This window comes from Buteo buteo, chromosome Z (genome assembly GCF_964188355.1).
Source record: "Buteo buteo chromosome Z, bButBut1.hap1.1, whole genome shotgun sequence".
NCBI lineage: Eukaryota > Metazoa > Chordata > Aves > Accipitriformes > Accipitridae > Buteo > Buteo buteo.
Window position 1 is genome coordinate 13,758,939 of NC_134204.1, and position 288,358 is coordinate 14,047,296.

At 41.0% G+C, this 288,358-nt stretch overlaps 6 protein-coding genes across 10 annotated transcripts; 2 read left to right on the forward strand and 4 right to left on the reverse strand.

Annotated features, from left to right (window-relative positions):
- Window positions 1–9,635: 9,635 nt before the first annotated feature.
- IL7R (interleukin 7 receptor) lies at window positions 9,636–27,409 on the forward strand. Its single transcript, XM_075019842.1, has 8 exons — window positions 9,636–9,729; window positions 15,575–15,713; window positions 17,057–17,211; window positions 18,816–18,970; window positions 20,004–20,181; window positions 21,045–21,135; window positions 23,049–23,124; window positions 24,510–27,409. Exons 1-8 carry the CDS (start codon window positions 9,639–9,641, stop codon window positions 25,011–25,013), a joined length of 1,389 nt encoding a protein of 462 aa, XP_074875943.1. The 5' UTR covers window positions 9,636–9,638; the 3' UTR covers window positions 25,014–27,409.
- Window positions 27,410–36,273: 8,864 nt separating this feature from the next.
- On the reverse strand, window positions 36,274–45,147 carry CAPSL (calcyphosine like). The gene is made up of 5 exons (XM_075020414.1): window positions 44,966–45,147; window positions 40,867–41,003; window positions 39,846–40,023; window positions 38,703–38,912; window positions 36,274–36,445 (listed from the first exon to the last, which is right to left on the reverse strand). The coding sequence occupies exons 2-5, from the start codon at window positions 41,001–41,003 to the stop codon at window positions 36,344–36,346; spliced, it is 627 nt and encodes a 208-aa protein (XP_074876515.1). The 5' UTR covers window positions 44,966–45,147; the 3' UTR covers window positions 36,274–36,343.
- Window positions 45,148–63,609: 18,462 nt separating this feature from the next.
- Window positions 63,610–99,696, reverse strand: LMBRD2 (LMBR1 domain containing 2). Its single transcript, XM_075021177.1, has 18 exons — window positions 99,490–99,696; window positions 92,069–92,298; window positions 91,525–91,604; window positions 86,985–87,080; window positions 86,086–86,253; window positions 85,008–85,218; window positions 81,919–81,993; window positions 81,450–81,563; window positions 80,671–80,854; window positions 79,656–79,837; window positions 78,741–78,874; window positions 78,418–78,523; window positions 77,566–77,663; window positions 75,683–75,786; window positions 74,455–74,501; window positions 72,544–72,646; window positions 71,178–71,307; window positions 63,610–69,250 (listed from the first exon to the last, which is right to left on the reverse strand). Exons 2-18 carry the CDS (start codon window positions 92,240–92,242, stop codon window positions 69,190–69,192), a joined length of 2,067 nt encoding a protein of 688 aa, XP_074877278.1. The 5' UTR covers window positions 92,243–92,298; window positions 99,490–99,696; the 3' UTR covers window positions 63,610–69,189.
- Window positions 99,697–99,840: 144 nt separating this feature from the next.
- On the forward strand, window positions 99,841–111,705 carry SKP2 (S-phase kinase associated protein 2). Of its 3 annotated transcripts, XM_075021395.1 has the most exons (10): window positions 99,841–99,980; window positions 100,745–101,007; window positions 103,185–103,296; window positions 103,574–103,717; window positions 104,291–104,425; window positions 105,789–105,887; window positions 107,409–107,536; window positions 109,206–109,257; window positions 109,970–110,077; window positions 111,268–111,705. In XM_075021395.1, exons 1-10 carry the CDS (start codon window positions 99,859–99,861, stop codon window positions 111,479–111,481), a joined length of 1,377 nt encoding a protein of 458 aa, XP_074877496.1. In that variant the 5' UTR covers window positions 99,841–99,858; the 3' UTR covers window positions 111,482–111,705. The 3 variants fall into 3 exon arrangements, with proteins under 3 accessions (XP_074877496.1, XP_074877498.1, XP_074877497.1); XM_075021397.1 differs by lacking the exons at window positions 99,841–99,980; window positions 100,745–101,007 and adding an exon at window positions 101,014–101,155; XM_075021396.1 differs by lacking the exons at window positions 99,841–99,980; window positions 100,745–101,007 and adding an exon at window positions 101,162–101,914.
- Window positions 111,706–113,870: 2,165 nt separating this feature from the next.
- On the reverse strand, window positions 113,871–148,442 carry NADK2 (NAD kinase 2, mitochondrial). Of its 3 annotated transcripts, none has more exons than XM_075021393.1 (12): window positions 147,918–148,442; window positions 131,994–132,082; window positions 131,545–131,633; window positions 129,930–130,011; window positions 128,542–128,625; window positions 125,932–126,068; window positions 124,817–124,895; window positions 122,327–122,422; window positions 120,085–120,140; window positions 119,948–120,001; window positions 119,370–119,493; window positions 113,871–116,701 (listed from the first exon to the last, which is right to left on the reverse strand). In XM_075021393.1, exons 1-12 carry the CDS (start codon window positions 148,293–148,295, stop codon window positions 116,563–116,565), a joined length of 1,407 nt encoding a protein of 468 aa, XP_074877494.1. In that variant the 5' UTR covers window positions 148,296–148,442; the 3' UTR covers window positions 113,871–116,562. The 3 variants fall into 3 exon arrangements, with proteins under 3 accessions (XP_074877494.1, XP_074877493.1, XP_074877495.1); XM_075021392.1 differs by having other exon boundaries at window positions 122,327–122,470; XM_075021394.1 differs by having other exon boundaries at window positions 122,327–122,493; window positions 124,813–124,895.
- A 3,460-nt stretch (window positions 148,443–151,902) lies between these two features.
- Window positions 151,903–190,469, reverse strand: RANBP3L (RAN binding protein 3 like). Its single transcript, XM_075021399.1, has 15 exons — window positions 190,162–190,469; window positions 178,556–178,614; window positions 178,252–178,288; window positions 177,544–177,621; window positions 176,386–176,460; window positions 175,446–175,520; window positions 174,669–174,793; window positions 174,097–174,200; window positions 168,882–168,966; window positions 167,670–167,769; window positions 166,408–166,538; window positions 165,344–165,464; window positions 164,600–164,742; window positions 161,123–161,315; window positions 151,903–155,689 (listed from the first exon to the last, which is right to left on the reverse strand). Exons 1-15 carry the CDS (start codon window positions 190,409–190,411, stop codon window positions 155,646–155,648), a joined length of 1,620 nt encoding a protein of 539 aa, XP_074877500.1. The 5' UTR covers window positions 190,412–190,469; the 3' UTR covers window positions 151,903–155,645.
- Window positions 190,470–288,358: the final 97,889 nt, after the last annotated feature.

The following is a 288,358-nucleotide window of genomic DNA, read 5'->3' on the forward strand; positions in this document are numbered from 1 at the left end:
CTCAGGGGACTAATGGCTCCAAAATGAAGTTAGGTAAGACTGTGGCCATGTAATTCAGCAGGTTATGCCAGTAGATGCAGCAGTTAACTGTTGTGATCCATAATGCATAAGCACAAGAATGCGGAGAACTGCAGTGATGATAATATCCCAGCACACAAGGATTTGTGAGACTCTTATGAGAGTATTGTGTCTGGTTCTGAGCACTTCAGGAAAAAGCTGAAGGAAAATTTGGTGTCAGGAAGACCTGTCTTACTGAGTGAGAATTTTAAAGCCCTAGATTTAGTTTACTTGTTCAAAAACATGATAAAATGGTAATCTCATGGTTGACTACAGTTATCTACATGGGAAAGGATTTCTGATAATTTGTTTTTGTAAACAAAAGCAGACAACTCACTGGAATTTCAATTTAGACAAATTTATATGTACAACTTGAGTGATACAGACAGCTGTTTCAGGGGTGCAGTATTTCCTCCTCTGCCTCAAGTCTTGAGAAGTGTAAATGTAATAACTCAGGCATCACAAATGAAACTGATGAAGAGATGAGAGAGTGATATTCTTTGGACAGTGTTGTGCGGCAGGGCGCACCACATCATGATGACAGCCCGGTCTGCTTTATAAAACCACGGGTTACATGCACAGTGCAGCATGGGATAGAGATGCCTCATCTGGATCTAGGAGTGAACTGCAGTGGTGATGTGGTTGTGCTGACACTGGGTCCATCTAAGCTCACCTCCCATTACAGTAAATTAGATGAATCAGAACTGTACGCTAATAATGCTATATAATATCCAGCTTTCATAACTACAGCTTTATACCATATGAGCTGGTGCCTGTACCTCTAATCTTCATTGGACTGTGAACTGAGAAAATTGCTGGGCCAGAGGATTCAGTTTCCATATTACATTGAAAGCTCAGCATATTTGGAAACAATTTTTTTGGCTGTTCCCTTCACCCAGTTCTCTACTTCAGCTAGGATGAAATTCTCACTGAATCAGATCATCTTCTTTCTTACATTTTCTACATCTTGCTATGATGAAATTCCCTTTATTTCTTTGGTCTTTTTCGTGATATGCCTCAGTGTAAAGCAAAGGAGAGCTGGAAAGGTTTGTTAGTCCCATACTGCTACACATTAGACGCTACACTGACACAGCAATCCCTCAAAAAGAATTACCACATAGAAAATAGTAATAATAATATGTCAGTCTTCTGCTGTGCCCTGTAGACCTGCTGGACCCCACACCTGAAGCTTTCCATTGAGCAGACACTGTGCTCTAGATTTCAGTCCTATGTCACCATTCTTTTTTTCACTTTATTGACACAGACCAATTTAATCCTCTAGAGAAAGAAAGGCCAACCATAATCACTTTGGGGTTTTACTCTGCTTTGATCAGCATGGATAAGGAGCCATCTAAAAATGAAACAAAAATTATGAAGCAGATAAGAACCTTTCCCTTGGGATGAAGGAGACGGCCAGCAGGTCTGTGTTATCTCGGCAGATCATCTCTTTTATTTTGGTGGCTGAAGAGCTTTCTTTGTGCTCTGCCCTGGCAGAAGCAGGGCAAAGCATCACCTATTTGCCTCGCAGTGGCGGCTGTGGCACTCTGCTTTGGAGGAACCAGCAGGGAAGAGCAGCTCTGGCCCTGAGCAGCTACCCATGGATGAAGGGAAACACGGAGCATGAGGAGAAGGGAGGGATGGCCGGAATGGGAGCGAGCCCGCGAATGGGGACCTTGCAGCAGGAATGCAGACAGTGAAAGCAGACAGCAGCAGGCCTTAGCAGAGATTAAAAGAAAGAGACTTTCTGAAGGACACACGGGGAAGAGTGGAGCCTGTTGCTGGTAGCTGGGCTGAGGCCAAGCGTGGAGAATGGGTCCTGTGTCACACTGGACAATATTTGAAATCTGATGGAGTTTTTCCTTTTCCAGATGTGAAAAATGTGAAACCATCTCTGGGTGGTTTTTAAATGCTCACTGTAACGACAAGATGACAAATCCGCATGCCAGCTCTGCCAGCTGGGGTCCCATCACAGCTCACATATGTCCCTCCGCAATTAGTGCCTTATCTGCATATTTCTTTTTCTCCTGGCTAATCAGGCATAATGAATGGGCAGAAAACATGTAATTATTTTTCCCTGTTATAGAGATTTTCTCACCTCTACACTCATATCTAAAATGGAGGATAATCTTTCAGGTTGATCACATATATTTTCTTGTGGTTTTCTGGCACAAACTCTCTCAGTTTAATGATATCTCAAACATTACTCCTATTTAATTGATATGACATAGATGAAATTCATTTTGAACAGGTAAACATCTCAGTGCACAGAATTTGTGCCAAACCAAGTCACATGAATTATGTATTTTTTTGTTACCTTTGATAATGTCTGTTTACAATATGTTTTTTTCAGTTGCAATTTCATTTTCTTGTATGTTTTTTCTCAGTTCCTCTACTTCTAGGTAGGTTTCATACCAGGAAGGAGAGTTTAAAATATATTTAAATGTAAACACATTTAAATTATTACTCTTTTTTGTGACCTTTTGTTATCTAACATTTATCTAGTCCTCATTCGCTTAAGCATTCTAAATGTTTTTTAAATAATCAGTCTTGAAAAAGATTTTAATGAGTTTAGCCTTACTGATGAAGCTACATTCAACCATGCTAATTTTAACCAATAGATTCTGTTACTGCTACGGCTAACATAGCAGTATGGCTAAGTTGGTATGGCTGTATCTGGCTTTTCAATGCTGCTTGTTAAGCCACTGGAAGATCGATACGTACTGAGATGTGCAAGGAGAAGCAAAAGGAACCTATGGTGATATTCAAGGTTGCCTTCAGCAGCCTGATCCACCCAAGCTGCCACCCAAGTCCACTTCACATCCATCTAAACAGCACAAACCTTGGTTTAGAGACCCACCATCCCCCTAAAAGCCCATCTCTGGAGGACTGGCCTCTCCCCAGGTGGAGGGCTGAGGACCCAGGCACTGTGGGGTCAGCGTTCAAGGGCTGCGGCACAAAACCCACGGAAATGGAGTGAGGGGACAAACATTGGCAGGGTCAGCCCCACGGCACGACACTCAGCACAGCAGCCATGGTCATTCCCATCCCACCTTACCGCAGCTCCCCTGGGGCCACGGGCACCCCGGCTTTGCCACACCACCTGCACTTGACACCAGCTTTTTTCCCTGAAGTTTCAGCTTCCACTTTTGTAACTCCGGCAGCTATAACCAAAAGTCCTGGCAGTACTTGCATACCGTACCGTGCTCAGGCAGACGTGGATCCTGTGCCTGCCTGGGTGGAAGGGAAGGGTAGAGGTAAGGGGGTGCTGCAACCCTCAAGCCAGCACTGCCTGCTGGGTGCACGCCATCCCGCCCTCCCTCCCGCTTACCTGGCAGTGGCGAAGCCCCACATCCAGAGCACACTAAACATAAATACTACAAACGTTATTTCAGGTTCCTCACGCTCTTCTGCACGTGCCACCAGCTTCAACTCCCTCAAGGTGGTTTCTGTCCATCTGTTCCATTTTACGGGGGCATGTCATCACGTTGCCTCTGTTCGCTCCTTCCCTTTGTCCTGTTTGCTGAGGTCTATGCTCACTTTTCATCTGGGGCTTACAAAAGAGTCCAAGTCTGTGTCATGGACTAGTCATACATTGGAATAGAGCCTCCTACGTCCCCTGGCTTTTATTTCTGGAATGGGGTCTGCATGCAGGAACACTATGGCTAAATATTAAATATCCAAAAGCAGCCACAGCTGTTGTGGACTGATTCTTAAAGAATATGTTCAGCTGAAACCAAATCAGGTGTTAGTAATTCAAGTTTTTAAACTAAAGGAAATTCTAAAACCAAATTCACTAAAAAGAAATAAATTTCAAACAAATTTAAATTAAAAGTTGCAGGAGTCAGGTTGGAGTATTTTGCACAATGAAAATACATTCACAAAATGCTTCATGGTCATCAAAATGGCAGGTGTTTGGCCCAACATTGTGTTTGAAAAAAGTCATTGAGCAAGTACAGTGGTCTTATGGCAGGTGCTCTCCTGCTAGATCTCAATAAGTGAGTAATATGTCTTGCAGTAGTTCATATGTTTCTTTGAGAGCTAAAAAGAATAATGTGAAGACAATCTAAGCTTTCATTTCTTTAACCATGCTTTAACTCAGGTTGTTGTACGGAAGAGCTGAAAATATTATCCTGAGCGCCCTAAAGACTTAGAAACTAGCAAGCAAATAAAAGAAGCCCAGAAGTGTTAATATGACTGTTCTTGTTCCTGCTGTTGCTGTCTTTGTTACTGGGGCGGGGGGAGGGGTGTGTGGAAGGGGGGAGGTCACCTTTTTCTGTCTGTCCTGTAGTTTTGGAGTCTGATCTCATAACATTTGAATGCCTGACCAAGGTGCACACCAGTCCCTCCTGCTTTACCCTTCACCCAGCAGTGTTTTTCTAACTTTTTTATATTCTTCCCTCAGTATAACAGGTCTCCTTGCTAATATGGTGCCAATTTATGAGTCCTGGGGGAGGAAGTTCAAAGCAGTATTTTAAAGTGTCAAAACCTCAAAGGCAAAGTCAGTTCAAAGAAACAGTCAAAAATTTCTGCTCTCCTTTACCTATGACTCCTTTCTTCAGGACAATGTGGTGACGAACTATGTACCTTCCACCCTGTATCGCTCTCGTACTCTGCAGACCAATGTAATTTGGTGATGAGGGAAGCACAATATCTTCCAGAGTAACTCCATTTAATCTCAGGCTTTCATTCTCTCCAACGCTCTTACCAGAGCTGGTTTCTTAGCTAAGTAACAGCAGTGTCTACTCTGATGCTCGCTCTCTCTGTCCCCACCCAAGGCTTCAAGTTATGTTTTCCATGGCAATGTTGCCTTAAGCAATACTGACTTGCACATGTTCCTGCTCTTGGGCCAGCAAAACACTTCTTAGAGCAGCCTGAGGCTAACATGAAGTCCTTCAGCTGAGGGACTGTCAAGAGATGTCTCCACCGGGGAGAAGATACATGGAACTATGTTTTCAAAGCACGTCAGCAAGAAACGTCAGTAAGCAACAAAAAAGAAGATTCTGAATCCTTTTTTTTATGTAGAAGTCCTTCTCCTCACAGCTGAAGCTGGCTCATAGATTTCTGCTTCCCAGCATGTCTAGTTAAAAAAATAAAAATCTAAGTTGACAGTATGAAGTCTGTTTGAGTGTATATGTAATGCATGTTCTAATGAGATTCTGGTTTATTACTTGCCTTACCTTATTTTACCAAACTCTTTGTTATCAACAACAATGAATTGTAATAATAACAACCATGCTAATAACCACATTTTTTAGTCTTAGGCACCAATCTGTAATTTACAAATATGGGTATTAACATCTCAATTTTAAGTGTTTATTGAATTTCATACATTCTGTTTCAGAGCTGCATGAATCCCCCCGTTTGTCTTTCTGGCAATAATCTAACAAAACATCCTATGGCAGATTATTTTAATAGGTGTTTAGAGTATTTTTTTCTTGAAGCTTTAATTTAATGAGATTCAGAAGCATGTTAAAGTTAACAAATTAAATACTGTATTGAAGGAGGATAGACCTAAATAGGTATTAAAAAGCCATCTTGAATCAGCACCCATGGTTCACAGAAGGGAAGGGAAATTGTGCCATCCCCTCCTCCAGCTCCCCACATCTTTGAGGAGTAGTGCAGAGCAGGTCAGGTCAGGTCAGGCAGAGGGAGCATCACACTCGTTCTGTGATATAACGACATAATTTATTAATAGCCTAAGGAATAGAGGACCCCCCATGAGACAGACAGGGCCAAGCCCAACAGCTCCTGCCAAATCTGATCAATCTGCCAATCAGTCCCAAGCTGGGCCATGGGTTTACCCTGGTTATCTGATCAGTACATACCAACTGAGCTCCTCAAACCCAAGGATGCCGGTATCCTCCAACCATCAGTGTCTACATGACCTGTCTCCAGTGTTGCACAGTGGGATGTGTCTGGAGGACCCACTTCATTTGGCTCCCACAGATGCTCTGGAGTCTCCCTGAACTGGAATGTTTGAAGTGTAGTTGGTAGAAGGATGGGATCTACTAACTTCATCTTTCTAAGCACATACTGATAGAAGTGCAGAAGCCTTTTGCAATTTTTTTGAGCCAAAACAGAATCAAAACAGACTTTTGTGCACTCAAGACAATAAAAAAAAGTGAACAAACAGTATAAGAAGCAAACAGAAATGCTAACTTGCAGATGACTTGCTTGGTTAGTCATTTTCAGTAGCTGCAACACAAGTGATAATCCAAGAAGGCACTAGATCATGTGGAGCGATCAGCGGGAAGTGCCGAGGACACTGAAAAAAATTGCTTTCCCCAGTCATAAGGGTTGTAACCTGGACTTTGTTGATGGCCAAAGATGTAAGAGGGTCTAGGGTGATTCAGAAGCTCCAAAGCAGAGTGTTATGACCCAAAGAGGGCTGGCAGAACAACGAAGCGCAGGTACATTTTTGCTGGACCATCAAAACTCTTACCTGTTTAAACTGCTTTTTCTTTTTTTCTTTTTTTTTGTGTGTGGAACCCTGAATTAGGAGACAGAAGCAGTGCAAATTTATTGCAAATGAAAAGCAATTCACTCTTCTTTCAGCCTCTCCTGGGTATTAACACTTCAGCCACCCTAAGATTCAGACTCTCACAAATTTGATTTCCTATCTTCAGGGCATTAGAGGAAGGCAACAAGGTGAGACTGATGGACTCAAATATGTCAGAAATCAAACAATTTTTGAAGCAGAGACCCAGAAGTAAAACAAAACATACTTTTGGTTCAGGGTTTTTCTCTATACTATTTTTTTTTTCTTTTCATTGTGGTCCCTCATTTCCCCACCCAGACAAGATGCAGCTATGGCAACATGGAAATCCCCTAAGCAGCACAGCTCTGATAATAAGATTGTTCAGGTTCAACCAAAATATTATGTCTGAAAAGTCGTCTTCTTTTAGTTTGCTCCAGCTGAAACAGGAAAAAAGAAAAAAAAAAGATCAAAGTGATAGCCCACTCAATTATAAACAAGACAAATTTAAAGTGAGAAGGTGTCATTTCCGGATAGCGATCACTTTGCACAGGAGAGCCCTCCTTTATTGATATTTTGGGCTGAAAATCAGGTAGAAATTAGCCTGAGTATTTCTAGAATAATGTGATATTGAATATTTTTAAGCCAGGTGCTGAAATCCTTAAATAAACTTTTCTAAAGCAAGTCAGGGGTGGGCCTTAGGGATGTGAAGTCACTGGGGCCCAATCTCATTGATGCAAGCTTGGCTTCAATGAAATTGGGTTCTAGCATAGGAAACTCGAGAGGGAGGGATGAGGACTAACTACTCCCGAAGTCCCACCAGCTGACTTAGACCTCTGAAAGAGGGTATTTTTTGAAGGGATATAATGTGAATGGGGCAGTGACCCAAATAATTCTGTAAGTGAAGTCAAGCTTCTGAGCGCGGGTCAGTCAGACCACGGCGCTGCCATCTTCAATGGCTTCATGGCCTCGGTGCCATGTCCAGCTCTGGCTCTGCTTTGTATGTATCGATGGTCACTGTGGCCTGGCAGGTCCCTCTCCTGTTTCTGGGTGGGAGGTATCGTAGAAGTCTGCCAAGTAGACATCTACCCCCACCTCATCTTGGGCTCTTTTTGAATTCAGTGGAGAGAAATAAATGTATTTAGTTCAGATTTCATCATCTTTTGAATGTCTATGTTAGGAAGAGATGAATCATGCTCTCCGCTGGCTGGACGGGATTGAAGCATGAAGGGCTCTGACATAGGAGTATACATTGTAAATATCTACATATTGACCAATGAACCCAAAACCATTTTGCTGCACCTACCGAGGTTTAGTGCACCTTCAGAGAACACTTTGGTGGGGAGCCTCAGGGTCCTACCACAAGGAGGGTCTTGACACAAGTATGGGAGATGTCCACCTTATGGGCAGCCTCGCTGCGCTCTCATGGAAAGAGGACCATTTCTTCCCATTAAAACAGAACAGGGAGCCCAGAAATACCCCCTTGGCTACTCACTGCCCCCTGCTCAGGGCAGCAAGTGATACTGGAGGACAGTCCCTGATGTCCTGGCAAGAAGAACACTTTTCCAGACACAAGGGCTGAGCTTTCACCATTTTGGTGAGTGGTTTAAGTTATTTCCTTGCAAATGGAAAAGCTGCTGTGGCTTCCATATTGAGTCTGCTTATTATAGTGTCATCATTTTTCTGTTTGCTTGGGCATTGTTACCAACTTTCCCCTCGGTTTCCTTTACGCCTCCGACATAAAGCTTTTTTGGTGCAGCCAGGGCTGTGCCAGAGCTTGCTCTTCTCTTTCAGGTCTTCAGCTCACTTGTAGTTAGCCACATCAGTCAGCCGTGTACATGGCCCTGCATTACGCTCTAGTGTGCGTTGGTGTATACAGCCACAGAAAGTGTGCGAAGGAAATATTTAACACCTCTTTATCTTCCGCTTTCTGCCTCTGCTTTGTCCAAAGCCTGAAAAATTATGAGATGTACCACTTTGTTCTTGGGAACTAGGTTTTGTAAGATTAGTCTTTTAAATCACAGATTTTCTAGGTCAGCATTGCCTTATGTGGGACTTCATAGAATCACAGAATGGTTTGGTTTGGAAGGGACCTTTGAAGATCATCTAGTCCAACCCCCCTGCCGTGGGCAGGGACACCTTCCACTAGACCAGGTTGCTCAAAGCCCATCCAGCCTGGCCTTGAACACTTCCAGGGATGGGGCATTCGCAATCTCTCCGGGCAACCTGTTCCAGTGCTTCACTATCCTCATCATAAAAAATTTCTTCCCTATGTCCAATCTAAATCTACCCTCTTTCAATTTAAAACTTTCCCCTTGTCCTGTTACTACAGGCCCTGGTAAAATGCCTCTCTCTGTCTGTCTTATAAGTGCCCTTTATATATTGAAAGGCCACAATAAGGTCTCCCTGGAGCCTTCTCTTCTCTGGGCTGAACGACTCCAAATCTCCCAGCCTTTCCTGATAGGAGAGGTGTTCCATCCCTCTGATCGTTTTTGTGGCCCTCCTCTGGACCCGCTCCAACAGGTCCATGTCTTTCCTGTGCTGAGGACTCCAGAGCTGGATGCAGTACTGCAGGTGGGGTCTCACCAGAGCAGAGCAGAGGGGCAGAATCACCTCCCTTGACCTGCTGGTCACGTTTCTTTTGATATTAACACTTGAAGAATAAACAACAGCAATCACACTTAGTGTTTCATAGCTGGAAGTTTTTTCTCCTTTGGACCTATGTCCTGCCATTGAGAGGAAAATGGATGAGAGGACTAAACCATGCTTTCAGGGAAATCAGCAGCAAAAATCCCGCTAGCCAAGCCAGGACCACCATCCATGAAACATGCTCCCGACCCACAGGACTTGACCAGATTTGGCCCAAGAAGTCTGATCCAGAAGGTCCTTAGTTTTGAAGTGGGAAGCATGTTTCAAAGTAAAAGTTCTGCAAATATCTTCATGCTGGCTTCCTGCTCTCTGTCACTAGTCATCCTTGTCGGCATGTTTACATTTCCCCTTGCCTGCGGTCTCTTTATCATGCAATGGGTTTGTTCTGCGTCTAGTATAAAGTAAGTGAGCGCAGGTTTCACACACACACGTACTGCACATATGCAGCCTGCTCAGGATGACACAGACGAGTACAGTATTGAGCATTTTCGTCTTGTTTCTTCACACCACTTTTGGGGAAAGTGGTTGCACCTCAGCGGATGGTGATGGTGAGTCATTTCATCTTCATCTTTCCACTCATGTATGATCTTGAAAAACCTGAGTTAAGAACTCCAAAATGCAACTGCTGTGTTAAATGTGTTAGTGTTTTAGCCTCCAGTATCTTTCTTTTAGTGCCAGTACCTGAGGCAGATGTGGAGCTGGACGATACCTATTTAATTCAATTCCCAAGTCTGCTGTCCTTGTAACATCCAAATTTGTATGAAATGACGGAAACCATAGCTGTATGTAGAGGCCATGCAAGATCAGACCTGTTTAATCCTTTCTTGCTGTGTCTAGTGTTCATGTGAGGAATTATGCCTGGGCACGGGGAACCGCTTCACTCTTCTGCAGCCCATGGTCACTCTGAGCTGCCATCAGAGAGGGATGAGGTTCTGGCTTCTCTTGTTCTTGGCAGTTTCCTCCAAAGAAAATGTTTCAATGTACCTCAAACTTGTCCCAAACTGTTCCACTTCAAAAGCCAAACATTTTCCCTTTTTCTTCAAGCAATTGCATCAGATATATCTGGGAGATAGTCCCAGGCTCCCTCGGAGTAGGGCTGAAGCAGCAACTAAACCGGAGGTTCTCACAGCCTGTCACTAAGAGCATTCCTCCCTCACCCAGCAAATAATTATAAATTAATTAAACAGTTTAAGTTTAGGCTTATTGCAGATTTCATTTTCTCATTCAGAGAAGTGGAAATTATTTAGCAGCATCAAAATAAAAAATCAAAACATAAGGAGCAGCGATAAAACCACTGTTTCAGTCCACTGCCCCTTTTCTCAAAAGGAAGCCGAAAAATTGGATTTACAGATTCAGTCCCAGATCTGTTAAACTCTTACTTGTCTAATACTAAACAAACAGCAGTGACAGAGCTGGTTGCACTCTGCCTGAAGGACACAGGCAGTTGCTCAGTTACTGATAGTTTTTGGGCTCCATTGTTTGGGAGCAAGAGAGTTTTTTCAGTTTTAGGAAGGTAATGGCTGTGTTCCTATGCTATCTTACAGGTAGGGAATCTCATTTTCCCATGTGTCATGTATTATAACATGCATATATGCACACATATGTACACAGATACATATATACATAGATAGGATATGCATGATAAGTTTTTCAGTCAGAAGAAAAGAGGGAGCGGCTCAGAACTGCATCTAACAACCTTGTCTTTTCTATTTGCCTTTTTATTTATACAACCTGCAGCTCTTTAGAGCCAACTTTGGCAAGCAGCTACGGTGGTGAATGGTCAATGCTAGTGATTTATCTCTGATGCCACTGAAACTTTCAGGGCTTCTCAGAAGCAGATATGACCAGACATTTCCTTGTTTTGTCACAAACTTCCAGTAAACCATAATTTGTTTAGACTTAAAGACAAACAGATTCAGAAAATCCCCACTGAGCAATTAGCAGCTTTTATGACTTCTTTATGAGTCTCATGGATTTGGCCAACAAATTAAACAACCCAGGGTAAAATCACCCGACACGGATGTTTGGCTTTCACTCTTCACCTTTCCGACTCGCCCTGCCTCCCGGCAAAGTGCTGCCAGCCAACGCATGGGCTCACCCCTTCTTATGCGCAGAGGAGGGAAAAGCTCACTGCAGCACTTGTCTTCATCGCCTCCTCTTTTCTGAGTGGCAGACTGCCTCCCAAGCGCTGTCCCCCAGCCTGGCAGAGGTGGTGGAGATCCCCAAAAGCCCCAAGAGAGCCACAAGCAGAGCTAAGAAGGGGCAGCCACGGAGGCTCAGGAGGGTGCGGGCAGGGGGAGAGGGCGGCAGCAGGCTGCGGGGTCTCACGGGCAGGGCGGCTGGTTTCAGTGGTCCTCCTACCCAGACTTGTATGGGTTGTTGTCGTGGTTTAACCCCAGCCAGCAACTAAGCACCACGCAGCCGCTCACTCACTCCCCCCCCATCCAGTGGGATGGGGGAGAAAATCAGGAAAAGAAGTAAAACTCCTGGGTTGAGATAAGAACGGTTTAATAGAACAGAAAAGAAGAAACTAATAATGATAATGATAACACTAATAAAATGACAACAGTAAGTAATAAAAGGATTGAAATGTACAAATGATGCACAGGGCAATTGCTCACCACCCGCCGACCGACACCCAGCCAGTCCCCGAGCGGCCAAAATCACTGCCCCCCCCGCCCTTTCCAGTTCCTAAACTAGATGGGACATCACATGGTATGGAATACACCGTTGGCCAGTTTGGGTCAGGTGCCCTGGCTGGGCATGAGAAGCTGAAAAATCCCCTACCATAGTCTAAACACTACTGAGCAACAACTGAAAACATCAGTGTTATCAACATTCTTCACATACTGAACTCAAAACATAGCACTGTACCAGCTACTAGGAAGACAGTTAACTCCATCCCGGCTGAAACCAGGACAGTTGTCCAACCCACATCAAAACTGCTGTCATTAAAACGAGTTCTGCCTGAATCAGATGGGCACTAGAGATTTCGCTTTACTCTGTCCGTGGAAACAGTCACTTCATTGGCTTTGGAAATTCCCCCAAACTCAAGAGGCAACCGTTTCTGTGAAGGACCTGCCATGGCTGTAGCTATGAGCACAGTCTTTCTCCCACTAGAATCTCCCCATCTCAAGCCCCTCCTTGATTTCAGCAGACCCGGGCTCAGGGCTCTGCCTGGTCTGGGCTGCTCAAAGAAATAAAATACAGTCTTGTAAACTTTTAATTGTGTAAAGAGTCTTCAGCAGTGTGAGTCATGCTGGAGTCATCAAAAACATTTACACAGCAAACACATTCATGTGCGGTGGTTCTGAAGTTTAGGGAAGAAGCATAACTGAGGCTACATGCATATTTATGTCAGACAAAAAAATGACTGTCAGCCCATGGAGGAACCATGCCAGAAAATTAACTTCAAACCGCTTACTTAACACCATTCATGAGGTTTAATTATCATATATTCTATGGTTAGGATATTATTTCCATGAATAAGGAACCATGTAATCACAATGTGAAAGGTCAGCATCAAAGAGGTAAAGTCAACTTTCCTTCCAGTGCGGCAGCAAAGGTACACCACGCTGATTAAACATTAAATGGCTGTTTGAACTGCAAGACTAAACTTTTTTTCTTTCCTTTCATTTTGCTGTCAGCCTGATAGAGAATGAATTAAAATTTCTGTCACTTTTTGGCAAAGCAGTAGCAGACATCTGAAAGATTTTTTCTGATATGCCATTTATTAATATGATGATTATCAGGTTTGTGTGTTTATGCAAAATCTGGTATATGTAACTGCATACACAGAGAGCACCAAGGAGCGTCTCTCTCATATAAAGGAACATCAGTCATGCTAATTCTTAAGTTTTAATGTAAAATTACCTCAGTTTTGAGGTAACTGAGTATAAATAAGCCAGTCTCCTGGTAGTTGCAAGTAAAGTCTTAGAGAGGCATAAAATGTGAGATATTTGTGCATGTGAGCTTTAGGTACATCTATCTATATAAATGATATATATATCATATATAAAATATGGGGGGATCCACTTTATGCAGATTCATTTCAGCTTACTTGTTATTCCCTGAATTTTGAATATATGTATATCTATGTGCACACACTTTTACCCACAAATATGTAACTCTACGTAATATACATTTCTGTACATATATGTCTGCCCTGATGGCTCAGGGCTGTGTTGATCAAGACTCTCACCTGTGTGAAACGGCTGCAGGGCTTGTTCTACGGTTGCGCTGACCTCTGTCTCTCCCTTGAATGTGATGGTCAAATAGAGTGAACTTGTACAGCACCTGCTTTGTCCGTGTTGGGCACTGCCGCCAAAGCAGCAGCGCTGGTGGAAGACACCGCATTTTGTTGTCCTTCAGGGAGAGCTCGGTCCCCTGTGGGACAGATCCCACCAAAGCTGCGGTGAGAAGGGAAAACCAGAAACTGCTTCTTAGCACTGATTGATTGCTCGCGGTGGCAAATGGCCACTAAATCTTAGCTCGGGGGATAGATCTGCCTCTGGGTTCTGGATTACTGCAGCATCGGATGCTCCCATCCCTCCTGCTGCCCGCCACGGGTGCTGGTGGGAGCAGGTCCCTTCCTAGCCCCTGCCCGCACTGCTTTTGTGTTTTTCTCTGCATTCCTGACTAACTTCTGAATTTCTTCTTTTACTCAAAACCTGACTCCAGATACACCTCAGCTCCGAGGTCAGGAGGAAGCACTGCTAATAGTGACCCTGTGGGGTGATACTCTTTGCTTACATTTTAAAACAGTGAAACAAGTCTCCCCTGCTTTCTCTCTGCTGTCAAACTATGACCATTTTGGATCTTCAGATGTGCTCCCACACTGGACAAGGTCTGGGTCTCCCTGTACACTGGCAGGATTGGCCAGGGATCAGAGGACATCACCAGCAGGACTATGAATCACAGTATCCAAGTAGCTGGTGACCTCTCAGTGATCCAATTCACCTGGGTGACAGCAGAGATGACCATCATTTTCTTTGGGAGGGATTTTCCATTGGAAGTGTTTCCATGGGCATTTCCCCACACTGTTTGTGAGTATGAGTCACTGATATCGCCGGAGCAGCCAAGGTCTTGTTCTCTCTGTGGCAGGTGCCCCACATGGCAAGGACACATCTGAGGAGTGGGTAGGAGAAGATCCACGCAGGGGATTGGGAATAGTCCCTGGACACAGGGAAGAGGGTTATGTGTCATCACAGCTACCCTTTACCACCGGTAAAAGGAGACAGAGGCATTCCTGTCCCAAGCATCTGCTCAAGGGATCATGGCAATAACCCTTTCCCTCTCCGCTCGGCTACAGTGGGTGAGATTTCGTGAAATGAGGCTGAACTGGTAGTTTCCACCAGAGAGGACTCCTCTCAGAAGCATCAGTTTTTGCTTCACTGACTTCATACCTGCCAAGTGTAGGACTTGAGACATATGCTCTTACTCAAATCGTGATTGTTTTATTAGTCATCAAAGCTAATTTGCAGGAAGCCACGTGTTCTGGCAGAAAGTCTGAGCATTCCCTCCTGAGCCCAAATTTGTGACATTTCAGAAGACTTTGCAGTACAATCAAAATGAGGCTTAATTGCCTCATGACACCAAAATACTCTTACTTTCCTAAAACGACCCATATCAATTTTCCAGTCTTCTCAGAAACCTGGTAACAGGCCAGACCGTCACAGCATGGGTAGACACAGAGTTTCTGATCTGTTTGTTTTTAAGAGTGTTTTCATCCTTGACTTGAATATTCTGCTTTTTAACAGGCATCCTGAATACATCTTGCTCCCTTTGGCATGCCCAAGGATAGCAGCAGTTTGTGGTTCCTAATAGGAAAATCTGTTTGAGAAAGTTTCGAGATGATTTTCAGATGGAGTAGGTCCTGCTTTTATATGGGTATAAAGTTTACCTATAACTTTTAAAATGACAATTCCCCTGTCCCTGGCTCAAACTTAGGAGGAATTAAACTGCAGAGTGGACAATATATTTTCTCTGTTTTGCACTTAACCCTGGGGCTTTTTCACAGAGGTTTCCGCAGGTTTGACATCAGCACCCATCTTCGCCCATGATTAATAGAAAAGAACAGACACAGAGTGTCTCATCTGACCAAACCATCTGTGATGCTATGTCTTTTTATAGTTCACAGCCAGATGATGCAGAATGTACCTTCGTGCGTCGTTAGTGGGTGGGCTTCGCTGGCATGCAGGGAGAGCAAGCTTGAAAGGTGCGAGTGGTTTTATTTTCATTTTGAACAAGCTTTCTTTGCTTCTAACAAAACAGGTTGGTTGATCCTCTTCCTTTCAGGCAATTACATAAAGAAAAAGCCTCCTATACAAGGGAGCTGCAAATTGAATACTTTCACAGGTTTGCTTCAGTAACATCCTGTGAATGTCTCCTCAGGGACTTTTGGAGATGACGAACCAGACAATTTTGAATTTGACTGCTTCAGCCAGCTAGAATTTAAGGACTCCTATAGCAGCCTAACCTGCAATTTTACCGAGTTGCCTCCTCACCACACTAACTACAGCCTGGCCCTGTGGTAAGTGCTGTCAGTCCATCTTCACGTAAACTTCTGGGAAGCAAATTGTTGAGCACCAGTAAGTCATGTTGCCATATGCTGGGAAACAGGAGCAGCAAAGTTAGACAAAATTCTGTTTCAGAGTGTTTTATCAAGTTTGAATACTATATTCAGCAAAGAAGAAGAGTTTACTGAAAGAGAACATAACTCCCTAATAAGAAAAAAAAAATCAGCTGGAAGAGTCTGTAAAGGACATTATAATGCCTCCAACAGTCCTGATCTTGCCTCTGTTGCTCTGGAGCACCTGTAATATGGATGTAGCCCAGCATGAACTGAGATAATTTTTCCTTTATATTAAATGATACTTAAAAAATCCCCAAAGTAGCTCTTATCACATGAAAAGTAAAAGTTTTTGAAGAGGCAGATCCTTTCCACAGAAAATTATTTGGCAAGAAGGCTGATATCCCACCACAGGTAAAATGCCTTTATTTAAGTCAATATAAAAATAAAGCAATTGTCTTCACACACACAGACACACAAAAACACACTAGAATGAGTATGCAAAACCCCAACAGTTACCAAACACATCAGTCATCACCACTTCTCTTCAAGGCCTTGAAACTCTTTTCCACCTTTATTTAAACTGATGCACCTAGCCAAAGAAGATCAGATTTTGTCTCTTTAGCATACTTCTGCTTCTCCCTTTGCCTGTTTTTCCTGAAACTGAAAGTTCTCCAGCTTCCAGAAAAAGAAGTGGATTTTTTTTTACCTTGCTACTCTAATCAGTACTTAATCTTTTTTTCACCTAATTTATTAGAATTATTCTATTTGCATGGGATTTATTCTGGATTTTGACTCAAATTTTATGACAGTTCTCAAACACAGGAGTCACACAGGTGCAGGAACACAGAGATATATTTCTACCTCTGAATCTGTACTGTGTGACTCCTTCATGGGCTGGCTGACTGCTGACCCTGTATTTTCTACCACTTCAGTCAATAAGAAATTTCTCTTTATCTTCAGTGAGCATCTAAACCTATTGGTCTATATTTAAAAATGGCAGCAGTAAGATAATTTTTAAAGATACAAAGGTTTTGAACACATACATCTCCAATTTAATAATTGCATTTTTTTCTTGGAGAGCTCCAGGACTCTTACTGTGACTCAGGTCACTTGATTATTGTGCTCAAAGACCACGAGGAAAAACACTACCAATCTTTTAAACTCCTTATTTACATGGTGTTTATTCTTATTTCACATGGAGTCTCACTTCAGTTAATGTGAAATGAGCAACCAGGATTCGTCCCTTACTATGTTACAGTAAGACTGAGAAGAAATTAACATTGTCTCGCTTTGGCCAACAGTACCAAGGAAGACAGCAATTATGTGTGTTTCAATATGGAGAAACAGGAAGATGCGTATTTCTTACAGTTCACTGATATACTCTCAAATAAAGACATTTGCATGGTCTCTGAGATGAAGAGAAGGGTCTGCAGGAGTCTGGTTGTAACTGACATTGGTAAGACACTTAACATTTTGGACATTTTTAAGATAGAGGGGTTACTGGGGAAAAAAATAGCCCAGCGCAAAACCTAAGTGTGAATCTGTATGACATAGAGGCAGCACAAAATAGTGTCCTAGCAGGTCATGTAGCCTGGATTGGGGTGTTGGCAGAGTGTGGTGTTCCCCTTGCTTCAAAGTCAAACACAATTAACCTCCATTCAAAATGTGCAGCTGAATTCTGGCTTATTGTAACACTCTGCCCAGACTGAATCATGCACATGGGCAAAGCAGCTGTTCCTGAGCGTGGATGAACTGTCAAGTAAGGACATTTTGTTCATCTCTTACTAGGGATTGCACAGTTTCAGGACTGACCACCCCAAGTCTAGCATGAGGTCAGTAGCACAGGGACCGCAAGGTTGCAAGACTTCACTTTTTCACACCTTGCTTCTTGGCGGAGCCTGTTGTTTGAATGAGGTGCTCAGGCATCCTGCAGTGCAGAAGGGACGATGAGAGCACATGAATGGGCTTGTCAAAGCCATGTTGGGGGACCTGCCTGAGCCAAGAAAGAGGGGCTTCTTAAGACCTATCCCCCTTGGGAGCTGGTCTCATTTGAGGGTTGCAGAGAAGTCCGTGTAGGGCAGCTCTGTTCTGCTCTGGTGCCACATTGCTTTGCCTCCTTTTGGCAATAGGCATTGTGACATCAACCTCTTATGAAACATTTCTGCCCCGGTCCAATAATTTTGTGACAATCTTACATTACCTCTGTTTATGGGCCAGCCTGGACCATCTCTGGTGGTGTCTCCTCTAGAAACTGTGGGTTCTGCATGGAAGGATTAAGTATTTGGGGGTTGCAGGAGGAGTGGGCATAATTTCTGGCTATATGCATTTTCCTGAGAGGAGAGAGTTGTGGGGTCTCTGTTCCTGTGAGAGCTGATGGACTTTACATGGCGCACTTAGGAAGCCTCAGTGGCACAGACACCAGTCCCTGCAGACCTCAGTCACATCCAGCTCCGGCACAGCTTGGAAAGAGTCCTGAGGGCTGCATTTTGGACTTGATTGTACTTACACAGATGGTCATTTGACACAGTCTCCTGCAAACCTGGTCAAGTGTGGGTTCATAGCAAGGGCCTGGAGCCACAGTCCCCTCTGAGGGGGGGACGGACACTGTTAAACTTTGTCCCTTCCTCTGTCCTGGCAATTGTACCCGTACCCTCCGCAGTGCCTTCCTCCCAGAGCAGCAATGGGTTTTGCCATGGGATCTCTGTCTCAGAGCAGTGGTTAGAGGGACTGAATTTCACATCTTCAAGCAGTGCTATCGCAGGGGTGAGCAGGCTCAGGAATTGCTTTCCAAGACTAATGTCACATCCCTGGGAAGCACCATCCCTGCTGGTCACACTGCTGCTCCAGCAGCTCAAAACCGAGCCCCTCTCAGGACCAAGGTCTAAGTATGAGCTGGGGCTCAGCATGAGGCTCACCCAGCTCAGGCCAGCCCTCGGTCAAGATAGGTCACCCTGCAGGGGTTATAACTTGAAGTGGACTTTGTGGGCTTTTCAAAACCTGTTTATTTTGTCATAACATTGTTCTATTCCTGTTATATTCTGTTTTTTTTATCATTTGCAGTTAAGCCTGAAGTACCATTCAATATAAACGTCACATATCAAAAGGAGGCAAATGAATATCTTATTCATTATAGTACACCACACTCATGGAAGAAATACTTAAAGGACAAATTAATACACCAAATAGCCTATCGACAGGAAGAAGGTACTTGGAAGGTAAGCGATGATGTGTTGGTGAACTTACACTAATTTCTGAAATTAAACATTATCAGAAATACCAGTATCAGGTAAAACCCCTCAAATCTGCATTTCTACAGTTCTCCAGCTGAAAACTTGGAAAGGTGCAATATTTGGCGTTTGGAAATTTCATCACTTGAAACAGTTCCACACTGACAGCACCCACGTCTGTTAGACACTTCTCTGGGTTAACGAAGTTTCATTCATTTGGGCTTTGCAGTGGGAGGAGAAGGCATAATGTAACAAGCCATCCTAAGTGTTTGGATGGCTTGCTCTTTGCTGTGGTGGTTTTGCTCTTATCTTCTGTGCTCGTCAGTCAGTAAATCATATGACCCCTTCTCTTAACAACAGTTTCTTCGTGTTCCTCTTTCACTGAGCCTCTCCAGGCTTTAGGTGCAGCCCTGCAGCTCTTCCACCCTCAGACCACGTTTCAGGCTGCAGCTGCCTGTGAACTGGATCTGGTTTGGGCAGCCGTGCAGACTCCAGTCTAGATGGGGGCAGGAGGGTGTTTGAAAGCGTGGGCTACACCCGGTTTTTGCAGAGGGAACACAGGAGACCCATAACTAGAAAAAGAATGCAGGCAGCCAAATACACGGAAATGAAGAGCACCAGAGCTGCACTGTGGGATTCCAGCTTCTTTCCTGTAGCTGCTCTTCCAGAATTTGTCTTTTTATGCTGCACAAACATATTTTTCCCCCTTCTCTCTACTGAACTCTCCCAGGGAAGCATGTATTTCCCACTGCAGTGTTGGCAGTAGCAAAGCATGGTTAATACTTCCAGCTGTTTTCCAAAGAGATTTTATCCAGCATTCATCTCTCTTCTTGATACTGTTTGGACTACCTTGCTGTTAAACTAGACTGATGCCGTGATGACCACCTGTGTAATAACCAAAGACAGGGAGCAAACAGCACAGTACTGCAGGGATATACCTGATCTTGCACATTTTGCTGAAACTCAAAGATATTTCTCCTGTGTCTTCTAGAAGAATAATTGGAATTTTTTATGTGTTTAGACAATAGAGTCACCATACCTTCAGGTAAAGTTACTGGGGAAAAACCTCGAAAATGATGCATCGTATGAGGTGAAAGTACGTTCGCAGCCCAACGGAGATTATTTTAAGGGCATGTGGAGTGAATGGAGCGCTTCCAAGAGCTTCAGGACCACAAGGGAGCTGCACTCCACAGAGACCTGTAAGGGCAGAAATCTCTTTGGTCCACCTTGAAGAAAGCAGAGCTAAGGGTCCTCAGGTCCCTGGCCAGCCCTGGCAGCAGCACTGACGAGAGGATGGGGACGGAAGAGCTTGCCGTCACAGCAGGGTCAGGCCTTACAGGCACCAGACACCCCGGAGGAGATGACCCAGAAAGTGGCTGTGTCAGTCTGGTCTGGGGCTGACTCTCCACGTGAAGTTAAATCTCATTCAGGGTGATAAGATCAGATGAAGTGCTGCTGTAAGGGCATGAGGGAGGTGCAAAGGGAGGTGAAGGCTGACTTACTCCTGCTTGCTGCCTGTTGGCGTGCAGGGAGGAGGACCAGCTTGCACTGGGCATTTTAGGTAAGGCACAAAAAGCAGTGAAACATGACCCATTTCAGGGCCCTGGATTTGTGTGTAAACCTGGCATGTTAATCACAAGTATGATATGGGATAAAATCTCATCATTGCACTTGTAAACATGAATAATTCTTCTGGTCCTTGGGGTCCCTTCAGTCCCCAGGAGCACCTCAGCATCATGTGTGTGTGAATTCACTTCAGTGCTGCTGTAAGGGCTCCATGAGTGGTGGCTTCAATGCGCTGGAGGTGATAGCAGACTTCTAGCTGCTTTAATCCAACCTGGGACCCCAGCTTGGAGCTCAGCCAAGTGCTGGTGCTCTGGCAGTCCACCTCTTTCCTCCTTCAGGGAGGCAGGAAAAATGCACCACTGCACCAGTACAATGATAGGCAAGTTCAATGCTTGGCATTAATTCCTAATTTATTGCCTGAAGAGACATTACAGTTACGGTGGCTTAACAGTGAGACATTTACATGCATTGGCTGATGTTCTTTGTTTTTCTTTAGATAGCAGTGTGGTCGTGGTAATACTCTCCATCCTGGGATTCATGCTGTCCATTGTCATGATTGTCCTGATGGTAACTTTTTGGGAAAACAGGTAATCTAAGTCTCTTTGTATCAGAAAAAGTGTTGGAAGCCAGTCCTGTTCTGACAGTCTTATTGCTTTCCCTGTTATACTTGTGAACTATTCTCTTTCCATCTCTGGACCTCTATATCAAGCCAAAGGTAGGCAAAGAATAGAAGTGGGCAATACAAGAGAGGGTGTGGCAGGTAGAAGATGACCTGCCACTTTGAGCAGACTTCAGTCTTGGGCTCAGAACACTCAGACCTTTGGGGAGCTGAAGTCACCAGGAAACACTCACAGAGTCAGTGTCTCACTGGAGTCAAACCTGATGCAAGCTTCAAGCAAGATCCGGAAAAGAAAGCAGCCTGCGGGTTTTAGTAGAGTCCCAAGAGCTGTGGAGATGGTATACTGGGGAGATTGCCTCTTGCCCTTTCATAGGCTGAGTCAGCAGGGTGTTTGCTCTGCAGCATTTTTGGAAGCAGCAAGGCAGAGCTCTCAGCAGCAAGAGCTTGATGGCATCAGCCACTAGCCCAGGCAGGTTCACATCCAGCCAGCCATGTGGCAAAACCAGGCCCTTCATCCCCCAAGGAAGCAGTCATGGCAGAAGTGGGACTGGAGATATATTCATTACACAGGCAGTCCTTTGTCTATGCTGGGTTTTTTTCATATATTGGCTATACAGCAGTACATAGATAGCTGTAAATGTATTTTTCAATATGTGGCTATGTCTGTTTACATAGAATAGATAGTTCACAAATTTCAGAAAATTAACAGATATGTAGATAATCTAGTGAAACCAGAATCTGAAGCAAAAAAGTCCCAAATTTAACCATAGGAGATGAACCCCTCACTAGGCAGAAAGCACAGGGCTGTTGGGAAGCATTCAGAGCAGCCCATCCGTGGCATCCAGCTCCACTGACATCCAGGGAGATGGCTGCATGCAAGCTGCTTTTTGGGGACAACACTTGGGATGTGCTAATTCCTGAATTACACACGGGGATTGCCTTGGCCCCAGTCAAACCATGCCAAGAACAATTTTAATAATTAAACATTTTAGACACTGGAGTTATCTGCCAGGGAATGCTCCCTGGTGCTGTTTTATTTGCAAGTATAAATGTGGCTTGAGATTTCTAGCTCTTGCTTTTTACTGTTGCTGAGCACCTGCAGTTCTCTAACTTTCTAGAAGTTCTGCTTGTGTAAAACTGCTGAAAAAACAGGCTTTTAGCTGGTGAGAATTTTTGAATGCAGAGATTTCCCTTTTAAAAACAAGAGGGGTTTATATGTGTGTGTATATATACCCACATATACAGACACATATATAAAATGAAATACATATTCATATACATCTATAGCTGTATTTATATCACTGCAACATTGAATGTCAGTCAAGCAATATTCTCTAGATGCATCATAGCTGAGGGTTTGCAGTAGCACAACACAAGAACTTTCCTAAACAAAGCACTAAAAATTAGACCTGTGGGACAAGGCTACGATACAGGTAGCTGGCCAAGGAGTGGGACAGTATGCAGTTCTTTGACTTACGTAAACATGCAGAGGCAAATATCAGCAAATTTGTACTTTAACCGCAGCATCTTTTTTTACTTGCAGAAATTCTTTTCACCATGCAAACCTCTGTTAACACAGCTAGATGCAAATGAGTTCTTCACCAGCGTATTTTGCTGCTTTTCCAGTACTTGGTGAAGTGTCTTCTTTTAACTGTGACAATTTGTGCACTCAGATGAACAATGAGTATTCGGTGACCTTCATAACTCATCTTCCCCTGTCTTTGTTTTATTCTGAGACTTCTCTGTTGTTATTCTGAGTAATGTAAGCTAACCCTAAAGCTTTGTGAGAATTAGGACAAATGATGCAATAACTTCTGATATCTCAACATGTCCCTCTTTTGCTGCTGTTGAACTTCTTTTCGTCTACTGTTGCTGTTTCAGGATCAAGCCTGCTGTGTGGCCAAACCTTCCTGATCACAAAAAAACACTGGAGCAACTATGCAAGAAGCCAAAAAATGTATGTACCTCCACTGTTGTTTTCACCTGAGTATAGAACTTTGGGAACAAAACTAACACTCATGAGAGATAGTACATGCATTTGCTGCATGAACTGAGACATCTTTCAGAAATTACTTCTACATTTCACTCAAGAGAGTCCACATTTTCCCAGGCAGATTCTAGTTGAGGGTATGGAAATAACAGACAATTCAACTAGTGCCTGAGCTTTGACTTGTGCAAAGTAATTACAGAGGGCTGGAGAACTTGATATGTGAAGAAAGGTTGAAGGAATTGAGTTTGTTTATAGAAAGAGGAAGCTCAGGGTGGGGACTACTAATCACAACCTTCCAATACCTAAAGTGTAGTTAGATGGAGGTGCTCTTGCCACAAGACTGCATGGTGACAGGACCAGAGGCAACAGGCACGTGTTGCTTCAGGGCAAAATTCATCTGAATATAAGAGAAAAATCTTTCTCCATGAGAACAATTAAACATTGTGTAGGTTGTCCAGAGAAGTAGGTTCTCCTTTGCTGGAAGTGTTCAAGGCTTGGCTTGATGGGGCTCTGGATAACCCAATCCAGGTCCTGCTTCTGGCAGAAGGTTGCACCAGTTGGACTCCTGAGGTCCTTTCCAACTGAGATGCTTTAGTGATTCTACGGAAGTGTGATCATGGGGCTGGATGGGGCCCCTTTGCAAACATCCCTGGTGATGCCCATGTACCCTTACATGGCCAGCAGAATTGCTCATACACCATCCAGTACATTAACCGCTCTGCCAGATAAAAGCCAGATGGACAAATGTTATAAACTATAAGGTGTGGGATTAACCCATTGCCTTAAAACTATGTGGCTAGTGCATTTTTTCACTAAGAAACTACCCAGTGCAATTCTCTCCAGTTGGTACATTATTAGCATGTTCTTAATTTAATAAGAGGTCTAAGATGACTCTCCCACCCCCCATGCTCCTCAGTGCAGGGATTCTTAATGTATTTCAGGAAGTCGTGGCAAACTTTTACTTCCCTCACTGCTAAATTAAGAAGATAAAACTGAAGGGAACCACCTGGGTTGGCACACTCATTCCTGTGAAATGGCAGACATGCAATAGATACATGGCTCAGAAAAGTCTCTGAAACACCAGTTCCCACCACATTGTGTAGAGTGTAAAACGCACTCCAGTGATGCTGCCTTCAGGAGGCCCCTGGATAGATTCAGATTAATATGGAAAAGGATTTTAAGCCACATGATATTTTATTCTCTGCTAACCTATCATTCAGCCTGCTCACAGTTACTTTCAGAGTTAAAGAAATAATAAATACCATTCAAAAATCAAATGAATTATTAAAGTACCTTTTCTCTTAAGCTAATACCCACTGTTAACTGACCATGTTGTTCCCTTTGCCATGCAGAATTTTGATATAAGCTTTAACCCAGAGAGTTTTGGTTACGTTCATATCCATAAAGTGGATGGCATTCGAGCAAAAGCTGAACTGGAAAATTTTCTGCAGCCATCAACTGCTCCAGAGACAAACCTTCCAGAAAAATTTAGGAATGGATCAGACCTGAAGATGATCCCTGTGATGACAGACAAAAGCAACCTAAACCCTTCTGTGACTTATGGAGGAATCTGGCCAGCTGAAGCCCTGCACAGACTCCTGGGCACCAGCCAGTTTGCAGCCACCGAAGGCAACTGCAGCTCCAGCACATACGAAGTGTGCCACAGCAACGGGGTGCCCCTGTGCAAGGATGGTTTCAACCTTTCCTCCGCTCCTCCCCAGAATCCCTCTGGCCAGCCTGGACCAGAGCCCCTAAATGGTGACACCGCACCCCAGATGCTGCCCACCAGTGAAATGAGGTCACCAAACAATGAGGAAGCCTATGTCACAATGTCTAGCTTCTACAAAATTCAGTAAACCTTACAGGAATGAGAGCGTACCCTTTTTTTCTCTAACACAAGCAGGACACTGCAGCTTTCTGGTTTGTTTTCCTGCATCCTGTGAGTTCCAACCTCCGCAATGCACCCTGCTCGCAGTGCAATGTTATACCTGCAAGGAAGTGGGTTCTCCCGTGTTTCAGTGATAAGCGGCCTAACCTCAGCTCTCGGTATGCTGGTGGCAATCTCCACTGCAACAGAAGTTAAATTTAATTCAACCTGACTTTAATCTTCACATCTGATTAATCTGGAGCAATGACACTGCAGTCCTAGCTGAGGATCAGAACATGCCTTCTAAAAGTTAATCAACTCTTCTGTTAACTTCTTGGTTGCAGACTTAAGCTCTTATTAATGCCTAAGCAAGAAATATGGCAACAAATTCAAGTTAAATGAATCCAATCTCTTTGAAACAGTTGTAGGTCAAGAGTAACTCCTCTGCAGTCAGTGGAAGTCCACAAGTTTGCACAACACCAGTAAATGAGAGTTGCTATCAAGCATTAGTTGCCTGGGGATTCAAGAGCTTGGTCACTGCAAAAGGAATTTGCTGAGCCCCCAGGAAAAAGGGCACATGGACTCACATTAGGAAGATGTTTTCTCAGACCAATTTTTATTTTTTTTTTTTGAGAGAGACAGAGATTAAAACAAAGCAAAACCCCTACGTGCCACTACTTTTTGCTGCTAGTAAAGATCTGCCCCAGAGCCAATTTTAGGATCCACAGGTACTTCTGCTAGTGCTTTATATTAAAGATCTTCAGTTTTTCGTGTACTAGCAATGTTTAGCTAAGAAAACAAAACAAAATTAATGAAAAGCAAAGTCCCACCTCTTCCTATAAACTGAATTGGGTCTGTAAAATGCATGATGCTGTCTTTCTTTGCAGCTCTTGTGCAAGCAATAGTGCAGCATGTAAGTACTTTCCAGGGCTGAACGGATCGTGTTTGTTTACTAGCATTATTCCCAATTGCTGTGGCTGCAGGAGAATACTTTGAATTTGACCAGGCAATGTTCTCATGCAACATCTGACCTAGGAAGATGGAGGGAGTGTCATGGATCCTGCCAGTGATCAGAAGACCTACAATTTTTTAAAAAAACCCTGTAAATTGGCTGGCAATAGCACTTGGGGATTTTGGTTTGGTTGGGGTTTTTTTTGTTTTTTTTTTTTACATTATGACTAAGGAGGCATCCTGTCCCTTCCCATTCACCTTTCTCTGGACTCTGTGCCCAGCTCTAAGGGGTTCCCCACGTGCTGCCATGCAGAGATGGCTGAGCCACTTCACAGTCCCTCTGGGATGCTGCGCATTGTGGAGCACATGCTTGGAGATAAAGCTGCTACAGCCACATGGTTGCATGACAGCCAAGCAGTGTGGCCATGGGAAATCCAAGCAGCTTTGCTGCACTCGGGGATTGGGGTTCGCCTCACCGTGCAGTCTCTGTTCCTCTAGTTGCTTGAAATTCTCCTTTACTGAAATGTATTCACGATCCCAGTGCCTAAGGGTAAAAAGAGTCCTCTTTCATCCTCAGAGCTGCTCGAATTTGTTCTGACTGGTAATAATCACTGAGATGTCACTATATTTGAAGTAGCCTGCTGGAGAAAAACAGCACACCCAAGAGCATTCCACCTTCTCCACCTCCACCCAACACCAGGGAAACTTTCAAATGGGGATAAACTTATAGTACCTGCGTGCAAAGGGGCTGAGGATTTGGCTCAAGGCATTCCAGTGACATTTTACAGAATGGTTTTTATTGCTTTTTCTCGCCAAATGAAACATTGATTAATGCAGTGAAAAAAGATGAAAGCCCTGGACATTCATTTGCTTTGTAATGCTTGGTGTTTTTTTTTAAAAGAGCTGCTGGTAATGCTCATACTGTGCTGACGTGCACAGTGCGATTGTAGATGAAGACAGACAGTGCTGGAAAGATACCCTCTTCCAGTAACGCAGTGACAAACAAAAAGGTCCTAGAGGAAGAAGCAAAAGCGCATCAGAAAAATCTGTACAGTATGTGCTGTGCTTGTTTTGAACTCATAGACACATTTTTAAGCATTAAAAGGGACAACACAAATGCCTATTTGCACTATTTAAGCAGTAAGGTACCCATGTGTAATAGTCTGTTTGTCCAGAAACATATACTGCTCTTTAATACTGGAAAAGTAGTAGGAACCTGATGTTTGCTCTTTAATATGAGAAAAGTAGTAGAAACCTGATGTTTATTCACTCTAATCACTCTCAAATAGTTATATTTTTCCTATGTAGTACTCATATTTTTGCATAGCTGCTAATGTTTAAACATTCATTCTATTTTCTATGTCTTATTATCTTATTTAATTAGATAACTTGCAAACTTGTTTTTACAGTGTTTTTACTGTATTAAAAGGACATGGATACTTGCATGACCTATTTATTCTGCTCTAATTCAGTCTTCTAATACACATCTATCAGGATAGGACTTACTCTGTCCTCACTGAAAGTAGGATAACCCCATGGGCTCTACCTAGCTTCAGGCAGGATAATTCCCAAATAAATCCAGACAGCTCAGAGGCCTGAAAGCACTGTAGGATAACAGCAAGCATCAGCCACCCTTCATTGCCACCACCCTGCGAGCCAGGGAAGCCTCTCTGCAGCTCCACTCCCTATGTTTTGGACTGGGGATGCATTTGTTCATCCTGACTCCCACTGCCATCCAGTTCTTGTTACCCAGAAAATGGAGAGGTAACAGCTCTGGGAATCAGGTGAGTGAACTCCATCTCCTGCCAATGGCTCGTACTTGCTCAGGTGAGCCAGAAGCTTTGCCCAAGATCCCACGTGCAGCCGTGAGTCTGCACCACGAGCAGTACAGTAAAGTTTACAGCAAAGAAAAGTCCTGTAGAGGCTGCGTCCTCAGAGATGTTACTTCATTAATCCACTGCTGAATGCTAACAAACACGCAACTGAGAGAAAACAAAGCAACCTTTTGTTAATTACATTCATCCCAATGTAGCTTTTCTTAGTAGAGGAGATAGGCTAACTCATGCCAGGCACGGCGTTCCTTTATTCCAGGCATCCGCCTGGGTGTATGATGAGGCCTATCCAGAAGAGTATCTTTCCATGAGAGCAGCAGCAAGCACAGCCAAATCGAGGGGAGTTAAAGGTTAGCATTAAGGCTTCTAAAGGACCCTGGCTCCCAGAAACAGCCATGAAACCTGCTCATTGAACCACATCCAACTGCCTTGGCTACCAGGCCAATGCCAAGAATGGGGTCATTACAGCGGTGTTCAGTCAAGTCCTGTTAGGCTAAACTTTCACAAGTGCTAAGCTCCTCCAATATAACTCTGGGGATTAGGCTGCTCTGAAGTGTGCAGAGACTAGCAGTCTCCTTCAGCTTTGACAATCTGGCCTGAACTGTGGGAGCTAAATCTTTTGGAAAAATTGGTCCCTGACTATTTTGCAGGTGCTGAGTACCATTATTTGAGCAGTCTTAATATCAGCATCCCCAAACATCATATGCAAATTTATAGCCATCAAGATAAATTTGATGGGTGTATACAGACACAAAAACTTTCAGCTTCCTTTTAGAAAAAAAGAAACCCAAATATGCACCAAAGCAAGAAGCACCACAAGCACTTCTGGTCCCTGGCCAGCTTTTAGATGCGTAGTACATATAGGAAGATACAGTCACAGCTCTGTCTTGATAACAATTCACTGGGTCAGGACCGAGTAGTTTCTACAAGTTATTCTACAAGAGTTTCCTCCATAGCTGTTCACAAATTCCCACCTGACTCAACATCTGCACAGGGGCATAGCTCAGCTTTCACATACTCCATGCACCTTCTTTACTTCAGCACAACCATCCTTCTCCACATGTTCTGCCTCCTGCGCTCATACTCAGCTGCACACACACAAAAAGAGATTGGTGACCCTGGTGTCTATGTTGCTGCTTTATGACACCGTGCCTGGAGCTGCCTTCTCCTCTCTCCACATGAAACTGTCAGGCTCCAGCACCTCTTCTGTGCTCCTGGTACAACACAGCCGCTCCGCTCTCCTGTCTTCGCTTCTCCCCTCATTTATGTGCAGCTCATTTGCACTATGCAAACATCTCCCAGTGGTGCACAAACGCTAACCCGTGAAATAAAATAAGTCTTTTGTCAGTTGTAACACTGAGTAGCAGTCTGATTTTAATGATGCTGAAAAATGTTAATTACCTCCCAGGGTGATAATTGCCCCCTGCTGAATGTATTTGTTTACCAAATCTCCTCCTCTTGTGCATGTTCATTAGACAGGCTGATAAAACACACAAAAATGCTGTGTGTATTCAGTGGGGTGGTAGAAGACCAGCTAAGTGTGGGGAGGCAGGGGAACTGTTTCTGCTAGGGCAAAGGGATGGTTAAATGCACATGATGTGCAGTGGAGTCTGGTCCATGAAATAAACGGTGAAGGGGTGGCCCTGCCACCTCTGCCACAGGGACACGTGGCTGAATTCGGGGCAGTTTTAGGCAGGCACTAGCTGACCACCAAGCCACCCCTTCTGGCAGCAAGGGACCTGGCGATGCTGGCAGGGTATTTCTGCAGGGCAGGAGTTCAACCCCTTCTAGGCTTCTTAGCAAGTGTTCATTGACTTGAAGGCCTGCATTTATACAGCAGTACTGCAGTGCTGCAGCCCTGGGGGGAACAGCAGCAGGTTTTTAGTCAGTAAGCTTTTGGCTCAAGCTGGTTATCTCTTTGGTTGTGGGTTTCTGAAGCTATCCTTTAAACCAGCTAAAATGTAACATAAGGGAGACATGCCATTTCTGTGAAGAATTATTTTAGATTCAAACAGTTCCTTATTCCTGTGATGATGAAGCCTCCCAAACTGGCACTCCTGTGTGTAACAGGACATTGGCAAAACAAGTCTAATGTACAGACACACAAGAAAACAACTGAAGATACCGGGAAATGCGATTGCTCTTTCATACCGACTATCCCCCCTCTTTGCTCGCTCGGCAGCTCTGTATTTCGGTAAGGCTTGGCTATTCCTTGGCTTTTAAGCGCCACCTGTTGAAACACGAAGCCACATGTCAGAGTCCAGCCCTGGGACACTTGCTGGTGTCATCAAATCATGTAGATCTGAAAACGCTGCTCAGACGGGAACTGGGGAAAAAAATCAAACCTGCAACAAACTAAACAGTGTTTCACTTCTTTATAGTCTCTGGTCCCAGAGAAGTTGGGGCAAGTGAAAGCAAAAGTCAGAGTTTCCAGGATTTCTTCATCATTAAAATGAAGTAGGCATCACTGTCCACAGAAGCACTGACTCCAGAGTAGTAGTTCAAAAATTCATCTTTTGTAACCTAAGGATGAGAAAAACAGTGTTTACAATGTGTGATGGCCATATACTGTGGCCCAAAGCAAGAAGTTTATGTAACACATCTCCGTATTTTGCAAATAATTCTTTTGCATCTTCCCGAGAAGTCTGATTTTTAGGTCAGACTGTCCTAATCTGACATTACGATGTATGGCTGCAGCAAGCTCTCAGACAGCATTTGGTCCAATGACACTGAGGTCAATGGATTGAGCTTCTTGCATTGGGAGACAGAGCTGTTGCTATGTGTTTGAAAAATGAATATAAGAAAAGTTATTCCAGTTATTGGTAAATATTGACTGTGTAACTTAGATGTCACAAGGAAATTAGGTTAGTCCAACATTAGCACCATCACCAAATGAATGTAAAAAGCCCCAAAAGTTAGTCAAGCATAAAAAATGAGAAACAAAGCAGAAATGCATTGGTGGAAATATCTAAAGGAATAAATCCATGCCACAAAGTCAGAGCTTCTCTAAAGCAATCTGCTATTTTTTTTTCCATAAAATGTACATAATCTGAAAGAAAAAAATCAGTACCCTTTGAATGCCAAAGTATCAGCTGAAAGTAAAAAACCCAATAAATTCCATCTTTTGGCAAAAACATCAAGTTTTCAACCAAAAAAAAAAGAACCGACCTATCTCTGGAAAATAAACATTGCTCACATTTTACCACAATCTCTACTTGTCCATAGAAAACTAGGCTTGAGTTAACTTTCACAAAACGTTGTGCTTCCTTTCTTTCTCATTTTTCCTGCTTGCCAAGACATTCAACAAAGTCTGGGCCCCATCCCCATTCTCCAGCTGCAGCTCCCTTTGGGATCAATGGCAATGTCGTAAGCTGGGATGAAGCCTGGGTCCAGGTTTCAGCAGAGACAGGGCTGTTGTACCTGGGGACAGCTGCAAACCTGTGAGCTGAAGCTTTTGCATCCTACAGTGTTCCCACCTCCCGCAGCCTCTCTTGGCGTAAGAGCTGAAGAGGTGGTAGAGCCGAATGAAATCACGGGGACTTCAAACTCAGCTGGGGCAAATCAGTACGGCCAGGGGCTGCTTCAAATACCAAGGCTGCTCTCAGCCACCTGGGGACTTGGTGTTATGTACAGCTCACCAGGAAACCTGCTTTCTGCTCACCCCTTCCTCCTGAGCTAGCTATGAGAAAGGATTTCTAGAGAAACAGGATGGGCTATAATCATAGTGAAAGTCATGGAAAGTGGGCAGGCACCAACAGCGGCAGGTTGCTCTTGGCGTTATCTGTTTTACCAGGGAAAGCTGAGCATGCTGCTGCTGCTGCTGCTGCTGTCCCAGTGTGGAGGATAGGAGCTGGGAGGCAGAAATAACCAAAATCACCAGCCTTGCTTCTCCTGCCAGCTGGTGACAGCAGAGGCCCAGAGCCCAGCTCCGGGATGGCAAAGCTCTGCTCTGCCCTTGCGACTGCAGAGGTTTGGGGCAGTACCGTGTAAAAGCTGCCACATAAAGGCAAGTCAGCTTTCATACAGCAATGTGCGGAGGAGACCAACAAAATTAATCAGGTCAGTGAATATACCTTGTGGTCTAATTTCAAGAATATATGCCAATGAGTGAGGCTTGCATTAAAACTCTGTTGCTTGAGCAACGGATCTATGCAAATCTACACTGTGGGAGAGAACATGAGCTGAACAACAGCTCTGGACCACATCAAGCCAAAAATTTTCCCCTCAGGACAAAAAACATGAAGCCACAGAAGTACACAAGGGCCAAAACCAGAATGCATTAAGGGATGCTGCAGGAGTGCCGCCTTTCCCCAGGGAACACGCCAGAGGGAGAGGCTGTCCCCTGCCTCTCTGCCCCCATGCCTTGTGCTCTCTCGGAAGCGGGGTCACAGAGGTAGAGGTTGGAGCAGAGTTTGGGGGAGGTATCAGGGAGCCTTTTCCCTCTATGAGGGACCGCAGGTTTCCACCAGTATTTTTGGAGCATGGTCCTGGCGCTGCCTGGCAGGGGGGGCAGAGCTCAGCCCTGACAAGGCGCTGTGCCACCCGGCAGGCTGGAGGTCAAGGTGCAGGCAAAACCTTCGCCTCTGGTATTGGCCCACAGTGCCGCAGACTCAGATGTTCCTAGGGTTTATGCCATCCTGTTTAGCATCTGTAGCACAATCAGAAAGAAGAAATAGTGCTTCGAACATGAAGCACCAACCAAGATCTGACAACCTTGATGGTAGCGCCAGATACGATCGCGTGCATTGCCACCTATCTCCCAGTATCTGCCTTGTGCGCTGTGCAACCACAGACTGGCAGGACAGCCTGCATTGCCATCTATCTCTAGCATCTGCTGGGTCTGTAACCAGCACACAGCAGCCCGCAGCTGAACATGGGTGCTTGAGCTTCATTTTTGGCTCTCCCAGATCACAGTTCAGCAGCCTTAGCAGACAGGGACAGTGAAGTACTAAAGGGTGGCTCTGGGCACCCGCTGTTAGCCCTGATATTCCTTCATGTCTGGTTCAAATCCCTTTAATTTGCCTTTTACCTCTGCAAAGTGCTTCCACTGAATCTCAGGTGTGTGTGTGCCCAGTGTGTCATTATGTTGTCTGAAAAGCAGATTTGTTTCCTGGTGTACAACGAGCCAATAATCACACTCAGGAGAGACGTTATTTATTTCATATTTGTGCAAAGACTGACTCTAGGTGGTAATTCCACAAAGCTAGCACACCACACCAAAGAAAAACAATGTATTTATTGTTACATGATTAGTAAAAACCCACCTAAATTTACATTCAATGGTTAGTTGGAGAATTGAAGTGCTCTCACCTACTATTGGTCAGTTTTATTTAAATTAGCCTTGCTTGCTATGTAAATTAGCACACATGCTCCTTGCAGGTGTCGGGGGGCAAGTCCTTCCAGCCTTGAATTGAGTTAGTGGTCGCAATCTCCCCGTGCCACCTTTACCGCTCTCCTAGTTTATGCTTCTTTAGCAATTATCTGGCCTCTGGCACCTTCTGGAGCGGGATGTTTCTTTTTATCAGTCACATCCTACATTTCTTAGGTCCAATTACCCTTAACATTTATTTTCTCTCTGGCAGACCTTGAGTATTCTTGCCAAGTTGGTAATGTACATGAAGCATCCTCAAAACACCAGGGCTTAACTGTTCCAGGGTGTCCTTTTACACTACGAATGCCAGCTGTGTGCCTTTCTGATTACAGCCTTACTTGTTAATTTGATATATACAAAATACCTCTTGCACAAAATAGTCAGACTATTCTAAATCTCTGGGTAATTCTCCAACAATTATGGCTGCATATCTCCTAGTAGAGATTTTCCTACCTAGCAGTCGATGCAATGGCTGTGTTTGTTCCATGAATTTGCACACATATTAATCAAATGACCTTTCTTACAGCACAGATTCCAATTTGCATTCTACAGTATCTAATTACAAGTAAAAAAATCACATGTTATTCTTTCCCAGATTATTTCTTTTTCCTGAAAGCACTGTGCCTTTTCTGCAGTTACAAGTTTTTACTCAGATTGCTCCAGGACCAACGTTGTTCCCACAGAAGTGAAAGGAAACTTTGGCACCGACTTTGAAGGAATCTGAAACCAGCCCTTGGAAACACACCCCGTACAAATTTTAAAATGAGTGCATTGTGAAAAACATCCTCCTGATGCTGAGAAACGTGTCCAGCGAGCGACGAGGTCTGCACGCATGCAGACCCAAAGAGCTGGGAGCCGCTCTGAAGGCACCAGGCTGCGGCTCTCACCCGCCGGGTGGGTGCTGAGCCCTCCCAGCAGGACAAGGGTGCTTGAGCTCTCCTGCTTCACATCCTTCAGGTGCCCACGCAAAACCCCGTTAGTCAAGCTCAGTGCAGAAATCTCACCCTGGAGCACTGAGCTCTCCCCAGCTGTCACAGGCTCAGGCTAAGGCTCCTGGAGGCTGGTGAAAAGGCTTCTGCTGGTTTTAAAAAAGTGTAGTTGCTTCCAGTACCACTCCTCCCTTCCAAAAAGGTGTATTGCACTTGGGATTAAGTAAAATTGGAAAGTATTAGCACTGCAAAGACAAACTGTTTGCAGTTATTCAGATTAAAACTTCCACTGCACTTGATTAAATGTTAGCACAACAGATCGCTGTGGGGTGTGAAGACAGGAGATAGCATGTCAGAAGGAAACAGTTTTTTCATTTTGTGATTCTCACAGTCCATTCACATTAATTTCTCTTTATTTGAAACACAGAAGACAGATAACACAATACCTTATTGTGGAGTCAATTAATAAATGAGAAATAAATGGATTCTACTCAAGCTGCCAGGACACGTACAGCCTCTATTTGATAGTAAGTTTGTTTTTCATATAAGGTATGTTGGCACTTCAGTAGCATTGCAGTACATAAAGGCTCTTCTTATGATCAATGGCAATCATAAAGAGACTCTTTCCACCAGTTTCCAGTGTCAGCCAGTATGCAAGTTTCTGGAGGCTTACAGATCAAAGAAGATAACTGAGTTTGCACAGCCTTTGCTAAGGAATTTCAAGCAGCTATTGCTTGTACCGAGATCACAGCCGGACAAAACAAAAGCAGAGTTTGCACAGGACCAGAGCAGCAAGCACTCAGGACTTCAATGTTTGAACTGTTAGCAGCCCAGGCTAAGTAAGACCTGAGACTTCAACAGTCAAGCTCTTTTGAAAGTCCAGACTATAACCTATACTGTTTTCGGTTGGCTGCCAGCCTGAAACGGAGCAAATGCAGCCATACACAAGCCACTTAGTCTTTGCTACAGCAGCAGCATCTCAGTCTGGGAGAGCAGTACAATGATGTGAGAGAAGCAGAAAGAAGAAGACGAAAGAAAAAGAGAAAGGAATCAAGGCAGGACTAATTAGACAGCACCCCCACCCCCTTCTTTTTTCTTTCCCTTCTTTTTTTTTTTTTTTTACAGTTTCTTTTGTGCACCATTTCCCCACTCTCTGTATGGGGAAAGAACAGAAGATCTCAGAACTGAGACAGCCTCATTGGTGTGACCAGAAGGGCAGGTTCCAATCCTTTTTTCAGCATCAGAAACAGAAGATGACAAGACAAGAATGTTACAAGTTTTTGAGTTCCCAGAAAGTTCCCTGAAGGCATAGCTTGATCATAAGCCAGTATAAATACAAAAAATAGTAAGCAACTTTTGATGTAGGTGTGTAGAGACAACAGCTACCAGAGCAGTAAATGTTCCAGGAACAGTGAGAAGAACATACTGTAACACACATATGCCCTTTAAAGAAAAATATTAGTGACATCATCTCACAGTACAAAAAGAAAGAAATCAAAGGAGGGGAAAAAAGGTATAAGCAGGCCCACAGAGGTTTGAAACAAGGCATGCCTAGGAAAGATGCCTGTATGCTGAGTTGTAAGCCAGGGAGAAAACAGAGCTTTAAAGAGCATTTTACATTTATTCTGGTCTGTGCCTCCCCTTCTTGACTTGTTTCTCCCTCCAGCCTCCCAGCACTGGGAACTCATGTGTTCCCAGCAGAGAGCTGAGCAGCTGCTCTGTCCCACAAGTGAGACCCAAGAAGCCAAGAGATGCTGCAGTGCTACAGGCGAGAGGGCAATGTGACCCTCCTGGGACAGGCTTCCTCACATTTACAATAGTCTGCCCCAGACCACCACCCTTCCAGAATGTTTCGGTTTCCCCCTCTTGCATCCTCTGTCAAACAGAGGTGTCTCTAACACTGGAGGAGGGGGCACGTTCAGGAGCCACGGGGAGATACTGCGGATGTCTGAGAAGAAAGGAGCAGCTTGCCTCAGAAAAGACAAGACATGTCAGGGATGCAGGGAGGAAAGCGACAGATCTGCAGAGTGGCTGGATACCAGATCTGCTCTCTGATTATGCTCTGATCCCCTGAGGCTTAGCCTACTGAAGCATCTGGGAATTATTTCTGCAGATTGACTGTAATTGGCACAGTTACTGCAAGCTGTTATGCAAAATGAGAGTGTTGTTGTGCATATACTTAATCATGGGAACCTACAAAAGGTGGAAGTAAAGTCTTGCTCCTTTAATCATATGATCAGAGTTTCCAAGCATTCTTCATCATGATGATAAAATAGACATCTGTGTCTATTGAAGCGCTGACTCCTGCATAGTAGTTCATGAACTCTTCTGTTGTGACCTGAGACAGAAGGATTTAAAATAGGAAAATGAATGTTGTTTTTTTCTTAATGCTGTACGTCAAAACCACACATTGAGATGAACTCTAAATAAAACTTAGCACCTGCTGTTTCATGTTGTTGCTAGTGAAAAGGAATCCAACATGAAGAATGAGGAAGCTGAAAATTTGCGTAAGTTCACTTCTTTATTAGAAATAAGAGCTCTTGTCCTCCAGGAACCCTTGGATGGAAATGAAACATGCGGAGTTAAACTAACCTTACCAGGAACTGAAGTTAAAATCAGTGCCGCCTAAGAAGACAAATGTTTTAATGCATTTTTTTCCAGGGATGTTATAATCTCGTTCTTTGCATTATTATTAATAAAAGCGGATGAGCTTTCTGGTGCAAACCAAAGATAGCTAGGAGCTTTATATCCACCTACTAAAAAGAAAATATCATTGCTCTAAACAGGTCTTGCATAAAGAAGCGAACATTCTTTCAAATACCTAAGATTTTTTAATACCTTTCATGGCTATTTTGAGGTTGAATTGGTTTTAAAATTACCATTAAAAAAAAAATCAGATTAGCAGATACAAACAGTTCATCTCTTGTGATGCCTAAACTCTTGAACTTTATATGTCATTCTTTGAATAAACATCATGTAGGAAAATATTTGCTCCTACTGTGTTGTGCATTCGAGAGCTAAATAAAACATGACAATGGGGAGAAGTGAACACTGTACACTTTCCTACCGTCAGGAGCCCATTACAAGCTTTGCTGAGCCTGCCTATTTCAGAGGCATCCAGCAAGATGACAGTGAAGATGACCATTCTAGCAGATGCGTAGCCTTGAGGCACTTCTGCTGAAAACATGTTAGGTGTTTAGCTCATACCAGTGTCATTATTGACCTCTGATTCAGACACAGGAAAGTCACATTCAGTTCTCAGAAGAAACCGCAATTGGGCGGGCTAATGCGAGGATTGCTGAACAAGAGGTGGCTGCTCAGAGTAACTTTTCTATAAGCTCAAACACTGCAGTATTTATGAGGTAGAAGGCACTGAACTTGTCAAGGATCATTCTGGGGCCTCATTTAATGTGTTCGTGTATGACCTCAGCACAAAAAGCGGGGACATTTTGCTTGAGGTTTGCAAGATGTCACCACTGCTGCAGAGAAGGAAGGGGACAACTCATGCAACTGGTACCTCTGAGGATGACAGAACAGAAAAAGGGATGAAATCCAGCTCTACCAAGTGCAAAGTCATGCCCAAGGGAAATAAAACCCATCACCTCCCTACAAACTGAGAGCCCGCCTGCTGGAAACAAAGCAAGTGGAGGATTTGGCTTTAGTAGCCAGCCATTAGACAGGTAGGAGCCACCAGTGTAGTGCAGCCATGAAAACCCAGGTGCAACCTCAGAAGTGCAAAGTGTTAAAGACATTCCACAAAGCGCTGATGAAACCTTATCTAGTTTGTTATTATAAACAGCTCAGACTAAGAATATCACCATGTGAACAGCAGAGATCCACCATTCCTCTGAGTTGGTCAGACACATGTAAGTTCAGACCAGAGAAGTTTGCAGACGTACAACAAGGGGAAGCAAAGCATGTTTGGCTCAGAAACGGTTACAAAGCAGATGCATAAGTCCATCACAGAAGGTGCCAGGCTTTGCACCTGCACCGGAGAGTCGTGGCAGAGGGCAGGAAAGGCTCCCAGCCCTGCCTCAGCTCATGGCTCCTCAGGGCATATGGCTTGTGGCAGCTCCCCCAACCCCAACCTCCCTCCAATTCTCTGCGGATAAATCTATCCCTATTATGGACTGATTTCCAAGTCAAGTGTCTCAGTAAAGGCACGCACCGGAGAGGTGCTAACTGTAAAGTATTGCACATACTAGGGAACTTGCTTTTGAACTGGATCCTGGTATTTATCCTCCTAAGAAGTGAAAAATTCTCCAATTTGCGTGGATCTTAAAAATCAGCTATCGTGTGGGTTAGTCTGAAGATATACTTAAGAATAACCTATAAAAGTAGAGCATTAAGGCTACAAGCCTGTAAATGCAATCTTATGTCTACCCTTGCACCTCCTGCAGAGCCCCTTTGCCTCCGAATGCATAAGCAAGCTTTGCTAACAGACCTACACAGAGGTTATGCATCCATTTTACTGTCCCCCATAAATGTGACACAAATGCATGTTTGGTACTGCAATCACTCTCACATTTAATAATTTAAATCAAATGCTGAGTCAGATGGTGATTTCATGGCTTCACATGAGGTGTTTCACTTACCTTCCCATCTTTGTCATAGGGTGAATCAAAATTATCCAGAAAGGCCCTAAAAACTTGATCTTCTGTCCAGTCTCCATTTTGGTATTTGGGATGATGCTTTGCATTATACACCCCCCGTAAGTCTTCAATTGTTATGACACCATCTCCAGTCTTATCTAACTTCCTAAACGCCTGCATGATGATCTCTTTTCTTGCATTCGACATGGGAGGCTGTAAAGAAATATTAACAGAATCATTTTATTTCTGCCAACTACTTGCCTCATTCCAAATTCAAGTAACGGCTGTTGTTAATACTAAACCTATTTCAAGGTTTAGTATTAACAAGGTTTAGTTGGGACAACAAACTGCTGACAGTCTACACTGTCCGTGAGCTAGGGAGGGCAATGTATCACCAAAAAAGCAGTGTGATTTAGACTTTTCAGTGTCTAAAAATATGGTAGTAAATGGACAATAAGAGAGAAAATGCTATCAAGAACACTTTTCTATTCTACCCATTTTAAATATTTCTAATAAGAAATTACTAATTACTCTAAGCACTAATTATTTTCTTTCTTAATTGTTTAGACTTCAGCAGAGCAAAGAGGCTCCAACCAAAATCAGTCACACTGTGGTTGATTAGAGAAAGCCACCACTGGATTAGTTCATGTTATAAGGAGGTGCACCATAAAATGACAAACAAAGAAGTGAGATTAATGGACTGAACCACATAGGTACCCAGGTTGCAATATAGGAATTTAGGTACCCAAATCAAGGCAGCAATTCATAAAAAAAAAATCACAGCCATTTTTTTACAACTATTCTATTCTACTCTATTCTATTCTATTCTATTCTATTCTATTCGCAAGGAGTCTTACGCCCTGCCAATAAATTGCAGAGACGTGTTGGCTTCTGAGTTCTCTCATCCACAGACGTGTTCTTTAGGGTGATTTTATCCTTTAACATATTCAGATGGAAATAGAATATTTTAACTTCTCAAGAGTTACTGACTTTTTAAATAGAGCTGAGACTTTGCTAGTTACTAAGGTGAACAAAAGTGCTGTGTTTCATGTTCAGCTAACGACAAATCAGAGCTTTTTCTCCATTTAATGGAGAAATAACACTAATAACTAATAATTAACTAATAACATATATTCCCAGACTTACTCTCAGTGTAATAAGAAATTCATCAAAATCAATTGTTCCACTGCCATCTTTATCAAATATCCGGAAAATCGCTTGTGCTTCTTCCTTGTCTATCATGACAGCATAATCATTTAGTCCTTTCACAAACTCTTTGAAATCAAGGGTCCTGTTGTTGTCATCATCCATAATGCGAAATACTCTGTGGAAAATGTGCAATTTGAGGAGAATGCATAGGATAAGTTGGAGAATGCTGCAGCAGTTTAGCACAGTGCCAGAGCACATGGATACCATACTGAGGTAACATTTCCCCTTTGTACAGTCTTCTGAGAAAAAAAATAAAAGAGCGAGGAAAAAAAACCAAAAAACAACCCTCCCATACACTTATTGACAGCAGAGATTACTTGCTTTGATTGAGCGCCTGAATATTACACAGCTGAATTTCAATGAGGTGAAGGCTGCCTGAATCGAAGGAGTCTTCCTATTTATACATTGGGCGGTCTAAAAGTTGGCTGTGTAGATGAAGTTCCAGCTGCTCACCTAGGATCCCCCTGTGCTTTATGGGGCCCGGGAGGGGTTTTGGGGTGTGAAGCATCTCCCCTTTCCTAGCGGTGCAGTGACCCACACTCTCAGGGTGACTGCAGAAGGAGTCTAGATGCCTCCCATAAACTAGACAGCTAATAGACCATTACACATAAGGGAACCACACCCCAAAGGAAAGGAAGCACAAAGTCCCCAGTATTGAGAAAATTATAGAAAATACCAAAGAGAGAGATATGGTTTATGTTCCCCCTCACTCCCTGGCATTAGTTGTTCTGGGTTGCAAGGAAGCACCTTCCTCTGAGGGATTCAGAGTCCTCGGTCCTTCAACAGGCAAGCAGGTCAGTCCTGTCTCTCAAAACACAGGAGCCCCAAGCCCAGGCTCTGTGGGTGGTGGCATTTGCATTGGAACCAGGAAACCCAAGTTTTGGTCCCTGCTTAGCCCATGAGCCTCCTGCAGCTAAAACTATCAGGCTGAATACTGGATTTGACTTCTTAGACTCACCTGCCAAGTCCTTTGATGCCTGCAGATCCCCTCGCTAAACACTGCAGGCGAAGTCTTTCTACAGGGTCGGTGGTTTTAGAGAGGTTTCTTTTGGCCTGGATTGCCATCTCTCGGTCATGCCTTGCTGTGCCGGGCATCTGGAAGACCAAAGTGCTCGTACGGCGTTGATTTGCATACTCAAGGCAGAGTCCTGGAACATGCTTTAGTATATGGAGCACCCCAAACCCCTCACTTGCAAGGTGCTGGCAACTCTCTCATGAGGACTTGTTCTGACCCTTGATTTCGTTTTCCTTATATCCTTCTATGGGAAAGGGAAACTGCCAATATGGGCCACCAACCCTGAAAGGAGAGCTCATCCAACCACCCTGTGATTAACCCAGAGGCAAGTATGAAAGTGTGGGTAAGAATTTGCTGCCTGCAGTGTACAAACACAGTGAAAACTGGTGGACACATCCATGAGAGCACTGCTGCCTCCACATCCCCAGCAGCCCTGCCGAGCCGCCTCAGCCTGGCCAGGTTTGCAGTTAGCATTTGCCCACAGGTAGAGCTGTGACAGCAAAAATTGTCCCAGGTGAGGACCTTTTCCTTACATTTGCTTTTGCTCCACCGTAGTCTTAATTCTCCAGAGCAGGGCTTTCTCCCATTGCATGTCTGAGCAATGGTGATCACCCCGAGACCAGACCTTGCCTACAAATGACAGCTCGTACTATTTTAACGTAACTGCGGAACACATTAATTCCCCAAACTTGCACAGCATTTAGCACCCCAGGATTTCAGGACTCTGCCAAGAGTCACATAAGCCTTCCACCTTCCCTCAGAGGAAGCCAGTGGAACAAAAAGTGGGAAAACCAGCCCATGGACTTGCAGCACTGCAAGAGCAACCACCAAGAACAGCACGGCCGGGATGGCAGAGGGTCGGTCCTTCTCACACAGGGATTATTTGTGTGTGCCTAGTGCTAAAAGCACCAGGGCTGCCCATGCCCATACTGACATTTTAGGGGCACATTGAATCCTGGCTCCTGGGCACATGCTCAGGGCCATGACTGCCTGGCTGCTGGGTCTGCAGATCATGAAGGCCCCCAAAATATTTTCCAGCCTTTAAAGCATCACAAGACCCCGCGGCATGAAAGAGTCACAGAATGGCTGGGCTGAGTTACAGCAGAGCTTTTCACTCAGAGGGCATTTGGTGCTTTGCTGTGGGTGCTCTGGGATGGGGAGATGAAGAAGGTGCGCAGCCCTGTGAAGCATCGTCAGTGCACGTTGCACTTCCAATCTCATTGTCATTGCACGTGCAGAAGTGAGAATTAAAACGGTCAGACAAAGCTTCTGAGAAACATGGAATTAAACTGTTCCATCTCAACTACTCCACTTCTGTCTACAGAGCATTGGCTATAGCAGCTGGTAATGTCGCATGTGCTGACTTTTGAAACCGCTTCAGACAACAGCAGCTGGGCTTGGAAAAACAGAAAAATTAAATGTTTTTCTTCACCCCAAATGGTTTCAGTACTAGCTTGTTGTAGCAGTCTAGAGTGGGGGAAAAGGGACCATTTCAGCTTTTACTTCAGCCAGCTTCAGCCAGAATGAGCAAAGTTCTTCTGGGAACTCATTAACAAGTGACCAGAAAGACATTACAGCTATGTGAGATCAGCAGTCAAAAATGTTTTCTGCAAACAATGCCCTGTCCTTAAGGGGCGATGTTTAGCTGGTAAGAATATAAAATGCAGTGAAGCTACGCAAGCACACTGCAAACAGTATTTGCATTATATAATTATGTACTATAGCTTATATAAAGCCTATGCAACTATATACAGAATGCATAACGCATGCATAGCACTGTGCAGTATGCCTCTATACTACGTTATGTATTTATATAGATCTATAAACAGTGAGACCAATGATGACATAATTCATCTCCACTGCACGCTGCAAAAGTCTACACAAACACACACCATGCAAAGAGTGCAGTAGCTCTTTGCCTTGGGTTCAGTGGAGGCATTTCCAGTAAACTGCAATCCACATCAAATAATCATTGCAGAGAAGTTCATGAATTGAGGCTAGGGAGGGATCATCTGATATGGTATCTATTATGATCTCCTGTACCTCAGTAAAAGCCACTGAAACTGGCCAATCCCCAGTTATCTCTGCAGTAAGTACAAAGTTTGCTCTACACCTACAGGAATTTCTAGGTGTGAACTCACCATCTCTAGGCTAAGTTGTTCCAGCATTGAATAATTTTCTTTTTAAAATATGTTCTTTGTTTCTAGTCTGAAGTACCCCCATCATCAGATGCTGTTTTACTTTCTTTTACTATATTAAAGAGCTACCTATTAAAAATCTGTCCAGATGTGAACATTTGAAGATCCCTTTCAAACCCTCTTTGGCTAAGTGATTAGACAGAGCATAGGACTCTTGCTACAAAATGAGTCTCCAGATGTTAGACAATTCTGCTGTTGTTCCTGAACTTTTCCAGTTTTTTCTAGTGTTCTTTTTGAAGTGGGACAGAGCACTCTAATAATCTTACTAATACCATTGGCAGAGATACTCCCTTTTTTCCTCCATGTATCATGGTTAAAAACACTAATAGTAAATATTTCTGCTGCTCATAGCAAATCTCCATTCTCTGTAATGTTCAATAACAAAATCACGAACACCATGTTGTTATACAAAACTCAGCAATTAAAGTCTATTTGTAAAGTGATCGCACTTACACATTACTCTAAAGCCTCTTAGACATTACCTGGCTTCCTGTGTCACATAGCAGTATGCGTTTGAAAATCCTTTCTATACATTCAATAAATACAGAAAACCAGTTATATAGAAACCCTACTACATACAAGCCTGGTCCATAGTAACACATCTACTACTTCCCTATTTCTGTTGACTGCTGGTTTAAGCTAGAGGTAAACTCTTCCTAGGCTGTTAAGAATACTGCATTGTAAGAAAACAGATTCTGAATCAGAGCAAGGATGGAGGAGTCACAGTGATTCAAATGCTGTCTCCTCTCTTTTCGTTTTGCTTTTGTCCCTTTTTGGATAATGTGAAGTAATTAAAAATACAGTCAGGATTTCCTGAATATAACAGTTCTCTATATACCTTACAAATGTGTTATGTATTAATAACCATTAATAAAATAAGAAAAGGTCATAGCCATAATTTTGCATGTTTTTAATTGTTATATATCTTCCAAGATCATCAGCTGTCTCCCCTGGTGAAATGAAAAAGGGGCTGGTTAAATTAATTCTGAATGCTATAGAGTTTTGTTTTGCATAACAGCCTGGGCTATGAGCAATTACAATACTCCACATTCTCAGCATTGTTTGTTTCTATGGGCAATGTTGTGTTGTGCAGGTTGAACAGAAATGACTGCATTTCTTCTTAACAAATACAAACACGGAAATTTTGGGTTGGGATTTTCCAGAAGAACCTTAGGCTGTTCAGCAACCAGTCCCCTTTGCATCCCTCTAAACCTGAGGCTTAAACATGGGAAGAGTCAGATTTAATCTAAGCTCAGCACCATTCGTTTATACGTTATCCTTAAACTGAGCCCAAGAGCCTCCTGTGAAAATCCTGAAAAACACCCCAGTGTGGCAGGCAAAAACCCATACTAGCCTCTGGATTATCACAGGCTCCTGAAAGCCCCTGCTCTGGCCAAACGTGTGTCACACACCACCCCTGAGCAGAAGATTTCAGAGTCTGGGAATAGACTAAGTGGCCTAGACCAATTGCACACATTTGGTTTATTCCTAATAATTTCACTGAATTATTAAAAGCATGAAAACTGCGTGAGTATCTGGCAACCATCTAAACATCTCCTTAAAAATCTGGCTTCCCAGCCCCACTGATCCCTCTGTTGCAGCCTTCCCTCTGCCTCTCCACCATCCCCAGCATCATCCAGCTCCAATCTTCTGGCAGGGGGGGCATTACTGTTCTTGCTATTTTGCAGATATAGATATAGATATAGTGCATATATATATTATGCAAATTATGTATATAATGATGTATGCATATTATAAAAAAACCCTACTCTTGGCTGAACTGCAAGTTCAACTGATTGGAGAAGCTTACTGCAAGCTAGCAAACAAGAGAGGAAATCCTTTACCTGCGATGCTATCCTGCACCCGGGCTTCCCACCCAGGACCTGGGAGGTGTTGGGGGGCTGGGACGGCGCTGTGCCCCACCTGCCTCCCCGATCCCTCCCGGGATCTGGCTGGGCTCAGGCGGCAAGTGGAGGGGATGCAGGGCCGCGGGCTCACTGCAGAGCTTCCTTGTTCATCTCCGTTTACTTGTTTACACACCCGGCTGCCTTGTCCCCCCCCTGCTTTTTTGGGAGGCCTGGAGTTTACCAGACAGTCTCCAAGGTGACACTGGTGGCTGGGGCTGGCCCAACCTGCAATTACTCTGCTTCCCTGAGCGATTGCTGCTAGGTTGCAAAAGTCCTTTTATTTAATCTCTTTTTAAATCAATGCCTTCCTTCTCCTCTCTACCCACATGAGCTGGGGGGGAGAGACTGTGAGACACCTCGTGCTGCCCCTCACCGCGACGCCTGGGGATGCTTGCAGGAGGGTGCAGTGTCGCCATGCCAGCGTTGGTCATGGCTATGTTTTGATAACAGGGTTCTCTGCTCCATAGTTGATAGGATTGAAAAAACTTGCCGGTTCAATCCTTTACTCAAAACACAATAGGAGAAAATGAGCAAAAGCCTGTTGACTGTGTTTCACAAAAAAACAAGTTCCTGGCTTAGTTTTGTTCCTGCTGATTAATTGCCATTTTGAAGACCTGCTGGTGGTAAGAACCTTTGGGGACACGCTGAGATTGTGTTCATTTGCAGCAAAAAGAAAACTGAAAAGGTTAAACACCCACATGATGAAGAAAAATTGCTTGCTGCCTAGACACAGCTATTAACATCTCTGTCTGCAGAAGGTCACAAACATTATCAGTGACATAGGGTAACACCTGGAGAAGGAATCGGTGTCATGATGGACGCCTTGGGGGTAAAAAATCCCCTGGGTTACACTCCCTGGCCCTCTCCCGCAGCAGCAAGCCGAACACAGAGGATCAGGGCTGATGGCAAGGGCAGCTGATGCAAGCTGGCATGAGAGGGCATGGGAAATGGGGAGACCGTTTCTGCCCATGGATAAAACACCGAGCAAGAATGAATAAGTGCACGGTTTCCTGACAAGAGCTGAAAATTATTTTAGGCAATTACTAGAGTAATAACATTTGCATCGTGTCGGGCTGCTTATCTTTCATCGACAGGTACTTCCTGGCACTAAACCGTAGCTTGTGCAAGATTTTGTATATGCTTTATATCTCTCATCTGGCAACTGGTTGTACATTAATGCACAAGCAGGAAACAATGCTTATTTAATCACTCGGTGATTCAAAAATATTGACTTTGTGACAATGTAACACATCCCCCCCCCCCATCCCCGGCCCCCTGCTCTCTTTGTTTTGTGAATTGGTCTCCAGAGGCCTCCCGGGAATGCAGGAGAGATGAAGGGCTCCGAGCAGAGCGGGGCTGCCGGCGCGGGAGGAGCAGCCCCTGCCGCCTGCCAGGGCACACTGCACAGCCGAGGCGGGGGCACGGAGCCTGGAGAAACGATTTTCACGGAACAACAGCCCGGTCCTCGAAATTCAGCACCCCACCCGAGCAAAGCAGTTCTTCAGACGCAGAGTTTGCGTTGACTTTCAGAGGGGTGCCTGTAGACTGGCACAGCAAGGACAGGCTCTTGAAAACAAAAGAGTAAGTTAATTTAGCATCTGGATGCTTGGCTGCCTTCTGCTGCCCTTCCTACCCTCTGCCATTGAGCCCAGGCATACACCTACGCATGCAGGTGTTCAGTCCACCTTTAGCAGCCTCTGAAAAATGGACCGTGCCATGTCTGAGCTGGTTAATGAGTTATGAATCTGAACAATTATTAATGTGCTTTCAGGTGTCTCAAACTGCAACAGGCTGTGATTAAGTTGTACTTGATTGCACCTGCTCTGTTACTGTGTACAGAGCTGTAAGCAGAGCTCAGTGAATTTAAAATTTATCAGAAAGAAGATAGAGATTTCATCAGAACTCTGGAATTTTTCCTCCTCGCTTTCCAACTAGCTCTGAATACATACCTGTTTGGGGTTTGGTTTTGTTCAGTCTGAATAGCCTGAACTGTCTGTTCAGTTTGTAGTTCAGCACTGGACTGAATCTAAGAAAAAAAAATCAGTGAGATCTAACATGATCTATACACACATGACAGAGACTGAGATGGTGTCAATTTCACTTTCCAAAAATTCATATTTCTTGTTGAATTTAGGCAGGAGGGAAGGTATAAGAAATGCACAATGCCTCAAAGAAAAGACAGAAGCCACTGGGTATTTTGCCATAGTTTACATGCACTAGCATTGCTTCTTAATGTGCTACCTGTGACCCTCGCTGTCAATAAGTTCTCCAGCAGTGAGAATTGCAGTTATGAACTTGTCTGCTTGCACTTGGTAGGGCAATCAGCATGGTGTTTAATTTTCTATACAATTAAATAGGCAGGTTAAAAAAAAAAAGGCACAAAGTCTCAAGAACACTATACACCAAAGAAGACTGATTTTACAGGATAAACTTTGGGGGTTTTTTCCTGCCATTAAAATTGAGAAAGTTTCACATACACCAAAAAAGAAATGCCCATGGTAAGTAATATTGTCAAGGGAAAAGTATTCCCATTTTAAACTAAGCTATAATCCAATTAAATTGAACTCCTAGTCATAATAAAATGTTTTTACATCCAAAAATGCTGCTCCCTGTGTGGTTTGTAGTTACACAGCTGAAATCAATTGTGGTCATGATTGTTCTCCACAGCAGAGACCAGCTAGCATAGGGCAAACCAAGCCCGTACTACCAAACTCCTCCCAGAGAAGGTGGTCACATCCAACCTGCCTGCTGGGGATGGTCCCCTGCCCTGCTCACAGCGACGCAGCCCAGTCTCTCCACGTGGGTCTGACCCCACAGCAGTCACCCTCAGCTCATCCCTCTGGGCCGAGGAGCCTTTCCAGCCTGGAAAGCACACAGTGCTGGCAGCACTGCCGGATGAATCCCTCTGCCAGACTATGCATCTTGGGCATTCCTTACTTTTCCCTTGTTTTACCTTACCTTTTCCCTTCACTATGTAGAAGCACAAACAGTTTTTGGGTTTTTTTTAACACTACGTCTGCTGTTAAAGGTATGTGTTGCTTGACAAGTTTTTTAAGGTGATTTGAGATCGGGAGTGTTCCAGAAAAGGGGATAGCTATTTTGAAATATTTTTTGTTGTAAATCTACCACAAATCTCTTTTCGGTTGGAGAATGGAAAATGAAAACTCTAGATACTTCAGCTTTTTAAGAAGTTCAGCAACTAATGCTTACCAAAACCCAATTTTTTATTCTGTGCCTTGTAATAATGAAACTTTTAGAGTTTTTAAAGATTTCAGGCAAAGTGGAAAAAACTTGATGGTGTGGAGTTTGGGTTTTTTTTGTTCTCTCACATTTCTCAAAAAATATTGACAAGCTTCTGTCAACCACAGTAAAACAATGCAATGGAGGTCTGGCGTGCATGAGAAACTTCTATGCTCAACCCCCTCTCTCTTTCCTCCAGAGAAGAAAACAGTTAAATGGATCCGGCGTTTAGCAGGATCAAATACCTTTTGATGCTGAAAAGCTGTGCTTGATCATTGCAGAGGGGAGGAGGTAAGGAAGAACAGGAAAGCAGTCTGCAGCTTGCTGCAACAAAAACCAGAACAATCTGTCCTCAGGCGAAGAAGGCAAAGAGAAGGGAGCCAAAACCAGAGAGAAGAAGATTTCAGTTAGCTGCTCCTCAAAGAGGCCTCCCTAAAGACGGTCATAAAGTCCTGGAACAGGCTGGGGAAAGAAGAGTGGTTGTGAAGTCTCTTCTCTTGGCACAGGCACATGCCAAGAGGGGAAGTCTTGATCATTGTTTGACATCCCTCCCAGTCCCTTGAAATGTGGATTCTTACAGGTATATGGGATCATGCAGGCACAATCAGGCAGGAGGGAAAAAAGGTGGTAAGGAAGCAGTGTCAGTCATTGTACAAGAGGCGGCAGAGGCTCTTTCTTCTAGCACATGGGCAAAGCATTGGCTGCAGGAGCAGCTGGAGGCTTGGGGGACGAGAAGTTGTGTTAATTGCCTGCGAGGGGCACGCTCCACTTGTCAGCCCATGGAGCCTGTCTGGCTGCAGCTATTACTTCAGTCTGTGTGGTACCATTTCCAAAATAACCACAAATACAATGGGGTTTGTTGTTGTTTTTGTTCTCTGGAGCTTCCTCTCCAAATTACCAGGGACTGTTTTGGTCCTGTCTCCAGAAACTTGCTGATGGGCATGCGAGTCAGACGCTTTTCCCTACCAGGGCACACTTGACAGGGCAGCGCAATTCAGCACAGTCCTGCCTACCCCAAAAGCCCCCTTCTTGTTTGCTCTGCTCATCAACACACTGGTGATACACCAGTCCAGAGAGCTTAGTGATGTCCCAGAGTCCCTTCTCTCCAAGGACTGCCCACTGCAGAAGTGACTTTTGTCACCCAGAAGATCAGCTGTTGTCAGGCTCCTCTGCACATGTTGAGCCCTGAGATGGTGTTGCCTTGGCATATGAGCTGCCGTTGCCTCAGCAAAGATCTTGTTTCTCTGGTTGTGAGGAGCAGATTCATACAGGGATGACGCAGCAGACTAAGACCCAGGGTCAGATCTCAAAACAGATTAATGCCAAGTACTGGCTTTTACCCCCTCCTAATGCTGCAGTGCCCAAAACCTTTTGGCTTGTGACCCCGTGGGAAGCCCACACTGGAGCAGGCTCCTGGCAGGACCTGGGACCCCATGGAGAGAGGACCCCGTGCTGGAGCAGGTTTTCTGGCAGGACTTGTGACCCCACAGGGGGACCCACGCTGGAGCAGTTCATGAGGAACTGCAACCCATGGGAAGGACCCATGCCAGAGAAGTTCGTGGAGGACTGTCTCCCATGGGAGTGACCCCACGCTGGAGCAGGGGAAGAGTGTGCGGAGTCCTCCCCCTGAGCAGGAAGGAGCAGCAGAGACAACGTGTGATGAACTGACCCCAACCCCCATTCCCCGTCCCCCTGCGCTGCTGGAGGGCGGGTAGGTAGAGAATTCAGCAGTGAAGCTGTGCCTGGGAAGAAGGGAGGGGTGGGGGAAGGTGTTTTAAGATCTGGGTTTATCTCTCATTACCCTACTCCGGTTTGATTGGCAATAAATTAAGTTAATTTTCCCCAAGTGGAGTCTGGTTTGCCCGTAACAGTAATTGGTGAGTGATCTCCCTGTCCTTACCTCAACCCATGAGCCCTTTGTTATATTTTCTCTCCTCTGTCCAGCTGAGGAGGGGGATGATAGAGCAGCTGTGGGGTGCTTAGTTGCTGGCTGGGTTTAAACCATAACACCACCAGAACCTGAACATTCAACTCCTTCAAAAGCATTGCTGTTCAAAGAGCTCCCCCCGCCCCCGCCATTCTGACCTGGTCCCAGAAAGAGTAAGAGCCTCACCATATGTACTTAAGGCCATTGTAGCCACCAAGGACACCTCAGGTATCTGCAGAGAGCTACACGGGACTTAACTGAACTCTCTCAGAGAGGAGCTGAAGGGATGGCAGAACACCTAATGGTACCAGATGCTGGCATTTAGGCAACTGAATTACCATCTAGCTGTCCCTCTGATAGAATTATAGCATTGTAAGAACATTTGAAGTTAAAAACCAGTTTGTTTGGGTCAGCCCAAAGGTCTGCTGGCCCAATCTTTTAATCCCCACAGTGGTCAGCAGCTACTGTTGGGGTATAAACACTGGGCATGTCTGCAGACTTCTCCTCCCCCACCTGCCCTCCAGCAACCAGCCATTTCCCAGCTTCCTGAGCTGGAAGTTGCACCTGTGCAGCTATTCTCCATGAGTTTCTCTACCCCCTCTTTGAACCCATTAACACATTTGGCCCTTGTTAAAGTCTCACAGTAACAAATACCACAAGCACTGAGTTGTCATATCCTGCAGGTCATATCTGGTATTGCAAGCAGCCATTCAGATTTTGTGGCATCCTCGCTGATGAATGAGAACTGGAAGGCAAGAGGTGACGTGGCTGGCAAAGTCCAGCAAGACTCTCTGTCAACAGGCTTACCAGCCTCATGATGAGGGCTTTAACCCAGGTTTGCTGGGACCTATGACCAAAGCCTGAGAAAGAGAGGCATGGGGTGGCCCTAACGCTTTCCAGCTGAAAGCAGCACTGCTGGCAACCAACTCAAGTGCCCGCGTAGCACAGATGCACATGCACAAGAAGAACAGAAGGAATAAAAATTCTAAGCACACTCCTCCTTTACTAGTTTCTTCCTGTTTGCTTGGTGTAGCAGACTCATAGGTTTGTAATTCCAGGTTAGGTCATCAGACATGGCTTTCTGAGGATGCTACTTTTTAGCCTTGGTGGAATTAAATCTGCTTAGCACTTGGTGCATCTTTGTAAGTGTCTAAATTTTAGGTCCCTGGGAAAGTGTCTTTCTAAAAATAAGTGCGTGGATTCCAGACCTAAACAGTGGACACGTGTACGTGCCTTTGCCGCCATCCAGGCAAGCCCAAGGGAGTTTGGTGTCCATTTCCCCCAAAGCTTCCAGGGGAGCAAGGCTCTCACAAGCATTCATAATGCCCAGCAGAGACATGGGGGATCTAGCATTACAGCCTGGAGTACTGATACGAGCCCACAGGTCTCAAAGGGCATGTATATGGGATAAAGGTGAAGATAGATTCCTTCTCCGCTATCTCCAGGCTCCCTATAGTTTGGCTTTTGGACTGTTTTTTTCCAGTATCATCCTCTGGCATCCAGTCTGGGCATGCTCTTCATTACTGGAGGAAGCAGACCACTGAGACAGGACACTCCAGCTAGAGCTTGTGAACTTCTGTGGCTTTGTAATGCTGACTGGGAGAAACTGCCAAACCCCACCTTCTCTGGGGTTTGGCAGCAAAACTTGTGTTGTTCAGATACCAGCGAGACCTAAATAACAGGCTCAGATGCTGCAGCCCTTGTAGCTCAGGGATCATTTCCCCTTTAGCAAAAATCACATCCTTACGACTTTTTCACTTTGAGGTGATGGGGGGGAGCAAGTCTGCTGGCAGGTGAGAAGAAGAGTATCATGGACTTTCCCCTTCCAAGGCAATCCTATGTTTGCTTCTCACTGTAAATTAAGGCAAAACCACATTTGCAATCCTGGTGAAAAAGCTTTCTGTAATGCAGTTTCAGATATATCATAACGTTCAGTTCTGATAAACTCAAAGCGCTTTGGTTCTGGCATTGATCTTACTGCACATTGCCATCATTGAAACAATGAAACACAAAGATGCTTCTCTTTCCCTTCTAGCTTTTGATATGCAAAATAAAAACAAAACAAAACACCTACACACCTACCCTAGTTTTAAAATTCTGGGGTTTTTTTCATGCTTCTTAACATGGAATGAAGTACAAAGAATTCCTTTCAGTAGCTTCACACCATCTCAATCCTACAGGCTTCCTATCTCCCACACAGTAGTTTTGGAAATCAAATTAGAGATGTCTTTCTATACTGTTCTGTCTCTTTCTGTTAGGATGGCATTAAAGGCTTCAGTCAAATGGATCTTACTTTAAAAGTTCTTTTTTAAAAGAATTCACATGAAGGAGTGCATGTAAACTAGTTCTATCTGCTTACTACCCCCTGTGTATTACAAACCACTGAAATGAAAAAAAATCACAGTGCAGAGAGGATTATTTTACAAGCAAGATTTTCTCATGCCTTTGACACAAATGATTCAAACCTTTGGCTCCAGTTTGGCAGCACAGCACTAGCAGTAGGAAAGGTCCTGAAATATGTGTTTGTACACCGAAAGCTTAATTTGGTGCAGGATGATATGGGAGGTTAAAAAAATATCAAGAGCTGTTCCTTGCTTTGCTCCTCCAGTCATAGCTACCAATCCCTAAAACTTCCAAATTCTGGATAATCTCTTTCATTGGTGAACACTCAGCTAGAGACTTATGGACTTGTATTGGATGTCCTATATCATAAAAATTTAAAGGAATCCTCCACACGATAGCATGCCTTATTCCCTGAAAGACAGGCAAGAAATGCTGAGATGTGCAGCAGTGCAGCCCTGTAACCTGGCATTGCCATTGCTAGCAACAGGCCACCAGCTTTGTAGTGAGTTTGCAGAGCTTCAGGACGAGGGCCTGCCAGGCTTGCTTTTTCTGAACTTTTCCTGATCTGCTTTTAGCTTAGTTTTACTTCCTCCTGTGACAGCAATTTCTCTAACAGACTAACTGCCTATAGTAATTTGTTATAATTTTGTTTATCTTCTTATAGTGCAGTTTTATATAGATAGCAGTAACAAGTAGTAATTCTATGTGTAATGAGATGTTTACAACTAACACAATACCGGTTTGAGAAATACCAGACTTCTACAGTTGCAGAGCCTTTGAGAAGTGGGGACACAGGATGCAGCGTAGAGTGGTACAGGCATGAAATGATAAAAGCTGGGACACAGGCTTGGCATTGGAGATCCCACAGCTCCTCATCAATGGTCAGTTAGAGAATTGCAGACCTAGACAAAACTTGGTTTAGGGGTAGCAAAGGGAACAGAAAAATAGCCTTTAGCATATGTGAAATACACCACATACAGTAAATTACGCTGTAACATGGAGCTGCAGGACAGTGAAAAAAAGAGAAAGGTGTAAATGCAAGTTAGGAAACACAGACAAATGACCTCAAGAAGATTCTAGAGCATCAGCACGATAATAATCCCAACAAAGGACACAGAAACTGAAGATTTAAAGAGTTAATTCAATCTGCAGGCTGAACATGCTGAGTTTAAGACCCAGAGGAACAATGGAAGGGTGAGCATAATCCCAAGAAAATGGATGAAAACTAGGTGTGTATTATAACTTTAATTGTATTATTAATATCATTATTGACCCTTCTCCCTGTATTGAAGTACTTCAACTGCTTTATTATTCTTTTTCTGTAACAATTAGATTTAGATTAGCAATAATAGTCTCTTCAGATTTCAATTAACAATAAACTCTTGTCTTTACTTCTATGGAAGGTGTTCTTTCTTTTTACCCATAAATGAAGACCTTGAGCATAAAAGAAGGGAGGAAAGATGAGCATGAGGGCCTTTTCAAACTCAGCTCCCGGCAAGGCACCAAAAGGCACTCTGTAACATCACTCCTGCTCTTTCTGAGGATTGTCACGCGTGTTGCCAGCTGCAGACTGCATTAACGGGAAGTTCGACTGTTATGTTGTGTGTGGCTATTTACACATCCACAGAGTTGAGGTCTGTCCCAGCAGTGAGATTGCTTTGCCCCTTCTGAGTATTTTCCTTGAAATGGGATGGTGGGTTTATTTCTTAGCTGGGAAGTTAGGCAGGTGATGTCTCTCTCCATGCGGGCTGCAGGGCTATAGTGATGTCTTTGTGTATGCCACTCACTTGACCTTTGATCCCTGTTTAGTATATAATCAAGAATGATTTTAAACAGAGGCAGTAACATGTGTTGGCTATGCCCAGCACATTTGGCTTCAGTTATTTAGAACTTCCAGCAAAGATTGTCCTGTCCAGCTTGTGAGAAAATATGCCCCCACTGTGACATGCTTTTTCCTTCACACCAGCAAGCTTTGTTCTCCTTCTGTCTGCCCTCTGTTTTAACAACTTCTGGGAAACAAAAAAATCTATGTTAACCTTCTCTACATGCACACAAACTTTTAATCCATAACCCAGGTGCTCTTGTCTAGGTTAGGTGGGAGTGCCACCAGGAGCAGGAGACCAGAGCTCCCAGGTAAATCATTCATGAGCCCACCTGGCACAGCGCAGCAGACATCTACGTGGCTTGTGTGGGAAGGGGCCAAGGAGCATTGAACGGTGGCACGGTTCTGCAGGGACATGCTGGAAAGGACATCCAACAGGGAAATGCAGAGAAGGGGGCACACCCAATGCTGCAGAAATGGTAGCAGGATTCCCAAAACTTTTCTAGCTCCACAGGCCAAGTTACAACATGTTACAAGCCCTCCTTTGTTCTGAGACCTTCTCCACTAGACAAGTTGTAATTTCACTCCCTAGCAAAGTTCCTGCTCATTTTAGAGGTGTGGCATCTAACGTGAAGTTAGGCCTGAGGCAATAGAGATGAAGCGTCAGTGTCCATACTTCTCCCTGAAGTTAGTCACCTGGGCCATGACCATCTACACTGCTGATGTTCTCACTCTGTGTCTCACTGTATATCTCCATTACGGACACTGATGTTGATGGGAACCCTGCCACCGTAGAAACCACTAGCACGAACCAGGAAGCAGCCAGTTACACAGCATCAAGTCTCCGAAACTGCCAGAGTCAGCATTTAAGTGTCTGTAAACCAGTTTTTCTGCCTGAAGACTTGTCCTTTTTAAAATGAAGTTGGTTATATTGTCTCAAATGGATTTAAGCTAGTGAAAAACATAGTTCAGCCGTAGGAACAAGCAACCAGGCTACAATTACTGCTGTGTTTCTGATACACCATTCCTGCATTTGAGGCCAGATAATGCTAATAAGAATTTGTTAACATTATCTACCCAGAAATTGCATAATCTGGCATGTTTGTTATCCACAGGAAGAAGTCACTATCTTCTGATGGATGAAACCTCACAAGTTTTTGTACAGTCATACGATCCGGATGTCACCAAAGATGGCTGTTTTGATGATGCCAAGAAAAAGAAAAAAAAGAAAAAAAGAAAAAAAGCTCACATAGTAACAACAAAAAGCAAAAACTAACAAAACATTTCTCAGAATAGAGTATCACAAGCATAATGTGAATCCTAATTATACTACTACTGTAAATATTATGTAAGCTCTAGTAACGGAGTGTTTAGTCCACCACCAGTTGCCTCTGCCAAGGACAGAGGCTGCAGTGTTACGCTGCAGTCTGTGGCGTGTGGCGGCACCTTCCTCGACTGTAAGAGGGTCTGCCAGGTGGCACCTTCAGCTTGCCAAGGCCAGCTCTTCCTCCGACATCGCCCCGTGTTGCTCCCAGCAATTCCTCCGACATCGCCCCGTGTTGCTCCCAGCTCTTCCTCCGACATCGCCCCATGTTGCTCCCTGCCCACGCTGCCTGACCTGGCACTGGTCCTGTCATCACCAACACGGCATGTAGCATCAAGAAAGAAGGTGGGAGCAGAGTCCTGAGACTGCTTTGGCTGCTTTCAGCAATGTTTTGACACAAATGTCAAGTAAACACTCCCAACTGCTCTATCACCCCAGTGACCGGTTGCCTATAAGGAACCAGACCTCCCCAAGCTGAGAGAAAAACAGAGGGCCCTGGACACATGGAAAATTTGGGACTCCAAGCTTATCTTGGAGGATTTGTCATTCCATGGCACAGATCAGCCCTGTTTCTTAGTTAGGGACAAAGTGGGTAAATTGGGAGGACGAGGACACAGATACTTACCCAGTCAGTGGACCTTTCCAAGAGGTTTGGTGCCTGATCTAGCTGTTCTCTGACTGTCATTGTCACAAATGGGATCCAAATCAGAATAAACTGTGAACTCTTTGCATCCTTTTGCCCCAGACCTGTGAAAAAGCAAGTGTTAACTCAGTCCTCATTTTTGAAGAAAAGGTTAATTTTAGACTCTGAAGAGTCCAAAGGAAAAAGGAATGGAGGCTGAGTTAAAGGCAGCATCTTAAAAATGTCTTCCCTTTGAAAATATTGGAAATATCATGTAGGTTAAAATAGGAGTAGTCCAATCCCTACCAAGGTACCAAGTACTCTGGTGGCCAGGACTGCACTGATGAATATAAGAAAGTGTTTGCCAGAAACACGGACAGGTTTGTGGAAGGCAGGTACACAGTCTTGGTAATTTCTCTGTACAGTTGCTTAAACAGCTTGGATTATCTGCAAACCCCATCAGCATTCCTCACAGTCCCAGACAGTGACTTGTTAAATATTAGGCTTTAAATAGTGAAGTAAGGCTGCAAAAGTAATTCGGTGGAAGTTCCCCCTTCCCCAAGCACATACAGTTTCTATTCCTAGGCAAAGCTAATGCTGCAAGATAAAATAGACTTTAGATAAACACATTCATGGAATTAAGTCCTGCAGTTTCAAGTCCAGGGATTTCCCTGGTGAATCTTGTGCTCTGAATAAAATACAAAACATTTCTAGGCATGAAATTCATGTCACTTTATTTCTCTATTTATCACCAACACTTCAGTGTAGGGCTGTTACCCAAACTGAGGCAGGTGGAAACAAAAGGAAGAACAAAACGCAATGCATCTCTTATGTAGGCGGTGTGACATTTTCTCTCAAGGTTTGTGATTTTAAGGTTGGGACATCCCTAGTCATCAGTGTCAAAAATCTTCCATGGGTGGCGTGCGTAAGGCATCAGCCTCCTATATCTCAAAAGTCAGGGAGTGCACTGGAGGAACTCTTGGGTGGTACGAGGTTTCCTTTGCAAAGTTTACAAAGCACTTAAATTCATCGACTCTCTAGCCCAGGGACTTTCCCAGCTGAGAAGTTCCTGGAAAGAGACAATGTGTTGAGTTAGGGGTTCCTGACATCTGGCTTTTCTGAAGTGTCACAACTCAGATCCAAACCAGAACAACCACAAAACTCCTTCTGCCCGTGCTAAGAGCTCAGTCCAGTCCTTTACTGTTGCAAGGTAAGGGGGGGGGGGGATATCCTTTTGATGAATTCTGCTCTAGTCTTACCCAAATCTCATTCTACAGTCAGTGTAAAACCTGTGAGACCACTCCGGGGCCAGGCTCTTCAACTGATGAGGAAAATGAAAGGATTGTTACACTAAGCTTAGGGACTTGATGAGTTTGGAGCTATGGTGAATAACAAGCTTCTCATAAAGTGGCTGGTGTGGACAGCTAGCTAGGTATAGACATAAATAGATACTTAAATAGACTTTGCCTACCAGCATAATCTGTTGTCTAGAATTTTCCAAGACTGACCATGGTTTCCTGGGAGACAGGACTTTGCCTCACTGGCACTGAGGCTATTTCAGGCACCGGGATGCTTATCTTAACTCTGGTCTCTTGAAAAGCAGCCCACGGTTTCCTGCTGCCCTAAGCGAGGCAGCGAGCAAATCCAGGAGAGTGTGCTGTGGTGTGGGATGGGAAGCGGCAGCTTTTGAGTGGGACAGTCACACGTACAGCTGACCAGGAGGCTGCTGAAACAAGGTACCTGCTCCTGTTTAAGCAGACAAGCTCTGAAGGGAAGTTAATCTTACAAGTATGGATTTTGGTGGTAACAAGCATCAAGGATTTTTTTTTAATGCAGAGGTATTAGTGCATGGGGTTTTTTAGTACACTTTGTTAGTCGAAAAAGAATTAAGGATTAATTGAAAAGTCAACCAGATTTGTTATCTTCTAAACCATTAACATTTATAGAATTCACCATTTATAGATTTGATGAGGAAGTAGCAATTAAAATGCTCAAAAAAAAAAAAAACCCACCCAGTTAAAGAGACTTGCTTTTCTTCCCATACAAATAGATGTTCAGCACTTACCTGAGTTTTATGAATCAACTGGCATACCAATATTATACTCAAAGACCTCAATTCCTTGAAGGAGAAGTTTGGCATAACATGGTTGATGCTTTTAATCCTTCCTGCTATGCTGTAGAAAAATTAAGGTGTGCTCTGCAGCAGAGTTCCCTACTGCTAGCAGGCCACAGTCTGGGATAGACAGTCCCATGTCTTGTGCCTCAGTATTGAATCCCCACGTAGCTGTGGACTTCTGAAGCCATGTGAAGAAGAGTTTTGTCCCTCTCTGATCACTAATAGCAGAAAGTCAGGAACTGACCAAATTTGAAAATATCAGCAAAGAAGGAAAAATCAAATCCAACACATATCTGTCTATAGAGAATGTTTTCGGTTTTTTTAAAAAGACATTAATAATTCTATCAATCTACATAGGGTAACAGTTGCCACTCTGTCATTCCCGATTGTGTGGTAGAAGCCAAGGTGGCAGATAGCAGAGACTGTGGAGTTCTTGATTTTAAAGTAATAGAGATACAAAAAAATATCAAGTTTATAAGCATCCAAGGCAATAACTGCTTAAATCCAATATTGGTACTGTTTGAACCAAAGAATCGTTACACAGACTGTCACGTTTTATTGTTGTCTGCTAGTGCTAAAAGACTTCATAGCAAAAATCAAAACTCAATTTTTTCATTGTGACATTAGGCCAGCTACTCTCAGCCTTGCTGCTGAACATGCTCTTCTGGAGGAATACTGCTTTGGCCTATCTACCTCAAAGTAAATAGAAGTGTCACCTTGCCCTGTGGTTGATGAGCTCAAATTGCCACACTGTCAACATTACAGCTTGGATCCTCAGGAGGATTGACTAGCTATAGACTTCAGTAGCTAGAATATATAGCTAATCTAAAGACTGGCTTCATATTTGTTCTTTATTCAAATATACTAGTGCATTCAGACAATCTCTGCAACAGTTCCCAGGGAAATGACCATGTAAGACATGGTCTGGTACTGCTAGTGACAAACGTGGTCTTCATTTCACCTAGAGTAGAATCAAGCTTGTAAGTCCTAAAGCTCAATAGTAATTATTATTCCTGGTAAATGGTGACTGAACATCTGATTATATTGCTGCAGCATTTCAACAGATGTCTGCTTAAACAGGAAGCAAGTCCATCCCATTTTCTGGAAGTGCTTTTAAGGTTTTATTTATTTCTAGCTCTAAATTTGTTCCAAATCACTAGGAAGCCTTGAGAGAAGGACTCACCAGAGTGCATGCTGTTGCCCCCATTAGCAGCGGGCTCCCACCTCTTTGGGTTCCTGGGACAGATCCCGCCCACCCACCCGCTCTCCTGAGCCTGCAGATCCCAGTCCTGTTGTTCTACACCAGCTTGGCTGTCACTTCACAACACAGTCTCTGAAATGTTTATCACTCAGAGCTGACAAGCGTCTGGTGGTTCATAAAGACGTTTTAAGCATCAGTCCAGAAAGCCTGACTCCAACTGTCAATGACTTCCCAACCCACCACTGAACTGTCTCCGAGAGGCAATAATACAAGATAAGTATTTTATTTTGGTGCTCTGAGTTGCACCACACTTGCTCATGCTCTCAATTTCTCCCCCAACTCACTCCCTCCTTCTCCCTCTCTCAGGCTACTCTTAACTTCAAGCCATGAGTTGTGCTCAGGTTAGATACCTGAAATAAAAGAGGCAAAAGCTACAGGGTGTTTGCACAGTACTGAGCCCAACACAGCTTTGCAGTCAAAGCTACATATAACTTAGACTTCAGGGACCAGTCGTCCGCATGCTGCTATCAGATTTCCTACAGTAAAGTCAAGGTGACGCTACGAGCAGCAAAAGGTGTAAAGTTACCCCAGGAGCAGGCAGAGGTCACACCTTCCTTGTCACCACCGCTCAAATACTCTCCCACGCTTTGCTTTGCCTCTCAACCCACTCACTTCCTTTGTCCCGTCTCTCTCTGCCCTGGGTTCACTTTGCCTCGTTCCTTTCCACATGCTGTGTGACACACACAAGCCACCTCTGAAGGGGGTGATGCTGTGTCACACCGGCTGCCACGGGTGCTAGCCTCTTGCAATAGACTTGCCAGTTATCTGTGAAACTGGGGCTTGAAAGCTGTTGCTTGCTCAGTGAAACATGTCGTAGTAGTACAGTGCTTTTGCATCTTCTTCTTGATTCCCACAGATTTAAAAACAGCAAAATCTTCCAAAATAAAAACCATGTGTTTACAGGATTACTAGTGCTTATGAAAGGAGCCAGCCTCTGGGGGACAAGAGGAACACAAAAACACAAGAAACATTCCCACCAGCATCCAGCCTTTGTGAAGTTTGCTTAGAATAGATGACCTTTCCTAGATGACCTTTCCTAAGCTTTGGAAATGATTTTGTTTGAAAGTGAATTGTTTAACTGTAAGTGTTCACTTGGATTTCAAAGGCGTAGCAGGTTTCCACAGAGCATGTCTAGGCACTGCCTCAGTTACACCTTTGCTTTGATGTTGACTGAGGAACTCAAAACACACACCTTTAACCAGATAAGCTGTTTCTGTGGAAGGAACCTGAGAGCTTTTCTTGTGTTTGTGCATAACCCACATTCATAAAACACTCCCAATACCTGACCGCTGTTTATGAGCTGAATCTTTCTTTGCAGCTCAGGTCACATGCCCTGAGAAGGGAAGAAAAATTGTGTCTTCTGTCCAAGTCGGGCCCTGACCAACTTTGGCTTCTTGATAAGCTCTCAAAAAATCCTGAAGGCAATGGTGTGTAAATAAACCAATGCATAACAAGATGATTCAAAAGATAGGATGTTTATGCAGAGAAAGGGTTAAGATCTTTATCACAGTATGCAGAGCAGAGACTAGTATGAACAAGCAACACACAGTGGCAAGAACACCATGGCACTGCGGAGGCAGAGGTAAAATGAGAAGGGCAGAGCAAGGTTAATTCACAACCCTGATAATTCAGTCAGTCAAATGCTATTTCAGAAGACTTAAAATTCACTGAGCATGCAGGGTAGTTTAATTAGCAACTGCTCAGAATTAAAAACCAGAATTTATATTGCTCTCTGAGCAAATAAAAATCTGACAATGAATAATGGACAGTTAGGACAACTCCCACCCTCTGAACTATGTCCTGTTAGGCTTACAGGAGCTACTTATCACTGTAAGTCTGGAGGAAGAGTATGGCTGGTTAACTATGCTGAGAGTAATTCACTTCAGTATTGAAACCGCCTATGGAAAAAATTAAAAACATACACAGAAGATCATTCACAGAATCACAGAACGGTTTGGGTTGGAAGTGACCTTTAAAGGTCATCTAGTCCAACCCCCCTGCAATGAGCAGGGACATCTTCAACCAGATTAGGTTGCATTCAACCTGACCTTGACTGTTTCCAGGGATGGGGCATCTACAGCCTCTCCAGGCAACCTGTTCCTCCGTTTCACCACCCTCATTGTAAACTTTCTTCCTTACATCTAATCTAAATCTACCCTCTTTCAGATTAAAACCATTACCCCTTGTCCTACTGCTGCAGGCCCTATTAAAAAGTCTGTCCTTGTCTTTCTTATAAGCCCCCTTTAAGTACTGAAAGGCCACAATAAGGTCTCCCTAGAGCCTTCTCTTCTCCAGGCTGAACAGCTCCAACTCCCTCAGCCTGTCCTCATAGCAGAGGTGTTCCACCCCTCTGATCGTTTTTGTGGCCCTCCTCTGGACCCAGTCCAACAGGTTCATGTCTTTCCTGTGCTTGAGGACCCCAGAGCTGGATGCAGTACTGCAGGTGGGGTCTCACCAGAGCAGAGCAGAGGGGCAGAATCACCTCCCTTGACCTGCTGGTCACGCTTCTTTTGATGCAGCCCAGGATACAGCTGGGCTGTGAGCGCACATGGCTGGCTCATGTCCAGCTTTTCATCCACCAGTACCCCCAACTCCTTCTCCACAGGGCTGCTCTCAATCTTCTCGTTCCCATTCTGCTACCCCTACCTCTTCTCCCATCAACAGAGAAAATGCCATCCACTGGATTATGACAGATGGCTCAGTATGGTCCACTGAGCATTCTGTTACTAACCCTTCTTAACATCTGCACGCATCATTCGTTTACTACGTTATTCTGAACCCACATATATTAAAAATGCCTAATAAAAAGATCCAGAAAAGATACTTGGTAGTCCAGCAGAACAGAAAGGGGTGACAGTCCCAGAAGGGGTGTGACAGGAGAAGTCTTTATGAACAGTACCAAGACATTCCTACTACAGTAATGACACAGACTGGTCTTGAGTGTGCAAAATGTTTCCTGCAACTCACTTAGAACAGCAGTTGCAGATTAACTGTAAGAGCCAATAAATAATCAAATACAGGAATCACCTAGTCTTAGTTGTTATAAATATTCTGATGTGCTAAAAAGATTAATTGCTCCAGAGTATGGCTTTTCAATTTATGATATCTAGAAGATACTTCTGTACCTCTCAAGAAAAATGCCACTTTATCAGAATGAAAAAAGAAACCTAAAAACATACCCCACCACTGTAGCTGTACAGAGACAACAAAATATTTAAATTTAAAAAAAATGTGTGTCTCTTCTTCCTTTGCCTTATTTTTGACCTGTTTTTTTTTTTTCTTTAGGTAGGGAAAAGTAATAAATATGCAAGCAGTGAAAGAGAGTGATTTAATTCATTCTTCCCTTTGCCTGTCTCCTCACAGCTGTAGTGGAAACAGCCTCTTGCCTCTCTATTGTCACCATGGCTGGGTACATCTAGAAGGCATTATGTCCCAGTTTAACCGCTTATGGAAAGAAGGGAGGGGTGTAGGAGCCCTACTTTCCACCGCATCTTACACCCCACAAAAATACCCAGTGCCCAGTCAGCCCCAGGAGCGTACAGGGTTCTCACAGGCTTCCTCCAGGTGCTGCTGAAGCTTACATCTTCAGCTAGCCTGGCTGCACTTCTCTGTCTCCCTGCATTCGCAGAAGCTGCTTGCGCTTCCACAGTTGGGGTGAGCTGTCAGTAATGGTACCGGCTCAAAGCGCAGGTCCAAGTCTCATCCCCGGACTCTGACAATGACACATCCAGGTATGGAAGCTTCCTCTCAGTCTCCCTTTTTAATCTGCTTTAAAGGAGATGCAAAAAGATGACCAAAACAAGGTTGGACTGTCTTCTAAAGAAAACTTAGTTTCTACCTGGAAAAAAGAAATGCGTCAAATTGCTCCAAAAGATCACTACCAAAAACACTTCAGAGAAGTATGGATATCTAAAATACACCAGGGATAAGGTATTGCAGAAATTATTTATTTCATGCCAACTTAACCCTTTGACTAGGTATTTTAACACGCATTTCAAAAATATATCCAGTACAACAGTAATTTAGAACACTACAGAGAAAAATTTATAACTCAGTGAATTCCAAACAAGGTATTATGCACACATATTTGTATCATAAGGCAAAAAAAGATAGTCTATCCATAAGCAGCACTCCTACAGCCTATCCTTGATATACACTGGAGAACGAAGATCTATTACTAAACCTATACTTACAAATGAATTCCCTTATCTTCCAGATACCTCTATAGAAATATAAGGTATTTCTATAGAAATTAATTCATTTCTACAGTGATAGCTAAGCTATCACTCTGAAACTATTATAATTCACAGGAATATATCAAATGTAACAACATTATCCTCAAGAAGTAACTGAAGTTGCATATTATTGCCTGCCAATTACAACTAAACCACACATACACAAAAGCATGCTGAGGAATACATTCCAGTGCATTTTAATAGAAATAAAGAGTAAACCTGATTGGGCTTAGCATATGACTGAAACAGAAGACACCAAATGTAATGCAACATAATTAATGACAGCAATTAATGTATTAGAAAGGGATCTAGTTCAGGGTGCTTTTTTTGCTAGGAATGTTGGGTTTCTGTTAACATAATCCAATGGTGTAGGAGTGTCTCAGCTTCAGATTAGACTACTTAATTAGAGGCACGGCTAGTGTTAGAGAACTGCCATGAAGCAGTATATATTCCTGCAGAGTCCATTAGGGAAAAGGAATGTAAAAATTTCAGAAAGTTTACAAGATTCACAAATAAGTTGCTCTGAAAAAATTAACCATATTCTGAATTTTAAAGAAAAATTAATAGCTAGGAGACAATATATACCCTAAGTAGTGTTTTTGTTAATAATTAAGATGCACATATTTGTCTGTAATGAATAGGTCAGAGTTCTTTTAAAAGTCTCATTAAAAGTTTACCTGCATGAAGTGATCTCTATTTAGTATTGTAAATGCCCCTAAGATTGCAAGTAATTACAGCAATAATGAAAACTGGAACAAAATATTGTGTTTTTCACATAACATTACAGTATTCCAAGATAAATTTAATAAAATATGAATTATAATTACAGAAAATCAGAGTAATCACTTTTTTAATACTTCATAAGTAAAAATCGTCATGGTTATGTTTTAAAATAGCAAGAATAAATATTGAAAAGATAACAGCTTTCCTCCATTCCCATTAATAACTGTTAATGACTACTTTACAAGTGCTTGTCTGCAAATAAAGGCAGATTATATACCATGATTTTTTCAGTAGTGTAAGTTACAGTAGTATAAAGTTTGTTGTTTCTTAATGTTATCATACCTAAATAATAAAATATATCATAGTTTGCCCAAAGTGTCACTATTAGCACAGACTAGAAGTTGCATATCCTTTACCTTCCCTCATAAAAAGACTCCCTCACTTCACTTCACTGCTAGGAGATGCACCTGTCTTAAGTGGAGTGCAGAAGACTCATTTCCCAATACAGGTATCAGAATATGCATATTTTTAAACACCTGAAAAAACAGAACTACAAATCTAGTAGCAGTATTAATTTTGATTAGAGCTTATTACTATCCATACTTTCTAAGAAATCCAGCACTGACACAGTATTAAAGTAGCTACCGTTTTTACTCCCACTTTTCAAAGTTCATTACAACTTGCATGGATTCTTTTCACTGGTTTAAATATTTGACATGAAGACATTCAAACATTTGTACTTAACTTGGGTGGTTTTTTGGTGTTCTGGGTTTTTTTTGGTGTTCACAGATGAAGAGGAAACGGTGGAAATGATGATGAAATGGAAGTATACCCTAACTGCTCAGTAATTCAGAAAGAGAAATAATAAATACTTAACTCACATTCTTTAGCTGCAAATACATACAACTTTATACTGACAGAATAAATATGCTGACATTCAGTTCCCAAAAGCACAGTTTTACAAGGCAGTTATATTTTAAATCACCTAAACTGGAGCATCAAATGTAATGCAAGAACACCATTAGCCTACAGTACAGTCACTGCTTAAATACATCAAAGCTAGTTTAACTTTTTTTGGCTGTGGTAATGTTAGGCTATACTAGCAAAGAACTCCTCAAGAACTGCCACAATCTGGCTGGGTATCATCATAGAATGGTTTGGGTTGGAAGGGACCCTGAAAGGTCATCTAGTCCAGCCCACGCCCCTGCAACAAGCAGGGACATCTTCAACTAGATCAGGTTGCTCAGAGCCCCATCTAACCTGACTTTCAATGTCTCCAGGGATGGGGCATCTACCACCCCCCTGGAGTGTGGCAAATCCTTAGGCATGTAGCCCCCGGGCAAGTTCTGCATTATTTGCACTAGCAGTAACCAAACTAGTTTAAACCTAGCTCAAGCACACAGCAAATGCTGTGCAGGCATACCCCTTATTTCTCTGATGTTCTTTTATAGCTGTACTCTGTATTTCTTTGTTGAAAGTCTTCCAGATTTAGTCATATGAACTAATAATTACTTTTCAATACAAACTTTAGATTAATTGGCCTACAAATCGCACATAATTAGAATAAGAGTAACTGTTGGTCAGCAATGAAAATTATGGATGAAACCTGACTTCATTTATCAACTCCTTAAACACCCAGCATCCAGGAAGCATGCGACACCATGGATCTCCAAGGGCAATTCAGAGTAGAACTCTTGAGAGATTTTCAGAGCTCTAATTCCCATGCTTTCAAAAAGCAGCCACTGGTTACTCCACCACTTCACTGCAACGTCAAAAAAAGGTCAGTGGATTCCCACCTCAATGAGCTCAGAATTACTGTTAAGCAGCTGAAATCCCACTGCCATTAATTTATAGTCAACTCCTCAAATTATTGTGTCCCAATGAAAACTGCAGAGAGGCCTTACACCAGGGACTAGTTAGCTTTTTTATATAAAATCCTGACCAAGTTTCCATTGAAAATTCTGTTTGCAGCCATTCCACTGATTTCTGAGAGGGGAAAAACCAGGCCCCAAGAAGGCTCACTCCAACTCTCTGAACTCAGCAAGGGCTAGGTAAGGATAATTCACAAGCATTCAGAAAAACAAACATTCCCACTATAGTAGGAACTATAGTTTATCCATTAGCACTGAATTAGATCCCTTTGTAGTGACATTTCAAGAGTTAAACAAAGAATTTGAACCTTATTTCATCCAAAGATTTTTACAAATAAACTTTTGGGCAATTAAATGAGACACAAATTTTAAAAATAGAAATCCAAGTCTAAGAACATTCATGTGAATGGATGTCCAAGAACATATACAACCCCTTTCATATGAGGCTGAATTCAGGGTAACATTTCTAAGTAGATCCAAAATAAATTAAACAGGTGCTAACATAAAGTTCCTAAAGCACAATCTGAATAAAAGGAGTCTCATTTTCTCAACTTCCAGTCCCTGACACAGCCATAAGATTTTGATCAAGCTTTTAGAATACACAAAATACTCAAACTAAAAAAGTGCCCTCTTACAGGTAATCTGGAAATTGTATGAGTTTGAGTACATGTGGGCATGGCTGTCGTTCAGTGTATTCACCTAAGAACAGAACTGACGATTATTTTATGTCTACCAATTTATTAATATAATTATTTCTATACAGAGTATTTTTTCTCCTTCATAGTAACAAGTCAGTGTTTTAAAACAGGCAGATTGATATATTACAAATACCACTACTGTTAGAACACATGATGTACTAAATCACAGGAGGTAGTTAGATTCCCATTAACAATTACTTCAGAAAACAAAGACTATTTTTAAAAATTAGTAGAACACCTCATTCATGAAAATTTACTTTTACATTCCCCAGCTGCTTTAAGGGACGTCCGTTTTTTAAGCATGATAAAGAATTTATGAGAGCAACATGTTCTCTTTCAGTTTTCAACAAACTCTGCAATAAGCACATAAGAAAACTCCCAAGTGGTAAAGACTTAAGACAAACTGCAATAAATCCACATTTTAAATTCATCAAATTTCCAAAGATATCATGAATTTGACCACATCTTTTACTTTATGATTACATTTGAAAATTCATTCAACTAACTATGGTTTAAAAATATGTCTACACCAGTGAAATTAATGTGAAGCTTTTTTTTACACTGTTAATAATTGGCATTTTTGAATGGCATTCAAATGAATAAGCATTATTCTTTGTGCAACAACTTATTGCAAAATACAGGCACCTTAAAAACAGATACATAATGCAACCAGGGCATTTGGGACATTAAAAGTGTTTACTGTTATCTAGTCATGCTATTTATTTCCCTTCTTTTAAAGAAATACTCTACAATTTGAAGCCGTGCCTGAGATGTGTGCAAATTATAATGTTTCAGCATTTAACTCAATTTTCACATTATATTTCTTTTACAGCTACAAAGACACTAGTGTGCCAAGATTTTCAACTGTTACAACTGTAAAAATCTTAAGCAGACATCGTATCTTCGATAATGTATTCTTGCTATTGCACATATGCTCATATGACAGTGAAACTGTGGTCCATATTCATTTTCAACTATTTACACATGCTAAAATAATTTATCTGCATATAATATTGAAAAAGAAAAAATACAGCCTTTCTTGATCATTACACTTTGCTTAAAATTTATGCCACCAAATTTCATAGAATCATAGAATACCAGGTTGGAGGGGATCTCAAGGATCATCTAGTCCAATCTTTCTTGGCAAAATCATGGTCTAGACAAGATGGCCCAGCACCCTGTCCAGCTGAATCTTAAAAGTGTCCAATGTTGCGGAATCCACCAATTCCCTGGGGAGATTATTCCAATGGCTGATTGTTCTCATTGTGAAAAATTTTCCTCTTGTGTCCAACTGGAACCTCCCCATGAGTAACTTGTAATCATTATCCCTTGTCTTCTCCATGTGATTCATTGTAAAAAGGGAGTCTCCATCTTCTTTGTAGCCCCTCTTTAAATACTGGAACATGTATTGTATGATTTTATGAAGAACAGCCTGCCATTCAATCTTTCTGCTTATACAGGGTCTGATTCAAAGACCACTGAAGCCAAAATAAGCCTTAATTTAATTCAGTAGATTTTGGACTAGGCATGAAGTTCAAAGAGAAAATTATAGAAAGTGTTAACTATAGTAATTGATATAACTGCACTTTGGATGCATTAAGATGCTCTCACAGCATCTTTTAAAATACAAAAAAATTCCTTCCAAAAATCCTCTTCCTAAAACTTACAATGTTACAGTTCAAGTTGAGCCCTAGGTATATTTATGAAGTTTACCCTCTATTAACTTTATTAATAGTTTTCTCCTTTTGGTCATGACACACAAGCCCACACTGATGCACAACAATATCTACAATAGAAGAAGCATATTCTTGTCATAAGTAGCAAAGTTATCATACAGGTCCATTTCCAAAATAGTTGTTCCTTCATATTCTTTTTTTAAACAAAAATGGTCTTTTCTGATTTAGTGATATAAATACAGTATTTTCCAAGCAATGAGTAGGAAATAGATTTCCACTGAATTTTCTTTAGCTTTGACGAGTTTAGACATCATCAAATACTTTGCTTCGAGACATTGACAGGTATCTTCCACCAGGCTGGTACCTGCAGAATCAATTTTAAATATGAAAGACTATCATAGGAAATATAAAGAACCATGAAATCATATAACTCTCACTGCACTCTTACTCCTTAACTCTCAATGAATTACAGATCTGAATTTCTACTGAATTACTGTTTCCATGAGAATTTGATAGGCAGTCATTAAATTAAATCTCCTGTGACCAAGAAAAACAGTGATATGAATACTGGGAGTCTTGAAGAACTTTGTTTCCTGATACAAAGGAAAGACATGTAATGTTTCTGTTGAGCAGAACTTCTTTCTCTCTTTTTTTTTTCAAAAACAAACAAACAACAGCATCCAAAAATGATTTGGGTGATTAACAGAACATCTCATTGGGTATTCCTAGAAGAAATACAGTATCAAAGATAATGAAAACAAATGGCTGCACACTTAGTAGGAAAAAAGAAGCTTCACAAATTGTTGGTCAATTATATTTTATACATATTTTCAAAGCACAAATAAATTCCAATACAAGCACGATGTACTTCCTCTCTGCAGTACTTACCAAAACCTAAACCGACACAAAGGCAGAACCTAGTGTCCCCTGTGCTCTGTCATAGAATGCTTGTAACTACTGCAGGAGCTATAGTTTTAAAAATCAATGTTACACAAGCTATTTTTAAGTGCATTGGAATTTCATATGCAATTATTGTTGATTTATTACCTCTGTGAAACTAAATGAAGGTTACTAGAGGAGAGCTCATCTAAGCTCTGTGGCTCCAGATTTTCATTTTAAAGAAAGAGTTCAGGATGTTCCACTCTGCAAAGTCCATATAGGTGCCAGAAGACTTCAAACACTGCACTTGAAAAGTATTTGCTCCGAAAGAATTATATATGCATATTCCTATTTTTGTAGACTATTATGCCTTTCACACTGTATAGAAGTCAACAGCTGACAGAACTGCTAGGCTAGTTCCTCTTTAAACTCTTGTGCTTAAAAAGAACCAACTTTTGAAATGTGGTGACATTAGACTACACAAGTTAGCTGTTGATACAAACTAACATTGATGAATCAATCTGTAAAACCTGGCAGTGTCATTTAACAGCATTGTTTGCATGTTTTCCAGCTGGCATTTATTTGTTGACATTACAGATATAAATCAACTGAAAATATTTATGATTTTTTATTGGATTGTGTATGCTAGTTTTAGCTGAAAAATAATGTAAACTATAACTTTTTATAAGGGAATTCAAAATTATTTATCATTAAAAGTTTCTACATCATAAAGACCTAGATAAAAAAAGCACCCATGAAATGTATTACTTGTTTCTTAAATATGAGCAGAACTTAGCAGTTATGTAAGATACTTTATTTCAAAACTAAGGAAATTTGATATTGCAGTCACACCCACAGAATCACAGAATTCTCTACTATAGACAGAGCTACACCGTGCAGTCTGGGACTTTTTGTTCAGTAAGTTCAGATTTTAATTTCGCCCAGTAGTTCCAAGTTCTGATCCCCAGGTGTATTCCTGCAACTACCGGTCCTGTAATACTCAGTTTTCTTTCTTGCAGCCCTTTATGATGGTTTTTATACAGGGAAATCAAGTGAGCTTTCTGAAGTCTTGCAAGAAATTAGAGAAAACCTTATATTGTATGTATGCAGGTCATTCTCCAGTTTTCTGTTTTTATATGCAGTATTTTTCAGATTATGCCAATATACAAAATTAAATTAAAATCAAATCTTACTCAGACATTTCTAAAAAACTGAAAAACCTTCAGATTTCAATTGGTTTTAAAACAACTCCCACATCATGGGGAAGAAGGAAGAAATGAAAAGAGCTAAGTGAGATGATAAATATTTTTAAGAAAACTATTATTATAAAACCATCTGATATAGCTGTCATAGGTCAGAAAACAGAAGACATTAGTATCTTTTAATTGTAAATAACACAGAAGATTCCTCACCTTCCTGAGTCCAATTCAAGAGGGTCATCATTAATTGAGTCTGCATTAAAATCCAAAGGTTCTGCATCCTGGAGGAGTTCTATTCTATCTCTTTCAGTCCTACCATTTGATCGGGTGTATTTTGATAGTGCTGAATAGGTAAAAGGAAGGAAAGACACTCATTTGCTTTATGAACACCATAGAGTGTGTGGAGACATCAAGCTTAAAAGACCCTGCTATCTCATCCAAAGTATAAGTGTGATGATTTAGAGTAGATTCAATAGTAAAGCAAATCTGGCTACATGCTCAAATCTGTAGTATTTCATTTTTGTATCTCCATAGCAACGTTACTACAACTTTTCTTTTGCCCCTCATGTAGGATGAGATCTATTTTGCAAAGAATCAAAGAAAATGGGAGGTTATATGTAAACTTTCTTTTCAATCAATCAACCATTCATTCACCTTCCCAACTTCCCACTTTAACTAAGCTAGCTGGAGGGTTATTTTGTTTGGTTTGGTTTTAAAGAGGCAATCTCAAGAATTAATGAGATATAGTTGTTTTGCAGTTCACTCTGCCACCTTCACTAGGCCAGTACCTACAGCTTGTTTTGGTGTTGGAATGCTACATATTCATACGGTTAACATTAAAATATTATTTCATATCATTTCAATTAGTCTACCAAAGAAAATCTGGGTTTGCAGCTTTGTAAAGAGGAGGGGGAAATCTACCAGAGTTGTCCCGAAAGCGTGTTCAAACCTTCCCTCCTCCTGCCCCTTTTTCCTTCCTTTTTTCAGTTTCATTTCTTGGTTGTTGTTATCTTACAAGAGCACTTAAAATACATAAAAAACATTAGCACTGTGACAAATAAGCTTTTTGGAAGTTTAGAGCATCCACAAAAAAGTTTTTTTGCTAACAGACATTATTAAATGAACATGTATACACCCATGTGATATGTTACTGGCTTTACATTTGTTGGTCATCTATCTGATTATTCTGTTTTTCTAGCCTGAGAGTTCATTTGCAACTAGAAGTGGTAAATTTTAAGAATTAAAACTCCCAACTTCAAGACATATCCAAAATACACTCTCTTTGTTGACAACTGCTACTCTAATTGCAATGATTATATGTCCTACAAGAAAACCAAGTAATTGAGACTAGCCAGAATCTCCTACCTCAACTAGTTCAAAGGTTGAAGATGGGAAGAAACACAGGACTCTTTTCAGGTGTCTTTAATGGGCAAGATGGCACTGTGCCACAGAAGGGAATATATCAGCACACCATCTATGACAAAAAGGAGCTACTCACACAGCCAGTGTTGTGCAGACAAGATATTAAAAAAAACAAGCCAAAACAAAACAAACTCCCCCCAAAACCCACAAAGCTTACTTCTATTGGTATTTGTCTCTGAGAAGCTGGATTCTTTTTGGTCTGTGTGGGCAACTCTGTTCCTAGCAGAATCGTCTCTATTTCCGTACCGTTCCTTCCATTCCTGGAAAAAGACAAAAAAGGAAACATAAGCTGTGAGGAAAAAGCAACACAACAAAAGCATATGTAGGATCAAAAACCACTCCAGATCCACAATTTAGAGCTAATTGATCAATCACATCAGACTATGAAAGTAATACTTTGAAAATGTTCCTGTTCAGTATCTTGATACAGGAAATATTTTTGTTTTGTTTTAAACTCAAGATATGTTCCTTCACTAAACCGGTCACCACAACCGTTCGTCAGAAAAAAGAATTGCAGAAAACAAACTACATATTAAATCTGCACTCAAAAGTTCACACAACTGCTCTATGTTATGGTGGGAACGTTGCTTTTTTTGATTTCTACTTCCATCTAGTGGTAGAACGGAAAAACAGCCAGATGCAGATAGCACAAAGAAACATTTAGACAGGCCATGTTTACTAAACTTGCTGTTCTGTTGTGTTTCCATTCCATCATGTTTTAGTATGTAAACATTTCAGCATGAAGTATAATGAAATATTAAAGAAGAAAATGTCTCATGCTTTTATTAGGAGAGAACTTAATGTCTCAATAGAAACTTTTCGAATTGCTCCAGTAACTTTAATATGTTTCAGATTCCCAGATTATGGACTGGTAGGAACTGGTATACTCGAAGTTACTGTGCTAATTTATGCCATATGTTACAGTTCTAAGCTGCAGAAGGACCAAACATTTAATCATGCTCCAGTAAAAGATACCACTCTCAAAGGCCCCAAAAGTTTCAAGAATGCATGTGCTACAGTATTTAATGCAAACTCAAAACCATGTAACATCAGAAACTGAGTTTGTTGTTGAACTAAAATTGTTGCTTAATGTCAGATCATTTCGATGTATACTAAATGCATCATGCATTTGCTACTATTTTGTTTCACAACAAGTTCAAGTTTGAAAATTATAAGATGGGGGGCAGAGGATCAGAAGAGAGGTCTATGCAGTATTAGCTGTCATCCAGAATTAAAGTATCCCTGAGCTTGAAATGTCAAGAGGCTTTAGTCCCAGTATTATCTTGCCTTTCTGCAGATAATATTTTTCCCTTCCTTTAGTCAGTTCATTTTTTGCATGCATCCTTTTGATTTATCTCTTTGATTGTGACCTTCTATACTATATTCCAAATGTTATAAATTAATGAAAAAGTAAAACTATAGTTAACTGAAGCTCCTTAAAATGAAGCTGCCTGCTTTATTTTTTATTCAGATTGACTGCCTTCACAAATCTTTCTATTCAGTATGCACTCAAAGTATAATCTGAATCAAACATTCTGTTTGTTACTCAGTGGTAACACTGTTAATTCTGTCTTAAATGTAATTCCCACCTCTGAAAAATGGAAAAAAAAATTAAAAATCTGTGCCAATTACTTTCCAATGAACACATAAAGCAATGGGTAAGTTTGGGAAGAGCATACAGTCCCCATTCCAGCGAAAATTATGACCCTGCAACTTCAGTTATTTCAAGCAGAGCAGTATCAACATAAGAGACTGATAATAAACCATTTCAGATTATTCTGCATCCTAGAAATCAGGACCCTTTTTAATGCTTGTTACACCAATTGGCATACACCATTCTCACAGCACACTGAGTAAAAGAAGTGTCCAAGTAGTGTGACCACAATCACTCTCTTAGCCTTTAAAATTAAGATGTAAATTATTTTTTTACCCCCAGCCAAGACTATTCTGCAAGATTAAACTGATTCCATCAATTATTGGGGACTTACTTTTTTGTGAAATAGATCATGCTTAATTAAATAGCAATGGCAAAGCCTATCAGATATTGTTAGCTAAAATTGTCTCATACCCTTCTTCTGTTTTCACCTTCTTCCTGCCTTTGTCGTTTTCTTTTCTCTAGAAATAAAAACAAAATTGTCTGAGCTCCATACAAGAAAAATCATTACCAGTATTTTTTTTTAAACAAGCAGTGAAAATCTGAAGTTAACTAGCAAAGATTCTTATTGAAATAGATGGTTCATAAAATTAAAGAAAAACAAAAGGCAAAGCTGCTTATCTATCATTATGGAATTTCCCATTAAAATGAATTAATCATGACTGTATCTTGGGTCAAGGCATAACATTTGGATACCAGCTGGAAAAGCGAAAATACGTCTTAGAAATAGCTGGAAAAAGTATGAAGTTAAGAAACTTGAGCATTACTGAACCAAAATCTTGCTGAAGTTCTGTAAGGCCTGAAGTATGACGCAAATACTTTGTGCCCACATCTGCTATTAAGCTGGAAGTGTAACATCATAGTACCAAAGAAATAGTAACCTCTTGTTCAATGGAATGAGAGACATTCCTCTTTGCCCCCAAAAAGATATACTACTACTATAAGTAAATCTAGAGTTTGTTTTTCATAAACTATGAAAGGAGAGTAAAAGTATTCCATAATACAACATTGTATCCAGAGATTTTAGTTTCTAACCATTTACTCAAGAACCACAACAGCTTTTAACAACTTTCAAGAAATACTTTCAATAAAACTTAACATAAAAAAAATTAAAAAGCGCTCTAAACCAGCAGATAATTACAGCTTTAAGTAACAACATGCCTTCTGTGATAAAACAGGTAGTTGAAACAGCAAAAAATCCTAAAGGACATGACAGAGTTTGGGCAGCTCAATCAACACATATACACAAAGAAAGATTAAAATGAGTTAATATGATAAAGACAAGTTAAGTCCTAACTATCCTTTATGACAGATTATACAAGCACCTGCTCAGGTATTATTTCATCAGTAATGACTTCAGAAGAGTACCACTTAAATGAACTGTAAAATATTTAGAAATATCTAAAATTCAGATCCTAGATGAGTAAAACCAATACTTAAGACATCAATGAAGTCCAGCATTGCTTATATAGCAACCACAATGCTCTAAGTCTATTGCATTTTGTGCAGCAGACTGTCTCAGTACAGTTCTCAAAATATTGACAAGCTATATGCTTTTTTTTTGTGTGCAACATTTCAGACAAGTTTAATGCAACAACATATTATATTTTGTAGTAAGACTAGGATAGAGGACGTAACTTACCTCTTCTGATTAGCTCTTTTCCTTCATCAATCAAATCAGAAGTCATTTCGCTATCCCCCATGAACTGCTGGAATCCCAAAAGATTCAAACAACGAGTTCCTAAACTGGTAAAAGCAGAAGGAGAAGCAATTCCCTTTGCTAATTTACAATGAATAGTTTAGATATATTACAATGCAAAGTGTAAAACAAATTATTCAGAAATTTATGGACAATTCAAGTAAAAAAAGCAATATAGAAGAAAAGACAGATTTTTATGCTATGTGAGAAAGCAGAAAATTCAGAACAGGGACAAGGTCCTAAATCCAACTGAAAGTGATGGGATAATCTTAGTCAAATAGAGAGATAAAACTGTTTATACTCTGAGAGAAGTGCAAATGATTTAAGATAAATGCTTGAAATATTCTCAGATATAACAGAATGTATACCTATGATATTTCATTGATTCTTCTTTGCCAGAAGACAATTACTATAAAAATTCTGCCTATTATGATTTCTGTGTTTTTGAAACAGTAGTAACATAGGAAAGCCGCCTTCATCTCAGGTTTCACTTAGGAAAAATGCATGGCATGCTTTTAAGCTGTAGGGATGCTGGATGCCATTTTGGATACCCATTTGGCAGCAGTCAGATAGTAAGTTTGCTCTACCTTTTTTAAACTAGTCCTGGAAGTAGACAGAATGAAACCACTTTCACCTTTTCAACTTCACACCAGAGAACACATCTGCTGGTTTTTGTTAGTTTTCCTCTCTCCAAACTGGAGCATCAATATCATGTTCAAAGTTCGCTTCATTGTATATTCATGCTGAGAAGTTTTTTTTCCATACTATCTGAACTTTAAGACTGCTGGATTAAACAAGGGAGACAGCTTTCCTTGATAGATTTTAATTAAACATTCTGTTTTGCATGTAGCTGAATTATTACAGGGCATTAAAGTTCATGCAAAGCAACTTCCTTTCCTTTAGTTTCTTTTCTTCCTTCTCGCTGTGGCATTCAAGACCCAGGATCATCATGGACAGGAAGTCACACAAACTATTTTTTTGTTGCTGGCTTTCCTGTTTAGTTGTTTTTTTGCCTCCATCACCACTTTTGTGACCTGACCTACAGGTAAGCAGGGAAAACCTAAGACTGGATCCTTGTTGTCTTACTATCTATGGATGCACATAGGGTATTAGTGTACATTCAAGGCATTTAACTACATTATACATGACTCAAAACATATACATTGCTTCTGACTGAATGGTAATGCAAAACTGAAGAAATGAACATCAGTGTAGCCAGCCAAGGTCAGACCAAAAGTATCTCATCTCTTACAGTGGTCAAAAGCAGACATTTTGAAATGTAAGGATAAAGCAAGCATGTAACAGTATTTTCTGCAATTACCCTTCCAGCCTCCAACAAACTGTGGCTTAGGGAAACAAGATTGAATGCTTTAAACCACTATGCTTTCAAACTGAAGTCTAGTAATGGATCAGAAATTTGTTATGAGCCTGTTAGAAAGTTCATTACCTAAAGTTTCTGCTAATGCTTCTTAGTTTATTAGAAAACCTTGCTAAAAACATAGCTTCCTCATGGTAATTTTAAACTCAAAAGCAGAATCTAAATGTTTGTGGGCTCCAAAGTTTGAACAGATCAGACCTCAAAATCTAGGAATGAAGTTTAATGGTGAAAAAAACCCACAACTCAGTTATGAGTTACTACAATCGACAATCTTAAGATGTACACATTTCGCATAGATAAACAGCAATTTATTGTTTCAGTTTTGGCATTTTTATTAATATGTCACAACTCAGCTCCTGGAAAAGGAGAAACGAATCTCCTCCTGATTGCTGAAACTAGTATTATTAGTGTAAAGAAACATGGAGGATCTGTCTCACAAATAACTTACCTAAAGTATGTGGCAATACAGAGAATGACAACAAGCATTGGGTAATATATATAGAATCCATCTGCAATGAAGGACAGCACTCTCATGGATCCCATTATCTGCAAAAAAAATCCACGAGAACAAGCTCTATATATTCTACATATATCCATGTAGATTGTGCTATCTCACTGTTTTCACACACACACAACACACAAACACACAATACTTCACTGAATAATTACTGAAACATCGGTAAGTATTATCATCACAGATCTGATTCAGACAGTTGAACCACAATAACCAGATATAAAGGCCACCTCTAACAGTGTATCCAGTTTTGAGGTTTCTAAGATGCCAGATCTTGGTGTCTCACCTAATCCAGAACCAGTTCAAACCTGGTGGATCTCTTCATCTGCTGTGAAAGGAGTGTCTGGACAACACTAACAATCTACTTGCTAACAACAAAGATGTGACATGTAACTTGCTGTCCTACAGAAATTGGTTGTTCAGTAAAACCAAACTTACTCAGTGGTTCTCAGTGACATGTTAGGTTTGCTCCCAATCTATAACGATGTCCCATACACTGTATGGGACAAGCCAGTGGAGGCTAAACCTATTAGGAAGTGAAGAACAGCCTGAACTCTTCAGCATAATACTTCACTTCCTTAGGATAAAGAGACCAAAAGAGAAAAACTGAGCTATTGATGACTCCTAGCAATCCTTACCAAACTCCTGGTCTGTAAGTAAGTATTTCTACCTGTTTAATACTAGTGAAAAGATTTGAATATCTTAATCTTACTAGAAGTATTTAAAAATATTTTGCCTATTGTCCAAGCCATAAAGAAGGCTCAAACCCACATTTTCTGTACTTACAGATGTATAAGCAGTTGGTTGAGTGTTTTTGTGAGAGATTGTTGCATCCATATGGGTCAAGCCCAAAAAGTTCAAGCATAATGGTGGAGTAAGACGGCAAAATAACCTGCACAAATGCAAGAAGCAACAGCATTTAAAACAATTTCTTGCACTAAAAATTTTAAGAAATCAAAACAAGATATATCACAGAATCATGATGTACAGCTCATTAGGATTTATACCCATATGATTATAAATGAAAGGATATAAATGAAAGGTTCATGGACATTTTCAATTATTCGACAGAAAATCTGCAAAATACAAAATATATGCTACATACTCACATGCCACTGAAAAGAAGACTGTACGCATCTGTCTGATGATGTGAAGCTAAGTAGTAATAGTTAAATACACGGATCCTGAAGACAGTAGAGTAGACACAGATACTTAGGAAAAAGATGGTAAGAAAACACGCCATCTGGGGGGGGAAAGAAAGTTGTTTGAATGTAGAACTCTACTAAAGGTTTTAATGCATTCAGTACATAGTCTGTGTATGCAAAAGGTTGACTGCAGCCTTATTTTTCATTCTGAGATGGGACAATAACATGAGCTCTGAGAAGTGTTTCCAGAGTTTTTTTGACTAATTTAAATTGAGAAGGATACTTGTAACATTCTGCACTTCATATAAGCTAACACAACTGACCCTAGGAACATTTATTCTACTTCTTGTTATGTAAATGAAATTGCTGTAATTGCCTCGATAATTGCTATGGCTGATTTGACATTTCTTCCCACAAAAAGTGATAAAAACAAGTGTTTTCAGTTTAATCTGTTTTGTTAGTATACTGAAATTTTTCAGCTCAGTTCCTCTACTGATAAATTTGTGCATGCATATGCTAGCTACATCTGTGACTGGATTTCTGGTCAGCAGCAAATTCCTATTTAGGGAAGAGAGGTCACACACGTGGCTGATCAGACACAGTCTAAACACCTAAGCTCCAAGCTAATATTTCACAAATTACTCTACACATGATATTCAGCTCAACTGGGTCACACCTTCACTCCATATTGGACAGCTGTAAAAAGTGGCAAAAGGCAGACTCCATCCACAGAAAAAAAGTTTGGTATTATATATTTTAGATACCATCTGAAAGCTGACAGATTATTTAGAGACTTCTTTTTAAATCAGTCTGGTCTACTATTGTTGTAGTAACAATCTATCTGAAAAGATTTTTGTTGACTGATTATGCCAAACTTACCTCTATGTATATATAATTGTATGTCTTTTCTGCCAGCTGTATGAAAACTGCAAAGAGTGATAAAACTGGTTGTGTGCTGAAAAATGTGCACTCTGACCACACAACAATTACAGAGAATGTGGCCAGAACAACTGCAAGCACCCTGTAAAACCATGGTCGTAGAAGACATTCCCAGTACCACTCTGGAAAAAACACAAACACACATATTCGGAATGGGTTAATGAAAATTACACAATCAGAAATGCAACTCCCTCAGAAAAACTGTTATGAACTTCTCGCATGCATGCCCTTAAAATCAAGGCTGGAATCTGTGGGGTCACACACTTAATTTCAGGGCTTTTCCAATGCCAAGAGATCTGGCTCAGCCCTAAGGAATCATATGTTCAATATGGGATGCAAATTTTGCAAACAGAGTGGGGGGTGTGGAGGGTGTAGAATAGAACTCCTCCCTTTTGGCCCAGATACTATGAGTGATGATGCACTTTTTGTTTGTTCATCTGTTACTCTCTGACAAACAAAGCTTAGGCTGTAAAATTATACTGTCCTACCCTGAAAATAACTCACTGCTAGTGCACAACAAATCAGAAGTTAAAACATGATTAGAAGACACTTTCTGAAAAGATGCACAAGCAGCCGCACGTTTGGTACATGACAAAGAGTCCTTTCCTCTTTGCTTTACTGGAAGAGCAGTGCCAACTCAATAATATCCCACAAATGTAGAAGGTAGCCATGATCCAATAATTTAAAGTTGCTATTTTGCTTTCTTCTTCTAAGGCTTCAAAGTTTGCTATTGCTATTACAATATGTAACTGCAATTACATTTGTAAAAAAATTTAAGCTTATGGTCAAGAGCATAAATCAATATCTGGTGGCTATTCCATTACATGAACCTGTTAAGATGCACATTTGTTTCCCTCTACTGTAACTGAACATTTTACATAAAACAATCAGTTCTTCTCACAAAATGGTACCAGTTAACCCTTTACATATTCAAAACCTGCATGACAGCACTTACCAACAGTTGGTGTGTAGAAATACTGAATAATTTTATTCTCTGGTTCCTGGGAATGAAAGGTATGAACAAACTGTCGAGTTGCACTGGTTTCATTTTTTGCCACATCTTCTAGGTAAAATGCTTGTTCTAAAAGAATTTGCCACTGGACCTGTGTACGACGATGTCTCTGTACTGAATAGATTACCTACAATAAATTCCAAGAAATTATGGTTACAACATACTTGGTTCAAGAAATGAGAGAAAAGCCTTGCAAAATCCCTTAAAAATGTCTACATTACAGAATTGCAAAGATTAATTCTGTATACTTACAAAAGCAGGCAGTTAATTCGCTAAATACATAAATCATAAGAGGACTACATATATGCCTCCTGAGTTTTGCAGTTCTTTCATCACAATTTATCTGTAGCAAGAACAGCCTACTTCTTCCAACATATCACTTTATTTTTGCATCTTAGTGAATACCAAGCTTTTACTAAAATTTCTTATTTAGAAGGCACTGTCAATCAATCATTACAAGGCTTACTCACAGACAGTTAAAACACTGTCAAGATATAACACAACAAGAACACTATTTACACATCCAGATATTTGATCTGGACTTCACTTGGGGTATTAAATGTCTATGTTTTCTTTCACTGAGAAAAGTTTCTGTTAAGTAGCAATCCCAAAACCCACTATACTCAGCAATTCAGGTAAAGTGCCTTGAAAATCTTTGTTTGATTAGCATTTATACTCATTAAATTAGCATAAGGTAGGCATTCTTTCATTCATTAATATACCTGTTTGTGAAGTTTGACCAAACTTTTTTCACTTGGATAACTGTTCTGCCTTTCATCAAAATCTTCATAATCATCCATGTTCCTACCCATTCTTTCCTGGTACTCAGTAGGACACTGGAGGGAAAAGGGAAAATTAACTGGCAGGTGAAGAAGTAGCAAGTGCTCTTTTGCTTTTTGTTAATTATTTGTAAATGTTTGGGGCATCTCCTGCAACTGAAAAGCTCACTGTAAGCGTAGATTTTTCTGTTTCTAAAATACTACATATTTCAAAATACAGCAGATAATTACATACATCATAAGAAAACATTCCACAAAGAATTTCAAGTCAAAGTCCGGTCAGAAACTCACAAGATGCCAATTAGAGATTTTATGTTAAGGGGAAAAGAAAGTAATGTACAAGTACTCAGTAGGTGCAGGAACCACTCCCTCCCAACTGAACAATTATCGCTGAAGATAAGCAATGTGTTACCTTTTTCAGTATTGTATCAACACATTTTCTCAGAGGGTGGTTATACTTGATACTCTCACTTACTTTACGGACTTCCTGTTGAGGAAAAAAAATACAGAGTTATTACATTATGTTAAACAGATTAAAAAAATCTTACAGGGTCAGATAAGAGTTCCAGCCCTCCCAATGGAAAAGATAGCCATCAGAGCTTAAAAACAATAGAACTTCCTAAAAGCCACAGTTTACTAGACATCTAATGAAAGATAACTGAAGGAGTATTTATAAAGAATATATGTATTTTTTAAAATAACAATGTCAGTGTGCAAACATTAGTCTGTGAATGTGTGGAGGATTGGTTTCTATGCATGAATGTTGAAATGAAAAATACTTTCTTGTTTTAGTTGTATGTAAAGAGACTAACTTTCTATCTTACCTGGTTTAGTTTCGTATTTATTACTTTAAGCAGCTTGATGAATGTAATTTTACACTACTTCATTTTATATCTTCCTCACTTTTATCTTCACATAGCTCACTTCCAAGACCATTTGGCATTTATCAGTAATGAAAGATGGTACCTAACAGCTAGGTAAGTTGAGTCCAAACTGGCTCTAGCAGTTTATCAGGCTTAGTGAGAACCAGATTTTATTCTTCATCCTAGTGGCAATCCAGAGATAACCTTTTGATGCTTGCTGTTGTTGTTGCAAACAGCACTTCAAAAAAACCCAGAGGTAAGTTCTAGAGTCTAGAGTACAGAAATAATTGTAAAGGCTTAGAAACCTTGTCAAATAGGATTATTTAGCAGACAGAAGAACTGCCTTTTTTAGGGTGACAAGGGAGGTTAAATGGATAGAGGCAGTCCTTCGACATTGTTTTAGCAGGTGACTGTCAATAATTCTGGACTCCCTCTGAATCTGCTGAGGGAATGATCACAAGAGATCTGATTAGCCTGTGGCAAAGGATTTTTCATTATGTAGTGGGATTATGAAAAACAAACCAACAAAATCCTGCAAGAAAGTCTGTAAGGGTCAACCCTAACATATTCAGCCCTGTCAAGTAGAGCACTGGACTGGGAAAAAAAAAAAAAAAAAAAAATTGGAAGTATCCTCCAGTACTACAGTTTCTTGTGTTTTCAGAATATCTGATAAAGGAAGAAAACAAAAGCCTAAACTGAACTGGGTGAGAGCTAAAGTTCTGTGATTTATTCGACACAGCACCAATTCATATTTACAGTCAAGTTCTCAGAGTCAGCACTGGCATTAAGAATTTTTAAATATTTTCACACACTTCAGTGGTCCTGTGAAGGCTGAAAATAAAATACTGGCCAAGATTTCTACAGTACAGTGCAATTGTTTCTAGACTGATAGAAGAAAGAGTGGGAAAAAAAGTAAGTGACAAACCTTGAAACAAGGTTTTATCATGCGTTAACAATGTATTTTATGCTGTGTATGGCATAACCGCAGAATCTGTCAGTCACCCTACCTGACGTAAAGGACAATCTAGTGCAAGACACCTATCTAGTACAAGACCCTCTTTTCAGGGAAGTTTGCTGCCTCGCCAGGGCCCAAATTAGGGACATCACCACAAGACTGAAGGGCTTAGTACAACCTTCAGACTACTATCCATTCCTGCTCTTTCACGGAGCCCTGGGAAGAATGCTAAAAACTTCAGGAGCACAGGTAGTGTTTTTCTCAACCTGCCCAGTGATTGGGGGAGACTTTGGAAGAAACAGGCGAGCCCACAATATCAATACCTGGCTCCTCAACTGGCGCCTCCACCAAACTTTGGGTCTTTAAACCATGGAAGAACATTCCTCAAGGCAGAAGGTATGCTGTGTTTAAGGGAACAGCATAGAATAGAACAGAAGAGAATATTTTCAGTTAGAAGGGACCTACAACAATCATCTAGTCCAACTTCCTGACCACTTCAGGGCTGATCAAAAGTTAAAGCATGTTGTTAAGGGTATTGTCCAAATGCCTCTTAAACACTGACAGGCTTGGGGCATCAAACACCTCTCTAGGAAGTCTGTTACAATGTGTGACCACCTTCTTGGTAAAGAAATGCTTCCTAATGTCCACTCTAAACCTCTCCTGGCACAGCTTTGAACCATTCCCATGTATCCTATCAGTGGATACCAGGGAGAAGAGATCAGCACCACCTTCTCCAGGCATTTGGACAATGGTCTTAATAATTTGCTTTCACTTTTGGTCAGCCCTGAATTGGTCAGGCAGTTTGACTAGATGATTGTTGTAGGTTCCTTCCAACTGAAATATTCTATTTCATTCTGTTCTATTCTAAATGCTATCCTAGTAAATGAAGTTTTTGTTGCTCATTTTCTAGTAAGTTTTGTAGTTACGTCCCACTTAGATGTTTTTGGCAATTTGTTCAAAATGCTATTACTGAAGAATGAAGATTCTACTATTATTTTATGTTGACATATTACAGAAGAAGTTATCAACCTACCCTACAACTCTTCAGAGGTATTATTTTCAAGCCATGGTATCAGAGCAGCAGAGCAGGGAATAGCTATTCAGTGGGTTGCATTTCCATTCTATTCTTGAACTACAATAGAGCCTACTGCTCACTCACAAATAACAACAAATACAGTCTCAAAAGAAACTCTGAAAAATAACAACAATCTATATATTCTCTTCTCAAAAGGCACACAGCATGGTCCCACAAATCCAACTTGGAAAGTCTTCTCAAGATTTCAGAAATATATTGACAGCAGAGCATAAAAGCAGACATACAGAATTCGCATGAACAGTAGGGAAACATTTGTACACTGTGTCTTCAAATTCACTCTGGAATGTTATTCATTAGTGACCAATATTACTCCAAAAACGTCAATAAAAGAAAAAACCAACAAATAATGGTTATCAAGTTGCCATGGCTATCAAGTTGCCCAGTTGTTGACATCAGGGACTATTTTGATTTTTATACAGGATCGAGTGTCATCAAGCAGCACACTGTGATGATTTTTTTAATTTACTGATATTTCACAATAAGTTCACGCTACTTATGTTTTCTTGCCACCAGTGCAAAACACCAGGAAATTCAGAGATATTTAACAGCAGTCTTCATTTACTTCATAGCGAAAGCTAGTTACTTACCTCCATAATATCCTCTAAATTCTCCTCTGCATCTGCTTTTTCAGTCATCAGTTTGGCAGCTTTGAAATAGGTCTTCATAAGTAGATAACCCCTCTTGGCCCCATTCCAGTGAGAACGGGGAATTTCCACCAAACCATAACCCAAAAGTAACACAAGAAGAAAGAGACCCCATGTGTTTGCAGCGGCTATCCCAATAGTCTGAAGTTGGTTCCTAAGGAAAAAAACCAATAGCAAAAACAAAAAAGAAAGAAAGAAAGAAACAAACATACAACATCCTCCTACCCCACCAGCAAGAAAGCAACCTTGAAGTATCTATGCATCAATATGGCTTTCAAGTTTACAGGAATAGACTTGGTATCATCTGTAATTCTTGCCTAGGGCCAGCCTGCTACTTGGCTATATTTAAAGCTACCACGATTTTTCTTTATCTCCCATGTTTCTGCCCTCTCTGGAGATAAGACAAAAATGTTTGTTCTCAAAGGAGCATGTTTCTTTAGGAAACAACATGAACTTAGCAAACTTACTGAAAATGAGGTCAAAACACCATAATGGCAGTCACTGTAAGAAACAGCCTCAGAACCCATGATTTCTATTCAGAAGTGGAAGTTGAAAGCAACTAGGCATTACATGACAATGCTTACTACTGTATCTAGTACGGAAGACAATTACCAATGCTATAAAGACCAACTATTTTAACTTACCGTCTCACCTCTAAATAGAATCTACAGTGGACAGAAGCACAACACAGGAAATACTGACACAGACCTTCTGGAAGATGTTATTCGGAGAATACTGAGAAAAGTTTCTGCACTAACTTTGCAAATGCATTTGTAGGGAGGAAAAAACACCCCACTGAGGATTCCTCTGCTGTACATATCAAAATCAGAAAACCAAAAGACAAATTTCTATAGTAAAAAAACTCCCTTCCATAAAAAAAGTTAACAAAACTTCCCAACTGCCTAGCAAAATTCAGATGAACTAGAATTGTTTTTTAAAAAAGACCCATTTCATTTACAGAAGAGATCACCCATGAGAATTCCATAAGAATTCATGCAAGTGCTTACAACATTATTCTTACCATTGTAAATTGAAGTTTGGGTTTACAGCCACATATATTAAAAATGCTCCAAAAATCAGCAAGTAAGTGCCATAATAGATTGCATTCTCAATCAATGCAGTTTTAATCTTTCCAGTAATGGAGAACCCTCCTGATCTAGCATATGACTGCATGAAAGGTAGCAGAATCCTAGGAGGAAAGCAAACAAAACCAAACCACATCAGCCAACCAAAAAAAAAAAAAACCTACTTTAGCAGTGGCAGGATACTAAGACTGGGTGTTTAAGCCAAGACTCGCTTTAACAAATTAGCTAGTTATATGTTTTTATTCTAGATGTACTGGTCTGATTGCAAACTTTAAACAAGCTGCAGATAAAAACAATAGTTAGCTTTACTATGAAAAAATCAAGAACTCACTACCAACCCTGATATTCTTGACTGAGCTACAAAAATAATTATTTGACAACAGCTTGATAAGAAACCACACATCAGTCTAACCCAAAAGCACAGACAATATGTTTGCTGTAGCTATAGTTTTAAATAGTATTTCCAATAAAACCAAATAATTTACAATATTACTCAAAAACTACCCAACTTATTCATGGAATTATTTCATTGTCCAGTTGCCTGAACCCCATTTTTTCAAACAATCTATCCATAAACATCTCTATGTGTAAATTGCTCAGTTTCAACTATAAAATTGAACCAAAAGTAAATGGCTGCCACCTAAAAAAAAAAAGTATGCCCAATTCAGTACAGATATTATTAGAGAAATTTCACTGCTAGCGAATAATATATGATTAGATAGCCCTCTGGAATAGTGATATATATTGTTAAAGAGTATGCTATGACTCTTAAGATGTTGCACTTAGAAATTATACCTGTATCATAGTCTCTGTCATATTCTTTTGCCTTACTTACCATGTTAAAAACTGTGACGTCCAATATACAACACGCCAGAAAATTGGCATAATTCCATTAGGAATATAACTCCATGGTTTGAAACATTTTTGCTTGCTGTAACCATGTAAAGAGGCTTATTGTTAGTTGTAGGGCCAAGAGTATAAAAACATTTTCTATAAATTCCCCTATCTAGAAAGGTCTTTGAAAATAGCACAGAAGTAATACACTACTATTTGAGTACATAGTCAACCACCAATCATCTCAGAAGAAAATAAACTGAAACACCACTTAAAAATATTTATCATTCTCCTCCCCACAAATAACTTATCTGGACAAGACAGCTTTCTTAGAGAAAGAAAGAGTAGCTTAAAGACTAAAGAGAAATAAGCAATTAAGCATTTTAAGGCTATAATTTTTCTTTTTGGGCATGAAGTACTTTCTTCATGCAAAGAAAAAACATTTCTGTTGACAGAAGACCATTCAACTTTACTTAGTGCAACAGTTTTTAAAAAATATCTAGGGTCCCCACCACCTAGAGCATTGAGTGGTAAAAAAAGTGTGTTAGCTTCTTCTGTCACCCAGCTGGATTTAGTCAGGCTTATACAAACTTTGATTTGTTGAGCCAATACTTTTCTGACAGGTAGTGTTTGCTTTGGAAGACCAGAAAAGCCATGAAAGCCTTTTTAGTAAAAAAAGAGCAAAAGACAAAGTGCCCATCCACACTAAGATACTTTGTTTTTTTCCCCCACACCATCGGGATAAGGAAGCAATGGTGAGTCAAGGGGAAATACAGTCAATTTAATAGGATTATCTATTGAGAAATAATTGGTGTTTTCCAGGGTCAAACTAGTTAAGCCTGAGTTGTGAGCTTTTACATACACAGCATAAATATTTTCAAAACTATGAAATGACCATAGAACGACAGGTAGTGTGACTAAATATTTCAAACAAAGTTTTAAGATGTGAGTTGCACCAACACAGTATCTGCTTAGTTACTACTTAAGCTGATATTTCTATTTGATATACTCAAGTCATATGCTATAGTATAACATCCATCAGCATGTTCTAAAACTATAGGTAAATTGAAAGGCTATTGAATAGTTTTCAAATTATGTATTTACCTAACTAGTTTAATTATCATACCCTGTGTGGTCTTAAATAAAGATTATATTATATATATTATAATATATTATATTATGCTGTGTCACTAAGTCTGGCATTTTAGTGTTCTTCCATGGATATACAACATCCAGATAGCCTCCCCTTTGGGGCAACAGAACTGGCAATACTTTGCGTGGACTTATCAACTGACATCTTAAATGGTCTAATAATCTTACAGATAACTACACTGCACACATCTACAAGATGTGGAAATAGCCAATGGAGGCTAAACAATGAGCAGCCATGGAAAGAGCTGACATTTGCCTGCATTCACCATGGTTTAGGGATTACTTCCTTCCTGCCAGAAATCAGTGAGCAGGCTATCATTACTTCAGTAGAATACAGTACATTTCAGATAACTCCAATTACTGTATGTATGCGATTATAATAAGCAATTAGATGTGCTGTTTACATATAATACAAGCCTACTAATTTCATTCATAAGGTATAAAACTAGATTTTCAGGTCTAAATTCTTCAAGTTTGTGAAGGAAAGACAAGCATTCACCAAGGCCTCTCCTCATAGATACTCAAGATTGCTCAAAAAGCTTAGTTCTACCACTTTGACAACAAAATAGAAGAAATCTAGTGTGACATTTTAAAAAAAAAAAAAAAGGAATACTTAGGTAATCAGTTAGAACTACTGTGTAATTACTATATGGGTCTATGGGTCAGGATTAAAAGGACAGCAGAGTCAGGTGACATTATAGTGGGGGTCTACCACCAGCCAGCCACGGAGGAAGACTGAGAGGATGAGGCCCTCTACAGACAGATAGGAGCAGCCTCACGTTCACAAGCCCTGGTCCTCATGGGGGACTTCAACCACCCTGACATCTGTTGGAGGGACAACACGGCAGGGCACAAGCAATCCTGGAGGTTCATGGACTGCACTGATGACAACTTCCTTCTCCAAGTGACAAGGGACACAAGGACAGGTGCTAGGCTGGACCCTGTTCTCACCAAGAAGGAGGGGCTGGTGGGGAATGTGAAACTCAAGGGTAGCAGTGACCATGAAATGGTAGAGTTCAAGATCCTCAGGGCAGTGAGGAGGGTGCACAGCAAGCTCACTACCCTGGACTTCAGGAGAGCAGACTTTGGCCTCTTCAGGGATCTGCTTGGTAGATACCATGGGATGAAGTCCTGGAGGGAAGAGGGGCCCAAGAAAGCTAGTTAATACTCAAGGGTCACCTCCTCCAAGCTCAGGAGTGATGCATCCCAACAAAGAGGAAGTCAGGCAAAAACATCAGGAGGTCTGCATGGATGAACAAAGAACTCCTGGACAAACACAAAAAGGAAGCCTGCAGAGGGTGGAAGCAAGGACAGGTATAGCCTGGGAGGAATACAGAAAAATTGTCCGAGCAGCCAGGGATCAGGTTAGGAAAGCTAAAGCCCTGATAGAATTCAATCTGGCCAGGGACCTCAAGGGCAGTAAGAAAAACTTCTATAGGTATGTCGGTGATAAAAGGAAGACTAGGGAAATGTGGGCCCTCTCCAGAAGGAAACGGGAGACCTGGTTACCCAGGACATGGAAAAGGCCGAGGTACTCAGCAACTTTTTTGCCTCAGTCTTCACCAGCAAGTGCTCCAGCCACACTGCCCAAGGCACAGAAGGCAAAGGCAGGTACTGGGAGAATGAAGAACTGCCCACTCTAAGAGGAGATCAGGTTTGAGGCCATCTAAGCAACCTGAAGGTGCACAAGTCCATGGGACCAGATGAGATGCATCCATGGGTTCTGAGGGAACTGGCAGATGAAGTGGCTAGGCCACTATCCATCATATTTGAGAAGTTGTAGCAGTCCGGGGAAGTTCCCAGGAAAAGGGGAAACATAACCCTCCTTTTTAAAAAGGGTAAAAAGGAAGACCCAGGGAACTACAGCCCAGTCAGTCTCACCTCTGCGCCTGACAAGATCATGGAGGAGATCCTCCTGGAAGCTATGCCCAGGCACATGGAAAATAAGGAGGTGGCTGGTGACAGCCAACATGGCTTCACTAAGGGTGAATTGTGGAGCAGGTCGAGGGAGGTGATTCTGCCCCTCTGCTCTGCTCTGGTGAGACCCCACCTGCAGTACTGCATCCAGCTCTGGGGCCCCCAACATAAGGAGGACATGGACCTGTTTGAGCGAGTCCAGAGGAGGGCCACAAAGATCATCAGGGGGCTGGAGCACCTCCCCTATGTAGACAGGCTGAGAGAGTTGGAGTTGTTCAGCCTGGACAAGAGAAGGCTCTGGGGAGATCTTATAGCAGCCTTCCAGTACTTAAAGGGAGCCTACAGAAGAGATGGGGAGGGACTCTTTTAACAGGGAATGTAGTGATATGATGACGGGTAACGGTTTTAAACTGGAAGAGGGTAGAAGGTAGATTTAGATTAGATATTAGGAAAAAAATTCTTTACTGTGAGGTTGGTGAGACACTGGAACAGGTTGCCCAGATGTCCTGGTTTCAGCTGGGATAAAGTTAATTTTCTTCTTAGTAGCTGGTATAGTATGTTTTGGATTTAGTGTGAGAATAATGTTGATAACACACTGATGTTTTAGTTTTTCCTAAGTAGCACTTATCCTAAGTTAAGGATTTTTCAGTTTCTCATGCTCTGCCAGCTGAGCAGGTATACCAGAAGCTGGGAGAGAGCATAGCCAAGACAGCTGACCTGAACTAGCCAAAGGGATATTCCATACCATCGCATGTCATGCTCAGTATATAAACTAGGAGGAGTTGGTCAGGAGGGACAGATTGCTGCTTGGTCAGGTGGTGAGCAACTGCATTGTGCATCACTTGGTTTTTTCTTCGTTTTTATTTATTTTTATTTTATTTTATTCATTTTCATTACAATTATTATTTAGTTATTATTATTGTTGCTATTATTATTATTATTTATTATCATTGTTGTTAGTATCATATTTTATTTTACTTTAGTTATTAAATCATTCTTACCTCAACCCACAAGTTTACTTTTTTTTCCAGTTCTCCTCTGGATCCCACTGCAAGGTGGGGGAGTGCGCAAGCAGCTGCTTGGTGCCTAGTTGCTGGCTGGGTCTAAACCATGACACCAGCAAAGTTGTGGATGCCCCACCCCTGGAAGTGTTCAAGGCCAGGCTGGATGGGGCTTTGAGCAACCTGGTCTAGTGGAAGGTGTCCCTGCCCATGGCGGGGGAGTGGAACTAGATGATCTTTAAGGTCCCTTCCAACCCAAACCATTTTATGATTCTATACTACCAACAGATGCAGATGCACTTTTCCTCACCTCTTCCCTCACCTTCCTGTATGCTTACAATCTTCAAATGTTGTATTGCACAGACAACACTTGTTTATTATAATTAAAAACACAGTACGCTCCTATCATTTAAAAAAATCATAAAATACTTCTTTAAAAACAGTCTAATGAAGAAAACATACAGCTCTTACCTTGGAGCAAGAGTAACGTAAGAGCCATTACTTTCTGCAGGGCTGGAGTTAGCAGCAAGTTTGCACCGATTATAAATAGTCTAAAAGACAATTAATTCTATGTCAGTGACCAAAAAAGTTATAACAGTTATTTAAAAATAGTAAGTCCCATTTTTAAAGACATTTCCTGTACTCCAGATTTATATTTGGGAGCAATTATATTAATAAACCCTCAAAACAATATGCAAACTGCAGAACAAGTAAGTAAAAAACTGGAAGTGTTTTACATTGCCTAAACAGATTAAAAAAATTGTTATAAACAAGTGATGAAATTTTAAAACATTTGAAATAGATTTATCTGATGAGATAAATCAACAAAAAGCAAAATTAATTGTAAACACATTGTCATGCAAAGAGGTAACAAGTGCTTAGTTTAATAAGATATTATTTGGAAAATTTATTTGCTGTTTAAGATATTGTCTTTGAAATTATGAATTTTAAAAAATACTATACACATATTATGCAACTAAGCTTTCTGCTTAGAGAAATCTTGCAGATTTCTTACCGTACTGACATCCAGAGGCAGTATAAATACAATAAGAAAGCAGAGATACCAAGCCAATAATGTTGCTATGATCACAAGCCTGTGCTGTTTCTTGAAGTCTCCATACCGATGAAGTAGGAATAAGGCCAAAAAAAAGACAAATACTATCTCAAGGCCCAACGCTGCACCACTCATTCTTGAATATTCACTCCAGCCACACAGCACAGCTCACTTAAGAAAGCAGATCAGAACTGTAAGACAAAAAGGTATTTAGTTACATTAAAATCCATGGAAGATATTTACACAGAAAAGAATTGTTTAACAGACATTTTTAAACATATTAATAGACTTTTGTTATTTCACATGAGAAGAACTCTGATCAGATGAAGAACAAGATTTTCAGCATAGTGCTCTGAAGTCCTCTGTAGAAATCAAAATATCATGTCATCCCAATTTTGTCACGTCTAGCAACGTATTAGGCCAACTCCTCTTCATCTTCTTGATATACAAGAGATCCAGAAGTCAAATCTCTGTCCTTGAGTAAGATATAAGCCTAACTTTTAAGTCCAGTACAAATTTCAAAAGAAATTCTATTCTGCTCTTTTTTTTTTTCCTTTTAGAAGAAATCAACTGATTTGGACAAAGGGTTAAATGTTTAAATTAAATGTTTCTGGAAAGCTAATGAGCAACTTTTTTAACGGACTGTTCCTCAACTATGCACTTAAACTCTGTACTAAGAGTTAACAGAGCATAAAAATACAGCAAAGTATATGTTAGTCTACTTGTGATGTACCTCTTTTAGCTTTGAAATTTCATGTATTAAGAGGCAACACGCTAGCTAATTCACTTTCCTACTCCTCTTCTGTTCTTCTTCAGAGAAACAAAGGTCTCCATTCATTCATTATTAGTCTTGCCACGATATATTTTTGCTTTGCTCATTCTTCTGGGTTTAGTTACTCTGTTATGGTCAGGACTGCTGAAGTGCCTAGAAGGTGCATACATCTTCACACGGGCATGCTATTATGCAAAGGGCAAGTGAGCTGCACAAATCTATCAGAGAAAATTTCACTGACTTGTTACGTTGTTAGTTAAACCACTTCTAACCTTTTTAATAAGCATCATTTTACCACAAGCACTTCACACATTTAAAAAAAAAAAGTTTATTACGCTGGTCAGGCTGACTTGCTTCTCCATTACCATTTTAGCTGGTTTGATTTAACTGTAATAGTTTTTGCTATGGCTTCTCCACTGTTCTATTTTCAGTGCTTTCACTTTTTACTGGAACTTTAGAGGTTTATAAGAAATGCTACTACTAAAATTTCCCTCGATTTACTTTTAAATCCCTTCAGAATTTGTTAAAGTGAACCATTTCTTTTACTAACCCCTCAGTATACTGCTTAAGCAGGTATGTTATGGATGAGGGCACGAAGCAGTGAAAACTGTCTTTCTTCCACTAAAAAAATTCCAAAGTTTGTGGTGCCAGTACTTCCTTGAGGACACACAGGACAATTATTCTGTGATTTTTCCCTGAAGATTTGTCTCCCCCCATTTTGCTACTTTGACATTTAGTAACAGTAGTCTGTTTACTCCATATCGGCTGTTATACACAGAGCATCCCATATCCTGAAAACAGCTCAAGTTACTTTCCTGCTTCTTATCAAAGATGCACACACTTCCTTGTTATCTTCTGCTTTTCATCTACTGTGTTTATCAAATTATTAGCAGTTCTGTTAGGTCAAAGCATCCCCTTACTACCTGCCTGTACTACATTTTGGCTAGATCATTTGTAAATCATGAATCCAGGATATCTAACCTATTCCTCAATCACTTACTCTAAGCAAGTCCTTGTCTATTCTATTGTACCATTCTTGTTTCCTCAGAAAACAGAGTCTTTTGTATTTATAGTATAGTAGAAATGGATATGATAGAAATGAATGGAAAAGAAATACTAGGTATCGACTTCATTAAAGCAGTACTATCTGACATAAGTAGCTTTGGGTGTCCCTTATAGCCACACCTTCTGCTACGTAAACAAAAAAAATTATACAGCATACCCTCCGTTAGTCACACCTATAAAATTTTTTACTACAGTCACACCCAAAAAGCTGCTATCAAAACAGAAGGTGAAAAGTTTTTGTGCAAGATGCTGCACTCTGTTACTACCATGAGGGAACTTCTAAAAAGATCACAAAAATGTACTGAATATGCTAAAATAGCGAGGGAATTGAGTCTTACCGCAACTTAACTCACTTTCAAAGACAAAGACAAGTTTGCAGTCATCAAAGTAAACTACATTTTTCTGTTCTTCACCTGGTTCCTATTTTAATCTCAAAATACAAAATAAAAGGCCTAATTTTTACCAGACTGCAACTGACGACAAGTAAGAGTTGTTTTGAAATAATGTATACACATTTTCAAAATTACAGCTCAAATTTTTTAGATAGAAGCCACTTAAAACTAGCTCTCCACACAAATAGCTTAAATGAAAAAAAATCAACAAGGTGAGAAATGCAATGCTTGAGAGGAGCTCTCGCTGTGAACCAAATCCTGCCTAACAGGACAGCCATATTTGCAACCTATGCTACTAGAATCAGACCTTAAAATATATTACTGCAGGCTATAAAGCCATGCCTTCCTGTGGCAAGCAGCATTTGCCTCTCAACCTGGCTGTTAGTTCAAAGAAAGGTAAGTTCCTTACCCATAATTCTGTTTCTTCATTTTATTTAGACAGGCTTCTCACTATTAGCACACGGCTCCCTAGTATAAGCTAGCTGAAATTCCTAAACCCCTGAAGGATGTTCTCCTGAGATCAATTAACTACTTCAGAAGAGATCTCTCATATTGCACAACCTTAAACTGCTTAGAAGATGCTCCTATTAAGCAGGGACAAAAAGTAACAAAATTCTTCACTCTGAAGGGAAGAGCATCTATTGGCATACTCTGTTTCTGCAAAGTAAGGCAGCTACGGATTATTAATACAAATAAGATCAAAAGCTGAAATACTGGCACTGGAAGTGCAATTTAACAAATAAAAGACAAGAACATGTTCTTGTGTAGGCTTAGCATTTTCTTGCTTTGTTTCAGACATACACAAAATCAGTAAGTTTTTAATTTTGTGAATGGAAGAGTGTGGTTACCCCCATATAGGACATACATTTCAAAATTCTGACATGAAACCCTCTAGAGTCAAAACCCAGCTAATAACTCTTTGCAAGCACCATGAAGGGTTCAGTTCACACTTAATTCCCTTGGAGACTTCCTACTATCGACAGTATTAAATTACATTCCCAACCTCAAGACTAACCTCATGACCATCTACATTACAAATGAACTAACTAGTCTGCCTGGTACAGAAATACTCAAGTTACGAAATGAAACAGCAGAGAATGAAAAAACCACACTTCCTTCAAGCTTTTATATAGCACCAAATTCAACAACAAAGACATTCCAATATTATATTCTTAAAAAAGGGCTAAAAAGAGTAAAGCATAACTGTGAAGAAAGGACCTTGGTCTCACTAAAGTCAACTCCAATACCCCTTTAATTAGAAATCCCAGATCAGACAGTACCACAGTTCTATTCTTTTCAAACTTTGCAGGAAAGCATTTTACCAGCAGATTGTTCATTTTGCAGACTAATGTAATTGGTGCTTCAATCCTTCCCAGTCAGTCTAGCATCACACTTTCTGCGGATTCTCACTGCTGCCCTTGGCACTCTCCCCAGCTTACCCACTTCCTTCTACAATGAGCTGGAACCCATGCAGTATCCCAGCCAATGCCTGAGAAGGCCTGAACTGAGAGTAAACATTGCTTCACATGCCTTACTGAAGTGTATAAAGAGAAGTATAACCTGTATGTCACATATTCAGCTTATTATGCCCTCCAAATTCTTTCCTTCTAAGAAACACAACACTGTCCTCTATCCTGTATTTATGTAGTTGATTGCTCCTGCTTAAGCGCAGGCACAAAACTCTACTCATTTGTACCCTTTCCCACCCCACAGGGTTCTCAATCTTCAAAGCATTTTGATTTCCACTACCACACCCAAAAAGGTCTGCAATCCCTCCTAGCTTTATGCCTTCTTAAGTTTTAATAATCACATTATTTCATTTCGGAAACTCTGTGAAAATCATGAAGAGTAGCTGACAAGGGACTGGCCTCCTCAATGACAGCAGTAGCTGTTCCCAACTGTTCTTCCCCAGCAAAAACATCCTGAGAAACAGAAGTCCTATTAAAGACCAAATATAAGACATCAACTGATCCTCTCATACATAGTAGGCCTATCAGAGAAGTTAGATTACTTAAACAATTTGTCCTTGACAAACCGATGCTGTCTTTTACTCAGCTTTGTATTCTAGATGCTTACAAATAGCTTTTGTTCCAAATTTTTTTTCATTAATTCAAAAGGAAGCAGACTAGTCTGCCAATCTGTAGTTCTCCCTGTCCTTCAAAAATTAGTAATAAAGACAGCCACCATGATTCTGGGTTTTGTATCTTTCGTACCTCAGCCGTTTCTAGAATACTACAGCCTTTTTTTTGTTGTTGTTGAAGTACTCTCAGGTAAAGATCAACAAACAGATTTGGAAAAGTTACATTTCTAGAAATCTTGGGTATTGCAGTTAAAACACTTGAATAACAAAGCAGCTAGGTATTTCCTTGCCTTACTCTGTATTTTGAACACCATAATTACATCTGAAAAAAAATTGTCCCCAAGGAAGTTACCAAGCTATGAAAGAGAAATTAAAGACAGTAACAGACAAAACTGAGCAAGAGCCGTAGCATACCAAAAGGAACATCTGTGAGACAGCATCTCCCACCTTAAGCTGCATTCACAACTCAGCATAAAGTATAAACTGAAAGATGCCGTCTCCAGCAAAATATCAACTGCCAGTTCAGTAATGACCTTTTGCCTTTCTGTCAGGGAATAATCTGCTAGTTCCTCTCGAGTTTCTTCCATCACATTCCACTTGGCAGAAGAAAAACAGTATGCCACAACACCTGTGATAGGTTTCTGAAGCCTGCCCTACTCTGCAAAACTACGCTGTTAAGAATCCTAAAGTACGACTTCACTTTACAGACACGATTAAACCTTCCCGACTGACAGAACCACCCCGTACAATGAGCCCTTGACAATTCCACCTTTAAACAACAAAATGGGCTAACTTCACATTTTAGAAATCTTAGAGAAGAACAAGAGGCGAAGCAACAACAAAAATAAACCCTTCAGCCATTTTCATATCCAGATCTGTTTAATGTGTTGTTGGGGCTTCTTATTTGTTTGGTTTTGGGTTTGGTGGGGTGTGGGTGTTTTTTTTACTTCCTTATCACACATTGACCCTTGTAGCTCAGGAAAACAATAAGTATTTATAAGCAGACGAGAGACAGACAAAGAGCTGCTCTATCTCAGCACAGTGAGAAAACTATCTAAAGAAAAAAATAGCTATGAACTGCCTGAGAAAACCGACCAGAAAAGTTATCCGATTGTACTATTTGGGAGAAATAACCTCTGAGATTAATCAAGAAAATGTAATTTGCATAGCTTTGTTCTCCTAAGAAACACTAGTCAGTCTATGTACTGATTAATAGTTCACTAGTACCTGTAATTTCAACTCTCTTGCAATGAAGAAAAGATTTTAAATTGACTAAATATTTGATTGATCGTGTATCAATATTTAGGGAAACAAGTTTTGTACCTGGTAATGACAAGAAAAAAAAAATAAATGCTGCAATGACTCCATCCAAAATAGCAGTATTCTTTGATTTGGTGGGAGACTACGTTCTCCACAGAAGCACTAAATAAAAGACAAATGCTTGACCAAGGAACATGGAGATTTTTGTGTTCAAAAGCAAGCAGGAACCATCAGTACAAAACCACGGGAAATTTATTTGCTTTACATGGCACTGTCTTGTCCTCTAATAAAGGATATGAAGTACCACAGAGGTTGATGCTTTCATAGGGTTTAGGGGAGTGCTCTGGAAATAACACATTGAAGAAAACAACGTGCCTGGAGGAACTAAAATAGAATCCAATATGAAAGCTGCACACTTGCAACAAGAATCTAAAAAAAGAATAGAAATTGCTACCTGGGCTGCCAGACTAATGCACTCACACAAAACAGGTGTCGGTAAGGCAGTCAATGACATGATTACAACCCTAACATTGCATTAAGGCAAACTTAAGGCTATTTGGTAATTCAGAGCTTTTTAAAAAATAATTGGATTTTATCTCTTTCAGCAAATTCTTCTTTCAATTTCCCACACATTAATAGAGAAAAGTGAAAAGATTGACAAAGAGCCTGCAGAACAGGTTAAACATAATCAGCTTATTTTAACTAAAAAACCACCTCTCTCTCATTCGATTATCCACTTAAAGAACCTTTAAACAACTGCTCCATGACTTCAGTTAAAACTGGAAACGGTTACCACAAATTCTTTGAGTCACATCACTGTCTATATCTGACTTAGTAGTTGTGTACGATGTGCCATGTGTTCCATTACCATCTTCAATTTTATAGGCAGTCTCTCCATTGTTATGCGGTAAACAAAGGACAGTATTTACAAGCAAGTGGCTGACTAAGAGCGGAACTGTAGGTGTGTTCACAATTAGTTTTCCATCCCCACCAATTTCAAAACAAGTCGTTTGGAGAAAAAGCATTCAGAGCTGCATTGCTGAAAGAAAGCCTAGCACAAAGCTCAAGCACGGAGCGAAGAGATTGCAGAGTTTAAACGAGCGCGGTTAGGGACAGAACCAGGATACATCGGCAGTCCCTCAATTTCAGGCCTTCGCAGTGAAGGCGTTTCCAAAACGCAGGAAAACCTTTCACGGTAAAATGTCGCTGTCAGCGCGATTCTGGTCTTGCAAACCAGACACTGCCCCTGCACATTAAGGCCGTTAAAGCTGATGACTGTATGTCCGTTGGTCTGCAAGGCGCACGGAACCGAAGCGCACAGTCGCTTAAACAAACATCAACGTGCGTGCCTTAAAGGTACGTGCCCGGGGTCCCTGCAGGAAGGAAAAATTTAGGGGCCGACAGCAGACAAAGGGAACACGCCGATTCCTCCCGCCCCCCCTCGCCCCTCCCAGACACTGCCCCCCGCCCAGCCCTCCCCTCCACTTGCCACTCAAAACGAGCCCGGGACGCGCCGGGGGGGGGTCTCCCCGCTTCCCATCCGTGTCGCGGACCCCCCTCGGAGAGCCCCGGGGATAGTGTGTGTGTGGGGGGGAGCGGGACACGGCTGCACCCCCCCCCCTCTCCCGACGGCGCCGCGCCCGGCCCGGCCCCACGCAGGCCGCCGCCGCCGCCCCCACCCCGCCGTGACTCGGCGCCGCGGCACCCCCGGCGGGCGCGGCGCCCCGCCGACCTCCTCTCCCTCTTTCTCTCTCGCCCGCCCCGGGGCCCGCGCCGCCGCCTGCCGGTGCCCTGGGCCGCGCCCCTCCCTCACCACAGCCAGAGCCCCCCGCTCAGCAACCGGTCCCTCGCGGGGCACCGCCGCCCTCCATCCTCGCTGCCGCCGGCCTCCACGCGAGGGTTCAGATCGCCAGCCAGAGAGCGGCGGCCGCGCTCGGCTCCTTCCGCGTCAGGGCGACGGGGGCCACCGCCGCCGACATTTGCCCCTCGCCGACCGCCCTCCGTCCCCAGCGGCGGCGCCGACGTCGTCATCGCCCCCGCCCCGCAGGCGGGCGCAAGGCACTGTGGGTACGGCCCCTCCGCGCGCGGGCGGCGGCTGGCGGGGGGGCAAGGAGGGCGGCGAACTACAATTCCCGACGGGCTTTGCGGCGGCCGCCCACCGGCTTCCGGCCGGCGCGGGGGGATGCCCCCTCGCCCGCCCGCCCGCGCGCGCGCAGCGGGGCGGCGCAGTGGCGGAAAGCGCGGCGCGCGCGGCGGCCCGGCGGTGCGTGGGGCTCCCACCGATGCACCCGCCGCCATGCACAGGTACGGGGAGGGGGCGGGGGAGGGCGCTGGCCGCCTCAAACGCCGTCCCCGCGGGTGGGGTGGGGTGGGAGAGAGGGCGCTTGGTGCCCCGGCTGTGCGTGAGCCCTCGCGCGGGGGGCGGCCGCGGGGGTCCCGCGTGTCGTCGTCCCCACGCCCGGGGGGTGGAGGGGTGCGCGTGGGAACGCTGGGGAGTCGGGAGCGGGCACGGGTCCCGGGGGAAGCAGGCGTGGGTTCTGGAGGTCCCCCGGCTGTTCGGGGACGGGGACGGGGGGGGGGATGTGTGTGCGCGCGGGTGGGTCCACGAGGTGCCCGCGCAGGGCCGGCGGGCGGGGCGGTCCCACGCGCGGAAGCGCGCCGCTGCCTCCCTGCCGCCGCGCCCCTCCGGTGCGAGCGGCTCCCGCCGCGCCGCATCCTCCCCCCCCGCTCCCCCCCCCCCGCGGCCTGCCGGCCGGGTGCCGGGTGCCCGGTGCCGTCCTCTCCCACGGCCGCGCTGGGATCCCCGACCGGCTTCGTTCGCCGGTGTCGCGGCCCCCCTCCACCCGGGAACGGGGCGCGCTTCACCCCCGCAGGGTTGCGGGCGTGAGTGTGCCCGGCGGAGCGCGCGGGCTTCCAGCGCCCGCGGTTTTAATTCCAGCGACTGGGCCCTGCGTGGGGATGCGGATTGCGCGTGGCCGCGGGGGGCTGCCCCGCGAGGAGCCCCCGCGTCGTGCCGGGCGCCGGTCTGGTGGTACCCTCAGAGCCTGTGGGTTTTGCCGGGTTCGCAGAAAACACCTCCGGGAGATCCCGTCCTCCAGCAGCAACGTTTCCACCAGCTTCACCTGGGACTGGGACGCCAGCAAGACCTCGGAGTTCCTCTCGAGCGTGGGAGTGTCAGTCCTTAAGAAGGACAAGCTGGGCAATGAAAACACGCCCCAGGACCTGCTGGTGTCGTCGCCCTGTCCTCCTCAGAAACGGATGAAGGTGAAGGAGAAAGAAAAGGACTTTGTCATTGTGCGCCGGTCTCGGCTGCTTCAAGAGGCAGAGTCAGGTACCGTCACCCTGGTCCAGGTTTCGTTCACCCTTCAGCAGAGATGGAGAGTGGGCATCACAAGTCTGTAGTACTGTATTCTTTGCCTTTTTTGCTCTTTCCCGGCAGAGTATCACTTCTAGATCTAGTGGCTTTCAGGCTTGGGCTGGTAAGTCCTGTTTTATGTAAGCCTTTAAGCAGAGGTGGCATGTTTGGCTCCAGAACTGTGGCCCACGTAAGCTCCTGCCTAGCCCCGCCAGCCCCCGTCTGTGTGCTGGGGGTTTGTGCTGCATGTCCCTCTGTCTGTCTGCTCTTGCTGCTTGGGACTCGGGTGGCCCCTTGGCTCAGCTGGGCCCTGAGCTGCACCCATTGCTCTGCCTGATGGACCCGTTCCAGGAGGTGTTTCACCACACACCAAGCGGGGCCAGGCTCCTCACAAAATACAGCTGTGGCTGCCAGATGAATATGGGCTATTGGCGCTGCTGTCCCCAATATAATTTTGAAACCCAGGGGGGCTTGATTTTTTTTTTTTTTTTTTTTTTTTTTTTTTTAACTTAAGCATCTAAGCAGCAAGATACTTGGTCCTCGAGACCAAAGGGATCTAGATCCACATCTCTCGCAGTGCTGGCTGAGGTATGCCGGAGGGGCAGCATCTCTGCTTGTGTTGGAGCTGAGCTGCCAGCAATGCAAGGGACTTTGCCAGAGAGCTACAGGGAAGGTGCAGCAGAGGGTGTCAGGGTCCTGGGCTAGAAAGGGACTGGCAGGGAAAGAGCAGGGCTGTAACCCGAAGACCTGGGGCACCTGAAGAAGGGGTTACAGGATGCTGGGTTCCTTTGCCTGGTATCAGCATGTATTTCCAGTGTGCAGCGACTACAGAATGCAAAATAAAGAAGTGGCTCTCTCTGGTTACTAGGCTGTCATATGAAAGGTGAGAATGCCCTCAGACCACCCTGCTTTTAAATAAGACAGACTACTGAGTTATAGGCAGCTGTTAAGCGCCACCACCCCAAAATCTCCCATGTGAATGGCAACACCTTCTGGAGCCCTGTATCTACTTGTGAGAAGTTGAGATCTCACCACATCCTTTCAGAGAATTCTTGGGGGGTGGTAGTTAGTGTGCATGTTTTAAGGAGCAGTTTGCAGTACCAGCTTTTCTCCATGCACCATGCAAAAGCATAGCTCACTTTGGACTCCCTTCTGGGAGCCTAACATGCACAGGAAGGATGGGCATTTCAGCTGGGGGGTGGGGGGGAAAGGACCATACAAGCCTCAGAATATAAAGGAAGTAACTGAGATGCTCTTGTTTCCAAAATGAGCATGTGAATAAAGATTATTGTCATTTTTTCAGGGAAATTGTTTTTCCATAGCTTTAGTATGTATAGTATGTTTAGTATGTGGTTTAACCCCAGCCAGTAACAAAGCACCACGCAGCTGCTCACTCACTCCCCCCACACCCAGTGGGATGGGGGAGAGAATCAGAGAAAAAAGTAAAACTCGTGGGTTGAAATAAGAACAGTTTAATAGAACAGAAAAGAAGAAACTAACAATGATAATGATAACACTAATAAAATGACAATAATAATGATAATAAAAGGATTGGAATATACAAGTTATGCACAATGCAATTGGTTACCACTCGCTGACTGATGCCCAGTTAGTCCCCAAGTGGCGATTCCCCCCAGCCCCACTCCCCCCAGTTCCTATACTAGATGTGACATCCCATGGTATAGAATACACCGCTGGCCAGTTTGGGTCAGATGCCCTGGCTCTGTCCTGTCCCAACTTCTTGTGCCCCTCCAGCTTTCTTGCTGGCTGGGCATGAGAAGCTGAAAAATCCTTGACTTTAGTCTCAACAATACTGAGCAACTGAAAACATCAGTGTGTTACCAACATTCTTCTCACACTGAAATCAAAACATAGCACTATACCAGCTATTAGGAAGACAGTTAACTCTGTGCCAGCTGAAACCAGGAAAATGTTACGGAAAGTTTTGGATTTGCCAGTCATACCTAGGTAAAGGTGGTAATAATGTCTTCCTACAAGGAAGAGCTGAAAGGGGGATGAGTAGTGGGCTGATGTCTATATAGCCTAGAGCGAGACTGTAGAGGTGCTTTTAACAACCGAGCCAAACAAGGCATCTGATCAGCAGGCAAAAATGAACCAGCTTTAACTAGAACACGTTTGCTCTTTCCCTAAAGGTGTTTTTTGGGATACACTTCCAGATGAATTGCTTTTGGCAATCTTTGCATATTTGCCCCTAAATGACTTGCTAAAAGTTTCCCTGGTTTGCAAGAGATGGCATTGTCTTTCGTAAGTATTACTTCTCATCATTTAGTACTAAGAAAACCTTTGCTTCCATAGACTGTTAAATGATCTGGTTCTTATCTTGTTTACTCATGTATAATTATGCTGTATGTGGGTTATATGTATGTATAATCAAAAGATGGTTCATGTATTTTAACATTAGTAAATTCTACTAAATAGCTTTGCCTCCTTTTAGTCTTTCATGACACTTAAAACTTTCTGTGGTTGTACTTATAGTTCTGACCCTTTCTAACTCACTAACAAGTAAAATTCTGTGCCTTAGGTTTGATGAATCTCTCTGGCAGAGTCTTGATCTGACTGGTAGAAGTCTACTGCCAGGAGTGATTGGACAGTTGCTGCCTGCAGGTGTTACTGTATTCCGCTGCCCAAGATCTTGTATTGGGAATCCATTGTTTAAAACAAGCAAGTAAGGTTTTTTTCTGCATGTTCTGGATCCTGAAACAATGTCTCAAATATTCACAGTTTCTCTGTGTATTTTTTGTTTTAAGGTCTCCGCTGGTAGTAGCATTTGTACTGTCTCTGGAGTGTGGAAGAGCTGATCAATGGTTAGGCATGTCTTGAAATAAGAGGATCTGCATTCACCTGTCAGTTATTTTAACCAAGTTAATAGGATTCTTGGAAGTATTAAGCACCATCATCGATTGCAATTTATATCTGTAGAACCAAGAATTGTCATCATCTCCAGCATTTTTAATATGGGAAGCTCAAAAAAATTATTTAACTCCAGTAGGATAGACTTTCAGGTGTTATGATGAATCCTGTAAATGCCTTGAAGATAAGAGTTCTGCAGTTTTGGCTGGTAGCTTAGCAGTAGGCCCAGTGAGCTTAGTAGAAGGTCCAGTGTGCAGCTGAATACAACAGTATAATTATTTTCTGCAAGCTTTTCACGGTTTCAGTGTATGGGGTATATTTATGGTATGGGCATTTTGTGGAGCAGGTTTCAATGCAATTTTAGTAACCTGCCTTTCTCCTTTTTTAGACCTCTCAGAGTTCAACATATGGATTTGTCGAACTGCACGGTGTCTGCTGCAGATCTCCAGAGTATTCTCTGTCGGTGTGAAAAGCTGCAGAATCTCAGCTTGGAGGGACTAGTGCTTTCTGATGACATCATCAAGTGAGTGACACGTTTGGGAATATTCAGTAAATACCTTCTGTTTGGTGCTATCATTTTGTGTAGGCTAGCAAAAGAATGCAGCTGAGAGTTGTTCTTTGTGGGAGTCTTTTGAAATGGCCAGTTTTAGGCACATAACAGAGCTAGCTGGCAGGCTAGATGAGCCGCCTGTTTCCTCTTTATCCTCTGGGAGTTGAGGTGAGGAGGAAACACCCCTCTGGAAGAGTGTTTGTTGGTGGCCTTTTTTTCATTCTCCAGAGTAGGGTGAGCCTGGAGAAACTGCTCATCTCTCTAGAGTTTGTGTCCATTGTCTGTTCCTGCAGCCAAGCTGTACAGCAAAGCCACTTTTATTTTCCCCTTTCTGTGCTCCCAGTATAACTTTGTGTTTGGCATACAGGTTCTTTTCTATTTTATGGGGTCTCAACAGCTCTCCTGCCAGATGCTCATTGTGCTTCTGCACTATTTCTCACTTCTTTGTTGAACTTCACTCGTAAGTGTCTGGAAAACTATGGATTCTGTCAAACAAGTGAACTGGTGTTTGGTTAAACTGGAAAGACACTAACAGGTGTGCATTCCACCTCCTCTTCAATCACATCAGGTGATGTGGAGGTGCCAGGGACTAATAATAGGTCAGATGGCAGAGACTCCAGGTGTCCTGCTTTCTACTTTTGAGTTTTCTGATGCCTTCCTCACACCAGAGGGAAGAAAAAAAAAACCAAACCAAAACAGAGCATGAATAAACCAATGTAGTTTAGCTTTTGATATGAGATAAAATGTATCTGAAAATTGGATACTAATTAGGCACCAATAATGGAATTTTATTGCCTTGTGTACAACTGTAGATACTGGGTGTAAGGGGTTTTCCAGGTTTTGCGAACTGCTTGTCTGCTCTAGTCTTGCAAACAGATGCATTCGGAGGGATGCTATTTGGACATGTGTTTTGTTCTGGAATAACTTCCATCTTGCAGAGGGGTGACTTCAGAAATGGGATGATTGCTTTGTCGTTTGTAGAGGTATAGTCATCTGTAATAAGCCATGGTGTGTGTTTAATGGCATACAACAGGAGAGGGTGAAAAGAAAATGTTTCCTTTTAAACTTAGCAGTTCATACATACGCAGACTTGTCAGGAAGGTCAGGTAAATAGGCAAGTAACCCTTTGGAAGTTGTGCCTTGATGCAGCAAGTACAGAATTGAGATCCTTAGAGACTCCTAGGTTGGTCAGTTTACTAAAGATGCAGTGCTGCATGTTTAACAAATAGTTCTCTGCCTGGGATCTTAGCTCTTAAAAACAATCACACACCCTAGCAACACAAGCAATGTTCCAACATTTAAATTTTATCAGACTTTTCTTTTTTCTTCTCTACAGGAGCATTGCTAAGAATCCCAGTTTGATGCGACTAAATCTCTGTGGGTGCTCAGGGTTTTCTGCAGCAGCCTTGAAGCTGATGTTGAACAGCTGTTCTACGTAAGACAAAAATAGTTTTTGCTCTTCCTGCTTACAGCTATTCCTGAGAAAAAGGATCCTTTTTATTTTTTTCCATAGGCATCCCAATTGTACTTGTCTCCTAATACCTTTTTTTATGAGCCTGTTTCTGTTCCTAAATGCCTAACGGTTGATTATTAGCTGAATAGTCAGTTTCTTTCCATCAGTGTATTTCTTCTTTGATAGCAAAGATGTACTTCAGTAGTTTTTCATTAATTTCCTTAATTATCCTTAAAGAAAGTCTTGTTGGTAGGTAAACCCCATTTATATTTCTTTGATTATCATGTAAATTTGATTTTCTTAATGAAAGCAGTGGAAGTGTGTGTTTTGAAACTGAAGAGTGGAGTCCCAGAGCTCCCTTTGCAATCAGAGTACAGCATGAATAGCAGAAAACATTGTGCCTTTCCATCCATGATAGAATAATCCTTCAGTAACCTTCTACTTTATGAAGCACTGTGTTCAGATTGACAGCTCCAGTGATTAAACCATCTGCTGGCAGGAAGTCACTGAACTGAGCCCCAGTCAATCTGGGATTTATTATCCTGATCTTTCTGCTGACTTCCTGTGAGATGCTGGGCAATCTGCTTAATCTTTGCTTCTGCAAAAGCATGCTTTTAATCAAACTGCAAGTTCTGGACAGACAGCCTTAATCTTTCTCTACCTCTCATGGGTAGATAATGCTTTCTATTGCTTGCTTTGATTACTCGGATCATGAGCTCTTTAGAGAATGGCAGTCTGCACAGTGAATAGCAGATGGCAAACCTGATCCTAGGAATGCTAGTGGCAATTTAACTGTTTTTTTCTTTTACATAGAGATTGCCAGCTAAATGCTGTCGTTGTGTTGTTCACTGTCTTGTCCTCTGGTTACATCTACAACACCTGCATGAAAAACTAAACGCTTTGTCCCAGCCCTGAATGGTGAGAGGCTATAGGTAATCAAGCATGTAAACAGAGTTAAGGTCACAGTGTGGCCAATGCTTACATAAAACTAGGAAGTATTTTTTGCTTATTGGGATTAATTCATCATCTGACCAATGCTAATAATAGATAGCGTTTTTTTCTCTCAATGTGAACATCTGTTCAGTAGTAACAGATTCAGGTCACAAACCCAAAAGCAAGATGAAAAGACAGTGTGTCCCTGCGGCAGTCCCCAGAAAGAACCATTTCACTTCCTAAGTTGATTCCAATTGAATCGTTCCAATTGGAAGTGGCCTTGGGAAGTCACTTCAACTCCTTGCCCAGAGCAGGGTCTAAAGTCAGCACTGGCCAGGTTGATGAGGACTTTCTCTGGTTGCATCTTGAAAACTTTAAAAGACAGATTCCACAGCCTTGCTGGGCAATCTGCTCTGGTGCTTAATTATTGTCATAGCGAAATTTGTAGTCATGAATACAGGAAGTAGGTGTGTTACAAGTTTTTGTCCTACAAGTATCAACTGTAATAGATAATATCAGAACTCAGACTGTTTCAGTCATTCTTCCAAACAACTCTTTGTTTATTTGTAGGCTGGAGGAGCTGAACTTGTCCTGGTGTGACTTCACCGCCACCCATGTCAAAGCAGCAGTCAATCATATTACTTCAAAAGTAACCCAATTAAATTTAAGTGGATACAGACAGAATCTACAAATACCAGGTAAATATCAGCACGGCAAACCTTTATCCCACTATGGGATAAAGCAACAGGCTTTATATTTTCTTCTGGTTGGCATCTGCTGTGTGTATAGAAAAATCATGCACTAACACTGATTTTGTGCTCTGTATAGCTTGATGTTCTTGCTGTCAGAGAATCTTACTCATGTCTCTGGCTCAGTCATGAGGGGTGAGATGATTTGTCTTCTGATTTTAAAAATAGTCAGGTGAAAGCTTATTTCATCTTCAGTTGAAAGGTACAGCCCTTACTTCTGAAGTAAGTCCTGGAAGCAGGATACACTGGATCCCATAATTCCACTGTGAACTGTGAATTAGCCTTCCAGGTACTGTTCTTGGACCCTTCTTAAGCTTCTGCTATTGTTGCTGCTAAAGGCATCTTCCAAAAGAGAACAGTCATAGTGACTACTTGAGTTTCAGCCTGACATGATGTCCTACAGATACCAGTTAATTTGGAAGGCAAATAATCTCAGTAATCAACATTAACTATTTACTTGCTAATAGTTCTAGGAGGAAAACTACAGTAAAGTTGCAGGCTATCAGAAAATGTAGAGAAATCTAGATTTGGGGAGAGGGCACAAAAAAATGGACAAGATCATAGAGAAAGGGTGGAACAGCTTTGGTGGTAAAGAGAAATTAATTTTCTCAGTGAGCAAATGTGATGATGACAAGCTGGTAGGTGACACACAGGCTGTGAGCTCTCTTTTTTTTCTGTTTAGATGTCACATAGACCTCAGCATGCATTCCCTTGTGGGGAAATACACTAGTCATCTTTTTATCTCAGCCCAAAACCCATAAACAAACATGCTACATAATCTCCTTCAAATCAGGAATTTGAACCTTCTGTTGATCTGACCATTAGAGACAAAGTGCGCAGCTCTTCTGTTTGCAAAACACTTCCTACGAGTAATTTTTCTCTGTTTCTGCGCAATTTATAAGGCATAAGATTTGAGTAGTTCACTAATCATCATAATTTAGGAATTTTTTTCTTTATTTTTTGCATGTGAATTCTGAAATACCAAAATCCTCTTGCATGTTGATTAGCACCTTGCTAATAATAGTGGCCTTTTAGGTGATATCTGAGCCACAGGTGATTCTATGCTATTTGCAGACAATGAAAAGATGGTCTCGAGAATTTACAGTAGAGACAAATTGTAAATTTTACAAATTTACAATTCAGGAGAATCATACCTTTGTCATGAGGAAGGAACTTTCAGTGGGTAAAAACAGAGAAGCCTAAAGAACTTGATGCTCTGAAAGGGTATTTGATATGTGGAAAACTTCTGATTTTTTTTTCACTACAAGTCAGAATTTCAGGCATCTCACTATTACTGTGTCTCAGTAGATTCCTACAGCAATATCATTTGAATTATTCACTTGCTAAGTTGCTGGTGCAATTGACTTTTAGGGATACTTCTTTGGACTAAATGAATCTCTTTTGCCGAGGATTAAAAAAAGTCCCTGTAAGGTATTTTGATAGACAAACTATATGCTGTATGTCTCAAGTGTGTATCTTTTTAACAAAAAGTTGTGTTTCAGTTGTGGGGTTCCAGTAGAGAAGATACAAATGAACGTGTACAGAAGTGAGTAGGCTGTATAAAGCACGTTCATTTTGTTACTGAAAGATGGACTGACTCTGTGTGACCTCTTTTCAGACATTAAAACACTGGTGGAAAGATGTCCTTTTCTCGTCCATTTAGATCTGAGGTAAGAAGACCTGTGCAGCTAGCCCTTAAATCTTTATGGTTCAGGGGATTGCCAATTCTATTGCAGTGCAGTAATTATACAGCAATAATGCATGATTGTGTAGGACTGCACAACCAGAAAATACTTTCTATGCTAAACCTACATAAGATTTGCTATCTAGCATGACCTAATCCGGAGCAGGTAACTAACTTGAAGATTTCTTTGTCACCTCAGCATAAATGTTACAGATGTACAGGATTTGTTAACTAACAAGTGATCGTAGTCAATATGCGGAGTAGAAGGAAGCATTGAGATGCATACAGTTTATGAGCCTAGCATCCTAGAGAGGGTTTAGTTCAGCTCTGATAAAAATTTGTTACTTGGCCATAGAACTGTAAAAAAAAAAAAAAAGTGTATTTTGGCTTTGACCTAGTCAATTAAAATATTTTGAAATCTCGATGTGTAAAGTAAATGCCTTTTCATGGCATGAGTTCTGCTGCAGAATATCTGCCTGCAGAGAAGCTTCTGCTTCACTTGCTCTTCAGTGAAAATCAAAATCCCTCCCTTACAACACAAACACACTAAAAATGGGTTACTTCCATACTGAGAAAAAAAAATACTTCAGTGGTAGAAAAAGTTGATACTCATTAAATTTCTCAGCCTGAATTTTGGAAATACTAAATTTACTGCTGCTTTATCCTTAAACCTCTATTTCATGTGCTGTCATGTACAGTGACAGTGTGATGTTAAAGCCTGAGTGCTTCCAGTATTTTCATCGACTCATCTTTCTACAACATCTGTGTCTTAGCCGATGTTATCAGATATCACCTGCTGCCTTAGTGTAAGTAATCTCTAAATGGCTTTGGTTTGATATTTGTACAGAGAATAAGTTAATTTAACTTGCTTTATTTTAGGTTTAGTATTGCAAGTACTGTTTTGAAAACTTAGTGATATAAGGAATTAGGAATAAAGAACTGAGATAAAATAACCTGACTGCTAGAGCATGTACCTTTGAGAATCCAGACTGGAACCAAAGGTATCTGAGATAATCTTTCCAAGATGTCAGTCTGCACTCATGGAACTTGCTGCACAGTGCATGCATAGTGTTGTCCCTTAATGGCATTGTACTACTCATACTCATCACTGTGAGGTACAGCTGGAGGTTCCAGTCCTGCCAGTGACAAGTATTGGTGTCAATATTAGGCTTTCAGTTATGCAGCAAGGAAGGTATAGTCCTTTGGAAAAGTTAACAGAGTTGACAGTACTTGCTGACTAGCTAATCTGTTTATATTCCTTTGCTTTTGTGTGCATGTATATCAGTTATTGGTTGCCACTGAAACATGGCTTAGAGTTACTTGTATGTGGGGTTTTTCTGCTTTTTATTAGTATAGCAGCTATCCATCTTAATCCCCTTGGGAGGGATGTCAGTCCTAAGGAAATGATCAACAGTAAGAAAAAGGTTGTGAGAGGAATAGGACTATCAAAATGGGAATCTGAAGAATCTTTTTTGTAGCAGTGTGTGCTGTCATGATGACAGCTTGTGTGTCTCTGCCTTTGGATTTTGTCTAATATTTGCTTATGGACAGGCAGTTCACATCATGACTGGGCAAAAGTGAAGCAATCAAGAAGCCAGGGCTGGCTACTCACCAAAATGTCATAACAAATTGGAGACTGATAGTACCTAGGGGCTTGTGTTCTCTGGGCCACATCCTGAAACTTCATCAGGGGCAATTCCTTCCACTTGTTCTAAATAGTTAAGTCCAGGGAAATGAAAGGGGAGGAACCAGTTTGTTTTCACTCTGTGTGTGAGAGAACAGCAAGAAGCAATTTATTCAGACAGTTTCCTGAATTACCAGTACAGAGAACTTATTTCAATTAAATATGTGCTTTTAAAAAGTAGGAAGTGGAATTTAGCTTAAGTAGTTACTTTACTTCTAAAAAATTAGTAGAAATGCAGTTATCTAATTTGGGTACAGACTGCAAAGAAAAGCTTTCAGGTTCATGATTAATTTCTTATTTTTCTCTTTCTAGAGAACTTGGCGAAATTCCAACATTAAAGTCTCTTCAGGTATTTGGAATAGTGACTCATCGTTCCCTACAGCTCCTCAGGGAAACGCTTCCTAACATGAAGATCAATTGTTCACACTTTACAAGTATCGCAAGGCCAACTGTTGGCAGTAAAAAGAACCATGAGATTTGGGGCATCAAATGCAGACTGACACTGAGAAATCCTAATGGCTTATGATCATTTACAATGCACTGGATGCGATGGACACACTGTGTGTAGCGAAGCTCCTTAAGCAGCAGAGTGCTGGAGCACCTTTAATCATAGTACTGTTATTGTAAAAAGCATTCTAACTTGGTCTTACGCCTTAATGTAGTTTCATAAATATTTTTACAGTTTTTCACTTAAAGCTCTTAGAAATCTCATGACCTGTGAGCAATTGTAGAATTTTTAAGTCCTCTTTTTTTTTTTCTTTTTAACAGAGGAGTGTTTTTTTTTTAAAATACTATCATTGTAATTAAACAGTATCAGCCTCTAGCACCTGTTGCAGGTTCTGATGGAGCGTTTGTTGCTCTAAGGTGTTATAAAAGTGCTTTTGGTTAGCTCTTCCAGCTCTACAACTCCTGAAATGGCTTGTAGAGGTGCTAGGTATCTTAATAAGGCGTATTAAGGAATTGTCTTTGAGTTTGCAAATTAAACCTATTCAAATCCTTAATCAAACAAGATGTATAGTAAGATGAGAAGCTACCCACTGTTTGTAAGAGCAACAGAGAACCGAGTCTGAATTCATCAAACCTGAAAACAGTGGATAGGGGAAGAGATGTCTACACAAAAGCAGCTAAAGGACACCTCAGTACTGTTTAAGCAGTATAAAGCAGCTACAGTTAAGTTGCTCTTTAGTAGGCCACAAAGGTAGCATCTTGGTTTTAGCATTCTTCATTGTTAGCCAAATATAGTCTGAAAAGCCCATTCAGAATCTGTAAAAGTAGATGCTGGTTATCATTGCTTCATGTTGTGGTGTGAAGTTTTCCAAGTATTACAGAACCTTAATGTAGCTTCTGTGAGGTTGATCTCAGATAAACTTCTTTAAAATGTTCTCTTACTTCCTTTAAAGAAGATATTTCAACTGCAACTGATAAATTGGCAGAAATCTTACAGGAGGAGGGTGCAAATGGTTCTAGATCTCAGACCAAAACCAAAACCTGTGACTGCAGCATGAAAGTGCTGATAGATGAGATGCTTTGGTGCAGTTAAAATACATCAGTTTCTCCTTTATAACGGCTTATGTTTGTAGTATCATTTCACTTCTTCTACCTGTAACACTAACCACTACTGTTTAGTGTTGTTTTTTTTAAAGATATATGAAAAGCTGAGTCACTGTCAAAACCAAAACCAAACTAAGGATAGGGACAAGTAGTGACTTCAAGTAAAACTTTGATCTAGCTTTATCATCAGGGTCCTCATGCATAAGCCTGGAAAGCTGCAGCAGGTATAAGTTAGTTGAGAAGTACTAGGGGTAGAACTTGCACCCTGTGTAGGGCATGAATATGCTGCTGTTGTTCCCATGAATGCAGTAAGCAAGCAGGTGGTTAGCCATGGATGTTTGAGGTTAGCCTACAGCATTGCTGTAGGGCTGTTGTATAGGTACTGTGTTCCCCATCTCAATCTGAAGAAGAGTTCAGGAATAAGTACCTGGTAGTACAGAACAGATTAAATACTGTGGAAAGATTGTAGGAGTACTACAATTTGATATTTAACTTGAGTTTCTATAGTATAATAAATACAGCATTGTCTTGTTAAATCTGTTGTATATTGTCTTTTATTAAATTTAACCAAGCATAAGTAACACTTCAGTCACTAATGGGCTTGTGCCCCTTCAAAGAGTTAATGGGCAACATACCTTGTGAAAGTTGGAGTGGAGAAGTGATGGGAGGTTGGAGGATACTGGATATTCTACTGCTTTGCAGTTTGCAGCCTTAGGTTTATGCCTTAAATTACCTGAAGAAAAAAGTAAGTCTTTGCAGCACAGCACTACTGTAAATGCTGCTTCTTCCTATGCACAATATAACTCCATACAACTTCTCTTGCATTTAGTAAAGATCTAAGGAATTGCTATATTGTACAAAATGACTGATGGATGTGACAACACTTTCCCTGACCTGCCACCAGCTTTGTGTTATGGGTGAAAAAATTACATTTGTCCAAGCAATGTCTGAATAATGGTGGTTTAGTGGACAGGGTGTTATCACCAATACATCTAGCATTTAATAGACTGTGCTTTAAAACCCTGTACAGAATTGAGACAGTAGCATGGCTTTAGCTAGAAGTAATAGTCCTGAACTTGGTTTAAGTACCAGGTTCAGTGTTGGAAGAGGACAAATGTTTCTGTCTGTTGGTTATGATGGCAGCTGTACTGGACACACCACCGACCTCTTCCTAAGTAAAAAAAGTTACTTGGTAGCTCCGAGCAATCCATACCAAAACCAGCTACATAGGTAGGTCTCTGCATTTTGCCTAAAGCATGAAGGCTTAGAAACCATTATTTAAAATAAACTGCACAGTAAGTGAGAAGAAGCTGAGCACGTGAAACACTTTAGAAAGTTGAAATAAGGCACAGGACAGCTGAAGCTATCTGTTAAGTTTTTTTATTTTTATTACATAATGTAAAAACACCACTTTGGAAAAAAAAAAAGAATGACAGGTGTAGTTTAGCAGAACACAGTGTGGACTGGCCTCAATGAAAAGACCATGGATTTGATTCAGCAGGTAGAAGAGGTGCAGAGTTCACTGCCAGTCCAGGCAGATGAAATCAGTGTTAAACCAATACTCAGTCCTGTCACAAAATACTGTCTACCAGGTAAGTTGTCTGTACGGCAATCCTTTGTGATAAAGGATCCTTAAAAAGGATTCTACAATTCTTTGCTTACTGTTTATCTATTATAGATCTCTGATTCATTCTAGTTATTTAAATCAAGCATTCACCAGTAAATGCTTCAATAGAAGTGCAATTAAATATAGACAAAACCAGTAGAGGCCACTCATGAGTAGGTCAGGTTTCTAGTTTAAGTAAGTTAGGAATTTGACTGTGAATCTCTTAATAAGCCCTAAACCAGATCGTACTTTGGGTCTGTAGGGCCTGAAAACATTGCCTTTTAGTCTCAGCATTCATAATAAGGAATGACAGGCATCTTTAAGAGGTATGCACCCTGATCAGACTAATCAGTCTCCATTAAAACATTGCAGCACACAAATGTCTCTAAGTGAGTCAGGGACAGGGTTTCTACTGTAAATTTGTCTATGCAGGTATTCAAGGACCCTTTCAATACATAAACCTCTCATCTAATACAGTAGCAAAGTCCTAGGAAGTCATAAATTAGTGTTAATGGTGTTGGTGGGTTGTTTGGGTTTTTTTGAATCTTAACAACATATTGACTAGTGTACTAGACAGAGGCACATAAATCATCCTTAGCTGGTTACAGATGGATTAGGAGTAACTAAAACACCCTAGTCTCTGTGCAGCCAACTTTCTAAAGAAAGATTAGTCTTTTGCATCCTTACCTTTAGACCACTTTTGCAGATTATTTGACATTAAGAGCTTTATTCTGATAGTTCCTGAACTTAACAAGTTTTGAAAGAGTATTTGGCTACTTTCATTTTCCCCTTCTGGTCTATAATCATGATAACTCAAGCAGATAGTGTAAATAATTCAATCTGCAGCACACTTAAAAGGTGAAATCTACACAAACAGTGCTAGCTTATTCAAAAAGCTCCATCAGTATCACATTTTCCTAGAATTGAACGGTCTGGTCAAATAAATTTCCTCTAAATTCTGGTTTAGAGAATACAAACACTGAAGTAGTAGAAGGAAAAAATCCTTTATCCACTTCCCCCACCTATAAAGATCAGTTTACATTTTGTGGTTGGCAATAAATACACTGATTGGCCACACTGGAGAACATTTCCATTAGACCTGAGAACATCTGTTTCAGAAGTCTCTTCATTCAAAAGTAGTTTGAAGAAAACTCACTTTTGGAAATAGATCTGTAGTAGATAGGGGAAAACCCATTTGTTTCAAGTCATGTAGCAGAAAAGTTCCTGTTGTAGCAATCTTCATTTTGCCAAATTCTGCCCTCCCATCTATGCAATTATCAGCAGAGACTTTCAAGGGCAGTCATAGTTCACAGTTTCTCTAAAACATTATCTAAAAAGTAACTTCCTCTTCTATAATCAGAGCTTTTTTCCTGTTATTGACTTGCTTACCTAACACATGATCAGAGGCATGTAAAATTAAAATTAATTTGTTGCCAATTAAATATCAGTAGAATTCAGCATAGGACTTAAAGATTGCTGGGGAAGTTAAAAAGACATACTTGGAAAATTGTGAGAGACAGAGGTATTAACTTGTGCTGAAAGTACTAGCACCCAGCACATCTCATTCTTCTTCAATTATAAAGAAATTCAGAACATAAAATTCCAAACCATTCAACTTAACAAGGCCAAATACCTTTCTCAATGATAGCCACCTACGTGCACTACTGCGACTGAACACCTGCTAGCCAGCTAATCCATCCAGTGAAGAAGTATATCATACTTCAGCATGTTTTCTGTAGTTTGTATAGTCCTATCAAAGGGCTCAAGAAAACCCTTGGGTTTCAAGTCCCTCTCTAGCCAAAGAGAAAAGGTAAGAGCTACCTCATTCAAGATGTGATTAAACCAGACTTTTACTTCTGATGTATATCTACAAAGTAGAAAAAATACTGGAAGAGAAGAAAAAAAATTTGTCACAAGTTGTATGAAACTACAAAGTTGTAAAATTTTTGAAAAGCATACAAAAGGTTTGTATTTCCATTTCTATTATGTCAACATCAGGATTTACGAAAATCTATATATCCTTTCATCAAATTGCTAGATTGACAGTCAACTTTTCTACAAAAGTGTATGTATGAAGGTGTTTAGTTTCATCAGTCCCAGACTGTTACTAAAAAAACTGTACATCTGAATATTTAATGCTACTGACTTAATACTTGAACCCATCTACCTGTTCTTCCATGCTTGCCTTACAGGTTAAAATGTCAATTTTCACTGAAGTTAGAGGTAAGACTTCAGATACATTTCTTTTACAGCAGACACAAAAAGAGCTTAAATATCAGGCTAAGGTTTCCCCAACCCAAAGGAATGAAAAGCATCTCAAGCTTCTTCCGAATGCTTTTGCATACAAAAAGGCCAACTTCCAACATAATGCAGCATTGTGATGTGCTGTCTATCTCCAGGAGTTCCCTCTCTGGATCCAGAATTGTTTCAGCAGAAGATGCTAGGGTCCTTCATTCTTCCAGCAGAACAGTGCACAGTGCATCCTCTGTATCGATCATTATTGAAGCTATCGCCCCATCATTGAACTCAAAAGATGTTCCTCCATCTACAACCATACATGCATCCCAACAACGGGAACGGACACAGACTCTGCAAAAACCCAAAAAATAAGTTTTCACGAAATAGCTTAAAAAAATTAAGTATTTCATTTATCTGAACAGTAAGACTGGTTCTTGGACATTCCTTTGTGTGAGTCAGTAAATGCTTAATGTTTCTTCTTAGAGAAGAATTTAGTGTACTACTAAGCACTAGAATCCCCCAACCTATCAGTACTTTGTATAGACTTAGCAGTGAGTCCAGAGAAGACTTAAGGACTTGTTCAAATGGACACTATTGCTCCAAGAGTCTGAGAACAGCCTATAACATAACACTTGATACCAAAAGCTGCAGTTTAGGTGTATTTTTCAAAGAAAGCTACTGATGATCCCATTTAATAGTGATTTACTTAATCTTTCACAGAAAAGTTTTCAATTAACTTATGATTCTAATGTATGGTCTTCATGTTAAGTAGAACATGCAGTTTCAACTATTAATGCTTAAGATTCAAATAATTTAGATATTAATACAGTCTATTTTGTTACATGAGTCATTCACAGAGAGAAGGGAATGTCATTTCAAACAAAGTTGAAGATCAGAATGCTTGTCAGGCAACATCATAAATGGATATTGCAGTATATTACTGTCAATATTAGAGTTTGACTACTGTATCTTTAAGCTAATAAATATAAATTTAAGCTTATAAAATTTAAGGTGGGTCTTCTAGAGCTGGACAAGACAGAATAGAGCTACTAACCATCTTCCTCTTCGCTTACCTTTAAAAGGAAAATTGACTCAACCATTTGAATTCGTCCTTTCACATATGTAGAAAGTGAGAACACTATTAAATAGAGTTCTTCAAACTTTTTTCATTTCTTTTTGCTAGATGGGAACCAATAGTTACGCCAAAACAGCTGCAAGACTGCAGTCTCTTATGGATATGCTTGATTGCTTCTGACTTAGGCTTTGATCTGGACAATATTTTGATCTCCAAAATTTAATCAACAATTATCTAGTGACTTACATTTTCAGGAAGACACATCTTTCACAAACATGAAAAGCTTGGAAGCACAGCCACAGTGTCAAAGCTTAATTGGCCTGTGCATGACTGAAACACAGCCAAGTCTGGACACTGCAGAAGAATGTGGAGGCATGTTCTACTCCTCCATTTCGTTCTGGGTAGCTACTATGTCAGATACAGAACAGCAATGGGGAGGTGTCTAGTATCAAGAGCTAAAGATCAACTGTGACAGGCAGCAAATTCTACCTAAAAGAGAAAAAATGGGCAGATATCCCTCATAAGTATGCAGTATAGTTTTTATAGTATATCCCATGCTGAGGACTCCAAATAAGACAAGTCTTAGCCCTGTAGAATCCATCGATGAAAATGCAGTTATTTGCTCCTATTTTAACCTCTCCTCATTACTATCTCTTAAGATTTACTCAAGAACTCCCGCATTCAAATGACTATGAAGCAGTAAACATTTAAAGACATGACACATCCACAGTGGGCATCAAATATGTAATATTTAGTCCCAGTAGCCAGAGATGTCCTTTATTACTAGGTCACAAAATGTTGTAACACTGATGTGGCTCAAAAGGAGCAGAACTTGGGTCTCCTTTGAGTCAGAGCTCCTTTAGACATTTGTTTTGATATAAAAGGTTGAATTAACATTTAATTAATACTGAGATACTGTATTGTTCTCAGCATAGCTATTCTGAACATATAACTAACAGTAGCATGTGTTTATATTTAATTGTGGCAAGCTCCAGAAAAATCACAAAATCATAGAATCATTGAGGTTGCAAAAGACCTTTAAGATCATCAAGTCCAACCACTAACCTAACACTGCCAAGCCCACCGCTAAACCGCGCCACTAAGCACCATGTCTACACGTCTTTTAAATACCTCCAGGGATGGTGACTCAACCACTTCCCTGGGCAACCTGTTCCAATGCCCGAGAACCCTTTCGGCGAAGAAATTTTTCCTAATATCTAATCTAAACCTCCCCTGGAGCAAGTGCCCTAAGTTAAAATGACTGAATTACCAAATAATTTAGTTTGGAAGGGCACCTAGTACAACCTTCCACTCAAAGCAGGCCTTACTTCAAAGACAGATTAGGTTGCTTAGGCCCTTGCCCAGACAAGTTTTGAGTACCTCCAAGGACAGTGATAGCAGTCTCTAGGCAACCTGTTCCACTGCCTGACCATTCTTGCTGTGAAAAAAAATTCCCTTTTTTTATCAGAATCTTACATCCTATAAACATCATGGCTGTTGCCTCTGCTCTGAAAAGACTTTAACTCAGTCTCCTGAGTTAACTGGATCCACCCTGCTCAGTTTTGTCTCCTCCACGCTAAACAAAAGCACCATTTGAGCCTCTCCTTTATACACCATGTTTTTTGGCCCCCTAATCATCTCAGTGGCCCTTTCCTGAATTCACTCCAGTTTGTCAATGCCTGTGTCTCATACTGAGGGAAATGGCACACACCCAAAACTGGGCACAGTGAGATTCTTTTATTCTGTAAGATTATGCATGGATCAAACATTTAAAAGGCATAACACAACTTGGAAACTTTTTCTTCCTGTTGTTATGAGAACAATACTTGAGCCCCTCAAAACACAAACTGGATGTTGAAACACTTCAAGGGAAACTATGACTATTACTTTGACAAATACACAGAATTAAATAACTCTTCAGTGACTGCTACAGCCAACACTTACTTTGAAGAGAAGCCACGCTGCCTGCTACTTGAGAAAACTCTGTTTACAATAGGTTCTCGAATACTGAAAAACATCTTTGGTTCTTCTGGACTGTAGAGCAGGGACTCATTGTAATCATTTGTTACTGTAAATAGAGAAATCAGCCATTAGTTTTTCCAGAGAAAATTAGTTATTCTCAGAAACACGCATGCCCCCAGGAAAGAGCAGCTTCCCTACCAAGAGGGAATATTGAGTCTTCCCAGATGTTTAATAGCCTTCACCTGCAAAAAAAATCAATTTTACAGAAGATTCCCTTCAGTTCTATTGCATGACGAATACTCAACAGCTCTCTTCAGGTGATTAAGTGTCTCCAATCTTAGAACTGAAACCCTCCTGTAGATCTATACATACTAAAGTCTAAGTAAGTGCCTTCATATCAGGTCAGACATTTTTCACCAAAAGTGCCTAAATAACGTTTGTAAGAAAGACTAATATTGCAAGAGTGCTAAAATACCAAAAGCAGTGCTGAGTATGAGTACAAACAAAATGAACTAGTCAAAGTTAAGATACCTTAAAGAAATCTTGCTTTTTTCACTAACCTTTTTGTACTAGTTCCGTGTTCAATGGCATAGTCAAACTTCCATGCTTTTTAGCTGTTGAGCCAAGAGAAAGAGCCCCAATTAGATAGGTGTATCTTTCTATAAACTTGGCCAGTAATGCCACACTGTTCACTCACCGATCTTAAGGATCTCTTCAACAGCTTGATGTGCTACCTTGTTAATATTATAGGACCTAGACAGAGAAGTAGAAGTCTCATTTGCTAATCAATATAAGTTGGTAGCAAAACAAAACAAAACAAAAACAAAACAAAAAATCTTGCATACAGATGAAGAACTATGTTTAACATCAGGAAGAAAAAAAAATAAAGAATGCTATTAAGTGTGACATGACATCAGTTTCTTCAAAATAATGCCTTAAATCTACCTGTGGCTTTGCAAACCTTAATAATCCATTAAGTGAAGTCTTCAGGAAAGAAGAGCATGTAGTCTCCTTATCAATAATCCTCCTGCCTTAAAACACCAATAATTGCTGATTTAAGCCTGCATTAAAAAAACTGAAACATGACATTTCTACAGATTGAGTGTGTTCTTATCCCTTCTAGACACCTCTTACTAATTAATTCCTTCTGTTAGTTCTCACTGATGGGACCTGAAACTTTTTTACAAATATTATGCCACTTTGTCTGTACCCTAAGGTGTGGGCTTGAATCTCACAAGAATCAGCGTATATAGAAAAGAAACAGTCAGATCAGACACTTTTGCATTTGCCACGCTTGGATGCACAAGAAGTCAGCATAAAGCCTCAGTGTGAACCAAGTCTAAACTCAAAAAAAAGTCTCCCTCCTGTGCCCAGGCTCAAAAGGCATTAGGTACTAATCACAGTTTCTGTGCAGCAGCACCATGAACATCTCAGTTGCCCAGGTCTCAATACAGCTTTAAAATCCTCAGTCCAGCACTTCTATCATGGCAGTAAAACACCTCAGACTGCAACAGACATCCACTGTACATCTAACAGACTACAGAGCTGCTGAGGGTGGCTGTCCAAGGCTCTTTGTCTTACACTTACTGCTTACCTGCAAGCCTGAGCAGATGCCAGCAAGAAACTGAGATGCAGTTTGAAATTGTTCTCCCTCTCAAATAGATAGCCTTTTATGCAAGTTTTGGCAGCTGAAGGAGGCACTTGAACATTTAAATGCCTCTCAGTCCCAGGAGGTCTGAAATCCCACGAAAGCCCCTAAACCACAGGCTAAGGAAGATCACTCCACTGTGGCTTGGCCTCAGTTTAGAGAAGTCCAGCAGTACACACTGATTACAGCAATGGAGATGGGAAATCCTGGAGTTTGGACCCTGGTTCTGAGATTGCTCAGTACAGAGTGTATAAGCAAATGAAATGCATAAGAACAGCTTTGAACTAAGACTGTACATTCCCAAGGTACTGAACACTAGGAAAGTTCCCCTAGCAGTCTGCCAATTTCATCCTTGGCAGCCTCCAGGACTAAGTTATGCTGACTGAATACAAAATTCTGAATTACAATGAAGAGTAAAACCCAGTAACCATGGTTACAGCATGAATATTCATTTCTGAATTTCATTAAAAGCTTCAGTTTTAGTTCATCTTAGCCTGCCACGTAAATCCTGGGCCTGTTGTACAACTTGAAACTATAAGCACAGCCAGATTTCCAAATGAAAGAGGCTCTGACTGTACACATCTTTCACATCTCAAAACTAAATTGATTAGACTTACATGCAGTACTGCAGCTTGTTTAAACTGAATTTAAGATAATTTACCCCTTTGATTAAACTAGCACAGCTCTGCTTAGATATGCCCATCTTTGTTTAATGGGAATATTTTGGCAAAGAGACTGGTGCCCTTTCAATTAAGTCTGAAAGAGGCAAGAGGCTTGGAAGGAGAATGGACAGCAGATGAGCCAGAGAACACAACACTGTTTCCAAGTACATGTTTTCCCATTCTTCTTAGAGCTTAGATTTTTATAAGTTTTCTCAGCTACTTCATGTAAGCATTTTAATTTTAGCCCACAAGAGTAGTTCAGACATCCTCCCAATACGCTCTGCAAGTCCGAGCAGAATCTTGTTCCCTCACCACCCCCAACCATTCATCTCCATGTGCAGCATGCATCACCAAAATCACACCTAAGGTAAACTTCTGTCTCAATGCCTCACCTCCTCACCCTTTCAACTCCTCTCTCCATACCTACAAGTGAGAGGTGCTCTGCTCTTCTCACACACCTGAGAGAGCTTTGAACCATACTGACAGCAAGAGTATTTGGACATAACTGACATGCATTGACTTACCCATGGCACAAGAGAGTCTCAGTATGGACAAGATGCTTAAGCAAAATAGGTCTATCTATCTTATCTGAAGTGATATTTTATATCAAAGCAGGAACATGTACTTACCATGCTTTTGATCCTGTTCCAGTACACACATTAAGCCCTGAACTCTTCTGTTTTTCCCAAGGACCATCATCAACTGATATCTCATAATAGGAGGCCCTATGAAGCGAGAATTTAAAACTGGGTTTGCAGGACTTAAAGTTCTCCCTGAATAAGACAGAACACACAGCCTTATCAGGCACATAAAAATTTAGAGGGGCTAGTTTCAAATCTGGATGACAATTTCACAGGCTTTGCAGTGTTTCCGATTTGGCAGCCGCTTTTGATTCACTGTTTCATAGCAGGTTTTATAAAGGACAAAAGAGATTTGCAGCATGAACTTTTAGGCAGTTTTTCTGCAGCCACTTTTCTTATTAAATTATGCACAATTCACCTGGGAATAGCTTTGTATACAGGCAGGGTTTGCTGGACTTAAAAATGAAACTACAAATACATTACCTTACTTGCATAACTGTTGAACTACCGAAAAACTGTGTTTATGCTGTAATTGGGTCTCATAAAATTACATCAGGGAATACTAAGAGGTAAGGCACTCCAACGTCAGTAAGTAATAGCATGGCTTCAAGCTGAATTCTTGATCACTTCAGTAATTAAAAATCCACTGTGATTCTTCATGAACAGTTTTAGTTTACAACAGTCAGCAGGCTTACTTTTCTCTCCAGGGCAAATTCTTCCTAAAACTCCAATGTAGTAAGTCTTGGGGCACAATCATCATTCCATGGTATTATTCATATATCAGGGGATTCCTAATGTTAGGCCTAGCGAGACTGGACAGTCTCACTCTGTAAGCTTCAGAACATCCAGGGGAATATTTATGAACTAAAGTTGTTGATATTCATTGTGCCTAATTCAAGCAGTATAGGACAGAGTCTTCAGACTAATAGATACCCTCTTAGAAAAACACCACATTCACTGTGTTCAACATGACTGAGTTTCACCTTTCTTAACAAAAGCAGCTGAGCTGGTTTAGGTGATGAATGTTTTAGTCTGGATCAACTAGGAAAACACCTCTTGAGTATTTGGTGTCAAACAGTTTAGACTCTTAGTAACGGAGGGCATTTTGTGTACTCACTCTTGAGAAGATGGGAAGATGAAAGAACTTCAAGCAAATTAAGAACACAGGTGCACAGCCTGATTCAGTTTAAGATAATTTTTGCAAGCTGGGTATGAAAGGTGGGGGTTTTTTCCTTCAACTTCCTTGTTTTCTTAACTGACATGCAGAATAATACCTTGGAAGAAGCTTTTTGTCTTAATATACAGCAGAATTGTGTATTTGAACCTTACAGAAGATTCATCTGTGTGACATCATTATTTAAGTCTCCAAGTGTAAGGTCCTATTAACACAATATTTATTACTAGAGATTTGTTCCTACAGGCATTGTGTTCCTCAATGCTTCTCAAATATACTGGAACCAAAGATCACACTGTATTTGTGACACTCAGAAGTAGAGAGCTATTATAAAGTGTTGGAAAGCAGCTTTGTGTTCCTCTATCACTGTATGTTAAAGAAACTTTTTAGAATCTTGAAAAAATTAGGTTTGATTTAGTGGAGAGCAAAATTTGTATCTCTTTGAGACTAATTCCTTCTGCCAGTCTGAGGCTGCAGTCCAGATGGAAGATAAAGCACTCATGGAACATTTATACTGTTTCCAGCAGCAATCACAGTGTCCCAGGCACTGTACAAACACAAGAAGATGTTACACTCTAAAGTTAAAAAAAAAAAAAAAGATACAGAATAAAGGGAAAAGGGATATAAAATACAAGTAAAAGTTTGGCCAAATCCTGACCAAGGATCAGGTTCTAACTCCTTTCCCACAGCCCCAGTCACATTCCCCACATCCTTCTTGTTACTGTTTGGCTGGCAGAAATGCATTGATCTTCAGGACAGAAAGGACAGTTAAGTGTATCCTGGATAACGCAGTACCAGGATTTGATACAAACTCATTTCTTAAAACAAGGAGATCAGTGTTTTCCCACAATAACAAAGCTTCTGCTAAAGGCAGGCTGATACCTTTGCATCTAATGACAGAGAGGCAGGGAAACAAGTACTTGGTCATGCTAAAAGCTGTTTCTGCTTGGTCATGCTAAAAGCTTATGAAAAGATACTTCAGAAGAGATGCAAGAGAGGAGGAAGTTTAATGACAGACATTTAAATCTGCAATCCACTATAACGTTAGTAACTGAAGGCATTTGGTTACATAAGAACTAACCACAAAAAGACAAAAACAATGAAGAGGAAAGAAAACCGCCAGGAATAATGAAAGATGAAAGAATGGCCAGACAGGAAGGTGGGAAACCAGAAATTAACATCACTACACTTACATCTCTGAAAATACACTTTGTAATCAGCAACAATACTATCAGTGTTATATAATCATGCACTAGAACTAAAACTGACAGCAAAGACATCCCATCATTGATTGTCCATTGCAATGTCATAAAAAGAAATGAAGTCAACTGTGCCTTGCTGCAACAACAAATAATTAAACATACCTGGATGAAAGAGATTCCCCAATGAAGACTTCATTGAGTGCTCTCACTGGTAAAAGATGTGGACCAGAAATGTCAGCTCCTGCAGATATTGAATATAACAAGTTTTGAATCATGGTTCTAAATCCCAAATTTTCAAAAACAATCCACAACTCACTGAAGGACACACTCTGCTGCCTGGGTTTGTATTCTAGACCTAGTGCTCCCTTTTCTTCAAGGACTCAATTTTTCACTGCTTCAGTCTGTAGCCAGTCACTGTTCTTTACTGGAGACTACAAATATTTGAACCAAGGTCAATAAGGTAATGACACTTACATTCAGACATTGCTTTCCCTGAAAACTCATGGGCAACCAGGCAGATTGAGGTCTTCTCTTCTGTCAGTCACTCTTCCACCCTAGTTAAATTCACTGACAGTGACTTAACAGACATTTCTGATAAAGTTCAAAGAATTAGACTTTATACCACAGGGTAATGAAGGGGGATTAAGAAATTGTTCATGTTGACTAAGGATGGCTCAGTGAGGAAATGCAGTGCTAGACACAGGTTAAGGATAGAATCATGCATCCTCAATCCATCATAAAGAAAACAGTCAAAGGTGTCTGATGACGGAAGAATTACCGAGGAAGAGATTCTCACTTCTAATTTTTCATTTGATGGCTGGCAGTCTGTGACCACCTTTTTCAATTGTGAAGTAAACTACCTCAAATTTAGCAGAAGTTAAGAGTGTGCAGACACGCACACACGCTTTTAGTGTGGAACAGCTGAACGCATGGTAAAATGTTCATGTGGTAACCCCCAACCTACAGTAACCCTAAGAGACAGCATTTAAAAAAGTTCAGGTATTTCGCCAGCAGATAATACTATTTAAAAACATCTCTAAATTAACTGTTAATACTAAAAACTGGTTCTAAGCGTACAGTCCAGAATAAACATATAGAAACAAAAAATACTTTTTTCTAAAAAACCTTAATCTGGGTCTTCAGCTAACAAAAGCTGTCTCTCCCTGCCTCTCAAATACAACAATCAGACTTCAAAGACTTCAATTCTTACAAATCTTTATTTCCTATTCCGAGTTATCATAGCAAAGTGATTATATTCTTGTAAGATTTTAACCTACTTTGATCCTGGAATCTTTCACTTATGTGAGCCCTGCTGTGTTGCTCTTGGCTTAGCTGCTGTTCATGTAAATCTACAGGGGTTGGGTTAATACCAGTTCCTTCAAGATACAGTCGGATTCTTTGCCGCCACTGCCACCTTAGAGAGAAGAAAGAAGTTGGTATCAGTAGCTGAAATATTCATTACAGAATTAGATAGGATCAGAGTGTCTTCACTCTCAAAGCAGACCATCTTAAGATTAAAAGTTAGATATATTCCAAGTCACATTTCACACTTCCACTATCATTTCAAAATTTAGAAAGTTAATCATATTAAATTGTAAATACACTTACCAATTTGCTACCTAATGTTTTTTGAATGTGTAAACTAAGAGGACACTGGCCAGAAGTAGTCTACAAACAGTATAGATAACTCATCTTTTTAGGCATAAGATCCTAAATTGAGAATTCATGACTGATGCTGTAATTTTGAGAACAAGCTCTCAAGAATTTATACAGCAATACATGCCGTATTTTTACCATCTTTTGTTTGTATTTGTAGATGTCCAGAAAAGCAGCTCTACTCACCCCTTTATACAAAAGGGCCACAAGTATCCTCTCATTTTAAGAATCTCTCCTCGGCTAGGAAGTTTAGGATGCTTAAGAGGAATTCAAATGAAGAAAGAGAAGGATGTAAATGTCATTCTTCCTTAAGCTGTTACAGCATTCAGATTTTTTATTTTTTCCTAGAAGAGGTATCAATTCCTTTTTCCTCGTACAATTTAGAGATTGTATAAAACAAAATAGTAATAGCGGTTTTGATTAAGAAAGCAAATCACAAGGGAGTGTTATGAGGACATCTTTTCCCAGTTCATACTGTTGATATCTGGGTGACAGTAACCAGCTTACACGGTTCCTGATATTACAGCAAGGAAGACTTATGCTTTATATGACTACTAGTTTTTCCTCCTTCTCATCCTTGTACAGCCTCATTCAACACATCCTTAGTATAACTACCTATGTGCCCTTAAATTCCAAGTATGGTTTTAGGTAGTCAGACAGACAGCACACAATGAGTATCATTATGCTAGCCTCCTTACAATACTCCTGCTAGGACATGTCAAAAGCCCTACAACATTAGAAAATGGGACTGTACCCCTATTATACCCCTGTTCTGAGATCCTGTTACACCACTGATCATCAAAAAAAGAAACATGGGTAGCCTGCTATAGTTTGTCCTTTATAAATCAATAACGTTGGTTGTTTCACAGGACTACAAGGTAAGTGCTTACACAGATTGTTGCACTGACACACACTTCAAGAATAAGGGGAAAAGACAAACCCCCTTTTCCAGACTCTGGCACCTCACCATACTTAAGCAAATCTGAGCCATCAGACGCTCTTCCAGACAGGCTGACCCAGTTACCCACCTATTTTAAAGTTTCCTTAGGGCCAAATAAATCTGAGAACTGCCAAGTGAAACACCCGCTCAGGTCCTTGCTTAGGAATATCAATTCCTATTATTCTGGAAAAATAACCAGGGAGATCCTTTCTGTTTTACTCTGGTGAGGCTTCAACTCCACAATGAGCAACAACAGGAGTGTCAGCAACAAAAATATAACATGGCATCCAGCAAAACATTGGCAGTGCCTAGGTTATCAAGGGATGCTCCCTGTATTAGCACTACCAGCTCTACCTAAGCAACTTAGCATGATGGGTAGTTAAAAGGTTCTGTTTTCGAAGTCTCAGAACATGTAAGTTGAAAGTACCTTTTCATTTAGCAATACCTACTGAAACCCCTTCAGTTATTTATAATCAATCCTGATGACTCTATTCACCTCATTTCAGAACTTTTCTATGGCACAAATACAGTTAGACTTCAAGCTACAAATTAAATATGCTAGAAGTATAAACAAAACCCAACTGCAATATATTTTCACAGGAACAACTTCTTTCTGTTTGATGGTTTGCCATTGTAGAAGTGTTCTGGAATGTTAATATATCACAGAACAATGTCTCTTTTTAAATAGTTATTAAAAAACTCTTCCCTAGTCTGTCCTTTAAAATTCAGCTTGCTTCCTTCTAAATTCAAGAGAGATTCTTCTATTTTAAGAATAGCCAGTATTGAAAACATCAAGCTATCTTCAGCATAAAGAAAAGCTTTGCCTTACACTAATCTGTTTACAAAAATTGAAGCCACTTTACCTTAATCACCAAAACCCCAGATGCAACACACTGACCACTTCCTAACTGTCTGTATAGGCTTCATTAGCTTCTATTAGTATGGCCCATCACAGTACTACATATGCTTTCGAGTGTTAAAATATGTAAACCAATACACCCTTTACAAGAACGCAGTTGCTCATTTATGAATTTGCTAAGTCAGAAAAGCAAAGCAATTATTGAAGGCCATGACAAAAGTCTTTTTGCTGGAACTGGCAATTTTATCCTTTGCATTCCAATCTCACTCTTGACCACAAACCCGTATTTCAACATGGTGAACATCTACACAGGATTCATGATTTGAGACATTAAGATTTTACTAAGCATTGTCTATTCCTTAGGGATTGCACATCATTAAGTATTTTCCAATCATAATAAGTTTTGGAAAACCAAATATCAGTGAATCCTACCTGAACTCACCACGATAAAGCTTCTGTAGTGCTTCAGGGAACGAGTGCGTGTATCTCACAGGCAAGCATAAGTGACCTTCCGATCTGGTAGCAAAAAAGGACAATGAAAATGACACCGTACTATTAAGATTTGGTACCTTTAAAAAACAAAACAAAACAAAACAAAACAAACATCTCTTTCTGTTACACAAAGCAAAGCTACACTTTGACCTTTATGAATCTACATAATATCACATCAGCAATGGGGTGTATGTGTGCGATATAGGATATTTCTCCCACATTTCACCTAAAAACTGGCTGTTCAGCTAATAATCCTGTCTAGGTACTAATATAGTTCCTGTCAGCATAGTTCTAGGCCAGGAATTCAAGCTTAATAAACCCTGCAGGTTAGAAAGAAAATTTCCTCCATTTACACACAAGTTAGTGATACGATACAGGTAAGCAACATGCCTGAGATCAAAAGAATCTCATGTCAAAACCAGAAGACTAAGCACTGCTCCCCTTTCATAAGTGATATTTGATAACTTGAAGGCACTTGTTATTTGAACCCTGTTATTCAGGCTTGATGCTGTAGAATATCTATTCACAGTATCTGAAAAGTTTTGGAAGAGGAGTAAGGTATGGAAGGAATTAAAACTTTTGGCCACCACTTTCTTATCTACTAAGATTATATTAACTGGTAACATCAAAAGCAGAAACGTAAATCTGGATATCTCAGCAGACAGAACCTCAGTGAACTCTGAGTTTTACTTGCCATCTGTTTGAAGGTTATACCAACCGGGCAGTACTAATACACTGCATCCACCTGCCCAAATCAATCTTATGGCTAGGTGGATGCAACTTGTGTGGAGTTTATAATAGGACAACTAAATGCCATTAATTGGCTGAGGAGACTGTGTCCTCTGAGGTATGGCATGGTTTACATGAAGAAACCAGAACAAACCTCTTCATCTGAGGCCCTACTGGTTTTCCAATAGGATTTGCCTTCTTCATAAAGAAACCAAGTTTCTGTGTGTTCAGGCACCACACTTAGCTGCTCTTGTTAAGTCCCTTTTCCTGTCTCTGTTCTACATTGCCATCTCTAGCCTCAAACTTCTGGTTAGTAATACAAGCTAACTAGCTGCAAGTGCTGTTACACTGGTGTGTGAAAACAGCTGTGGCAGTTTAACACAGTCATGCTTATCCAATACTACTTAATGTCCTCTCAGATGAGACAGGATAACTCATTGTGTAAACTTTTCTAATAAAACAACAGGTTCACTCAATATCTACAATCCACTAAACAGGCATTTATGCTGCCAAATGCCACAGCCATGCCCCATGTATCATGAAAACAGATGCATATTGTGATGCATATTAAAGCACTGCTTTCCCAAATGTGTTTTTACCTTTCAGGATCAGTATTTACTCCAATAACTGGTTTAAATTTATCAAAGACCTTACTGGCTGCCAACAACATTGTACCATCACCTACAGAAAAAGCAAAACAAGAGTTAGTTTCACTTCACATTCTAGCATGCCAAACAAAATATTCTCACATGCACTGCAGCATTACCACTACATGCTTTTGTATTGACAACTGATCGGGTAAGCTGCACAAAAATAAAATGGGACCACAAAACTACTGACACCTTTCAATGCAGAGTAGTGACAACTGAATTCAAGATGGCAAATGTGACTGGAAAAAGTACGACTTATCTGACAGCTATACAGGCCCAGACAACTGAATTTGGCAGAAGCAAGCTTGAAAAGAGATTTATGAAAATTTCTGTACGTTTATCAGCTGGTAAGAGTAGTTCTTTATGAAAATAAATTTAGAAAGTATAGCTAATCAAAGCCACAAGAGACAGGAAACAATACCAAATTTTACTGTGAATCACATGACAACAACGACTTCAGTTCCGTCTCAGTTTTCTCCTAGAAGGCACAATTTAAAGGTCTTATTTAGCCCCAAACAGGCACACCTGGAAAAGAAGTCTTAGATAAAACTGCTGAAGCAGAAATCCTTAGGTGTCAATGGTTTCTTCAGATATGGATATTCTTTCCTGTCTGTTAAACAGAATGACAACTGTAACCTGAATCAGTCTTTGCACCAAGATGATAAGCTCTGAAAAGTTCGGATGATGTATCACTTCACAGCTGCTTGCCTCGTAACCATGACAAATGCTGCTACAGCCAAACTGGCACTTTAATCTCCAGTTTGGAGGAGTTCTTTGAAATCTACAGGAGTATATTAGGATGCTTCGGGAATCTACACATATCCCTTTCTACTCATTCTGCCTGGTAACTAGTAGCTAAGGGCAAAATGGACCAGTGGGGAGGAGAGAAAGGCAGAGAAGTGGTCAAGTCAAACTGCCACAGATCATTGAACATGATGTCAGAGCCCAGCAACACACTGCAATATTTGCAGCATATCACAAAAAATAACACTGAATGAACTGCTGCGATCCAATGTTAAAAAGAAACAACCAGGTTAGTTGCTCTGTTGGTTCATTTAAAAAGGTCTAATCAGTGGCACAGGCTGCTCAGAAGTTGCATACTTTTACCTGTACCACCCAAGTAGATACTCCAGTCACTGGAAGTAAGTGTGAAAGCAAGAGAGTTTGACTAAGGGGAGGAAAAGGTAGCATCTTAGTCTCCACTTCACATACCAAAAACCAAAGAGGAGGTTTTAGGGCTATGTATAATCATGACAGCAAGCATTTTATCCTCTTGAGTTGAAAACTATAGTAAATTCCACAGCTTATACTGTTTTACACAAGACAAACATTTCCAAATTGGCCATGCACTGGGATTCACTTCCTAGTGCTACAATTTTAGATACCAGAGGTAGAGAGGATGGTCACAACCACTGTGTTTTGTCCTATTTTCTGACAATTAGATAAGCAATTTTTTTTTCAAAATGTGCATACCTCCAGATGCTTCACACATTGCAAAATATTTTTTAAAAATGTATCTATGAGAACATACTGAAACAAGTACTTCCCTTCTGTGAAGTCGTACCTCCTGCTGATACAACAGCATCTGCCCACCGAACTGTCTCTTCATTATATTCTCGACGTTTAACAAGACGAACTTCTATTTTCTCGTTCCTATAAAGTGTAGAAAAAGCCTGAATGTGTCCTATACTGTTCTTTGTCACATCCTTCTGAAAAACTGACATGTAATTAAGGACTAATTACAATAGTATTTGGTTTATAAGTATTTGACACTCACACAAATCCTTTACATCTTTTCATATGTTTTCAAGATAATAATGCAGATGTGTTAGTTAACTGAACTGAGCTAGTTCACCTTACAATTGTTTCAGGAATGACTGTTTATCTGCATCATCCTGTTTTCAGTATTCCTATTTTAATAGAGCTTGTAACACAAAGCTTCCTTTTGTTGTTTTACACAATCCATGGATATTTGCACTGTGTCTGAAATTCTCAATATCCATACATTCTTACCGTAAACTGTCTACAACATGCTCCACGTTTTTTGTATGAATGCGGTGCCGCTCCAGCAGACCAGCATAGTTAGATCCCTTCAAGGCAAGCTGTAAGACATAAATTGATTTTGTAGAAGTTAATCACTACAGTAAGTGCTCTTGAGTAATACAAATAGAAGCTATAAAAAAGCATGTATTTTATCTCAGTAGAGAAACCTGCTTTTATAAGCATTCCATTAATTACCTCTCTATATACATACAAGTCTGCTTACATTTAGTTACATGAGTTACACGGCCACAACAGCTGAGAACCACAGACTTTTAAAGGCTCTACACAAATATGCTACACAGACTTCTGTGCCACTTCAGAAACTTTGTTTTCCCTCAATCTGCTAAGTAATTTAAATTCTAGGTAAATCTACATAAAATAGTTATATTAACTATACTCCTGTCATGTGCTAAAAGCACCCAGACAGTTAGATAATTACCTTAAGAATCATAAACATAGTGCTGTAGAGAAAGAGGTCAAAAGAAAAAGCAACAGGAATGATAATTAAGAAAACAGGAATCTCTGAAATACCTAGAGCATTGACCTTCAAATTGTATTTGAGCTAAAATGGAAGACTGCCAAGTGCTGACAAAGGTGACATTTCCCCTGTGTCAAAAAAAGCTTAAGGACAATCTACCTACTACCTTTGATACTGTCCCCTGGATTATAGACCAGATTTTTCAAACAACTTCACATCAGTAACAAGTCAAACAGTATTTAGCAGTTGTATGCCAGCATCGTTCTTCTTGGAAGCTAGAGAATTTAAATACTTAATCTTGACACACTCTTTAGACTATGAAAATATTTTGTAGTTCATACAGAGAGACTCTTCTGAGCAAGCAGGTGAGACTGCTGGCTGAAAGTAAGATATTTATTTGCAACAGGTTTCTGTGCAAGTAATTCAGTCACCACCTATATGCATCCATTCTTCACCTCACTTAGTGTCCTCATTGGGGCTGGTACTGCCAAATACATGTTTGTGTGGAGATTAAGCAAGTAGAAGAAAGACAGTGAAAAGGATGTTAAGCAAAAGGAGTTTGTAAATACATTTGTAGCCTGCTTCCAGCAGCAGGCTAGACTAGATGACATCCTGAGGCTCCTTCTAGCCTGAATCATACTGCCACTAGCCTCCTTCTCCCCGGCCAGTTAAAACCAATTTACCAGCACAGAAACAGAACTCCTGGAGTTTGTGTAGAGAAATTAATCTGTGCCAGTAGCTTTGAATAAGCTCTTCCAGCAATTTATTTAAGTGCCTTTACTCAAAGTTGCACACACTTACAAGAGAAAGTGGTGCCAGACAGCCACATCTAATCCCATTTCCATAGCAACTCCCGCACCACAGAACTCCACAGCGAAGGGGAGAGGACTGGCAGGATATGACAATTACAGTTAACTGCAATCCAATACCCAACAAATGCAATCAATCTTTCTTCATCTGACACCCGTTGATGTCAAGAATTCCAATCATGAGCTGAGCACAAAGACAGACTCGACGCTGAAGAAATTAGAGGAAAGAATTGAATCGGCCGCTCTGGAACTGCATCACTGTCCTGCTCAGTGTGTTTACAATCAGTGATTAACTTGCAGGAACGAATCTTCAGGTGGTCTTACAGCTAGGATCAGGAAGCCACCTCCAACAGAGGGACTCTCCTAGACATCGCCTGGATGCCACCAACAGCACTAGACGCAGACAGTGGGAGCAGCTGCCAGCTGTGCTTGGTCACACACACAGATAAGCATGTGGGTGATCAGAGAAGATACAGACAAAGCTTTCAGGTCATCTTTACAAAGCTTGCTCCTCCAGAGCCCATGGTGATGCACTGGGAACTTGAATTGTGCTACTGTGGGGAGGGAAAGAGTATGCAAGGCTACGGCCAGTTACAGCACTGCCCAATGCTGGGTCTGCTGTCAGTCTCTCATGGTCCATTTGGAGCAGAAAGGAGAAAGCGGAAAGGAGAAAAGAAGGTATTCACCTCCCACAGACAACATCTGCCGCTGAGCACCTCAGGTCTAATTTGCTATAAGAGTGATTTTCAATTGCACGTTTGAAGCACAAATTGACTTTGCTATACCACCAGAAAGAACAAGAAATCCACAGCAAATAATCCCAAAAAACTGTTACTAAAAACAGGGTTCCCATTCATGCTCCCTCTAGAAATACCTGCTGTGAATGAAACACGAGCACCTGACAAGCAGACTGCTGCTGCAGCATATGTTTTTCGGGCTGCTATTTCCACAGGCTATTACTTCCACACACAACAGAAACTGCAAACTCCATCTTGCCATTTTATGTACCTCATTTATTTGGCTGAGTTGTCAGCATGCCATCTTTCAACCTGGTCAAAGAGAGGTTTTGTCTCAGAACAATGACAGTGTAATGAATCTCTCTATGGTCATTTGCAGGCTTTTGAGGCACCAACATCAGTGCTGAGCCTACTGCTAACATTTCATTGGCACTGCAAGCAAGGATAGGTATGGGTACTGTCATTGCTGTGGAACGGTCTGTTCTGTAACTTACATTTGGCTTAGGTTAAATGTGTTTAATTATTTTAAATGTGTTAAATTATTTCATCAACAGCTTCACAAAGCAGAAGAGGATGCTCCACAAATAAGCTGTCAATATCCTGATGACTAGCTGAGCAATTTCCATAGATACTTCTACTCTTGCTAAGATCAGCATGGCAGAACAGGTATCTAATGCGTAGAGGTCTCCTCTTTGAATTTTGCTCTAGAACAACTACGTGGGTATCATTAAGCAACAAGATAAATGAAAAGCTAGGGCCTTGAGTTTAAATGGCTAACATACATCTACGGAGTTAATGAACCATCCTAATTTGCAAAAGGCTCCAGAGGCTAAAACAGTCTGCTGATATCTAGCCTCATCCCTCTAGCTCAGAGGTAAATAACTCACAAGTTCATTAATCTAAGAACTCACAAAGGGACAGCCTGCCTGAGCCTGACCACAGTCAAGTATATCAAACAGGAGTGCTAACCATCAGCTGCTTTTCACGTAACTGCTCCGAAGAAACAGAGAAGTGCCTACAGCCCTTGTGGTCAGAAGCCACAGAATCACAGAGTGGTTGAGGTGGGAAGGGACCTCTCTGGAGGTCATCTGGTCAAGCAGGGCCACCTGGAGCCACCTGCCCAGGACCACGTCCAGATGGCTTTAGAAGATCTTCACAGATGGAGCCTCCACCACCTCTCTGGGCAACCTGTCCCTGTGCTCAGTCACCCTCACAATGAAAAAGTGTCTCCCAATATTCAGACAGACCTTTCTGTATTTCAGTTTGTGCCTGTTGCCTCTGGTCCTGCCTCATATCCAGGACTTGAATGCCATACTAAAACTATGACAAACGCTGCTTCTTAAAAGAGCTCTGCACTGAGGATAAAGAAAAGACAAACTGAGACCACGACCTCCTTTCTACTTTAAAAGAGCTGAAGGCAAAGATCAGACAGTCCAGTTGCTGTGTGCATGACCACCTCCTCAAAGAGCCTGGGAGGAACTTGTGATGTACAGAAAACCCCAGACTGCAGGACAGCCTGGCTTCTGAGCCCGCTGATCAGACAGGCCAACGAACCCATACCAGGCTTGGGTCTTACCAACCAAACCCTCAAAAAGGCCCATAGGTTTTAGCTTCTACACGATGACAACTTGCAAATTCAACCTTCAGAGGAAGCTCTGATTTGTAATTCTTGCAGCCGTCCTTCTGAAAGGAAAGGGGTTGACAGGCCACTCTCCACTTTCAAAGTCTGAGAGCAAGTCTGACAAGTCTTACAGAGCAGGTATCTTTATACCACATATTGACATTCTTGGCTAAAATGAGAAAAAACAACTATTATGACAGACCTATGTTGACTTTATTTGGTATTTCATGCTGTACAGAGTAGCAGTTTGATCTGAGTATCAAGTCTACTGGAAGAAAAATGGAGTTATACCAAACACTGGATAACATTTATGTAAGTGACTTTATACAAAATAGTTTCTTCAGGTTTTCTTTTTTAAAATCCTCATTAAGACTTAACTGAAGTAAAACAACAGAGCTCTGATGTTTTACACGAAAAAGTTATCATCCAAAGTAATCCTTCTACTTCATTTTACCACTAACCATTTTATGAAAAGTCACTTCCTTCCACAGAATAAGCAGCTATGTTTGGCCCATGAAACGAAAGAAAACCTCATAAAATTGAAAAAAACCTAAATTAAGTGTCATGGGGTAATAGTACATACTCCTGCAAAACTTACCCATACTAACACAGAAAACCTAAAAAATTACAATGAATGTTAAGAAGCCTGCCAGTAGAGTACAATGAGTATACTGCAAAACACAAAGCATTTAAACTTAGCACTATTCTTCCAGAAATTGTCAGGCTGCACACTGACTTCCCAGACATGGGCTAGAAAATAAAAACACTATTCCTACAGAGCCCAAGATCTTCAAACTACAGTATGCTTGGCATTTCTTGGTGTTGAAGTTGTAAAAGCCTACGTGAGGGGCCACACACAGGTCTGGAGCCCCGCACTGCAGGTTAAGTAATTTCTTCCAGCAGTTATCTGGAAAGATCAGTAACAGCAAAGAAAACTGAAAAGTACTGATGAATGGAAGCTATGGGTCTATGAACACACTGGAAACACAGCGTTTGCTGAGTCCCACTTGCTGAGGCTCCTAGAACAGGAAAAAATAAGGGTAAAAGGTACAGGAAATGTTGCATCAGAGCACAAGGGCAGTCAGCTACGGGTCGCATTAGCAGAAGTACCCAAAAGCAGTATTAATGGAAAGTGGGAATAAACAAAAAGTACACCTGTAAGTCTATTAATCTGACCTCAATAGTATGCAAGACTGTTAAATAAAATGCAGGAATATATACATGAGAGCTATTCTAGCTAGAAGTGCATTAGCATATGAAAACAGGGACAAACTGGCCAAAAATACATTCAGGCATAGCTTCAATAGTGTTCTTAAACCTCACAGCAGAGATGCAATGCAAAGCAGGCTTCCAGAAGAGCTTGCATTGGAAAACACACTCAAGTGAGCAGAACATGTTCTGTGATGGAGTTGTTTTCCCTTAAGAGCCTGAAGGAGAAAAGATCTAGACCAAATGCCTAAAAAAGCTCTTATTTTCTAGCCTGATCCTTCTTTAATGAAAGGATAATTTTTCACAGAGCTCCTCTGACAGTGATTTAGGCAAGAGGCATTTGCTTGAATGCCTTCCTTCTGGAGTCTTAGCTCTCACCTCTGGCAAGTCTCACCCCACCAGTCTGAACTGTGGGTCTGCTGTCCTTGATTAATGTTGGCCCTCCAGGAGCAACGCTGCACAACGAGGACACGGCTTGTAGCCACAAATACAGAAGCAATATGAAGCCAAGCAACATCCGAATACCCACTGTTGTCTACATATGTGGATTATGATCCTTGATTTAGTGAATGGGGAAAAGAAAAGCTGTAGCCAAGTCTTACTGACAAAATGGTATGCTCTCTCAAAACAGTAATGTGAATGTTGTCCAGAGTAAAACTGTGAATTGAGCACCTTCTACATCTCATCCTACTATAATAAGATTAACAGGAACTTTTCAGATGCATTTTTGCTATATAATCTATCTATCTATATATATATAAAACCCAGAGATATTCATATTCTGATTACTAGGCTTATCTTGAATTTACAGCACTAACCTTCACTTTGCCTTAAATTGCCACTGCACCAGGGTGGAGTTAATGCCTCTATGTATCATCAGTTGTTTTACTACTGTTGCTTATTCAGGAGTGAAACTAAATGTCTGACTAGAAGGAAAAAAAAAAAAAAGCATACAGACAGAAATGATTACTCCGTCAAATTTCCACAATGGACTTGCCCACACATGCACCCTGGCAGAACAAGAACAGGTCACTGCTTTCCAGTCTACCTAATTTCTACACAAAGAACCACCAAACAAATGGATTTAAAGAACAGCTAAACACAGAAGTTTGAATTTTAACCTGAAGAAGAAAATACTATGACCATATAGGTATACTCATCTAATCACTTCTAAGCAGAGAACAGCACTATTAAAAGTCCTATATTTTCAGAAATTGTGTCTCTAGACTAACCACATCTCCCAAGTATAGACAAAGGTAGTGCTCTCAGTTTTGCTCTCAGTTTTAAAAGAAACAAGCGCTTATTGTGACAGGAATATGGAAAAAAGTATTTTTCCAGAAGAACAGTTTTGACTATAGCATGTGCCTCACATAATACATTCATCTCAGCTTCCCTGATAAATAAGAAACACTGACTCAAAATTTGCATAAGTACCAAAGTCAAAGACTGGCAATCTACAGTTGCATGCAAGTAATATTCCTACGTTCTTTTCCTATGTTCTAGTAGTGTTAACTACTAGTTCACTTAAATCTTCATCTATCATACTAAACACAAATCCAGTTTTCCTCACAGGCCAGGCAGACACTGAACTTTCTGATTTCTTAAGACTTCCAATCACATTTTAAGCTTTCCTATTTTGTAATGTAAAAATAATCTGCACACAAATAAGTTGGATTAAAGCATGATTCAGCTTCTGAATCTTGGATAATAAAGTGCAGAAAAAAAAAGAGATAAAAATAAACCAAGCAGTTAGCCATGGCAGAGCCTCCCCAGTAGAAATCTACACCTTGGAGACAGATGTCAAGTGCTCCACAGAAGAGGGTCTGCTACAAGGACAGCCACAGCAACCTTGAACCACAACCCTGAACCTTCAGTGGGTTTTCCAGCATCAGCTGGAACTGATGGGGGAGTTGAATTTGGTGGTTGTATACAACAGATGTCCAGGTTTGGATATAACACCAACTTTCACAGCAAGTATATAGGACACGATGCCCACCCTCAACTTCTTCTAATTAGAAAAGAATTATCAAGACAAGTATCATTTATGAGCTTCAACTGCTGTATTTATACTCATGAGAGCAAGTCTGCAGATGACACCAAGCTGCATGGTGTGCTTGATATTCTAGAGGAACAGGATGCCATTCAGAGGTACCTGGACAAGCTTGAGAATGAAGAACTGCCCACTCTAAGAGGAGATCAGGTTTGAGGCCATCTAAGCAACCTGAAGGTGCACAAGTCCATGGGACCAGGTGAGATGCATCCATGGGTCCTGAGGGAACTGGCGGATGAAGTGGCTAAGCCACTACCCATCATATTTGAGAAGTTGTAGCAGTCTGGGAAGTTCCCACTGACTGGAAAGGGGGAAACATAACCCTCATTTTTAAAAAAGGGAAAAAAGGAAGACCCGGGGAACTACAGCCCAGTCAGTCTCACCTCTGTGCCTGACAAGATCATGGAGCAGATCCTCCTGGAAGCTATGCTCAGGCACATGGAAAATAAGGAGGTGGTTGGTGACAGCCAACATGGCTTCACTAAGGGCAAGTCATGCTTGAAATAATTTGGTGGCCTTCTACAATGGGGTTACAGCATTGGTAGATAAGGGAGGAGGAACTGAAATCATCTACCTGGACTTGTGCAAAGCATTTGACACTGTCCCACATGACATCCTTGTCTCTAAATTAGAGAGAGACACGGATTTGATGGATGGACCACTCAGTGGATAAGGAATTGGCTGGGTGGGCGCACTCAAAGAGTTGCGGTCAATGGCTCGATGTCCAAGTGGAAAGCAGTGACAAGTGGTGTTCCTCAGGGCTCGGTATTGGGGCTGGTGCTGTTTAACATCTTTGTTGGTGACATGGACAGTGGGATTGAGTGCACCCTCAGCAAGTGTGCCGACAACACCAAGCTGTGTGGTGCGGCTGACACACCAGAGGGAAGGGATGCCATCCACAGGGACCTGGACAAGCTTGAGAGGTGGGACCGTGCAAACCTCATGAAGTTCAACAAGGCCAAGTGCAAGGTCTTGCATGTGGGTCAGGGCAGTCCCAAGCACAAATACAGGCTGGGCAATGAAGGAATTGAGAGCAGCCCTGCAGAGAAGGACTTGGGGTGTTGGTTGACAAGCAGCTCAATGTGACCCGGCAATGTGCGCTCATGGCCCAGAAAGCCAACCGTATCCTGGGCTGCATCAAAAGAATCATGACCAGCAGGTCCAGGGAGGTGATTCTGCCCCTCTGCTCTGCTCTGGTGAGACCCCACCTGGAGTACTGCATCCAGCTCTGGGGCCCCCAACATGAGAAGGACATGGACCTGTTGGAGCAGGTCAAGAGGAGGGCCATGAAGATGATCAGGGGGCTTGAGCACCTCTCCTGTGAAGAGAGGCTGTAAGAGTTGGAGTTGTTCAGCCTGGAGAAGAGAAGGCTCTAGGGAGACCTTACAGCAGCCTTCCAGTACCTAAAGGGGGCCTACAGGAAAGCCCGAGAGGGACTTTTTACAATGGCATGTAGCAATAGGACAAGGGTTAATGGCTTTAAAGTGAAAGAGGGCAGATTTAGATTAAATATTGTGAAGAAAATCTTTACTGTAAGGGTGGCGAGACACTGGAACAGGTTGCCCAACGAAATTTTGGAATTTTTGCGGGAAGTTTTGGATTTTTGGTTTCAGATAATATAGTAGCTAAAAAATGCAATCCATAAACTCAATGTATTATTACAAGATGGCTTTAATAATGAGCATTTGCCTTAGCTGAAGTAGCAGAGAAACCACACAGCTTCCCAAAATAAAGTCCTACTGAGAATCAGCATTACCTAGGCTCAGGTTTAAGCTCTCTACATAGCTTTAAACATGAATCAAGTCTTCAGTTTCAAACTACTGATGAGTTGCAAGCAACATTAAGCCCAGTTCCTCATCCCTTCCCAGTGTGGGTTTTTCGATACTATACAGGCCATTAATTGCTTGCTTACAAAAAACTGTGGTAGGTTAACCTATGCAATAGGTCGGTACCTACCATAAAAGAAAGGTAGTAGGCTGGCCCTACCCAACCAGCACACTTGCCTGTCTACTGTTGACTGATGTACAAACCAGCTGTCAATTGCTCAGAATTGTTCCTATTATTGTTCCTGACCACTTGCTAGGTTTGTACCAGTTTGTTGAATTTTTTTTGCTTATGCTTTCCTCACTGTTTTCTTCAGCAACTTAGACCTCTCCCTTTCATTACATAGTTGTGGAAGCCTTTCAGTTGCTGCCTTTATATCTGCTATAGAGTAATGATTATGCAGTGTTTTGCATATTGTAGCATTTTGTTTGCTATTACTTCTGTAGTAGCTGACTTCAGCAATTTCTTCACTTGGTAAGTGAAACTGGCAACATGATGCTTCTGAAGCTTTACAGAAATACTGCTTTGGGGCAAGAGTTTGATTTACACATGAAGTAAAGTAAAAAAGCCATAAACTGTTTTCTAATTCTTCATCTACCACGTTAACATATTGTCATTTTAACCACAACTGAAGAATACACATAGTGGTTTGTAATTCAAAGGCTAATGCAGAGCAAATTGTTAGCTATAAACAGAGCAGTAACTACTTTCTGTACTAACAGGTTTCTAGAAACCCAGTGCAATCCAGGCAATTCAATCATTCAGTTCTCATTAATTCAGCAGGACACCAACATGCTGTCACAAATCACAACTAGCTAAGTACTTAAAAACAATATTAAAGTCACATCCAAAAAGCAAGGTTTTTTCAGCTGTATAAAGTATCAGATGCTTGGTGAGACAGTCCATGAAGTTTAATTTAGGTACACTGAAATGCATTTTGCATTTGCAAAAATACTTTTGCACTTACTTGCTATATATGACTAAGTATGTGCTCAGAAAGAAATGCTATGGAAAAAGGAATTCCTGCATCCCATTTATTTATTTACATAATTTTCCAGACTTCTCTTATGACAGAATGACAACACAGAATGAACTTATTAATAAAGCAGATGTAAATGAAATTACTTAACATTGATGTAAGTACATCAAATTTCAAAGGCAAACAAACACACACTGCGGTTGTGCAACATAAAAAACATTTACACCTATCTCAGTCTCCAGTGGACTAGCTGAAAAATTTTACTTCTGAAAAAAAGTGTCTTTAGCTTTGTATAATCTTGGTGTACTATAACCTGTGTCTTGAATTCTGTATGCTTCAAATTCAGTAGATTGAGATGGTATTTTTTCCCCTCTTTTCAGGGTGAGGCAGAGACAAGCACCATCCTACCAGTTTTTAAACACTTTGTGTGCTCCCTAGAAGAACATCTACTGAAATAATTCACATTACAAAATAAGCAGAGATGGGTAGTCTGAATTCAACAGAACAATGAAAAGCTTCACAGCAGCAGTTCATTCATTAAATGTTTCTATTTAAAGACACTACCTTCAACTGTACCACTGCACATTTGGATCCACAAGAGAACACAGGGGTGAATACCCTAATATTTACTGCTTTTTAGAACAGCTCAATTTTTTTCAAGAAAACAACTGAAACACGATTTTTGAAGAAAAAACACTCTGCTGAATTATATGATTTCATTTTAAAACTATAATTCAGTTGAACTTTGACATCTGCATATTATTTTTTCCTTCTGCCTCCCTTGAATCTGTAAAAATCCTAGTGTTTTAAAAATATTTGAGCCACATTTTCTAAACAGAGTTTTGGTGGATCACAGGTACCTGGATTTTAAGTGCAGCTCTCTAAACCAGAAATCTAAGAATTAAATACCTGTCTAGTTTCCAAAAGCCTACTGTGACATGACATTCACAAACCTAAACCACTAGTACTTAGGAAAGGTAATTCAAAAGTGATACTAAAAATGTGTCTTTCACCATTTAATGTAAAAGAACATAAAGATTCTTTTTTCTGTAAATAGTAATATTTAAAATAAAATCAATCACCTATCAAATTACAGGTAAAATAGTACATTTCCCCCAAGAGAGAATTTTCTAAGAAACATGAAAATTTTAATGTGCAGATTAGTAACAGCTGGTGCTGTAAGCATCTAAATTAGGAACTGGGGAGGAGTGGTGTTCTTCTACACATACACTCCCCACACCCTCCACAGTTCTGTGGGTTTTGGTTTGGAGCACAAGAACATACAAACTCCAAGTGAAGCTCTCCTACCTGCTAAGAGACACTCCTTCCTTCCTGACCAGCCCTGCCCAGTATGCTGTTGGTGCCTTATGCTGAAGATGAGTCCACATTGTGCCTCTTTCAGGGGAGGCAATATCCTGCTAACAGGTTAACTGTTCTCTACCCAGATACCAGTTTTCAAGCAAGCTGTATGAACTTCATTTCTGAGATGACCACCCCTGCCAATTTGTTGCAGTAGTCCAAAAGAGCCAAAACTTGTTCTGCTCTCCCTCCCTGCTCCAAATAAAGACACATAAACCAGCCACAACAGAGTATCAGCTGTGGTCCACACTGAATCATTTTCCTCCAATTAAGACCAAACCAAACATAACTTTTCACCTGACAAGACATTTTCAAAGGTAATTAAAACTGCATATGAAGTGTGTTTGGACAGCTAAATTGTTGATCATCCCTAAATACCTTCCAGCAGTGAGAAGTCAGCAGCTGCATCTCAACTGTGCTACCACACAAAAAAACAGGACTCAGGAAATTAGCTTTATGTACTATCGGGATATTAACTTCTCTTAGTTTACATAAGGACAACAGCAATGCTTGCTCTACATGGGTTTGCTGAGAGTAAAATAAACAGTCAGGACATACAGTAGCCTTCAGTATTAGTTGACTTGATCATTCATTTTTGTAACCAGCCATATTTAGATGCCAATCCCAATAACCAGGTCACAAGAAATTAAAATTGCTGTCATTTCTGGTACGCAAACTGTTTGTAGGGACTTAGGAAGATGACCACTATTTTTATTTAACTTAAAAGCTGGTGACTGCAAGTGTTAGAAATCCAGTAGTCTCTTTAAATCTCATGAAGGCAAACAAAATTATTCCTTGTGTGATTTAATACTCCCAATTTACTGATGCAACACTTTTTTTTTTAAAGTGCTGGGTCATTTGGGGGTATTTTTCCTTCCTGGTATTAGAAGAGAAATCTCTCATTTTTACAGGTCTCTAATCTCCCTTCTGAACTAGACTCTGAAAACCTCCTGTGTACAACAACGTTCAGAGCACTTAATTATGCTGTTCAGAATTACAATACTAATTATGATAGTCAGATGTGTTTAGGTACAGTTATAAACAGATTTAAAAGACTTGTTTGTTAAGTGTGTAAGAGCTCTGCCACAATACCTGTAAAAACAACCACCTGGAGCAAATATGCATACGATGTATGTAGCGGTGCAACGCAAGATTTAATCTTCCACAGATCTACTAAACACTCTTTCAAGTGTTTGCCCTTGCTCTCCACCTCTCCGCCATCTGTTCTACTCTTCCGTCTAGACTGCTTCTTTACCTCTCCTGTCTGTTTGCACACAGAAAGAATTCGGGAATCGTGACCTTGCATCTTTCACTTTACGACATTTAATAGTGTTTGTATAGTACAACTCACTTAGTGTGTCCAAAAGAAAGGCCACAGAAGTATTTAGGCCACCACTGCTCAGGGCCTCTGTTGCCTATTAGAGGTGTCAGCCAGCCAGCTTCAATACTGAGATATTCTGCTGCTTGGAGTACACTGTGATTTATACAGTGTATCATAGATATGATCATGCTATGATCTGTATCATATTTTAATATCTATTGGTGTATGCCAGCAATTTATCTTCAGTCTCCCTAAACACAGACCACATCCCAGCTCATTAGGACATGCACCCAAAGGTACACACGCAGTGTTGCTTCTGCATTAAGTGACTTAACAGCATTTTCCGTCTTAACACATAAACACACTGATTGTAACAGCTAAGTTCAGGTCTGCTCTCCTGCCTCAGGCACAACTCTCTGGTCATCAGACATAACTGCTTCAGCCCACAATGATCATTACTTGAGCTACACTAAAATCTGAAGCTTCCAAGTAGAGACATCAGTTATCTGCCAGGAGCTTGCAAGCATCTCCTCTGCCCACAACTGGCAGGCAAACAAGCCCAGGTAGGGCTTCTCAAATCCAAGCCTCCACCATTGCCTTGAAATTCAGTTTCTGTATTTCAGATAGCCAGCCTCTGGCTCCCTGAAGATCCGTGACAGGTAACAGCACCGTGCTCCTCCACTGGGACGGGCTCCCTCACGCCACAACAACGCCGCCACACCACAAGCCAGCCCTAGGCTCACCTGAGCTTCAGTCCCTGCAACATAACACAGTCCCCACCACTACCACCCGTCTGGGTGAGCTAACAGCTTTCAGCATCAGGTGAGCCAAACCTTGCCTGTGCGCTTTTGCTTTTATTCTTCACCGCTATGCCAAGAGCAGGCTTTCACGTGAGCCTCGACTCACACCCTGCCCTCTGTGTGACCGTTCGGTGTGACTGAGCTCCCATGCCAGATTCGTGGCCGCTTCAATTCACAACCTTCAGGATAAACTGAGCATCACCCTGGGTAGCTGCAGTAGGGACCCAGTGCATGTCCAGGGGCAGCGCCTTGGGACCAGCTTCTGACATCTCCCCAGGAGAAGCAAGGACACGGGGAGCACAGAGTGCCGCGAACCTCAGGAAGCAAAATCCATCATGTTCCCAGGCTGCCCTCAAAGGACGCAGCACAAAGGGGGAAGGACACTTTGAAGCGATCGCTTTGCTAAGAAGTAATCCCTGTCCACAACAGAAGGGGCAAGAGTCTCCTGAACCTTCACCTAACATATTTACTGAGGCTGCTATCAACTCAAAAAGGTTGGGGGGGGGGGGGGGGGGCGGGGAGGGAGGAAATCAGAGACCAGAGTCACAACAGAATGTAGATACAGAAATCCTTACACGTCACCTAAAAAATTTGAGAAACAGGCAGTAAGGAGAATTCCTTCATTCTCTTATTTCCTATTTCAAAAATATAATTCTGGAAGAGCTTTTCAGTGTGTTCTTGCACAAATCTTTGTATTCCCACCTATACGGCAAGAGCCTAGCCTAATATTGCTACACACACAGGCAAGTTAGGCTTTGTCTGCCTGGCAACACTACGAGTTTTATTGCTGCAATTCCTCACATGGAGGTATTTTCAGCGGAAAGATAAGATTTTAAAAAGCACCAGTCATAGAATAAAAATTTTAGAATTCTCCCAAATATAGAGAATTATCTTACACCTTTAAGCTTCTCCAAAAGGACAAAGTCTAAGGTGTTTCTGCAACTACTACAACCAGACACCGTGCCCTCACAGTTACTTTCTTTAAAATGCTTCTTGAGACTGATACAGGTTACCAATCTTGCAAACCATGCACTCTTGTCAGAGGAAGAACTGCAGCTATCGCCGCATTCAGTTGAGAGCGCCTTTAGGGATGTGCAACACTAACACCACTGCTCACTAACCGATTCACTGTCCCAGTCCTGCCTGCACACAAGCAGTTAGGGAAAGGTGACCAAACACGCCATTTTGTTCTTCTTGGCTTTAGCTGCACACTGAGGACAACCTGATTATACTTAACAGCAAGAAATGTTTCCTCAAGAGAAGCTTAAACGAAGACAGAAAAGCAGTCTTACAGCTGAGCTGTGAGAGACATTGCTTTTCCACAGCCACCATATGAGAGGAAGTAGAGGGACCTCTCAGCAACAGGAACCTACACGTAGGTGAGAACAGGAACACAGGCTTATGTTTCCACATTAAACTTGTTGCCATGTGAAATTTGACTAGAAAGCTTTACAAAATATGTAAAAACGTTTAGACAGGAATTCCACAGGAGGTGGATGACCAACTGAAGTATGCAGAGAAATGTAAGCACCACCTGCTGTAGACACTGTACTTTGTATCCCGGCGTTTCACAAAGCAAGGCTATGCAACCATAGCATTTGTCCCTGCTACAAAAATTAAGCACATTTGCAAGTTTAATGCAAATGTTGCAAACAAATATAGTTCTAAAATATCTCCAGTTGTAAGAGACCAAAGACTAGACAGACCCAAATTAATGGTCTTATTCAGAATAAAGACAATAACATGAGCTCACGACCTGGTCTGCACAGACGGCTGGCGACCAAAGTAACTCCAGCAGGTACCATCCTTTAGCCCAGCGGTGGCAGACGAGCTCTGGAAGGAGACAGCCACAGGCTACACGGAGGACAGGACGGGGTCACTGTGCTCGGTGGAGATAAAGACACTAGATGCTGGGCACACCTATCAACTCTTGGAAATACCTGCTCTCCTCAGCATACCTTCATTAACGGAACAGCCCCCTGGTTTTGTACTGAATGTTTCCTACGGACCAAAGAAAAGGGCGTTTCTAAGAACCGCAGCGAGGCAGACGGATGCGAACGAGAGATTTGGCCGTTTAGCTGGAGGAGTTATTAGGAAAATACCCGAAGGATGAAGTGAGGAAGCGAGGCAAGGGTACGGAGCAAAGGAGCAGGAGGAAGCGAGAACGAGTCCTCTCCACGCCTCAGAGGGGATTTTCAGAACAGAGTGCCTTCCTCAGCACGCGCTCCTCTAAATATAGTCTTCACACGACACGCTGCGCGAAAAAACCCGCAGCTTGAAGGCTGCTGGGGCCACTCCGAGGATAAAACCCGAACGCGCTTACTACACAACTCCCTCGGTAATCCGCAACAGGCGAACGAAGGGCGGTTAAGCGGCGCTGCCCGCTCCCCCTCTCCCAGCTCCGAGTCGGGCTCCCGGCCCCGGGGAGGGGGCGGGACGGGGACAGCCGCCCGGCAGCGCCCGGCAGCGCCCGGCCGCGGGGTCAGCGGCCGCGCCCCCGCCCGCCGGCACCGGACCACGGCGCCGCCCCGCGCCCACCCCCCCTCGCGCAGGGCGAGGGGGAGCCCCAGGCCCACGCCGGGCCCCTCCGCAGCCCGGGCAGCGCCTCGGTGACCCCTCAAGCCTCCCCGCAGCCCGGCCCCGGCTCCGCGGCCCGGCCGCGCCCGGGGAGGCCGGCGTCGCCGCCGCCGCCCCTCCCGCCGCTCACCAGCTGCTTGAGGTCCTCCTCGGAGAGCCCGGCGTAGCGGTACCGCTGCTGCTCGAACTCGTACCGCGTCGTCTTCACCACCACCGCCACCCGCGACGGCCGGAACCCGCCGCCCGCCGCCCCCAGCCCGCCGCAGCCCCGCCGCCGCGGCGGCGCGCACGGCCCGGCCCCGGCCCCGGCCCCCTCCGCCCCGCAGCGGGCGGCGGGGCTCAGCCCGCGGGGGGCGAGGAGGCGCCGGCGGGCGCCGCCGAGCAGCGACAGCCCCGGCAGGGCGGAGGAAGCCCCCGCCGCCCGCCGGCAGAGCGGCGGCGAACGGCGCCCGGCCGCCCGGCCGGCGAGGCACAAGTAGCCGCCGAGGAAGCCCCGCGCGGAGGACATCGCCCGGGCTCGCTCCCCGCCCCGGGGCGGCAGCCTGCGGCCGGGAGGGCGCGGCGCGGCGCAGCGCTGCCCGGCGGCGGCCGCCCCCGCTCTGCGGCTGCCTCCCCGCCCGGGCAGCGCTCGGCACACATGGCACGGCCGCGCCGCGGCGCCCCGCCCCTCCCCGCGCGCAGGCGCGCCCCCCCGCCAATAGGGAAGCGCGCCGCTCAGCCTCCCGCCCTCCGGGGGGCGGGGGGCGGGGCAGGAGCCGCTGGGAACGCTCCCGGGCCGGAGCGCATGCGTCCGTCTCGACCGACGGCGCCGGCCGCAGGGAGGGAAGGCGGGGACAGCTCCCCCCCCCGCGCCTGGGGAAGCAGGAGTTGCGCGCGCGCCTGGCGCAGGAAGCCGCCCGCCCCCACCCGCCCGTCGTCTCGCGGTCCCGCTTCTCCCGCCGGGCGGGAGGCGGGGCTCGAGGCACCCGGGTGGGCGCGCGTGGCGCGTTAGCGGCCGTTGTGAGGGGCCGTTGTGAGGGGCCGGGTCCCCTCAGCCGGGCTGCCTCGGCTGCCCCTGCCCCGCGGGGACGCCTCCTGTGTCCCCTGGCGGCCTCCCGCCCAGCCTGCTCCTGCGGCGACGGCTCGACAAATGAAGCCAGTTGCGTCCTCTGTGGTAGCTGGTGGAGGCGAGAGTTGGGAGCCGAGAGGGCGGGGGCACCTCCCTGAGGGGGCACCTCCCTGAGGGGGCAGCTCCCTGCGGTGGCAGCTCCCTGCGGTGGCAGCTCCCTGAGGTGCCTCGCAGGGAAGCTGGCTTGCTACCTTGTTAAACTTGTCTGAGGAAAAGGGGTTTGGAAGTTAGAAAAAACCACCACAGCTTCCACTAAATACTGCGTCTTGGGAGGACCTGATGAGAAACCTGTGATTTGAGAGGCCAATCTCTTATTCATGACTGTTGCGGTCTTTATTACGTTTATCGCGCTGTCTGAGGAAGCGCGGAAAAAGGCAACGTGGTGAAAGCAGCAGGCTCGGGAAAAGACCTGTGAAACAGCACTGTGAGTGTCTGCATTTTGCAAGTCCAGGTTAAAAAAAAAAAAAAAAAAAATCGATCCTTTGTTACTTTTTAGTATTGTAAGCAAACTATCTAAAAAGGGCGGGGGGTGGTGACATCATTATTAATAACTGCCTTTTCAGGTATTGACTTTCGCAGTTGGGGGGGTGGTGACCTCATTATTAATAACTGCCTTTTCAGGTATTGACTTTCACAGACAGTACTTCTGCACTGAAAGCCTCGTTTACGCACGTTTTTCTCATTACTCGCCTTGTGCCCGTTCTTTCCCTGGAGGAAGTCACAGCCTCTCCTTGTGAGGAGGGATTGAGGCAGCAGCTTTTACCTGTCAGCGCAGCACCCATCTAAGCTGCTCTGCTAGGAGAGCCTTAGGAAATGAGAATAGCTAAAGCCATTCAGTCCTTCCCTACGCTTGTATAACAATACAAAAGCTCCATCCAGTCTTTACTGACGGGTAGGAGGATTTTCTACCTACTGATTAGCTTAGCCTTGAGGGAAACTACCACAAATCAGATTACCAGGAGAGTAATTAAACATAACTAATTCCCTTGCTAACCAGCTAATGCCTCATTCTGTCTAACTATTAACTTTTGGATTGTACAAAGCAGTAGATAATAGGAGATCCTGGAGACCAAAAGGATAAGAAGAGGTTTTGAAAATTTACAGCTGTGTTCCAAATCGTTATCTTTTTGATAGTTTATTTGACCATTGAGCTGCTCCTCTAGGATTCTGTGCTTCGTGTATTACCTATTTATGCTGAACTCTTTTGATCCTTGAAAGGCAAACTTGAATATGGAACTTGAATATTTTACTCTGAGGCCATGCAATTATTATGTTATGGTCTTTTGAATTAATGCCCACAGCAAGCATTATAAGCACAAAATATGGAATACATCATTTAAAATGTAAATTCAAAACAGTAGATGATATCTTAAATGTTCTGGAAGTGGAGCTGAGGCACAGAGTAGGAAGTGATTCATCCAGATTCATTTGTCTGACAGACTAGCTGAAGGGTGCACAGATCACCATGCGACACCCCATTATCTATGTGGAAAAAGTTTTAAACTTTCCATAACACATAAAATAAGAGTTTGTGAAATGTCACTTACAGATCGCATCTTACTTGTGAATAGGCCTACTTACTCTCCCTTACTACACCTTTTGATTTGAACATACAACTGGTACACAGGAACAAGGCACAAGTATCTGTCAAATGACATGTATTTTGAAATATATTCACAGTTTGTGACATGACATGTCTTCACACCCCATCTTCAATGACTTCAGAGCAATATAATACCCAGTGCCTTAAGGGATAGATTTGTTCATACAGAATTAAATTAATAAGCACAGGCATTTTAGCCTGGTATTCCTACAGGATACAAGTATGGAGCACAGGTGAATTCCCACTGTAGTAACTTTTTAGACCCTTGGCTAACCATGACCAGCTTCATTCTGGGCAGAGAGTACTTAAAAATTCCTTATGGAAACGGACACCTCGATACTGCCTGCAGTGAGGAAAACGCTTCAGAGTAATGCACGTTTTAGATACCAAGGAGTTATAATACATGAGGTAAATTTCAAGACGCAAATCCATAGAAAACCAGGCATCCTTAGCTCTACATTCTTCAAATTATACAGTGGACTTAAAAAAAAAAACCTGTGTAATAAAATAATTTATTCTGTGTTAAAAAAACAATGTAACTGGAAAGTTTTGTATGTAAACACTAAATTAGGAAATTCCTAAGTTATTACACTAGCTGCAAAACTGGCAATGCATGACTGTACCAGCCAGTGGTTTTACATAAGAAGGTCTCCAAATGTAGCCTTTTTTCATCCTAAGGAATTTACGTATTGCTTCTAGAGCAGTTACAGTGCGGGACAACTCTTCATTTCTACTCCTCATTGAAGTCTGTGAGTAACGCCTTCTTGTGATCATTTAATTAATCACCAGTTATATAATTAATCCAATCATTCACATTCTCTAAACTCTCTCTTTATATGCCCTTACGCACTCCTGATACCTGAAAATGACAGTGCTGTCTTTCTGTTGAAAGTGTTAATGTTGTCAGTGTTGGTTGCATTCACAGAGGAGGAGATTAACAAACCATCACGGTAACGTTTCACAAAACTGAGCCCTCAGATTTTGAGCCCAGCTGACCACAGCTGTCAATTCTGAGTATCCAGAGGAAAACTCCAGACTAATGCTTAGAGAACACGTCACTCGTGCAGCACGTCAGAATCTTACAAGACAGGTAGATGAACATACTAGCAGGTGTAGTCTGATTAAATTTCTGATCCCAGATTCTACCCATGTGTGCTTCCACTTTGCTCGCAACGTATGTACCCTCATCAGTGATTACATAGTTGGGTCATACAATTGCTTCATAAATTCCAAAACAGAGGAGAATACTTCAGATAAAGCAAAATAAATGCAGTTATTCTTACGAATGCAAATTGCTCAAAATTTTCCACACAAAACCAATGGGAAGGGTCAAGCTTTCTTGTCCACACGTTCATTACAATATGTTTCAATTAACAGAAATCTACTTTTCTACTTTTCTTCCCACTCTTTGCTTATGCAAAGCAAGCTGCACTGTCCTGAAGTGGACTAACACAACTGACTTCACCATTTCAGAAGCAATTTGAATATGCTTAAACAGCTGCAGACACGTTGTTTTGTAAGAGTAGCTTTAGTGTTTGTGCAAGACGACTCAGGAATCTGAACCCCACTTTCCAGACAGACAACTGCTGTAGAACAGGCAATGTATGCTTCTTCTAGATTTTCCTGCCAGCATGCCCCAGTGGCAGGTTCTCTAAAACCCAGGTAGGGAAAAGAGGATGCTCTTTCCCTCCCTGACCATGTCATACTGGCTGTCAGCAGCATTGAAAGCAGTATCAGCTGTGCTAAAGGTTTTCCCTGTATTCATTCATTCAACAGAGACACTACCAAACTCTTAACTTCATACAGTCTGCCAAAACTAATTGGGAGGTCACTAAAGATCATGATGTAAAAACCTGAGTGACAAGATTTAGGGAGATACAAACACCTCCAGAACATAAGCCACTTAGGCTCTCCCATCCAAGTACATTCTGCTAGAAACTCATCATCTTAGTGGCAGGTATCTGCATATGTATCCTTCTATGAGGAATTGTTAGTCTTCCCTCCTTTTGAAAATTATTACTGTACTCGTATGTAAGAGCTTCCCGCTCTGCAGCCCTCGCATATATAAATTAATCACTGGGATTTGTTAGAAATAAGTAAGTAACATTCATCGGAAAAAAACATGGAAGAACAGTTTGCTCCACAAACAGCAAAATTAATGATATCTACTTTCATATGGATTTGGGTCATATCCCTACACCCGTCTTCAGGACACAGTAATCCCAGGTATCCATCCTGCTATGGTTTCTTTCTCCTCCCTCCCAGCAAATGCTGCAGCTTGTTCAGAAGCAGGAACGCACCAGTCAGCCCCACAAGCCTCACAGAAAACACCAAGCTTACTCCGAAACTTTTTCCTCAAAGGATACCTTCCTCTGAGTTCTGTCACTCAACAGTTGCCAATTTTCACAAAGAACTTAAATTGTCTTTGAGCCTTCTACCTCCCATCCAATTTTTCTGAAACTGAACAGTGGGCTCTAAGCGGGCCTGACAGATGGACAGAGTACGCAACCGTTTAAATCTTGTTTCCTTAGGAAAACAGGCTTGGAAAGAACTGTCTGTAGGAAGCTCTAACTCGGACACAAAATAAGACTAGTTAGATGGAAATTAAAGCTGTAAGAAAGTTGTTTATTGCTCAGGCATAGCAATCGTTGCTCTGGCTGTCATAAAATGACAATCTTCACATTTTTAAAACCAAGTTAATATATTACATATTAGCATACTTTCAGTCTTGAGAGACAATGAATTTTAGTGCAATGAGACTGAATAGAATAACTAACTAGGATCTCAGGAGTAAAAATTCATACCATAAATACATCTGCACAGACAGCTATTTATAAGTCATCTATTACCACAGTATCCAAACTCTTCAAAACAGTTAAACATCTCTTTTCCTCCTCAGCTTTTAGGAGATGTAGCTTCATGTTTGAGAGTGTGTGTGTGTGTGCGCGCGTAAGCATGTGTGTTTGCGTGTGTACTTGTGTATACATGTAACAATCCTAGGAAGAGGCAGATCAAAGGAATGTGTGAATGCTCATAAGCCTTGTTCCTTATGCTGTGGGAGCAAATGGCAAAGTTTAAGTCCTGTGTCTGCATCAGTTCTGTTGTGCCTGCCCTGGAATGCTGCTTCATCTGACAAGGATTTTACAGCTGTAGTAGAATTTAGAGGGATATCGTGACACTTGGGTGCTTAAATCCTGTTTCATGGAAGGCTTTGATTATCAGGACAGACTTTGAAATCAAACTCTGCATTCAGTGCATGGCCAGCTGAACTCCAGGGCAAAGTTATCACCATGACCTGTTGCTAAATACGGAGGGCTGCTGTGTTTTACAACTGCTGAAGTTTCTATAACATGGAGCTTTGTTCCCGAGTATGAGTTGCAGCAATGAAATATGAAGGTCAGTGATGCAAATACTGTTGTGGTCAGGAGCGAGGCCAATAGAAAAGAACACAATGTACAGGTAGTTATGGAAAGACATTACTCGCAGACTGAAGAGTCCAATCAGTGCTTCAGTTTTTGACACAGATGCTCTGTTGTGAAGCAGTCCCCTTTTCCTGAAGGCAAAAACCCAGTCCCACTTAAGCTTACTGTCATCCAGATGCTAAATCAATGTCAGGCAAGTGCTAATTTTGGCAGGCTATTTAGGATTCAGCATAATCCAGATGCTAGTTCAGCTTCACCTGGATGCTAATCTTGACAGGGCACTGAGAATTCAGGAAGAAGCTGGTATTCTTCCAACTTCATACAAACGTTCAGACGGGAAAACTAAATTGTAATTTGACTCCTCAGGTGCGATGCAGCTTTTAAGATTGAAAAATAGTTACAAATACCTTAATTAAAAGGACTTCAGGTATTTCAGAACATTGTTTCAGCTCTGAGGATGACAAAGAAATAGTATTTGGTAACCAACAATATACAAGGCAACAGAGAGTTGCAGCAGAATGATTACAGGCATATTTTCTTTCTGACAGAATGAATAGAAAATACAGAGCATAAATGGCGTCTGTACTATGCACAGGCTTATGAATGATCCAGTAACTCTTAATTCATAGGTGGCATTAGAGAGAATTGATTTTTCTAATTCCTCATGAGAATGGTTAGGTCAAAGGCAGTAGTTTGTGGAATCACTTTTATAGAGCGAGCGGGTCTTTGGCACTGCTGGGATTATTGCACACATTAGGATGTGCAACATATTAAGCTATTTCAAGGAACGATGCTGTTCAGGGATAGCTACAGCTAAGGCAGAAGTAATTTCAGATAATCTCACACATTTAAGAGAAATTTTTATGCAGATATCCATCTATACTGTGCATGCGTTTATTTGCGTATATTGAATGGACAATTAACAGTGCAGGTGATTGTTTTGTGCAACTGAAGAGGTGTTCATGAGTGCAAGTGGATATACTTTTAGATTTTAAAGCTCATATGCCTCTAGAACAGCCTTGCAGTTCCTCATGGTGAATTCTCCTGGTGCTTACGGCTGTAAAGGCGGATCGTGGTTCTTTGCCCTTTAACAGAATTCTATAACCAGTATGCAACTCCAGATATTTTCAAAACAAAGAGAAAAAAAAACCTTGTCATGAATGCTGGTTTCATAGGCCTTGGTCATGCTAAACTGCCATCCCCAATTCTGCTTGTGTGTACTTACAAACAGGATGCTGAATGTTTCCACACAATTTTAAATAAATGTTTTTTCAGTGAAGCCTGATTTAAAGCTTTCCAAATGTATCTTTTAAATAACAGATGAAAAGTAACAAGTATCTCTTCACATACATTCTTAGTTCATGGTTATGTGCTTTTATCCATCAATATGATGAATAAACATCTATTCCCTATAAAATTCCTTACTTTAATAATGCATCTAAATACATTTAATTCTAAAATCGGAAGCCTTGGTAACACTTCTTGAATATTGGAAGCCATTGTGTCATTGCCATCTCAGTGCAAAGCAGGCTGACTGGAATCCTCAAAAGTGCATCTGAAGTTCTTTCTCAATGTATTAAACTTAAGCCGTCCTTAAAATTAATCTTTGCTTAAAACTCCTAAAGGAAAACGCATCTGATTTCCTCCCTCCTGGGACTAATGCGTCAGCTTAGACATTTGGGGAAGATGAGTTCCCAGCCATGCTGTTGTAACCCCTGGTAGGTGTCAGGAGCAGACTATGGACTGCCTGTGGTTCCATCTAGAATGATCTGAAAAAGAATTTGAAAAAATCTTGCTTATTTGAGCATAGTCACGTTTTGAAACAATCCGGCATTTCATAATACCAGAGCACTAGGTTAGAGTTTGGATATGATCAGTTCCTGGTTTAGGTAAATATCTAACTAGATAACACAGGATTATTCACAAATATTTGAGCATGTGAATAGTGAATGAAGCCTGTGACCCCCCGTGTCAATAAAGACAAGCACATAAGCACTAAGGATTCAGATGGCTAGATAGGACAATGTGTCTGGGATGCAAATCATCTCACTCTATACGGGGAACACTGTCTTAACACTTTGTAATAGATGCTCGGTAAACTGTGAGAAAACCAGCGTATCTTCAAACAGCTCGCTGGTCATGATAAAGTACCCAGGGGTGGTTTTGGTGTGTAATCTCTATGACTTTGACTCATCTGCAAAAAAGCAGATATAGCTGACTAATGCCAGACATGTAACTCAGGATCTGTTTAAAAATTGCTGCTACCATCTGGCTCCTGCTCAATACTACTAAAAGTTTCAAACCTCTTACAGGTGAAATGCAAGGTCTTGCGTTTGTCAGAACACTAATCTGACACACCCCCCCCTTTCCTAATATGTCAGCATTTAAAGCCAATCAGAGAGTTGTCTCTTCTTCTCTGCTTTAGATATTACTGATATCTGCTGCAAAGAAGACAGAAACTTGGACTCCAACAAAGAAGTTAATTCTTAACTTTTCCTCAGTTTTAAATCACTATCAGGTATGGGAGTGTGTGTTTGAGATTTATGATTTGGAATCCTTAACAACTGGAAAGAATTTAAATTAAACTGACAAGAAGCATCAAGCAAAGACAGCAGCTCTTCAGGAGTTCCTGTGGTGTTGCTGAACAGTAGTTCCTTTAAGAACTTTAGAAGTATTTTACTTAAAAATAAAAAAAGCTCTTGTAACATTTTAAATCTTGACAAACACCAACAGATGACAGTCCTAATGAGGCCAACATGGGAGGTATTTGTATAGTGGACCAGAAAAGGTCTGTAAAGTAGAACAAAGGCTGCACTTCTGTGATATACTGTCTGGCTCTCAACACCAGTAGTCTCCAAAATCCATGCAATTCTTGGTGGATCCACACAGGACACACTATGTCTTCGCACACTATGGTTTTCTCTCAAGGTCTATGGCTACATACAAGAGAGACCTCTTGGGACTTACCTAGTCCTAGACTCCAGCATCTTTGAATTCACCTTAACAGCTTTTAAAAGAAAATTCCATGCCAAGAAAGAGAGGACACCTCGATCAAAAGAGAGGATACCTCAACCAGGATGAAGTTAGGAGAAGATTTAAGAGAATTATTGGTGAGGTGCGGTGTAAGAAATAATGCATAAAGCATTTCTTTGCCTAGTGACACCGTCGTCCTTGTCCCTCACATGTACTTTTCCAGCTTCTCTGTTCTCCCTTAGGGATACAAATAAATAAATTCCTGCAAAATCAGGAAAGGGAAAAGGATGGAAATCATAGGAACCATGCTACCTATAGCCCCATGCTATTCTACTACTACAACTGGCATTTCATACTCCCCTGTGAAAGAAATGCTCATGTCTCTCAAGGCATAACAGTTCTTTCTATATACTAATGGGGTTACAGCACTTTAAGAACCTTCCACTATTTCTGATGACCATGATGGACCCGTTTCTAAATGTAAACAAAATGCATTCCTTTGGAGCAAGGACAGAATCTCCTTATGCCTATGAAGAAAACACGGGAAAACTCTCTTAGAAGTGTCAGAAACAAAAGTAACATTTTCAGAGACATCTTGGTCACTTATGGGTCTAAGCAGTGACTTCCAATCACCTGCTACCAATGGCAAGCTTAGGTGGTGGGTCTCTAACAGTTCCATGTTCTGGCAGGATGGTTTTTTGAAGCTGACACAGGTACCTTGTTTGTTTGTGCTGCCAAGTGGAAAGAGATGGGCACCCTGCAAGAGTTGCACAGTGGCTACGTTAGAGAACAGTCTATCCAATAGCTACACATGGAATTTCTGCATATCAGCAGTGCAACTCAATACTCCCATGTGCTGAATTTGTAACTGCCTGTAGTCAAGGTCCTTAAAAAACAGGAGTCAGAGGACTTTGTCTGCACAGACACCTGGCACAGGTCTGCGAACACACTGGAAAGCCCCAAATCGATGGTTGAGATCTATTAGCAAAGCAGGAGGAGGTAGTGGCAACAGTCTGACATTACGATACTCGCTGCAGAACAAGCCCTGGACACAGACTGATAGGGTGCTAAGTCCTCTTTATCCACAGGGGTCAGGAACAATCCGTTGACTGCCAGAAGGCAGTGCTCCCATACTAGGCTATTCTATATGTCTGGCTAAGGGTAATTCTCTGTTCTGTTTGTTGAAGCAGATCTACCACACAGCAAAGAATGTAAGGTTTCCAAGTCCAAGGAGAGGAAAAACTAAAGGGGAGAGTCATGGAACTGTCTCAGGCCAGTGGCATTTCCCTCAGAAGGGAGCACTCTTGGTCCAATCACTCACACATTGTCATATCAGCATTTTTCATTGTTTTATTTGTTATTTAGTGAGAAAATTTTTCATACGTGTAATAAAGAGTTCTGCTGATCTGTTCTCACCTAAATATAACAAAGACAAGTGGAGGCAAACACAGTTACAATACTTAGCAGAGAAATGAACTAGCAATGGAAGAAATGCAAGAAGAGATTTGCTTGACTTTGGTCAGCCTAGAAGTTTGCTGTCTAGTCTAAATTCATCTCCTCGGCTCACTCTGTATTCAGTGGGAAAAGATTAATACTTCCCAGAGAGTTATTGATCTTATCCACTCTCAAAATCTGCTTAAAGATTAATTGTTCTGTTTCTCTGCACTTAGATTTACAGAACAAATTGTTGGTAGAAATATCCAAGCTGTAGCTGGTAAAATATTATCTGATAAAAAGAGCAGGTGCAGCAACTTATTCTTTATGGACTTTATGAAAACAGTATCTCTGCTTGAAAGTAAAGCAATAAAGAATTTAAAAAATGCTGGAGTAAATGTCTATACTGAATTCGCAAAATGGTAGAGATACCTCTACTACCTTATACAGTGTCCTTATACATCATTACCATCCTGTTAATGAAGAATTCTGTGTAAAAAATTCTTACAAAAATGTCTTGCAAACATAGGATCACTTTAGTGTTCATAACACTTCACTTACTGCATATATCATTTGCTTTCTTCCTCAGTCTCTAGCACTAAAGGTAATTCTTATCTATTTTTTCATGTCTTTTACAGTGTCATGAAATATATATCATAATCTAGGGAACTGTGTTATTTCAGTTTAACAAGAAGGAAATTGCCTGTATTAAGAAAAGAAAGAACTATCATTGATTTTTTTTGAGACAAAACAGGTAGAATGGAAGGAAATAAAATGCAGGCATACTTTCTATTTATTGTAATGAAGCAGTCACTAAGAACTTAGCTTCTTAACTTGTATGTGGTCTTAAGGAGAGGTAATCTCTGAAACAGAGCTACATCAATAAAAAGAAGATGACTTATTCACGCACATCCTTCAAAGAAAATGAACACATGAAAATGAAAGATTTAAACAAATGCTCTTAAATATGCAGGATCTAATCTCTTGCATCCAAATGGATGTTTCTATGCTGATATTTAAAACTGACCTCACCCTGTTCTAAACCCATGAGGTATATTTTTCTTCCTGTTTTGGAAATGGGAGTTCCAGGGATAGGCATGTTGAAGAGGTGAATGTCTGCAAGTAAAGTGGGACTTGGCTACCAGTAACTGACATGTATGCAAAATTAAAACCTCGTGGCTCTAAGAATAATAGAAGAGATTAAGATAAGCAGGAAATGCTAGAAGTCATCGAAAAAGCAGTTGAAAGGGATTGTTAGAATTGCTGTCAGTAACTGGACATAAATGAAGGACAGATGCTTAAACTAAAAGGTCAAGAAAAAACAGCACCTGACGCTCATATCTCAGAATCTGTTTGCTGGCTGCCATCTGAATGTTTGTATCAGAAGTCTCTGCAAATCAAAATAAATATTTAACTTGTAAATCTGTGCTCCTACACTGCTTTGACATTCCCTTTCCCCTCTTTTTTTTTTCCCCTAAAAGAACAAAGAATTCTTATCAATAATTCTGGAAAGGAATCAAGCTCCATCCAGAGTTTCCAAGTTACCAGTGTCTCTTTGTAAAGTCAATAGAGACTATTTAGGAATTACAGAGGGAATTTTTGATTATCTGGGAGCAATCCAGGGAGTTCTCACAGCTAACAATTTTCCCATTTCCTAAACAGAAAAAAGGTATTTGTGAGAAAATGTTGTATAAGAGCATCATGCTTTGCTTAGAGCACTGAATGCTACTGAAATGTAGCTAAACAACAATTAATAATGGGAACAAGCATTGTAAACTGCAATCTATTTGCCTAAAGGTGAAAAAAGACCTCCTTAAGGAAACAGTCACTTGTAGCTGTTACTCATGCATGACTTAATTCTTGTTGAATAGTTGTTAAAAGGAAGAGTTTACAATAAAAGGACAGTATGTTGCTCAGTTGCAGAGGGAAACTAATGCCATGAGCAACAACTCAAACATGCCCGCTGTAGTCCTTCTATTAGAAAACTGAATGTAATTGGCAGCTCCTGTATCCACTGTAGCTGTTTGGCACAAGCAAGTGAATTCGCCCAAGAAATGTGACTTGTCTTTTGCTAAGATAGAAAAGCTTTTAAGCCTGGCAGCTGTTTCTGCCTTGCTTTCTGCAAATGTGACCCCAGCCTTGTTGTGAGCTGTATTAACAGCTTCTAGAGAAGGTTTAAGTCAGCAGCTTGCCCCTTATATCTTGTTTTAGTTGCATTCTTCCCTTTGAGGAGCCTACATTTTTGTGATGTTGAAGAAGGCTGGCAAAACCGGTGCATAAATCTTGACCTTCAAATTTCCTCATGAGGTAGCTGTTACAGCTGATCAAGAATCAGTCTTTTAAATCAAGTTAACCACTGCATAATAGATATCTTAGTAAACACATTACACTTCAAGCCGTTAGTAACTACGTAAGCACTGATATGAATGGACTCAACTTTCACTTACTCAAGGAACACCTAGCATCTCAATACCTCTAGTCATTTCTACTGAAATATACTGAAGAAACCTTTAGGTAAAGCTTGACAATATTAAAATTTCTTAACCCTCAGCCTTTTGTCAAAAGACTATTCCACTGCTATAAAGATGTGTAGAAGCTTGATCTGGCAAAACCTTGCATTTTAACAGTAGTAAGTCAAAATACTAAAAGGAATTACCGTCTTCTATGTGAAAAGGGGTATCTGTAACAGATGGAAGTTATAGTCGGCACGAAAAAAAAAAAGTAGTACAATTTTCATTGCTTGCAAGAAAATACCTTGAAAGGATTACAGCATTCCCAGGAAAATTTCTGCTTACCATATCCACTGCTGCTCACTTGAGTTATTTTTTCATCATCTTCATCATCACTGTCACAGTTTAATGGCTCAAAAGCTACTTCTGACTCTGCATCTACTTGATTGGCATCTGGCTCTTGCTCAGCAAAGCTTCGCAATGCCACAAGGCGGTGATGTATTGCTGCATACAGGTATTCAGAGTCTTTTGAGCTTGCCTGCAGAACATAAAATGCATACAGTCCAAACTAACCAAGAAAAACCTCTGTTTGTCATAGAGAAGCTGACTGAGAAATTTCCAAAAGTAATGAAAGAGCTGTATTCTGTCCTTTTTAATCAAAGCAATCCATTTAAGATTCACACTTAATAATTCATTTCAGAAAATAAATTTAAATACAAATAAGGTCACGTTTCTTTAAGTGGTCTGAGTTTTACAATATGTAGCTGTTGATTATTTTCCCTATAGTTACAAGAAACATAAGCTTAAAAATAATTTCCCCTGAAGAATGGCTCAGTTTGTACTGAGTAGTTGGTATTCCAGACAATTCCCGAGTATGATTCGAGAAGTAAGAAAGCACTGAAGTGTTAATATATGTATTACGTTTTGGTTTACAGAATAAATAAGAATTTTAAAACCTAACTACAAAAGATTATTTGTGATTATAAAATTTAAAGATACTATGAATTCTGCTGCTATTTTTGAACAGAAGATAAGCATCATCAAGAAGAGTACTGAGAACTAGACAAGGCAGCATTTTGCCAGTACATGAAACCTTCAAGCAGCCATGTCCTGAGTACTGTGTTCCGTTCTGGCCATCACATCTCAAGGATATAGCACAATTAAAGAAGGGAAAGAGAAGGCCACCAAAAATGATCAAGGGTGTGATGTAGCTCCTTATGAAGAGTTGAGACACTTCAAGTTTGAAGAGAAGATTAAGAATGGGGTATAACTAAGGTTTTCAAAATTATAAAAGTGGTAGATAAACTGCATATGGTATGGCTGTTCATCAGACCACACAATAAACGCACTAGCGTACGCTTAATGAAAGCAGTAGAGGACCAGCGTAAAAGAAAGTGCTTCTTCACAGCGTTGAGTAAGAACTTCTACATTTGCTGTTTCAGGAGAGAGGGGGGATAGACAATGGAAACTAAAAACAGCAGGTCAAAAATATAGTAACAGAAGTTTAAAAAAAGGAATTAGAAAAATTCAGGGGCAATCATTTCACAAAATAGATAGCAAAGGCAACAAGTAGGGTTGCATGTTCTCACATCTCTAATACAACACTTATGGACGCTGGGGGTCAATGAGGTGAACAGACCATACAAAGTGCCATGCTTGCCTGGGCTTCCTAAAAGCACTGCATTTGGGCATTGCCAGAAGTGCCAGTAGAGTACTTCTTCCATTGTTATGAAGCAGATCATCTACCAGAGGGTAACTGCATATGGTCTTCTGTAGCCCAGCTCTCCACTTCTGTGCATCACGTAGAGTAATTTCTATCTGTATCACTTGGCAATAGGAATAAATACATGTTGTTTGGATTGGAATGACACCTTTCAGTGCGTACAAGTGGAAAAGCATGCGAATTGGGAAGCAGCAGCAGATCAGGGTTGCCTTCTGTGCCACCCAGACTTGCAGCAGCAAACCATTCTCTCCCTACAGCCGGGCAAAGAAGAAAGCAATTCAGAGTTGTTGAGATGTCTCAACTGCAAACTGCAGTTCTCAGTGGACAAATCTGAGCTCTGAAGATAACAGGGCTTTTCAGGAAATGCAGGGTCATAAATATGAAAAAGGCAGCTATTCAGTCTGATCATTTCTATCTGTAGCTTTTTACTTATTCATTGAAAAGCCAGAGTTCCTTTGTCACTTTAATCTAGTATGAACTCTGGCTTCTGCCAAGAGGGGTGGACTCGCCTCCATACATCCTCTGACCCTTCATTTCTACCCTCTCCATTGTGCCAGTACCACCATTAGGGCAATCACAGGGTGAATAGAATCAAGCTGAAAAACGAAATTAGCAAAAACAAAAAAAACCCACCCAGATCAGTTCTCTGATCTGCCTCACTCATAGCTGTATGAATTCCAATGCCACCAAAAGCAAGGAGGGAGAAACAAGCATGGGGGAGCGGGCAGGGTCAGCCCTCTGTGCAAACCTGGGTAAGTACTGTAGGACCAACCTGATGGAGTCTTGTGGACTGCCTACTTTGTAGTCAGCATCATATGACTCTTCTCCCTCACTCATGAGAAGCTCTTTGGATAATATCCCTGAACCAAATGTATCAATCATTCATGTGACATGGGAAAAACAAATTTAAATGGCAGTTAAAAATATCTGCTGGTGCCTTGGAGGAGTGGGCTCCACTGACTACTAGGCCAACCTACTTACATGCCGAGGCTCTGGCGATGCCTGCTGGGCGTCTCACGCATTGACCAATCTGCCTTCCACACTCAAGAGTCTCAGTGTTAGTTTGGCTGGATACTAGCTATAGGGAAGGATACCAGCCGCTTCAGTGACGACTGTAGAAGTAGCTTCCTGCAACCCTTGCCACACACATACAACTGTCAGGTACCTTGGTTTTCTAATACATGTCTTTTTTTACTGTCCAGAAGTACCACAACAGAATTTAAGGGTTGTTTACATTTATATACACTAGAAAAACTGTGCAGCACATCTGGCAATCTAGAACATTTCTAATTCTCACAGGCAGACCAGCTGTCCAGCGCAGCCATAGATAAGTCAATAACTGTTTGGAAGTGACAGACTTACAGTGCTTGCGTATAAGGTGCATGGTGCTTTGCTTGCGTATGACATGTGACACTTCCTGGAAGTGGTGAGCTATTTTTCTTGCCCAGGAGGCTGAACCCTTCCCAGAAAGGTCTACTGGGGAAACCGGAGACATCCTTAAACTCAGGTGGATGCTCTCACTTCTTAGCCTAGGACATATGTGCTATTTATTTGCAAGTTAAATGCACCATACTTCTATCCTCGACTTACCCGCCCTTGCTAGAGAAAACCTGGATTCCCAAGAACACTGTCTTACATAAGGTGACATTGCAAAATCTATGTTCTCCTCAACTGAGAAATGGAGGTCCTACACTGGATGGATTACTGCAAGCACTGTGTCGAGAACCGTGGCAGAAAGCTGCTGCCTTGTACCAAAGTAATTTACGAATATGTAACTACCAGTGTAGAAATACAGTGTTGCTTCTGTAAGAAACAGCAGTTGCTGCATATGACTGGAATGATAACCATTCCATCAGTGGTAGGTGAACCACAGTCTGGAAATGTCCGCCCTAAGGCCATATCCCATCTTCACACCTTTTTTTTTGAAATACCAAGGGATGGCACTTTCTAACTCATTTCATAATAAAAGCCATGTAACAGCTAAGCTAAGCATAGCCTGACAGAGCGTAAAAGGCCATTTGCTAAAACCAAAGCCTCAGCAAGTCTTCACAATCCTAGATGAAATGGGGATTTGGTTGGGGTTTTTCTCTCTTGCTTACCTGAATTAGAAATACTTGAACAGAGTGGTCCTCTTGGTCTGTTGCAGTGAAGCACAGGCTCTTTCTGTTTGCTCTTTTTACAACCATTTGATCCCAGAGTCGGGTGTTGAGAATCAGTCTCAAGCTGCCTTGATTTCGCATAACTAAAATAAGAAGGCTTATATAAGGCATTGGAACCATCTTCATTTTTACTGCAGCAGTTTTCTCTAGCACTTGTATACAACTAATATTTTCATGAGTTATTCTTTTTAATTAGGTCTAAAACCTGACATGATGAGATAACTATTTTTTAAAATGCCAAAATATATTAGTTTCTTTCAATCCATCTGGCATACAAAGCAAATAATCTGCTGAAACTGTGCAATACAGTACAAAAAATGACAGCACAGTAAAAACAACATTCTAGAAGTGACTTGAAACAGTCACTTGGAAAACCCTGGAAAAGCAGAACCAAAAAAGAGGAAACTGTCAGACTGGTGACTGAGCTAAAGATACACTGCAGCAGAATTACACAGAACCTAACAACACATGCAAGTGTGAGTGTACAAACAGTGAAAAATGCCCAGTGCCTCAGTTCGTAACAAGCTAACTTTATCAGGCAATGTTAAAAAGATGGTCAGCAATTTGACTTAAATAAAACTAGCTACTCCATTTTAAATGTTCTGAAATAAACTTATTCTGGCCAGCAACAGTACAAGTTATTTAGTGTTTTGTGTATCTGTTACTTTGTTATTTAATTCTTACTTAGCCTTGACTGCAACATTCCACATTTATTGCTGGAAGTGTCATTAAGCCTCAGGGATCCTCTGCCTCTTTCAATCCAGGTTAAAGAAAGCTTGTTAAATACAAAGAGCTTGCAGCTGATCTGAAAGAGAAATACATGATGGAAATTGCCAGCCAATGTTAATATTATTGGTTCTAAAACTTTATGTTTTCAAACCTTTTGATACAGCTTTTAATACATCCATACGCATGTATAGAAAGCTATAGAGATCTATCACCATTATTACTTAAAATGAAATGGCTCCCAGATGTGTGCTAAACTTTCTGCTAGTTATGGAAAACATTCAGCATGAATCCCAGTTTACTTTTTCAATTATTTCATCTTCATTAACTCTTCACCTGTGATATCCACTACCACAGCTGAATTTGTTGCAAGTGTTCTACAATCTTATGCCCTCACTCATTAGAAACATGATGCAGACCAGGGTACCAGTAGTACCACTACTAGGAGAGTACTACTCCAAAGAGAGTAAAACTTTCATGTTCTGACAAGACAGAAGATTGAATCAATGATAAAATAATGTAACTTTCAATGTTAAGATTTTTAAAAACATATACATCATTGATATTTTCTGAGAAAATAACATTTTGAAGATGAAGAATAGCAAGATACATCCTGGAGGGCCAGAAAGATAATTGACATTTTTAGATGAACTATAAAACTAACTACTTTGACAACACATTGCTTTTTTCCAAAAAAAGTTTTGTCAAAAAAAAAAAACATTTCCCAAATCAGTTCAACTTTTGAAGTTTTAGTTACTGCTGGTACACTGTGTAGATGCTTATAAAATACAACTGTAGACTGAAGTTCTGAAGCAGTCACTTACTGAAAGGCACTATAAAATGAACAAATGTAATATGAAAAAGAAAATACCAGCCTATAGAAATAATGGGTTAGTAGAGTCATATCTTAAAGAAGTGAAAATTTAAAATATAAACTGAAGTTATTTTCAGATCTGTAATAGATCTAGATGATCTTTTCAACCACAAAACTGCTCACCATCAAGGCTTTATGACATACACACCTGTAACACATTGTGTTCTGCTTCTTCTCCAGTTATAACTTCAACTTTATCTAACAGAATTTTCTCTACTGGCTTGGAAATAGAAGCAGCTGCTGATTCATTTAGTGTTGCATTCCTCAACAAAGCTGTTTCTGTAGGGGGCGGGGAAAAAAAAAGGAAATCCTTTCTGTACAGAGAGTATTTTCAGAACAACAAAACTAGGACACAGGATGGCCTGCGACTTCAGTAAGCCCTGTGGTATCTGATATTATTTAGTGCTATTAATAAGTTTTTGGCCAAAGCAGTAAATAGAAGAGAAAAAGAAAAAGGCTGGAATAATGCAAAAAGTCTCACTTGTTCAGACTCATTTTGAATTGAACAGGGCTCTCTGCAGTTGCAGAGGTTTGCCCCAAGGGACAACTTGCAGAAACAAGCCCTAAATAATTAGAAGTTGATTTCTGAAATGCAACTTGCCTGTCATATTGCTGTGCAGATTAATAAATAATGAAAGACACACGTCCCAGTATTCAGAATAGTAATACATATACGATGAATACTTGACAGGAACACGAAAGGACAAGATTTGAAAGAAACACTGTTACAAAATTTTGCATTTTGCATGATCTAGATATGTTTTCCATAGGCTTTAATTTTTTATTTTTTTTTACTTGTAAGAATGTTCATACAAAGCAAGAAGATCCAATACATCCATTAGTAAAGAGGGCGCAAAATTTGGCAAGAGGGCTCAAGATATGGGCCTACTTGGGATTCCCTCACAGCCTAGGTTTACGTGGCTTGCCTAGTAGAAAAGCTCACACCAGAGTCACAAACAACCCCCGAAATCTGTCTGTCTGGAAGTTTCAGTCCTACAATTAGGATACAAATACGGCAAAGTAATTTATATGAACAGTCACAAAATACAAGCAGCAGACAGCTTAAAACTGTAGTTCAAAAATACGGTCCAAAAGGCATTCACAAAGTTCACCACATTTTTTTCAAGTAATAAAAAATAATAATCTGTAATAAATAATAATAATCCATAAAACTCCATCCTTTCCTGAGTAACTTAGATCATTCATTCTGAAGTTAGTCCAGTTTGAATGTCATAAATCAAACTGTAGCTGCTTTCCGAACACAGATTTTGGCACATACTGCCAGTGTACTAGTGACTGGATAACTTGAGAATAGATGAAAATTATTGACCACCACTCATTTGACATCCTCTAAAATACAGTGAAACATAGTAATAAAGCTAACTGTACTTGTTTGCTAAGTATACTTACTTGTTTGTGGACTGACATGAAAAGGTTCTATGTACATGGATGTTATTTCTCCATTGTATGAATCAGCTCCATTACACGGCTTGGGATGCTTTTCAGGACTCTAGGAAAAAACGGGGGAAATAAAAATTCCTATTTAAATAAAATGGCTGTGGTACTTCATATCAGATAGAACATTGAATCACTTAATGCATGCTAGGCTGAAGATTAGAAAATGTAGTATCTTCAGAGTAAAAACTGACCCAGATGATACAATTTCAGTCTCAAGTGTAAGTAACTTTATTATCATAAAATCAGTACATCATTCTCCCACCAAGAAGAATGGCCTCTTTGTATGGATCCTGGACTAGGATTTAAATCCACTGAAGGACTTAGAGGTTTAAGTACCAGCTAATTTCCAGTTTAAGCACTTAAGCCCCAGAAGAATAGTTGAAAACTTTCAGACACCACAAACTTAACCTCAGAAGAATTAAGAATTTCCATGACCTTCAGTTTTTGCAGATAAAGTTCCTTAGGCATATCTAAATAAATGCTTCTGGCTCCTGACAATGCTCAGTGGCCCAACTCCTACCTTATACCTAAATCCTGGTCAGAAGTCATAACCCAGACCTTTGGTTGCCAAGCTTTTTCACTGGCAGATACGCATACTGTTTTCATTCTACTTCTACTAGAAACTGAATTTCAATTCCCTTTTAAATGGTGCAGTCCTCAGCTTGGGAACCACCTTTTTGTCTGAGTTTCCTTCAGGACTTGATCCATTAAGCTGTCTCACAGCACACACAACATAGTTTAACACGGACGCTATCTAGGATGGATGTTCGATTTTCCCCTCATACTAATTTCTCCCATCTCTTAACAGTTATGATGGAAATTATTAGAGCAGTATGGAGCACATTCTTTTATCTTCTATTTTAGCTGTCCCACTTTACATGGAATAGAAAAAAAAAACTTTTTCAGGTCAAAAAATGAGCAAAAGAGAAGTGCATAGGAGTACAGGCTAGTCATTAGAGTACTTATCTAGGATGGGGAAGATAGAGATGCCTACCCCTTCTACAGCAAACATTTAGTTATTTTCTCCTCAACAGTCATTGGAATCATATTTACTCACATCTTTAAAAGAACAGGATGACCTAAAAAGAATCAATCTCTGAAAAAAATTATACTCCTAAGTACACTAACTTTGATAAAAAGTCTGCCAGCATTTACTGATCTTACCAAAACTCTCTCAACCATGTTTTCTCCAAACACAAAATCAGAACTGCTGCTGTTTTGTACACTTTCATCTTCAAACAACTGACCTCTGTAGGAACAAAATAACATAAGAATGTGACTTAGAACTATTTAGAACTTTGTAAAGAATACAAATAAGTTCACGCATTTACTTTACCACACCTTACATTAAAGACAAACAAAAAATGACTACGTAAGTAATCAGCCAAAATCTTTTAAGAGAATCTGAGAATATTCTCTATGTAACATTTCAGTAAAGGAACAGAGTATCACACTGTATTTCATGAAGGTTACTGAGGATGTTCCTTAAAAGCGAAGAATAAGAAGCAAAACAACATGCTGCCTCCTCCTCAGGTAAGTGTCTTACTCCAGAAACTTTAATGCGTTACATTTCTTTCCCTGTTTCCTTTTGCTCCACCAAAAGACTACCAATGATTAACAATTATCCCGTCATGTTCGTACAGCTCTCATGCCCTTCAGAATAATGTCCTCCCCAATGCCTTACAGGCACTCCTCGGTCATCCACCTAATGTCTTGGAAAGGCAGAGAAGCAGTGTATTCTAATGCACACACTTTCAATTCACATAAATACTGCAAAAACGTAAAGGCATGATAGCAGGTGGCTTATGATAAGGTATAACTAAAACAAGAAGAAAGATCTTCTTTCCATTTTTCAATGGCCTGTTTCATAGATATACTGAAAATAAGAAGTGAAGAAAACTAAATACTTGCAATCCTTTGGTACTGGCCAGCTATAGATTGGGGATACAGATTGAGGAGAAAATTTCATACAGTAGGTAAATCACTTTACATTTAGGATCTGGAGTGTGACTGGTTCTGGCAGAAGCTACATTAAAACAACACTTGTCCTTCTCCTCCTCTGTCCCTTTTTCCTTCTTAGTGTCTCAGGTTTTCCAGATAAAAAAAACATCAATTTTTTTTTGCATTGCCACCCTGAGTTTAAGTACTCTCAGTTAGCCTCTTACCTCTCAGGCTTTAAGAGAAGGTAGTGAATGCCTTTTTAAATAGTAACATACTCACAACTTGTAAAAAGTGTATTACTTGTGGATTACATTCAAGGATATTCTAATGTAAGTACAGTTGTGATTTGACCTGCTAATTACACAGCCACTTTAAATTTGACAGGATCCACTTTTTATAAAAGTCACTAGGAAGTCCTTGTAAACTTCTTTGTGTGGAAGTTGTTCTTGCTGCTGGTTTGGGGCGGGGGGCAGGGGGAGGGAGTGTTGTTAGTTTTGGGGTTTTTTTTACAAAAGGCTTATAGGTGGTTCATGCAGTGTGCCCAGGTGGCCAAGAAGGCCAACGGCATCCTGGCCTGTATCAGACAGAAATGGTGTGGCCAGCAGGAGCAGGGAGGTGGTTGTTCCCCTGTACTGGGCACTGGTGAGGCCGCCCCTCGAGTCCTGTGTTCAGTTTTGGGCCCCTCACTGCAGGAAAGACATGGAGGTGCTGGAGCGTGTCCAGAGAAGGGCAACCAAGCTGGTGAGGGGCCTGGAGCACAAGTCTTGTGAGGAGCGGCTGAGGGAGCTGGGGCTGTTTAGTCTGGAGAAGAGGAGGCTGAGGGGAGACCTTATCGCTCTCTACAACTGCCTGAAGGGGGGTTGTAGTGAGGTGGGTGCTGGTCTCTTCTGTCAAGTAACTAGTGATAGGATGAGAGGAAATGGCCTCAAGTTGCACCAGGGGAGGTGTAGGTTGGATATTAGGAAAAATTTCCTTACTGAAAGAGTTGTCAGCCATTGGAATAGGCTGCCCAGGGAAGTGGTTGAGTCACCATCCCTGGAGGTATTCAAAAAGCGAGTAGATGGGGTACGTCAGGACATAGTTTAGTGAGCATGGTTGATGGCTGATGGTTGATGATCTTGAAGGTCTTTTCCAACCTAAATGATTCTATGACTCTATGCTTTCTGTAGAGCTTAATCACTGCAACTCTTGCTGGCCACAAGGCAAAACCGTCCAAGTTCTAGTCTCCTCCTCTTCCAGAAGGATGACTTGGCAGGAAGACAATCTGATGTTCTGTCACAAACTGCATACTTCAGCACCACTTATCTGCTCTTCCAGTTCATTTATCACCCTTGGGAGGGCTTAACAGCACATATGTCGTGCAGAGGATATTCCTGTTAAGAAGCTGGGTTTGTTGCCAGAACTTTGGCAATTGCCTCTAAAACTTAGTTTCTGTGTTCACAAATACAGTATGCTTGAAATCTCTTCACACAGGATGAAGGAATTCCCAAGGACAAGCTATCTCCATTTTACACTTAAAGAAAAAAATATTCCTTAACATTCTCATGCTCGATGTGTTGCTAAGACTAAGAGCAAATAAGAAAGAGAAATCAGAAAATCCATCCCTTTTCAGCCTTGAAGCCTTCCATACGTGTTTTGGGCCATGAACAGGGAGCCTAAAGTGTGTTTAAACTAATGAGTTTCTTACCCTTAAGAAAACTGCCCACTAAAATTGACTGAATTGCGATCAATTTGCATCCTGAAATTTTGTCTGCTGCTTCTAGGCTGCTCCGGTAGCAACTTGGGAAGGATAGCAGTCTGGGAGAGCCGAAAACCAGAAAGTAGAGGTTTGTCTCAAAAGAAATAATGTGGGAAATGGATTTTGACTATTTGTGGAAATGTAAGGAAAAAGTAATTGGTGCAGGATCTTTCTTCTTCTGGACAGTTAATTGGAAGTGCCAGCCTTAAAGTTGTATTAAAACTTCAATACCCTTATGTTGCTGCAGGGCAAGAACAAAGTGTGCCCGGGATGACATTGCCATGGAGATTCAAAACAGAGGCACTGAATTCAGGGAATGACCACTAACAAGGGAGAACAGGAGAAGGAGAAATGTGGATAAGATACTGGAAAGGGACTACGGAAAGGGAGTAGATCCAGGTACTGTCCTCAGAGTGTCCAGAAGGGTCTGAGTAGCTGCCAGTTCCAGCGCCGGCCTTAAGCCCTGGCAGTTTTCCAAGCAAATCCTTGTGCAGAGCTGAATACACGACCAGAAGCTTGAGTTTTCCCAGCATTACATTTTTGTCACTTACGACACAATCTTCTCTCCAAGTTTTTAATCAGACTTAAGAAACTGCAAATTTCTTCTTTTCAGTTCATTACTACAGCCCGTTCAGGAAACGGAACTGTTGGTGGTTTCCTGGGGCGTGGACAGCTGCAGCAACTGCAGAGGGCTAGCAAACCATTTACATTCATCTCTCTACAGAATCGTGTCACATAGAGAAGAGGTGGGAGAGGAGGGAAAGCAAGAGGGACGTTTGCAGCCAGCACCAATCCCTGCTGTTGAGTGTGTCTGCATTTTATTTTGTAAATAAACACGAGTTACATCTCATAAATAAAAACAAACTTAAAAAATTCTTTTCTTAGCAATGAGCAGGTCTGGCTGCAACGTTCACTACTCTTTAGCATGTATACGGAGTTTATAATAAAGTTGTTTGTTTGAATACTTATTGTCAAGCTATCTATGAGAAAACAGCTGTGCCCAAAAGACTCTACTGAAGTATTTTAAAGCATCAGTCACTTAATACAGATCGGAAGAACGGCACTTACACCCCCTGCAATCTCAGAAGAGCACTAAGCACCTGGTTGTATTTAAATGACTTTTCAACTTGTCAAATAAACCTACATTTACCACAAGTGCAATATGCAGAATTAATGAGGCATGAATACCCCAAGCAGATTAGCAATTTCCTTTTTAAAAAAGAAAAGGAAAAGAAATACCGTAAGCACTTTAAGTCTTGTAACTTGTCAGCACTCAAACACTGCATTACATTTCTGTGTCCATCTACTTCACAAAAGAAAGCCACTCACCTATCTTTTCCTAGATCTTGTGCAGCTGACAGAAGGGAAATAGATTTGAGTAGCGACAGCAACTGATTTTGAAGTCAGTACCACCTTCCCTTTAGCTTTTCTGCTATATGCATTACCATCATTTTGAATCTGCTAAAATTCCAGCATGCTCTGTAGGCTCCATGTTGTTTTCACAGGGCATCATCACTGTGATAGACAGCATTAACTGTGATAGAAAAGGACAGGCTGGCTCTTCCAAAATCACAGTGAGCATCTGCCCTCTAATTATGCTCTCCTTGTTGATAAAGATTAAGAATCTAAGTTCTCCGTGCATCTAAAAATCCCTTACTTCCTCAGAACCCCAGCACTGTGCATCCCAAACATTGTGTGCAGGAAGCTTTATCTGTGGCCCATCCAGCCCTGAAGGAGACTGGACTGGACTCCGTTGCAGTTAACACGCTCTCTGCCCTCTTTGGGTGGGAGGGGGAAAGGAGGCAACATCACAGATGTGCTATCTGTGGCCTTAGCCATTTTAACATGTCATTCTCTCATCACAACTGATCTCAGGTGTATTCCTGATGCTCACAACTTCCAGGCAAACAACCCTCATCAACCATCAGCAAGCAGTATTAATACCTACAGGATAACCTGCTGGCTAACCACAGACCTAACAGTCTCATGAGCCAGTCTCCAGAGAGAGAGAGGCAATAGCCCGCTTCTGCACTGGTATGAGCTCTTTCAGTCAGAGCCAAGGCCATGGGGCAACATCCTAGCCCAAGGAAGTCAGCTTCCTCAGGCAGAAATTCAAGTCTGTTCTGGTCAACCCATGTCTGCACAAAGATGCAACCCTACCACAATCATCACAGCCAGAAACTCTGGCGTGTGCACAGAAGTAGAAGTTGCAGGATTCACCTTGTCTTCCAGATCAGTCCTGTATGGTCGTCTTCACGTCTTCTGTGTCCAAATACGCTCACATATTTTTGTAATTACTAAATTTCTCTGCATCTGTTTATGAGATGCAGCAGTTATGCAATCAGAATAGAGCTCTCCAAAGGGACACAAAGATGACTGTAAACATTCAAAACTGGGACATATTTTGAACCGCCAAAGCTGCATGACATGGCAAACCAGAATAGTTTCTGGCTTGGGGGTTGCTAATGAGAAACAAACTGTCCCACAGAGATTAATTTCCAGCAGGAGTCCATTTCTTATGGTGTACGGAGCTCAAGTCAGTACCCACAAATCCTGGCACTACACACAAACACCAGTGAGCACTGTGTGGGTGTAGATACCCATACATGGGCTTAGTACCATGTTAGACATGTAGGACAAAAGGGCATGCCATAGGCCAAGTGACAAAATGGTGTAGGAATATAATAAATAAAAACTTACTGTGTTGTTTTAGAGCTAGAAAGATTCATGGTAGTAGATGACCTCACTGCTGTTTTGGAACTTACTGAATTCTCAGCTGAGGAATAAGACCTGTCTTCAGATAGCTAGGAATGATAAAACCAGATGAATTAATTAGACCAAGCTTATTTTCTGCTATAAACAGGTCTGCTAGAAGTCCAGAGTCACTCAGGTGTGTATATATATATATATATATATATATATGCGGTAGTTGGCTGAGCTTCCTCCAGCTGTGTACTAAGCCAGTGCCCTTAATCAAAATGCTAAAATGTTACTTTCTAAATAAACAAAATCCAAAAAATCCCCAAAGCTGATTTGCCCTCAGAACCCTGATATCTGAAAGCTGAGACAGCCTGCAGAGATGTTTTTTCAAATACAGCCAGCACGAGTTTAACAGTTCACACCATGTCAGTGATCCATCGATTCCACTGAAACTGATATGGGAACTTTCTTGAAAATCAGGCAGTGGAATAATTAACTGCTTTAAGACAGTACTGTTTTTTTTTATTTGAGCTGCAAACATACATTAGCAGTAAAACTACTTTTCTTTTTACCTGAACATATGCTTCTTTCTTAGTCACTAGAGATACTACAGGATTTTCAGGACAGGCCAGGGCTTGTGGGGGTTGTAAAATGGCAGGTCTAATGACATTCCGCAATTGACTTTGTGACAAGGATCCTTGCAAAATACAAAGACAAAATATTTAAACAGAGACTTTTTCTTCCCATCTAATTCATACCTATGTGTCTTGCCTCTTTCAACTGAAAGCTTCAAAGCATATTTAAATAGCATTTATTACTTGCTACATATTCTGAAAAATTGTAACCCATTCTAAAATGCACAACTCTGTAGTGACACCAACCCCATTATCCTATCAGAATTAAAAGAGAATGTGTTACATAAAAAAATATAGTTGTTTAGGTGTATAAAATATATTTGTATTTATGTATTTAAATATGTGTTTATATTTATACTTATATTTACTGCTTTGTGTTAGATCGGTCTTCTGGTATTTCAAATTTAATCCTGCACCTGCAGACGCCAAGACAGTTCTTCACTACCTTCTCCAGGAGCAGAGTTATTCAGTTAGGAATGTGGAATTTCACTATTCAAGGTTATATTCAGTCCACTCAGGAACTGAGGAGTCAGAGCAGAGGCTCAGAACAGAGCTCACAGGATATTTACACTGTCAAACAAATAACTTATGAATGTCACAAAGATTCTTAGCCTATCACTCAGCATAGAGAAGAGCTGTCATTTTTATGTCTTCTTGATCTGCTAAGAATGCCTTTGTGGAAGTACAGTGAATAAATACTGCATTGACAGTTACCTTCCTTTGTACTTCTGATCCAGTCAGGGTTTCTTGGAAGAAGAGCTGAGGTCATGAATATATTATTCTTCTTTACTACAGAACAAGGAATTTAAACTTTAATAGAGAGTAGTAACAAATTTTAGTTATTAATTCACATTTCTGTAACCCCTTCCTATTTGGTAGTACCTGAGCAATATTCAAACCTATTAACCTAAACAAGATCTCTCAGATAACTGTTACTGTCTCCATTTTACAGGCGGGTAGACTTAGGCACAGAAAGCACCATGGGTTTTCTGGCTATGTCAGAGACAGAAATCTTTGGATACTAACAGATGTTTTAAATTCATAAAATCCTTCTACAGCTTTGAAAACCAGGTGCTGCTGGTTTGCAAAAGCTATTGAAATGGCAATGCTATCTCGTTCAGTCTTAGGCATTTTTAAGATAAGTAAATGACGCCCAAGAACATGGGAATAAATCAATGTGCCCTGCCCTGTCCTGCTAAAAAGGCTTTCATAACTTACTATAATGATGGTGGTGCACTACTTACTGATGCTTTCACCATTTTAATAAAGATAGCAAACACCAGCCAGAAAGTGATGGCAACCATGTACCACATCCTGTAAAATGACACAAGGTAAGCACTACTTTTTCACTGCAGAAAGAGCACGGTTTGCTGCTAAAACAATCTTGTGTCCTCTTAAGATTGTTTAGAAATCCTTTATGCCAATGTCTGCCAAGGACCTGTAAAACATTTTGGAAACGCAAAAAACATTTTTTCTATTGAACTGCCGGTCCTCCTCCTAAAACATTCCTTCCTCCTGTCCAAATACCAGACTAGTCCAATGCACCCCAGCTCTGTGCTGCAGAAAAAGCATTTCTGTACACCTTTTTATTTTAGCTAATATCTGCTTCTCTACATAAATATTTACTGGTTTTGTTTGGGGCTTTTTCAGTTACCTGGCTGGGAGGGAGGGAAAGTAGGAAGGATGGTAAAGGAAGATGATCTCCCTCTTTTCTGAGCGACAGTTTTATCTGAAAGGATAAAAGGCTGAAATTATCATTTGTTTGGAGAAAAAAAAGGATTAATTTTAAGGTTAGCCAATTTGACGTCATGCCTTCATTGGCAGTAGAATGAATTATTATCTGCTAACTACCAGCTTTCCGAAGTACACCGTTAGGTTATGCCTGTGCTGCTGAATCAGAGAGGCCTCTGAGGCCAAGCAGCACAGCCTGGCTCAGGCACGCTGCTTACAGCTAGTCCACTCTGTAACAGCTCTGCCTTGGAGACTGCCAGTTCCGGAGGTTCAAAACAGAAGCAGGGAGTTAGCTATCAGTTAAGCAGTGTGGACAATCAAGAGGTCAATCACTCAAGCTTCCTCCTGTACCCTGCTTTGTTTTTTGGTATAGGCAGACCCTAACATTTCTACCGCATCTATGATTTTTTGTGTATGATCTCAGTATAATTTTCAGAGTAAACCAAACTTAGGTTCTCTTAAATCCTCATAGCTACATTCAGGTGTGTCACAGGACTAGATAAAACAAAACACAGTGTACTCATATTAATGCCTGAATTCAGAAATAACTTTCTGGTCCCATCCGTATGTTAAATAAACACTGTAAAAACCAGATCAGCCCTTCTGCACAGTAGCCTCAGTGACTTGTGTGCATTTCCCATGGAAGCACTACATAGTCCTTAAAGGGCCTTCCAGGTGAGCTGTTGGCTGAATGAAAGGAGGGGCCCTTCTGGAAACTGCTTTACATTTTCAGGGAGTGCCCAAGGAACACTGATCTCTTCCACAAACCAGGGAATCTCATGCCTTTCCAGCCCTCCTCCTCCCTTGACTGTGTGAGCAATTCAAGGAAACAATATGAAACGTACAAATTTTTCACTACTTTATGTAATATTATGTTAGTAAGGAAAATTAATATATTTTTACTTAAAAAGGGATTTATTGGAAATTACCAGCAAGTTTATATCAATGTTTAAGTTTTCATGACTGGCAGCATTTCTACCGTGCAGAAGCTTTTCTTAGACAGTAAAATTCCTTCTCTTCTTTCCCAGATGAGAATACAGAACTATGGTACTTAAAACATGACTGGAGCTAAACATCATACCTGTGTTAGACTGAGAGTCAGACTTCTGGAAAGTAAAAGATGATGATCTTGCACGCTTTCTGGAACAACTAATGAAATCTAGAGAAAAGTACATATAACGTTCTGCAGGGACAGACTGGCAGGAGATTTCAGCACAACGTTATGATAGGAAATTAAAACCTGAACACAATAAATTCTAGGAATGACTTACAGGAACAGCTTTAAGGCAGTACCTAAGAGCACGAGGGCTTTGGAATCTCAGTCAACACCTGGCACAAAGACCTAGGGAGTCTTCTTTATTTCCACTAGGTTCAGAGAACTTAAATCAAGGACTTAGAATCAGTTCATAGCCCACAGGCTCAGAAGACATTAAGAATGTTAACTCACATTATAATGTAGCCTAAACAAATAGAAAAGGGCAAATAGGAACCCATACAGCTGATGAACATACTTGGCCACTTTGCAGGGCTTCTGGATTTTGACTTTCTGGTAAACATGAGAGGTAAGATGGAAGAATTCTTGAGGTAAGACAGGGACATATATATTAGGACATAGCAGGTGACTCTACAACCCACATAGCCTTAGTCTACTAACAGCGATTTGTCCCTGCTCAAGCGATCTGTCCCTGCTCATACAAAGTAAGGGTCCGAACACTATATTCACAGGCAACAGTCAGACCTAAGAATAACCCAGTGCATTATTATACTGTTTCAATGAGGTGGTTATTACCATTTTCAGCTTTGCAAACCAGGTCTTCTGCAGGCCGCTGGAAAAAAAAATACAAGCATGGAAAGGTCAAGGAGAACAGAACAGCCATTTTCTAGACCAGGACACAAAGTATAGCAATCCAGCACACATGCATTGAAAGCAGTCTTGTTTCTAGTTTCTACTCTTCCTTGTTCTATTTTGAGACCATTTATTACAAGTCTTAACCTGGGCTAAAATCTTTTATTACTGCTAGGGTTGTTGCCTATAGAATTCTCATTTCTCAGCATTTTTTCTCAATTATGAAAAAAAAAAAAATGCTTTTTACCTTCAAAGGACGGTCCTTCTTTTCAAAAACAAATGTTGGCTGGGCAAGCACTGATCTCTCTGGAAAAGAGAAGAGATCATTTGTAATAACAGTTCTTGTAATAGCACTTCTCGACCAGTTCTCAAAGTGCTGTGCAATAACAAACAGGACTTTATCCTTTTGTAACAAAGGAAGAAAATATAGAGCTTGCAATGATGTACAGCACGGTCCGTAAATAAAAATAAAGATGAGTCCTCAAATTCCAGTCTGAGTTTTGCCTCACTAGATGCCACAGGATCTGGCCTCATACTATTTTGCACTTCTTTTAGTTAAAAAGAACAAAAAAGTACTTTTAGCCTTTACAAACAACATCTGCCATCCCTTAAGCACAAGGGTAAACTGCAGCTTTTGCTCTCAGAAAACTGCAAGGATTTGAAATGCAAAATGATCCCAAAAGGAAAGCAAGGAAGGGTGTTACATTGGCCTCTCAGCTACATGCACACACTTGCCATTCTTTAGGCTTCATGTAAGTGAATGCCTAGCGTCAGTTTTACTGTGTGAGTATGATATATAAACACGAAGTTCTACAGAGCAAATTCCGCTCTTGGGCATACCTCTGCATTTCTTAGGTATGACTGAAAACAGCTTTGGATCCATGTTTTGGGGTTTTTTTCTATGAAACATATTTCAGCATACAGTTGCCTCACATCAAATTTTATGTTGATGTAGGGTTCACTCCTTCTACACCTTACATGACTTCTTTGGGCTACTTACTTTGCTAAGAATGAGATCTTCACAGTCTCTGCAACTCTAATGGACTAACTTCGGTTGTCAGTGTGAAAGCAGAAGTTGTTTTCAGCAGTACCACCAATTAATGACACATTTGTTATGCCAATAAATGGCACAATTAATGAGCAAAGCAGCAGACACAAATAGATTTTTTTAGACCACCACATACAGGATTCACCTCATGCTAGCTTGAGATGTCTGTAACGTGTAGTCAATAGAAACAATCAGCTTCTGAGCACGAGCATATTTTAGCTGTGTATGTTGAGAGATGAACGGAGAATGAAATGCATCTATTTCTCTCTATGGGTGATAAGGACAGACTAGGGTGACTACTGAGCTGTATGACTGGCCTTTGGCCAGAGAAATCCCACACTTGATATCTTGACAACTGACAGTTGACAGAATATTTATCACGTACACACCATCTTTTTCCTCTGTTTTATAGTAGAATATTTACCTGTTCAACAAAAATGCCTGTGGGAAAATACATGGATTGACATTTTTATGTTGGCTTCCACACCCATCTGTGACCAAACCACTCCAGCATTCGTATCAATTACTTAAAGGTTTAATAAAGCAAATATCAACCTGTCATGCAGGTTTTAAAATTACTATATAAATATATATTCAACAATCAAGAAAAAAGGAAACATTATTCAAATAAATGTGTGTATGTAACCTGGGGCAAGAAGCATGAAACCGTTACTCAGATCCAGTGATCTACAGACACAGCAGTAAAAACCAATACAGTTTTGCTGTTGTTGAGGTCCATTTTGTATTTATTTGGGCATTTTGTGTGCGCAAATGACTGATTTTAGCAAACTTGGCATGCTTTGCAAAGAAGATCTGCTTTGTCCTTAATAGAGAAAGCAGAAAAAAGTTCATATTGTTCAACTCCAAAAAAGATAACTCTCTGTGACTGAAAGCTGGAGAAAATTTCCATCATCTGGTTGCCGCTGGGGGACCATGGCATCGCATGCGATGGGGTAATTCCACTTCTATTCACTAGAGGGGAGTGGCACACATAAACTATAGTATTTCACTGAAATATGTTTTGTTCAATAGAATAGCCTCTTTTCCGGTCTCCTTTAGAACAAACAAACAAACAAACAAAAGTCTTGTATTCTATTGAATAAAGGAAAAATACAAAAATACAAAAAAGCATGACTACAGAAACCTCCATATTCTCCACTGTACCTCTCAAAGCCCAGAAGCTAGCACTATTTCTAAAAGTAGTTTTACTACTCCAAAGCATGGAATTAGCAAATTGCTGTGAAAAAGGAACTGCCTTTCTACCACAGAGTGAACTTTTGCTGGAGCTAAAAGGCTGCAGGGAGTCTGAAGGAATTAGGAAAGCTCACTACAATTTAAACAACAACGGAATTCCAGTAACAGTTTAAAACCCAGAAGCTCCTCTAGAAAAATTGGTAACTGGCTGATTACCAACAGAAACACGTGAAGCTAGGGTCCAATGGTACCTCGTACAGAGAAATACGCGTATTCTGATATTGCGCTAGATATAAAAGACGTACCACATCAACTGCTTTTGAGCGAAGGGGAAAACTTTCTTTCTTCCCGTCTGCAGATGTAGTCAGAGGCTGCCAGGGCTATTTATCGTTTTCACGGTTCTGCATTGCTTCTGCCCAAACCAAGGAAACCTTTTTTGCAATTCCTGAGACGCACTCCCCGCAGCTCATCAGCAAGACCTCCACTCCTCAGTCGGGCCACCCACAAGACGACCTTCGAAGACGTATTCGCGTTCACCGCGGACGTGTCCCACGCACCGATTCCCCGCCACCTTCTAAACCTCCCAGGAGCGCAGGCCCAAGGCACCTGCAGCCGGCGGCCACAGAGGCAGCGGGGCGGGATGACCCGCGGCCGCCAGACGAGGCCGGCCACCAAGGAGCGACCGCCGCCGTGCCAGCGCGCTGCTCTGAACCCCGGGAGCAACTCCGCCGCCCTCGCCTTCCCCTTCCCGCTCCAAGGCCGCCGCCGACAGCCCGCACGGCCGCCTGCGGCCAGCAGGAGAGGCCGCTCCGCGCCCTCCTCCGGCGGCGGCGGCGGCGGCCCCGGCGGGGGGACGGGGTGGGATGGAGCCGCCCGCCCCTCCTCCTCCTCCTCCTCCTCCTCCTCTTTCTCCTCCTCCTCCTCTTTCTCCTCCTCCTCTTTCTCCTCCTCTTTCTCCTCCTCCTCCTCTTTCTCCTCCTCCTCCTCCTCTTTCTCCTCCTCCTCCTCCTCTTTCTCCTCCTCCTCCTCCTCCTCTTCCTCCCCCTCCTCCTCTTTCTCCCCCTCCTCCTCCTCCTCCTCCTCCTCTTTTTCCTCCTCCTCCTCCTCCTCCTCCTCCTCTTCCTCCTCCTCCTCCTCTTCCTCCTCCTCTTCCTCTTCCTCCTCCTCTTTCTCCTCCTCCTCCTCCTCTTTCTCCCCCTCCTCCTCCTCTTCTCCCTCCTCCTCCTCACCCTCACCGGCGGGACACGGGCGGGCACCCGCTGGCTAGCGCCCGGCTGAGACTGGGCCGCTCCAGTCCCCAGCAGCTCGGTCCTTGGGGGCAAGAGGGGCTGCTGGAAAAACGACCAGAAAAACCTGCCAAGTGGGCTGGCTGCCCCTGGCTGCAGAGGCTGGACTCGCCCGCCAGCCTCGGCCAAGAGTCCGGGCACGGGACCCGTCTGTCAGTGACAGAGAGAACAAACTGCTAATTGCTTAACGATTGTCTGTCTGTAACTTTACATACCAAAGACTGGTGTTCCTCAAGGATTAAGCCTGTCAGAGGCTGGTACTTGGGAGTGATGAGCAAGAAGGAACCATGAACAATCACAAAACTTAATTAATTGTTTGATGTATTTACGATCTTGTCAAGAAGGCACAAGTGGAGACCTCGCTTGAATCGATAGGGCCAGAAAAGATAAGAACTCCTGCCTTTGTTCTCATCCTTGCAGATAATTTAGCTTACACTAACCATATGGTTTTACACCACTAGTGAGAACATAGAGCACTAACGAGCACTGATGTATCACAATATGTAAAAGACCATACTGCGCAGAATCATCACCTGAGGAGGGTCAAATAGCGGACAAGTGAGGAAGACTACGGAAGACCACCAGAGGACTCCTGAAGACCACCAGAGACCTTCAATGCGCCTGCCTAAAAGACACTTGCATATGCTAATAGTTTCCCGGAAAACTAATGAATATGTATAACATTTCTCGGAAGTCTAATGAATATGTATGTGGAACATGTACCTAACCTGCACAATTAGGCCCGACGGCGCGCAGCACGACTTTGGTGGGACTACCCCCAGTGCTGCCCAGCGCTGAATAAACATACCTACTTTACAATCTCACTGATTGTGGAGTCTGTTTTCCGCACACGTCATCAGCCATCACCAGGACCCGTCTGTCTGTCCGCCCCTCAGTAACCCCCACGGCTGGGGCGCTCTGTTCCTCACTAGGGTTCCCCTCACGCCGCTGAACTCGAAGGGTCCTGGCCTAACGTTTGCTGCGTTTGGAGACGCATCAGAAGCGTCGGGCTCCCTTGTTTGAGACCTCGCCTGCACGGCCTCCCTGCCTCCGGCCTCCCGCCCCGGCAGAAGCACCACCAAACGCGCTCCCACCTCCGCGCCACGACGCCAAGGGCACCCGCCGCTCAGGCCTGCTGCCTGCGCCCCTTGGCTCTGCTCACATCGGCTCCGCTTGGCTCGGATCGGATCGGATCGGCTTGGCTCTGCTCACATCAGCTCCGCTTGGCTCGGATCGGATCGGATCAGCTTGGCTCTGCTCACATCGGCTCCGCTTGGCTCGGCTCGGCTCCGCTTGGCTCGGATCGGATCGGCTTGGCTCTGCTCACATCAGCTCCGCTTGGCTCGGATCGGATCGGATCAGCTTGGCTCTGCTCACATCGGCTCCGCTTGGCTCGGATCGGATCGGATCAGCTTGGCTCTGCTCACATCGGCTCTGCTTGGCTCGGATCGGCTCCGCTTGGCTCGGATCGGATCGGCTTGGCTCTGCTCACATCGGCTCCGCTTGGCTCGGCTCGGCTCGGATCGGCTTGGCTCTGCTCACATCGGCTCCGCTTCGCTCGGATCGGATCGGATCGGCTTGGCTCTGCTCACATCAGCTCCGCTTGGCTCGGATCGGATCGGATCAGCTTGGCTCTGCTCACATCGGTTCCGCTTGGCTCGGATCGGCTCCACTTGGCTCGGATCGGATCGGCTTGGCTCTGCTCACATCAGCTCCGCTTGGCTCGGATCGGATCGGATCAGCTTGGCTCTGCTCACATCGGCTCCGCTTGGCTCGGATCGGATCGGATCAGCTTGGCTCTGCTCACATCGGCTCTGCTTGGCTCGGATCGGCTCCGCTTGGCTCGGATCGGATCGGCTTGGCTCTGCTCACATCGGCTCCGCTTGGCTCGGATCGGCTCGGATCGGCTTGGCTCTGCTCACATCGGCTCCGCTTGGCTCGGATCGGATCGGATCGGCTTGGCTCTGCTCACATCGGCTCCGCTTGGCTCAGATCGGATCGGATCGGCTTGGCTCTGCTCACATCGGCTCCGCTTGGCTCGGATCGGATCGGATCGGCTTGGCTCTGCTCACATCGGCTCCGTTTGGCTCGGATCGGATCGGATCGGCTTGGCTCTGCTCACATCGGCTCAGCTCGGATCGGCTCGGCTCGGCTCGGCTCAGCTCAGCTCGGCTCGGCCCGCGTGGGTTCCGTCGCCCTGCTCGGCGCTCTGCCTCGCGCTGTACGTGCAAGGCAACCGGCAAATGACGGTATGCCCCGATGGAGACTGCATTTACCGAGTTCCGTTTGAAAAAAATTACAGAGGTGCATTTGGGGAAAAATAATTGCTGGCTGCCGCCCAAGCCCGGGAAGCGCTAGTCAGAATGACATGCAAGAAATCATGTAAAATTGCTTTCACCAACTTGGCTCGCGTCCCAAAAGCCAGCATTGTCCAGGAGGTGTGGGGGTCCTTCAGCCTCTGCTGCAACACACCACTCTTCACTTTTACTGCTATTGCTTCTCCTAAAGCTGTAGAAACCTCACAAAATATATACGTTAAAAAATAAGCGGGACACTGATGGTTTTGAAAATTTTAGAGTTGTTATTGCTCCATCTTGCCCAGAGAACAGAGAAGGATCCTGTGAGGGCTGAGGACCCAGTGGAGAAAAGATGAGCCCAAATGTCTCTCCAATTTTCAAGTTATATGTCAAGAGTGGCTGACAGTGCAAAGCAAAACAAACTCAAACCTTTAAGAGGATAAGACAGGAATTTGTGACCTCAATAAAAGTTTTGTACTTCTGACTTTTAAACAGTTAATTTTGACATTTTCAGATTCAAAAGAAAATCAATTCTGTTGCATCTTCACCACTACCAAACTTGCCAGAAGTCAGAAGACATCTTAATTCATATTCATAGCAAATACTTTCACATTTTTCTATCTAAAGTTAGGAACCCGCAACTATAAAAAATAACAGTAGAAGGTTTCACATCACTCAGGATGGCTGACTCCAGCGAGAGGCTGTGAGCGCCCATCAAATCTAAAAATCAAACCTATTTTTATACGCATTAAAGTGCCAAAATGCAGGCATTGGTATTTGACAGCAATTACAGTTCTTACACATCAATCACGTTTTTCTCTTCCAGTCTTAGCAATGTATACTATTATAGAAAGGAAGTACAGAAACTCATTTTCTCATTCAAATTTGTGTTCTCTTCAAATCAATTTCATTGATTAGTGATCCCTTTTAGCTAATTACAAAACTGAGTAACTATTTAAGGAATTGGGCTTTCTGTGGTGTCAGAGGTATGCAACATCACCTGGATTTTTAAATTCTTGCTCAGTGACTAGACAATACCTTCTTCAGGGACTAGCCAGTCAGTGTTGAAGCAAGCTGTAACTACTTTTCCAGTAAACTAACCTAGTACCTTACCAAATGTAAGGTTATACACTTTACATGGTGTTCTGCTTTTCTACTTTGTATTAAATTTTAAAACTAGGGTCCACTGAAAGTCATACGAAAAACTGTAATTTAAATATTTCACCACAGAGCTGGCAATAGGCATTTTTTATTCTATTTGTCAATTGAGTGCCGCTGATGAGTTAGGTGGCGGGATTCTCATGTCTCTGTTGTTTCTTTCAACAGTTTCATCCAGAGAATTTCCATAAAGGCCTAATGCCAATCCAATGGATTTTGCCTGAGCTTCTACTGTTGCCACAACTTTATATATTATTTGTATAGCTCTTTACAAGTAACTACCAATCCTGCAATCAGGTATTTCAGATTGGCTTAGCTACAACGCTGAATCCTTCACGCAAAACCTGAAAGAAACCCCACCTGGTAGTTCATAACTGCCAACAAAGATCTAACACTGATAACAAAAGCTGACTTGTAAAAAATGACATTTTTCTCACAATTCCTTAAATTAAAGTAACAACTTGAACCTCTTTGGGTTTTGTACCAATCTCATTTGCACCTCATAGGAAAACTTTTAATTCTGAAACAGAAACTACAATTTTTTACTTTTACACAGTAAAAAAATTAAAAAAGAAAAAAAAAAGAAAATACCTTCTTAATCAAAGATCATTTTCTCAAATAGAATAAGATTCTGGAAAATTATATCATCTCCAAGTCAATGTCACTGACTTACAAAACCTTTAACTGCATCTAGCTTTCCCTCACAACATCCTAGTAAGTGTTACACAACACAAAAACTACTACATGAAATTTTATAATCAGCTTATAATTTTATCCTGTCAAAAGATAAGGCTACAACACAGTATTAGCAAGTTTCTGCACTCTAATACCCTAGAGCATGAATTTTATTAGCTTTGTATATTACTGCTATAATTTGCAAAAATAAAAGCAGAAACACTTCTGCATTTTTATGTTACTGCTTAGATTGCCGGTTCCCAAGTCACAGAACTCACACCAAATAAAGTTAAGAAATAGCAACAAATTCTTGCACATAACATTGCCGTTTTGTTTGTTTCGCATACAAATTGGCTCAACGGGAACATGTAATTGGGGAAGATGTTGAGAAGAAAAGTAGGTTTACTGTGACTTTAGTTCCGACATCCCCAGAGGTAGTTTTACATTACTAAAATACTAAGAAAAAAAAAACAAGGGAGAGCGTTGCCTCTGCTATTTATGAATATATGCAGTTTACAGCTATTACTTGAAAAAAACACTAAGACAAAATATTGTGCCTGGTATTTTGTGGCAAGTGAAGAAAAAGAAAGCAACAATGGACTAGCATGTAAGTGGAAGACATGAATCCAGAAATTTGTATCGTCACGTTAAAAAAAAAAAAAAGGAATTATTTTGACTACGCTAGCTGATGATCTGTCCCTTAACATGTTGTCTCAAGGAGCATCAGAGATAAACTATGTAATAATATGACCAATATTTGTTCAATATGCTGCAAAACCACAGAAAACTACTCATACGTAAGACAAACTGCAATAACAGGCAGAAGAGAAATACATACAGTGAAAATCTGCAGTAGGATAAATTAACAAAATACTTTGCTATCCAAGCTCAGGCTCATGTTTAAATATTGTGTCTGGGTTTTGATACAAAAAAGACATCTGTCAGTATTTCCAGAGATGCACCACTTCCATCTAAAAAGAGGTGAAAAAATAGTAAAAACCTTCTGGCTAAGAACAGGATTTGCCAAACCTGCAGTAGAACCGCGGTTTCTGTTTCCTAAATACTGAACTTCGCAACATAAAATAGAGTCAGTTCACAGCCAAGCGAGACTGCAACAAGGCTGCCGGCCAACATCTCAGGTCCCTCAGTGACCTCACTACGTAAGCCAGGCTTTCCTCTGCCAAAACTTAAATAATGAAGGTGACATAAGGCAAAATGGGGATGTCCTAGAACAGTACTTTAGGCACCCAACTTAATAAAATTGGCCACCTTTAAGACATACAGAAAAAGCTTTTTAAAAATTTTGAATTGCTGACCTCGAGTAACAGGTCTGTTTCTAGAAGCGCTGAGCAGTTGAGAACTCAGGTGGAATTCACATGCATGGCTGGCTGCTCAGCACCTTTGGAAAATCAGGTCACTTATTTAAGTCTCTAAATATGGACCTGGAAAGCTACTTTCAGATTCTCGTTTATTACCCTTCACACTTTTGATTTCTGCTTATGAGGCATATTCAGTACTTTCTAGCACAACTCCATTAAAAATTAATATCAGTTTTAATGCCGAGATGGCAGGATTTTCCAAGCAAATTTACGGTTCGGGGGGGGGGTGGGGGGCGGGGAGGGCGGTTGTGAAGACACTGTGAAGTAAGATTGATTGATTAATTAATTTGCATCTAAATCCAGTATACGTACATGGTGGGTTTCTTCAATCAATAACCACTAAAAACAAAATGGGAAAATAAACAGGGTCATAAATCAAATTAAATTCTAATCTGGTCAAATCTTCAATGCTAATCAGAAGAGTTCTCCATAGGCAGAGGTACCAGAGACGCATGTTGCTATACAGGCAACAAATTTTTAAGTTCAGTATCTTAGTCATATTTCCAGACTTGTAAGCTAACTGAATTTTTTCTTTTAGAATACTCTTCTATTGAAGAGTCTCACTGAATCAACAAATTTGCAACAAGTTCTCATGAATCCTGATTTTCCAAAAATGTTCAATAGAAATTGTTCTGAATAATTGGTCCAAAACCACGCTGAAGTGTTTTATGAGAAGAAATAGTTTCAGCATTATTAAAATAAAGTACTTCAAACATATTGAGATGAAATTTTGGACAAAGCCTTTCATTTTTTGAAAAACAACATTCTTGAGAATTTTATGTCTAGAGAACTTAAACATACACAACAGACATTTGGCCACCTGGCTGTGATTGCTACAGAAGTGACTGTACTTCAGTGGCCCATGAAGAGACTACTGAACACAGCACTGCATGCTGTTCAAACACTGTATTAAATACAAAGTGTATGTTGCTTATCTTGGGTTCGGATGGCATCTTGTAAATACTGTTTGGGGAACTGATAAATAACTTCACATATCCCTGTTTGGATCAACAGAGGGTGCATCATCAAAGAAGTTTCATCGTACTCAGAAAGAGGAAAGGAAAAGTTCACCCAACTGACTATTGCAAAATAAAACTCCTGGAAGAATTTCTCCTAGGACAGCTTAACTGTACTGCTAAGGCTCCACTCTTGCACATGCTTTGTCATACAAATAGTTCATAACCCACATAAAAAATTTCACTGTCCTTAGTGAGACCAGTTATGGGAGCAAGGATTCTTCATCCAGGCACAGCTGTGCAGAATCAGCCTTAACTTTTTACAGCCTGTTCAGCCTCTCTTCAGTCACTCTGCGCAATGCTACAGATTCTAAATACAGTTTTCTTATCAGTGTGGAAAGGGTTCTTTTACCCAAAAATTCCATTTACTACTCCTAGCTTCCACTGCGGGTTTACAGCATGCCATATGAGATTTAAAAATGAACACACTTCTCTTTAGCCATGGAAACTCAACTGACAGCCTGCAAAAGTGTTGATAAATACAGCATATATCACACCCATTTATCTCTGTAAAGCACAGTCCTCATCTTTATACAGGCAAGACATAAATAGGCATTACAACGAAAAATCCCTACCCCAGCCAACACTTTAACACAATTCCTGAGAGAAATGAAACCTACTTGGCTTTATTTCAAACGTTAGAGTGAAGAAAGTATTTTTGGGACTCTCATCACTACAATGTAATTCTAGCAGTGATGCAATGACAGAAGTAACGGTGTCACTAGATCAGCAGGACTGTGCCAAAGTATGTAACCAAAAATTGTTTTATAAACACTGAAACTTCCAACAACCCAGCACTCAGCATTTTTAATATATCAGAAAAGCCTGTAAAATACTCAATGGAACGGCAATAAAATTCATAGGCATATAAAGCTTTACCATTTTCAGGGCATTGTACCAATAGTAAATTTCATAAATCCCTACGAAGTAGCATGGGAAGTAACACTCGGGGATTTTGTGCAGAGATTGAACTATACAGGTAATCAAGCCGTGATCCAACAACACTCACACCCCCTTAAATTTTAGGCATGTAAGTTGGACTAGGTGTGCTCAACACTAAGCACAAACTGAAAGGCTGGTTGACTCATAAACTAGCCCAAGCACTCTAAACTGTACCAGTCATAGCATCAGGTTTAGACCTTGAGAGCGCATGCCTCCTTTCGCTGTTTTGGCTTCATTCATCAACCTGCGTGGTAAAAAAATGGTTGGTGGCATCACCTGCAAAATATCCTTGATATTAGCCCTTGTTTCTTTATGCATCCTCTCAGAAAACGTTACCATTACAATCTCACATAAATCATTCTCAATTCTTGGCCCTCCTCACTACCGCGATGATAAAGGATTTTGCTGGCCGCCTCTGTAGCCAGGCTCCTCGCTGGGGAGCCAGGCTGGGCCCGTTGCGCTCTCCCGGCCCAGGTGTGACGGGCAGGGAGGAACAGCCAGGGAAGCGCGCGCTGTTCCCACCCGCTGCTGGGGCCAGCATTTTGGAAAGCTGCAGAACGCTGAAACAACAGGGGGGTCAAAGACGGAGAGACCACTCTGGGGTGCTCTACAAGTAAAACCCCAAGCGTACGCTGTCTGGCAGTGTCTTTTCTTCAGCTACAATACAGATTGGAGATTCCTGGCAGATTACCACTAAAAACCTGCAGTAAAGAACCTACAGCCAGCCGAGCTCTTGTTTTGCATCACCCACAACGCTGTTACCCAACGGGCACATTCCCTGTGTTTAAGCCGTTCTCCAGAAACCTCCTTGCAGGGGGAACAGGAGACACTCGGAAAACGTCACCCAGCCAAACCTACCTGTGCAGCATTCCTCCTTGGGATCCAGCCTTCCGCTGCGGGAGCCGGACCTGTGGGCCGTGTGTTCTTGCGGGCGAGCAGCTTGGTGCAGAGCCCAGCGGTCACCGGGCCGGGCCGGCCTTTCGGGGAGGCCAGGCCGGGCTTTCGCATCGTGCCGGGGTCGGACGGAACCGTCGCAGCCTGCACGGGAGCGCCGTGTACCTGCATGCAAAACATTCCCTTTGCAAGCAGGAACCGGCTGGTTTCTCATTACGAGGCTCTCGGAAGTACCTTTATATATACGTATATGCAGCTATATCGGTATATATTATGTGTATTTAAGCCGCAGCTGAGCCTGGAACTTCGGATTTGGTCCTATTAGCTGCTGCCGAGGCCACCCTCCCCTCACGACGAGTCAGGCGAGGCCCCGCGTCGAGCAGCCCTCGCAGCCGCCACCGGGGGGCAACGGCCGGGGCCGCGGGGGGACGCTGCCCGCCGGGCAGCGCGGACCCGCAGCCGGAGCCGGAGCCGGAGCCGGGGGCTGCGGCGGCGGAGCCGGCGGGGGAGCGAGGGCCCGGCGCTGCCGCCCTGACAGCTCGGGGCAAGCTCTTGGCGGGGGCCGGGCGTTGGGAGGGGATATGTAAAGCCCGGCCGATTAACATAAGAGGGCGGGCGGGGAAGCGGCCGTGCGCCGTCTTTACCGGCGGCGGCCGAGAGAAGGCGGGGGGCGGGAGTTCCGTCGCCGGCGACCCCCTCGGCGGAGAGGGGCGTGAGGAGCTTCCCGCCGAGCGGGGGCCGCGGGGGGCGGGCTGGCGGCCGAGGCGGTGGTTTGTGGGGGCCCGCCGGCCGCAGGGCAAGGGGGGCCGGGCCGGGCTGCCGGCGGGCGCAGCCGTGGCGCCGCCGGGGCTGGCTCGGTTCCCGTGGCGGTGAACCGCCCTCCCCGAGGGTCGCTGCAGCCGCCGTCCCGCGGCTCCGCAGACCGCCGGGGTCGCCGGCGCCCGTCCGCGATCCCACCAGCCGCCCGGCGGCACGGAGAGGAGGGACGCTCCAGGGCTTTCGCCAGGCTGGGAGGGCTGGACGGCGTCGTCCGCCGCCGCCGCCTCCAGCCCGGGAAGGGGCGGCGGACGGGCGGCAGCCGCCGCCGGTGGCCCGTCGCGGCGAGGGCCGCGGCAGCTGGGGCCGGCAGCCCGCGGGCTCGAAGGAGGGGGCCCCGCGGGCAGCTTTGGCGGGCGGCGCCGGAGCCGGGGGCGGCGGGAGCGGCTGCCCGAGGACGCCGGCGGGCCGCCGCCGCCGCGACCTGAGGCGCTGTGCGGCCGTGGAAGCACAGCGTGTCGTAGACACGCTCCCCGCGAAGCGGGACCCCTTAGAAAGGGCGGGGGTGCTGCCCTAACCGGGGGTTTCACCGCGGAGGACCTCCGTTTTCCCCTCCAGCAGAACTGCGGATTTTGCTTAGCAGCAGCCGCCTTCGGTAACCGCGCTTGGTAACTGATTTTTGAGGCTTCTTGTTTCCAAAAGGAAGGCGAAGCGTCAAGCGGAGGAGCCAAGCGCTGCGATTATTCCCATGCCGACGTGAGCCAAATGCAGTGTCAGCAGAAAAAGGTGCTACGGTCCCCTCCTTCCAGAGGCACTCTGCAGCAAGTTTATAAAGCCTAGCCTGTGTCTCCCGTTGCTCGCTTAAATGATAACAGGCCCAAATTCTTAGTTCAAGTGGGAGCAATTTCAGGCCATTATATTGCAGGCCTGGTGTTAAACTGCCTCTAATCCTAATAGTTCAAGACAAAAGGGAAGGAATCTGCTGAAAGTTCATCAGAACCATACCTCCAGTCTAATGCAGTTTCTCTGTACAGCCAGTATCAGATGATTCACAGAAAAAAAATGCAAGAGGTCCAAGAGCGGGCAGATGTTGAGTAATTTTCCCTCAATAGAGCCCCAGTGTGTGTTGGCCTAAATCCTGAAGTGTGCCGTCTTACCCCTACTGCAGTAGAATCATAGAAACACTTAGGCTGCAAAAAACCTTTAAGATTACCAAGTCCAACCGTTAACCTAACACTGCCAAGTCCACCACTAAACCATGTCCCTGAGTGCCACATCTACACGTCTTTTAAATACCTCCAGGGCTCGTGACTCTGCCACTTCCCTGGGCAGCCTATTCCAATGTCTGACAGCCCTTTTGGCGAAAAATTTTTTTCCTAATATCCAATCTGAACCTCCCTTGCCTCAACTTGAGGCCATTTCCTCTCATCCTGTCACTCGTTACTTGACAGAAGAGACCAGCACCCACCTCACTACACCCCCCTTCAGGCAGTTGTAGAGAGCGATAAGGTCTCCCCTCAGCCTCCTCTTCTCCAGACTAAACAGCCCCAGCTCCCTCAGCCGCTCCTCACAAGACTTGTGCTCCAGGCCCCTCACCAGCTTGGTTGCCCTTCTCTGGACACACTCCAGCACCTCCATGTCCTTCCTGTAGTGAGGGGCCCAAAACTGAACACAGAATTTGAGGTGCGGTACCCTCAGCCTTAACTGTTACTACCAGGTATTTTTGTGAATCCCAATTAAATGCGCAGCTTCTGTCTAAACCTTACTAAACCCTTGACTTCGTGGGTGCATTATGTCAGCAAGTTCCACAGTCGCTGTATTGCGTGAAGAATCGTTTGCCATTTTTGATGTTGCCAATTTACAGTTTAAGTTGAATATGGCCTTGTTACGGGCATGTGCAACAGTCCTGTTCTAGGTTCTGAACAATGTTTTATACTTTTATCATATATTCTATTAATCTCCTGAGATAAACTCTTCAAAACTTTTCAGTCGTTACTCCTCTGAGAATTGCTCCTGTTTCCATTGCAGCTCTCAATTCCAGAACACCCTTCTTTGGACTGAGGTAGCCTACGGTCAACGTTGCAGAAAAGGCAACGGCACAGAGCTATGCCTGTTTTTTCCAGAATTATTTTTCAGTCTCTGCCACATGTTTCCTACCATCTCAGTAATTTTTCTGTCATACTGCAGATTGAACAGAGCTGTTATCACACTGTTTGGGGTAATGCCCAATTCCATTTTTCTTTTGAGATTATCAAAAAGTTAATTTAGAATCCCATAACATGTATTTATAAAGGATTTTTTCTTCAAGACAGTAATTTGTCATTAGTATTATGTCATTAATCATAGTAGTTACCATTTTAGTGACTATTTGCTTAGTAGGGTGGAAGACTTATTAACTTCTTCAATGTCTTCGCTCAACTGACTGACTTAGATAACCTATTTTCAGATGCTGCTGCTGGATTGTTGGCCCCTTTCCAACTCATTTACACTAGAGGGCTTAATATGAAATCTGTTTTTCATCCCTGCTCAATAAAACTAATCATTTCTTTCTAGTATGTGTCCCTATCTCTTAGGTAGCTTTTGAGTTATGTCAATACTTGGTCTGGTCCCAAGAATATTTAGTTGTGGGCTAACTTTAGTCTTAAAAATGTCTAAATAATTGACATAACTGCTTTTTTTTAATCTACTACATATTGATACCTGCCAAATATATGAATTCTTAGAAATTGAATACTAATAAATTGGTGATACATTTTGTTCTGTGTATTATACATTGTGATCTATAGATTTTTTAAGTACTTAAGAGTTTTTAATTATGCTTACATATATGCTTACTGTACCATATAATCTTACTGTGTACTCTACTACAGGATCAAAACCCTTATGCCTTCAGTGAACAATCTGAATAATATGGTGAATAAAGACATAAACCAACAGACCGTTTGCATGTTGGAAGATGCTGAACACTTTCTGTTCCAGATAGATGTGTCTAATATAGCTTCAAAAGAAAGGGTTTTATATGTTGTCTTGCTAACTTGGCTGAGTTGAAAATCTTAATCCTATGGACCAACTTTAGAAGGTCAATTTTAAACAATAGTAAACTAATTTATGTTGAACTCAGTGATTATAAGGGCATCTGTCTTGCTCTTTTTGAGCAAGTTTTTTCTGAATTCTGCTTGAGTTGCAGTTGCTTAGCACATCTGAAAATTAGGACATTGTCATTTGACATCCAAATTATTGTCTTTTAAAAAACTAGTGTGAAACCCTGTTTTTACTCTTAAGGTACTGATACGTTAAAGAATCTGTAAAGGTCATAGAGGTTAGCAACAACTTGCAGGAGTCTGAGAATGGACTGAGACCGATCTAATGGTTCTGAACATTCTGTTCTTGCTGGCCATTGTTTTGGGTTCTGTTGTGATCAGTGTGTAATCACCCTTCCCCTCAGCAACTTATTATTATAAAATCCATTTAAAAGACTGTAAATAACTGTATTTAAACACCAAGTGTGGCCAAGTAAAATGAAAGTCTGAGTTTAGAGGTGTATGAAATTAAATGTGATTGTTTTTGTCAAACATGAGCTTGATTTGTAATTGAAAGCCCTAGTATCCCAGAACATTTGGAAAACTTGGACCCAGAGGTAGACTGTTGTCTCAGCTTTGCAGATGGGGCCCATTCCTAGCTGAGAGGATGTTTTCTTCATATATCATCTACATTGGATCACATTCATTTTTTATATTTAAATCTGAAAAATCTAAGCATTTTTATGGCTGAATTTACAGACATTTTCCTGTCTTCCATTTTACCGACTTAAATTAGAAATTATGCATTGCTGCAGCTTAGCTTAACTTTTGGCCCACACTTGTTCAAAACAATTACAGATATTAGGATGCAATTACAAATGTTAGAATTAGTTGAACTTAGGTGAGTTTAAAATGTTGTAAAACTGCAGAAGAGGCAAGATTTACATGGTGTTACATTTAATTGTCAGTACATTGGTTTATGTATATCCAGGCAGTGATCCCCAAAAGCTCAGGATATTTCAAAATGTAAAATAACACAACTTATATAGTAGTAAAAAAAAAAAAAAAAGCCCAACAAATCTAATGCTTAAGTTTCTTCCATAGAATCACAGAAACAACAAACATGCAACCATGAGATTATAAGAGCAAATGAAATGAGAAATCCTCCAGTTCCTCTGAAAACAAGCTCTCAGTATTTCCACTTCATTTGTTTTTCATGTTTCCATCAGTTTGATGCGAATTATGCTTTGATGCTTTTCACAATGTGAAGAGTTGTAATTAATTTTTCCTCACACTGTAGCTTTTCTTCTTTACTGAGTAACGCTCAATTTGGCTGTGCCTTTCAAACACCTACATTTTGTTTGAAAATGCAACAATTGTCTATCTCCATGTTTCACTCTCCGATTCTGAATGTCTCATTCCACTGTAGCAGAATAAATGCTTTATTTCTAGAGGTCTTATTTTTGTCAGTTGAATTGAACATTCAGGAAAAAAATGCTAAGGGCCAGAGTCCTTCTCCCTGCCAAGTGATATGGTAGGTGTGGAGAAAGGAGGCAGAGCAAAGCGCGGACCCCCGGCGCTGCTGTCCCGGTCTGCACGCTGCTATGGCTGCGACACCTACCCTGGCATTGCTGGTGGGCTCACGTGGAACCTGCAGGCTGTTTTGTATCAGTGACAGGAGTCCCTCCAAAATGGGTGGGTTTGAACGGTCACAAAGAACACATGATTCTTTATCTGTTTTGTGCATGCAAAAATTACTATGTAGGGGCACCTTTGAAATAAAACATAGAAAGAATGGCTGCCTCAGCCATGTGGTAGTGGAGCACGCTGAAATCAGCCTGCGGAAACACCAGCCCTGAGAGCAACAGAAAGTCTGCAGTGAAACCAGCTGCACCGGCTGGCAATCAACAGATACAGATGTTTGAAATGAATCCCTGTGACTCCCTATGACAGATTTTGTAGAATCCTTTGGGATCATAAGATGTCCCGAACTACAACTGCCAGAGAAGGAGAGAGTATTCTGGGGAAGCATCACATCGGCTCATCCTCTTCTCAGCCTCAGAATCAATTGTTGGCCACTGCTGAAGACAGGATACTGTGGTCCAACCCAGCATTGCCATTCTCATATCCGTGTGCTAATGCCTTATTCATTTTCCTCGCAGAACTCCTTCCAATAATAAAATCTTTAATACACTGTGACAGCCAAATGAGTGCAGAACATCATCTGAAACTCTAAACGGAAAGTAAAAAAAAGGCAAAATAATTTGTTTGGAAGTCATAAAGCACACATATCCTATACTTTTGACATTTTGTTTATAAAAATGTGAATTAACCAACAGTTAGCTTCTCCACAAGTAGTTTTTCTCACATTATGATGAAATTCATTTCGATTAAGAGAGACAAAAGTAAAAACAGAGAAGTTAGCTGTGCTATAGTGTTAGCTAGGTCACAAGATAAATTCAAACCTCCAAATGGTGCCAGGTTCTTTTACAGGCAAAGTAACTATGAACTCTAGACCAAAGATATTATAATCTAACTATGAGCCTAGCAGTTTTGTGAACACTCAATTATAACAAACAAAACCAAGTGTTTGCAGTTGGTGTTCAGTCACAGTCCTGAAAATGCCTGCATGTGTCCTGCTGTCATTGGCAGGGCTGGCACTCTCCTCTGCAGGTCAGTTCCTCTGATTAAACAGAACCTCCAAGGATAGCACAGATTTTGTGAATGTCAGCATGATGCACTCCCATGACTCCTGTTTATCCAAAGATAACCTCGGAGAGTTCCTTATTTAACATGAATAAAGCAAGCAAAACACATTAATTTTAATTTTCAGATATATTAATCACTCAACCAAAAGGCACCTATCCAGTACTCTGAGCACTCTCCACTTATTAAAATTTTAGGAGGGAATATCATTCCTATCACAGTATTGGTCACGTTGCCCCCCACCCTCATGAACAAATACAGTTGATAATGGCACCCTGCAGCTGCAACATTTCTGTTCTCTGAACAGAACAACAAAACAATAGACACAACAATCTGAACAACAAAAGAATAGACATGAGAGTTTGATAACAGCTGACACCTAGTTTCAAGGAATAAATGCTTAAAAGCAGTTTTCTTAGTCCTTTACTCATTGACTTCACTAATTTCCCATAACCCAGAGTTTACGCTCTGTTCACTTTGGCTTAATGCAGCAGCGCATTGAATTGATTTTTAACACCTTCCCACGTTTCTTTTCTCAGACCTGTTCCAGCGCTGTATTTGAGAGGGGTCTGCGTGCCGGAATTTCTGGCCTGCCTGTCCGCTCAGCTGGGTGGTGAAACAGCTGAACAGCGGGGAGCTGAGCGAGGTAGTGAGTCTGTGCCTGTTGGGCTGTGAGTGCTGACGGCGTGTTCTCCCTCCACCTGCCCCAAAGGCAGGGACGGCCAGAGCCAGGGTTGCGACGTGCTTGGCCTCTGAATGGGAAGGAGGCAAGAAGGTAGTGGGAGAGCATGTCTGGCTGCCAGCTCTGGTTACTGCTTACGCAGATGGGGAGAGCTACTGACTGGATGTTTACGGCAGCCGCAGGGCTGGTAAGTGAGATCTAGCTCCTAACTTGGGCAGAGTCACGCAGGAGGAGAAGGAAAATGCTCCGAGCCCTGCTGGGTCACTTAGCACAGCTGCCTGCCAAGGGATTAGGAGATACAAAGCTTGGTGAAGACTGTTGAAACTAGAAGGTGGGTGTTTGGCAGTAAGTTGCTACTTAAATTTCCACTATAGTATTCCAGAACAAACATGCAGTGCAAAACAAGAGTATTTTTAATGTTTTGGGGCCATATGGTGTTCTGCTAACCAACAGCTCAGGAAAATGAACTGACTTCCCAGGCATGTTGCTCATTCAGGACATATGTATTCATTTTTTATCCCCAGAGCTGCCAAATCAAACTCATTAAAGACTAAGCGACATCAGCCAGTTCACAATCAACTCTATGTTTGTTATCCTCCAAATACTTTGAAGTCCAGGAATGAAAGACATTATAAAAATAAAATGTATTATTACTAGTAGTACTATGTAAGATTTGGGGGAATGCGCTTTATTAAAAGGGCACATTTTCCACAGATGTATGTTCATGTGAATGTGCATGTGCAGTGCTTCCCGTGTACTAATTTATGAAAACAAAGTATGCACTACAGATCTATTTGTAGTACATATTTTGCACTAAAGAAATTGAATTATATATATGTCTAGATAAGTAATCTTTTTCAGTTTTTAAATCATTGGCTTGGATTTTTAAATTTCTTTTGGTTTTCCACGTCAAAAATTATGTATCAAAGTCATGGAATAACAGAATGATTCCTATTAGAGAGGGACCTCAGGGAATCATCTACACCAACCTCCTGCTCAAAGCAGGGTGGATGCTGGAATCAGACCAGATTGCTCAGGGCTCTATTCAGCTGGGTCTTGAAAACCTCCATGAATAGAGATTCCACAACTTCTCTGGACAACCTGTTCTTTTTTCTTTATATTCAGTATGATCCTCCCCCATTTCAATTTATGACCACTCTTGTCTTGTTCTCTTGCTGTGCACCTCAAGTAAAGAGTCTGGCTCCATCTTCTTAATAAGCTCCTTTAAGTTTTTGAAAGACTGCTACAAGATCCCCTCAAAGCTGTTTCTCCAGGCTGAACAAGCCCAGCTCCCTCAGCCCCTCACCACAGAACAAGTGCTCCAGGCCCCTGATCACCTTCATGGCCCTGGCTCCATTTTATCGATGTCTGTCTTGTACTGTGGGGCACCAAACTGAAGGCAGTATTCTACATACAGTGTAGCAAGTGCTGAGTAAGGGGCAGTATTCACCTATGTTGCCTATACCAATCACCTTCTCCTCCTTCATATATTATGAATATATTAAAAAATGTAGTATGAAATAATATGTACTATCCAGTATCTGGTCATCCATATTTCATAAAGAAATAAAACTACCTCTTTAGCCTGCAACACCAATTAGCTTCTTTTACAATGTCTTGTAAAACAACCTGCAGGTTTACCAACTGTTTCCTAACCAGTTCTGCTGTTACATTTGTGTTGTGGTACCAAGAGCATTTCCCAGCTCTTGAGTTGCTGTGTGTGTGTTCTGGCTGCATGCTGACTTCCTGTCTTGATAAAAACCTGGAAAATCACTGTTGTCCTGACTTTTTTTTCCCTTATTCTTAGAATGGAATGGAATGGAATAGACTATTTCAGTTGGAAGGGACCTACAACGATCATCTAGTCCAACTGCCTGACCACTTCAGGACTGACCAAAAGTTAAAGATTGTTATTGAGGGCATTGCCTCAATAAAAGAAAAATTGAGGGCCTCTGAAACACTGACAGGCTTGGGGCATCGACCACCTTTCTAGGAAGCCTCTTCCAGTGTGTGACCACCCTCTCGGTAATGAAACGCTTACTCATGTCCAGTCGAAACCTCCCTTGACACAGCTTTGAACCATTCCCACGCATCCTGTCACTGGATCCCAGGGAGAAGAGCTCAGCACCTCCCTCTCTGCTTTTCCTCCTCAGGAAGCTGTAGAGAGCAACGAGATTGCTGCTCAGCCTCCTTTTCTCCAGACTAGATGAACCCAAAGTCCTCTGCTGCTCCTCATAGGACATTCCTTCCAGCCCTCTCACCAGCCTTGTTGCCCTCCTCTGGGCACACTTGAGGACCTTCACATCCTTCTGCAATTGTGGGGCTCAGAACTGTACACAGCACTCAAGGTGAGGCAGCACCAACGCTGAATACAGCAGGATAATCACCTCTTTTGACCGGCTGGTGATACCGTGTTTGATGCACCCCAGGATGGGGTTTGCCCTCTGGGCTGCCAGGGCACACTGCTGACTCGCATCGAGCCTGCTGTCGACCAGCACCCCCAGGTCCCTTTCTGCAGGGCTTCTCTCCAGGCAGTCGTCTCCCAGTCTATCCTTGTGCCTGGCATTACTCCATCCTAGGTGCAGAATCTGGCATTTGGACTTGTTAAATTTCATACTATTAATGACTGCCCAGTGCTCACACCTATCTCGATCCCTCCGCAAGGCCTCCTGTCCCTCAAGAGAATCAACAGCACCTCCCAGTTTGGTATCATCAGCACACTTGGTAATGGTGCATCCAACTCCTGTATCCAGATCATTGAGAAATATATTGAACAGCACTGGCCCTAGAATTGAACCCTGAGGAACACGGCTGGTGACCGGTCGCAAGCCAGATGTAGCCCCATTCACTGCATTGAGCCCTGCTGTTCAGCCAGTTCACCCAACACACCGTGAACCTGCCCATCCTGCAGTTGAGCAACTTGGCCAGAAGGGTGCTGTGAGGGGCAGTATCAAAAGCCTTACTAAAATCCAGGAAAACTACACACACTGCCTTCCCTTCATCCACTAGACAGGTGACCTTATCACAGAAGGATATCAAATTAATTGAACAGGACTTTTCCTTGTGAACCCATGTTGACCATGCCTGATGATCACATTGTTCTTTAGATGGCTTGACTAAGCAGATTCAGACCTGTAGCTAGCTCCAGCACATCCTCTGAACATGCAGGGCAGGAGAGCAGGACTGCTTAAACACCACATTACAAGTGCACCCTGTATGACCTCTAGTCCTTCCAAAGTTAGGACTCTTCACAATACATTTCCCCACCCTTTGCACATGCACACATTCCCACTGCTAGACTTTCAAGTTTTTATTTTGCCATGTTAAAGCATTCTTTATTTAAATGGGCCTGAGTTACAAAGCCATCTAGACAACCTCCTCCAAAATTATTATGCCATCCATACACTGTTGGTGTAAATGTAGAACAGCTGCAGGCTTCCACTCTTTAGAAAAACACACACATGTTCACTGTTCATTCCCTAAAGACAGCTACTTTTTGAGCAACACCAGTCAATTTTTAATTCATTCTACATGTGCTCTATTTATATTGTAGAGTACAGCTTTTTAGTCAGGACAAGATGCAGTACTAAATCAAAAGTCTTGCAAAACTTTAGTTGAAAATATATAAGGGCCTTATCATTAATCTAAACCCAGATGTACCAAACAGCTTTTACTGCAGAGCCTAATTTTATGAGTAAAGTCTAAATATTTAGACCTTTATTTTAAATCATTCATGATAATTTGCAGGACAACAATACTCACCTTGATCTAACATTTTAGATCACATCACGAGTAAGTATCCAAGAAAACATTCAGTACAGTAGAAAACCTAGCAAAATACTCCTGGCATTTCTGGGTTTCAAACAGGAATCAAGAAAAGAATTGTTAACAAATATTGTGGGAGCTGTTAATGCATTGTAGTTACTCAAGGAAAACACAATCCAGTTCTCTGTGTCCAAAGCACTATTGCCTGAAATTACACCCATCTAATTTTAGGCACTTAAGTAAGGCATCTAAATTAAGAGCCTCATTGCTTTATTTCTACATTGTACCTCAGAGAAGGTGATTTATCCCTGTGATCTGAACTGCCTTTGGACAGACACTGTCCCTCCACTGACTGCAAAAGGAGCCTAGACTCTCAAGGTTTTCCTCCAGACACCTCCAAAGTGAGATAGATGAAATCACATCTATGGAAAGATAGAAAGAAGAGGAAGCTTAGTTAAAAGCAATTCAGTCGATACACCCTGCAAAGTCTGGGAAGGGAAGCTTTGTTATCTTTCTCTCTCCATTGACTCTCCTCCTCTCCAGCAAATCATCTGTGAGAATCTCTCCTGTGAACACCTCTCCTGTGAGCCAAATGTCAGGCATTGAAAGCAGAGCATGTGCAGGGCTTTATTCCTATATGTAACAAAAATAGATATAAAGAAAATTCCATTGCTTCTACAAGTGGACATTACTGTGCTGCTAACTGCATTGCTAGCTAGGATTTTGACTCATATTTTGAAATGAGTTTGTGTGGCAATTTCATGTTTTACCACTGCCCAGCTGTTCACCCATCAGAGTTTACTGTCCTGCAATAGAAGGAAATTTGTACTTGTGTGGCAGTCAATAGGCTAGTGTGTGTTGGTTTAAGTGGCCAGTGACAGTGAGTTTCATGCCAGACTCTGAACTGTAATGAGTGAAAACATAAAAGTGTGCTTATGGGGTTAGTAATTCTACTGGGAGCAGGGCATTCTTATGCCATTGTACAAAGACTCATCAAAGCCCTGCTGTGGTACCTCTCACTCTAAAAATAAGAAAAGGTGGCACTGTATCTATAGTCATTTAAAGAGAGAGGTTTGAAAAGGGTCAGATGACTCATGCCCTTAGAGATGTAAATTTGCCTGCAGTGACTGTAAAATAAACCAAGGGTCATTGCCCCAGACGTAGATGCCCTCCAACTGCAGTTAGGTTGAATGGATCCCATCCTCAACATGAAAATTTCACTACGTAGAACACATTTCAGAATCAGTTTAGGAAATTGATTACCAAGCGAAATCACCAGGGCTTGTTAATGAAAACCAGGCCAATGTCTTCTGTTTCCAAACTTCAGAAAGCTTCATTGTAATGTCATGAAGAACAACCAGCTCACTTGGAAAAGTATTTTAATTAAGGTACAAGGAGAATGTGTGCATTACATTTCTTTAAAAAGAATTCTGAGGCTAGCAAGTGACTTTCTCTGTAAAGATTGTCCTCTTTGTGTTCTCTTTGGCTGGCATTTAATAAACTATGCAAATCTTGAAAGTCATTACAATCTTGAATAATCCACACCTAGGGAACTGTCCCTCTGACATCTGTGGAACATTTTGCTATAGCTTATGCATAAACATAAATACATGAAAAACCAAGAGTTTTAAGTATTTGTAGAATCATACCTACCTTTTTTATGCATTTAAATGCTTACTGTCACTTCATATTGTAAAATGAGGTCGATTACAACAGACAGGCCTTCTTCTTAGGGTTTTATTGTGTTAGTCATTATCACTGGAATATCTTTGTGTGTAAAGATAAGGTATAAAGATTAATTTCTTGTTATTCTTCATCTATCTACCTCATCCAACTAATTTATTTTACACTATATTAACAGAATCATGGCATTACAAAGTGTGAAATCAGGCTGTCTGATACTGTGCTGCATCGTCACTGTTACGATCCTGTATGTTCTGCTGTAGGTCACATGACAAAATTAGCTCCATTAAATACCCTGGCAACTTTCTGGTGTTTCTGTAATAGATATTCTAGGGCATTGTTAACATTACTTAGTGCTATGTACAACAGGCTTGGTTTTAATTAACCTGCCTCCAGTAATTATTGCAAGAAAACTGAAGGAGAAATGGCAGAAAAAACTGCTGTGCTCAGTGGGACAGGATCACAGCATGGGCTGTCTTGTTTGCTCTTCCAGGGAAGGAGAGGACTTGAAAAGGTCCTCTGTCTGCTCTATCAGCTGACCTCAAGCCACGTTAACAGCCACCTTAAAGATGTCTGTAGGAGCTAGTCCAGAGATGGAACTAAAAGAGTGGAAAGTAATGAAGAAGAAACATTTAGAAAACCAAGAGAAAACTGATTAAAACAGAAATTATACTAGTATGTCATAAGTCTAGTAATGAACAGAAGCTTAAGTCCTGGAAACTGATTATAGAAGACAGTACTTTTAGTTAGGAATATCTGGGTTTTGCCTTGCTGTTAACAACTACTGTGTTGTCTGTTGGTATCTGAGTCTGCTTAATACACCCCTCTTTGACTGAGTTTTCATTCTCTTCCCTGTTTGTTTTGCACTCCTTCCTCCTGGGATAGGAAATGGGCTCGTTACCATCAGACCTCTAATCAAATGAGGCTGCACAATGAGCTACAAGACTCATGTGTAAGTCTCACTTCTATGCTGTAATTTATATAACATTTGAGATCTCTGTAAAGTTTTGAATTTTATTTAAAGTTGCTTTTGAGTAGCAGAAACTTCACTAATTTAACAGGCCACTTATGTTTAATAAAGGCTGTTATGAAAAATGTGTCTTAAAGTGAAAACGTAACACTGTTTGCAGTAGGTTTGTGTCTTCTCTTCTCCTACTGGCACTGATTAACATCTTTGTTGGCAACATGGACAGTGGGATTGAGTGCACCCTCAGCAAGTGTGCCGACAACACCAAGCTGTGTGGTGCGGTCGACAGGCTGGAGGGAAGGGATGCCATCCAGAGGGACCCTGACAGGCTTGAGAGGTGGGCCCTGCAAACATCATGAAGTTCAACAAAGCCAAGTGCAAGGTCCTGCACATGGGTTGGGGCAGTCCCAAGCACAAATACAGGCTGGGCAATGAAGGGATTGAGAGCAGCCCTGCAGAGAAGGACTTGGGGTGTTGGTTGACAAGAAGCCCGTATCCTGGGCTGCATCAAAAGAAGCGTGACCAGCAGGTCGAGGGAGGTGATTCTGTGTTCAGCTCTGGGGCCCCCAACATAAGGAGGACATGGACCTGATGGAGCAGGTCAAGAGGAGGGCCACGAAGATGATCAGGGGGCTGGAGCACCTCTCCTGTGAAGACAGGCTCAGTGATTCGGAGTTGTTCAGCCTAGAGAAGAAAAGGCTCCAGGGAGACCTTACAGCAGCCTTCCAGTAGCTAAAGGGGGCCTACAGGAAAGCCAGAGAGGGACTTCTTACAAGGGCATGTAGTGATAGGACAAGGGGTAGTGGCTTTAAACTGAAAGAGGGTAGATTTAGATTAGATGTAAGGAAGAAATTCTTCACAGTGAGGGTGGTGAGACACTGGAACAGGTTGCCCAGCGAGGTTGTGGATGCCTCATCCCTGGAAGTGTTCAAGGCCAGGTTGGATGGGGCTTTGAGCAACCTGGTGTAGTGGAAAGTGTCCCTGCCCATGGCAGGGGGGTTGGAACTAGATAATCTTTAAGGTCCCTTCCAACCCAAAACATTCTGTGATTCCATAATTCTCTTCTTGTCCAGACAATAATTTTGGAGGCTTTTGCAGATGATTTGCAAATGGAACAATACTAAATGCCAGGGGTGAAAACTTAACTCTTTGGACAAACTATGCTTTTTTTTTTTAAATTTTGAATTAAAATAAAATTTTCCCTATGAAAAACAAACCCTTTATGTCCCCTTACTCTAGTTGAGAAAATCTGAACTGCTTTAGAGTGAAAATTCCTGTATCTTCTCCTGCAATGCCCTTTCACACCTGATTTGGACTGTTTAAATACTATCATTATTAACCACATAATTTCAATCCCGTTTACCTAAGCAGCCTTTGCTTTCAAAATGGTGTAGATATTAAATGCAGAAGCTATTTTAGCATAGCCTTAATGTTGTAGAGTTTATGTTATAAAAAGAAGATCTGTGCTTGATCAGTAAGTAAAAGTGGCTATTATTAGCCACATTAAACACTATATTAAGTGTTTAGTGCATTTATTAAATAAGGTATACCAAGGTAGTAATCTATGTATTTAGCCAGAGAAACAGGAACAGGAAGTACAGATCAGTTGTAGTAGTGGTGTTGTTAGAAACATCATGTTTTCATTTCCTGGCTTTTGTGATTTGAACTCTGCAACCTTTATCTTAAGTGAATGTAGGGTCTTTTTGTTTGTCAACTGAGCTCCAGAAATGTTTCCACTCTACAAGTGTTCATCTCCCAGAACATCTCTGGAACTCTTAAGCTAAGATAAGTCACCATATCCCAGTTCCCACACCCTATCAAGATTCAAGGACACTTTTCCAAATCTGACTGATGTGAATGTAATAGCAGTTTTACTAGTTGTTGGACAACAGTGGTAAATGTGATAGATATTGAGAAGACAAAACAAAGCACGACTTTTCATATTAGACAGCTTCTATTTTCAGAGATCTATCTTGTTCAGCTACCTACCTTTTTAAAGCCAAAAACCGCCAAAGAAATTGAGTTCTGAAACAAAGCATTCCCTCCAGGTTATCCACCTTCCTTAGACATTCTAGAAAACGGAAATAAGAGGCTCAGCAAATGAGCCTTTAGTTTTATTAACTGTGGAATTTTCCATCTTCCAAGAGTCATAGAATGGTTTAGGCTGGAAGTGACCTTTAAAGGTCATTTAGTCCAACCCCCCTGCAATGAGCAGGGACATCTTCAACCAGATCAGGTTGCTCAGAGCGCTGCCTAAGCTGAACTTGAATGTTTCCAGTGATGGGGCACCCACAACTTATCTGGACAACCTGTCCCAGTGTTTCATCACCCTTGTCATAAAAAATTTCTTCCTTCTATCTAGTCTGAATGTAGCCTCCTCTAGTTTAAAGCCATTACCCCTTGTCCTATCAATACAGGCCCTGTTAAAAAGTCTGTCCCCATCTTTCTTGTAAGCCCCATTTAAGTATTGAAAGGCCACAATAAAGTCTCTCTGGAGCCTTCTCTTCTCCAGACTGAACAACCCCAACTCTCTCAGCCTTTCCTCACAGGAGAGGTGTTCCATCCCTCTGATCATTTTTGTGGCCCTCCTCTGGACTCGCTCCAACAGGTCCATGCCCTCCTTATGTTGGGGGCCCCAGAGCTGAACGCAGTACTGCAGGTGGGGTCTCACCAGAGCAGAGCAGAGGGGCAGAATCACCTCCCTCAACCTGCTGGTCACGCTTCTTTTGATGCAGCCCAGCATTTGGTTGGCTTTCTGGGCTGTGGGTGCACATTGCTGGCTCACATTCAGTTTTTCATCCACCAGTACCCCCAAGTCCTTCTCCACAGGACTGCCCTCAATCCCTTCATCTCCCAGCCAGTATTGATACTGAGGGTTGCCCCGACCCAGGTGCAGGACTTTGCACTTGGCCTTGTGCTTCATGAGGTTCACATGCACCCAATTCTTGAGCTTTTCCAGATCCCTCTGGACGGCACGCCTTCCCTCCGGCATGTCAGCAGCACTGCTCAGCTTGGCATCATCTGCAAACTTGCTGAGGGTGCACTCGATCCCACTATGTCATTGACGATTAAACAGTATTGGTCCCAATACAGACCCCTGAGGGACACCATTTGTCACCAATCTCCATCCGGACATTGAGCCATTGACCACTACTCTCTGGATGCGACCATCCAGCCAATTTCTTATTCAACGAATAGTCCATCCATCAAATCCATCTCTCTCCAATTTAGAGAGAGGGAGGTTGTGGGGGACCATGTAAGATGTGTGAGTCATATTTCTCTGCAAATGAGAAGTTTCACAGATAATCCATAGCTAACAGTTACTGCTTCTGAAAATCAATTATAAATGTACTGTTTCATTTTTTAATGAAGTGCAATGCCTGTCCTAAGGTTTACTGATCTAAAGAACACATTCAGATCATGTGTACTGCAGAGGTTTTAATATTGACAATGAGTATCAGATACATTGTATTCTGTAGCATAGTGCAAAACAACAGAACTAGCTCCTAATAGCTCAGGTGTGGGGAAGTATTACAGTTCCAGGAACACATATTTCTGCATAGGCATATATATTCTACTTCTCTACATGTTAAAGGTTCCTTGGGTATTTTTGTACACTTCACAGAACTGGGAGATGTTTCCTTAAAGCTCAGTAAGTAGTTGAATTACTACTTACATAACATAACTCTAGAAAAAATTGTTTCCAGAGATGACTGAAAGAATTCAAGAGAAAAGTGAAAGGCAGCAGGGTGCCTGACTTCCATGAGTGTCTTAGAACTATAAATGCCTATTTGAGTAAATGCAGTGGGCAACATGGCTTAGTTTAGCTTCAGATAAAATAATCCTGATTAATAATGGAGGTAGTTATGCTACTAATATAATTATGCCTTGAAAATGAAAACATTTAAAGGACAAGAGTATACAGAGTAGGAGCCCTATTACCTCAGTTATCTGTCATGACAAGAGCAAATGGATGAATTTGATAGAAAAAATAATTTTCTATTTCACCATTTTGTTATGTCAGAGGAGCAATTTCCCAAGCCAACCCCACCCATCAACTGAAAGACAGTTAAACCCTTCATATTTTCTGAAAAAAAGAAAGGCTAGAGCCCTCTGTGTTCTGGGAAGGGTTTCCGTATGGCAACTTGGCTACCAAGAGCCGTCAGCAGATTATCATGCAGTAGAACAGAGACTTTTGATGATTACTTCACACTTCAGGCAAAACTAGGTTTTATTATCACTTGGTTTCTCTTTCAAACATTTGCAAATTAAATGACTGAATTGTAAGAATTATTCAGTTTCTTTGTGGTGCCATAGTACTGCATTTTTATGTGCTTGCTTTCGATTCTTTGCAAGTACAAAGTGACTTCCTGGATCCCCAAGCAAGAATAACTGAAATTCTTTGCCTGCACTATGCAGGAGGTCATGAAATGTTCAGAATGATCGCTTTTAGCAATATAACCTATTAATCTCTAAATCAATGAATACCAAAGGCTGCTCCAGCTGTCAGGACTTCTTAGTTTTTTAGCACATGGGGAGCAATCCCTTCTGACTTCTTTTGCTTCTGGAAACATTCAGAGGAAATTCCTTAGTCCTTCCTCAGTACAAAAGTTGTATTACTTTAAGCATTCGAATATGCTAAAAGTAGTACTGCTTCCCTGGTGGGAAGACAACAATATATAGTGCCCTTGACCAAATCCGATGCTATGTTTCAAAACCTGGGTATAAACAAAGCCTTAATTCTACAGTACTACAAAATGGCCAAGTAAATGAAACAGTACTTCGCTAAGGATGTTGGCAAAACACCTCCCCACTTCAAAGGTGATTACTTAGTAATTTTTTAAAAGCAAAAGAATCGTCTGTCAGTAACACACTACATGAAATCAGCTAGCTAGCCATGGTCAACAGGTGATGATTCACATAAATTTAAACTCGGGCCTGAGGCATCTAAGAGCCAGAACCATATAAGGTCAATTAAAGTCAGGGGAACACTTTTGATTTCAACAAGAGCCAGTTCAAATGCTTGTTAAATTCTATTAAACTTATTAAACTCTACTTCCTTACAGCAGTCAAGCAGCCTGCTTTGTGATGTGAAACATGACTGTTTATTTATATCCCTTTTTTACCTTGCTTAGATAGAGATTAATTACCTAGTCTTTTAAAAATAAAATATACATACACACACAATCCAGACACTTTTTTTTGATGACTTCCTGATGGCATTAAATTCCCCAGGCTTATCCTGTGGACTAGATTTCCTTATATGGAATTCATATTTCCATGTTTTTGGAGTCTGAACCCTTTGGAGTTCATTTAAAGCTGATACTCAAAGCAAAACTTGGGCTGTTTAAGCCTCCATCAAGTGAAATTCTAAAAACAGCTTGACCAAGTCCTGTGAAATGCAAGTGCCATATTTCACACCTATCTGATAAATACTGAAATCCCCTCCATTTGCTTCCTGTTTTGGAGTAATTTCAAGAGTGTGTTTTATGTTAAGGTATTGTGTACAGTGAACAAATGGACAGGTCCCAGAACAAGGCAACTGAATTTTAGCCACTGCCATACCACATTGGCAGGCACAAAACATGAGAAGGCTTGCTTCCTTTGCAGACCCTATCACGCAAGTGCTGGGTGTACTGCAGGACTGGCACATCTTAAGCCCAGCTCCTCTGCCTGTCTGTGAAGGATTTCTTCAATGTTCAGCACAAAGGAGAGAAAGAAGGTCACTTCCCACATCCTACAGCGGCTGGTGGACCTTGCTGAAACGGACGTGGAAGGCTGCATTTTGCTGCTCTGAAATTCCTCTTAATAAACTTTTACTGGGCAGGGAAACTTCGTCAAGTCCCACACAAGCTACTGTGCTGATATAATTTCCGCATCAATGAGTAATTTGTTTTGGTTTTGGTTTTAGTTTGAACATCTTTATATTACTTAACCTTTGTTTCTACTAGTACATAGCTGATCAAGTAGCTAACTACTCAGAGTTGCCAGTTCATAGTATTTTAGAGTAAACAAGACCATAAAGGAAGTAGCTCTGCATGAATATTTTTTTATGTAATAGCTTGTCATACAGTATATTGAAATTACTATAACTGACGTTGCTACAGTGGAAACTATTAACTTATTAACAGGTGGGGTTTTTGTCATTAGACAAACACAAACAGGAACTAAGTTACAAATGCTGGCTTTTTATTATTCTTTATTCCATGAAAATCAGAGAGCTGAGCAGGCTAATACACAAAGTAAGGACTGGAGAGAAAAGCTACTGCTGAAGGCTGGAGTAAATACATATTCAGAAAGCCTGAAGTGAGTCACTGGGACTGATGGCAAATGTGGAGATTGAGAGATTGTTTGGGATTTTATGTAAGAGATCAGCAAGGAAAAAGAAAATCAAGGAGAAAGAGAGAAGCATTTATGTTCTTTTGAGAGGAAATGAGGCAGAACAATTTCAGCATGGAAAGGCAAGTAGTTTCCTCTCTCCTAATCACAGATGTTTTATCAGTTTCCTCCTTGGTTAAATGGAGATAATAATAACAAGAGTAGTGGATAATGACAGATTTCACTATAGTCCAGAAGGGTTTAATTCATCAATAGTGTTCATAGATCTCCTCAGTATGACCGGACATAAGTTGTCAGAGAAATGCAAATTATAAAAAACACAGTTACTGCAGATAAATAAAAAAGGTGAAAGAGGGCATTGTAAAATATATAATCATGGGTTTTTTCCCCAGAAATGTAATAACAGACATCTCCCTTTGTGTTTGGCCTATAAAATAAAATGTGTTTTCATACTGTCAAAGCACAAGTAATTACATGCCTTTGCCTCCCTGTAACAGGACTTAACTTCATTGAAAACAAACTGGCCAGTGTTATACACTGTTGTGCAGCTATATTAAAGCAGTTCAACCAATCAATGGACTATTCAACCAAATAGGAAAATGTGCTGAGTCAAAAGAATAGCTTCCTTTATGTATAATACAGAGCTGAGTGTTCCTGCACCAAGTCTTAGCTCAGGTAATGGCTCCTTATCCTGAAACTGCACAATAAAAAACTTAAAACTGAGAAAAACTGTTCTTTACAGAATGGACAAACAGAACTTTGAACTCTCTGCTGCAAGACATACTTTTAGCAAGATAGTAGTAAAAGTGTAAAAGGTACTATATATAGGAATAACACATTATATAGACTGATAAAAGACTAAGGGATAAATTCTTATGACCCAAGGCATAAACCACCCATGCATTTACAAGAGGTGGGAAGAAATTCCCCACTGAGGTGTTACAGGATTGCACCTTCCTCTGAAGTTCACTCAAACAACTTCCATGGGCAGAATACAAACCATTGATCTCATATGTGTCTAAAAATAACAGCCTTAAAACAGGATCTGGTTTCTTTAAAGTCCTACATTTAGAGTTGTGTGAACTATTTTGTGAAACATCAGACTTCTTTTGATTTGGAAAGCTGTGTAACTTCCCTCCGGGATGTTAAGAACTGTAACATGTTAGTCACACAATGTCTTTCCTCAAAGAAACTATTTCTGCTTCCTATCAAAACATGGATTCTCTGATACTGTGATTTTGTTAATATTTATTTCCTGACTTCATTTATGAGGTGACTTTTACTAGAGACCTGAGCATACTCTGACAATAATTAGGTAAAACGATAAAATAACAAGGTGGATTGGGAGGAGGTGGGGAAGACAAAACAACTGATGAAACCATCTGCACAAACATTCCTCCTCAAAAGTGATTCATCCATAAGGGTGGGGAAGAAGCAAGAAGGTGCAGAAATAAATAAGGGATTTGGAGGAAGAAAGAAAAACAATTCAAGAAATAACAAATAAAGCAAAGGAGCCAGGTCAAGGGCAGGGGTGGAAGTCCAACTACTAGGGACCACTGCTTCAGCCTGCTTTCAATCCAATGGAGAACAATGTCACATAATGTAAAAGCCCTGAATTGGTACTCCATCAACTGGCAAGACTTCCACAGAAATAAATGGGACTTAGGATTCCCAAAGGTTTATCTGGCAATGATATATAACCCTTTGAAAAGAGTACATGCAGAATGCTAGTAAGAACACAGGCAGGTACTTTCTTTATCTCCCTAGATCAAAAAAATTGTACCCTTTTCCTATGTCTCTTTAGGTGTGCATCCTCTTCCTGTTTTGTGGTTAGAAGCTCTGGTTCCTCACTGGGAGTGGAATATGAACTTGTTCTTGCCAGAACTCAAAGGCTTACTTCTTCAAAGGAAGTAAGCTTGATATCAAGTTCACATCTGGACACAGGATTACAAACCCAAGTTAAATAAAGAGCTTGATCTAGGACTGTGCACCTGCTATAAATATGTGCTGTCTGTTCACAGCTACATTGTGGAAAAGTCACAACAGTTAGTCTGGAAGACTGTACAAAACAAATACCACACATGCTATGCAGCAGTAAGGTGTACAAGGGTCAGCCTGTGAAAATACTTATCAGCAGAAGACTAAAGTAAGCAGTGTAATGAATTCGAAGAAAAGCAAGGATTTGGTATCTCACAATCTGCCATATTATTAGTCAAAAGCTGGCAAATACCTGAAGGCAGTCTAAGGAAATGCTAACCAAAGGTAACATGAGCAAAGTCACAGATAACAGAAGCAGAACTGGCTACGTGATGGAAAGTACAATGGCTTATAATACATGACATGGAATCATCCAAGCTACCTTCTCTGGGATAGTAAAAACCTTAGTTATATTCTCTTTCCAGTTAGCTGTTAAACACTTGTATTCCAAAAGGATTCTTTGTACTATTCTTCATGCCACATCTATATGAGTGCTTTCACAGCTATAGGAGAAGCTACTTTTTTTTTTTTCCTCTGCTGACTACCTTTTCAAGATCATAATTTGTGTTCAGGATTTCTTAAATAGAAGAAAATAACTGTTGCTACTGTTTTAGGAATCTTCATTACCCTCTGACAGTCAGTGCAAGATTCATCTTTTTCAAGGGTAGTAGCCAACCACTGGCTTTGTGAACCTGTTTTGAGAGCGTCTATACAGAATTTTGCAGTGTATTGCCAGTATATTTGCAGTGACATAGCAACAACAGCAAAGATTTATGATACAGCTAAACTACTTTTATTACACAAATGTGCTTGTTTAGAATTTGCTTGGGTATTTCTAGAGTGTAGTAGTTCATTCAGATAAAACCTATATCTGTATTTCCTTTCCTATCAATGTTAATGATACAAAAAATTCCCATAGCAAGAGAAGTGTTTCCTTTCAAATGCATTCTCATTCAAAATTGCCTACTTCATCCATGCTGCAATTTCATCAACCACTATCTTCTTTCCATTGAAAAGGAATTGCCTATGAATACAAATGATACAGTTTTTGTCCTAACACAAATACCTGGATAGTCAAGAGCACAAGAAAATGCAACAAGAATTGGCAATTTCCCAGACAGGCAATAAATTAGCCCCTATCTTTCTTCCAATTGGTGTGAGCTAGAGAAGTCAAACTAGTATTGCCAGCTCCCACTGCCTAAAAAAGTGACTCTTCAAATATTTGGAGACTTTAAAAAGTATATTCAGGATCCTTTCTCTTTAAAATTTGATTTTTAGCTTTAAAAACATTTGCATGCCTCTGTAGATCAAAAGGGGATGCAGAAGAATAAGTCTGGAAAGGTGGTCTATCTGGACTTACGGTGTGATAGAAGTGTAGTGCAGCCTCCCAGAAGCGCATAGAGTCTTTTCAGGACAATATTCAGCACTGCACAACAGCAGAGTGCTGTTCACAGGAGACCAGAGATTCTGCCATACAACCTAGCCAAAGCAGAATTTCAGCAGAAGAAACAAAAGGTTTAAACTCTATTGAATCTTTGGTTTAAAGTTTTGTCTGGTTTTGCTGTTTTCTGAATTAATTTATTTTAGTTCAAGTTAAGGAGCTTTGATAAGCAGAGAAAAAAATACTTACTCAGTTTTATTCTGTATTTTGTAATCGCTGTTGGCCTTGTTGCTGAAAGCCAGAAAAGATTTACTTGAATTTTGAGTATTATTGTGCATTTTGTTTTATTAATTTACTGTTTTAAAAGATTTTAAACTTTTCACATGGATGTTTTTAAGGGTAACCAGGAGACCTCCTTGTTGTCTTAAAGTATCTACTTAGCTCCCCAGTAAAATATTAAAAGAATCAGATTCATTACCCTTGCAGTTTTAACAGGAAACCTACTGCTGGTGAACAACAAATATTTTGTGTTTGTAAATCTGCCTGGAACAACACTCTTCTTATTTCTACTGTAACAAAAAGGACTACTGTTTCTACTTTTCAAGACATACTCATGTTCTCTTTAGGAATCCTTAAGGGATTTAAGATGCTTTGACATCCAGGGGGTGATGAGCACTTAACTTGGTTAGGCTCCTTTGAAATCCTAGCCCTACATTCTGAAACGCTGACTAGAACTGCTTTTTGCAGAAATAATTAACTATCTAGTGCTCAGTCTTGGTGTTTACAGTGAGCTGATGCACAAAAGCCTACGGAGACCTAAGATGAAAAGGTATTTATTGGTAATTAAAACGAGCTGTATGAGTTCTATGCTTCTCAGGCATTCCCTAGTATTGAATTCAGACACACTTACTTAATTTTAGAATAACTTGGCTTATACTTGGCTTGTATTTCACTTTTAGTAATTGGAAGTGAGATTATGCTTATCACATTAAAGGATATACATGTATGAGACTTCTTTTCTCTAGAGTTTTTAAAGCAATCAATAGTCTGTACTTAAAGTCTACAGAAAGCTGTTCATTTTCATGTAAACTTCATAAAATGAAATCTAAAAAATACATTTCTTGAAGTCTTGGTCCTAAATCAAGATCTATTACCTAATCAAATGACATGAATTTCTGCTGAATATCCAGCAGATTTGTTTTGAAAGTTTACCTCAGAAAAACAAAAGATGAGTAAAAACTGGGCAAAGACTTCAGAAATTTGAAAAGGATTTGTTTACCTAGACAACAGACTGGTAGACCAAGTTAAAAAAAAAAAGCCCACTAAGACATGATGTATGTAGAAATACATTTTTAAAAATATCTCAGTGATCCAGAGCTGAATGTGTTTTATATCCTCTAAAAACTGAAAAAGCTGTTCAGATTCTCTTCTGATTATATACATAAATAATAAATATGAAATATTTATTTATATGAATAAAGAAATATGAAATATAAAAAGCTATACATGCTCCATAATGCAGTGTCTATATCCATGCCATTTATAATTACACATTATATGAATTCTTAATATATGGCAATTATTTGTGTTTGACAGACCAACCATATTTTACCAAAGTTAGATAGAATGAAGGACTAATAATAGGGAAGCAGCTAAAAAGATAAATAAAGAAGACAGTATAAAAGGAATAAAAGTAATAAAGGGATGAGGTAATGAAAAGCTGGCAGTCAGCAGGAGTGTAAAATCCTCTTACATGTTTATTCAAACACATTTAGGTGAAAGTATCCTCTGTTTTCCAGGTTGCCTCCTTCCTTGGGTGCTTATAAGATTAACAAACCTCCACCTCTCTTCACGCCCAGGCCTCTTTCTCTACCTATTGTCTTTTATTGATAAACAGTCGGCCAGACCGTCACTGAGTTTTCCCTTCACCCCATACATGGACTCCATTACTTAGGCTGTCTTTTTGGAGAGACTCTTGCCTGTCTCAGTGGCCTGTAACTTCCCAAAGCACGGCACAAAAGAATTGAGAATGACACAATGCTGAGAGATTTTGGTGGTCCTGTGAGGAATCTGGGAGCTGTGTCTCTCTTAAACAAAGTCAGCTGTAATGTGAAGGCTTGGGGATGACTGAAATGAATGATGGAAAACTCCTCTCTAGACCCTATTTGACAGTCTCTAAAGACTTTTAATGTGTTGACCGATTATGGAGATGGAGCATGAGTTCTGGGCAAGGGAGGAAGCCAAGCAAAAGTCCCTGGTCTAGTAGACAATTTTTTTTCTTTATAATTTTTCTTACAGAGACTGATCACACTGTTTTCCCCAAACTGGGCTGCTTTCAGACAGCTTTTTGTCTTGCTCTGGAGGCCAACTTCAAGTGAGAGAATTGGAAATGTTCATCTTTGGTACCTGTTTCACGTACTTTTGCGCTCTGTTTGGCTCTCACAGTAGCCACTGATGGGAGAAAAACAAAGATTCTTTGTCCTTTGTAACAATATCACTTTTTGGGTCTCACCAATAAAGTGTGTGTTCTTAGATAACAGAAGTTTCTCTCATAATGTTCTGTCTTACCCTATGTGGGCTGCCATGATAGACAAGATTGGGATGGGGGCAGAATGTAGAAGGCTGATTTCTTGGACAAGCCAGCACCTCTGCTTTTTGCTACACCACTCTGGTAGATTAACAGAGTGGGGGAGCATTCTTTATATATGATGACAGGGTGCATCACCTTTCAAATATACACATGAAGTGGGATCAAGATAAGTATTTAAGGGCCTTGCTGAGAAGGTGCAATAGCTTTTGGATGAAATATGACACCCGAGGGCATTCAGGGCAGTATGTTGTGTGGATGAGACTAGGGCAATTGGAAGAGTTTTATACCTCTGGGACAGTCCTTGGAAGTGATCCAATACATTATTTTAGATGTAGCCAAAGATATCCCAATTATTTTACAATAGAGTAGAAAAGCTTTGACCATTGTGATAAAAGGAAGACTAGGGAAAGTGTGGGGCCTCTCCAGAAGGAAATGTGAGAGCTGGTTCCCTGGGATATGGAGAAGGCTGAAGTACCCAATGTCTTTTTTGCCTCAGTCTTCACCAGCAAGCACTCCAGCCACACCGCTCAAGTCAGAGAAGGCAAAGGCAGGGACTGGGAGAATGAAGAACTGCCCACTCTAAGAGGAGATCAGGTTTGAGGCCATCTAAGCAACCTGAAGGTGTACAAGTCCATGGGACCAGGTGAGGTGCATCCATGGGTCCTGAGGGAACTGGCGGATGAAGTGGCTAGGCCACTATCCATCATATTTGAGAAGTTGTAGCAGTCTGGGGAAGTTCCCAGGAAAAGGGGAAACATAACCCTCCTTTTTAAAAAGGGAAAAAAGGACGACCCGGGGAACTACAGCCCAGTCAGTCTCACCTCTGTGCCTGACAAGATCATGGAGCAGATCCTCCTGAAAGCTATGCCCAGGCACATGGAAAATAAGGAGGTGGTTGGTGACAGCCAACATGGCTTCACTAAGGGCAAGTCATGCCTGAAATAATTTGGTGGCCTTCTACAATGGGGTTACAGCATTGGTAGATAAGGGAGGAGGAACTGAAATCATCTACCTGGACTTGTGCAAAGCATTTGACACTGTCCCACATGACATCCTTGTCTCTAAATTAGAGAGAGACATGGATTTGATGGATGGACCACTCAGTGGATAAGGAATTGGCTGGGTGGGCGCACTCAAAGAGTTGTGGTCAATGGCTCGATGTCCAAGTGGAAAGCAGTGACAAGTGGTGTTCCTCAGGGCTCGGTATTGGGGCTGGTGCTGTTTAACAACTTTGTTGGTGACATGGACAGTGGGATTGAGTGTATCCTCAGCAAGTGTGCCGACAACACCAAGCTGTGTGGTGCGGCTGACACACTAGAGGGAAGGGATGCCATCCAGAGGGACCTGGACAAGCTTGAGAGGTGGGACCGTGCAAACCTCATGAAGTTCAACAAGGCCAAGTGCAAGGTCTTGCATGTGGGTCAGGGCAGTCCCAAGCACAAATACAGGCTGGGCAATGAAGGGATTGAGAGCAGCCCTGCAGAGAAGGACTTGGGGTGTTGGTTGACAAGCAGCTCAATGTGACCCGGCAATGTGCGCTCATGGCCCAGAAAGCCAACCGTATCCTGGGCTGCATCAAAAGAATCATGACCAGCAGGTCCAGGGAGGTGATTCTGCCCCTCTGCTCTGCTCTGGTGAGACCCCACCTGGAGTACTGCATCCAGCTCTGGGGCCCCCAACACGAGAAGGACATGGACCTGTTGGAGCAGGTCAAGAGGAGGGCCATGAAGATGATCAGGGGGCTTGAGCACCTCTCCTGTGAAGAGAGGCTGTAAGAGTTGGAGTTGTTCAGCCTGGAGAAGAGAAGGCCCCAAGCAGACCTTACAGAAGCCTTCTACTACCTAAAGGAGGCCTACAAGAAAGCCCGAGAGGGACTTTTTACAAGCGCATATAGTGATAGGACAAGAGGTAATGTCTTTAAACTGAAAGAGGGTAGATTTAGGTTAGATAGAAGGAAGGAATTCTTAGAGGGTGGTGAGGCACTGGAACAGGTTGCCCAGGGAAGTTGTGGATGTCCCATCCCTGGAAGTGTTCAAGGCCAGGTTGGATGGAGCTTTAAGCGGCATGGTCTGTTGGAAGGTGTCCCTGCCCATGGCAGGGGGGTTGGAGCTAGATGGTCTTTAAGGTCCCTTCCAACCCAAACCATTCTATGATCCTGTGATTGTGGGTTGGTTGCTTGCCAGTATTTGACTTTTGAATGACAGTCAGAAACTGCAGAATCATACTTTGAGTCATTCATACTATTTTGCTTGCCAGTAGTTAGGTAACCTCTTTTGCTCCTTAACAGCTTTTCCAGCTAGAGTATGGCATACAGCCACATCTTCCCCTCCTTACTGAATCTTTGTGTGGTCAGTGTTCTCTTCAACCCAACAGTTGTTTTCCTGGATAGAAGTTGAAAAGGTGAGCAGCCTTACAGGAAAAATGAGTATAGAGCGGGAAGGAAAGATAGAAAATTGAAGAGGCACAAAGGAGGGATGATTTTGCTTGTTTGCTCACTCCTGTGGAGTGAGGTCTCTGCACAGAATTAAGCCATTTTATGCCCCTCTCCGACATCTGTTCTTGGCCTTCACTCATGAATAAGCTTCCTGTCTCAGTATCTCATATATAAAATTGAAAGAATGTTTAGTTGTCTCCACAACCACCAGAATAATTAATAAATTAATTAGTACTTGTAAAACAGTTTGATATTACTCAAACCATTAATCATTAGGAAAAAAATTATAGAACACCTACTCCAACCATATGTTATAATAACTGCTAAACTATGTTTCATTCATTAAAAAGATTGTTACAGACTCAATCTGTTATGATCTGCCATTCACTAATATGCACCATCCATTTTATTTGGCAGTTTTAGGTGTTAGGGAGCAATCCAAGCATCCCTGATGTCAGTGAAAAAATCCCCTCTGACATCAACAGGCACCACAATATATCAGTTAATTGTAAAATACCACTATTTAGGTTCTCTGATAAAACTCTAGAGCCTTAGTTTATAGAAATGTTCGGAAAATCTGTGTCATTAAACTTAAATAATTCCCTCCATTTTTTTCCTTTTATTGTTTTTAATGTGAAAGATGAGAATAGATTTCATATACACCTTCCCTACTATTACTGTTTCACTAGTTTTAGATTTCTGGTGCCTTTACTGTACTAATTTTTTCCAATCCATTTAATCATTCCTCTATCATATACATTTAAATAGATTTATCAGCATGGGAAAATAATGGAAGATTGGCAAGGAGAATTATAAACACACTCAAGTGACCTGCAGCTGAGGTGTAGAAAAACACACATAGCATACTAATTGTTGTTTAGCCTCGTGTGTGGGACAAGTATAACATCTGTATTTTAGTTACATAGGCCTGTGATAGACTTAGAGGCACCCTATCAAACATGCTTGAGATTCCTGCCCTGCTGTGGGAAAGAGCAAAGCACAGTGGTATACTACACCTGCGCAAATGCCTGAAATACAGGCAAAAAGAGCAGGTTTGGTGATCCTCCAGCATGGACCAAGCTCTTTGGTGCCTGCGTCCCTGCTTCTGTGCTTCTGCTCGGGTGCTGCTTTGGGGATCCCCTTGTTGGCAAGATAACAATAATAAATTTACTCTTCGCATTCCATCCATGGTTTTGTGGTTGTTCCTGTGTCCTGCCTGTGCCAGCTGACACAATCAGGTTCTAAATGTTACCTGTCTGTTTAGGTTCTTCAGTAGCAACTATCAGAGTCACACCCAATCACTCTCAGATACATCTCCTTTTCTCTTATGCTTCCTTTATAAAGGGAGTCAGTGTTACCTGTGAGTATTGCCCAAGTTTAACTAGAAGGCTGAATGTACATTCTCATTGTCAATTATAAATATATCAGGAATATCTCATGCTTTTTTGATGAAACAGATTTCAGTTCTGGAGTGCTTAATAAATGTGAATAATATATATTCCTTAATCATATCAGTAGTTCCAGTGTCTTTGTATATTCCAGAGAATGTCAGTCATAAAGAGAGCCAAAGTAAGATCTTTAGTGTTTTCCTGTTTCCTTCTGGGCTACTGCTCATTTTTCACATATAAATTTCTGAATGACAGAGAGAAACTGGTGCCAGATTTACTTTCTTCTGCTTTTTGTAAGTCTTGTACTTTGGGTACATGATCTCCCTGTAAATTTAACTCAAAAAGCATCTTTTTTAATAACATTCTTTTACTACTTTTGAATTGCCAAGAACAGGGAATTTGCAGCCTCAGTTCTCATTCTAGCTGCTACTGGGTTAATGTATTGATTTGTGGCCTTCCGCTGCCCAGAGTACCAGGTATCTATAAGACCATGTTTTCCGTTAATAAATTGTGTTCTCAAGTGAGAGACAGAGAAGCAAAGAAATACAAGGCTGTTGATACAGCTGTATTGTGGCAGAATATACATTACTAGGAACAATGGATTATTTGTGCTGCTTCAAAAATTGAAAAATCTAGATTCATGCAATTAAAAATAGCAAGGCACAACACAAATTACACCCAGTGGACTCGTTCAAAGTAAAAGTCCTATGACAGTTGTTATTGTTCAAACATACACAAATCCAATCTGTTAACAAAGAGCTCACAAAAAAACATTGCTTTGTAAGGGACCATGGGATTGTCTTTATAGAACTGAAGGGATCCCCCATGTAACCCATCTGTTTTAGTGGTCAAACCTTTGAAGACAGGTAGATATTTTTTTCCAGACAGAAAAGTTAGGTTACAAATCTTTTGGAGCATATTGACACTTCTGATTTCAGCAGTTATAAAATGGTGCAAGGCATTGCTTTCCAGAAGCTGATGAGAAAGTGCATTTTGCTTCCTGTGAGATAAATGTATATTAAGCTAGGAACTTGAAGGACAGCCCTCATACAAAGGAAAAATGATACTTCATTGCAGTGACACTTTGCTGAAGGATCTGACACTCCAAATTTAAGATCCCCCTCTGCAAATCCCAGAGAGAGTTCTGCAACCTGAAAGACAGAGTTTTTCATAGAAGAAATTTTGTATAAATATTTCCTTTTTTAAAATTCATTTTACTACAGAGGCTCTAAAGTGCAATTAGAATTGTATAAAACCCTGTCATCTGGAACATATGACTATTTATATGAAGCCAGTAATTCTGTCTAGTAGAAAGAACATTATATTTAATTCACACAATTGTTTCTGAGTGTGTTTACTGTGTAACACAGTCTATATTTAGAAGTGTGCAGGAATACCTGACTGAGAATTGCTAAGCAGATCAATTGAGCAATATGCAATTTACATTGATTTGCTGATTGCTTGTCTTCCTGACTATGAAGATCAGAAGGTGCGAACTATTAGCTTATTCAGCTTACTGGTGAAGTCAGCATATGTATCAAATGGCTAGTACGTATTATTACAGCATCTAGATAAATATTCAGCTTAATGAATTCGCAGCTGCAAATCAGGAATTTGATCTGCTTAATATTATTCCAAAATCAATTATTAAAGTTTAAGTAACTACACTAGTTTTATCTGACCTGACCTATTTTGTGCATTTCTAATAGGCTTATGATTGTGTTACCTGCATGCCATGCTGAAGACATCATGGTAGGCTGTGTGTGTTTGGCACTCCCATGTGAAATCTTAGCATCTTGCAAACTGCTCAATGTCATGATCTTTGAGGAATTTTTCCTCATTTGGTTTCTTTAGAAAAATGGTATCTGTTTCAGCACTTCATTCTGTGCATTAGAAGTCTTCATCTGTCTCCAGAGCTAAAAGAACAAGAGCTGGCCCTAAGTGGAAATAGAGTCTTAAAATACTATTTACAGTTACAAACAATGTTTCCATGGAGGTTTCTGCAAAGGATAAATTAACTAAGAGGATGTGTATGATGCAGACACAAAATAATTCATATATTTAAAATAGCAACAGATAGCTTAAAATGCAATCTTTGCTGATGTACCTTCTTTACATAATCTCATAGTCAAGCTGCCCTACTAAGAAAGGGTGGAAAGTCTTTGTTAGCTTCATGGAATGATAATATTTACAGTATGATTATAAGATATAGCCAGCCATGCTGTTTAATGGCCACAAAAATTATTATGGCACCTGCTAATTTCTGCACCAAAGCTTTCACATTTGCATAAACTATACAAAAGCAATAGAAATGTGCCCAGTTCTGACTAAAAGTTTAAAGCAATTTAAAAAATCTGTGATTAATTCTGTAACAATTTTATTATTTATGTATTCAAGCTTCTGATGTGCAATGGTTCTATTATTCTTCAACCATTCTTAGACTTGTTTCCCATGTCATAACAGTCATTATTTGTGAATAATACAGAAAGCGCTTGTGGTTCCAGGATACATAGATAATTCAAATGTATGCCATTCTATTGTGTACTGCTAAACTGACAAAGCATTTTTAAAGCCACTCTTTTTCTATATGACTTCTGTATTTTTTATATAGGACCCCTCCGTGGATTGCACCTGAGAAACTTGGGAAACTTTTGCTTGCTACAAAATAGCAGGCTTCTCTGATTGATTATGGGATCTACTGCATAACACTCATCAGAAGAAGACAAAGCGAAAGGTGTGAAGCCTCTCTTGTGCTAATTTATTTACACTCTGCCATTAACTAATTAAATAGTCATACCATCCATAAGGCTAAATTGACTGAGATGCTAGGAAGCTGGGAAAGAAATTTCATATGATAAATGACTTACAGATGGCTAAGAGCAACTTCTGATAACAAGACAAGCTTACTGATAGTTCCCTTTTTTCCATACTGCACCTGTGTAACATATGATGGGACAGGTTTATCTGGAAAGCACCTACTCAGTACCAACTTAATGACTCGATTTTCAAATGGCTTTATCCTAACTGTACCCATGTGTATGCAAAACTTGAAACGCCACAAGCATAAATCCCAGCAATTCTTTAGCTCTTACATTGTCTTCAGGATAGCAGTCAAGTCTACAAATTCATGCAGCTAATAGGGGCCATATTTTGAAAAGGTCAGTCACTGTGTCTGTCTTATTAAGTGGGATTAAATAATGAGATTACCTTCTCATGTTAACTCATCTACCTTGGGGCCCCAATCAGTGAAAAAAGACAGCTGACGAAGTTATCTCCACCTTTGGTTTGGCCCATTCCTGATACAATGGTGGCTGAACTTTTCACGAAACAGCTGTTTCATGGACAGCTGACTTAAATGTCAGCAGAGTGCTCTACAACAAACTAAAATCAGTGATGGCTTTACTTTGAGTGTGCTGCAGAAAATGCTAGAGGGATTTAGCCGCTATGGTTAACAGCCCCTTCTAGCTGCCCAGGCCTTGTGCAGGAAGCCGCCGACTGGTCCTTGAACATAGCAACCACAGTCTAGAGGTCACGTATTAATGCAAAATTGAATTGGTGATAGTCGGTGATAATGCAGAGGCCTATGGACTGATGCAGCTAAGAAACAAATAAAACAGTTCCCTTCAGCAGCAACAGCCCTGCTACAGAGGCAGTGATTTCTGGTGGACCAGTGGAGCAGAAGACTGGCAACTCCAGTCATTTCAGCTGCTAGATCTGAGTTTGGCTGTGACTGTTGTTGGAAGCCTTGAGCTGCTCTGTCTGTGCTGGTACTACCTTCCCTTGTATAGAAATTACCCTTTTGGAAACAAATCCCCAAGTTCTCAGCACTACAGCTAACCAAACCACTCAACACATTCCTTCCTAGTGAACTGTGGAAGATCTCATGTACCCTTACTGGTGAAGGCCTAGCGATGGTAAATGGAATGAGCCTTCCACACTAACTCTTCTACAGAATGATTGTGTTAGCTGCTAGTGAATTGTGCTGGTTTGAGCTCTGAGCCAGTTCATGCCGCAGTAAACAGCCAAACTAGTTGAAAGAAGAGTTAGGATTTCTGGGTGAATGGATTTAAGGCAGGAACAACACTCAGATTATGATTCCAATGAACTCTGCAATGAAGATAAACTCAGTGAGGCAAAATGTCACTCAAGAAAATACATATTGGGATTTAATTCTGGAAATAATGGAGACCATGATGATATGAAAAAATTACCCTCAAGGATCCCCTTTTGTTCAATATTATCTTTTTTTTTCCTAGAGCATAGAGACTAATAGATCTGAGGTATCTCACCAGGTGGGAACTGCACATTTGGGAACACGGGGCAGGTACTTGTATGACATATGGGTCTTTTAGACTACATAGTAGTATTTAGACTACATAGTTACAGTAATGTACCACAGAGGTCAGCCATGCCCTGACCTTACCGTGTGATGTTTGTCCAAAAGTTTTTTCTATGTCTCAACTGTTTCAGAGGGCCCAAAGACTACATCACAAAGGGGAATGAAAGGTGAATGCACGACAACCTCGTCATTCCCCTCCTTGCACAAAAATTAACAAAACCTTTTTTGTTGAGGGCTACAATGTACTTGCACTGTAGCTATGAGTTTTTATGAAAACCAGTCTCATTTATAATCTGTTTCATGTGTTTCTGATCCTTTTCCACACTTGAATTCTGTAACAGGGGACTGGAGTACCTGGAAAGCTGGTGCTAGTTACAGGCACGCATGGTGACAGGTAAATGATTACTTTTTCTCTATCCCCACCTCTGAGCTGGGGATTTTCCACTACAGTGTCTTTGCTTAGGGAAAATTTTAAAATGGCAGCAGAATCTCAAGCTGTCTGATTTTAGTGCTGATAGAATGGTACTTGATTTGCTTGACTAAGGAAGCTGGTGGCAAAAAATGTTACAATTGCCAATTTACTTGTCTCCATGCATATTTTGGCTCCATATCAACTTTCTGAAGTTTTTTTCCAGACAAGTGCAGAATAATCAGCACATCTGCCATGCAGGCAAATGTAAAGTTGATGAAAATATTTTACTTATACAGTCTAATGCAAAAATGTAGTTTGATATGTTATAAATGTCAATTCTAATACTACTAATTAAAGCTATACTCTCATTGTGGAATGAAAAGGTTTTTCTCATTTACTGGTACTATTCTTTTTTTTTAAATCCAGGTTTAGGGTTTACCAGATCAGAAACCTTTCTTACACAAATAATATTAAACACAGGACATCTTATAGGAGTAAATATTTGAGGCTTACTCCCCTTCTTACCCTCAAATATATAACTTTACATTATCTATTAACATCATAAAAAAGTCATAGCTCTAAACAAGATTTTTCAATGTCCTTATGAAATGCCTTCTCAACACAAATCATGAAAATGAAAGATGGAAGTAGTCTACATTACTAAATTACTGCGGTTCAGTTGCCAAATATTTATGCTTTTATGGGCATTCTCTTCTTTTTTTCTAATAAAGAAAAAAAATTTTTACTCTGTGTGCAACAGGTTTATATTACATATCATTTTGCGTAAGTTATACAGGGTTTTTTGAAAGACAGTCATAGAATGCATATGGATAAATATACAACAGTCTTAAACTATACAAAAATATTTCTAGCCTAGCCAGACTTTTTATTTGTAATCTCAAATATGTAAAATAAATAACACAGAAAAGATACTATTCAGTGCATGTAAAGACATCAGATTCTAACTCTTTTTGCTAGCAGACTGCTAGAAAAATTAACCCATCCTAAAAATAATTTCTAAAGTGTAAATCAGAAAAAATATAATCTAAATTAAAACACTAGAAAAGAATGCTGATTTAGTTCTAGTTCAACAAATCATCACTATGTGACACAGCTTTTAAATGCATATGTATCTATACATGCAGCATAAGCTTATGCTTAAATCTCATTTATTTGAATAAGACCTAAGCATATCCTTAAGTTCTTTGCTGAATTACAGCCCTAATATAGCTGATTTGTGAAGCCAAAATCTAGGATGATATGAAGTAACTGACATTATAACTTCAGCTTTTCTTGTCAATTTGAGCTTCCAAAGTTCATCTTTAAAGGTGGCTCAGGGATTTCTCATTTTGTGCTGACATTTGTGACTAAGTTGTAATCAGGTATATTGCTAACAGCAATATAAAGAATAATGACGTAAGGAAAAAAAGGTTAACATCTCTAACTGGTTAAAGAGCTTCATAAAATGACAAACAGTGAGATCCTGAGTGACTTGATAGAAATCTAATTTCTTTCTGTCAAATCCCCAGTATTAGATTAACATCAAAGTTTCTTTGGAGTACTTATTTTCTGCTATGATGTGCAAGACAGACAGTAATGGTTTGCAGGTTTTTTGGATCCAGCTAAATTTTCAAGTTTTTATACCGCACATATGCTGTATGTTGCTAGGAGAACTCCCCTGGAAATGAGTGAAGTCACACCCATTTATACAGCGAAAAATTGAGCTTCTTGTTTATTATAATACCCGGTGAAATTCACCTATGTAGAAAGTTCAAAGGTAATAATACAAATGCCTATTTATTTTCTAAATGTCTTCTTTATGTGTAACTGTTAAGTGCATTTTTTTTACTTTGATTTTTCAGGACTGTGATTTTACTTCAACACTTTTTTAAGGCTTTTTATACCATTGCTTTAGTTCACCTAAGTTCTTGCATGAGAGGATCGGAAAGTAAATGATACAAAGAAGCAAGAACCATTACACCCCCCTGAAGCAGGGAAGAATCTGAAATAGAGTCAAATTTACATCATCACATTCACATGGAACATTTAAGAAAAGATCTTCCAAAAATTTACTTGCTAAAAATCGGATGCCACAATGTGGTCAAGCCATTTATTTTGATCTTCTGCAGCCTGTTGTATTTGATATTTAAAATTCAAAAGTGAGGTTGTATTTGTTAGCTCTCTGCTCTTTAATTAGATCCATTTTAAATGGATTTTTTTTAAAACCACATGAATATTCAGACTGCCACTGTGAAGTATTCACTCTTGAAGTCACTGTTTGCACCAGGAGTATGCTCCATGTGGTTCAGTCCAGTCTGGCAGTACCATCTCTTAAAATCAGAAGAAATGTGTTAAAGCCTGCCTGAGAGTGTCAGGCTCTACTGGATTCCCATCATAAGGGCTTTCTTCCAGATGAGATGATATTTCTGGGACAATATAACTCCTGGTTCCTGCCTCCGTTTATATGTAATGTAGCTAACCACCTACATGTACTGCTTCTATGGGGCTTCAAATATATTAGCTTTAGAGTCTGTAACAGTTTTGAGAGGTTCAGTTTAACTCTTTGCTGTGTTTCAGGCACATTTTAAACAACTTGCTTTAGTTTTCTTGACTCTGAAGTACATTTTATGTCTAATTTTTCGACATCAAAAGGTGAAAGTTATACCATAAAAGAAAATCAGTTATCAAAAGTAGTACTATATATTAATAAGCTTTAGCACATACGAAAAAAGCTTAACTGCCTATGTTTTAATTGTTGGTGAATATTTCCTTGTAAAATATTCATAAAAGACATCTAGATAAGGAGACAATCTTTGATCTTTCAACCCTTAAATAAGTTTCTCCACTTCCAATACATTTATGTCAGAAGTTTCAACTTCAGCTCATGACTAACACTGCCAGCTGTCAGAAATAAGTGTGTTCAGTTTTCTTTTTGTACAGTTCGTCATTTGCACAAATTTCAAAACACAGTATTGGCTCCAACAATAGTTGTGAAGTAATTTTCTTTGTCTACACAATTTAAAATAGCAGCTCTATAATTAGTTGTTTTTAAGTATTTGACTAAAAGTCCCACTCAGACTGAAATAACATTTGAAAAGTTTGGTCTCTGCTTAGATGAAAGTCAGCTGCTTCTTTCCTGCATGAAGAATACTCAGCTTAACTGCTTGGATTGATACCACCTGTACTTAACCACATAACACAAATGAGCAGAAAGACAACTTTGAGTTTAAAAACCAGCTTAAATCAGCTAAAGTGGTATGGAAAATGAACCATCCACTGATGTTAGAAAAAGAGAAGAGAAGGAACTTGAATAGTCCAGATGGAGGAAAGGGTGGTTTTGGATAGACTGAAGGAGTGGAAAGGAGAAGAGAAAGTTAAGAGCATTTGGGCAGCCATCGCAACATAGATAATTAAGCAAAGGGAGGACAACGGCAATGTAACCTAGAGCCCCAGCTACAGGGAGTCCAAGGTTGCTGAACAGCGGACAAGAGAATTACAACAGGGCAATCAAAAGACTTCGGGATGCAATCGTGGTTGCTAGAACTCCTGAACCACAGATAGACACAGTGAGAGGGTACAACTGAGCACACAGCCAAGGTGGACAACAGATCTAATTGGGGGATGATGCCAGAAGCAAGAAGAATGTGACAAAGATCAGCTGCACACTTATGGAGAAGGGAAGGGAGAGTCTTTCTACAGTAATAATAAACACAGAAATCTCAACATGACTTTGTAAAAAAATTTTTATTCACTGCCTTTGTCCTTTAGAGTTCACAAAGGAGAAAAGCAGATAATATATGGCCAATATTCACAAGACAACCATCACTTGATACCTGTAAGGACAATTTCTAATAAATTTAAAGTAAGAAGCAACAAGAATAAAGAATGAAGACAACTCTGCATCAGTATCACAGTTTTTAAGTACATACCTCCTAACTGAGCACCTCCAGATGAAGCCATAATTCCTGAAAATTGGCACACTGAATATTGTGCCATTTTACAGATTTTTCATCTGACAATCCTGTAAATATTACAAGAGTTTTAGGATGCTTATGTTTTTTAAGTTTTTTTCCTGATGACTTAAAACTTTTAAAAGAGGTTTTGGTTTACTATCTTTCTAAAATGGCATATAGTCAGTAATTCTAGATGTATTTTGTTTTAATAGACATGTTGAGAAGATGGGCCTTCTAAAATTCCCTTGCAAGAAGGAAGTTTTATTTTATTGAATGTCATAATATCTATTTATGAATTACTCTTATGCTTCTGTCACTTTTGCAGTCTTTGTCTCACTAAGAGACTAAATCTATCAATATAAACATACCAATATGATGCAATGACTTACATACAATTTTAATATATACATTTAAATACAGTGATATCCATCCATTTTGTTTTAAAAACTTAAAAATTATAAAGTTCAAGACCAGATATAAAGCATTTCCCTTATAAATGATTTTTTAAAGCCTTAAAAAAAATTACACTCTCTTGTAGTTATTACAGGATTCTTAGCAGCCTTTCTAATTATAATCATTTACTCCATTTGATTTTTCTTGTTCATCTCACCATAATCTTGTCCCTTAAAATCTGAAAATGTTTTTAAAAATCAAATAACAAGCTGCTAGACAACTGTAAACTTCTCTCTTTAGAGAAAGATCAGTTTTCACAATATTCTTTTAATCGGGTGTTTTCTAACTTCCACATATATCTTTTAAAATTTACAAAGTCCAGATTAGTTAGAGAATGTCAACTGGGCAGGAAAACCATAAGTGAAGTAAGGAACTGATTGGATTTTTAGCTGTTCAATGACAGAAACTGGTTTGTTTTAATGTTAACAGTTTCCAGAAGGGACCAAGTATTTCTAGGCTTCACAGAAACATGGTTTCATACACCTTTTTCTTGACATTAAGAAGTAGCATGGTCTTGTATGAAACATATCCTGGCTTTCCCATTCAGTTTTCCTTCAGGAAGTTGAGGATGCAGTGGTTTATAAATGGAACACTATCTCTAATTTATGGGCATTTTACTAATTTACATGAAAACTTTTTTAATAATGAACAATTTATCTGCTATACTGCAAGGGACATTTTGCTACTGTATTGCCACATTGGAGCTTTCCTAATCAGCCTTAACAGTAATTTAACTGCAAAACCCAAAAAAGATTGGCATCCACACAGCCGCCCTCCCCAGCATCCAGAGACCTCCAACCTCAAAAAAAGGCATCACAACCACTCTGTAACTGCTACTTAAATTCTTTTAAAAGTTTCTTTCTACTGGTATAAGGGAAAGAAGAAAACATTCAGATATGTAAGCAGTAGATTTTGTATCTGATGATTAATTGCTCCAACTGCGTGGAGGGGAACATGTTACAAAAAGTCTGAGCAGTGGAAAGTTGTGCTGAAAGATGCCAAGATAATATACTAATTTTTTAGCTTAAAGACATATATTATCCTCACAAAAGTCAGTGGCAGTTTTGACTGTGACATCAACTGGAGCAGGCAGGACAGGTATTCTGTATTGTTCCCACATCTGTCATTATGAAGGTGATAATGATTATTCTGACATTCTGAAATACATAGCTTTTTTATGGCTCTGGTTTACTGAACCCAAAGAAGCCTGTAGAAGGAAGCTGTATGCAATATATGCCTCCCAATTTCCATATTGTTTCATCCCCAGCAGATGTCAATTTGTATTTGAGAGTGCAAGAAAGCACATGACAAAGAACCTTATACTGGTCCAAGAACTGACAAAAAGCTTCAATTAATTTTGTTTCAGAGATTACTGAATTCAGTGATTTTATATTGACCCCATTTATTGTAATAAATGAAACTCTTTGGGCTGAAATCTAAAGACACATACTTTAACTTTACCTCTTTACCAAACTAAAGCTGTTGTATTGAGGAGTTAAAGGAAGCTGGTATTCCCTTCTCTATTCTTTTGCACAGCCAGATGAAATCACTCTTAGAAGAATTTAATACTATGATTCTGTTTCTTATAGATAAAACTAAGGGCTGATCTGAGACTGAAAAATCTCCACAATGGTACTATGAAGGTGACCGGGGAGTCCCAGTTTTCAAAGGAAACGGCAGCAATATTTTCAGAGCTGTCAAATTTTATAAATTAATACCATTTGATAGTATTCATCTGTTTTCCTTACAACTTGAATTTTGGCCTTACATCTGTGACAAGGAAAACACAACTCTAAACTTTCTGACAAACCTGGACCAAGGTGTGAGTACTTTTTATGCCAAAATTGAATTTTTAGTTAAAGTCATCAAGAATATTTGCTTTGAGGTTTCTATCAAAAACATGATGCTTTTAGCTGAGTTTCCTCTTACATATTTGTATGAATTCTCAGTGTATGCAAACCTTATGCAAACTGCAGCCAGAACAAAGTCAGAACTCTTGCCAACAAAAACTGCTGAGTTTCACACAGCTTTAAATATTTTACAAGGTCTGAAGCTTTGTTTGCTCTCATTTGAAAGAACTGTTAGGATACTGCTCACAGTTTGCCTGACCTCAGCCTGTAATTTGGAAGGTTTACTCTCAGGCATACCTGTAACTTTCCACTTCACATTCAGTCTCAACTATTTAAGAAGAATCAAGTGTGCAAAAAACGGAAGGAGAATCTCAGTCTATGTCAAAAATGGCATTACCAATTTCCAAGTCACTGAGAAGTTAGAAAAAAAGCTCTTGAATGCTTACAAATCAATGGCCTAAAGGACAAACAAAGCAATATACTGTGTGGGGCTTGATACCTAACACAATAGTAAACATGATGATCATCACTGTAAGAACCAGTCTGTAATGTGTAGGCTAGAAAGTTGTGTTATCACAAGCGACTTCAATCTGAGAAACATGTAAATAACGTCATGAAGTCTAAATGCAGGTAATGGAGTATACCCACTACTAGTGTGAACAGAATGTATCCATGTTTATTTTTCCAACTTTTTAATTTCTAAGTATCACTAATGAAATAGTGGTAACAATAATTATTAATAACAATGATTATCAGTAACAATTCTGTAACTCTGAAGACACCACACAGATAAAGAAGACCTGGACAATTAAAGAAAAAGTAGCAGTAGTTAAGTGGCAAGGAACTCTATTTTGGGCAGATTTTCATAGGCGTACAGAAGAAAAATGAATCTACTAATATACATGCATGTATTTATACATCTATCAGCGTTTTAAAAATCTAATTTTATATTGCTAAAAATCAATGAATCAGCTGCCTGGGAGAAAAATGCAAATGGTAGTAGAAAACATTTTAAGGATAGCAAGAAAAAAATTGGAAGACAAAGGCATTTTCAGATAAATGTGACAGCAGCAAGGAACTGTATGTACATCTGAATTTATATAAAAAAAATATATACACAAACGGAAGAAGCAGGAAATTTTTCTTCTGTAAGCAAGAAAAATAAACTAAAATCTGGAAACTTTAGAAAACTGGTAAGGAAACGAACATCTTCAAGGAGAAATCTATGGTCTGTAGAGATAAGGACAATAACAAGATTTTTCATACATTAGGAATAATGAATAGGTTCCTAATATTGGATATGGACCATGGCCACAGTGATATAGTAGAATGTTAGTAGAAGGCAGCATAGAGTTATTATTTCTTGGCTATATCTGCAGAGGAAAAAAGCAGATGATTTATATATTCCAGGAAGATAATTATACAATTTCCATGCAAAAACTAAGCAAAGATATCATACAAATACTGGGAGGAAGGGGGGGGGCAAAGTCAGCAGGTCAATGTAATTTGCATTTAAAAGTTTAAGGAGCTGGAGAGTTCAGAGTTATCTGAACCATAGCTGTTGATTTTCAGTAACTATTAGAACACTGGAAAAGTTCCAGAAGACTGGAAACTAAAGCTAGTGTTGAACATGTATTTAAAAGGTGAGCAGTCCAGATAATTACATATTTATCAACTTGAGACTGATTCTAACAAAATCAATCACTGACACAGCTTAATTAACATAGAATTTTTAAAAGGTGCTAAAAATATGGCCCATCGATAGAAACATAATGAAAATAGAGCCTGACCACCCAAACTGACCATTCCTTTGCTAAGACTCCAAGATTGGAGTACTCTTTCTGACACTCTTGTATGACAACTGACTCTGTACTGCACAGTGTTTTGACTAACACAAAACTCAGTGTATTGCAAAGGTTAAGGACTGATTAATTTATGAATAAGATCATTTCTTTCCCTGATGACTGTTTACTGCTATTATCAGTTTTCTGGAAGAAAAGGTAAAATTATCATTGCTAAAACCATAGATGACAGTTTGAAGGACTGATAAGCAATGATAGACATGGGTCACTGGTACAGAATGGGGTCCCTTAATAAAATGGATATACTCAAACAGCATGCAATTTAAGACAGCCAGTGATGAAGCTCCATATCAACCTACATTACCGCAATGGGCATTTTCTTATCTTATAAATTAAACCATCTAGTGAAAATCATCCTTTCAACTGCTGGACATGGGAAAGCTAATCAGCACAAGTCAGATTCCAGCCACAGCCTTGGATTCCAATTTTGGTATTATGCCATCTGAAAGTTAATAAAAAAAGCTGCAAAGAGTAACACAGAGTTGCAACTCTATTGTAATGTGACAGTAACAACAATACACAGATAGCCCTCTTATCCTCAGTATTCTCCAAAGCAATAGGAACAATCTGCCTAGGTTGAGTCTTTGCAAGATTTGAGAGGCAAATACACTGGCCTTACAATTCCTTGTGCCTGAAAGTTGTTCCTGACATGGGGTAATAGGGAAATCTCTTCATGCTAGAAAAAAATGATGAATTGCAAGAAGTTATGAAGGACAAGAAGCTGGAATCTAATGAGGTGGCAGATGGAAACTGCAAATATGGGAAGACCATGGCCAATTAGAGAGATGGGAACATGGCTTTCAGAGGCAACATTTTTAAAGGATCAGCTCAAGAAAAAGATGTTGCAGTAGGAAACTCACAGTCTAACTGAGGCTTGCTCTAAAGATATACAACTGAGAATGGTAAGAAAAGGGATGCTAAAGGAGTAGAAGTAGCAATGAACTCCTTAAACATGTGAGGCAAGGAAGAAGAAATATAAATCTCCCAGTTCACACAAAAATGGAAAGTCTGAAATGTAGAAGGCTTACAAAGGTCCGTCCAAATTGAGATCACATTTCTAGCAAAACTGCAGATGTTCTCAAATACTAAGCACTGAATGCATAAGACTAGGCAGAGACGTAACACCATCACTAGTGTTCAGATGAAAGGAAGACAAATTGGTTATGCCTGAGGAGCAGGCAGCTTACAGATCTTTGTTAAGACTTCATACCTCAGATCTGAACTAAATTAGTCCTGCTATCAAAGACTCCCAGGGAAAAAGACTCTTGTCTGGGAACAGTAAGTCCCTGCATTACTATCCTTGCCACCTTCTCATTTCTCCCTTACTATGCTTTGTGTTCACGCAGCACAGTAAAGGAAGGCAGCAAGAGGAGTCACAGTACAGACACAGTCAAGACCACCACATGAAAGCTTTTCAGAATGGGATGGGAGGTGAGCTTAGGTGGCCCAGGAGTTTTCTTAGCAAAATAGTGGGGGAAAAAAACAAACAAATGTGAAGGAATCATGGGAAATTTTATCATCTGGCTATTGTATCTCAAAAACAAGCACGCCTTCCTTTTCCCTTGTCTCATATGTCCAAACCATATATAATTTTTTCTTCCTTCTTAGCAACTCCAGGACACTCTTGTTTCCATTACCATTCTCATTTCTAGTTCTTCTATTCTCTTCTTTCACAAAATATCACCTTAAAAAACATTTTCCTAGATATTATTTTTGCTCTTCTGTTTTCCTGATTATTTCTACTTATGTCTTCTGTGCCCATCTGCTATGTTCTCTTAATCCAAGCTGCTTTAAATAATAACCCTTTTAGGATAAGAAAATGATCATATTTGGTGGTTCATAAATGCACATTTAGGCTTATGGGGATGCATTTAGGTGGCAGTACTGAGCTGCACAGGCTTAAAAAGCTCTGCCCATCAAACACAGCAATGGAGCTGTCTTCTGTTCACAAAGTGTCCTGCTAATCAGCATGCTCAGAATGGAAATAATTTGCTGTGAATAAAACAAAAAACTTATTACATATTAACAACTATTAATTAAAATCTAAGAATACTCATATCTGCCATACATATAACTACCAATTTTATCTATAAAAATGTGGACCTATGTAAAATTATTTCAATTTAAAACAAATATTTATGATTTTGGTACGATGGCTGCTCATCACTCAAATTATTGTATCTACAATATAGAAGTGTAAAAAAGTATTTTTTAATTAAATAAGAAAGATTAGACTAGATTAGATTAGATTAGATTAGATTTTAAAAGCAGATTAGTTATCTTTAGTAAAGTAAAGGTTATACATTTCAACTACCATAAAGAATTGCAAAACTTCAGTATGTGTAGGGTTAAAGGGTGGAAATGTGCTGTAACTTGCAGTGGAAATTTCCACTGCGTGCTTTATTGTCAGAGGAATGAGCCATACCCATGGTAAGGGGGGGTTGTGTGTGTGGTCTCTTCATAAACACATTGGAATGCTGTGTCACATTATTTTTCCTTCCAGCCTTCTGACCAGTTTATGGTTTTGGTCTTCCTGAGTTTTCTGGGGTCACAATGCACACAGATCCACTAAAACCTGTGGGACTTTTGCCTAAAAACAAACTGCAGGATCATATTTTAGCCTGCTCTACTGTTTTCTCACAGACACATTGTACTGTCTGTAGTATTCTCCAATCTTTGTCAGCCATTCACTCAGTCATCTTTTTTTGTTATTGAATGTAACTGTTTGCCTTTTTTTAATTCTGTACACCCAACACTTCATTATGGATATGGGAAAAACTGTAAGATTTTGGGGACAAGAACTGTTCTTCTGTCTGTAAAACAGCAGTTCCTGTGCTTCTAAACTAGTAATTGGTTAGAGGATACAAGAGGAAAGTTAGGAATACTTGGAGACAAGTTACTTAGAAAGTCCCAAGAAGTTCAGTACTGGAACCTGAGGTGTTCAGTTTATTTGTCAGTGATTTGGAAAAGGCCTTGCAGAGTGAAGCAACAAAGTGAGCAGCATTGTTATCCACAACAGTCAAGAGTAAGGCCGGCTGCAAAGGAAATGCAAACCCACACATTTGGGTGGTGGAAGGACAACCACAACATAGGAAACAGTTAACAGGAAAAAGAAGTCACTAAATTTATATACAAATATGGGCTTAATTGAGCTTTTAGCACTCGGGGAATAAAATCTTAGTCAGTGTGGATAGTTTTCTGAAAGCATTGATTCAGTGGGAATCAGAACGTTACAAAATGCTCTGCATTATTAGGAAAGGAATAAAGAAAATGTAGGTGGTTATACCTCTTTATAAATCCATTTTGTTAATGAATCCTGAATACTGCTCACAGTTCCTTTCTCACTGCTAAAGAGAATATGCTGGAAACAGAAAAGGTATAAAGAAATGAGTGACAAAGATGGAGGGAGATACGCTTTCCACATGAAGAGAGCCTGAGCAGAGTGGGACTTTTCATCTTAACAAAGAAGTATCTCAGAGCTGACAAAAGATCATGGTTTGACTGAAAATAGAATCATAGAATCATAGAATTATACAACGGTTTGGGTTGGAAGGGACCTTTAAATGTCATTTAGTCCAACCCCACTGCAATGAGCAGGGACATCTTCAACTAGACCAGGTTCTCAGAGCCCCATCCAACCTAACCTTGAATGTTTCCAGGGATGGGGCATCTACCACCTCTCTGGACAACCTGTTCCAGTGTTTCACCACCCTTGTCATAAAAAATTTCTTCCTTCTATCTAGTCTGAATGTAGCCTCCTCTAGTTTAAAGCCATTACCCCTTGTCCTATCAATACAGGCCCTGTTAAAAAGTCTGTCCCCATCTTTCTTGTAAGCCCCATTTAAGTATTGAAAGGCCACAATAAAGTCTCTCTGGAGCCTTCTCTTCTCCAGACTGAACAACCCCAACTCTCTCAGCCTTTCCTCACAGGAGAGGTGTTCCATCCCTCTGATCATTTTTGTGGCCCTCCTCTGGACTCGCTCCAACAGGTCCATGTCCTCCTTATGTTGGGGGCCCCAGAGCTGAACGCAGTACTGCAGGTGGGGTCTCACCAGAGCAGAGCAGAGGGGCAGAATCACCTCCCTCAACCTGCTGGTCACGCTTCTTTTGATGCAGCCCAGCATTTGGTTGGTTTTCTGGGCTGTGGGTGCACATTGCTGGCTCATATTCAGTTTTTCATCCACCAGTACCCCCAAGTCCTTCTCCACAGGACTGCCCTCAATCCCTTCATCTCCCAGCCAGTATTGATACTGAGGGTTGCCCCGACCCAGGTGCAGGACTTTGCACTTGGCCTTGTGCTTCATGAGGTTCACATGCGCCCAATTCTTGAACTTGCCCAGGTCCCGCTGAATGGCATCCTGTCCCTCAGCTTGGTGTCATCGCAAATTAGCTGAGAGTGCACTTGATCCCACTGCCTATTTCATTGATGAAGATATTAAACAGTACTGGTCCCAACACAGACCCTTGAGGGACACCACTCATCACTGGTCTCCATTTGGACATTGAGCCATTGACCACTACTCTCTGGATGCAACTATCCAGCCAATTCCTTATTCAATAAATAGTCCATCCATCAAATCCTTCTCTTGCCAATTTAGAGGAGGATGTTGTGGGGGACCACATCAAAGGCCTTACAGAAGTCCAGATAGATGACATCCGTAGCTCTTCCCCTGTCCACTGATGTAGCCACTCCATCAGAGAGGGCCACTAGGTTGGTCAGGCAGGACTTCCCCTTGGTGAAGCCATGCTGGCTGTCTCGAATCACCTCCCTGTCCTCCATGTGCCTTAGCATAGCTTCTGGGAGGATCTGTTCCATGACCTTCCCAGGCTCAGAGAGGAGGCTGACAGGTCGGTACTTCCCAGGGTCCTCCTTTCTCACCTGTGTAAAAATAGGTGCAACGTTTCCCTTTTTCTAGTCACCAGGGTCTTCACCTGACTGCCGTGACTTTTCAAATATCATGGAGAGTGGCTTGGCAAACACATGAGCCAGTTCCCTCAGGACTCTGGGCTGCATCTTGTCAGGTCCCATAGATTTATGGGTTCAGGTTCCTCATGTGGTCTTGAATCTGATCTTCTCTTACAGTGGGATGGACTTAGCTCCTCCAGTCCCTGCCTTAAGGTCCATCTACCTGCGAGGTGTAGGTGGAGAGATTGCCAGTGAACACTGAGGTAAAAAAGTTGTTGAGTACCTCAGCCTTCTCCTCATTCATTGTTACCATTTTGCCAGTCGTGTTCATCAGGGGGGTACACTTTCTTTGACCCTCCTTTTCTGGCTGACATACCTGTAGAAGCCCTTCTTATTATTCTTTGCATCTCTTGCCAAATTCAGCTCCAGCTGTGCCTTGGCCTTCCTGACCCCATCCCAACACAACTGGGCACCATCCCCGTACTTTTCCAGGACACCTGTCCCTGCTTCTACTGCCTCTGCATTTCCTTATTGCCCTTTAGTTTGACCAGCAGGTCTTGCCTCAGCCATGCTGGTGTCTTGCCTTCCTTTCCTGATTTCTTACACCTGGGGATTGAGAGCTCTTGCACTTTATGGAAAGTGCCCTTAAAGATCTGCCATCTCTGTTTTGCTCCCTTGTCCCTGAAGGCAGTTTCCCAGGGGGTCCTATTGACTAACTCCTTGAACAGCTGGAAGTTTGCTTTCCTAAAATTCAGGGTCCTGACTTTACTCTTCATCTGTCCCGTATCCCTGAGGACTGTGAACCCTACCAATACATGATCACTGCAACCCAGGCTGCCTCCAGTCTTGATGTTTTTCATTAGCTCTCTTGCATTGGTGACCAACAGGTCCAGTAACTCATCCCCCTCTGGCAGGGCTGTCTATTACCAGGCTTAGGAAAATATTTACTAAATATTTTTCTCAATTTAAACACTAGAGGGCACCAATGAAATCACCCATGAGCAGATTTGATAATCTCAAGAGAAAGTGTTTTTTCAGCGTAACGTAGTTCACTAAGGTATTTCTTGCTGTAAAGTGTTGTAGTAGTCACTATTTTAAGGGATTAAAAAGAAAAGTGACAAAATGCAGTGAATCCAATGAGCAGTGGTGAAGCTCTGCAGCTTCTGACTCAGGAAATACTTAGAAGAGCACAAGGTATGTTTTCTCTCCCAAGCAGATGCTGTGGAGCCACTGTAGGAGGCAGACTCTGAGGTGAGACAAACACTTGGGATGACCTAGCATGACAAATAAATGTTCCTGACAGTAAGCATACAACACCATGTTTAACAATAACCTGATAACAACACATAAAAACTGCGAAACCGAGACATTTGTAACGTAAGTGGCTGGACAAAAGGGCTCAAAGGGTTGTAGCGAATGGGGCTACATCTGGCTGGCAACAAGTCACCAGTGGTTTTCCTCAGGGTTCAATTTTAGGGCTAGTTCTGTTCAATGTTCTATCAACAATCTGGATACAGGAGTTGGATGCACCATTACCAAGTGTGCTGATGATACCAAACTGGGAGGTGCTGTTGATTCTCTTGAGGGACAGGAGGCCTTGCAGAGGGATCGAGATAGGTGTGAGCACTGGGCAGTCATTAATGGTATGAAATTTAACAAGTCCAAATGCCAGATTCTGCACCTAGGATGGAGTAATGCCAGGCATAAGGATAGACTGGGAGATGACCGCCTGGAGAGAAGCCCTGCAGAAAGGGACCTGGGGGTGCTGGTCGACAGCAGGCTCGATGCGAGTCAGCATTGTGCCCTGGCAGCCCAGAGGGCAAACCCCATCCAGGGGTGCATCAAACACGGTATCACCAGCCGGTCAAAAGAGGTGATTATCCTGCTGTATTCAGCGTTGGTGCTGCCTCACCTTGAGTGCTGTGTGCAGTTCTGGGCCCCACAATTTCAGAAGGATGTGAAGGTCCTCAAGTGTGTCCAGAGGAGGGCAACAAGGCTGGTGAGAGGGCTGGAAGGAATGTCCTATGAGGAGCAGCAGAGGACTTTGGGTTCATCTAGTCTGGAGAAAAGGAGGCTGAGCAGCAATCTCGTTGCTCTCTACAGCTTCCTGAGGAGGAAAAGCAGAGAGGGAGGTGCTGAGCTCTTCTCCCTGGAATCCAGTGACAGGACACATGGGAATGGTTCAAAGCTGCGTCAAGGGAGGTTTCGACTGGACATGAGTAAGCGTTTCATTACGGAGAGGGTGGTCACACACTGGAAGAGGCTTCCTAGAAAGGTGGTTGATGCCCCAAGCCTGTCAGTGATTAGAGGCATCTGGACAATGCCCATAATAACAATCCTTAATTTTTAGTCAGCCCTGAAGTGGTCAGGCAGTTGGACTAGATGGTCACTGCAGGTGCCTTCCAACTGGAACCATGCGATGCTATGCTATGCTATGCTATTTGTTGCATACTGACAATTCCCAAAGAAATGCTAATAGTGTAAAACATGCAAAAGGAGAGAGATTTTAAAAACATTTAGCTCTATTCATCTTGCAACAAAATAATTTTACCAATGGTATCAGTAAAAGCACAGTTAAATGAATGCTGAGTGACTGATTTTAAAACTCCCATCTGAGATGTCTGTATCACTTTATGCTTAGTAATGGCTAATAATTATCTTTGGTGCTTTCTATGCCTAACAAGATCTACAGGAGTGTATAAAGAACCACCTCTGTGTATTCTGCAAGGAAACATGAATGAAAGTATCATTACAGATTGAGGAGTGCAAAAGATAAAGTAAGCTCAGACAAAATATTATTTAAATGTAATATGTTTCTATTTTTTGAAGTTTTGTTTTTCTCTTTGTAATATTTCATTTCACATAATTTTTAGGGACTCTAATTTAATAAAATCAGGCTACAGCATTGAGAAACCAAGAAATTAATCTGACAGGGTCATAGCGAGAGCATGTACCTTAAAATTCAACAGTTAACTAGTGCCGTAGATTGTTTCTTGTTACTGCTGGTAAGCTTTCAAAAGCTCTTTGAAAACTAACCTTTTCCATCTATGAAAAAAAAAAAAAATTATACTGATTTTGAGTTCAGGCTGAATGGCCAAGTAGCAAAGCAACAACTTATATAACAAAATTGTACAATTTATGAATATGGTAACCATTATGCAAACTGACATTCTTGTTCCTCTACCTTGAAAATAACATAATAAAACTAGACAATTTTGGCATATTGACCACAGATGATGCGACAGCTACCACAGAGTTGGAGATTAAATAGGTGATGAAACTTGGAAAAATGACAGCTAAGATAAGAGGGGTATGATTAAGGGCTATGAAATTATGAATGGTACATGGAAAATGAATAAGGAATGACTAGTCAAAATTTCTTCTATTAAAAAAAAAAATTGCAAGGGATCAAATTATATTATTAGGCAGAAATCTTTACATAGACAAAATTTTCCATACAGTGAATAATTAAATGATGGAACTGACTGCCACAGGATTATCTGAACATAAACACTACAAATGGAATTTAAAAATCAGACAAAATAATTGAAGAAAAAAAATCAAGTAAAAGCCTCTAAACACCAAGACACATTTATAAATTCCATTCACAAGTCACATATTGTGGGAAGCTAGAAGGGCGTATCAAAGGAAACACCATTATATTCCTGTCTTGCTTGCAAACTCTTCCCCTAAGCAGTGCTTTTGGCAATTATAAGGACAGGATTCTGGGCTAGATGGACTTTTGGACTGACCTAGTACAATATAAAGATAATTATTTCAGATTTTCATGCAACATTTGGTCATGCAGTTTATAGAATGAACATCAATTCAATATGAGTAAACTCATTTCTCAAGATGAAAGAGGAAAAACAAAAATAGGTAAACATACATGCATCTCTAATTAGCTCTCACGATATATATTTACACATAGTAATAATTTTAGGCAAAAGAAATTACAAAATGTAAGCAGGAAATGTGGCTTGCTTTAATAAAAAAAATAAGGTTTGATTTTTTTCTTACGAAGCTTTTCAATAGTCTTTAAACTTGAGACTTAGTGTGTGCCAATGGAAACTATTTTTGCTTCTTTAAGGAGGTAAGTCAAGCAGAATGCAGTAATCCAGGCAACTTTTTCTTGTAATTTCTTCTCCAATGTCAGAATTTCTTGCATGTTTGATAACTTACAATAAATCACAAGTGGTTCCAACTTAACACTTCTGATTTTTCTGTTTTCTCATGTCTTGGGATACATTTTGAATAAAAAGTGTTCTAAAATTAAAGAAAGCATTTAGATGTATTTGCTGGCACTGTGTGGTAAGCCTGCTGTGAATTAATCACCATCTGTTCCAAAGAGAGTTGCATCTTTCCTTAGGACTGACCACCAATCCCTGTTACTGACTATTGTAATTTGTAAATCCATTTTCTATCACAGATTTACAAAGCTTATGTGTCACAGCTATCCTTCAGCAAGGGAAGTAGTGGTTGATGTGCACTGCTTCAGTTTGGACATCTCTGCTGAAACTTATCTCAGAGTATTTACAGAAATTTGCAACTCTAAGGAACTGTGGTATGAAGTTGTTATTACTGTAAGTATGAATTTATTGTTACTACTGTATACTTTACTATAAAGTGTGTGAATTACTCATTCCTTCCTATGATGATCAAGTATTTTTAGGTGAAGATATAAAGACAAAGTAAAGTTTGGTTACTATCTGTTTCAGCCAGTTCCTACCTTCATTTGTTTTGCTGTTTTGTGAACTCTTCAACTTGATAGATTATAGAGGTTATTAAGCTGAAGCCACACAGAGCTCAAAAACTCTATTTCACAGGAAATTTTAAATGTGGCCCAAATGCATTGTAACTATTTTTACATTTACCTTTAAAAAAGTTAATTTGGAAAAAGTGTTCTGAACAGAGATTTTCAAAAACAGATTTTACCCTGTAACTTTAAACACAGCTGAAATAAACTGTCAAACTTCTCAAATTAATTCTGCAAATTGCCAGAAATCAGGTCAAGAATACCAGACCTTCCAAACATCTTTCTAATGGAAAAGGGAACTACAGCTATAACCATGCTTCACAACAGCTGGTGCCCTTAGAACACTGACTTGAGACAGGATTCACAGGACAGGACATAAACAGACCAAATGAGCTCTCTGCTGTAATCAAATTTCAAAGCAAATTGGCCAGATAACTATCTAACTTGAAAAAGGTGTAAATATTCTGCTTGGCTTTAGTTCTGTTAATAGGAGATAGGGGAGTGTATTTCCATTCTGTAACAGAATTGGTAGTAAACTTGGTTAGCCACATGGTAAGGAATAAATCACCATAATGAAGAAATAAAGCAGCAGGTAAAGGGGAGGTTCTAGGTGCTCGTACTCTGTGGGTCATGCAAGTCCTTCCCCTTGGAAGTGCTGCGTCATACGGTACCACACTACATGCTTTTGCAGACGGAACTATCCAGGCACAGCAGGGTTTCTGCTGAGAGACAACAATGCCACCATCAGATTTCTTAAGAAAACTGTGTACCTGTGGCTTATCAAGAGTTTAGTAAGCATTTCCTAAAATAACACATTAAGCCTTTTGCTTCTACTGATGAGATTTCAACCCTTCTTCAGGTCACTTAAAATTCAGTTACGTCAAGAAAAATAAGGCAGAAATGTGTCCAGAAATAAGAAATACGTTTTAATGATGAATGCTACTACTGAATCATAAAAACTGTTCTAAACTGATGAAAACAGAGGTCAGAAGATAACACTGGATTTCACATCATATTTCTGACATCAGAGAGATGGGAATTATTTTGAAAAGTAATATTGTTGATATAATCAGTTACATTTACTTAAAACTGACACTTCAATGTTTTGGAAATTGACACAAGAACAAAGAATTTGTTATGAGTTGCTGGTGTTTGGAAGCTTTCGACACATTGCACCTTTGACCTTGAATATGAAAGGTGTTTGGTCCTTTACAGTATCTTCTTCTGAACTGATAAGATTTTTTAAAAACAGCTCCTACTATAATAAATATAACTAAGATCATGGCAAATACTTTTAAGGAAAGGTGCAATTAACAGTTGGGAAAAAAAAGTCCCTCTCAGAAACAAAGTTTTAAATTAACTGTAAAAATGCAGATCTTAACAGATGCACAGTGACAGATTCCAGTTCACACTGACCTTTTTATCAAAAGGCCAGAGGCAGACAGGATATCTGGAGCTAAGGCACATTAGAAGTGCTACGCTGCTTGTGGTAATGAGAAAGAGTAATATCCAGTGGATACACTTGGAGATGACAAATATGGCTACTTTGGATTAGATATTTTGAATCTTTTAGCGACTACAGTTATTAAAAAAATGCCTTAAAAGGTTACACCTGAGACTCACTGTTTTTAAAAGGAGGGAAGCATCTGATTTACCTGAAACAATTAAAAAAGGTGCTTTAATACCTTAGAATCTGACCCTGTCCTCACTGTAGTGATTGTTCAAGATTTGTATCAGTAGCATTGATATTCATTTCTGATCAGATCACATGTCCTCAAATCAAACATGTTCTAACCCTTTCTATAAAAGAAAGGCAGCCAGATAGTATCATCTTTTTGTTAATTCAATACATGCTGAAACTATAACCATCTCTCACATATTACTCACTTTGCGTGTTCTATTGTTTACTATACAGCTGGAGGGCTTGGTGGATGAGGCGAGAGCAGTGGGTGGTGTTTATTTCAGTTTCAGTAAGGCTTTTGACATTGTCTCCCAAAACATCCTTACAGACAAACTGATGAAGTACAGACAAGATAAGTAGACAGAGAGATGGGCAGAAAACTGGCTGAACTGCCAGGCTCAAACCAATCTCCTAAGTGGCACAAATCCAGCTGGCAGCCAGTCACTTGACCCTGGGGATCAGTACTGGCACCAGCACTGGAGCAAGTCCACCGAGGGGCCACAAAGACAAATAAGGGATTGGAGTCTGTGAACACAAGGAGAGGCTGAGGGACCTGGGACGGTTCAGCCTGGAGAAGAAGAGAAAGCTCAGGGGGATATTATCAATGTGTATAAATACTGGGGATGGGGTGATGGACTAAAGAAGATGGAAATCAGACTCTTCTCAGTGGTGCCCAGTGACAGGACAAGAGGCAATGGGAAGAAACTGAAATACAGGAAATACTGTTTATACAGAAGAAAAAACTTTTTTACTGTAAGTGTGATTGAACACCAAAACAGGTTGCCCAGAGAGGTTGTAGAGTCTCCATCCTTGGCAATATTCAAAACCTGAATGTCCCAGTCCTGGGCAGCCTGCCCTAGCTGACCCTGCTCTGAGCAGAGAGGTTGGACTAGACAATCTCTAGAGGTCCCTTCCAACCTCAACTATTCAATGAATCTATCATTTAATTCACATCATAAATTCCTCTAAACAGGCACCTTACTGTTTTGTATATTAATAAAGCATAATGAGACAATCTACAGAAAATTCCAATGATTGATTCAATTACACTTTGAACTTATCTAGAAACTTTCTGTCATGTTTCCCTAGTGGGACACTTGGAAAAAGAGGGTCTTCTACTTTCTCTGATACACTTTTTTTTCAAACGCTGAAGAATTATTACCACCTGCAAAACATTAACTGAATAAACAACACATAATAATTTAAAACATCTGCTTTTTGTGAGCAAATCTGAAAAAACAAACTGAAAGCTTCTAATAAAAATGCTGTCTATCAGTATAATCTTGAAGCAGTCTGACAAGTTGCCCGATTCTTTCATGGCTGGTGCCTTTTAAAACTACTCCCTGTTGTGCAGCTGTTTGCTGAAGTTCCTGAAGTCTGTTTTGTCTTGCCAGCGTTACTTTCCTTGCTCACAGTTCAAAGACATGTCATGCAAAGCACAGCATTTTTATGACTTAAACAATTATCATTGTTTATTATTTTATCTTGCCCTGAGCGTGCCAGATATTTCTCAGAAAATGTATCACAGAAACAGATGGGCTTGCCTTTATCTCATTGATAGTCTTCATGCCTAATATGGCACATTTCCTTTTTGCTATGTTGGTTATTTGGTGGTACAGAAACAGCAGCTTCTTGTGTTCCTGAAGTCACTTCTCTTGTCATCTAGAAAACTCAGGACCAGTGCAGCCCTTTCCCATAAGGAACTGCCATCTGTACGCAGAGCTATAGACTGGAGTAATACAATGGACAGTCGTTTTGCGCCTTCCCTGAAATGGAACAAGAGAAGAAATTGAAAAAGCCCTTTCTATTCCTCCCTCTCTAGCCCCTGGCTGGTGGCAATTTCAGCACACCCAAATTACTGTATCACCTGGGCATCGCCTTGGACTCAGACTTTGTTCAAGAAGGTTCCACAGTCTTACACTGAGGCTATGCTTGATAGCCATGATAATTCAGTTTGTGGTTTGCTTATCATACTGACCAACAGTATCTCAATGTCCCTTTGTACTTGTCTAATGGTAACTAATGTCACTTGTTTTACGTTGTTAGATTTTTTGGCAAAAAAAAAAATCACGCAGTGGACTCATGGTCCATGAATGAGGCTTATTGGCATTAAAGTAATGCTGTTATTACTCTATGAGATAATGTGACTAATTAGGTAATAGGTTATTACAACTATTATTATTATTAATATCAAGACATTTCTTTAAGCTATTTATCTTGCTACAGTGTAAAAACTGACAATACCATAGAGGAATAAATTCAAATACAGACTTTCATTAATAAAAAAATGGGATCGCCTCTATCCGTATAATCACTGAGAAATACTAGCTTTTACCAGAAGGTGGTGCTTATGTGCCACTAAACAAAAACGACGCAGTCCAATTTCAAGCACATTTGCCGCATGGTAGAACAGAGAAGGAAATAATCATTTATTATTTCTGTGCTTCGTTTTGAAAAGATTGACTGAACTGTCAAGATAAGGAACCAATATCTTTCTTCCACAGGAGATGACTTTTCCAAGTTTTTTAAACTGGGCTTTCATCTCATTTTACATGCAGACTGACAGTGAAAAAGGTTTTTAGTGCTGTCAAGTATTAGTCCATGTGCAAAACGATGAGAAATTATTTATAATATTTTTTTACAAAAAGAGAGCATGTAAGGTGTTGTAAATATGGATTAAGTTCGTATTACTAACTACCTGACGAGAAGCTGCTGTTTTGATAGCTGATTTTTACTATTTTGGATTAATAAAATGTTTTTTAAAGCCAAAAAGTGAAGATAAAAATATATGCTCAAAAATTAGCTCAAAAGGGATTCTTTGAAATGAAACTGTGAGGTGCCTGGGTGTAACAAGAATCTATAAAAAACCAATTTCTTTTAAACAACAACATTTTCCTTTATGCAGTATATTTCATCCCACAGGAACACAGAAATTCCTTTAGAGGCTTTGGTATCTAATATTTAGAATTTCAGAAGTTCTGTTTAGAAAGCTGATTTGGAGAGGTGAGGATTGTACCCTCTCCTGTTATCAGTTGCTTTTAAGTTCTTGAAAACAACCTGTCCCAGCCTGAAACTTTGCTTAGTCTGCCTTAAACAAATGGTCTCATTCACTGATTTCAAACACAGGACTGAAGGGACAAGAGACCAGAATTTGCTATTTTGTCATGTCTGTGCTTCCACAGATTCACTGCTAGCCCAGAGAAATAGCATCTCCAGAGATACCCAAACCATTCTGGTTTCTAAAATAGCAGGATGCATAGCAGTGCTATGGTCACCACAGTTTTTCTTGGCCTTGTGCCCTGGTTCTTGTGCTGTAAGCATGTAGCCTTTACTGCAGACCTCTGTGTCTTGCTCAAGTTCTTTACTGGGTAAGGGCATTTAGTTGAGTTTATAGATTGGATGGTAACTCTGTGAAGAATCAGGCAGATACCTCTCCAGTCTTGGTAAGGTAGTGTCTGTTTGTATCTTTTGCTCCATGATGTGACCATTAATCTGTGAACCCGAATTAATCTAAAGCTTTAGGGAAAAAAAAAAAAAAATCAGAATTACAACTAAAGGGAAACAGGCAATCTAGTATGGCTGAATAATTTCAGTATTCAAATTTGGATGTTCATTACGCTATCTGCTTTCTTGACAGAGCCTATCACTTCTTCACACCACTACATATTGTCACACTACTGGGCTGCAACGTTAGCCAAATTCAGGGCCCTGATGGGTTGTTTCCATTAGGATCAGGAATGGGGAATATGAGTCAGGTAGTCTCCAGACCTGTTTACAGAAAAATGCAGTCAAGGTTCTGTTTTCTTGAAGATACTAAAACCAGCTATAGGTAGACTCTTCAGTTAGAAACTGCCCAATCCTTTACCCTGGCAAGTTTTGTGTTTAGGAATCTCTATCTCTCTTCTCAAGTTCACATTTGCAATTATTTTGCCTCCAATTTAAGTATATTCTATGTTTATTCTGAAAGTTTTGCCGTTAGAAGCTACTTTGACTTGCCGATGAAGGTGACCAATAGCCACAGATAGTAAATCCTGCCCTAGGCCCAGGAAAAAGCAGGACATCACCTCCATTTCCTTTACATACACATGCAATGAGTATGGATACAGTACTTTCATCCAGGGTGCTGGCAGCTGGACCACATTTGGTCGTTTACAGGAAAAAATAAGAAAAGGAAAATATCCTCAAACAACTCAAATGTGCTATGTCAATCTGTGGTAGGGCAGCAGGAAACTACAGAGATAGACAGCACTGTTTTGCTTCTTATCCCCACTGCTTGGTTACCAACTGAGAGGGCATCAGTCCCATTGAGAGGAATTGGACATTATGTGGCAGTGGACTCAGATCTCCAAGCTGTAAAAGAAGTGTCTGCAAAATAAATGGCATTTCCACCCCTGTATTATTTGTTGTATATGCATGAGCAATGAAAGGAGTTATTTTCAATCCATGTTTCACAGAAGGCAAAAGGACAAAAGGAATATGCTGTATGAGGAAGAAAATTACATCTACCAGAGTTGTCCTCACTTTAGTTTGTTTCCTGGCACTAACTTCACCTCTTTTGTTAGAGCTTAAATGACTTAAAGTCTGAATTACACCTACCTAGACCTTGCCCCTTCCTTGTTAGGAGGTTCTTCTTCTCTTTCACCTTTTCTCTGTGAAGCTCAGAAACAGTGCCTTGCACAGTTGCAACTCTGGAATGTTGGCCCCCTTGAAAGAATGACATGAGACTCCCCACAGAACGAGCCAGTCTCAACAGCTGCTCCAAACTTTTTGTTCTGATTTCTTGAGGAAGCAAGGTTCAAAAGAGATAACACTCTTTATACAAGTCTTTGTAAGCCAAGGATTCTCCTCTGTTTAGGCTTTCTGATATCTCACACAATACAAATTTCAGTTGAACCTTTTCCCACAGCATAGACTTTCTTAGTATTTTTCTCTCATTTTCTGATGTCTGGTAAGGGCTGAGCTGAAAGCATAACCTCAGCATGAATCAGTTGAACAGTTAATCAACCAATGCATACAGGAAACCAGGCTTCACTAGGTCCAGCACTCACTGCAATACTTCTTGTTTCATGGAGTCACTCCAGTACCTCTGGCAGCGATATAGCACTGCTTCTCATCCCACCCCTCCACCTGGTGCCTGAAAGTCATTTAATAACAGAGTGTAGGAATTTCTTTCCCAGAGTTTCCCAGGAAGTGTGGTCTGCATGGTCACTACCCTTTCCTCACAGCTACTTGATCTACCAACATAATGGGATAGTAGCATTTGTTCCTCTTTAAAAACTTGGACTTGCAGAAATGCACTTTTTATTCAAGGCTTCTAAGGGTAACTAGCCTCTGCTCAGCCACACCTCAGCCAGAAGAACTGAAACCTCTGGCCAAGAAGTTAGCATAAGGCTCTGTGGGACGGTTATTGCAGAATTGTTAAATGCAACAAGAGCAAAGGCATGTCTATACTGGATGTGGAGTTACTCAGCCCAAATAGAGCTAAGGATTTGCTGCCTCATATGTGGAGGCATAGTGGGGTCCTTTCTAAGAAAGGATCTGAACCACAGATATTGCTTTTTGCAAGTGTACACACAGACTGCTGACTAAACCAAAATCACAACCTCCCCCTTAAAAAAAATGCAGTATTTTACAAAATAAGGGCTTTTCCATCCTAATGTACCCTCAGTAGACAAAATAGATTAAAAACTTAACATACATCCTGTTCTTTCTTCAGCTGTAAATCTTTAGCAGGATCCTTTCATCAGTAGTTCTGAGAGGCTTGATAGTGTTATACATCCATGCAGCAGCAGCATGAAGATTACAAGACTACCCCGTGCTGGACAGTTCTGGATCCCAGTTTGCCAAACACCTACTTTGTATGTTTATGTGGTGTTTTATACATTTTTGACTGACTTTTAACTTCTCCTAACACTACATTTGCCTAGTACTCTTATGGTTCTTTTTCATCTTCAAGCATTCTGCATACATTAACTAACATAATCCTCTTAATTAATTACTTCAGTACTTCTTGTTATTCCCCCCCTCCAGAAATGTTAAGGACCAAGCTGAAGAGTTGCTGCTACAGCATTAACTCCAAGTCTTAAAGAAATCAGCACACACCTCACTAATGTCTATGTCAAACACTTGATTCTACTGCAGAAACACTTGAGGGTTTGCATGAAAGCAGTGGAAATTTACAGTTCACTGATATAAAATTTGATAAAACTTTCTTCATACATACAAAATAATGAAAGAGTTTGAGAAAAGGTTGTAATTGCAAAGGAGTTAGAGGAATTAGAAAAAAAATCTCTAAGAAGAAGCCTAATACGAAACACTGGTGACATATGCACACATATATTCGAGGATTTCTTTTAAAAGATCACTGTTGTATGTGCACCATCTTTTACACAATACTTCAGTATTGAAAAGCACTGCATATTGAACAAATAGGTTCATTTTCTAACCTAATACATAAGATGTTTTCTTCAGAGGTAACAAAGACAAACATGCAGTTAAAAGAGAGAAAGGACTGGTTAATCAGGACAGGCAAGGTTACGGGTTTTTCTGAAATACAACTTGAGCTCAGACAAAATGGACTAACCTTTTAAAAACAAACAGAAGGTTGGATGAGGGAGACTTCTTGGAGGAGAAAAGGATTTTCAAAGAAGTCATGTGCTTGGGAAGAAAGTGAAACAAAGTTAATTCTAAGAAAAGTTTGAAAGCTGGGAAAAGAAAACCTGCCTATTCTAATAATGTTAAGTGCTGTCAGTAGGAATGTTAATTTTCTTTTGGTTATAAAATTTGGATCAGACTGGAAAATTAAGTGCTTGAATTTTAAGGACTGAGTCAATCTTTAGAATATTTTCTGCAGTTATGCTCTCCATGTAATTCTTTCTTAAACTTTATCCTGGGTAATCTTCACATGCGTGCATTGCATTCTAAGTCATTAAGGGGTTTTTTCCACCTTGTTTTGAATGGACTAAGGACCTGCTCCAATAGAGCAACTGCTGTACTCTAAATCAGTAGTTCTGAAACTATTGTCTGCAGTCATCCACAGAGAGCTGGCTTGTCACGTGGTGCTGGCAGTAACCTTGTAAACAGAAGTAAAAGACACTAAAAAGATGTATTAAATACTTTCCCATGACACAGTCTCAGCAAATAAAACTGAAGTGACCATGCAGTTCTCTAAGAGAATTGTTCTTTGACAAATCTTTGATGTTGGATGTGATTTCGTACACTTCTAAACATTCAGAAGACTTCCACTGCTTCTCTGGAGTATCAGAACTGCTTACCACAGACAAATCTGTTATGAGAATAACACTAAAGAGCAGTGAAACCAAAGAGAGGAAGGCAAAATAAAAATAATAAACTTCAGGAAGATAGATTCCAGTAAACTCAGGGAAACATTAGTTAAGTATTTATGGCAGGCAAGTTCATGAGGAACAGGAGTTAAAGAGACCTGGCAATTCCTCAAAGAAATGGTATTGAGGCACAAGTACAAACTGGCCCAATGCAGAGGAAGGATGGAAAACGTAGAAAGAGACCAATCTGGCGAAGTCATGAGCTTGTTATTAGCCCCAAACACAGGAAGAGAACACAAAGTGGAAATTAGGTTAGACTGCTAGGGACAAGTATTTTCAGAAGACACAAATCTCAGGCCAAGGTACAAACAGCTGCAATTAGCAAGGAAGACCAAGAGTAATAAGAAAGAAATATATAAGTAATAACTACATTAGTAACAGTAAGAAGAGCAAGGATAATAGAGCTTTGCTCCCTAGCAGAGATGAAAAGTTACAGGGCTTCAGAATTCACTAAAGAGATCATCTGTGAACAGGAAGCAAACACAATTCATTAGGTGATAAAACATATGGCTTTAGCTTAAAATAAAAAAAGAAAAATTTTAAATATGTTATAAATGAAAACAGCTTAAAATAATTTTCATATCAGTTTGATCCACTATCAAAATTTACTTAGCAAAATGCAAAAGAAAACTGAGAGACAAGAAGACTCTACAAAGGGAAAATGCAGTACACAACTTTAATGGTGAAGGAGGGAGCAGGAAATAAGAATTAAATGTTCAATTACTGGAAAAATCCCACTAAAAAATAAACAACTTGCAAACATTGTCAAGAATAATGTTTTAGGTAGTCCTGCAAGGAGCAGGGAGTTGGCCTCAATGATCCTTATGGATCCCTTCCAACTCAAGATATTCTGTGATTCTCTGATTCTATGAAATCAAGTCAAGTCTTTTACTATAAAGTAACAGGACTTGCAACTGAGGATGCAGTAGATAATGCCATCTTTCCAGACACTAGTAAGGCTTTTGACAGCTGTCCCATATGACATCCATATGAACAACTTAGGGAAATTTTTTCTTGACTCCTCTGACATAGAGTGGGTGCATAATTTGTGGGAAAATCATACCCAGAGTGTACTTATTTATGTCTAGCTATCAAAATGGAAGGAAGTATTGAGTGGTGCCATAATCTGAATGAAGCTTAGCAGGCATGAATACATGAAAGCTGGAATGATCAACCAACTGTACAAATACCGTACATGGAACAGCTTTCTAAGGAGGAACTAGGGGTAAATCACAAGCTGAACGTGACCCAGGATTGGCTTGCTGTTACAGAAGAAGCAAAGCTCAGACTAGGTCATATAAACAGAATATATATCACAAAATAAATGAAGTAATCTGTCTAGTCTGATCAGCACTGATAAAGCCACAGCGTATGCAGAACAGGGTATCCAGTTTGGGGCACTGTCCTTCAAGAAAGACTTAGATCCACTGGGCAGCTCTAACAGAGAGCAACAGGATTTTCAGACATCTAGAAAACATAACCTAAATAAAACATAACCTAAAGATTGAAGAGGAATGTGATAATACTCAAGAATATAAACATTACTGTAAAGAGAGAATGTTTTTCTCTATATGTGCATGCAACTGCCATCAGCTGATGCACCCATTTTTCTATGTACCAATGCACTATAATTCCAAAATCTTAGACACATTCCTATGGTTCCCATCAGGCATTAAAAAAGTGTTGTAGAAGACAAATTGTAGTTGTGTTTATGCTTTGTTTGCTGTAATGAAAATATCATACTATACATCATTCATATCTTCATACTCAGCTCCAACTCAGAACTGTCATGTTCCTCAGATGAAGAAAAGTGTAATACATACACAAATATTGCTCCCAAATTCTTCATATTTATCTAATGCTTCTTCACTTTCCTTTCAAGATAATGCATCCCAAATCATAGTTACGCTCTTCTTTCTAGCTTCCTTTCCTGTTCCTCTCCCCTATACAGTAGCCATCAAAACCACCAGCTAGGTACCTTTAATAACCTCTCTTACACATATTTGGAAAGCTCTCTTGAAACATCTCAGAAAAAAATAAGAGTGCTGGTTTCCTGGTCACTCTGCAAGATCTGCTTTCACAATTAAGCTTGTGCAACTAATACAGAATTGAAATATGGGGAGAATTCACAGCAGACCAGCTATGAAAATTCTCATGCTTAAATTTCACCTTGGAATGTCACTGATTGTGATAATGGAAAATTTGTGGCTATCTCAATAATTTTTTGAAGTCAGGTTTATCCACTGGCCAAAGACACTGAACACTCAGGTTTCATGCAAATATAAAGAACTTTACAGTACAAGGTGAGCTGCTTTTAGAACACACTTTTCTTTAGTTCTTCTCAAGGTGTTTTACAAGGCATTAAAATAACTCCGACAAAACACCTAGTCAAGTAACTCACCTGTGCAAAACAAAACACATCTTAAGGTTGAAGGCTAACCCCCCTTTTGTATCTCAGTGTGCAAATCTCACTGAATCTCTTGTTGGGAAGAATTTTTAGTATTGGGTTGGGATTCTTTTCATAAGAATGACAGAGAAATCCAGATCTGAGAGACATCACTCTTGCAACCATGAGAGTTGAATTAGTTTCCAAACCAGCTAGACCGACAAAGACACAGTCATCGATACATTACACAGTGGATGCACAGAAAGAATTCTTGGAAAGAAACTGAGATTCATTACTGCTTTGAAAACCTATGGTCAGAAATGGTTCGTATTTCATAAAGTCAGCAAGAGAATTAATACAGAATAACTCATACTGTGTTTTGCCTACTCAGGCTAAAATCTTTCATCCTTAAAATGCCAATTCTAGAATCTGAAATGGGTTTGGAAACTTTTTTTTTTTTAATTGTTACTCATTTATTGTCCTCATAAGAAACCAAGATTCTCAGATCTCCTCTGCTGCCACATTTTGAAGGGTTAGTTAACAGATGTCCAACCAGGTGATAGAGAAGAGTTTGAGATTTCAAATATTATATAAACTACTACTTTTTCTGCTGTCACCAGTAGATAGTAAAAATTCAGCCTCTCACAATATATAAGTGCAAAAGCACATATAAGGGCAGGTACATGAGTGCAATCATGTAGGCACAAGAGCACGATAGAGCCCTGTTTATTGCATGAGTGCATATTGTCATGTTCTTGAGGACAAGGGCCTTTAAATAATTACAGACAATACCTAAACAGCAAGCTAATGGGTTAGATGCAGTAGTTCCATATTTAGACAAGAGCTATGAAAACTTGATTAATGTTGCAAAACTCAAGCACTGAAGAATTAGGAAATCCTCTCTGCAACCTTAGCTTTTACAAGTTCATAGTATTTTCACACTTAATATCTTCACAGATATCCTGCTCCAACAAATGGCACATTCCTGACCCAAAAAGTTTTTGAGTTTTTGTAATATGATGTGAGGAAAAGTCAGCTTCTTCTAGTGTAATTTCGGCAACAGCTAAGCTGACACTCCTACAAGAAATTCCAGCCCAAGACACTTAAAGTTGGGAAAAATTCTGACCATTGAAAAAGAAGATTTTATAAAGTTTTATAAACAGAAATGTGAGGTAAATTTATTAATAACAATTATGTAACATACACACAGCTGCAGGCATAGACAAACATACACAACTTTTCCAGATTGGCAAAAGTAGTAGAGAAACTTTGTGCCATTCTGGCAGTTACAATACTACTAATAATAGGCAAAGGTATCATTTGTAATTTTAAAAATATTCCTGAAGTATCCCTAACATAAACTTGTTCTGTAGGTAACATCTAGGCAACTTGATTGCTCTGGTAACACTTAAATTCTGATTGAATATGATATAATCTAATTTTTTTTCAGTTTAGACCAGGTGCTTTTATCATGGAGTGATCTGCATAATGCAGTGTTGACATTTTATGTGAGGGATTGTACAGTCTTTTCCTCTTCATTTCAGTATGCTACCTTCCTCATAGTTCTGCTCTCTCTTTTGTAGTGAATCACTTGCAAGTACCCTAGCAATGCTACATCTTGCAACTAACTGAAGGCTTGTGCTCTTTCCCTTGTTTGGGGGGGTCTCCAGTTTGCATTTGGTGTAAAAGAGATGGCAGTTACAGTATGCTAAACTGACTTTTTTAAGGACACATTTACTGATTGCATAAGAAAAGGGTGAAATCACATACCTGCTACTAAGTAGATCCTGATAAAATAAGATCTTGTTCTCCTTCAGACATGAGAACAAGCTGTAGCCATTTCTAGTCAACAGTAATTGAAGAGAATAGCAGGGCTCATTTGAAGTTTAATCCAGGAGGATCACAGTACCAGCACTAGTTCCAGTGTGCTGGTTATGTTTCTGTCCTCAGAGTGACCCTGAGGGGCTCCTGTTCCCTGTCTCAACATCAATGCAGGCAGTCTCCTGAGGATGGACACTCCCTAATCCACCTTCAGGAAGCTAGAAGGATTAAATAATAGTTGTAAGATTTATTTACAAGTAACTGGGATGCTGCAGTGTTACATTTCTGTGCCACATGGTTCAAAAGGTCTTACAAAATACCAGATGATAAGGCTGACAATGAAAGGAAGCAATTTCAGTAATTTATCTAAAAAAGGAAGGAAATAGTTTTTTTGAGGTTGAATCACAGTTCTGGCGAAATCAATTGATTCAGTGAGACCAGCTATTCACTCCGGTAAGGTAACTAGTTGTTTGTAGAGGCAGCTCTAGTGTGCATTTACAGATTGAATAAGTGTAATTGAAGTTCATATTCTATTATTCAGAATATTACCCATTTTGGTGAATGAATACACACTATCCCTTTACACCACAAGTCTTACTTTACCCACTAAGCACATTTTTTTAAGAAAAAAACCCCACACTTCATTTTATCAATAGAATTCTTATACACCAATATTTCTCTTCAGCTGTACCCATAACACCACAACAGGCATAGGATCATAGAATCATTTAGGTTGGAAAAGACCTTTAAGATCATCAAGTCCAACTGTCAACATGCCCACTAAACCATGCCCTGAAATGCCTTATCTACACACTTTTTGAACACCTCCAGGGATGGTGACTCCACCACTTCCCTGGGCAGCCTATTCCAATGTCTGACAACTCTTTCAGTAAGGAAATTTTTCCTAATAACCAATCTAAACCTCCCCTGGTGCAACTTGAAGCCATTTCCTCTTGTCCTATCTCCAGCCACCTGACAGAAGAGACCAGTACCCACCTCACTACAACCCCCCTTTCAGGCAGCTGTAGAGAGCGATAAGGTCTCCCCTCAGCCTCCTCTTCTCCAGACTAAACAGCCCCAGCTCCCTCAGCCGCTCCTCACAAGACTTGTGCTCCAGGCCCCTCACCAGCTTGGTTGCCCTTCTCTGGACACGCTCCAGCACCTCCATGTCTTTCCTGCAGTGAGGGGCCCAAAACTGAACACAGGACTCGAGGGGCGGCCTCACCAGTGCCCAGTACAGGGGAACAACCACCTCCCTGCTCCTGCTGGCCACACCATTTCTGATACAGGCCAGGATGCCGCTGGCCTTCTTGGCCACCTGGGCACACTGCTGGCTCATATTCAGCCGGCTGTCCACCAGCATCCCCAGGTCTTTTTCCACCAGGCAGCTTTCCAGCCACTCTTCCCCAAGCCTGTAGCGCTGCATGGGGTTGCTGTGACCGAAGTGCAGGACCCGGCACTTGGCCTTGTTGAACTTCATACGATTGGCCTCAGCCCATTGATCCAGCCTGTCCAGATCCCTCTGTAGAGCCTTCCTACCCTCAAGCAGATCGACCCTGCCTCCCAACTTGGTGTCATCTGCAAACTTACTAAGGGTGCACTCAATCCCCTCATCCAAATCATCGATAAAGATATGAAACAGAACAGGGCCTAACACCGAGCCGTAGGGAACACCACTTGTGACCCGCCGCCAACTAGATTTCACCCCATTCACCACAACCCTCTGGGTTCGCCCATCCAGCCAGTTATTCACCCAGTGAAAAGTACACTTGTCCAGGCCACAAGACACCAGTTTCTCAAGGAGTATGCCATGAGAGACAGTGTCAGAGGCCTTGCTGTAGTCAAGGTAGATAACATCCACAGCCTTTCCCTCATCCACTAGGCGGGTCACCCGGTCATAGAAGGAGATCAGGTCGGTCAAGCAGGACCTGCCTTTCCTAAACCCATGCTGACTGGGCCTGATCCCCTGGTTGTCCTGGACTTGCCATGTGAGTGCTCTCAAGACAAACCATTCCATAACCTTCCCCAGTACCGAGGTCAGGCTGACAGGCCTGTAGTTCCCCGGACCCTCCCTCCAACCCTTCTTGTAAATGGGAGTCACACTGGCAAGCCTCCAGTCCTCTGGGACCTCCCCTGTTGGCCAGGAATGCTGATAGATGATGGAGAGTGGCTTGGCAAGCACCTCTGCTAGTTCCCTCAGTACTCTTGTATGGATCCCATCGAGTCCCAGAGATTTCTGAGTGTCCAGATGGCATAGTAGGTCCCTAACTATTTCCTCCTGGATTAAGGGGGGTATGCTATGCTCTTCATCCTTTCCTTCCAGCTCAACGGGTGGAGTACCCTGGGGATAACTGGACTCACTATTAAAGACTGAGGCAAAGAAGACATTAAATACCTCGGCCTTTTCCTCATCACTGGTTGCTATGTTCCCTTCTGTATCCATTAAAGGAAAGATATTCTTCTCGGGATTCTTTTTATTGTTAACATATTTGTAAAAACATTTTTGTTGTCCCTTACAATAGTGGCCAGATTTAGTTCTAGCTGAGCTTTTGCCTTTCTAATTTTCTCTCTGTATGATCTAACAAGATCCCTGTACTCCTCCCAGGTTGCCCACTCTTTCCTCCAGAGATGATAAACTCTCCTTTTTTTCTCGAGTCCTAGCAAAAGCTCCCCGTTCAGCCAGGACGGTCATTTTCCTTGGCAGTTCGACTTGTGGCACATGGGAATAGCCTGGTCCTGAGCCATTAAGATTTCCTTCTTAAAGAATGTCCATCCCTCCTGGACCCCTTTGCCCTTCAGGACCGTCTCCCACGGGACTCTCAACCAGTGCCTCAAAGAGGCCAAAGTTTGCCCTCCGGAAGTCCATAGTGGTGGTTTTGCTGACCACCTTCCTTGCCTCACCAAGAATTGTAAATTCTATCATTTCATGGTCGCTAAGCCCAAGACAGCCTCCAACCATCACACCTCCCACCAGTCCTTCCCTGTTCATAAACAACAGATCTAGCAAGGCTCCTCCCCTGGTTGGCTCACCCACCAGCTGTGTCAGGAATTTATCTTCCACACACTCCAGGAACCTCCTAGATAGTTCACTCACTGCTGTGTTGTATTTCCAGCAGATGTCTGGAAAGTTGAAGTCCCCCACGAGAACAAGGGCACACAATTCTGAGACTACTGCCAGCCGCTTGTAGAATGATTCATCCGTCTCTTCAACCTGGTTGGGTGGTCTATAACAGACTCCCAGCACAATATCTGTCTTATTGGCTTTCCCTCTCATCCTCACCCATAAGCACTCCACCTTGTCATCAGAATCGTGTAACTCTGTACAGTCAAAACATTCCCTAACATAGAGAGCCACCCCACCACCTCTTCTACCTTGTCTATCTCTTCTGAAGAGCTTGTAGCCATCCATTGCAGCACTCCAGTCATGGGAGTCGTCCCACCATATTTCTGTGATGGCAACTAAGTCATATTTATCCTGCTGCACGATGGCTTCCAGCTCCTGCTCTTTATTGCCCATGCTGCATGCGTTGGCATAGATACATTTGAGCTGGGTTATTGAATCCACCCCTAACATGGGCACGCTGCCCCCAGGCTCATCTCTGGTGCACCTAGTTTTATCCCTTACCCCCTTCAAACCTAGTTTAAAGCCCTTTCTATGAGCCCTGCCATCTCATGAGCGAAGATTCTCTTACCCCTTTGAGACAGCTGGACACATCTGTCGCTAGCAAGCCCAGTGCTGTGTAAACCTCCCCATGATCAAAAAACCCCAAATTCCACCAATGGCACCAGCCTCTGAGCCACGTATTAACCAGGTGTGTTTTCCTGTTCCTTTGAGTGTATTCCCCTGCCACTGAAAGGATTAAGGAAAACACTACCTGTGCTCCCAATCCTTCCACTAATTGTCCCAGTTCCCTGAAGTCCCTTTTGATTGCCTTTGGATTTCTCTCTGTAATCTCATCACTGCCAACCTGCACAACCAGCAATGAGTAATAATCAGAGGTCCGAACCAGACCAGGGGGTTCCCTGGTAATGTCTTTTACCCAGGCCCCAGGGAGGCAGCAGACTTCCCTGTGGGATGGGTCAGGTGTGCACATTGGGCCCTCTGTCCCCCTCAGAAGGGAGTCGCCTACGGCAATTACCCTCCTTTTTCTTTTTTCAGAGGATGTGAGAATACGTGGGGCTGCCCGACTGGGCCTAGGCACCTCCCTAGATAGGGCTTCATCTACCCCCTGATCTTCACTGGCCTGGCCCTCAAGTTCCAGAGCCCCATACCTGTTGTGTAGGGCCAACTGGGAACGTGAGGGAGACCGGGAGGGGACTCGCCTGCCTCCCCGAGCAGGGACCTGTATCCATCCCCCTCCATCTCTTAGGTCCCCTCCTGCCTGGTGGCAAGAGGGCAGGGGAACCTCTGCTTCTCGCGGAGCCTCCATCTGCTGCCTCTGCCTCAGGGATGGCAGGATGCGGGCCCACCAATCTATTTGCCTCTCGCAGTCCCTGATACTCCCCAACTTTTCCACTGCCTCCTTCAGCTCTACCACCAGGCTGAGCAGATCACCCACCTGGTCACACCGCACACAAGAGGCGTCCCCACCGCCATCCGCCATCAGCGATAGACTCAGGCACTCCCTGCGGCCAGAGACCCGGACGGCTGCACCTTCACACAGGAGCTCTGTCTGCGCGGACACATTTTTCCTAACAGTGGCTTTCCCCCGAGCGGCAGCCATACCCCGGTCTCCCTCTGGGCCGAGGCCCATGGCTCGAGTAGCCTCCTCTGTCGGGGAAGAGGAAGGGGAAGGGGAAGGGGAAGGGGAAAGGGAAGAGGAAGAGGAAGAGGAGGAAGAGGGGCTGCGCCAACTGCCGCGCCACGCCCCATTGGCCGGCGCCCCTCGGGGCTGTTCAAATCTCCCGTGGTTGCCCCCGGTAACGCCCACCACGCCCAACCTCCGCCTCTCTCAGGGGAGCCACCAGCTCTGGCCGGTCCCCCCGCTCTCCCCCGGCACTCCCGGGCCTCGGGAACCTCCTGGTCCACCTCGGTCCGCCCTTTAGGAGACCTGCCACCTACTGTTGCCGCTGCTGTCCTCGCCGCTGACCGAATGCTGCCGACCGTTACACCGCGTTCAAATCACAGCAAGTCTCTGAGCTGAAAAGAACCGAGTGGTGGTAGAGAGCATGTTGGCCAGCTCCTTCCATTCTCCTGGGATTCATTTATGACCACTGCTGGAGACAAGAGTTTGATGGACACTTTTGGTGTGGCCATTCTCATATCCTGATGTGGTAATCCTTCCTGTTCAGGAACAAAGAATGGTTGGTGTGATTAGGTGCAGTTTAGCAGATGGAAACTACACTGCAATATGCTAATCTTTGATTCAGCTCAGACATTTGATGTTGCCTTAGCTGTGTTAACTTACACTACTTTCAAATCCTGGTCTGTAAAAGTGCAGATTATATATGTGGGAGGCTTAAATCGATTAATGACATTATCATAAAAACAGAGGTCCAGCTAGTGGTTGCTTCTCGTGTAATTCCACATGTCAAATCTAACTTGTTATGGGAACATGACTTTATGTCTGTCTGTATAACTTAGAAGAAAGAAGTCTGTACTACACAGGGGAGTGTTGATTTATTTTCTCTGCTCCTTGTGGTGTCATTTTAGCAATGTAATTTTGCTGCACAACAGACCATAAGGTAGAAAAATAGCTATAATTAAAGAAGGGAGAACTACAAATTAGTCTTAAGTAAAAAGATCTGAAAAGTTCCCAAACACATGGCTTACATACCCACCTTTTTTTAAAGACACTTCTGAGATATTTGCTCCGTTCATCTACATAGTCATTGGTATGAAGTTAAGATGCATCTGTAGACTTACGAAGTTATCTGCAGTAACATATTAAATACTGTCCAAATCAGAGATGTTTAACAAAAGTAAATTAAAGAGCATAACATTGGAAACAGAAGAATATTGGAAGCTTTAGAAAGGTAAGTATTGTGAAAGGAATATGTTCACAATGCCTGGATTACTGGTGGGTTTAGGAAAACATTTTCTAGTGCAAAAGGAGCATAGTGTTCCATCTCCTGACTAGCACACCTAAAACTTCCAGCCTGCACTCAATTAGAGGAAATATCTGACAGAGTCCTACAGTAGCACAGATACTCACTCTTTGTTTGTCTTGCATCACTAGTGTGAGACTTTCATCATTTGTTTGAATGATGTATTTAAATTGCTTTTATTGCAAGCATTTGCTGCCCCCAAGAGTCAACAGCTCAGTTCCCACGGTGCTGTGTACTTTCTTAAAAGATGTTTCATACATACATTATCACATGTTTCTGTGGTTATTACAATAATAAGAGTACTTGTCTTTTACAAAACTGCGGAGTAAAAAACAGGGATACAAAACATGAAGACTAAACAGCAGAGTTTTAAGTTAATTTCTGAGAGGGTTTTGGCTAATTTGGTAACTGATGTATCAGTGGACTGTACTTGCTTTCTGTTCAATATTAACATGAAACTGAAGTAATATAATCAAAATAACACCTTTAGAAAATAGAAGTTCTGCCTATTTGATTTGTGCATTATTTGCACAAATGCATACTTCAATGTGTACATTTGTTAAAAATGTGTCAATAACTGATCAAAAACAAGCACCTCATTATTTCTGCATTTTCCTGTGCAGTATACTCACCCCATTACTTTCTAATGCATATCTTTATTAGTGTTTTTACTGAACAATGGCAATGTGACTATTTGTGTCCAAAGCTAGAATAGAAAGCAATCCCTGCACTATAAAACTACTATTTTGAAGCTTAAATGCCCCACCCAGTCTCATGCAAAGAGGGGAGCAGAGTGCCCCTCACCAAAGATTACTAACCTACAGCAGAACAGAACCAAATATCAAAGGGCAAGGAAACAAAGGACAGGGATACTGACAAAACAGAGGTATAAACACAAAATAACAAAACAAGATCTATTTGGGGAAAATAAAAGCTAAACCACTGTGGAAGTGATTCAGCACCTCACACACATACGTTATTATATACCTTCTATACAAACATGCGGAAACACATGTAAACAGAGTCCTATACACACAAAGTATAAATGCAGCATACACCTAAAGAGGAATGAGAAAAAGTGACAACACAGCCAAATCAGATAACAGATAGGAAATAAGCTATGAGTGTCCAAAGAGATATGTCTAAAAACCCAATACTTTTTGAAGTGCTTATACCCAAGTAAGCTGACATTTAGCAAAAAAGGACTATATACACTCTGTACAGTTCTATTGCAACCATGCCTGTAATAATGGATTTGCCACATTCGTCTGAGTAGCACATTAAGTCCTTTTTCATCTGTTGGAATCAGCTTTTTCCAACTGTTAAGCTCCTAGAAATGTTTTCAATGATCTAGAAATACATTACCTTATACTTCACACTATCACTTTTCTATTAGTCAAGTCTCAAGGCCATTCAAATCTTTCTGTATGACCACAATTAACATCAGGTGCCTCCCAATCTTATGGCAGCGCATACAGGCATTACAGAGGTTCTTACCTTGAGTTTATGGTCTGAAATTATTATGTAAAAGAGAAATCATATGAGAAAGTAGATGAGAACTAAGGCCACAGAGTCCATGTTAGTTAAATATAGTGTCATACAGCATGTCTGTAACTAAGCCAAGACATGATCCCAGATGACCAGTGTCTCAGGCCAATGCCTAAACTGCAAAACAGTGCTTTGTGGGTGGGAATAATTCTAGGCCAGCCAGTCTCTAACACAATCACTGACATGACAAACTTGGTATTTTTTTTCTTCCTCTTAATGATATCAATGGTAACAATTTTATTTGCAATAAACATTTGTCACATATAAGCATTATCTGGCATTTTTTACATATCACAAATATTTTTTCTGCTCATTCAAATAATAACAGGAATGTTGCACACTAAGTAGTAGTTCCAGAAATTATTTAGCACATGCTATTAAAATCTTGTCTGACAACAAGAATTATTACTTTCCTTGTGTGTTTTTTCTCTGGCATTTATTAATATAATATCTATGTTGTTCATTCTTGTTAATTTAACTTCTATAACACTCATACGAAATGAAGGGGAGACATACCACTTTACAGGTACAATAATGTGGTTAAGTAGATACTTACTAATTCTAGGCAATTACTCTGAGGCTTGCATTATTTCCTAGGCTTTCCCTGAAAGCAAATGAGAAACAACAAACAAACAACAAAAAGCCCCCAAGATTCATTATGGGGTTTCCCTGTTGGTTTTTTTTCCCTTTCTTCCTTTTTTCTTTGTTAGTTTGTTCTTGTTTGTTGTTTTATGTTTTTTAAAGCAAGAGAACAAAAATTTTAGACTTACGGCACAGCAATTGCGCTAAAGGAGTAACGCACATCATTAGCAGCTGCTGTCCTTAATAAGGCCCTCAGAGGTACCAAGACAAACTGCTCCTTGGCCAGATGCATAGATACTTGTTGAGAGAGGAACAGGGAAACACAGAAAACCTGGACATGAATGTTCTTTAAGGTACTCTTTTTCACATTATCTCTTGTTTTTTCTATACTGCATTGTGCCAAAGGGTGCTAACTGGATGCTGTGAAGAATGTGTCATGTATTGACACTCGCAAGTATTCCAAAAATAGTTAATCAATCTATATTGCATCCACCGTTTAAGGGGAAACATATATCTAAAGATATACTGGTATCTTCTTAATTGCAGTCCCATTCCCCTTGCCTACCTGGTCTACCACAAATTGAATGGGGTTATCTTTTGTTCTCCCCTTTTCATGTTCTCCATGTTTTGGCTTATAGTTCTTAAGTATGCAGTGATAAAAACAAAAAGGAAGTAAATTCACCCTCTTGGTTTACTGTTCACTTTACCATTAACAGCAAAATTCCTAAGGATGAGTGAAATCTAATTGCCTTTTCAGACCTTATCACTTTTCTTTTTGTTCCAGTCGAACCCATCTTGCTTCCATACTAAATCTTGTCAGATTTCTCTCCCTTGAGCTGCAGCCCATGACCCCACCACTGCCTGTACCTTTGGTCAGCCACTTTTAGACCCCCATCAATTTCCTCAGTTCCACAAAATACACTGAACAAACTGCCACAAAAAAAGGAGACTTTCTCAATGACTGCACTTTATTCTCCTCCCCTCTGTGCTAGGGGCTACATCCTCCTTCCACTTACTTCATGTTGGAATTGGCATTTGTTGGACTCCTTGAGTCATCACTTTAGTCTCCTAATATTGCTTAAGACAAACTGAGTAGAAAAAGCTGGTAGGTTTCTGCTGAATATAGTGCATTAAGGTAGCTAAGGGTAGCATTACCAGTGTCAAGGCAAGGAATAGCATAACGTACCTAATGCAAGAAGGGGAAGGGGTAGGAGCAGGAAGGGAGGGGGGGATGAAGAGATATGGCACAGAGCATCTCCGTCTTGGTTTGCTCACTCTCATAAGGAACTGCAGCCTAAATCTTGTTTGTACCTGTTTACCTCAGCATTTTCCAGCCTCATTTCCTATCAGTTCCCTGCCCATAATGTTGTGTCGTGTGTGTGTGCCACCCTCTGCCCCCAGTTTGGTACTCCCTTCCCCTTGCCCACCTAGCCCTCTCGAGTCAACACTCAGCTCACCATACTGCCCGTCGTTCAACCCCTGTCTCCACTGCACACCCGTCAGGTGTCTCCTGCTGCTGCACAACTGGCTGCAGAAGGGACCCCGCTACTCCTAGTATTTGCTTGCCTGCAGCTGACCCGGCCCACAAGCAGCTCGGAGTCACTATGCTGAGAGAGGTTTTGAGCCTCGGCTACTACACAGCATGCACAGCTATGTTTTCAGAGTGATCTGTACAAGCTGGCCAGCATCAAGAACTGAGAGAAGCCGTCTCCAACAGTCTTCAGATTAAGGTGCTGAAGTCTTAAGAAGTCTTGGAGCATATTCTAAGTGACATAATTCAAGGCATAACTTGGCTATGTGTGGGCAGAGCTCTATGGGAATAGTTATAAGCACACTCTGCCAAAGTGCAAATACCATCGTAAAGAGATGGCAGGGTTTTTCAAAGAAAAGGTTGATAGATATCTTTTTTAATTTGACAAAGAAAAGGTTTCTTCCACCTGAATGGAAGTATTACATACAGAAACATTTCTCCAAATATTCAGTTTATGACAGACATTCAGTCTGAAATGTGAGTAAAAGCTTGAAAAAGTTATAAGCAAATAAAAGTATATTCTTAATAAAAATGTCAGGCAGCTTTCATAAAAGAAAGTGCTACCAGCCCTACCTATAATTATTGGTGTATACGTTAGAGCTACAAGGTTGTGAGTTCCTGCAAGTTTATACAAGTTACAGCCTATTTCTTCTAAGTTCAGGGAAGTGGGTGTCACAGAATTATCTGATAGGAAAAAATAATTCCACAGGAATTAGTTTAGGCAGCACATTAACACAAATTAAAAAAAAACCCCAAACAACCATGATGTTTTAAGAAGCAGTCAAATTCACAGTAGAAGTCAAGATTTCTTACCAACATTTGTAATGGGACAATATGATATAAGTCTGTGCAGACAAACAGGGATTTTTCATAATTATGAAATTATGAAATGGCCTGAAATGCAAGGACAAGAAGTGTAGATAATGGGCAGAAGTTAGCTAATGATGTTATTCCAAAAGGTAAGTAATGTGGCCAGACACTGAACTAGAAAGATTTCATTAATTGCTTTGAAAGCTGTAAAGGATTACAGTGTGTGTACACAAAAGGCTTGTTTTACTATTAAAGAAATCTAGCTTAAAGCTATTTATATAGTATACTTGAGACGGCAAGAATTTTACACTTAGACCTCCTTAAAACCAGACCACCCTCCAATTTTTAATAGCTGATCTTCAATATGATCTGGAAAACCAACTAAGCTATGTGAAAGGTTACCTCTCTTTTGGCCTTGTTCCTAATAAAGTTTGTTCACCCTTGTAGATTGAGTTTATGGAAATCAAATACCAATGACAATATTTTTTTGTATAGGCATAATCGAAGGAAGGATTCTACTGACAGATCTCTAAAGCTTTGGATGACCCGATGGAAACAAATTAAGGTAAGGCCAATATTGACTGATTTTGCGAATCTTTGCCAAATTGTTTTCACTCCTGGAATTTTTTTCCTTTACCAGTCTGGCAGAGCTTTACACCAGAATGGCATAAAGTTAATCTGTGGAACTGAGTGAACAACTGATCCTTTTTTCCCCTGGACAAACAGAAAAGACACAATTTTGGATGGACCAAAATGATTTGTTGGCTGAAATAAAATGCTACCCCTTGCTTTCAGGTATTTTACCTTTCTTTCAATTAAAGGTAGAAAAGTGACACATTTCAAAACAATAACAAAAATATGAAATACACTTATGAAAATCTGTATTTTGTTTTCAAAATCCCTGAAATGACTTGCTGAGTTGGACAAATTTCACCTGATATTATTTTTTCAGATGACGCCTTATTTTCTGATTTTTCCCCACTTATATCAATTTGTTCACTTGTGTTTTAAGTCTTGGTTAAGCTGATTGATTGTGATTATTTGAAAATTTACAGATTTAAATGAATTCTTTTTGGAAAAATGTTAAGCAGTAATTTCTTTTGCAGCTTTAAGAATTTTGTTCACCTGGAAGCAGTGATAAATGTAGTTGATGCAGTCCAAAACAGCAAAAGAAGACCAGAAAATCCCCAAATACAGCAAATTACTGTTAAAACTTTAGTTGCATTGATTACCTTGGTTCTGCGTATCTCTAGCGAAATGTGTGATGATTGAAGAAAGACCAACGGCAGTAGGCATTGGTTCTGAAAAGTAGCCAGCACTATATGGCTGAACTAGATTTTTTGTGACAAAACCAAATACTGTATCCTTGTAATGCTGTTGGTCATGAACTTGATCAAAAAATAAAATGGGATATAAGCTAGTCCAATCTTCTTCCTGTGAAAGTGACAGAAGTATTCATGTGCACTACACTCCACTAACAGAGAAAATACTATTATCCATTGTGGCCAGAGTATAAACACTGTCCAGATTCTTTTGCATTCCTGTTGAAAAAAAAAAAAAAAAACAACATGATGGAATAAGACACTTCTAATGTTGCTGGCTTTTTTATTTTTTAAACAGAGCTCATAAAAAGTCTCATTTTGTTGAACGTGGTACTATCAAACTACATCAGGCAATTCCTTGCTCACAAGCCCAAGACTGTCTTTCCAGCCAGTACGCAGAAAAAAAACTCTTATGCTCTCTGCTTGCTTGTATCACAGTATATGTGTTTCCACCATCCCTCTGCTCTTTAGATATTTTTAATACATACACACACCTTTGTCCTCACCTTCCCTTTCGTAGATATTGTACAAGATACAGCAAGTACCCAAAATCTCAGATAGTGATCTACAAACAACTCAGCCTTTAGATACTAAAAGGGCAGTCAGTCATCATGCTTCATCTGCCCAATAAATAGCTCACATGGCAAAGCTCAGCATCACTGAGAAACAGCAAGGGAAGCTGGAGTCCATATCGTATGTTAGCAGCATTTATGCTTCAAAAATTTCTGGCAAACTTCTTTCCTAATTGCGGAAACCAGAGTGGCCTTGTTTACAGATGAACCCAAATTATTCCCCAGGTTTTGTATTTGGATGATGTCTCACTTTGGTTTAGCCATCAGTCAAAGAGCAATAAATGTACTTGTTTCCACATTTTCACTGAGTGAGCGGCAGCTAACATACCTATCAGCTTAAGTGAAGTCTGAAACTTCCCTAGATCAAAGATACACTTACTAGCAACTATTCATCATCTAGCATAACACATTATATTTTTTCACTAATGAGCTACAAGCAAAATCCCATCTGCATAGTTGACTGTGTTAGAAAAGATAAAAGTCACAGGAAATGCCTGACAGAAATGCAGACTCAAGCTGATCTAAGTAATTAAATTGCTTGCCTAGCTAAAAGAACTTGCTGCGAGACGGGGAGAGACAGAGGGCCACAGAACATCTGGAGACAAAATGAGTGACCACTGAAACAGAAGCAACAGTCTATTCGAGTCTGTTTGAGACCAAACTGACATTTGAGACCGAACTGACATTGTGAAGACTAAATAAATGGGCTCGGATACCACGGCGCGTTCAGCCACAGACATGTTGTTGAATGTTAAGTGCCAGAACCTGCCTGTTGGGCAGCAGCCACAGCACAGAAGAGCCGGGAGAGAAGCTGGGCTGGTCAGCGTAACGGTTTCTCACACGGCCTCCCTGTCCTTCAGCAGGGCACGGTGTGATCCAGAAGAAAAGTCCAGGCAGGCCAGCGCCATGGCCCCAGCTGTGTCCCAGTGCACCGAAGGGGATGGGCCTGCAGTGACCCCCCTGGGCAGCTCCCTGCTGAGTCACCCCGGCAACCCCAGACAGGGTGGGGAATGCCTGGTTCTGATTGGCTCAAATTCTGGCATCGCCTGCCGATTGGCTGTTGCCGTGTTCACAGCCTGCCCTTCTGGAAGGTTCTCCAAATGTTGGCAAGGTCTCAGCCGAGGGCAGCCTAGTTAGAGGGGGCAATTCGGGTGATGGCGGGGGGATGGGGTTCTGTACTTCTTTGCTCACAGGCTTCGTTAAGGAGTGTGGACCCTCTGTCACGAGGAGGGTACATTCATGGGTGTCGTGGTTTAACCCCAGCCAGCAACTAAGCACCACGCAGCCGCTCACTCACTCCCCTCCCACCCAGTGGGATGGGGGAGAGAATTGGGAAGAGAAGTAAAACTCGTGGGTTGAGATAAGAACGGTTTAATAGAACAGAAAAGAAGAAACTAATAATGATAATGACAACACTAATAAAATGACAACAGCAATAATAAAAGGATTGGAATGTACAAATGATGCGCAGTGCAATTGCTTGCCACCCTCCGATCGACACCCAGTTAGTCCCCGAGTGGCAATTCCCTGCCCCCACTCCCCCCAGTTCCTATTCTAGATGTGACATCCCATGGTATGGAATACCCTGCTGGCCAGTTTGGGTCAGCTGCCCTGGCTGTGTCCTGTGCCAGCTTCTTGTGCCCCTCCAGCTTTCTCGCTGGCTGGACTTGAGAAGCTGAAAAATCCTTGACTTTAGACTAAACACTCCTGAGCAACAACTGAAAACATCAGTGTTATCAACATTCTTCTCACACTGAACTCAAAACATAGCACTGTACCAGCTGCTAGGAAGACAATTAACTCTATCCCAGCTGAAACCAGGACAATGGGTTTGGGTTACGTTAGCAAATTACTGCCCATTGTCTGACCCGTGGTGACTGCTACATTTCAAGCTGGTTTATAGCTGGTTTAGTAATATGTACCACAGTTTAAAAAAAAGAATAACTGCATTAAGGTATGCAGTGTATTATGGATGAGGTGGCCTGAGATCCACCTGAACACTCATCCACCTGAACATTTTTTTTCCATATTTGAGTCATATTCAATGACACTGTTACACTTTTTAGACAATATTCTGTATTTAATATATATTATGAACAGCTTTATTTTCAGCTGTAGAGAATGCAACATACAAACAGAGTCTGAACTGTATTCATGGTTTTCACTTGCTATATTACTATATAATGTATGAAAATGTTTCAAAGCAAGCTACAAAATATTGGGTAATAAATTGCAATTCCTGCCATAGGAAGGTGAACAGAAAGCTCTCGGACCAAGACTCAAAGCCAGACACTGTACTTCCTGTCTTTTAGATCTTCTAACATGTAAATCGACCGTTACAAAGAGGATTAACTACTAGAAGTGTACAACTGAAGCCCAACATTCAGCCCTGCTCTTTATTCACCGCCGGAGCAGACCAGGTGTCCAGAATCCTAATGCTCAGCTCTGCAGTTGGGGTTTATATGATCTGCATACTAAACACAAGTCACCATTGTTTTCTGGCTTTAATTTATTGGTGGCCTTAACAACTGGCTATTTTTACTCCTAATTGTACTTTAAATTGCTAGTACAAAATCAAACAGCAATTGGGACTCTAAACACGCACTTTCATGAAGTACAGTTATTTTTAAAAACTGTTTATTTTACCAGAGAATTAGATTTATGCTCAGAACCTTCAGGCTTTCTCACAGAAAATTACCTTGTGGTATTTTTTGATGTTAATTTTTAATGTTATAAGAAAGCTTTATAGTATGTACTAGAAATGGGATGATGGTGTAAGAAAACATTTTCAAAAATTGGGATAATTTAATCACAGGCATATTTGTGTCATTGCAAAATGAAGACCTGGGTATTTGAGAATCTCCCCCCTTAGCACTTGTTGCAAAAACAGGCCCAAGTATTCCGACAAATTCCATTTTGGATAATCTTATTTACCAAAAGTCACCATATGGCTTCAGTTTGTAGTTTAAAGTGTTATTTTGTCCTGGAGGCTGGGCAACAGGATTGAAGGCTGGCAGGGAACATGGAGTCCACCATGCCTGACCACAGATCTGGATGTTATTCTAGTTCAGTCTAGTCCTTATATTCTTAAGAAGTAATATCCACTTGGAGGAAGTGAATTTAAACTACATGGCTTGCCAAGTATTTGGGGATCTGTCGTGTTGAAAGACACTGTGAAATAATAGCAGCTAGCTTCTTTCCATGGAGCTCAGAGCATTTTACATACCTAGAAAGAGATGTCTCTTTTCATCCCATTTTTGTAGATGAAAAAACCCTCAGGTTTAAAGATCGTAAGTAACTTACCCTGGGTCACACTAAGCACTCCTTGCAAAGCTGGAGGCAGACACTCAACCTCTCATTTCTATCCTGTGCTCCAATAATAAGACCATCATTTTTCAGTAAAAACTGAGGGTCATCTTGACCTACACAAAATACAAGGATTGGCACATAACTCAGAAACAAGATCCACTCTACAGAGTGCAAGACTGCATGCCTACGCTTCCAGGGTCTGGCTCCCTTTTTCCACTTCAAAATAAGGTCCAGACAGAGTTGACAGAGTATTTGTGTTTCTCTATATTTACCAGATGTGCAGTTGCCTCTGATGAAAGTATAATTTCTAATATTATGGGACTGCAAGTTCAGAAAAATGTAGAGAACTATGGCAGCCATATAGTCAACTCTTGTTTATGTATGAGTGGTTATTTGGGTTGCTCTTTACTCAAACTTGCCAAGGAAATTTGAGTCCTTCTGCTATCACAATCTCAAACAGTTGTTTCCATCCTGTGAAATATGTTGCCATGTTGCTAGCCAGAGAACAGTCTGTGATGCTTCTAACAGCAGTGAAGTGGTTTAAAGTGCTTGGAATAAAAGAATGAACAAAATGAAAATATAAACATAAAATTTAACTCCTAGAAAAAAAAAATACTAAACCCAAATTGTATCTCAAACTCACATCATAATAGTAAAATCCTGGTTGCAAGTGCCACTTGTAAAATTATAAATCCATTACAAAATACTTTAGAAGGATATTTTAATTTAATTCTTAAGAACATTAAACCTGGATTGAAACCTGTAAACATTTGATGGGTTTTAGTATGTGATAAGCAGTAGATTTAGAATTCTTCAGGGGATATGTAAGCTTAAGTATACTCTGCTTTTTAACTCCCAGAACTTAAGTCCTCCCCAAATGCACTGAAATGTCTGTAATTTACTTGAATGAATGCACCCACTGCTGAAATGCAGACCTCCTCCCACAGCCCCCTGCCCTGTGAAGAGGCATGCAGTAGTTGTTGCATGCCATGCAGCAGCTCTGTGAGGAGTGGGAAGAAATTGTAGGGTTACTTCAACAGATAGTAACCAGGCTGGATTTTCTTATCTTTTTTTCCTTTTAACCTTGGCAAAGACACAAAGGTAAATAACCCTACTTCTAAGAATAGTGCTGTAAATATTTTCACTATTCAGTTGAGGGCAAGGGCTTGATGTCATACTTCATTGAAATGGTACCAGCAGCTATTGTGCTATAACACTGCTGAAACAGTATGTAAGATAATACCTAGCACAGAGAAACTACCATGAGCTGAAATGCTAACATGGTAGCAGCAGCAACACTTTTTCCAAGATACGACATACAACTATTGAACATACCAGAATAATTTGAAAGACCTGTTTAGACTACAGACTGACATAGGATTTGGTTAGTCTATATAACACCTACAGCAGTTTCTCCAGTGAGAAAGGTTTGAGCAGCTGCAAGGGGACACTTTAAACTGTGTTATTGGAAAATCAGCATTAGGCTTGAAAAAAGTTATTAATCATTTTTGCTGCTACTCCTCTTTCAAAGCAAGAATTAGCCATCATTATTTACAAACCCTGACAAATGTAAGCAGAGTACTGAAAACTTTACTGAACTTTACATTCTCAAGAGTCTTGGTTATTTGTCTTTAGAAATTCAGTACTGTCATGTGACAAAGGATTGGCAAAGCTCTACTTATTGCACAGTCATTCTTTTGTTGGTATATAGAGCTGAATTAAGTTGTAAACACCAACCTATGATTCCTTCACATATGTTTAAAGTGTATTGTGTGTAAATAGAAACAAGGAAAAAAGCCTGGAACAGGGATACAGCGATTCAACCTGCTAAGACTAAAAGATACATTTCTTTTATGAGTGCTTAATTTTAAAGATTGTATCCATGTATCATATGCGTACATCATATGTCAAGAATTGTACCCTTTGTCAGTCTATTCTACAGATTTGGGAAAACAGGTTAGATTGTGACTCTGGCAGATATCCATATAAATATTTATATTTTGACAGCATTGCCAGTTCTCCTGTTCTATGTTCCTTACTTTCACTCTGCAAACTTTAGAGGAAACTCAGCTAGTGTTTGGGTTACTTGCTAATAATTCATGTGTCTAAGTTATGTGGAAGAGATTTCTGTCTTCATAATCTAGAATAATGTATGTTTATGTGGCACTTCCTATTGGAGTAGAACTAAGTACTTTTCAAAGATTTGTGAGCTGGGGTGAGGAAGAACTTCCACTTTTATTTTGTTAAAGAATAAGGCACAGAAAGGCTGTATTTTCAAAACTTTCCCAAATAGCTGTGAATGGTTCATTTTTCAGAAAACTCACTTGAAATATTTATAGTGAGAACCTGATGCGGAGGTTCTATCTACTGGCTTTGAGTGGTAACTGTAGATGCTTAGTCCTTTTGAAAATGAAAAAAAAAAAACAGCTTTCTCAAATGTTCTATAAAAATGGTGGGCACTTTTGAAAATTTTGAGCTACGTGGTATCTCAAAAAACACACAGGAGCTCTGTGAAATATTCAGGATCAGAACATAACTCTTCTGAGTATGATTCCGGCCCCATAATTCTCCTAGACTGCCTGTTTATTGCTCTCAAAGAGCTTTTAAGTTTGCTCTGTGGTGGTCAGCAGAATGCACTTGACATATGCAGCCCAGCTGCTTTAGCAGGAGTCACTCCTTTCCATTATGACTTTGGCATTGTACTGCTGAACAGATTGAGTGAAGGGGCTTTTCATGAAAACCTATTTAGTTTAAGGAGTCAAACAAAAGAACAGGAAGTATATTTTTCTGAATCTATAAACCCACTTTTGAAGTCATTTACTAAAGGATATTCTTTCACATCTCCTTTTTCAAGCCCAGCGATAAAGACAAGTCTGTGAGTATGGTAAGTTTAATAATGCATTCGAAAGTGGTCTGAAATAACTTTAACAGGAAAGCACCTGGCTTCTATTTATGTTAGTGAGACCCATACGTATGCAGTTTAGGTCAAAATATGCCCCAAGTGATTTATATGGTTGGGGTTGGTCCATATCCCATAGAAAGAAATAAAAAGATTATTACTGAGTAAGAGAATTTACAATGGAAAATTTACTGTCTAGTTTACCCAACCAACACTGGTAGATTTCAGTAGGAATCATGCATTCATCCACACATGGAAGAGTGAGAAATAGAGAAGAAACCCCAGAAACATAAGCACTGACTCTATCTGTCTCTGCCTATTTAAGTATAAAGAATTATACTACATACTGGTCATCTAAATAGAACACTAGAGTGAGGAATAGCTTTATATAATTGTTAAACAGAGAAGAAATAAATAAATTTAAGACTGCAGAGCTGAAATCTAAGTTTTTTAGGGTCCTGTTGGATCCTAAGCTATATACTTGTATTATAGCTATAGCTTCTATTTCAGAACAAAGCTGCTTATAGACATGCAAGAATGTTATCTTTTAAAAGTTATGAAACACTCAGTTTCTTGTATTTAAATCCTCTAACTGAGTACTAGAACTCTGAAATTCTGTAGAGGTGTCTTTACTCAGGGGGAAAAACTCATGAAGATTCATTCAAAAATGTCCATTAAGTTCTGGCTTATGACAGCTGTAGGTGCTAAAAATGTCACAGATATCTAGTATCTTCTGTATCTGGGTGTCTGATTATTATGTTTAAACTGGTGCAATTCAAGCAAACCATCTTTATTTAACAAAAATTTAAATTTTTAATTTTAGTTAGACCACATATTCAAAATCTTTGCTGTTATGGGATTTAACTTCTGTTCATTATCAGTTCAGAGATCCCCAAAATCTTTGCAGTGTGACTCAGATAAATAGTTTACAAGGAAACAAGAAGGGAGCTAAGCCCTCTAGAGATCTCTATTTCAGTCCCACCCATTCACTACCCTATCTATACATCTAACTTTTTACTCAATTTAGCACCAAAGTTAGCTTATCAGCACTGTAATTGTACACCCGCTGTTACTCTCTATTTACTGAAGTCGTAATTTTGAAAGGGGAATGCCTCATTTCTGTAATTCTTCCCTCTGTGTAAATACTATTTGTGATAGGTTATTAGCTAAGTTGAAACTTGTTCTTCCATTTACACAGCAAGAAGTCTTCATGACATAAAATAAATGAAGCCTTCTATGCTAGAGAATATAAAGAAATGCTGAGAAATAATCAACCCCAAGTCCTTTCTCCTCCCCTCACTGTAGTTTCTCCATCTATAAAATGAATAAAAGGTACTGAGTTACTTTGTGAAATACTTTCAAAACTGCAGATGTGAAGCATGACATGACAACTAATAACTAATGTTAGTAATATTGAGTAAAATCTACATTTTGAACACCAGCTTACACACAGAAGTTTTGCTGATTTGGTCACCCTACAGAGATGCAGATAAATGTATACATACATTTATAACTCCTTTCACATCAGAAACTGTACAAGCAGCTATACAGTAAGTGAGTATTTGACATACTGAGCTTACAGCAGCATTCTTTCAAACTCTAATAGGACACAGGATTCTGGATTTGTGATGAAAGACATTAGACAGTCTGAAAAGACATGCCTGAAAATTTGAAACCTTAGGAAGATGTTTACAATAATCTGGATAATAAGTGCAACACACATACACTTTTTCACACATCTACAGGAGTCCCCTGACATCACTCTTTGCCTTAAGAATTGAAAATGAAGGCCTAATAAAAGTTTGCAGATTTCCATAGGTAATGCAGCCTTCCAGTAGACTTGGGTTTAACTATACGTGCAACCTTCCAGGAAAACTCTTTTTATGCCTTTTCCCTTTGTTCAGATACTAAAACTCTTTATTTAGTCCAACATACTTTTCAGTAGAAGCAATCCGTGTTTTCATGTCTGACCTACAGAATGAAATACTACATGCTATAGCAGTGAAATGACCTCTACAGCAGAATATAAAACAAAACTCTAGTATCTCTTCATATGAGTGTTAATTTATGAATATTAATTGATTTTAAAATATTTTCATCCTTCAAGTTGTGAACATGTTCCATAGTACGTTTTCTTAGGGGTTTTGGTTTTTCGCTTCGCAGTCTTGCTTTTACATATTTGGACAAAAGAAATGTAGTAATCACTTGGGTCATAAGTAATTTGCAGTCCATTCTCTTGGCTAATTCTTTCCACCAGGTTGGCACTAATCCATGGACAGTACACATGGAAGTGTAGTCTATCAAGTTAGTGAATAAAACAGAAACCAATCCATACTGTTTACTGGAACTGGAAGCTATAAATTCTGTGAAGACTCAACTGTGACTTTGTTAGAAGTTTCAATTAGTCAGCTACTGTGCAGGTATGCTGCCTCAGGATCACATCTGAAACCAAATATAGATCAAAATATTGTAATTCAATCACTAGTTTTCCTCCATTCCATCTCTTTACAGATGTCAAAACCACTACCCTTGCCTTAAGCATTTTTTGTACCATCCTATAATTTTCCTGAACATACTTTTGTCTGAATGCACATAAACTGTTCTCTCTAAATTAAATGTGAAACTATAAATAACATACACCTCATCCCAGATTCAGACTTAATTGTAGATTCAGATTGCAGTTAAATTTAGTTTCATTTCATGAAATGCTTTTGATTAACACAACAGTTCATGCTTTCTTCTTTCCGAATACCAAGATTTTTTTTTCTATTTGAGAAGGCAATATTTCTGACTAGCTAGGTGATGAACCTACAGCAAAAAACATACTGCAATTCAAACATTTCCTGCTAAGAATTATCTGTGAATGATAAGATATTAACAGATTTCTTTGTTGTTTCTGATATTAACTGCTCAGTTATTAATAAAATTACAGATTTCAAACTGATTTTCCGCATGCTTCTAATATTTCTTTACTGGAATGATTTTTATTATGGGCTGGTACACAAACTCATGTTGAATCATTTCTGGATGGATATCTATTCTACAGAAATGCTTTTAGCAAGCTTCAAGAATATTCTGGGACATATACTGGGGAAAAATTAAACTGATATGAATCTTCTTATTACTGTCTTTTTTCAGAATTTTTCTGATGAACAAAGTAAAAATATATTTTATGTGCCTGTCCAAGTAAACAGTACTTCATGACAGATATCAAAAACTACCTCAAATATATTATCTGCTGCATATTTTGTGATATTTGCTTCATGCTAGGCTTCATAGAAATATAGGACTTCCCTGCCATCTAGTTTACTAGTAGACTGTGCTAGTAAAGGATGGAAACAAACCTAAACAGAGCACAGCGACAGACTGTCTGAAGCTGCCCTATGGCAGACCAACACATATTATATATAATTACTTCAGGAATTCAGCCAATGAAGCTGGGTTGCCTGCAGCTTCTAAACATGACTGAAAAACCATAAAAGGTAGGCAGAATTAAAGAAGAACATAAGATAGGTATGTAACTTCCTTATGTGTTCTGAATTACCACAAATACCAACAGAAAGGTGAGGATGTCCTCCAGTAAACTTTGCTACACTAACATTTTAGTAAATGAATAATAGTGACAAGTGTTAGCAGAATTTGTGTCCTCCAGCAATACAAAATCAATAATTTACACCTACTGCCTATTAGTTATCCAAGTACTCAGAGATTACGTTTTTATGGATTATATTAAGTGTAAGTCACGTGTGGGTTTTGGGCACCTCTCTGATGAAAAGTTCTACAAAATTTTGTATTCTTGTAGGAGGTCTTGAAACCATGGATACAAATGGATGCAAAACTGAGCAAGCAAGGTACATAGGAAGAGAAAATTGGTCTTTATTAGATCAACTGACAAAGTTGGAAAAAAACAGACAAGTGTTATCCTTTGTTACTTTCTGTTTACTTATTTTGAAATTATTTTTATAGAACTATATCTGTTTCAACCTACTAAATTTGATGATTTTCCCCTTGCAGTTTCTTTTTTAAATAATGGGGCTTTTTCTGAGATCTTAATTTCAAAATTAAATTCATTAAGGTTCCAAAAGTCTCTCAGATAGAATAAGTCATGGAAAGTTTTGCCCATGTTTGTATCTTCCAGATTTCTCTTTATATAACCATTAGTACTAGCAAGTCAGAGCATGTCTCCCATTTATGTCCTGACTTTTTCAATTGTAATTTCCCTGCAATGTCAGCCTTATGATTGATTTCCTTAATAATTTTGTATGTAAGATTTTCATTTCAGCAGCAGGAAAAAAAACTGGAACAGAACCAATCTCCATATGTAGCACTAGCACTCAATATTAATATTGAAATTACTGGAAAAGATAGGGTCAGCTTCCCTTTTTTTCGATGGAGTTTAATTCTGAGAGTGGTAGCTCTTGTTCCTGACATACTATAATGATTTGTTGTTCCTTTTAAAATACACTTTCACGCAGACATACCTGTCTGCATTTTGCTGGTAAAGCGAGCACAAGAATCCACAAAGAGCAATTAAGGTGCCTGGCTCACACATCTCTTCCATTCCACAGAGGCTATCCAAATGGAGCAGCTACACGGCTCTCCTCCAACCCTAGCAAGTCAGGAAGATGAGGGAGGATGCATTGTGTCATAATGTTTTCAGATGCAGTTGTGATCCCTTGTAATTCTTTTTTTTTTTTTTTTCAGATTCAACTGAACCCTGGTTTGTACTGAAGGCTATTACACCACACTACGTCTTTGATATAATAAAACCCTGGGCATGAAATGCAGGTAAATTACCAAGAAAATGCTAGAACTTTTAGTTGGTTTTTGTGTTGATAAAAATTGCAACTTCTGAATGTGGACTTCAGAATCTCTCGGGCAAGATAAAAATGGAAGAATCATTCATGGAAGCATATGGGCCTATGCTACCCTGCCACACAAAAAATGAAGAGTAAAATCATGAAGCAGGTTCTAATAACTGTTATTTTTCTCTGTGCACTGGTACATTACAAACATGCCTGAACAGTAATTGCAGAAAAATGCAGTAGCAGAAAGCATGATATTTTTTTTTGTACAATTACTGCAGTTTTGACTATACTGCAATGAAGTGAGACCCATCACCTGTAACTGAATCCTGCTACTCACAATGCCCCAGGGAACCTCTATTCATTTTTATGTGCCACTTAAGGGTGGTGAGTACTCATCTTTTTTAAAAAAACATTTCCTTCACTCTCCGGTGGTGACAGGAACTGCCCACAGGGCTGCTGTTTGTGTGCTCTACCAGTTCCAACTTTTGGTCACATAATTCATTTGTTTACAATTACTATGGCAACGATGACTGCTATGGCAACTCGTAATAGACTACTGCAAGAAAAGAAAGAAAGGAAAAGGGGAAGGGAGGGGAAGGGAAGGGAAGGGTAAAGACAACTAGAGAAGGGAAAAGACAATTAGAGAAGAAAAGAGACTAAAAGAGAAGAGAAAGAAAAAAGAAAAAAAAAAGGAAAAAGGAATCAAAGAAAACACATCTTGCACTAAATAGCAGGCAGATAAAACTTTTTTATCTTCAGCTCACTTGCTGTAGGACCAGATTCCATTCCCCTTTCTCACTCAGTGAGTTAAGGCACAGGAGTGATTATGGAGAAAAAAGCTATCAACAGAAAGAATCGGACTATCTGAATTTAGCCCATAAGCTTAAGTTTCCCACTGCCACAGAGCTCTTGTCCGCTCTCACTATACAGCTGACTAAAAAAACTTCCTGTAGTAGACCTTAGTTTAAAACCAGCCATTATCACCATTTTTACAAGTTACATGGATCGTACAAGTACAGAGGTACCAGACAATTCTTAGTGTATTTAGTTCCAAAAACCTCCTGTACAAACACTCCAGTGAGCTGGACAAACATTTTGCAGAGGGAAGATGGAGATACAGATAAAATATCAGACACTTGGCTGAGTGCATACAGTGTAATGAATCACAGTCAACAGCAAAGGCACAATACCACTTTATGCATGCTCCTAGCCATGGCAAACGTAAATTAAATACATTACCTTATAGTTCAGAAATGCCGTATGGGAGACATAATGGTATCTTAAAGCCTAAGTTGAAAGTCATGGAACCCAAATCTATTACAGGAATACTTCATCACTACTGTGTTCAGTCTCAGAAGGCTTAAAACAACCTGTATGTGGGGGTTTTTTTCATATAATAAATGGTTACTAGCATGGCCATATTTATAAAAGTTCTAAGTTCAACTTAAACTTTAAGTTTCAAATTAAACTCCAGCACACAGGGCAGAAAAGACTATTCTTATTAAAAAAATTGCTGGTTCTTAGCAGGTTATGTCTGTTGCTTGGACAGAAGACTTTTCAACCTAAATAGGCACTGCTGACTTTAGGCTTTTTATACATTACATAGAAGTGGTAAACCCTCCCCCAAAGGGTCAACTTCCTTATAAAGTTAGGCTCAGAGAAAGCCTATGAGAAGGGTGCAGATTAAGTCTAAATAAGAAGGCAGTTTGAGGGCAAGGCACCATATTCTTATGAGCTTTGAAAAGTGGAAGGCGAGACCCTTCTGAGAGCATCCAGTATCTCACTGAAAATCTTAAGGGCGTCCAGGAGGTAACAGGATACTTCAGCTACCTACCTGCATGGGCAAGTCTGGAGGCCATATTACGTGAAAGGGAGATCTTTAGGTGGATAGACTAGAGGTTCTTTGACATCAGTGTGACAGCAGGGAAAGTACCTAAACTCCAAAAGTCTCTTCCAGAGAGTTTGCAATGTATTATTTCTCTTGGCTACAAAACCAGTGGCGTTTTTAATCTGCCAAACAGCAAACCAAGAAATGGCAACTTTTTTTCTTCTCATAACCATTTTCAAGAAATCTTCACCTGGCTTGCAGAATAAGCAGCACAGGAATATCACACAAAGCTATTTCTAGAAGTAGCATATGGAACTATTAAGAATACCTGTTTTGTTAGTGTATTATTTAGTAAGTCTCAGTCATCAGTCTTGGAAAGAAGATACAAAAGCTTATAAACTAAACAAAGAAATCAATTTTACAACTCACAACCACAATTTGCAATAGAATTATAAAATGTCAGGCTTCACACAAACAGAATTGCTTGCAAATGCAGTACTCTCTGAGTTCCCCACTATTTCTCCAGGATGTCAAATTGCACCGCCCATACAGACATTTTCTTCATGTTATTTCTATGTAAAGGAGCTAATGTTGCAAGGATAAGATGCCATACAGAAGTCTAAAGAGAAGCTTTCTTTCTGCAGCATTTTAGATCCCTCAATATAGATTGTCATTACACATAAACCATGTAAATTAAAAGCTGTATGAACATGAAACAATTTTACTGTCACTAATACCCACTCAATGCTCAAAAGCTAGTGGAATCTAGTCAGACAAGATCAACGGAAGGATAAAGATGTTCATGTGAGAGCTGGGATGAAGTCTACAGCTTAAGGTATGATGGCTAAGTAACAGCTGGATGGTGATATAGGAGAGATTTAAGGCACAATTATGAAGGAGAGCGACATTATTTTATGGTTGTGAAAGGACATTATAGTGAAAAAGCTTTATGAATGTAACTTTGCTACAGTCACGATCTCTTGCAGAAAACATCTGAAAGTAGTTGAAACAAAATAATAAGTAATACACTGTAGGAGACTGACCTAGGTCCTTCCTTCTGCCTCCTCAATATATATGAGAAAGCAGTAAAAGAGGAGAATAAAGAAAGAGCAATAACTAAAATCCACATCATCTCTTTCCATCTTGTAGAGAATTTCTAAAGCTGTAAAAGTGGGAGTCCTTTGTGGAGCAAACCTATCAGCCAGAAGGATTTCTGCACCTGATGTGCTTTCTGGAGCTCAGCTGCAGGTGTGGGGGGCACAGAGTTGTGCAATCGCCATTGAGTCTTCTGTCTGTCCTTGGATATCTGCCATGTCTGGGGAATAGGCACTGTTCTCACTTCTTTCTGCTAGGAAGCATCCCTCCCCTACAGTCCCAAAAGAAGGATGGTTCACCTGTACACATGCTTGCTCAGACTTTCCTATTCTGCCACTTTCTTTTGTAAGGGGATCATTTAGGCAAAAAGTCTCTATCCTGCATCTCATCTTTTAGAGTTATTTCTGGCTGTTCTCCCCAGCTTGCACATTGTGCCTCATTCATAGCTGGTTCCTATAAAATTCTTTAAATGCTTTACATTCATCACTTTCTTAAACAAAAACATACTACTTGCATATATCCTAGCTGCATTAGTAGGATAACCACTACTGCTAAAGACATACACTCCCACATTCTTGAAGGAAAGCTTGTGTCTTTACAGCATAATGCCAAGTATTTCTGCCTTTTACAAGCTCTTGTAAAATAGAAAGGACATGTTGTTAGGTAATACTTAAACTCCGTATACTCCAGGAAGGCAACAGATCAGAGGACATAACAATAACTGAAACTGGGAAAGTACCAGTGGCAGAATTGATTCCAAGACAATGTAAGAGGCAGAAAGAGAAGACAGTTGTTATTCTGCACCTTCTGCCTCTGAACAGCTGTTATGACTATATCATTTCATATCAATAACTGCCACATATCAGTGGAAAATACAGTAGCAAGTCTTCCATCTTCACATCAAAAAGAGATCTTTCCAAGGGGTACTGGTATGAGAGGGAAAATCTAGGTCTTTATACCCGGGTTTTGAGAATGTTTAATTTACATACAATGCAGGTCCAAGTTAATTAATTACATAAAATTAACATTTTTTTTCAAAGTGTTGTGACCAAGAGTGTAATTTTTATATTAGTATCTTTATAAACAGGAGTCTAAACTCAGGTTTTATGTATAAGACTCATGGAAGCCATTTATTCCACATACATTTATAATATGCTTAGCAAACAAACAAACAAACAAACAAACAATGAAAACCTAGTTCAGAAAATAATATATTCAGTAAGGAAAATTAGGTGACGTTATAGTTTTTATATATTATATATAATTACTGTATTATATCAGATGATGCCACATACTGGTATTTGTTGGCATTGTTCCAAACAATGTGTTGGTAATGTTCCAAACCATAGGTTTATTTCAAGAACTATTGTCTGAAAAACAGCTTTAAGTGATGTCAGGTCTGAGCTGGCATGATACAAATTACCTGAACTTCTTTACAGACAAAAGTAATAACACAGACCTACTCCATTCCTTTTCTCCACCCCCCTTCCCCCAATAAAATGATTCACTAAAGCTTTGGAATGCTTTTTATAATCTTTCCTTAGCTGCCCTCTATTCTCATTCATTGGGTGAGATCCAAAAAATTAGTTTCGTATTGAGATACTTAATGCTTCGTGCCTAAAAGTTAAAATCCAAGGTGATGATAAGGTCCCTATATAGTGACTGGGAGGGAGTTAGTTATCTAGACAGCAGCCAGTGTAAGGAGGAGACAATACCTATCCAGGTGGCAGGAAATGCTAAGGAAAAAAGTGGTCTGGAATGCTGTCCCTTGCCTGTCTGGAAGCTATAGTTGTGAAACTTCAGTTCAGAACTCAGAGCCCTTGGGCACATGTTAACGCTGGCACTTACAAATCAAGGAGGTGATTGAGCTGAAAACTTGCAATTTTATTATTGATGACACAAAGTTAATTCTCAGCCAAATCAGTCACCAAAACTGGCCAACTGTTTAGCTTGGCTAGTATTCATTCTGGCAAATGAGACTGGGCAGCAGCTTCAGCAAAGGCTTAAAGAAAACAAGAAACTTCAGCTTAAGGATATGATAAAGGATATGGTATAATGGTACAGCTAAGTGCATCTAATAGCTGAATACTGCTAACGGGCAGAACAGCTCTCCCCTTGGTCCCTGTTCATATGTCTAGTCCTTCCTTTGTATTAGCAATGGTGCTTCTTTGACACTTAAGTAAGCTGGATCAGGAAGCAAAACTGACTTAAACTAACGTTGGGGGGGGGATTGCATTCCCATCAGATCTCACCACTGTCTCCACATCTACTTAGGTACTATGTAAAACACCGAGGAGTGCGATGGGGGTCAGACAGGTGAGATGAGGGCAGGACACACAGGGAACAAAATGGAGACGGTCTGGACTAACTGCTAGAGCAGTCAGAATGGTTTGATGTAGATGTTAGATCACTTCAAAAAGCAAAGTCATGCATTTGAGTACTGCCACACAGATCATTGTTTTCTCCTAACAGTGTAAAAGAATGTAAGTGGGGACTGGTAGTTTTACCTTCAACATGGCAGTCTGGTGATTTGAGCATTTTCCTTGTCATTAGAAAATGTTGGTTGTGTTCAATCTCCCCCTGTGAGATTTTCAGTGATTGCAGGGTTTTTTTGTTTTGGTCTTACTTCACACATGAAAGACAAATGTGAAACAAGAGCACATGAAATGTTTATTTTGGAATATTTTGGTCTTTGTCGAGTCAGTAAAGATATCTGAGTAAAGCATTCCACTGTTCATCAGAAGGTAAATGAGGTAACTATAGAATCATGTGGGAACCACAATTAAGTTTTTAAAATGTATATGCAGTTAATTCTGTAAAGATTAACATTCCCTCTATAAAATGAATTCACTTTGCATTGTGCTTTCTATAATGTTTTAATGTTTGTTCTGTCTAGAAGTACGGTCTGTCCCAATACAAGAACAGATACATTTAAGCAGATTTTTTTGGATTCTGTCCACTCCATGCGGTACAGCTATGACCTTATCTTCCTGTTCTTTGGGCTCTTGCTTTAGTTTGGGTACACAAATCCCTGAATAGTGAGTACAAAATAGCATCTCTCTTTTCACTTTCCCTCAGTTTTGCAACTTAATATGCAACATTAGTTAGCCCTAAAAACGTTTCTCCAGGTTTTAAGGCATTCAGCCCATTGCCTACGTATTGTTAGGAGTCTTTATAGACATCCAAGTGCTAACAAATGCAAAATAAAAGAACCTGTTTTTCGTGTTGCCAGAGGAAAACTTCACACCAAAGGAAAAGCAGGAAAAGAAATATTTGTTCATGATTCTCTAAACTTCATTGAGAACGTGAGTTCTAGTAATTAAGTTCTAGTAATAGCATTTACTGCATTTTCACACACATCCCTCAACTGAAACAATTTATGTGTGAGTAAAATTACAGTGTGTAGTCATTGCTAATGCTTTGATCTTGTTATGCAGATACCAAAGTCACAGCTTCTATGATTTCTCATTTTAACCCTTCAGAAGAAGAAGCAGAGTAGGAATACATTTCAAACATTAATTAAATAAGCCCAGGTTTCTTTTTTTTGCATCTCTCATGACTCAAAGTGTGGTTGCAGGAAAAGAATCATATCCTTAACAACACTGGGGAGGGCTAGTAAAATATATTTAAACCTTTTCCCTTTTTAGTCCCCATCTTTGGCAAAACCAAAAGTAGAATTTAGGGACTCAGAGTGTAATTTGTGCAGAATTTAAGAGTTGTTTGTGACAAGCAGCATCTGCAGTATCAAATGTTTTAAGCCAAAACATTTTACCTGTCTAAACCTGACATATTCTGCATTCCAGATGCACTCTCAGCTATCCAGCTCTCACCTGAGGCCACTTGGAACCCACAGCAAGACATCCTTGTGTCTATGTCCTCAGAAAGAAAAAAAGAAAAAAAAGAAAAAAGAAATTTAAAAAGTGTGCTCTGCAGTAGAGAGAATGAAGTTAATATTTGCCCTGAAATGGAAATTCTGAGTAAAGGGAAGAATTTGTCCTGAGGGTTTATGCAGCACAGAAGTAGGTGTAAATTATCTCATTCTTATCTTCTCCAAGTTTGCCCCAGTAATTTGAATTCCATCTAGACCACTGAATTAGGACATCTTAACACTAAATTATTCATGTAGCAGTCATGACTAGTTTCCTAGCCTCTTTTATTTACAAGATCAGACTTCTCACAAATTGTTCCATGATAAAACGTAAGTTTACAAAAATACAAAGACAGAATAGAATACTCTCTCCTAAAGACTAGTATTCTCCAGGAACCTTAAAGGAAGTACAGTGGCAAAAGTTTTCTGATTAAATCCTGTTGAAACTTGACTTGTTCAGAGCATCAATTTTGTATATATTTAGATTTGTCTCTGTACAAATTTTTAAATTTGATTTCTATAAATTATGCAAACCCAATTCTTATGTGTATGACTTACATGTACTGCTCCAAACCGTCATGCACAAATGGCTGAAAAGAACCCAGCCTCCTAACACTCTGAAAGAAGTTACTAACCAACCAAAGAAGTTGCTACCATTTAATAGTTATGATCTGATAGATGTGTCTAACATGGAAGAACAGAGCAAAGAACCAAGATGTTCATAGTAGTTTTAAAAACTGGGATCTAAAAGTTTGAGAAGAAAGGACACATGCCACCTGGAAAAAAAAATAATTTAGACTGCCTTACCAGTTGACAGTGAAAGGAAATATGCACAAATAACAAAAAAACCCACTATAATCTAAGGAAGAAGCCTGAAGCAAGGGATGAAGTCTTTGTGAATATTAAACACTGAATGGACATTTTCCCAAATCCCAAAAGTGGTAAAGAAACAGAGACACAAAACTGTATATAGATATTTCACATATTACACAGCTGCTTCTTTTTCACGACAGCTGAAGAATCCCGCCCCCCCCCCCCCCCCCCCCCCATCTAATTCATTGTTAGAATATAACAATGGCTGTGCTGGGTCAGACTGAAGATCTCTCTAGCACGGTATTTTGTTTCCAGTAGTGTCCAAAAAGAGGATCCCTAGGGAAGAGTATAAGAACAGAACAAACATCAAAGAACAGAGCAGGCACACAGTGACTTCCCCATATACTCACCCAGTGTTACTGCCTTGTACTTGCTCCAAGTATGTCTTAGAGGATTATACTAAAACCAGAATACCCTAAGGCTGCACCATGAGCAGGGTTTGTTTTTTACACAAGCCAGGGAATTTTGAGGGAGTTCAACCCTACATGGCAAATATTAGTGGTGAAATGTAGGACTCTCGGGGAGGTGTCATCCAGAGAATCTGTGCTTAAATTATGAGACTAGTAACAAGAAAAGCTCTTCCAGGCCTTTGGTCATTCAGACCAAGAAATTATGTGCATTTTCTCTCAAGAGGAACACTTAGCCCATGTTCTAGGAGGAGGAGCCAGATGAAACAAGTAATTTCCCTTGAGTTTTCCAAGTCCTAGGCTTAGTCACAGACCTGCCTTTGGGGAGGAAATCTTACACAGCTACTTGGCCAAAGTTGTTATTTACAACTTGAAACTGAAGAGGTAACCATTGGATATGAATTTTATTCACAACACCTAGCTGTGCAGTTTCATATAACTCATGAAAAGATGGGAGGATATAGATTTTATACTTGTACAGAACTTAGTAGTGTACAGACAGCTAGCAGAAGTACATAGCAAATTCTGTAGGAGGGAAGTAGACAGCACACCCCCTTATTCCAGGCTTTGCAAAAATCTTTCATAAACTGCCAACAGAAGAGACATAAAGAGACAAAATCTAATTTGCTGTATAGTGGCAGACCCAGTAAAGGCCAATGTTATCTAACAGCTCTCTCCATTGACTCACTACTTTGACCAGTGCAGTTTTTCATTACAAACCCAAAATTCTTCCCTGATTTTATTTTATTTTTCAAGAGCTTATGATAATTGAAAAAGCTCTGAAAGACTGCATGAAACCTGGGGAAGAGGAAGAAGGAGAAAATATGTCATAAAGGCCATATAGTGCCACAGCACAATTCTCATCTACATGACTAAATGTCCATCCCTCCTAAAACAGGGCAGTATAACAGTCCCTGGCAAGTTTTGCATCCTGACCTGTGCCCAGCTACAATATATGGAAAAGCATTAGCTGGTCCATAGCCAAAACAGCACCAGGTAGCATGTTCCAGTTAAACAGAATGAACAGCTACAGATCAGTACTGCAACTCATGCCATGGTCCTGCTCCTTTTATTAATACAGATGTTGTGATATCAATGCAATAATTTATATTAGTAAGTTCTAGGCAAAAATAGAAATCCAAATTTGGGGGGAGATGTTCCTAGCACTTAAAGACTGTATTTATGTTGTATTGATTTAGTGTAACAATGAT

Excerpts from the sequence above, each read along its gene's own strand:
- IL7R (XM_075019842.1), top strand. The coding sequence starts at position 9,639 with ATGACACAGACGAGTACAGTATTGAGCATTTTCGTCTTGTTTCTTCAC. Across the intron at positions 17,212-18,815 it reads TCTGGTTGTAACTGACATTG|TTAAGCCTGAAGTACCATTC; the intron begins GTAAGACACTTA and ends TATCATTTGCAG. Across the intron at positions 23,125-24,509 it reads TATGCAAGAAGCCAAAAAAT|AATTTTGATATAAGCTTTAA; the intron begins GTATGTACCTCC and ends TTTGCCATGCAG.
- CAPSL (XM_075020414.1), bottom strand. The coding sequence starts at position 41,003 with ATGCCCGGCACAGCAAGGCATGACCGAGAGATGGCAATCCAGGCCAAA. Across the intron at positions 40,024-40,866 it reads GGCATCAAAGGACTTGGCAG|AGTATTTCGCATTATGGATG; the intron begins GTGAGTCTAAGA and ends CATTTTCCACAG. Across the intron at positions 38,913-39,845 it reads AATTTCTTATTACACTGAGA|CCTCCCATGTCGAATGCAAG; the intron begins GTAAGTCTGGGA and ends ATTTCTTTACAG.
- LMBRD2 (XM_075021177.1), bottom strand. The coding sequence starts at position 92,242 with ATGAGTGGTGCAGCGTTGGGCCTTGAGATAGTATTTGTCTTTTTTTTG. Across the intron at positions 87,081-91,524 it reads TACGTTACTCTTGCTCCAAG|CAAGCAAAAATGTTTCAAAC; the intron begins GTAAGAGCTGTA and ends ACATGGTTACAG. Across the intron at positions 71,308-72,543 it reads AGAGACAAATACCAATAGAA|CACTATCAAAATACACCCGA; the intron begins GTAAGCTTTGTG and ends TTACCTATTCAG.
- SKP2 (XM_075021395.1), top strand. The coding sequence starts at position 99,859 with ATGCCCCCTCGCCCGCCCGCCCGCGCGCGCGCAGCGGGGCGGCGCAGT. Across the intron at positions 104,426-105,788 it reads CTTTCTGATGACATCATCAA|GAGCATTGCTAAGAATCCCA; the intron begins GTGAGTGACACG and ends TCTTCTCTACAG. Across the intron at positions 110,078-111,267 it reads ATATCACCTGCTGCCTTAGT|AGAACTTGGCGAAATTCCAA; the intron begins GTAAGTAATCTC and ends TTCTCTTTCTAG.
- NADK2 (XM_075021394.1), bottom strand. The coding sequence starts at position 148,295 with ATGTCCTCCGCGCGGGGCTTCCTCGGCGGCTACTTGTGCCTCGCCGGC. Across the intron at positions 122,494-124,812 it reads AATCTCTTTCATCCAGGTAT|GCTGTGTGTTCTGTCTTATT; the intron begins GTTTAATTATTT and ends GTGCCTGATAAG. Across the intron at positions 120,002-120,084 it reads TGAAGAGATCCTTAAGATCG|CTAAAAAGCATGGAAGTTTG; the intron begins GTGAGTGAACAG and ends TTGGCTCAACAG.
- RANBP3L (XM_075021399.1), bottom strand. The coding sequence starts at position 190,411 with ATGAGAAACCAGCCGGTTCCTGCTTGCAAAGGGAATGTTTTGCATGCA. Across the intron at positions 177,622-178,251 it reads GGTTTGCAAAGCTGAAAATG|ATTTCATTAGTTGTTCCAGA; the intron begins GTAATAACCACC and ends ACTTTTCTCTAG. Across the intron at positions 174,794-175,445 it reads GATCAGAAGTACAAAGGAAG|GATCCTTGTCACAAAGTCAA; the intron begins GTAACTGTCAAT and ends GTATTTTGCAAG.